Raw genomic sequence first — 279,081 nt, 5'->3', positions numbered from 1 at the left:
CTGATTAAATTTAACATGGACAAATACATAGTGATGCATATTGGGAAGAATAATCTGAGTCATAGCTACCTGAATCTAGGGTCCACTTTGGGGATTAGCACCAAAGTAAAAGATCTAGGTAGCATTTTTCTTTATTTATTTTAAAAGAAATTTACTATGTGGCTCATTTTCAAAGCACTTAGGCTTACAAAGTTCCATAGGTTACTATTGGGCTCATTTTCAAAACAGAAAAACGTCAAAAAAAGTGGCATAAAGCAGCATTTGGACATCTTTCTCACAAAAACGTCCAAATCAGTATTTTCGAAACCTATTTTTAGACGTTTTTCTATGAAGTCTATCAGAAGTACATCCAAATCTCAAGGGGGCATACCAGGGGCGTGTTCAGGGAGGAACTTGGGCGTTCCTAAGACTTAGATGTTTTTCAGCCTTAATGGAACCAAACAAAACCGTCCAGGACTAAAACTAAGACGTTTTGAGCTAGACCTGTTTTTATAACGAATAAGGCACAAAAAGGTACCCTAAATAACCAGATGACCAATGGAGGGAATCAGGGATGACCTTCCCTTATTCCCCCAGTGGTCACTTCCCCCCCCCCCCCCTGAAAAATGTGATTAAAAACATTATTTGCCAGCCTCTTTGCCACGCTCAGATGTTATACTCAGGTCCATTAGAATAGCATGCAGGTCCCTGGAGTAGTCTAGTAGTGGTGCAGTGCACTGCAGACAGGTGGCCCCAGGCTTCTACCTCCCCCTACCTGTAACACTTGTGGAGGAAACTGTGAGCCCTCCAAAACTCATTAGAAACCCACTGTACATAAGTGCATAAGTAATGCAACACTGGGAAAAGACCAAGGGTCCATCGAGCCCAGCATCCTGTCCACGACAGCGGCCAATCCTGGCCAAGGGCACCTGGCAAGCTTCCCAAATGTACAAACATTCTATACATGTTATTCCTGGAATTGTGGATTTTCCCAAGTCCATTTAGTAGTGGTTTATGGACTTGTTCTTTAGGAAACCGTCTAACCCGTTTTTAAACTCTGCTAAGCTACCCGCCTTCACCACGATCTCCGGCAATGAATTCCAGAGTTTAATTACACGTTGGGTGAAGAAAAATTTTCTCCGATTTGTCTTCAATTTGAGAAGTTACATCTGCTGTCTTATTGTGCACTGGGTATACTGGAGCTGTAACAGCTTACAGAAATTATTTATAATGAAAAAAAATCACAAGTTATTTTTTCTCCTATACTGGCATAGTATTTTCATTGATACCTGTTTATATGCGCCACAGCTGGTATAAAGGGTGTGGCTACTGTGGGTGTGGCTACCACAGGGGCGGAGACATAGATGTTGACCACGCCCATAATGAGTACCGGTACCTTTTTTCCTACAAAAAAGCACTGCTTAGACATCATATCGAAAATGCCCCTCAATGTAACTTTGTAAGTCTAAATGCATAAGAAAATAAAAGTAGCCATAGGGTCAGACCAATGGTCCATCTAGCCCAGTATCCTGTTTCCAACAGTGGTCACAAGTACCTGGCAGAAACCCAAATCGTGGCAACATTCTATGTTACAATCCCAGGGTAAGCAGTTGCTTCCCCATGATTGTCTCAATAGCAGATACTAGGAATTATTAGGAAAGGGATGGTGAATAAGATCAAAAATACTATAATACTCCATGGTGTTGCTCCATGGTGCAACCACACCTTGAGTATTGTGTTCAATTCTGTTCACCGTATCTCAAAAAAGATATAACGGAATTAGAAAAGGTTCAAAGAAGAACAACCAAAATGATAAGGGGGATGGAATTCCTTTCATATGAGGAAAGGCTAAAGAGGTTAGGGCTCTTCAGCTTGGAAAAGAGACAGCTTAGGGGAGATATGATTGCGGTCTACAACATCCTAAGTGGTGTAGAATGAGTCGAAATGAATCGCTGTTTTACTCTTTCAAAAAGTACAAAGACTAGGGGACACTCAATGAAGTTGCTTGGAAATACTTTTAAAACAAATAGGAGGAAATATTTTTTCACTCAATGAATAGTTAAACTCTTGAACTCGTTGCTGGAGGATGTGGCAACAGCAGTTAGCGTATCTGGGTTTTAAAAAGTTTGGACAAGTTCATGGAGGAAAAGTCCATATGCTATTGAGATAGATATGGGAAAGCCACTGCTACCCTGGGATTGGTAATGTGGAATGTTGCTGCTATTTGGGTTTCTGCCAGGTACTTGTGAACTGGATTGGCCATTGTTGGAAACAGGATACTAGGCGAGATGGATCTTAGTCTGACCTAGTATGGCTATTCTTATGTTCTTATGTTAATGCTTCTTAATCATTTGCCTAAATTGGGACCAATGGTTAAGAAATATTTCAGTTAAAAGATGTTCTAGTTTGCTTATGAATGTCCCATTAGATAGATAGATAGATAATGTGAACACTTTTGTGATCTCATTGATTGGGTGGGATCCTGTGTGACCTAGTTTTGTTGGATGTGCGTGCTGCATTAGAGCAGCCTTTTTTTAACTTCCCAGATACTGAAGGAAACAGGACAAGCAGTAGCACAAAAGGATCCCAGGCCTGCACAGCCATTAGGTCACACTCTTATCAGATCTATGCATACAGCTACTCCTCTGTTTCCAACCATACAGCTATGGTTACACTACTGACAAGAACAGAATATGGCATACGTTAGCAGAGGCACTCATGCATACACATTCTACTGAGTCACATGACATGCTATGCCCCTTATGTAAGGATCATGACCTTAGCAGACTCTCAGTATTTAACATGCACTGTCAAAGAGCTCTAAATACCAAAAGTACATTAAAAGTACATGCTAACCACCATTATTATTATTATTATGATTATGATTATTAGTCACATATATAGCCCATACCAGATATACACAGAGCTGTACAGAGACACATGAGAAGTAATTTTTTTACAGCTATCATGTGATTAAAGGACCAATATCTCTGTCTCTCCCACCTCAGGTACACCATCTCTTTCTTTCTCTTCCCCCTCCCTCCCTCCCTTTCTAAGTCCATTATCTCTCTCTGACTCACTGTCTCTCTCTCTCTTCTATCCCTCCGCCCCTCTGAGTCCAACATCACTAATGTGCCGATGAGCAGAAGCCCCACACTGTTCCAAGCAGCGCTCTAAAAATAGTGCTGGAACAGCGCAGGGCTATAACACCCCTATGACCAGAGCTAACAGCATGCAAATAAAGGTATGCTATTATTTCTGATCATGGGGTGAAGTGCAGGAGGATTGTGCTTGAGCATGTGCCCAGGCACAATCCTCACACACTTGTTTGGCAGGTCCAGGCCGTCAAAAGCCCGGACCTGTCAAACACAGGAGATGGAGGTCTGTGCAACCCCCGGACTTCCCAATTGCTGAGGCCCTGGTGGCCTAGTGGCTCCCCCAGACAGCAACATGGGGGCTGGAGGTCTGGTGGACCTCTAGCCCCCCGCCCCCCCCCCCCCCCTCCTGACATGATAGCTTGGGGGCTGGAGGTCCAGTGGATCTCTAGCCCCCCTTGCCCCCTGACAGCAAAAAGAAATCCCTGTTGGCCCAGTGGCCAGCCCTCCCCACCCACCACCTGCCCTGGTGGTCTAGCGGCCCTCAACTTCCCCACTCTGGTACCTTAAATGACCGAGAAGGGAGTTGCACTCCTTCCTCCTTCTAGCACTGCCTCCAAAATGGCAATGCCTTACCCTGTCCAGTGCATCCTGGGATGTACTGGGCGGGGCTTCCCTACCATAAAGGAGTTTCCAGGGGTGAGGGGATTGAGGGAAAAATACCTGGGGTGGTTGGGGGAGCCTGCAAACATGTAAATGCATGCTGGACAGGGATCCCCATTCCTCCCCAATGCTCCACAAACCCTAATGCCAGCTCCGAGCTGGTGTGGGGTTTGCCGCAGGAGCAGTGCCAATGTTTGGCACACAGCTCACTGAGCATTGGGGATGAATAATAAATTATCTGTTTAATATGCATTTGCATGCTACTTGCAGTCAGAGCCCACAAGCGTGTTGTTTCACGCCCTTGGGTGGTCTGATCATGGAGTGGGAGCAAACACGGGCGCTAGTATGGCACTAATAGCCTCTAGCACCCGCGTTTGCTTCTGTCCATTGACCCATAACTCTTTCTTCCCCCTCCCCCTACCCCTCCCGTCCAATTTCTCCTTCTTTCTTTCTCCCTCCCCGCTATCCAACATCTCTCCCTCCCTGCCTGCCAACTCCAGTTTCATTATCTCTCGTTCCCTCCCTCCCTTCTTCCCCTCTCTCTCTCCCCCCCCCCCCCCCCCCCCAGGTCCAACATCTTTCCCTCTTCTCCCCTTCACCCCTCATCCACTTCCAGGTCTATTATCTCTCTCTTTTTCCCTCCCTTCCTCCACCCTTCTGTCCAACATTTCTTCCTTCTTTTCCTCTTTCTCTCCTCCACTTCTGCAGCATCTTTCTCTCCCTTCCCCACTCCCAGGCCCATTATGTCTCTCCATCTTTTTCTCCATCCCATTAGCCATCTTTCTCCCTCCCTCTCTCTCTGCATACATCTCTTCCTCCATCCCTTTCCTTTTGCCCTTGGGCTAGCATCTCACCCTCTATCCCTCCCTTCCCCCCTCCACTGACGCACAATCTGACATATTTTGCTCCCTTGGCCCCACGCCACAGTTTGACAGCTCTCATTTCCACCCCCAGGTCTACCTTAAATCTGATCTTCCCTGGCAGCAATACTCATACACTGCCTGCAGTCTAATCCAGAGCTTTCCCTCTGACCTATCGCACCCTCCCCTCCCCCCATTAATGCTACTTCCTGTTTCTGCAGAGGTGGGATAGGTCACAGGAAAAGCAGGCCAGAAAGCTGTCAAACTATGGGCGGGATTGGGCAGGGCGGGATAGAATCTGTACCATGCAAGGGGGAGGAGGGTAGGGAAAGAGGAGGAGAAGCATGGAGAAAACAGATGGTACATGTTGCAGTGTGGTTAATTTTGTTAGCCATGATTCATTTTTTTTTAATTGTGACTAATAAGTAAAAAGTTAATCGCAGCATGAACAGTGATTAATATGCAGCCCTAGTAATATTATGTAGAGGCAGTAAGATCCTGCTATACTAGGATCTTTCAGTGACCTCTAGTGGCTGTACAAGAGAAGACTGACTTTATTTCCACTTTGCAGTTTTCAGAAAGGAGGAGTTCTCCTAAACCCCTCTAGTTCTCTTACGGACTTACCTACTTTTTTACCTTTACCTTTCCACCCCACTTATCCCTTTCCATTTATTGTACTCACCTATTTGTTACTTAAATGTTGTAAGCCACATCGAGCCTGCCAGTGGTGGGAAATTGTGGGGTATAAGTGCTGTAAAATAAATAAATAAATAAATAAACACTATTGTAATCAGGGGAGATTAGTTCAAATCTTTGTCTTTGATTCCTGCCTCCCCAGCTGCTAAAGTTGCCAACTGGATTCAGATTCACCTGACAGGGAAGGTCTTGTAGTTTTGTTTTCTTAGGGAATGCAATGGGGGAAATTAGAAGTATAAGTCCCTATATGCAATGGGATAAAGCAGAACTAGATCAGCCCTGTTGAGCGAATCTAGATCCAGCTGGCAACTCTATCAACTGCTGATCGGCATGTGAGGGAAGAGCACATTGGGAAGAATTATAGTAACATGATGCTAGATTACACATTAAAGGGGGAAGTTATCGATGTGCGCTATGCTTAAAACGTGTTACTAGTAACTAGAAGGACCTTTTAACAAACAGTGGTAAAATGTGGCCTTAGTTCAGTGATGGCGAACCTTTTAGAGACCGAGTGCCCAAACAGCAATCCAAAATCGAATTATTTATCGCAAAGTGCCGGTACTCATTATGGGCGGGGTCACCACATATGACTCCACGCCTATGATAGCCACACCCCTTACATCAGCCATGACGCATATAAACAGACATCATTGAAAATATTATACTAGTATAGGAGAAAAAAATAACATGATTTTCTTCCATTATAAATCATTTCTGTAAGCTGTTACAGCTCCAGTATACCCAGTGCAAAATAAGGACAGCAGATGTAAATTCTCCAATTCGACATATTCCAAACACTAAAATGAAAATAAAATGATTTTTTCTACCTTTGTTGTCTGGTGATTTTGTTTTTTATCCATATTGGTTTCTAGTCGCTGATTCTGCTGCTTTCTATCTGTTCTCTTAACTCCGTTTCAAGGGCTTCCTTTCCATTGATTTCTTTAACTTTTCTCCTTTTTTCTTCATTTCTTGCCCTCCATCCATGTCCAGCCAACCCTCCTCTCCCCCCTGCCCTCCCTCCCAGCACCTGGCAGCACCCAGCACCAGGCCTCCCTCCCACCCAGCACCCAACACCAGGCCTCCCTCTCACCCAGCACCCACCCTCAGGCAGGCATCCCCTCCCACCCAGCACCCACCAATCATGCTTCCCTCTCACCCAGCACCCACCATCAGGCTTCCCTCCCACCCAGCACTCACCATCAGGCCTCCCTTCCACCCAGCACCCACCATCAGGCAGGCCCTCCCCTCCCTCCCTCCCTCCCACCCAGCACCCACCATCAGGCAGGCCTCCCTCCCACCCAGCACTCACCATCAGGCTTCCCTCGCACCCAGCACCACCATCAGGTCTCCCTCCCACCTAGCACCCCACCATCAGGCCTCCCTCCCACCCAGCACCCAACACCAGGCCTCCCTCCCACCCTCCCTCCCAGCACCAGAACCCCCCTCCTCCTAAAATTTAAAAAGCGTACCTCCTCGGAGTCGGGGTTAAGGCGGCGTGTGTCCATAGCGGCAGCGAAGCGTGTGTGCTTCGCTCGACGCACCTTCGGCCTTCCCTGTCTCTCCAGCTCTGGTCCCGCCTATGGGTGGGACCAGAGCTGGAGAGACAGGGAGGCCGAAGGCGCGTCGAGCGAAGCACACGCGCTTCGCTGCCACTACGGACGCACGCCACCTAAACCCCGACTCTGAGCCGAGGAGGTACGCTTTTTAAATTTTAGGAGGAGGAGGGTTCCTGGTGCTGGGAGGGAGGGAGGGCGGGCGGCCTGTTGCTCGTTGGGTTGGAGGGAGGGCGGGAGGAAGGCCGAACTGGGAGGGAGAGTGGGCGGACCCAGTGATGGCGATGGCGTGCGTGCCAAGGGAGAGGGCTCTCTGCGTGCCCTCTCTGGCACGCATGCCATAGGTTTCGTCATCACTGCCTTAGTTCACTCTCAAATGGGTCATTCCCATGCGCTAAGGCCATTTTTTACTGCTGGGGTAAATGGCTGATTTTCTGAATTTTTCAATAATGTCCATGCACTAATGTTCACATTAGTATGTGAGTCCCTACACCCACCTATTTTGTAGATGGTAGGGACTCATATGATAAACCTGCACTAATCAGCACATGGCAATATAGCCTGTGCTAACCATATTAGCACAGAACTCGCCTACTATCTACCCCAGACATGTCCCTGTGCCAAAAAATAAAACAACATTTTAAACACGTAGATAGCACATGTACTTGGCAAACTTACTATGGGATGCCTCAGTATGTCCCACGGTATGCCATTTTCTGCTGCACTAAGCACTTTGTAAAAGGGCCCCTAGGTCTCACTGCATAAAATGGGACCTGTGCTAAAATAGCCACAAGTTAGTAGTAAAATAATACATCTTAACGTAGCCTACACTGATAACTTTCCCCCTTAGGGTTGAAGAGTTTCAGTCTCTGCTAACCAGAGCTGATATTGTGATGTCATAATGCCTCATTCCACCAGTGTCTAAGAGCCAACCGCATCAATGATGTCCACAATGGCTTATTGTCCTATACCTGGCTCACTTTTATTACATAGAGCAGTGGTTTTATTTCTAGATGCATTTGTTTTTTTCTTTAAATAAGGGGGGGGGGGGACTATCAATGTGGGCTTACCAATTAAAATATGTTATTTTACTGTTGACCCCAGTTACTAGTAACTAGGTCTCATTGCATAAAATGGGACCTGTGCTAAATAGCACAAGTTAGTAGCAAATTAACACATCTTAACAGTAATCCACTGTTGATAATTTCCCCTCTAAAGTGTCCCCACCCAGGAAAAGGATATAGGCATCATCATGGGTAATATGTTACAATCCTCCGTTCATAAAAGGCAGCCAATAAAGCAAACAGAATATTAGGAATTATTAGGTAAAGAAAAGAGAATAAAATGGACAATATCAAGATTGCCTCTGTATCCACTCCATCAGCCGATTTTGGGCGTACCCAATTCCCGGGGGCATGTCGGAGGCGTAGCGAAGGCGGGACTTGGGTGTGCCTAACACATGGGCGTCCTCGGCCCATAATCGAAAAAAGAAGGGCGTTCCTGATGAAGCACTTGGATGACTTTACTTGGTCCTTTTTTTCTTACTACCAAGCCACGAAAAGGTGCCCGAACTGACCAGATGACCACCGGAGGGAATCGGGGATGACCTCCCCTTACTCCCCCCAGTGGTCACTAACCTCCTCCCACCCTCAAAAAAATATTTAAAAATATTTTTGCCAGCCTCTATTCCAGCCTCAAATGTCATACTCAGGTCATTGCAGCAGTATGCAGGTCCCTGGAGCAGTTTTAGTGGGTGCCAGTGCACTTCAGGCAGGCGGACTCAGGCCCATCCCCCCCCTACCTGTACACTTGTGGTGATAAATGTGAGCCCTCCAAAACCCACCACAAACCCACATCTAGGTGCCCCCATGTCACCCATAAGGGCTATGGTAGTGGTGTACAGTTGTGGGTAGTGGGTTTGGGGGGCTCAACACACACGGTAAGGGAGCTATGCACCTGGAGCAATTTATGAAGTCCACTGCAGTTGCCCCCTAGGGTGCCCGGTTGGTGTCCTGGCATGTGAGGGGGGCCAGTGCACTACGAATGCTGGCTCCTCCCATGACCAAAGGCATAGGTGTAGTTTGACTGTTTCATTTGGGGGGGGGGGGCAAAGGATGAGAAAGGAAGGAAGGAAGGAAGGAAGGGAGAAAGAGCTGGCTTTTTTGGGATAACCATAATTAATATGTATGAGATATCTCATACATATACATTATGGTTATTCCCAAAAAAGCCAGCTCTTTCTCCCTTCCTTCCTTCCTTCCTTCCTTCCTTCCTTCCTTCCTTCCTTCTTTCCTCCTTACCCAGCACTTCCTCTTTCTCTCCAGTGGTATTTCCAGACCCCCTTTCCCATACCATGCCAGTGTAGACCTTAGAAATGCATAAGCTCTATATGTAGATCCTTCAAGAGGTAGTGTGTCATGATTTAGGCTCTATACCTTTTCTGATGTTGTGGTGCCACCTCAGTAAGGCCAACACACAATCTCTCCACTGCAAAACACTATACACAAACTTGTGGAAAAACACACTCATAACCTTACCAAACCATAACAGCACTAATTCCAAGGACAGGACGAGCCACAACCTTATGCGTGGAAAGGCAGCACTGTAATTACACTGGGCTCTAAAACACCAGCACACTACCTAATGAAAAAAACAAAAAAAAACCCCAAAAGGGCTGAAAATACTACACACTAGCAGAATACTGCACCTTGATCACACATGAAAACACATGACAACAGATATGACACAAGGAACTAGAATTAAAAAAAAAGGCAAAATACTGAACTGGAAAGTTACCTCAAGAAGTTAGACTCAGCATGCAGCAATACTAGAAAAATTGAAACTTACATGCAAAATATCACAGATGCACATTTCCAAACGCTGACATATTCCAATTAATAAATTGTGAATAAAATACTTTTTTCTACCTTTGTTGTCTGAGCATTTAGTTTTTCTATTCGCTTTGGTCCCAGTGTCTTCTGTTTTATGCAGTGTCTTCTTTCCATTTGATATTTTTTCACTCACCATGTCTACCATCCTCCTGTGTCCTATGCGTCCTGTCTACCATCTGTAGCCCTGTCCCTATCCTTCCTCAAGTTATAGTATCTGCCCTCAAAGTATTCCGATCAGCCCTTAAATTCAGTAGTTTTCCCTCCATCTATATCCAGCACTTCTCCTCACTCCCTTCCCCTCCATCCATCCCTGTGCATCTACTTCCTCTGTCTTCCCTCCCCTCTATCCATGTCCAGCATTCTCCTCTCTCCCTTCCCCTCCATCCGTGTGCATCTCCTTCCTTTGTCTTTTATTTCCTCCATCCTTGTCCAACATTTCTCCTCTCTTAACTGCCCTCCATTCCATCCATGTCCAGCATTTCTCCTCTCTTCCCTCCCCTCCATCCATGTGCATCTCCTTCCTGACTTCCCTCCCCTCCATCCATCCATGTCCAGCAACTCTCCATTCTCTCCTGCCCTCTCCTCCATCCACCCATATCCAGCAAATTTCCTCTCCCCTGCCCCCTCCATTCATCCATCCATGTTCAGCAGTTCTCCTCTCTCCCTGCCCTCTCCTCCATCCACCCATATCCAGCAAAATTCCTCTCTCCTCTGCCCCAATTCATTCTTCCATGTCCAGCAAGTCTCCTCTCCCCTGCCCTCCCCTCCATCCATCCATGTCCAGCAACTCTCCATTCTTCCCTGCCCTCTTCTCCATCCATCCATATATAGCAAATTTCCTCTCTCCCCTGCCCCCTCCTTTCAGGCTCGTAAGTTCTTGTGCCAAGTGGAGCACTGCTGAGCACGATGACACGCCCCTGTACTCTGCCTGGCAGCCAAGCAACCCCGAGATTCACCTATGGTGGCCGCTGTCCCCAGAGGTTGAGCCCCCAGGTGCGTGCGGCCGGCAGGACTTGTGTGGGAAGCTGAGGAGAGGGGTGCTGAAGAACCAGCCAGTGGGGAAAAGAAGGGAATGATCCTGGTAAAGCAATGTCCAACAGGCAGGCAGCAGGTGAGAGTAATCCAGGTACAAGCAATGGTCAACAGGCAAGCAGCAGGCAAGAGTAATCCAGGTATAGGTAGAGTCAGAAGGCAGGCAGCAGACACAAGAATAATCCAGGTACAGGCAATGGTCAACAGGCCGGCAGCAGCAGAGTAATCAGGTACATGTAGAGTCAGAAGGCAGGCAGCAGACACAAGAGTAATCCAGGTACAGGCTAAGTCAGAAGGCAGGCAGCAAACACAAGAGTAATCCAGGTACAGGCTAAGTCAGAAACGAAGAACAAGTGGAGGAGAAGCACACTACTGAGCGAGTAACCCCTACAAAAGTAGAAGCCGAAGCCTGGAGCCCAGAGATAGATCGGCAGATAAAGTGCTGGCGTCTGACATCAGCAGGGGCCTAGCAGGGTGAGAGAGAGCAGCCATAGGGAGAGAGCCGGAGGAGGGCACAAGCAGTAGCCAATAGAAAAGGAGCAAGGAAAAGGGAGCACCCTGAAAGGCCATGCGGGATGATAGGGTTGGAGCTAAGCAAACGTGCGATGCATCACGACGCAGAGACGCCAAGCAGGCAAAGGGCAGCGTTGTCCGAGGAGGCTGGAAGCACGCTGCGCTGGTTATGACGGCGCTGCAGTGGAGCCCACGTTGCTCGAGGAAGTCAAGGTAGGAAACGTGATACTTCCACCCATCCATGTCCTGCAATTCTCCTCTCTCCCTGCCCTCCATCCATCCATCTTTGTCCAGCAAACTGTCCAATCTCCCCCTGCACTCTCCTCCTTCCACCCATATCCAGCAAATTCCTCTCTCCCCTGCCCCCATTCATCCATCCATGTCCAGCAATTCTCCTCTCCCTGCCCACCTCTCCCCTCCATCCATCCATGCCCAGCAACTGTCCATTCTCCAATGCCCTCTCCTCCATCCACCCATATCGGAAGATGGGCGCTCTCTCTCAGGTGCGGCTAAATCGGCATAGAAAGCCGATTTTGGCCACCCTCAACTCAATTCATCGCAATTCATCGCAGGAGCAGGCAAAGTTAAGGGGGCGTGTCGGAGGCGTAGCGAAGGTGGGACTGGGGTATGGTTAACACATGGGCGCTCTCAGCCAATAATGGAAAAAAGAAGGGCTGCCCTGACGAGCATTTGGCCGACTTTACCTTGGTCCATTTATTTTCAGGACCATGCCTAAAAAAGGTGTCCGAAACTGACCAGATGACCACCAGGGGAATCGGGGATGACCTCCCCGTACTTATGCCAGCTCAAATGTCATACCTAGCTCCATGACAGCAGTACGCAGGTCCCTGGAGCAGTTTTAGTGGGTGCAGTGCACGTCAGGTTGGCGGACCCAGGCCCATCCTCCCCCTACCTGTTACACTTGTCGGTGGTAAATGTGAGCCCTCCAAAACCCACCCGAAACCCACTGTACCCACATGTAGTGCCCCTTCACCCATAAGGGCTATGGTAGTGGTACAGTTGTGGGGAGTGGTTTTTGGGGGGATTTGGTGGGCTTAGCACCCAAGGGAAGGGAGCTATGTACCTGGGAGCAATTAATGAAGTCCACTGCAGTGCCCCCTAGGGTGCCCGGTTGGTGTCCTGGCATGTAAGGGGGACCAGTGCACTACAAATGCTGGCTCCTCCCATGACCAAATGGCTTGGATTTGGCCAGTTTTGAGATGGCCGCCCTTAGTTTCCATTATCGGCGAAAACCAATGTCGGTCATCTCTAAGGGCAGCCATCTCTAAGGGTGGCCCCAAATGTTGAGATTTGGTCGTCCCCGACCATATTATCGAAACGAAAGATGGCCGCCCATCTTGTTTAAATAATACGGTCACGTACGCTTCTTTCCGGGGCCGTCCTTAGAGATGGGCGCCCTTATAGATGGGCACTCCCGTTCGATTATGCCCTTCCACGTGACTTAGAATTTACACACTTCACAGAATACACTTAGACAGTTGTGCATGTAAATTCTAATTCATGTCAATTAGTGTCAGAAATTACTTGTTAATTGGCAAATATCAGTGCTGATTGGCTTGTTAACTAATTGAGTTACATGAGCAAATCTAGAATATGACATGATTTGCGCATGCAACTTAAGTTGCGCTATATAGAATCTGGGGGTTATTGTCAAATGGGTCTTGCTGAAGGGGGAAGGGGAGGGATGGATCTAGAAATTTGCATGAATGTTTGGGGTTCAGTGTTGTAGAATCCAGTCTTATACAGATAAAATATCAGTCATGGTTGTGAAGGGATGGATCCCCTGTTCGGAACAAGCGTTGCACTGACATGGATCAAATGGCATCAAAAGACAAATAAGAGTTTATGTAAATATGCCTTGGTAACTGAGGGGGTCCTTTAACTAAGGTGTGCCAAAAAAGTGACCTGCGCTGGTTTTGTTAGAAGCGTGTATTGGACACACACAGGTCCATTTTTCAGCGCACCTGCAAAAAGTCCTCTTTTTTGGGTGAAATGGGACGGCAGCAAATAACAATTGTGTGCGCATCCATTTTGGGCCTGAGACATTACCGCCACCCACTAGTGGTAAGGTTCTCACGTGTTAACCGGGTGGTAATGATCTACACGCGTACAATGCCGATTACTGCCCGGTTAGCGCCGCGTGCCAGAAAATAAAATATATTTTCCAGCATGCTTAGTGGACATGGGTATAAAAAATGAAATTACCGGCCTGGGTCATGCGGTAGTCGGGCAGTAGTTCAAAATTGACGCGTGTAAGATGCGCATAGGCGCCTATGCGGCTTAGGAAAAGGGCCCCCACGGTTTGTTTATTCAAGTCTTAAATACTTGTATTATATTTTTGATTGTAGTTTCTCTTCTACCGACTGTGAATACAGAGAATTTAAAAAAATATATATATTATGTTCACTAATTAGGGTAAAAACCTGCCCTTGCCTCATCCTGCCTTTATTAAGCTATTGAAACTGAGCTGTCTTAATTAAGCCACTAGAGGGTGATATTACTCTACAATTTTAAGCCTCTTTCGATGAAAAGTTGAGGCCAGGTATATCATTTATGGAGCATTTTCAATTGAATTTTCTTCCAGCAGGCAATGGGATTTCTAAAAATGGCAGCAACCAGACCAAAGACAGCAATTGCATGTGTCAGCCCTATTATAATTTCATTCTGTAGACAAATATATTGTACAGTGTCAATGCACTGCTAGAACTGAAGAGTCCTGATTGTATTTATTGATGTCTTTAATCAAATGAGTATAACAGTAAAAGCGTATTCCACTCAGGAAAAATGGATTACAATAATATAGCAGATTAAATAAGAAAGGAACAATGTTAATGTCACACTCAGCTATCTACTACTACCACTTACAGTTTCTCTAGCATTTCGAAATTACACAACACAGATACATAAGAACATAAGCATTGCCATACTGGAACAGACAAAAGGTTTATCAAGCCCAGTATCCTGTTTCCAACAGTGGCCAATCCAGGTCACAAGTACCTGCCAATATACCAAAAGACTAAAACAGATTTTATACTGCTTATCCTAGAAAAAAAGCAGTGGATTTTCCCAAGTCTGTTTTAATAATGGCTTATGCACTTTTCTTTTAGAAAATTATCTATATCTTTTTAAGGCCCTGCTAAGCTAACTGCTTTTACCACAATCTCTGGCAAATGAATTTCAGTATTTTCTTTCTTTTTTTTAAACTTTATTTATTGATTTTAAAGCAACATAATATTTATAAAAACATAAAACAGCATATAACATGGAACAATGAAGCAAAACAAACAAACAAAAAAAAACATACAGGTCAGTGAGCTGATAAAACTATCAAAAAACTATCAAAAAACTCCAAACAGCCCAGAATACTGCCATTAGGCTTTGACATTTGCATGAGTTTATACAGTTTAGATGCAGATTTTGGACCCATAAGAGATTGACATAAACTGCTGAAACTTGAGATTGACGGTCCGATGCAGTAGGATAGAAACGCTCAATAATCTGAGTCAGATTTTTCCAAAAAGTGCTATGCATTTGGTGGATGTTATAACGAGCACAAAAATCCTGAAAAGGAGTAATAGTGACACCTGACAACAAATGACTTGGCGACCAAACATTGGCTAAATGTCTCTCTGTGTCAGGTGTTCCAGCGCTGCGTGCATCTGGTAGCACTATACAAATGTAATAATAATAATAATAATATTTTGCGAAGATTCAGTGGAGCTTTAAGAGGAAAAGTAGAATTATACCAAATAGACATATCAACAGAGCTTGACCATTTGAACTGTAAGAGAGAACATACAAAATTTATTGAGTGTGCTGAATGTTTAATCACCTGATGATGTGAGGCATAGCAGAATCTATTCATGGTTGGAAGTAAATTCAATGGTAGAGGAAATATTTGTTCTCTTTCAAAGAGTACCCATCTGGGGGTTTCAGTTGAAAAAGAGGAGTACCATTGTTTGGCCTGGGACACCTGAAAGGCCAAATGATACAGCTTAAAATCTGGTATGTTTAACCCCCCCCCCCCCCCCAAGACTTTTGGGCAGCTGAAGTTTTTTAAGAGAGATTTGAGGCACAGAAGACTTCCAAAGAAATTTAGTAGTTAACACATGAAGCTTTTTGTAGAGTACATCTCTGAATAGGATTGGAACCATACTGAAAATGTAGTTAAGTTTCGGTGCTAGCACCATTTTTACAGCTTCAATTTTACCCCACCAAGACAAGAACAACGTGGTCCATGAAGTCAGTAAATCCTTAGCGATTTGCAGGATGTTAGATTCGTTCACTTTTAAAGTATCCTCCAGAGTGGTGCAGTAGTTTATGCCTAGATACGTCAAACTACTGGCAGTGGTGTACCAAGGAGGGGGCGGTGGGGGCGGTCCACCCAGGGTGCACGCCACTGGGGGGTGCTGCGGCGCGCGCCTGCTCTGAGTTTGCTGACTTTGCGCGTTCGCTGCAGCTCCCTCTGCCCTGGAACAGGTTATTTCCTGTTCCGGGTCAGAGGGAGCTGCAGCGAACGTGCGAAGTCAGGGAACTCTGAGCAGGCGCGCGCTGCGACACCCCCTCCCTCAGCGGCATGCACCCGGGGGGGGGGTCCGCGCTGCATCGGGGGGGGGGGTGCTGCACCCAGGGGGGGCGGGGCACCACCCTGGGTGTCCGCCCCCCTAGGAACGCCACTGACTACTGGGCTCCCAAATAAATGGGTACAGAGCAACAGTGGATCTCAAAACAAACTTAGAAAGTGGCATAGCAGCAGAACAAAATTACATTATTTTTTTTTTAAGGAACACTCAAAATATGAACAGGAATATGTTTACAATAATTATAGGTAGCAATTAAGAGTTCCAATAAACAAACATAATCTAACTTATGACTCGAGCAATGACAAAAGAATGATAGGACAGAGTCATTCATGATGAGTTATTGGAAAGGAATTCATCTAATTTATGCCATTTACGATTTTGTTTATAATTCAGAGATAATTTTGTTCCAATTCTATAAAACTCAATAAAAATCAGTTTAGAATACTAGCGAAAGTTGGCATCTATGCGCCTAAATTTAGATGCACCCACATATGTCATGTCAATAGCAGGCATAAATGTGGGCACGTAAATGTTACATAGACTGTGAAAATTTCAAACAAAACTGTGCAATTCTCATTTTTTAATTTTCCTGAAAGGTTTATTACCAGCTCCAAGAGAGTTAAACAATGTGGCACTTACCTTAAAAAGAAGAATCCCGACAGATGCGTTTCGCCCCAACATTACTTCTTCAGAGGACCTTCTTTAGCTCATTTTCTAAAACAGTAGGAAATCACAGTAGAAAACAGTAGAAATGAACTTGTGAAAATAAACTCATACACGAACAGAGACTGGAGTTGTTTTCTTTAAAATATGAACTTTTGTGATATTGTTTTATAACTTTGGACCTATCAATGTTTTTCCTTTTGTCATGTGACCCTCCTTTGATTCTGTGATTGACAGTGGACAGTCGGTGTTTGTTTTAAATGTCCGAGGCCATTTTGAAAATTCAATGCGAGGAGGGAATTGAATTATGGATGGCGGATGTGAAGTATGTCTGGCGAGCATATACGAGTTTATTTTCACAAGTTCATTTCTTGAGGATTTACTGCTGTGGTTTCCTACTGTTTTAGATAATGAGCTAAAGAAGATCCTCTGAAGAAGCAATGTTGGGTGAAACAGACGCCTGTCAGGAATCTTTTTTTTATAAGTGCCACATCGTTTAATCTGCTTGGAGCTGGTAACGAACCTTTCAGGAAAAGAAAAAAAAGAATTGCACAGTTTTGTATGAAGTTTTCACATTTGATTTTGAATGTTTAAAAAAGGGGGGTTCTGGACCAGTGATTGAACTGTCACTAAAGATATGATCGATGATCAAATTATTCTGTTGGATGTGATTGTCTTGCGACATCTGAGGTCCTTTTCCCCCATTAATTAAATACAAGTGAACTTGTAGAATCTATTATTTAGACTCAAGTGCTGGTAGGGTCAGAGGGGTTTATGGGGCTGCTAATTATGGCCCACATCAGTACATGGGGCCCTCTACTTTGTCACGGTATGGCTCCAATATAACTACAATCCTTGGCCATGGACACTTGTGAAGCAACCCTGGAGCCAGACTTGGGCACCAGCATGCCAGGTGTTCCTCAATGCTTCTGACACAGACCTTGCAGCTCCATCCACCCCAGTGTTCACTGACACCACATATCTGGTATTATGGAATGAGCTTAGATTCCCCCTCCCCCCCACACACACACCCTCCTGGGGACAGGTGGCTACAGAGTTCAATAGCGAGGTACAATTTACATGGGTCAGTCTGCCCCATAATGTGACCTGCTTTGTATTGTTAAGTACAAGTCACTGTACCCACATTAAGGAATCATCTCCTTAATGATTCTCCATTTCAGTCCTTCCCCTAATCCCCAAAGCCACACTGGCTGAGCTGATGGGTGTAGATTATCTGGAGGTGGAGCCCTTCCTGAGCAGAGTTAAGAAAGTCATATATTGGCAGGCTGCCACCACAGTTGGTGAACAGCTGTGCCAGTGACCTGCCTGGAGACGCAAGTGAATGCAGCAGAAACAGTTCCCTGCACATGTCTCTCAGACAGATCTCTCACCCGTTTCCTTGCCAAGAGAGGGGTCAGCCTGCCCCCCAGGACCTTGCAAGCCAATATCTGGCCTCTTGATTCAGCTCAGGAAAGACCCCACTCCATCACCTGGGATAAGGGAGTGGTAAGGGAGACTGTAGACCTGTGCTTCCCTCCCCCTCCCCCCAGATCCTGTAAACTCCCTTTACCAGGGCCTGGCCAGTAGTGGAGGCACCACATCACTCATCAGCCTGCCATATCAGGATATGAATACATTTGGTATAACGTGCAGACAGAAGACCTCTCATTATCTGAACTTGTATTAGGAAACATTAAAACCAACAAATAACCCTCCCCAAACCTCAAAATAAGAAACCCCAGTCACCAAATAATAACTCCCCAAACCCCCAAATAAGAACCCCCCCAGTCCCCAGATAAACCTAAACATGTCCCCATTTCAGGGCCTGAGTCTCAGTGAGGGTGGCTGTGCTGCTCAATGAGCCTCTGCAGCAGGCCCACTATTGTGAAGAGGATCTGATGCTGGGCACCCAGCTCCTGCTCCAGGTATGTCTGCAAGGCCAAGAGGTGGGGCTCGGCCTAGCTGGTCTCAGCAGCAGGCATAGGGTCTGTGGTAGGGTTACCATATGGCTCCAGAAAAGGGAGGACAGATTGAGCCAGTCTGGGTTTTACTTCCATTGTTTTCAATGTAGCCATGGGGGGATTTCGTAGACCTGCTCCCCCCCCCCCCCCCCCCCAAACACACACACACACACACATCGCTCTCAGGACCCCTCCACAATTGCAGCACTGGATGCCTGACTGGCGGGAATGCTCAAACCCTACCAAGCTAAATAGATACTTTTCCCAAACCCCGCCCCCACCTGTGCTGCCTGAGCAGCAGGAAGTCTGTGGGGTGCTCCTCCAGCCACCCATGCTGGCACTTCTGTGCATGTTCAGTTCATGCATTGAACTGAGCATGCAGAAAAGTGCTGGTGTTGGAGGCTGGAGCACCCTTCTGGTTTCTTCGCTGTTCAGAGACAACACAGGTAGAGGTTTGAGTAGAGAATCTCATCCCCACCAGCAAAGATTTGATGCATGGTAAGAGAACGGTGGAGGAGGAAACTGTGATTTTTAGCCGCAGACACCAGCAAAAACAGTCTTTTGTACCTGCCTGAAGGGTTACCTTCAGTCCCACAGCTGGAGGACCAGCTACACAAACATATGTGCTTACATTAACCAAATGAAATCATTTGCCCAACACAGCAAATGTAAATGTAAGTGAATGTTTTTCCTGGGGGATTTTTCAAAAAAAGGAATGTGTTTGTACGTTGGCTTTGAAAGTCTGTCAGAAGCTACACAAAAAAATATGTGTATGCCTCTTATCCATGTATGCACTTATCAAATTATCCCTTACTGCTTACATCAGGTCTGATTTTTATTTATTTATAATCTGCCTAAAACATAAGTGGATTGTAATAAGCAAACATGTACAAATAAAAACACAGCAAATATACAGTTATCTAAACTTATCTAAACTTACATTATCCAGTTTGCAATGGCCTTAAATACAAATCTACCTACGCATCCAGCTTCTCCTTCATAGGCACACGGCTATGGAATGCATTACCCAAAATCTTACAATCAACTCAGAACCATCTAAATTTCAGGAAATTACTGAAGACCACCCTATTCAAGAAGGCTTACCTTCCAGACTCAACCTAATTTTACTTGTTCTTTGTTACAGCAAAATTAATGGACTCTATCAATTTCTTATTATCTTTATTGTTTTATACGATACCTATACGATGATCATCTTACTATTACATTGTTTAATTGTATTTTATTAAACCGTAGCCTGCCCTATGATATTGTGTAAGCCACATTGAGCCTGCAGCTAGTGGGAAAATGTGGGGTATAAATGTGTTAAAATAAAATAAAATACAGTTAAATAACCCACATAACATAAAATCATATAAGACAGTTTCCCAAAAGCAGTTAATTAACCGTGGAGAGTGAGATTTAATATTGCATATTTACATAGATAGCAATAGAGAAATGCAAATGTTTTTGTGTTTCACTTATGTATTCTGATATTTGTACACTGGCGCTAAATAAATTTTGGTAGCACCAGAAATGACAGTACACTAGGAGTGGGAATTACCACTGGGCTGCTGCGGTAACCAGGGTCATAGCCAGAGTTCGGTGGGAGGGGGGTCCAGAGCCCAAGGTGAAGGGGCACATTTTAGCCGCCGACCCCCCCCCCCCGCCATTGCCAACCCCCCGCCGCCGCCACCACCACCAACAACAGCAACAACTTTGACCCCCCGCCGCCGACCCTCTCGACCCCCCTCCCACTGCTAACCCTCCCTCGCTGTCATCTACCTTTGCTGGCGGGGGACCCCAACCCCTGCCAGCCAAGGTCCTCTTCTTCTGGCGCAAGGCTTCGTTCTGTTTCTGTGAGTCTGACGTCCTGCATGTGCAGGATGTCAGACTCACAGAAACTGAACGAAGCCTTGCGCCGGAAGAAGAGGACTTCGCTGGCTGATCTGCAAGAAACAGAACGAAGCCTTGCGCCGGAAGAAGAGGACCTTGGCTGGCGGGGGTTGGGGTCCCCCGCCAGCAAAGGTAGGCGACAGTGATGGCGACAGAGGGAAGGGTTGGCGGCGGGATGGGGGTCGAGAGGGTCATCAGCAGGAGGGTCCAAGGCCAAATTTATGGGGGCCCAGGCCCCCGTGGCCCCACATAGCTATGCCACTGGCAGTAACCCGGTGGTACTTCCTGTATAGCGAACAGTAAGCCCGCATTGGGCTTACCGCTGCATAGTAAAAAGAGCCCTTGGTCTCTCTGCATAAAATGGGACTTGTGCTAAAATAGCACAAGTTAATGGTAAAACAACGTCTAAATTGTAGCCCATGTTGATAGCTGTGCCCTTAAGTGATGATATTTAGCTATTAAATATGTAAATTGTGCATCTTGGTGGGTCACAAAAATAAGTAGAACTTGACATTTCTAGCTTTGATGGTCCCATGGTCCTATGTTGATACTCAGCTTTGCTAAATATACTTATTATTATTATTTATTAGGATTTATTTGCTGCCTTTTTGAAGGAGAACACTCAAGGCAGTGTACAGCACGAATAAGTCAAACATAAGCAATAGACAATTACAGCAGTAAAAATAGTCAAACAAAAATACAAAGTATGGCACAGTATGCTACATTACAATGTCAACACAATGCGCAATAAATTGTTCTAATAGACAACATAGGGTGTAAACAAAGATGGAACATAAAGATAGATAAGATAGAATAACAGATTTGCAATCATGTGTTAGAGCTTTCAGATTATACATCGACTATGAGTTCCATATCAGCTTGATTTAGTTTCCCCTTCTGCTACTTATAGGATGGATGATCTACATGTCCAGAACATATACACTAGGAACAAAGACATCCGCCAGTCAGAGGGTTTGGTTATTTAGGGCAGGAGGTAACCTTAAGGGCACAGGAAAAGGTCTTGTGCAAACAAGATTCTGCAACCCGAGAAGAGGCACAGGGAAGCAGCAAGTAGTCAAAAACTGGGAGTATTTCTTTCCCTTCTTCCTTCATTGACTGTGTGATATGTTTAGTGGTTCTCCCAGCAGACAATTCTAAGTTTTTCCAAGAATTTATTAACTGATATAACAGTGCCATGGGTTAATTAGAAATGGATGGGTTAGTGTTGTGGTGGTGCAGTGATGTGCTACAAGTCTCCTGTCAGTTCTGCTCTGTTCAGTCAGTTAGTCTTTCACTTCATAAAATAATTTAACACCAGTGCTGGGCTTTAATTCAGGTAACACTCAAGCCTTGTTGTCCCCCAGGAGAACAATTGACTGGTCTTTATCTTGTTTCATTGCTGTCCTTCCACAGACAGCATGGCCTGGCAGCACCAGAGGAACCCCACTGACCCAGTGGCTGGAAGGGTGCCTACCTTGGAGCAAACATGCAATACTGTTGGATGGCCAGCAGGAGCCGCCACATTTACATAGTAACATAGTAGATGACGGCAGAAAAAGACCTGCACGGTCCACCCAGTCTGCCCAACAAGATAAACTCACATGTGCTATTTTTTGTGTATACCTTACCTTGATTTGTACCTGTCTTTTTCAGGGCACAGACCGTATAAGTATACCCAGCACTATCCCCGCCTCCCAACCACCAGCCCCGCCTCCCACCACCGGCCCTGGCACAGACCGTATAAGTCTGTCCAGCACTATGCCCACCTCCCAACCACCAGCCCTGCCTCCCACCACCGGCTAAGCTTCTGGGGATCCCTTCCTTCTGAGGAGGATTCCTTTATGTTTATGTTTGTAGCCATCATCTTTCCTTTCTTCCCAGGCTTGCACACACCAACTCTGCAAACAGTTAACTTTTGTAATGAAACTTAGTAAGATGTGTTGCATCATGCTGTGCCCAAAATCACAGGGCCCAATATTTATTTATTTATTTAAAGGGTTTGTTATATTGTTATTTGAAAAATTATAGTGTTTTAAATGCAAGACACAGCATTTAAAGTTATATCTAAGTAGTCAGTGTTGACTGCTATCTGGATATCGGCACTGAATATGCAGGTAATACAGGCAGAGTTTTGAGTATCTGGGTAGTTATCCAGACATTGATGCTGAATGTTGCTGGTGGCTGGGTAACTCCTAGCTCCACCCAAACTCTGCCCCCGGAACATTATACCACTGAAAATCCGAGTATGGCCCAAGTATCTGCATAGCAGCATCTGTTACGTGAGTCAGTGCCACTGGATATCAGGTGGGCAGTTACCCCCACTGTTTCCTCTAAGCTGAGCAGGATTGGAGAATAGTGCACTGAGGTTATATTTTCCACTCTTTGTGCGCTATTTTCCTTTAAAAAACCTATCCTGACAATTGTACACTACCTGGAACGTTTATTTATTTATTAGGATTTACTTACCACTTTTTGAAGGAATTCAATCAAGGAGGTGTACAGCAAGTTATACTCATAGGCTGTATATCAAGCTTTTAATAAACTTGAAACTTGAAAGAAGGATCAGTAGTGGGAATCTCCTAGTTAAAGCAAAGCAAAGTTGCTGGAGAATCATTTGGGTTCCAAACTTCCTGTCCAGCAGACCAGATACCCATGACTGCCTGGTAACCTTAGTAGCGCTTTAGAAATGTCAAGTAGTAGTAGTAGTAGTTAATAAGACATACTCCCCCCCCCCTCCCCGATATTCAGAGGCATTTGACCGGCCAGAATTGGCACCTGACCATTTAAATGCCGGAAAACTGTCTATCTACCAATATTGAGTGGTACATGGCCAGCCATGCATTGCTGAATATTGCCAGTTAGTGGCTAGTGGATAGGCGATATAACCGGCTATCCACCCATTTTTAAAATGTGACTGCCAAGTTTGTCAGCCATATTTGGCAAAGTACATCCCTAGAATATCTTTGGCCAGTCTGAATTTAACTGGCCAGGACTGAATATCCTGGCCAGTTAAATTCAGACTAGCCAAAGATAAACCGGATATTCAATGCTGGTCACCGGAAACAGCCTGGCATTGAATATCGGGTCTCAGCACAGACTGCAGGAGTTAGCTGATCTAATTCCCGCGGACTGAAATTTGGCCTTACTGTATCCTCTGCCACTCCAACTCCATTGTACATGGAGGGGGCTGTTTTCAAATAACCCACCTGGTGAGATAAGGCCAACTTTTCATACAATTTGGTAAAAGAACCCCTTTGAGAGTTATGCTCATAAGTTGACCTCTTTGAAAATTTACTAGAGCTGAGTGCATAAAGATTTATTCAAAATTTGACTAAAATCTTACATTTAGGAGTGGGTGGTAAAAGGGGCAGATTTAGGGTGACTAACTGGGTTCTGGCTTGGTCTGAAGACACAGAACACAGTTATAAGGGGTATGGTCAGACCCCAAACACAGAAAACAGTAAAAAAAAAAAGGGTGGTCATGCCAGGTACAGTCCGATTGTATCAGAAGCAGTGTTGAAGAGACTGGGAAAAGCGAATGACTCGATGGTACCCCAAAACGGATGAAGCACCAGAGAAATAATAAGGGAAAGACCTGAGCAGGACTCAGGCCTAAGTACAGCCTACTGACCGTGGTAAATAAAGGAAAAAAGGAAATAAAAGAAAATCGAATGGGAAGAAAGTGAACCCAAAGCACAGAACTGAAGAAAAAAATTAAAAAGAAGGCATAAAAGAATTTCTGTTGAACGAAACTGGTAGCTGTGAGAAGGAAAAATGTATCCTCTCCTCACCGCGGAAAAAAAAGACTGTTGGTCCCACGCACTCACGGTAGGCGGGAAGGCACTTGCTCATGTGCAGTAGAGTGTGACTCGCGCTCCAAAGAGCTCTGAAAAAACTTGATTCAAGCTCTGGACCGTTCAACATGTGAGAATATTAGCCTGCTTGTCCTCTGAGAAGTCTTCATTCTCTTTTTCAGGAGTTGAGCTTTGGAAAAATCTTCCTGTAACTGAAAATCTCTAAAAATGTGGTTATTCAGGAAGTTTTTGTATTGAGAGTTTTGGCATGAATGACGTTTTAAATTTGTTTTTAGTTGCTATTTGTTTTTGAGTGTACTTCCCAGCTATGCCTGGCTTCTTTTTATCTGTAAACCACTTAGAACCCACAAGGTTATTGTGGTATAAAAGTATTTTTTTTAGTTTAGTTTAGTTTTTTAAAACAAAAAGAAATATCAGTCAGACAAAAAGAGAGCCAACATTCAGTCAATGAGCCCTTTTTAAGGCCTTTCTCAACAGTGTTACAATGGACACATTAATTCATTACAGAGCTGGAAAGGCTTGGAGATAGGAGACTATTTCTTGGAGATCTGAAAGAATGTTTTGCAAAGTTCTATTACATTAAACAAGATGTAGGCAAGCTTTTCAGACTGTCTCCTGCCAAATCCCACAGAATTCCTGGGGTTTTGGGTAAAGGAAAATCCGTGTCTCATCAAAATACAAAGGCTGACAGCGTTGAAAAGAATCTGCACCTTCAGGAAAATTTGTTTCAAAAGAATGCATTTGTTTTTTTCAAAATCTCCTTCTGAATATGATGGAAGTTATTCAACATTTCTTCTGACAGGAAGCTGTGAAGAAAAGCACAGCATGAAGCTGTTGGGTCCTTGAGGAACAAGACCAGGTGAGTTCCAATTTTCAGTGGAAATCTCTGGTCAACATTTTATTTATTTATTTACAACAGTTTGATATACCACATTGGCTGTTGCTGATATCAATGTGGTTTACGTGGAGGGGCATAATAGAACGGGGCGCCCAAGTTTTCCTAAGGGCGTCCTCGCAGGATGTCCCCGTGAAGGGGCGGGAAAACCTGTATTATCGAAACAAGATGGGTGGCCATCTTTCGTTTCGATAATACAGTCGAGGACGCCCAAATCTCAACATTTAGGTCGACCTTAGAGATGGTCGTCCTTAGAGATGGTCGTCCTTAGAGATGGTCGTCCCCGGTTTTCGGCGATAATGGAAACCAAGGATGCCCATCTCAGAAATGACCAAATCCAAGCCATTTGGTCATGGGAGGAGCCAGCATTCGTAGTGTGTCGAAAGATGGGCGCCGTTCTCTTTTGAAAATGAGCCCAATAGTGATCAAGAGAAGGAAAGAGGGGCAAAAGAAAGGCTATGGAGTACATAAAGCCAAATGTGAATAAATATGTCTTTAGTGCAGTTTTAAATTTGGTGTAGGAATGTTCCAAGAGGAGTTTGGGTCCCACGTAACTAATAGCAGATGCATGGGTGATGTCAAGGTGAAGGACAGAGGGAGAGGAAAGGGACAGTAAGCCTGTGTTGAGCGAGCACAAAGAAAGGAGAGAGGAGGGAATAAGGGATAAGAAGATGGGACAGATAGTCAGGGGCTGAGGAGTGTCAACCCTTAAAGACAAGCGTGAGGACTTTGAATTGAATAAGTACAGATAGAAGGAGCCAGTGTTCCAGCTGTAGGAGCGGAGTGACGTGATCGAAAGGTTTGGGCCTGTGAAGTAAGCGAATCACCATGAATTGCACGAGTTGAAGTCGTTTGAGGGAATACAAGGTGAGACCAATAAAGAGGGAGTTACAGTAATCCAGGTGTGTAATAACCAAAGCTAACAGAAAAGAGTGAATAGTGGGAGTGGGGAGGGGGGAGAGATGGGACCAAACAGAGCAGATGTGATGCAAGGCAAAAAATAAAGTACAGAGAACATTATCAATGTATTTCGGTCTCCTATTTTACTAAATGTTAAGAGGGATGGAAGGATGGATAGATCTTCAAGCCTTAGGATCTATGTGGAGGCAATAAACTTGTCAGGGAAAGAGAGCAATTGGCCGCTGCTGCTGCAGTGATTCCTGCTGGCCCTGGATCAATGCTGAGAATAAGTCTCGGAGAACACTTTCTTTGGTTCCTAGCCCTGAAAAGGGTAGTCAGGTTATCTTAACATGCTTTTTGATTATCTGATGATTTAAAAATGCTATCTTTGTTTGATGAAATGAGAAAAGTAGAAAGAAGTCAACATACTAGGTTACCAAATGTTTTCAGGTTCAGGCCCTTGGTATGGCTATGCTCCCTCTCTCAGTCATGAAGATACAATTAAAAAACTAAAACTCCTTGAAAGAAATAACAAAACAACATGCATAATGTATAAATGAATGAGTAACTGAAAAGGGAGACCCATGAACGGGGAGATAGAATCAAAAAGATATAAATAAAGCAATCAGGAGACAACAAGAGAAGTAAAGAAGAAATGGAGTCATCACAGCTGAAGAAAGGACTTGTGTGATCTCCAACGCTCATGTACTGCAAAATCTTTGGATTATTCAAATATTGGCCAAAAAAGATAACCTTCAAAGAATCCAAGAAACAGATGAGAAAGAACCTGGAGGAAAGAGGACCGTTTTCTTCAAGTCTAGTGGCAGCCCTAAGACTGCTAATCCGCCATAGGCAGGGTCTCATAAGCATGTGTCTCCATTTTGTAATTCTTTACTTAGGAAAGCCATCTATCAAGTTTGTTTATTCTACTGCTCTGCAAAAAGCAACCATTAAAGTCTTTGTGTAGTAGTTGTTCATAACAAAGATCGTTTCCTTCTTGTAAAGATGATTATGCTGCTCTGATGTGTATATATCAACTATCATGTTCTTATCTACCTCCATTCATAATCGCTGCTGGTGAAGATGAAGGACCCTCTGGAATTATAAGTTCAGATTCCAAAAGGGTGATATGTGGAAGGAAAGTTGGGGGGAGGAACAGAATCTGATGGCAATTCTTGCACTCAAGAGAAGTAACTGGAAATGTCTTTCTCAACCGTGAGAATGTTTCTGGATGCTGCTGCTTGATTGGTTGGTTATAAAGCTATTTGCTCAGAGTACCTTCTTTATGACAAAGAAAGGTGATACTAGTTTACTGGAGAGAACCAGGAGGTCCTTCCTATTGACAGTGGAAGAATAAACTTGCTTAATTTAAGCAAACAGAAAAAACTATTGGTATGGAGGGAACCTATAAAGCGACTCTATCATTTTTGGTGATATGGACCCCACACATTCAACGTTTGCTTCCTAAGCTGAAAGTGATGCATAGTATTGAATTGAGACAACAGCCTGAGGATGACGGACTATTGCCCATTACCTGTGTGTTGAGGGTGGGGGTTGGTTGAGAATGCATCGTTATGAGTGCTCCTGCTTTCAAGCTTGGATTCTACAAGAACAATGCAAGTAGGGCATGTGGATTTGAGATGATGGAATCTAGCAGTTGCAAGGCAAGAAAGGGTTTCCATGGAAGATGAGGGTGTAAATGGAAATGAAAAATGTGTATCTATAGTGTGTATGGATTCACTGCATTACAACTTACTTTTTTTTGGAATTGTTTGTCATTCAAGTTCTTGTTAATAGAGATTTGAATGTATAAACCTATGTTCTGCTCAGTCTCCTCCAGCTCATGGGGGAGTTAGCAAGTAGTGCTTCTTACCTGATTCTGCTGCAACTTCCTCTGCTGGCTTCCATCTGCAATCAGAAGTCCTTCCGGCTCCATGGTCTTGTAAGACTGAGGGGCTCCATGTAATTCGACCTGTAGGGCCAGCAGAGGCAGATGCCGTAAGGAAGTGCTGTTCACTTGACTCCTGGTGGCTGGAGAAGATTGCAGTGTAGGGAGTCGGAGGAAACATGAATAGGGCCGGGAATGAGGAAAAGTGATTTTGGCAAAAGGATGAAAGCAGGGGCTTAGCCAGACACCCAATTTTGAGTGGGCCTGGGCCCAAGATGGGTGGGCAGAACTCCGCCTTGTCTCACAAATGATTTGGTCTCTCCCTCTCTCGCCTGCATGCCATATGGTCTCTCAAACATCCCCCTCCCCCGCATATCTTTTAAATAGCAGATTTTCACCGGCAGCAACTAATACACACTGCTCATGTTGGCCCCACAGCCTTCCCTCTGATGCAACTTCCTGTTTCTGCATAGGTGGGAATATGTCAGAGGAAAGGCTGTGGGGCCAGTGCGAGCAGTATGTATCAGTTGCTGCTCACTGCAGTCGAAGATTTGCTATTTACAAGGTATGCATGAGGGACAGTTGTTGGGAGTTTTCGGATGGTGGGGCTTGGGGATCCCTGCCAGCCACATCATAGGTGTGCTGCTACTGGGTAGGCCTGAGCCCAAAGTGGGTGGGCCTGGGCCCACCCTTGGCTAGGCTACTGGATGAAAGGGAAGATACTTCTGTTACATTTTAGGATTTACTTGTTACATCTGGGGGAAAGGGTGTTCCAAGGAGAATTGCAGCTCATCAACTTTATGGTATATCCTTTTTATTGATGACAAAGAAACCAGAACTCAAATCAATAACCAAGGTGCAAATAACACAGTTTCTCATGAGTGTTCCAACATATAGGTAAGAAAAACATAGATGGTCATCTAACTTTTAACATTTTCTCCCCTCCCTATTGACTCCCCTTTCACCCACCACCCTAACCCTTTCCCTTTCCCCTTTCCTCCCTCCTCCCCCCACCCTCCTCATTGTCTCATCACAGGGATATCTTTAGAAGTTCAACAGTCTGCTCCTGGCAGCCGGGGTCAATGTATTCAGAAGCGGACTCCAAGTATTCTGAAAGTGTAGTCCAGTCTTGGATTTAAAGTCCATCACTCCCATCCTTTCAATCCGCAAAAGCGCAATCATACGGGCCCGCCACTGGGAGTATGAAGGATAGTTATGGGATAACCACTCAGACAATATCACTTGTTTAGCAACTATAACAGATTTATTACAAATGCTGTAAGTCCAACTGATATAGGATAAACAAATATCGGGTGACCCAACAACAATCCTGAATCATATTTCCACCTCGTCTTCCAAATAAGCGAAACAGATTGTGTTAGTTCTTTCCAAAATCGAGCTATACCCTTGCACGCCCATAGCATATGTCCCAGAGTGGCTGCTCATCAACTTTATATGGTACAGTATATGCATACCATCTTCTAAGTTCCAAGTTTTCTTACCCAGAGTTGCAAGCTATCTTTGCAGAAGCTGTAAGTTGCCCCCATGCCTTCTACATTTTTAACCAGCCAGAAATGTCTCCTGGCCAGTTAAACCACCTGTTCCGGGCTAACTGCAAATTTTCAGTGGCACTTAACTGATTAGCGCTGCTGAAAATAAACAATTAGTGTCTAACTCAAAACTGGCTATTTTGGGGGTGTTCCAGGGACAGAGTCAGCACTTGGCCGGTTAAGTGGCAATATTCAACACTTAACCGGCCAGGTTAACCACATAAATAGGACCACATAAAAGTCAGGCCTATCTTTATGCAGTAGCCCATAGCTACTTAAGTGCTGAATATCTTACTTAATATGTTAGCTGGCTCTGGAAACCCAGAAATTCAATGCCAGTGCCCAGACATGGCCTGGCATTGAATTTCCAGGTTCAGCGCTGGTGTCAGTCAGCCAAGTGCTTCTGGCAGAATATCAACTCCATCAGGTCTATGGGGACTTCTAACTGTTCACTATTATTGAACACTGATATGTACACTAGTATTCTATATGGACACTTGGGTGCTCAAGTGTCCATATAAAATAGACTCTCACCTTGCATTACTGGGGCGCCTAAATGGAGGTGCTCTGTTGAAGCATTGCTCCCTACTTTCCTTTCTAGAATAGTCTCCAGTAGGCACCTACCTTCCTTTATAGAGTACTACACAACAGGTGACATACAGGTGGAGGAGTGGCCTAGTGGTTAGAGCCCCAGTCTTGCAATCTAGAGGTGGCCAGTTCAAATCCCACTGCTGCTCCTGATGATCTTGGGCAAGACATTTAACCCTCCATTGCCTTAGGTACAAACTTAGATTGAGAGCCCCCCTGGGACAGAGAACTATCCAGAGTACCTGATTGTAACTCACCTTGAGCTACTACTGAAAAAGGTGTGAGCAAAATGTAAATTAATAAATACACACCCAGTGCTCTTCTACTTTCCCTATGTTTTCTTATCCAGCGAATGGCTCCATGAGGTATCCCCCCCCCCCATCTTGACATACTTTTCCTGAAATCTAGGACCTTCACTTTCAAATGACCCATTACCACCTGTGCTCTGATACTGAATCAACCATTTGATGATTACCAGATCCCAGATAATCATGCACTACAGCATCAGAAACACTTTCTTCATTCATTAGCACTAGATGCAGTATGGCCTGCTCCTGTGTGGCGCCATTACCAGTTGCTGGAGCAGCTCTCTACGAATCCAGGATCTCCCCACTTCTACACACTGCAACTGGGATGTCCCAATCAGCCAACAGACTGAAATCACCTAGCAAAATATCATTTATCTTTCATAGCGATTTTATGAATACCTTTAATTAAATCTCTATTTCTTCTCCTTATGAAGGGTGTCTATCACACCAATATAAACATTCCATTACCTCTTCCCCATTAATTCAAGTTGCCTCCTCCTTTCCCTACCGTTCTGTTGCTTTAAAGTATTCCATAAGATCTTATATTATGGATTTAAGGGTTTGTGTCTACTTATTTGAGGTTGAAATTGTTGCTGTTTAAGGACTATTCTGTGATATCATGTTTAATTATTATGTTCTTTTGAGGTTTATAGTATATTTTTATTAGATTTTTATTGCTTGTTTTTGTTATTTTTATTTCACCATGTGCAATCTTTGGGAAAGCAATAAAGAAATAGAAGACAGTCAATAAAGGAAGACCAGTTGTCCATATATTTCTATTACATTCTGTTATTTAAATTTGCACCCCATACAAATATTTCAATGCAATCATTCAGAGATCATAGATCCAAGGACAATAAAGCCACTAAAAATGTAAAGCACTTTACTGTATGCTTTATCATTAAAAACAGAGGACCAGCTCTAGTGGCTCAGGATCAGTACAGTGCATTGCTATCCAGGTACAATAATCTCGCTTTTGATTACCAACTTAGGTCTTCACTCTAGGTTGGCCAAGGCTGGAGATGCAGTGGAAGCTTTGTTTATCATCTCTGGGTTGGGGGATGGGAGCCACAGTCACTGTGCAATGTCAACACCCAGAGCCAGATGTAAGGGCTGTGATTGCAGGAAGGAGTCCTGGGTCATTGCCCCCAGCCAAGGACTGTCAGTACAAGATTTGGTTGTTAGTTGGAAGAGGATATAAAACAGGAGAGAAATCCCTGGATAGATGTGAATGAGTTCTCATGGCACTGGATGCCAGCCCTGGTTCCAGCTGAACTGAAAATAGACAGGAGCAAGAGGAAATGCTTGGATTTAAAAAAAAAAGAAAGAACAGAAAAGAAAAGAAAACAGTTTAACTTCAGGAAATTTTACCCAAATTTCACATCCTGTAATTGATTGGCTGGTCTAGTAAGCTCATGATATCCCTCATGGTGCCCTTTAACTTGCTGTAGCTCATGGTCTAGTAAGCCTGTAGCTTGCAATATATCGTGTCAATTTGAGATCAGAGCTGTTGCGTTGTTGTTGTTGGACTACTGGGCTCCATGTCTTTTAACAGTGCAGACAAGGCCTCTGTACCATGATTGCTCTTCTACTAAAGCCACAGCACAACACAGATTCAAACTAGAAAGAACCAAGTATTGCCGTTATGTCAATGGGCTGAGATAATTATTTGCACAAACACCAGCGGCTATGAGATCTACTCAAAGGCTACACAGGTTGTAATGCATTCAGAAATGCCTCAAAATACATGTGATGAATGCCCAGCACACCCTTAAACAACTGTGTTATGAAATTAAACGTATCTGCAAGCATCTGTTCCCAAGATGGAAAAAAAAAAAAAAAGAAGCAGGAGTGGGAAAAAAGCAATAAAACTGATTTGCTAGCTAGCGAGGTTTGTTTTGGACAAAGTGGCACATCTTGCTATGCAAGCCAAAGTAATTTACAGCATATACAGTGCTCATAAATAATATTCTACAAAGGTCATATTATCCTTATTTATGCTCAGGGGTTTGTTGCTCAGAACACTAAGTGGCCAGAAATGAGTTATGCTTGGTTTGAGCTACCACATAAAGGTCATAAATGAAGCAGTAGTAGCACACTCAGGCATGAGGGCTTCCATTCAACTCATGCTATAATAGTTCTGTAAAGCTAATGCGTATTACAGGAGATATTTGTATGCCACTGACATTTAACCTGCTTCTAAGAAATAAATAATTAGGCCTGGCAATGTTGTCGGCGTTCTTCTTTGTTTCAAGAAGAGACGTTTTTGAAGTACAGTAGGAACTATGAGCAAAACGTCTCCAGCTGTGTGGTGTTTGATTTGCCAAATGGGTAAGAAATGGTGAGGAGGATAGGGGAAGTGTGGAGAGAAGGACATGGGAGCAAAGGGAGCAGAGATACTGGAGCCTATATACTACTAGCTCCCGAATTCTGTAAATGGTGCTTTAAATTGCATGCACAAATTTGAGTGTGTGCCCAATTTGCGTGCACAATTTAATTGAGTAACAAACCAATTAGCACCAATAATTGGAATTTTAACAAGTAATTATTGGTGCTAATTGGCTTTAATTAAAATTTACATGCCTAAATTTAGGTGGGGGTGCATAAATTTTACGTGGGGGTGTAAAATTGGGGCTTAGACTATTGCAACTTGCTTCTTACAGGTCTCCCACTTAGCCATCTCTCTCCTCTTCAATCTGTTCAAAACTCTGCTGCATGACTAATATTCCGCCAGTGTTATTATGCTCATATTAGCCCTCTCCTCAAGTCACTTCACTGACTTCCTATCCATTTCCGCATACAGTTCAAACTCCTTATTGACTTATTCACTCTGCAGCTCCTCAGTACCTCTCCACTCTCATCTCTCCCTACATTCCTCCCCGGGAACTCCGGTCACTGGGTAAACCTCTCTTATCTACACCCTTCTCCTCCACTGCTAACTCCAGACTCCATTCCTTTTATCTTGCTGCACCATGTGCCTGGAATAGACTTCCTGAGCCGGTACGTCAAGCTCCATCTCTGGCCGTCTTCAAATCTAAGCTAAAAGCCCACCTTTTTGATGCTGCTTTTAACTCCTAACCCTTACTCACTTGTTCAACACCCATTTTTAGCATTTCCACCTTAGTAATTCCCTTATCCCTTATTTGTCCTGTTTGTCTGTCCTAGTTAGATTGTAAGCTCTTTCGAGCAGGGACTGTCTCTTCATGTCCAGTGTACAGCACTGCATACGTCTAGTAGCGCTATAGAAATGATAAGTAGTAGTAGTGGTAAGGCTATGGAGGTTCATAGGTGGATCAGGAGTATTCCCTTAATTTATGCGCATTGTTATAGAATTTGGGGAATGGGCTTTCATTGGTGTAAATGGTCATGCCTAAAAATAGTTGCGGTTCCTGGTACCAAGTGCTGTTCTACAAACTGTGCCTAACTTTGAATGCTGTTTATAGAATAGCACTTAGCACTTTTTTTCCAGCGCTGATTTGTTTAGGTGCCATTTGTAGCTGCAAGGACAATGTTATCAGGCCCACAGCCGAACCCGTGAGCCTTCCTTACATAAAATGGGACCTGTGCTAAAATTGCACAAGTTAGTAGTAAAATAATACATCTGAACGGTAACCCACTACTACTACTACTACTATTAAACATTTCTATAGCGCTTCTCAGTGCTTTTTTTGTAGAAAAAAAGGTGCCGGTACTCATTATGGGCGGGGTCACCACATATGGCTCCACCCCTATGATAGCCACACCCACATTAACCACACCCCCTATACCAGCCATGGCGCATATAAACAGACATCATTGAAAATATTACTGTACTATAGGAGAAAAAAATAACATGATTTGCTAAGTAGTAGTAGTAGTATACCCAGTGCAAAATAAGACTGCCAATATAAATTCTCAAATTGGACATATTACAAACACTAAAATGAAAATAAAATGATTTTTTTCTACCTTTGTTGTCTGGTGACTGTTTTTCTTTCCATATTGGTCCCAGTCTGTGATTCTGCTTTCCTTTGTTTTTGCTTAACTCTTCTGTGCCATTTGTCATTTTTGTCTCCTTTTTCTTTGCTTTCTTCAATATTTTTCAGGCTCTCTCTCTGTCCAGATTTAATTCATTCTTACTATCCATTCTTTAATTTCCTTCATCTACCTGTGGCTTTTCATCTTTTCCTCACCCTTGTTCTCCCCATGCCCCTTCCTCTTATTCTCCAGTCTTTCTCTATTCCCCTTTTCCATCCAGCAGCTCTGCTTTCTCTCCCCATCCTTCCAGTGTCTCCCCTATTTCTTTCTGCATTCTTCCATCCAGCGTCTTCCCTCTTTCTTTCTGCATTCTTCCATCCAGCGTCTTCCCTCTTTCTCTCCCTATCCTTCCGTTTTCCCTCTCTCCCCATCCTTCCATCTGTTTTTCCCTCTCTCTCTCTCCCCATCCTTCCATCTGTTTTCCCTCTCTCTTTCCTCATCCTTCCATCTGTTTTTCCCTCTCTCTCCCCAATCCTTCCCTCTATTGTTTTCCCTCTTTCTCTCTCTCCCCAGTCCTTCCTTCTGTTGTTTTCCCTCTTTCTCTCTCTCCCCATCCTTCCATCTGTTTTCCCTTCTCTCCCCAATCCTTCCATCTGTTTTTCTCCTCTCTCCCCAATCCTTCCCTCTGTTGGTTTCCCTCTTTCTCTCTCTCCCCAATCCTTCCCTCTGTTGGTTTCCCTCTTTTTCTCTCTCCCCATCCTTCCATCTGTTGGTTTCCCTCTTTTTCTCTCTCCCCATCCTTCCCTCTGTTGGTTTCCCTCTTTTTCTCTCTCCCCATCCTTCCCTCTGTTGGTTTCCCTCTTTCTCTCTCTCCCCAATCCTTCCCTCTGTTGGTTTCCCTCTTTCTCTCTCTCCCCAATCCTTCACTCTGTTGGTTTCCCTCTTTCTCTCTCTCCCCAATCCTTCCCTCTGTTGGTTTCCCTCTTTTTCTCTCTCCCCAATCCTTCCCTCTGTTGGTTTCCCTCTTTCTCTCTCTCCCCAATCCTTCCCTCTGTTGGTTTCCCTCTTTCTCTCTCTCCCCAATCCTTCCCTCTGTTGTTTTCCCTCTTTCCCTCTCTCCCCAATCCTTCCCTCTGTTGGTTTCCCTCTTTTTCTCTCTCCCCAATCCTTCCCTCTGTTGGTTTCCCTCTTTCTCTCTCTCCCCAATCCTTCCCTGTTGTTTTCCCTCTTTCTCTCTCTCCCCAATCCTTCCATCTGTTTTTCCCTCTCTCTCCCCAATCCTTCCCTCTGTTGTTTTCCCTCTTTCTCTCACTCCCCAATCCTTCCCTCTGTTGGTTTCCCTCTTTCTCTCACTCCCCAATCCTTCCCTCTGTTGTTTTCCCTCTTTCTCTCTCTCCCCAGTCCTTCCTTCTGTTGTTTTCCCTCTTTCTCTCTCTCCCCATCCTTCCATCTGTTTTCCCTTCTCTCCCCAATCCTTCCATCTGTTTTTCTCCTCTCTCCCCAATCCTTCCCTCTGTTGGTTTCCCTCTTTCTCTCTCTCCCCAATCCTTCCCTCTGTTGGTTTCCCTCTTTTTCTCTCTCCCCATCCTTCCATCTGTTGGTTTCCCTCTTTTTCTCTCTCCCCATCCTTCCCTCTGTTGGTTTCCCTCTTTTTCTCTCTCCCCATCCTTCCCTCTGTTGGTTTCCCTCTTTCTCTCTCTCCCCAATCCTTCCCTCTGTTGGTTTCCCTCTTTCTCTCTCTCCCCAATCCTTCCCTCTGTTGGTTTCCCTCTTTTTCTCTCTCCCCAATCCTTCCCTCTGTTGTTTTCCCTCTTTCCCTCTCTCCCCAATCCTTCCCTCTGTTGGTTTCCCTCTTTCTCTCTCTCTCTCCAATCCTTCCCTCTGTTGGTTTCCCTCTTTCTCTCTCTCTCCCCAATCCTTCCCTCTGTTGGTTTCCCTCTTTCTCTCTCTCTCCCCAATCCTTCCCTCTGTTGGTTTCCCTCTTTCTCTCTCTCCCCAATCCTTCCCTCTGTTGGTTTCCCTCTTTCTCTCTCTCCCCAATCCTTCCCTCTGTTGTTTTCCCTCTTTCCCTCTCTCCCCAATCCTTCCCTCTGTTGGTTTCCCTCTTTCTCTCTCTCTCCCCAATCCTTCCCTCTGTTGGTTTCCCTCTTTCTCTCTCTCTCCCCAATCCTTCCCTCTGTTGGTTTCCCTCTTTCTCTCTCTCTCCCCAATCCTTCCCTCTGTTGGTTTCCCTCTTTCTCTCTCTCTCCCCAATCCTTCCCTCTGTTGGTTTCCCTTTTTCTCTCTCTCTCCCCAATCCTTCCCTCTGTTGGTTTCCCTCTTTCTCTCTCTCCCCAATCCTTCCCTCTGTTGGTTTCCCTCTTTTTCTCTCTCCCCAATCCTTCCCTCTGTTGGTTTCCCTCTTTCTCTCTCTCTCCCCAATCATTCCCTCTGTTGGTTTCCCTCTTTCTCTCTCTCTCCCCAATCCTTCCCTCTGTTGGTTTCCCTCTTTCTCTCTCTCTCCCCAATCCTTCCCTCTGTTGGTTTCCCTCTTTCTCTCTCTCTCCCCAATCCTTCCCTCTGTTGGTTTCCCTTTTTCTCTCTCTCTCCCCAATCCTTCCCTCTGTTGGTTTCCCTCTTTCTCTCTCTCCCCAATCCTTCCCTCTGTTGGTTTCCCTCTTTTTCTCTCTCCCCAATCCTTCCCTCTGTTGGTTTCCCTCTTTCTCTCTCTCCCCAATCCTTCCCTCTGTTAGTTTCCCTCTTTCTCTCTCCCCCCAATCCTTCCCTGTTGGTTTTCCTCTCCCTGACAAGTTTCCCGCGAACGGCGCGAAGTCGCGACGCATGCGGCACCAGCCCCTATTTCCGGCCGCTGCTGCTTCTCCTGTTGAGCAGCAGCGGCCGCTACACAAAGAAAAAGAAGATTAAAAAAAAAAACTTCAAACCTGGCTGAAACGCGGCACCCCGGCACTGTAGACAGCCATTAGGCATTGGCTGTTGCCCCGCAGCCGCTCCTCCTCTTGCCTCTACGTCACTGCCCCTGGAGGAAGACCCCGGAGGAGCGCAGTGACGTAGAGGCAAGAGGAGGAGCGGCTGCAGGGCAACAGCCAATGCCTAATGGCTGTCTACAGTGCCGGGGTGCCGCGTTTCAGCCAGGTTTGAAGTTTTTTTTAAATCTTTTTCTTTGTGTAGCGGCCGCTGCTGCTCAACAGGAGAAGCAGCAGCGGCCGGAAATGGGGGCTGGCACTGCGTCCGTCACGGGGCGGGGGAGCAAAAAAAAAAAGGTGCCGGTACGCCGTACCGTTGCGTACCGGCACAAAAAAAGCACTGGCGCTTCTAGACTTACGCAGCACTGTACAAATTAACATGAAAAGACAGTCCCTGCTCAACAGAGCTTACAATCTAAATTGGATAGATGAACAGACAGCTAGGGGTGGGGAAATTGCAGTGGTAGGGGTGATAAGTGAGGGTGTTGAGTAAGAGAGTCATGGTTAGGAGTCGAAAGTAGTCGAAAAAACCCACATTGATAACTTTTCCCCTTAGTGTGAAGAGTTTCAGTCTCTGGTAACCGGAGCTGATATTATGATGTCATAATGCCTCATTTCACCAATGTCTAAGAGCCAACCGCATCAATGATGTCACAATGGCTTATTGCCCTATACTTGGCTCACTTTTATTACATAGAGCAGTGATTTTGATTTCTAGAGACATTTCTTTTTTCTTTGGGGGGGGGGGGGGTAGGAGAAGCTATCAATGTGGGCTACCATTAAAATGTGTTATTTTACTGTTGACACCAGTTACTAGTAACTACAGACCCGATGATCAAAAGTAAATGTGGGAACCAGAGGCCACTAGTGCTGGACTACTGTCCACATTTACCCAGCTCAGATGATCAGAGGGGGTCTGGCACGAGTGTGCAGGGAATATCACAGAGCTCATTTATATTTAAATTACCTCTGCGGTATTTTGCCCATATGATCAGAGCACTGCGCTCTAATCGTATGGGTGGAATAGCGCCTTTACCCTATGCCAACTCAGAGCTGGTATTAGGGTTAAGGCTCTCTTCCTCCTCCCCCCCCCTCCGTCCATATCAGACAGCCTAGGCTGTCAGCAGTGCTGGGGGTCACCCCTCCCCTGGACAGAAGGCCCTGGTGGTCTAGCTAACCCCCTCCCACAAAAGACCCAAGCGCATACCTGCTCCCCCCCCCCCGCCCCACCAAATCTAGCTAATATTCAGTGGCACTTAGCTGGTTAAATGCTACTGAATATCATGGTTAGCGTCAAACTCAAGGCCGGCTATCTTGGGGGCATTCAGGAAGATGAGCCAGCACTATGCACTTAAGTGCTGATGTTCAGCCTGTAAGTGGCCAGGTTTAGTGCATAAATGGGACTTCTTAAAAGTCTGTCCTATTTTTATGTGGCAACCCATGGCCACTTAAGTAATGAATATTGACTTAAGCATCTATGTCCATGGCTTCAGTCTAGCCACAATTTCTGCCAGTTTACCCCTGGTATTTTATAAGATCATGTGGGCATCACTATTTTCAAAACCCATGTTCCAGATGTTTTACTATGAAGTTCGTCTGAGTGCATCCAAAACTCAAGGCGGCATGTTGAGGCATGTTAATGGAAGGATTTGGACGTTCCTAATACGTGGACCTTTTTTCAGCCATAATGGAACAAAACGAAAATGTCCAGGACTAAAACTAAGACGGTCTGAGCTAGACCTGTTTTAATAGCAATTAAGCCACAAAAAAGTACCCTAAATGACCAGATGACCAATGAAGGAATAAAGGTATAACCCTCCTTACTCCCCCATTGGTCACTGACCCCTCCCACCCCCCCCACCCCCCACAAAGATGTAAAAGAAACAGTACAGACCAGCCTCTACGACAGCCTCAGATGTTACAGCCAATACCGTTCGAGCAGCAAGCAGGTCCCTGGAGTAATCTAGTGGTCAGTGCAGTGCTCTATAGAGAAGGGGACCCAGGCTCATAATCCACTCTAACTGTTACACTTGTGGTAGAAAGTGTGGGCCCTCCAAAAACCACCAAAAACCTACTGTACCCACATATAGGTGACATCTACAGCCATAAGGGCTATTCTAGTGGTGTATAGTTGGGTATAGTAGGTTTTTGCTGGGTTTTGGAGGGCTCACTATACAATATAAGGGAGCAACAGTAAGATGTGTACATGAGAGCTCTGCTGGGATGTCTGTGTGACAAGTCTACTAAGAATGCTGGTTCCTCCTACATCCCAATGGCTTCATTTGTGCTTTTTCACATGGATTTTTCTTTTTTTCAAAAATGGACTGAAAAGAAACGCATGCTCAATTTCATTAAAACGAGCATGCCGGACGTGAGGGGAAGAGAGAGCAGGGCAGGCAATGCAGTGGCACTGGAGACCAGCGCTGGATGAAGGTTTCAGCTGGTGGGGGTTGGGGACCACCGCCAGCCAAGGTATTACAGCGGCAACAGTGGGTGGAGAGCAGCAGGGCGGCGGACCAAAATGTGCCCCCCCCCCCCCCCCCCCCCCACTTTGGGCTCTGACACCCTCCCACCTCAAGGTCTGGCTATGCCCCTGATTGCACTAAATGAAAAATTAGATATAACAGGCATCTCTGAGACCTGGTGGGAGGAGAATAACCAGTAGGACACTGTTATACCAGGGTACAAATTATATCATAGTGACTGGGTGGATCGAATTGGTGGAGGGGTAGCATTGTATGTTAAGGAGGGCCTTGAATCAAATAGATTGAAAATTCTGCAGGAAACAAAACACATCTTGGAATCCCTATGGATTGCAATTCCATGTGTAAAGGGGGAAAGGATAGTGATAGGAGTGTACTGCCGTCCACCTGGCCAGGATGAACAGATGGATGTAGAAATGTTATCCGAAAAACTGACCAACACAATAATGGGTTATTTCAATTACCAAACAATGTCTCTTTCTACCACGACTACAACTTGTTGGCAAGCTACACCGGCCAATTCTGGGCAATGCACATAATGTGGAGAAAAAAAGACATCAGGTATAACGGACCACCTCTTTGTCAAAGGACAAGCCTTTTGTATAACGAGGGGACCGTATCAATCACATGTCTTGAAAAAAACTCCACACTATTTTTTACAATCCAAACTTGCCACTAGCTTAACCATGTACCTTGTCAACACTTGTAAAGGAGATTCAAACAACAAACTCTAAATGCAAAAAAGAACTTGGAAAGAGTACTTATCTTCACCGGAGAATTATCTTGCCGAATAACTCCAGCTTCACTGTCAATGTACTCCACATCTAATAAATCTAATAAATTACCCCCATATTGACTGGATAAATGTCATATCAGGGCATGCTAGGAGATAAACTTCCTTGACAAAATCAAGGTCTGCTTTATGGAGCAGTTGAGACAGGAGCCAACAAGAGAAGGAAAAATTCTAGACCTAGTTCTAAGTGGAGCACATGATCTGGTGCAGGAGGTAATGGTGCTGGGGCCGCTTGATAACAGTGATCATAATATGCTCAGATTTGATATTGGCTTTGGCATAAGTACACACAGGAGGAGTGGCCTAGTGGTTAGGGTGGTGGACTCTGGTCCTGGGGAACTGAGTTCAATTCCCACTTCAGGCACAGGCAGCTCCTTGTGACTCTGGGCAAGTCAAGTAACCCTCCATTGCCCCAGGTATAAATAAGTACCTGTATATGTAAGCCGCATTGAGCCTGCCACCAGTGGGAAAGCGCAGGGTACAAATGTAACAAAAAAAATGCATTAGCATTTAACTTCAAAAAGGAGACTATGATAAAATGAGAAGAACAGTGAAAAAAAAGTTAGTTCGTTTTTGTGAGATAAACGTCTATCTCCCGATTTGGGTCGCAATATAGGCGTTTTTCTTTTTCAATTATAAGCTGGATAGTATACTACTTACAATGTCAACACAATATGTAATAGAACATTTTAATTGACATGGTAGGGTATAAGCAAAGATGGAACATACAGATAGGTAAGAGAGTAAGAAGCGTTAGAAAATAAGGTGACTAATTTAAACAAAGGTGCACATGAGGTCACAGAGATGGTTAAATGTTATCTCAAATAGAGCAGGAGTGGATAAACATGTCCTGCTGCAGTATGTATGCATGCAGTATGAATTACATTCAGGTACACAAGGTACAGTATATCCCTGTCCCCCAGAGGGCTCACAATCTAGGATTGTACCTGAGGTGATGGAGGGCTAAATAATTTGCCAAAGATTACAAGAAACAGCAGTGGGATTTGAGCCACTATTCCCTGGTTGTCAGCTGGGTGCTCTAACCACGAGGCAATTTGCTTCAGCCCTTAAGTAACTGTGATTAATGTCTTCCTTGTCCTTTCACTGTGTGTACAGATGTGGACAGCGGTTTCCTGAATTTGTTGCTACAAATTGATAGCTCTTGTCGTTGGTACCTTAAGAGTTTTTTTTTTAAGTCTAGTTCCACACAATTGGCATGTCTGCAAAACTGTTTTTCATAGACTTTCAAAGAAGAATCCCTGTGTGCATGCCAGAACATCACAAAAATTCACCAGTTTTGCTGGGTTTTTAAAATGAATTTTACTGGTTTGTATCAGTGTTTCCCCAAGTCAGTCCTGGAGTACCTCGCTTCCATAATGAATATGCATGAAAGAGATTTGCATACAATTAGGTAAACTTGGGGTTTAATAGGTACATAAGTACATAAGTATTGACATACTGGGAAAGACTGAAGGTCAATCTAGCCCAGCATCCTGTTTCCAACAGTGGCCAATCCAAGTCACAAGTATCTGACAAGATCCAAAAAAAGTACAATACATTTTATGCTGCTTATTCTAGAAATAAGCAGTGGATTTTCCCCGTCCATTTTAATAATGGTCTCCGGGCTTTTCCTTTAGGAAGCCATCCAAACCTTTTTAAAATCCTGCTAAGCTAACTGCCTTTACCACATTCTCTGGCAACGAATTCCAGAGTTTAATTACATGTTGAGTGAAGAAAACTTTCTCTGATTCATTTTAAATTTACTACTTAGTAGCTTCATTTCGTGCCCCCAGTCCTAGTATTTTTGGAAAGAGTAAACAAGTGATTCACGTCTACCCGTTCCACTCCACTCATTATTTTATAGACCTCTATCATATCTCCCCTCAGCCATCTTTACTCCAAGATGAAGAGCCCTAGCCGCTTTAGCCTTTCCTCATAGGGAAGTCGTTACATCTGTTTTAATTCCCCCCCCTTGTAGACCTCTTTCTGACTCCGTCACATGGGGGGCTAAAGGTACTTATTTCATATATCAGGTTCTGTATAGTTTCTCTAACCTCCATTGTCACCCAATCATAAGGGGGTGGCATTAGGAGCTGTAATTGAGAACTAATTCCCATAACTACTGCTTTCTGTCCAAAACTGAGTGTCACTTGTAGGTGATCTACCTTGTAGGCTAAATGTTAGGTGAAGAGAAGAGAAGATAGACTCAATAAAAATAGAGGCAGAGATAGGTTTAGATAGATAAGTACATTTTATTTCTTACCCAAAGACAAGCCTTCAAGTTGATACAAATACAGACATCAGATTCTGGTTTCAGCCGCACAGGGCTTCGCCGTCTGAGAGAAGCGTTGGGGAGGAGTTCCAAACTAAGGCAAAATCTTCCCTCTTTTATACACAAACCTCTCCATAGAAGTGAATGGTGAGAAACCTTGCTCCTAATCTTTCTCACTTTCTGAGATCATACTTTCCCACGCGATCTGCTATCTGATGTACCCAACTCCTTCCGTTCTCAGCTACTGCTAATTATCAACATGTTTTGGGAAGCGTTGAGATAACAGTTTCACATCTTCCGGCTGCAATACTTTTCATACCTTTCTCATGAACTCTGTATTACCTCTGTATCATTGTATACCAAAACTAATAAGCTCCATTTTATTCATCTGATCTTTCATTACAGATGCTATATTTGATTTAAAAATTGTACCAATTTGTGTCAGAAGTCATTATTCAGACCTGCTCTTTGCAGATTCTCAAATATTAAATCATTTACTTGTTGTTTGGCCTAGTCAGTACTTTTTCAGTTGTTCTAGGCTGCATAGCTTTGGCCATCACTATTCCAGTGGTAGCCTTAAAGCCAGGCCATATATTAACACATCCTGTTTATCATTTTCGTTGCCCTTCTCTGTACCTTTTCTAATTCCACTATATCTTTCTTGCGATGCGGCGACCAGAATTGAACACAATATTTGAGGTGCGGTCACACCATAGAGCGATACAAAGGCATTATAACGTCCTCATTTTTGTCTTCCATTTGTTTCCTAATAATACCTAACATCCTATTTGCTTTCTTAGCCACTGCCGCACGCTGAGCAGAGGATTTCAATGTATCATCAACGATGGCGCCTATATCCCTTTCCTGGTCAGTGACTCCTAATGTGGAACCTTGCATTATGTAGCTATAATTCGAGTTCCTCTATTCCACATGCATCATATGCAGTATGAATTACATTCAGGTACACTAGGTAATTTGATTGTCTTTTTTTGTTGTTGTTAAATTACTCTATTTATTTAGTTTAGACCATAGTGTAGCCTTTTAAGTCTCTGTTAGGGTCTTATATAAATATTGTTTTAGAGTCTAGTTTAGTATTTTAGGTTGCATTATAGAGCTTGGCATAACTTCAGTTTAGATTGAAAACTTTTAAATGACATTGGCATCAGAGTATTCATTATAGAAAAGCAAACAAAGCATTTTTCTCATCACAGAATCCTAACAGGGACCCATTTCACCCAAAGCTTCATCAGGGGATTTAATGTGCTTTAGTGCAAATGCTATGCATCACATCAGGGTAAGAAAGAGGCACTGTGGATCAATCTGGAAAGAGGGAATGGCAAATGTATATACATTGCTGTGATATACAGGCCTTCTTCACAGACAGAGATTTAATTAAAGACTTTCAAAATACAGCAAAGAGTAGTGGTAAATGGAGCTCATTCTGATGAAAAGGATGTTACCAGTGGTGTGCCATAAGGTTCTGTTCTTGGGCCGGTTCTTTTTAACATTTTTGTTAGCGATATTGCTGAAGAGCTGTCTGCTAAGGTTTGCCTCTTTGTGATGAAACTAAAATCTGGAATAAGGTAGACTTCCTTGACGGTGTGGATAACATGAGGAAGGATTTAGCGAAGCTAGAGGGATGGTCTGGAATTTGGCAGCTTAGATTTAATCAGAAAACCAAACAAGCCATCAATAGTACTAACCCATGCGCTGGGACTCAAGGACCAAACAGCACTCCAACGCACATTTGAAAGTGGAGAAAAAAGCCTCAGTTGAACCACCCAGCCAACCAGTGTTATAAGGCGTAGGCTCGGCTCACCATCACGGGTAAAAAAAACTCCACTAAACAAGGATGGAATGGCTTCTCAAAATGTCCACCAGAGCCACAAACGCAAGTGAAAACTCACAGGAAATAAAAATTATCAGTGTTCAAATTCAAACAAACATGTTGGTAAACTCATCTCATCTCAACCTTCTCTTTCTTCAATTATCGATTAGCCAGCATGTCCATAAATCAGGAGTGGAGGAGTGGCCTAGCGGCCTAGTGGTTAGGGTGGTGGACTCTGGTCCTGGGGAACTGAGGACCTGAGTTTGATTCCCACTTCAGGCACAGGCAGCTCCTTGTGACTCTGGGGAAATCACTTAACCCTCCATTGCCCCATGTAAGCCGCATTGAGCCTGCCATGAGTGGGAAAGCGCAGGGTACAAATGTAACAAAAATAAAATAGATACTATTGGAAATTCTACATGGAATGTTGCTACTATTGGAGATTCTACATGGAATGTTGCTATTCCACTAGCGGAACAATACAAGAATATCGTGTCTCTGGTAACATCCAAAACTAAACAAAATAAACCAGGACCTTAGCCACCGATTATTAAAGTCTCAGCTGTCACCAATGCACTAGTCCACTCATCCAATATTTGTAATACAATGCACACCCATGAGTAGCAAGGGAACCCTCAGATGACTTTGCCACTTCTCATGCAGTCAAGCATACTGCTCTGAAATGGTATAGCGTTTCTTTCATCGGGTATCCCTGCAGTGAGTTCGGAAGACTTTTTTTCTTTTTTTTCTATATTATTGCTTCCCGACACCACTGTGCTACAATTTTTCAATCTTTTTAAACCAAATGTGCAAAGTAATGGACTAAATACTTTAAACTTTCAATCTTTTAAAACAAATGTGCAAGGTGAAAAGCTGAGTACTTATCCAGTCTCGTGGGAATTCTTCCACTTTATTCCTCTTTATTCCACACTGCCTTCCCCTGAAAATCATCTGAGAGTTCCCTTGCTACTCATGGGTGTGCATTGTATTACAAATATTGGATGAGTGGACTAGTGCATTGGTGACAGCTGAGACTTTAATAATCGGTGGCTAAGGTCCTGGTTTATTTTGTTTAGCTATTCCACTAGCAACATTCCATGTAGAAGGCTGCGCAGGCTTCTGTTTTTGTGAGTCTGACGTCCTGCACGTACGTGCAGGACGTCAGACTCACAGAAGCAGAATCCTGCGCGGCCGCATTGCTGATCTGCAAGGGCAGGCTTTTACATGGAATGTTGCTAGTGGAGGAGTAGCCTAGTGGTTAGTGCAGTGGACTTTGATCCTGGGGAACTGAGTTCAATTCCCACTGCAGCTCTTTGTGACTCTGGGCAAGTCACTTAACCCTCCATTGCCCCAGGTACAAATAAGTACCTGTATACAATATGTAAGCTGCATTGAGCCTGCCATGAGTGGGAAAGTGCAGGGTACAAATGTAATAAAAAAAATAAATAAATACCTTAGATTTAATGCCAAAAAATGCAGGGTCATACAGTTAAGCTGCAAAAATCAGAGGGAATGGTACAGTTTAGGGGGTGAAGAACTTTTGTGCACAGAGCGGGACTTGGGTGTGATCATATGTGACGATCTTAAGGTGGCCAAACAGGTAGAAAGGCAACAGCAAAAGCTAGAAGGATGCTTGGGTAAATAGGGAGAGGAATAGCCAATAGGAAAAAAGGAGGTGGCGATGTCCCTGTATAAGACTCTAGTGAGACCTCATTTAGAATATTGTGTACAATTCTGAAGACCGCACCTTCAAAAAGATGTAAACAGGATGGAGACGGTCCAGAGGGGCTTACCAAAATGATCAGTGGTTTTTGTCATAAAGCATATGGAGACAGGCTTAAAGCAGGGGCGTAGCCAGACACCCAAGTTTGGGTGGTCCTGGACCCAAGGTGGGTGGGCAGCACTCTGCCTTGTCCTACAAGTGATTTGGTTTCTCCCTCTCTCGCCTGCATGCCATATGGTCTTTCAAACATCCCCTCTCCCCCGTATACCTTTTAAATACCAGATTTTCACCGGCAGCAAAACGTTGTTGGGAGTTTTTGGCTGGTGGGGCTTGGGGTCCCTGCCAGCCACATTATAGGTGTGCTGCTACTTGGTGGGCCTGAACCTAAAGTGGGCGGGCCTGGGCCCACCCCAGCCCACCCTTGGCTACGCCACTGGCTTAAAGATCTCAAATCTATACTTTGGGAAGAAAGGCGAAAGAGGGGAGATATGATAGAGACATTTAAATACCTATGCGGCATAAATGCACAGGAGGCGAATCTCTTTCAATTGAAAGGAAGCCCTGGAACAAGGGGGCATAGGATGAAGATGAAGGTGAAAGTGCAACAGACTCAGAGAGAAATACTTCTTCACGGAAGAATTTGTGGAACTGCCTCCCAGTGGAGGTGGTGAAGATGAAAACAGTACCAGAGTTCAAGATAGCTTGGGACAAGTACATAGGATCTCTAAGGGAGTGACATGGAGAGCAGATGACATGGACTGGCAGACTGGATAGGCCGTATGGTCTTTATCTGCCTACATATGATTCAGGTCCCATGTTTCTGGCAGGATCCCAGACAGCAGCTAGAGTCCATTCTGTCTAAGCTCAGGGAAAGTTGTGGATTTTCCCAAGTCCACCTGGTTAATAGCAGTTTATGGATTTTTCCACCAGGAACTGGTCCAAATCTTTATTTAAACTTAGCTATGATAATTGCTTTTACAACAACTTTGAGCAACAAATTCCAAAGCTTAACTGTATGTTGCATGAACATGTTTTCTCTAATTTCTTGTAAATGTGGATATATCCAAGTGCAGTTTTATTGGTTCTTTTCTGTATATAAAACATGTTTTCTTTGTAGAAAATATTTTATTAATTTTCCCCATGAGACAATTTCTGTGCCTTTATGTTTACAGTTTAGTCAAGACACACGTCAGACAAGACAACTAACAAGAAATACATAAGAAGCTTTAAGCCAAGGCAGCAAGATTCTTCTTTTCAAAACAAGACCACTTAAAATAACTGGTAGAAGCTGCCAGAAACCAGCCCCAAAACAATCACAGACTGGAGGATTTCATATAAGCCATGCTGAGCAGAAACCTCTATATTAAGGGCCCATTTTGAAAGTTCCCTTCCATCCCCAATAAAGTGAGAGAAACCACACCTTTACCCTCCTTCAGATGTTCAAAAGGACTCAATGGGGGCAGTCCTATAAGCTGGCACCTAGAGGTAGGCACCATTAAATTGACAGTGTGGTGCCTATGTACACTGGGTGTTATTCTGTAACGTAATGCCTGAGTTCCATAATGCCTAACCTCAAAGGAGGTGTACATGTGGGTGGAACATGGGCAAGCCATGAAGCAGTTACAGAGCCTGGTATGTAGTGTCACCGTCACATCTTTGGGGGTGGGAAGGGGTCAGTGACCACTGGGGGATTAAGGTGGGGTCATGCCTTAATCCCCTCCAATGATCAGTTGGTCAATTAGGGCACCTTTTTGTGACTTAGTAGTGATTGAAACAGGTCCAGATAAAATGTCCCAATTTTTGCCCTATGTGTCCAAATTCTAGGCTCACCCAAAGCACACCCCCAAGTACTTGTGATTTAGACAAACTGCGGAGCAAGCTGTCTCAAATCTGAGTTTTGAAAATCGCAACTTGGATGTTTTCCCATGAAAAACATCCATATGGCTCTTTGTGTCACTTTTCAGATGTTTTTCTTTTTTGAAAATGAGCACCTTAGCATGTACTTTCACACCTAACTTTGCCATACTAAATAAGAAAAAACACCACTTTATACCATCATATGAATATTGATTCTCAGGGCTTAATTTGTAGACAAAAAGGAAGTGGAACCGTGGAGTCAGGAACAGGACAGGCCGACAAAGGTCAGGGGTAACAGGAGAGGAGGGGCTGGATTAAGGAGTAGAGTGGTTGGTGTCTGCTGAACTCCAGGCTCACTCCCTCCCCTACTCTTCCTGTAGCCCTCTTGGGCTAGGGCAGGACATCCCTGCTGCTCTGGACTCTAAAAAGAAGTTATGGAACTGTGTTCCAGGCCATTCCTCCAGAAAGTAAGCCCTGTTGATTCTACATGTTTTAGATGAGTTTAATACTAAAAGTTCTGAACCTCTAAGCCAGGGGATCATTTAAGAAACAGAAAAATATCCAAAAAGCAGCACAAAGCAGCATTTTGGTCTTTTTTTTCACAAAACATCCAAATCGCTATTTTTGAAACCCATTTTTAAGACGTTTTTCTATGCAGTTAGTCTGCAGTGCATCCAATCACCAAAAAGATACAGTGGAATTAGAGAAGGAACAGAGAAGAGTGACGAAAATGATGAAGGGAATGGGACAACTTCCCTATGTGGAAAGGCTGAAGCGTCTAGGGCTCTTCAGCTTGGAGAAGAGACAGCTGAGGGGAGATATAATAGAAGTCAATAAAATAATGAGTGGAGTGGAACGGGTAGACGTGAATAGTTTGTTTACTCTTTCCAAAAATACTAGGACTAGGGGGCGTGCGATGAAGCTACAAAGTAGTAAATTTAATACGAATCAGAGAAAATATTTATTCACACAATATGTAATTAAACTCTGGAATTCGTTGTCAGAGAATGTGGTAAAGGCGGATAGCTTAGTGGGGTTTAAAAAGGGTCTGGGTGGCTTCCTAAAGGAAAAGTCCATAGACCATTATTAAATTGACTTGGGAAAATCCACTGCTTGTTTCTGGGATAAGCATCATAAAATGTATTGAGCTTTTCTGGGATCTTGCCAAGTATTTGTGACCTGGATTGGCCACTGTTTGGAAACAGGATGCTGGACTTGATGGACCTTTGGTCTGTCCCAGTGTGGCAATACTTATGTACTTATGTACTTAAGGGAGCATGTCAGGGGCATGTCAGAGGCATGTCGGAGGCGTGGTTTGGGCATTGCTAACACTTGGATGTTTTTCTGCCATAATGGAACAAAGCAAAAACATCCAGGGCTAAAACATAGATGTTTTAGGCTAGATCTGTTTTAATAATGACTAAGTCACAAAAAGGTGCCCCAAATGACCACTGGATGGATTAAGGCATGACCCCTACCTTACGTCCCCATTGGTCAATGACTCCCTTCTTCCCCCCAAAAATATAAAAGAGACAGTACATACCAGGCTCTCTGACAGCTTTTGTTGTTACTGCCAGAGCAGCAAGCAGGTCCCTGGAATAGGCTAGTGGTCAGTGCAGTGCACTATAGAAAAGGAGACCCTGGCCCATATCCCACTCTAACTGTTACAATTGTGGTGAAAAGTGTGAACCCTAAAATACCCCACCAAAAACCTACTGTACCCACGTATAGGTGACACATGCAGACATATGGGCTATTGCAGTGGTGTACAGTTGGGTACAGTAGGTGTTTGATGGGTTTTGGAAGGCTCACCATACAACATAAGGGGGTAACAGTGAGATATGTACCTGGGACCACTGCGGTGCCCCTAGGGTGCCTCACTGCTCTGCTGGGATGTCTATGTAGCCAGTCTACTAAGAATGCTGGCTCCTCCTACATCTCAATGGCTTGATTTTGTGCATTTTTCAGTTGGACTTTTTTTTTCTGAAAATGGTCCAAAAGGATAGATGCACTCCCCTCAATATTCAAAACCATTTAACCAGCCAAGATTGGCGCCTAGCCAGTTAAATGCCCCATAACTTGCTATCTGCGAATTTTTAGTGGGACATGGCCAGCCATGACCCGCTGAAAATTCACAGTTAGCAGCTAGCCAGTTTTATCATGTGATAATACCATCTAGCTGCCGATTTTCAAAGCATTGCCAGCTAAGTTTGGCAGCTAAATTTGGCTATGTGACTACCAGGCCTATTTTTGGCTGGTTCAAACTTAACTGGCCAGTGCCGAATATCGGCTTCGCCAGTTAAATTTGAACTGGCCAAAAATAAACCGGATATTCAATGATGGTGTACCTGTTCTCAGCGTCAACTGCAGGAGTTAGTCTGGCTACCTCCTACAATCTGAATATCAGGCCCACTCAGCACAACAATGTCTAGCAAATGTCCATTTTCAAAAAAAAAAAAAAAGAGAGAGATTTTTCAGGTTCGAAAATGACCATGTTCACTACTGGATTTTTGGACGCTTCCACAAAATATCTAAAGTCAGATTTTGACGTCATATTGAAAATGCCCCTCCACGTCAACTTTTACGAAACCATACTAGCGATCCTGGCACTTTGAATGGGCTTTGTCGGCATTGCCACACAGGAATCGCTGGTGCGGTCTCATAAAAGAGACCCTTATTGGGCACTAATTTTTTTAAGGATCAGTAACGAACCAAATATGCACTAAAACACTGCAGTAACTGTTAGCCAGTTACTGAGCTGCATTAGCTGTTTAACATGGTATTAACTGCTAGCATTGGCCCACCCTGTCATGTGTTTGTTGCATCTGTGAGAGGCTCAGATGTGGATTTCTGGGGAAGGGAATTTTTTTCCTCTTTCTATAGGACCCCTTTTCTGAAGAAATTTATATGAATCTGCACAATGTACACCATTCTCAGCTCACAAGAGTTACTACTACTACTTAACACTTCTATAGCGCTACAAGGCATACGCAGCACTGTACACCATACACATAAAGACGGTCCCTGCTCAAAGAGCTCACAATCTAAATAAGACAGGTAACAGACAGAGCAACTAAGGGGTAAGGGGAATTAAAGAGGAGGGGATAAAAGGTACAGGCAAGTGAGCAGTGGTTAGGACTCAAAAGCAGCGACAAAGACGTGGGCCTTTAGCTTGGACTTGAAAACGGCCAAAGACGGGGCTAGACGTACATGCTTGGGATGGAAGTCTATTCCAGGCGTGTGGTGCAGCAAGATAGAAGGAGCGGAGTCTGGAATTAGCAGTTGAGGAGAAGGGGACAGACAAGAGAGATTTGTCAACAGAACGGAGTGCCCGAGGGGGGGTGTAGGGAGAGACAAGAGTGGAGTGGAGAGGTACTGGGGAGCAGTTCCCAGTTTCTTTTTTCTTACCTTCTATGCATGTTTCCCATGCAGGTGCTACAGATGCTATACAAAATTAAATGGCCCCCTTCATTTCCTATTATTGATGCAGGCCTAATAGATGCCAGGACTTCACTTTTATGTAAGGGACTGGCAGTTTGCAAGCGGGTAGTATAACAAGACCCTAATCAGAGCTATATGAAGCAGATGAAACATAGATCTGGAGATTCTAGGAAACAGCAACCTTTTGATCAGAGCTGAGCACATGCTGCCTCTGGAACCGCTGTCAACACGCAAAATACAACTTTTGTCTCCAAATATTTTCAGGCAACTTCATCTGCACCTTCTCCAAACTACTGATGACAGTTGGGTCACTAGGTTCCAAAATTCATTATCTCAGAACTTATATGTCTAGGGCCCAGAATTCAGAAAACGCTGAGCTCTTTAATTGATTCTCCTAAATTAGCCTCCTAAATTTGTGCTCTATTTTCAGCCAAACTTAGGAGTATAAGATTTCAGCTGAAAATTCATCTTTAATTTAGGAGCTTAAAAGTTATACTCATAAATTTAAGCCTGCCATTCCTTTCCCTACATTTATGAGTGTAAAGCTGAAAATCAGTGCTAAGCTCATTTCTTTTCCCCACCCTAAATCTGTCCCTGTTACCACCCACATTTTACACTCCTAGATTTAAGAGTGGTAAACTACTCCAGTGAACTACCATTAAAGTACTTTATTGTAACTGGGTCCATGAGGCCTACAGTAAAACAGTGAGTGTTAACAGTGTTAGAGTGTGCTAATGAGGTAACACTCAATGGTAACTCGTATATGATTTATATTTAGGCTAATGAAAATTACCCATTGGAAACTTTGGTTGGCTAACTAAACTATGGCTGTGAAAACTTCCAGCCATGCCTGTTTCTCGTGGTTCTCCTGCATTCCTCTAAGCACAGTACACCAGAACTTTAAAGCGTAAGATTTCCACAGAGCAAAATGATATACTCGCTTCCAGGATGAAACTCAATCTTCCTGACATCAAATGCCTGCCTCGAAGACAGCAGCACCATGTAATACAAACTGTTTTATGAGAGGTGAGGAGTGTTCTGGAGACAGGGAGGGCATCTGAGGCCTGCTGAATCATTGCATGCGACCTTTTCTCAGACTGATTGGAGATGAAATTTGAGCTGGATGATATAAGAACTAAACACAGAACACAAGAGTTAAAGAAAAAGAACAAATTTGCAGAAAAGCTATAATCAAAGGGGTAGGGGTGTTGAGGAATCAGTCTTGGCAGGGGTCTTACAAACATGGAAGTTGGGAATGGATGGCACATGCCTACGTTGGAGGGAGGAGAGAAGGACGCAGGATGTTAAAGTATAGTTTGCCACAAACAGTTCTGCAACATTAACGACTGTTTTTATTTTCTGTGCAAGTTGCTTCAAAGGACAGCTCTGTGGGCTCATAAAAATGCAGAGAACAAATAGAGGGCCTCCTAGTCTAATTTATGCATTGTGTCCAGTGTTCACCAAGAGGCATATAATCTGTAAACTGTCAGCTTCAAAGTTCCAGGGAGACTGGTGTTAACCCTGACTCATGACCCCACTGACACTAGCTAGGCCCTCCTGTTTTCTTAACCAGCTGTTTTAAATAAATGCGTTTCATTTTTAAGGGATTGTCTCAAAGCTTTTCCACAAACGCTGTTCTTGGTATTATTTGCACTGTTTTGATTACATGTTCAGTGAAGATCCCATCTTCTTAGAAACCTGTAAAGTCTTTAAAAAAAAAACAAAACCTAGGCCACTGAATGCCTTAGCCCGGTGACTCAAACTGTTCTGTGGTGCTGAAAGAAATTAGCAAGGCCTACAACAACAGAAAAACATATTAGGCTTGTTTCCTGTATCAATACACAGAGGAAGCATTTTGTTCTGATGATTTTTTTCCCATTTGAAGTCACAGTGGGGCCAAAACAAACGATGTTGAGAAAGCTGCTGGATATTGTCGAAGGCGCTCTACCTAAATTACATAATGAGGCTAAAATCAGGTCTTTTCAGAATACCCCTAATTACTCCTCCCCCCCCCCCCCCCACCCCTTGTGTTCATTTGAAATAGGAATCAGAAAACTGAATATTTACCAAAGACCAAAGCTGACAGGAAATTCACAGGTGGTATGGTTTTCTTTCCTCTCAAGGTGTGCTCCATTTCGTGGGAAGGGGTTTGCGTGCATCTGTGAAACTTGAAACTAGGCTGTCTGTTGTTTTAACTCCTAATAGGCCCATGGCAGATGGGTTAAACAAAGTTGCCAAGCCAAGTCACTCCACCTCTATACTGAGCAGCGACTCTATAGGGGTAGCTCATACTTTGCAAGAGAAAGCAAAAGTAAACTACTCCTGTATACTACCAAGAAAACCATATAAAGAATGCCATGGTGCTGGAAGATGGACCCTCAGATCAGAAGGCACTCAACAAGATACTTATTTTGAGTTTATGCAACATTTTATTTATTTGTTTTTAAAAAATCTTCTATCCCACACTATCTACCATTCTAGGCAATACAATCAACATACACAATCTTTCAAGACACAACAACAATAAAACATAAAATTACAAACTTCTCAATAAAACTACACTGCAACTAGGTACTTCATCCTTTCAAATCAGTACTCATCAATATGCTTCCGAAAAACAAAAGCTTTCACTCACTTTTGAAAAATAGTAATTAAATCAATCTGTTTAGTTGTTATGGCAAAGAATTCCAAAATATTGGACCCAGCAATCATAAAAATAGGTTCTCTGCATACATCCAACTTCACTTGTCTAAAAGAAGGCACATTGAGCAGACTTTTCCCACGTGACCTCCAACTTAACAGGTCTATAAATTCTTAAAGTAGATAGTAAACACAAAGGAAATCATTCAGGGCCTCTTTTATCAAGTTGCACTAGCGGTTCCTGCATGGCAATGCCGACGAAGCCCTTTATCGGCATTACTGCACCAGGAGCCGCTAGTGCGGCTTGATAAAAGAGGCCCTCGATGCCTTAAAAATCAATAACGCTAACTTAAAACAAATCCTCCAAAACACTGACAACAAATGTAATTGTATCAAAATCGGTGTAACGTGTTCATGCAGCGGCATTTTGAGCTACTTGAAAAGCTGTGATCAAATGCATAGGCAGACCCAACACTATTATAGTAATCAAATAAGGAAAAATAAAAGCCTGAACTACCGAAGTGTTTCCCAAGTCGATCCTGGAGTACCCCCTTGCCAGTCAGATTTTAGGATATCCACAATGAATATGCATGAGATTGATGGTATACACTTCCTCCATTGCATGCAAATCTCTTTCATGTATATTCACTGTGAATATTCTGAAAACCTGACTATCAAGGGGGTACTCCAGGACTGAGTTGGGAAACATTGAACTACCGTATGAAAATTATTACTACTCAAAAAATCACATAAATTATGCAAACATTGTAGGGATAGATCTACAGCCCTTTCAAGGAGTAGGATAGATCTTTCTCAGTTATGGTTAGATGTTGAAAAACGATTCTGTGAGTACTATCTCCCACAAACTTCTCAATGCAAATTTGTAATGAAACTTTTCAACCTGCATTAGATAGCATGGCTCCTTTGCATCAACCAGAGGCGTAGCCAGACTCGGTATTTTGGATGGGCCCAGAGATAAATTGGATGGGCCCTGCCACGCGCATATGCCCCCCCAACCACGCACCACAAATATCTTCCCATAGAGATTTTTTAAGAACATAAGAGATTATTTTTTTTCACCTACCGCACATCTTCTCCCTCTCCTCTGCAGCGTCCTGGCATCTGTGCTCCTGTCTCTGAACTCCGTCCCTCCCCCCAATGTCAGTACAGGTGTCCTCGGTGCCTGCAGCGATTCATTCTCACTGCTTGCGCCGGCCCCACAAGCTTCCATCATCCATGTCCCGCCCTTGCTGATGTCATTGCCTGTTTCCTGTCTTTTGGAACGTGGCAGATGTAAGGCTGCAGGGCCAGCGCAAGCAGCAAGAATGAATCGTTTCAGGTGCTGAGACCAGAGTGCAGATGTTGGGATGCTGCGGAGGAGAGGGAGGAAGAGAGCAGTGTAGCGCTGTAGCTGTGTAGGTCTGAGCCAAGATTGGGTGGGCCTGTGTCCACTCAGGCCCACCCTTAACTACGCCAGTGGCATCAACTTCTGAATCCAAGGTCTTTGATAAACCCATGCTATCCCGAGGAGTTGAAGCAAAGAAAGAAGGCATGCAGAAAACTGGAGAGAGCTTGGAGAGAAAAGCAGACAGATGAGCTGAAATCATTCACAGATGAGCTGAAATCGTTCACGGGGAAGCCCCGATCTATATGTCAGACCTCATAGACCTGCCTACGAGGAACACAAAACGATCAGCATGCACATTCCTCAATCTCCACTACCCCAGCTGTAAAGGACTTAAATATAAATCCACATATGCTTCCAGCTTTTCCTACATATGCACGCAACTATGGAATGCACTACCGAAGGCCATAAAAGCAATGCACGACCTAACAAACTTCCGAAAGCTACTGAAAACTGACCTATTCAAGAAGGCATACCATAACGATCCATCCTAAATACGAAACAATCAGACTCTACACCATCTAGACAAAACCGAACTCTCTTCACTTGACTAGTTAACCTCATTGCTACTAATTGAAAGTTACGCAATATGCACTACCACTTTACCTCTCATGTTGAATATGAACTCTCTATAGTTGATTATCTAACTTATGTTATAACTCACTCTATCACTCAGGAACCTCTATGCAATACCATAATGTACTCTACTTTACCATGAATGTACAGTGGTGGAAATAAGTATTTGATCCCTTGCTGATTTTGTAAGTTTGCCCACTGACAAAGACATGAGCAGCCCATAATTGAAGGGTAGGTTATTGGTAACAGTGAGAGATAGCACATCACAAATTAAATCCGGAAAATCACATTGTGGAAAGTATATGAATTTATTTGCATTCTGCAGAGGGAAATAAGTATTTAATCCCTCTGGCAAACAAGACCTAATACTTGGTGGCAAAACCCTTGTTGGCAAGCACAGCGGTCAGACGTCTTCTGTAGTTGATGATGAGGTTTGCACACATGTCAGGAGGAATTTTGGTCCACTCCTCTTTGCAGATCATCTCTAAATCATTAAGAGTTCTGGGCTGTCGCTTGGCAACTCGCAGCTTCAGCTCCCTCCATAAGTTTTCAATGGGATTAAGGTCTGGTGACTGGCTAGGCCACTCCATGACCCTAATGTGCTTCTTCCTGAGCCACTCCTTTGTTGCCTTGGCTGTATGTTTTGGGTCATTGTCGTGCTGGAAGACCCAGCCACGACCCATTTTTAAGGCCCTGGCGGAGGGAAGGAGGTTGTCACTCAGAATTGTACGGTACATGGCCCCATCCATTCTCCCATTGATGCGGTGAAGTAGTCCTGTGCCCTTAGCAGAGAAACACCCCCAAAACATAACATTTCCACCTCCATGCTTGACAGTGGGGACGGTGTTCTTTGGGTCATAGGCAGCATTTCTCTTCCTCCAAACACGGCGAGTTGAGTTCATGCCAAAGAGCTCAATTTTTGTCTCATCTGACCACAGCACCTTCTCCCAATCACTCTCGGCATCATCCAGGTGTTCACTGGCAAACTTCAGACGGGCCGTCACATGTGCCTTCCGGAGCAGGGGGACCTTGCGGGCACTGCAGGATTGCAATCCGTTATGTCGTAATGTGTTACCAATGGTTTTCGTGGTGACAGTGGTCCCAGCTGCCTTGAGATCATTGACAAGTTCCCCCCTTGTAGTTGTAGGCTGATTTCTAACCTTCCTCATGATCAAGGATACCCCACGAGGTGATATTTTGCGTGGAGCCCCAGATCTTTGTCGATTGACAGTCATTTTGTACTTCTTCCATTTTCTTACTATGGCACCAACAGTTGTCTCCATCTCGCCCAGCGTCTTACTGATGGTTTTGTAGCCCATTCCAGCCTTGTGCAGGTGTATGATCTTGTCCCTGACATCCTTAGACAGCTCCTTGCTCTTGGCCATTTTGTAGAGGTTAGAGTCTGACTGATTCACTGAGTCTGTGGACAGGTGTCTTTCATACAGGTGACCATTGCCGACAGCTGTCTGTCATGCAGGTAACGAGTTGATTTGGAGCATCTACCTGGTCTGTAGGGGCCAGATCTCTTACTGGTTGGTGGGGGATCAAATACTTATTTCCCTCTGCAGAATGCAAATAAATTCATATACTTTCCACAATGTGATTTTCCGGATTTAATTTGTGATGTGCTATCTCTCACTGTTACCAATAACCTACCCTTCAATTATGGGCTGCTCATGTCTTTGTCAGTGGGCAAACTTACAAAATCAGCAAGGGATCAAATACTTATTTCCACCACTGTATGTCTTAATGCAATATCAATTGTAACTCTCAACCCGGAAATGGCGATCGCCATTACGGCATAATGTAAGTCACATTGAGCCTGCAAATTGGTGGGAAAATGTGGGATACAAATGCTACAAATAAATAAATAAATAAAATCTCTCTGGAGACAACAGATCAGTCTTTATTAAAAAAGAGGTTGAGCTGCAGAAGAAGAGATATTTTATAAATAGGATTGTGGACAGTTGTAATTCTCCTAAGAAACTTTTTAATACAGTGAGAAATTTGTCACCGCCTGCTGAGAAGTTAGTTTCACAATCAGATATTACTCAGGAAGATTTAGCTCTATATTTTCAGGAGAAAATTTTAAAAACTCATCAAGAACTGTATAAAGTGTGACATTCCAAAGGAAAGATAGAAATAGACTTAGACAGGGATCAGACCGTTGCGATCTACAGGAATCCCTGTAGATCGGGGTTGGCGCTCCTTTTCCATTGTAGATGAGGTGTCAACAGCAAAATTACTTAAAAGGTTTACAAAGGGGTCTTGTCAATTAGGCCCCTGCCCAGCCACAATTTTGAAATCCTTGCCTTCTCATCTGGTGCCTATTCTCACTCAGTTGATCAATCACTTCTTCAGGGAAGGGGATATACCAGCCCAACTGGGGCATATTTTGTTGACTCCATTGTTGAAGGGCTCAAATGTCAATCAAAATTTTTGTTCAAATTATAGAGCGGTGGCTAACATTCACATTCCATTGCTATTCAAAACGGTAGAGGCAGTGGTGGGACTACAATTACAGGATTACTTTTTTCAGTTCCAAATACTGGACCCCAGACAATCAGGATTTCACCCTAATTACTGCACTGAAACTGTCTTACTGGCCTTGATGACAAATTTGAGGAACAACTTAGATAAAGGCATACCAACTATGGTCAAGCAGTTAGATCTGTCGGCCGCCTATGATTTGGTCAATCATGATATCTTGTTAGGTAGATTATCTGAAATTGGAATTTTAGATACAGTCTTACTGTAGTTTTCTGGATTTTTGGAGCACCGTATTTTGCAAGTAGTGTGGAATAAATCTATCTCAATGGCTTGGAGAATGGTTTGTGGAGTCCCACAGGGCTCATCACTTTCTTCAGCTCTGTTATATATATATATATATATATATATATATATATATATATATATATATCTAAGTGAATTGCAACATGTGCTTAGTTCCTTTGAAGTAATATATTTGTCTTACATAGATGATATATCTCTAATATTTCCTGCAGCAATGAGTTTTCAGGAAACTATATTGCAGATGTTAGAGGTGTTTGATTCCATTTCAACACGAATGCTTGCAAATGGTTTGAAAATTAATCCAGATAAAACAAATATTTTATGGGTAGCAGGTAAAAAAGTTAAGTTGCCAAGAGAGAAATAAAATTAACCTCAACTGAAGTCCTAATTCAAATGGATATAAAAATCTTAGGATATAAAATTCTGGATTGTACTCTAACTATGGAAAAACAAGTGAATACAATTGTTAAGAAATCTTTTTTTTTTGTAATTGAAACTAGTTTACCGGGTTAAGCCATTTTTAGATATGTCTCAATTTAGGCTGATCGTGCAATCTATGGTATTACGTCAAATTGATTATTGCAGTACTGTTCTTTTAGGATTGCTTGAAAGACAATTAAGCTGAATCCAAATTATACAGAATGTAGCTGGGAAAATGATTCTGAGAGAAAATGATAAAGATCATATGACCCCCATTGTTCATTGAATTTCATTGGTTGCCGGTAAAGGCTAGGATACATTTTAAATTGCTGTCGTTCATTTTTAAGATTCTGTATGGTCAAGCTCCCGAATATCTTCAAGATATAATTTCTGTTTATTCCCTTACTAAGGTGTTGTGTTCTGCTCAGGTTGTTAAATTATGTATTCCAGCAATATCAACTTGTCGGAAATCGACTTCCAGACAGAGAACTTTGGTTAGAAGGGGCCTGGTTTAATGGAATGAACTGCTGTGTAATATATGCAATATTACTTGTTATTAAACTTTTAGGAGAATTGTTAACGGTTTTCTTTTTACCTTATATCTGACAGGTATTTAGACTTAATATGAACTATGATAACCATAATGGAAATACACTGTTACAAGAGGGATTATCTCTTTGGTCTGTATCTTTTTTGTGATTCGCCTTGAGCAACCTCAGGAAAGCGGAATAAGAATGTCAAAATTAGATTAGATTAGATTAGATTTTAAAAAACTCATTGCCCAGTCTTCTTCACATGAGGTTTCATAGATAATTCCATCTTGAGCTTATCCTATACATAGAAGGTTCTATGCATGTCATTTTATTACAGTTTCTGTGAGCATGTTTCTGTGGATTTGTAGAGGATGTTCTGGAAAGGACTTCCATGTTTGCAGTAATTTGTACCAGTAACAGCAGCCAAATGAGATTCCAATGGGCAGTCAGTACATAAATCTTCCTGGAAATGAAGACCGTCTGATGACTGGATGATGCAGAGACTGGAAAAACATCCAGCATGCTTAGAAAAGAGAAGGAAAAGCACTTAGTTTTTGTTGAACATTTGTACTTACCAAACTTCCAAAAAAAGATGCAAAATGTAAATAACAGTTTGCATTTACAGAATCCTTTTCATGTAAATGTGAAACCTGATGCATTCAAAAATAACATCAGAAACATTCACAGAGACACTATTCATGTGAATGGAAAGTCTGGCCAGCCTAATTGGGACCCAATTTTGATGCCTGCTCTATTTGTAAATTCCAAAGAGAGGAGGGGATAAGGGGCGGGGGAAGAACCTGATGTTCAAATCCATTTATCCAGGCACCAGATACTATTGCCTATTTAAGTGGTACTGATTGAGACAGCCAATGATTTTCCAATGGCATCATCTGGAGATTACCAATGAATAGGGTTACCATATGTCCGGTGGATATCCTAAAAACCTGACTGGCTTAGTATGTCCCAAGGGCTGGGTTGAGTACTCCTACACTAAATTATGCTTCCTGTATTAGTGGGTAACTGAAGTCAGTTTGTGGTTTCTTTTGGATGATTTCCATTTTCACGTACTAGTTCATTCAGAATTTTGTGGTAGTGTAAATGGTAAATCCCCTAACAGTGCTATGAATCTTTTCTTGTCCAGGCAATTAAAGAGAGAAAGCCAGCACTTACTGTAGATATCAAATCAAATTGTAGAGCCAGCACTTACTACATAATGAACTTTTCCCATCTTTCTTTTTTTCTGTTTCATTGAGGGGGGGGGGGGCTGTAGCTTTGTCCTGCTTTCAATGGCACACTGCACCCAACTAAGAATGTACTATAAGAATGATGATAAGGAATCAAAGTTTAGTATGCGCTGTACTACAGAATAAATCTAAATGAAAATTCATTTAATTGGACAATCTGATAAAAACTATATTAGATATTGTGCTCTCCGTTAGACTTAATGAAGAAAAACAGGTGAACAAGCATGTTGTACATAATATCGTTTTATTAGAACAGCGCAATATAGCTGTGACTTGCTAAATGGAAGCTGCAGAACACTATCTTAAGAACATAATGAAAGAAAATCTTATTTTTCGTATTATCTTCTTGGCCATGTATCTCTATTGTTAACATGTTTGTTTTCTTATCAGGCTGCCACTTTATGGCCTGTTTTGTCATCTATTTTAAGTCGTATGCCCAGTTAAGGTGCTTTTAAGAAAGATCTAAAGACATTGCTGTTTTATAAATATGTATTAGGGAAGAAACTATAGCATAATACTTATTGTTATGTTATGATCATTTTTGATTTGGAAACAAAACCAAAAGCAACCACAAAAGTGGAGAAACTAGATCCGCTACGAGGGGAAGCACAGAAACAGAGGAATAGCGTGATCAACAGGACCCTTCCATAAAAAGCCAAGGAGATGAAGAATAAGTAGTAAAAATGTCCTTTAATAGTGGAAAATAAGACTCGACACAGCACTGTATTTCAGGAGTCTATATACGGTAAATGCCAGTGGGTGGAGCTGAACCAAATCAAGCCTTTAGAAAGACTAATTATTGGTAGATATACAGAATACATTGGTAGAAAGTACAAGCAAAACTGACAGGAGAATCATGTCCACAAAAATATCGCTGTGTCAGACTCCTTTTTTTTTTGTTTGTTTTGCTTTTTTTGAAGTGTCATGTTGATCATGCTACTCCTCTGTTTCTATTTTTGATTTGGATAATCTTGTTTAATCATTGTTACTGGTCCCCCTGACATGCCAGGACACCAACCGGGCACCCTAGGGTGCATAGCTCCTTTACCTTGTGTGCTGAGCCCCCCAAACACCCCCAAAAACCCACTCCCCACAACTGTACACCACTATCATAGCCCTAAGGGGTGAAGGGGGGCACCTACATGTGGGTACAGTGGGTTTCGGGTGGGTTTTGAAGGGCTCACATTTACCACCACAAGTGTAACAGGTGGGGGGATGGGCCTGGGTCCGCCTGCCTGAAGTGCACTGCACCCACTAAAACTGCTCCATGGACCTGCATACTGCTGTCATGGAGCTGGGTATGACATTTGAGACTGTCAAAAAAAATTTTAAGTTTTTTTTTTTAGGGTGGGAGGGGGTTGGTGACCACTGGGGGAGTAAGGGGACGTCATCCCCGATTCCCTCCGGTGGTCATCTGGTCAGTTCGGGCACCTTTTTGAGGCTTGGTTGCAAGAAAAAATGGACCAAGTAAAGTCGGCCATGTGCTCATCAGGGACGTCCTTCTTTTTTCCATTATCGGCCGAGGACGCCCATCTCTTAAGCACGCCCCAGTCCTGCCTTCGCTACGCCTCTGACACGCCCCGTGAACTTTGGTCGTCCCCATGACGAAAAGCAGTTCAGGGCGCCCAAAATCGGCTTTCGATTATGCCGATTTGGGCGATCCTGAGTGAAGAACACCCATCTCCCGATTTGTGTCGGGAGATGGGCGCTCTTCTCTTTCAAAAATAAGCCTGAATGTTTATTAATTTTAGGAACGTCCCTGTTCTGCCCCTTTCTTGTGCCCCCTTTTTCAGATCACATGTAAAATTTAGGTGTGTAGATTTCAATTAAATGTAATTAGTGCCAATATTTGCTAATTGAAAAGCCAATCACTGCACACACAATTTTTGGCAACTTTTACAGAATTTGGGGGGGTTAATGTGTGTTACTGATCCCCATGTTAACTGCAAGGTACGCTCCCTGGCCCCTACTATGCATTTCCACATTAGGAGGGGGCAATTCGTTCACTTAGGAGCTACAAGGATGCACAATAGGAGACAATTCTATAAAGAAACCTAGGTGCCCAGATTCTGTTATATAATGCTAGTGCAACCTGGTATCAACACGCCTATTATTTACATGCCCCCAATTACACCAAACAATGAAATAACCCTCAAGGGAGAGATAAATGAAAACAACAGCAAAGACGAATCAATCCCGTCAAAAAATATTTTCATAAGCTGCTCCAAGACGTCTTAGAGCAGCTTATAAAGTTTCAAGTATCTGCAGATTGAGATAAGTTTTGCTTCTACTGCTTCTTTTTGAAATTCCACTGCTGGTTCACATATATAAAAAGCTTTTTGGACTTGTTATGATTGTTTTTCCAGTTTATGGACACTGCGATATAATGCTTATTAGACTGTTGTGGACCTGTTAGTCTTCCTATATAATAATTCTCACCTCCAATGTTCTGTGCTTGGGACCGTGGCTCCCTGGAGGTGGTGGTCTGCTAGGCAGACACGCACTGACGTCACTGACGTCAGGACAGCTGATTCCAAGGCCTCGGAATCATCTGTCACCCTCCGCGCTACGGCCCCCTCGACCCCCCACCCTGGCCCGCCGAAAACCGCCCCCCGCCGCCGTTGTGGACTACCTGTGCTGACGGAGGACCCAAACCCCCGACAGCCGAAGTGCTGTTGTGCCCTTCGCATTGTTCATCTTCTCTGGAAGTTTCTCTGCCTGCGTCTGACGTCAGACGCACGCAGAGGAACTTCCAGAGAAGATGAACAACACGAAGGGCACAACAGCACTTCGGCTGTCGGGGGGTTGGGTCCCCCGTCAGCACAGGTAGTCCACAACGGCGCCGCCGCAGCAGCGGGGGGGGCACTTTTGCCGGGAGAAATTGCCTGCCTAGGGACCGTTTCCTTGCCTTCAGAAACGGGCCTTTTTTTACTAGTTTTATATAATAAAACAAAAAATAGTCATTTTTGATGAATCAAAATACATGGATAAAAGGGAGGGGAATAATGGCAAGAGTTCTAATGATGTCTTCTTAAGTGAGCCGTACTTGCAGCAATTCTCACTGAAATTAAACTTGGCTATATTTTACAGCCTATACTGAATTCTCCTGTTCCTCTTCCAAATTCTCTTTATATATATTAATATAGCATGGATATTTATCTGGCAGTACGGGTCCCAGGTTGTTTATTAAGCGATATTTGAAAATATATATTTTTAACGGGATTGATTCTTCTTTGCTGCTCCCAATTACACCAGCCATAGACCTGACAAATCTGTGGGCACAAAAATACAGCAGGGACACATGTAACTTGTGGAGGGGCATTTTCAAAAGGGGCGTCCAAGTTGTGATTTGGACGTCCTTGCAAAACGGCGACATTCAGGGGCGAGGAAACAAGATGGACGTCCATCTTTCATTTCAAATGTACCGTCAGAGATATTCAAATCCTTAAATTTGGACGTCCCTAAACATGGACATTTCTGACTTTTGGCGATTTTCGAAACCAAAGAGTCCATGTCAAAAATGGCCAAATCCAAGCCATTTGGTCATGGGACGAACCAGCATTTGTAGTGCACTGGTCCCCCTGACATGCCAGGACAGCAACCGGGCACCCTAGGGGGCACTGCAGTGGAATTCATGAATTGCTCCCAGGAGCATAGCTCTCTTACCTTGTGTGCTGAGCCTCCCAAAACCTACTACCCACAACTGTACACCACTACCATAGCCCTTACAGGTGAAGGGGGGCACCTATATATGGGTACAGTGGGTTTGTGGTGGGTTTTGGAGAGCTCGCTGTTCCCTCCACAAATGTAACAGGTAAGGGGGGTATGGACCTGGGTCCACCTGTCTGAAGTGCACTGCAGTACCCACTAAAACTGCTCCAGGGACCTGCATGAGCTGTCATGGACCTGAGTTTGACATCTGAGGCTGGCACGACATACTTTGAAAGATGTTTTTTGAGGGTGGGAGGGGGTTAGTGACCACTAGGGGAGTAACGGGAGGTCATCCCTGATTATCTTTGGTGGTCATCTGGTCATTTCAGGCACCTTTTGTGCCTTAGCCACCCACCGATGCTCTTCTCTCCCCTGCCCCCCCTCCAGCCACCCAGCGAGTCTCCTCTGTCCCCTGCCCCCTCCAGCCACCCAGCGAGTCTCCTCTGTCCCCTGCTCCCCTCCAGCCACCCAGTGATTGTCCTATCTCCCCTGCCCCCCTCCAGCCACCCAACAATTCTCCTTTTTCCCTTGCCCCCCCTCCAACCACCCAGTGATACTCCTTTTTCCCTTGCCCCCTCCAGCCACCCAGCGAATCTCCTCTCTCCCCTGCCCCCTCCAGCCACCCAGCGATTCTCCTGTCTCCCCTGCTCCCCCTCCAGCCACCCAGTGAATCTCCTCTCTCCCCTGCCCCCTCCAGCCACCCAGTGATTCTCCTGTCTCCCCTGCTCCCCCTCCAGCCACCCAGTGAATCTCCTCTCTCCCCTGCCCCCCCTCCAGCCACCCAGCGATCCTCCTGTCTTCCCTGCTCCCCCTCCAGCCAGCCAGCGATTGTGCTATCTCCCCTTCCCCCCCCCCCATTCTGAAGCTGAGAAAGTGAAGTCCAACATTCTCCTGGGGGGCATGGCATTGCAGCGAGGGCGGCAGGGGCGGGGCCCCGTGCTGCTGTCATGCGGTTGGCCAATGTTCTGAAGCCGAGAAAGTGAAGTACAACATTCTCCTGCAGGGGGTGTGGCATTATGGTGAGGGCAGCAGGGGCGGGGCCTCGTGCTGCTGTCGTGCGGTTGGTCAGTGCCGCGGGTGATGTACTCAGAACTACGTGTCATCAGTTCAGGAGATGGAGCCTTACAGAACGCAGGAATGCTTCAAGTCTTCACTTTCTCGGCTTCAGAACGTTGGAGGTGCATTTTATTATATAGGATAGTTCACACCAAGTGACTTTTCCATTTTTCCATAAACTTAGAGAACAGTTTTAAAGCTCCCAAAATCACTTGTATAGGAAGATTCAGCAAATATACTGCTGAGACTCACACTCAATCCATCTTCAGGTAGGAATAACTACCTTTATTGTATATAAATCTCTCATGCACACTCAGTGTGGGTATCCTGAAAACCTGAGTGAGTCTTGAGGACTGACTGAGAACCCCTGCTCTGTAGTGACACCTCCTCCTGCAGATTCCTTTTATCCTTCTCAAGCCATGAGGAATATATATATATTTTTTTGCCAAACATGTCTATTTTTCAAGCCTTTTCCCACTATTCATCTTCTAGAGACCAAAAACCTTGGATAAATTGTATTTTGCATCTATTAGTTGGATTCTGTGCACCGGACGTTTTAATCTTTAACCTGGTTCCTGTCGTTCCCTTTGGTAAGTGCCAATATAAGTATTTAATAACCAAATTATTGGCCACTGATTCCCCTGGGGATTAGTATAATGGGTACATTTGAGTGACTCATCCTTATACAGGAGACAGAGTTCAATAATGTCTGATACGTGGGATATAAAATGCTGACAACATAATTTACAGCAGAAAATGTGCTATTTGCTTGCTAGACTGACAGTCAGAGGTGCCAGAGAAATAAATGTGTTTTATTGACCCACTAGCAGACAGCTATGTGGGTCTGTTGATGGCCAAAAGAAACTGGAGGAGAGGAAATGGGATATATGAAGGAACAAAGCTGATATATGAGTCATGGTTGACCCCCCAGTCCTGCTGCTTGTAACCCACAAGTTGCAAGGTCTGTCTTCCTATTGGCAACAAGCTTCATCTTTTTAAAAGATGCAGTAGCTGGTGGAACAAATATTTTAAAGACTAATACTTACACTGTAGAGAGATGAGAGTCTTCAGACTGGCTGTTGCCTCTTCAGCAACACATATAAACACTCCAAATTTAAGAGTGATCCAAGCTTCTTTTATCGCAATCGAAGTAAATATTTGTTCTTTATGGAGATGAAATTACTATTAATTACTATAGGATGTACCTTGTTCTTTAAACCAAGATTATTTCCAGGCTCCAGAGTCCTAGTGCTCTTTCAGAATGATTCACAGAAAGGAGTTAAAGGCTTTTGTGTGCACGTGCCAGTCATCATCATCATTGCATTATGGACCATTGGAGCCTATGGTGGGAACCGTCCTTCTTACCCAAGGTCCTTTCCTGACCTAAGTCATGTGTCCTGCACTTTGGATGTCCAGGCCAGACCCCTTCCAGATATCATCCAACCATCTTCTTTTTGGTTTCCTCAGTCCTTTGGCTCTTCCAAGAATCATTGTTTTTAATCAACCTCCGATCTTCCAATTTACAAATATGTCCACAACCGTTAACTTTCCTATTTAAATCCTCTTGGATCTCTCTGTTGCTCACCATATCCCTCCAACTTTTTTTTTCCTTATTTTCCTGTAACACTTCATTTTAAATGTGTTCAACTTCACAGTGTCCTCTTTTTTTTTTAGAGTCTAAAACTCGCATGTGTACAGCAATTTAGACAGTGCACATACATCCAGGATTCACAGTTTGAATGTTGTGTTAATGTTCTTGGTCTTCCATATCATGGTCAGGCTCATGAAAGCACTACTTGATATTCTGATCTCCCTTCATATTTCCTTGCTATGGTCATCCAGCTTGTCTTATATAAGCGCACAAATAAGGAACACCCTGCCAAAAGCAGTAAAAACTACGTTTGACCACCTACATTTCCATAAACTTCTAAAAACCAACCTGTTCAGAAAGGCATACCCCACCAACCCAACATAAAAACCTAGACACCTGCGACACAATGAAACCAAAAACCGAAATGCAGTGGCATAGAGAGGGTGGGGCGGTGGGGGCGGTCTGCCCCGGGTGTCAACGGGTGGGGGGTGCATCCGTCCATCCCCGTGGCACAGTGCCTCCTCCCGACATGGTCCCCACCTGTCTACAAGCTCCATCCATCTGCAGCGCTGCTGTAAAAATCGCTTCGTTGGCCCTTCCCTCACTCACTGTGTCCCGCCCTTGAGGAAATAGGAAGTTACGTCAGAGGGCGGGACACAGTGAGTGAGGGAAGGGCCGACGAAGCGATTTTTACAGCAGCGCTGCAGATGGATGGAGCTCGTAGACAGGTGGGGACCGTGTCGGGGTGGCGCTATGCCGGTGGGGGGGGGTCCACGGTGGTGGGGGAGTGCCGTGTTGGTCTGCACCCGGGGGGGGGGGGGTGCAGCGGCGATCCGCCCCGGGTGGTAGCCGCCCCCGCTACGCCACTGCCGAAATGGACATTTCTATCTCTTGCTCTTCCTTCCCTAAGTTCCCCCACTATACTTACCATACATGAACCTATTCCACCACAATATCATCTTGTATTTGTTCACACCGGAACTGGCAAACGCCGTAACGGTATTATGTAAGCCACGTTGAGCCTGCAAATAGGTGGGAAAATGTGGGATACAAATGTAACAAATAAATAAATAAATAAAATAAAATAAATAAAAATTATCTTTGCTTATCACACTTCCCACGTATACGAATTGGTCAACACCAGGGATCCTTAACCAGTGGTAGGAAGATGTCAAACAGGGTGCGGAAAAAGCAATTTATTGAAACTTTCTAGATGGAGTGAAGATACTTAGTAGGACATTTATTGATAGTATAACTACACAGTGTCCAGAAAAATGGGACCCCAACATTTTTCCAAATAACCCCAAAAGAGTCTACTGTAGCAGAAACTTCTGCCTGAAATTCTAGACATTTCTGAGTACTTTATTTTTCAGCTGGATGGAGCTCCAGCAGCACATTGACCTCACAAAACAGTTAAGCTCTTAATTAATGAAACCCCAGAATTCATTGAGCCAATAGCTCAGTGGCATCAAAGACTTCGTGAATGTGTCAAGGCTGAAGAAAACACTTGGAACAAAAATTATGAATTAACTAAGAAAAAACCCCATTATACTAATTTATTTTCAAAGGTCATATTAAATGTTTAAACAATTGCAAAGTATTGTGAAACTATGTAAGAGGACCTGTTTTTTTCTGGATACTGTGAGGACCCCCAAACCAGGGGTCCTGGATCCATTTTGGGGGGCTCCAGACACCCATGGCCTCCTGTAGCTACGCCATATACCTGCACCCCATTGTCATTAGCTCATGCCTTTACAGTAGCAGTTCAAGGTGAGTAGGAGGAGTAGCCTAACGTTTAGAGCACCGGGCTGTCTATTGGTTGAAACCCCACTGTTGCTCATTGTGATCTTAGGCAAGTCTAACTTAACTCTAGGAGAGGGTCTAAAAATTTAGCAGCCAGACTTGAAACAACTAGAATTGTATTTATTTACCCACATATATAAATGGCACATTCATAATGTGCTCAAGATGATGTACAATAAACTGTTTATTACAGTAGCAGGGAAGAAGTGGATAAGAGACTACTGCACATCTGGCAATGAAGAGAGACTTTATGCTGTAGCTACTGAGGCAATGGAGGAGAAGCTAAAGATTCAGCTGCAAGGTATGAGTGGGGGGGGGGGGGTGCACTCTCCCACTTGCCCTCAGAATCTGCAGCCCTAACATACAAGGATGGGCACATGTGTAGGGAACACACACACATGTACATCTATTTCAGAGCAGGTGTAAATATATGCATGAGCCTTTACATGCTGTTGAGGCAATTCTGGAAGCCTGTTTTGCTGCCTTTCTAAAACAGATTAAATCCGACATCCTATCAAAAAGTGAATCCAAAAACAATCTTCAAAATAACAACACCTCAACCTCAACAGAAAAAAATGAATGCAAGCAGAGCAGAATCATCATGAATGAGACATCATGAGCATTACCGTGGGACCCTTTCACTAAGCGACTTAACACGTTCCAACGCTGGACCTTCCCATGCGCTAAGCCCATTTCTAGCACAACTATCAAAATGGGGGGGGGGGGGGGGTTCTATTTGCTGCATTTCTGGCTGTGTGTTAAGTCTGCGTTAACCAGTTAGCATGCGGTAATGTCAGCACGCTTAGCTGCTTCATGCTTCCATGCCCACTCTCCACCCATTTCTTACCCATGCCACACTGTGTCCTAAAAATAAATAGAAAAATATTTTTACCATCCCTACAATTGTTTTGGGCGTCAGTGGCTCGATTTTGAGAAGAGGACTTGGTGTTGCATTTCCCCTGGAGCCTCAAGCATGTTTATTGGGCCTTTATAACAAACAGGGCCTCAAATGGCAGACTCGACTTAAGCGTATGTGTTTGGCAGTTGCCAAATGTGAGATTGCTGCTCATTGGAAGGAAGCAGTTCGTCCTAGTTTGTATTGGTTACTGAGACTAAAGACGATTGGTGAGTTTGAGCAATTGACTGATAAATATCAAGGTAAATTTGACCCTCAATAGGAGGAATGGACTCATCTATGGGCTATTATTGCTGCTGGGGAGGAGGAGATGGAGTGGGAGGGTTCAGAGCACAGTATCCATTGAAGGAACAATGGTGGGCACTTTTTCTGACTAAGCATATTAGATTGGGTAGGGTGGTTCAGAGGTTGGCAGGGTGGAGAGGGGGGACGTTGCATGTAGTGTTGTGATTTTCAGTTGTTTGCCTTGTATATTTTTTCAATAAAAATTGATTAAAACAAAAAAAATGTGTATTTTTGCCATGTGATTACTGCATGAAAAACAGGAAAATTACCATAAGATGCACTGTGGTAAGCGCTGTAAACGTATGTTAGGGCTTAGCACACCACAGTGAAAGGCCCCGGTGTGTTCATAAATTGCCAACACATTTATAATCGTTGGTCCCGTGCCCTTTATGAGTGCCAAATTTATTTTTATATTATTTTTAAATCTGATAAATTGTGATTATTTTCAAAAAGACTCTACTGATCTTGTTCCCTCTCTCCTGATAGGCTCTTTTTACTCAGGAGATTAGAATGCAGTTAGCCAGAGTATAGAACATCACTGTAAAGACTCAGAACTCTTGAAACCAAATCTTCTTTAATTCAAATCGAACAATGGAAATATGACTTACAGTTAGATGTGCTAAACAATAGTCTCTGCCTTGCAGAACTGGGAGTCTGTTCTCTACCAGCTCACCCAATAACCAGGGAAGCCAGGAAATCTCAGCACTGGCTGATGAGCAGTGCCGTAGCGAGGGCGGCTGACACCCATGGCGGGTCGCCGCTGCGTACCCCCCCCCCCCCCGCACGGCGCACCCTCCCTCCGGAGCGCATTCTTACCACTGGCGTAGGAAAGGGGACGGGTGGGAGGGCCGCTCCGCACCGAGTGCACGTTGCTGGGAGCTGCGTCGGCTCCGCTGGTTCCCTGCTGTCTCTGCCCTGGAACAGGAAGTAACCTGTTCCGGGGCAGAGAGAGCAGGGAACCAGTGGAGCTGACACCCTCCCAGCGGCGTGCACCCGGGGCGGACCGCCCCACCGCCCCCCCCTTCCTACGCCACTGCTGATGAGTAGATACTGTCAATACTTTTAAATGGTAAAAACCTGGTCTTTTACAGTAGCTTGAAAGGGGAGTATGCAACAGGGACAACAAAGTTAGCTTACAGTTCTTATAAAACCATGCTGCAGTCTCATTCTCAACAGAATGGGACAGGGGCATATGTGAGATGGCAGAACGGGAGCTTAGATCCTCTAGCAGGAGCATAGCCAGACACCCAATTTTGGATGGGCCTCGGCCCAAGATGGGTGGGCAGAACCCCACCCCATCCCACAGGTGATTTGGTCTCTCCTTCTCTTGCCTGCATGCCATATGGTCTCTCAAATATTCCCCTTCTCCTGCACACCTTTTAAATAGCAGATTTTCTCTGGCAGTAAGCAGCAACTAATACACAGTATTCATGTTGGCCCCACATCCTTCCCACTGATGCAGCTTCCTGTTTCTGCATAGGCGGGAATACGTCAGAGGGGAAGGCTTTGGGGCCTGTTTGAGCAGTATGTATCAGTCGCTGCTTCCTGCAGGCGAAGATCTGCTATTTATAAGGTATGCAGGAGGGAAAGTTGTTGGGAGTTTTCAGCTTGGGCATGTCTGCCAGCCACAACATAGGTGTGCTGCTACTGGTGGGCCTGAGCTCAAAGTGGGTGGACCTCGGCCCACCCAAGCCCACCCTTGGCTACGCCACTGTCCTCTAGTCACTCAAAGGGGGTTTGTATACAACAATATTGTGTATTATGGAAACAGTACCAAACCAGGTTCCCAGGAGGGAATTTATCTTGTGAGCATTTTGACCTTGGGCTGGAGACCTGATATGTTGGGTAACTAAATGTTGTGGGAAGGATAATCCAAATCATAGTTATTTGATGCTAGGGGACACCTTAGGAGTCTGCACCCAAAAAAAAAAGATCTAGGTGTCATCATAGACAATTTGCTGAAATCTTCTGCCTAGTGTGCAGTGGTGTCCAAGAAAGCAAACTGGATGCTAGAAATTATTAGGAAAGGGATAGAAAAATAAGACAAAGAATATCATAATACTGCTGTATCACTCCATGGTGCGACTTCATCTTGAGTATTGCGTGCAATTCTGATCACCCGTATCTCAAAAAAAAAAAGTGGAATTAGTAAAGAAGGGCGATCAAAATGATAAAGGGGATGAACTCCTCTCATATGAGGAAAGGCTAAAGAGAATAGTGCTCTTCAGCTTGGAAAACAGACAGCTGAGGGGGGATATGATTGAAGTCTACAAAATCCTGTGTAATGTAGAATGGGTAAAAGTGAATTGATTTTTTCCTCTTTCAAAAAGTACAAAGACTAGGGGATACTCAGTCAAGTTACATACTAAGGGCCCTGTTTACTAAGGTGCACTAGCATTTTTAGTGCGTGCAGAAAATTAGCGTGTGCTGACTGTGTAGGTGCTCATAAGAATATTGTAGGTGCCTACACAGTTAACACACGCTAATGGTTAGCACACACTAAAAGCACTAATGCGCCTCTGGTGTGGCTTAGTAAACGGGACCCTAATACTTTAAAAATGAATAGGAGGAAATATTTTTTCACTCAACGAATAGTTAAGCTCTGGAACTCATTGCCAGAGGATGTGGTTACAGTGATTACAACATTTGGATTTAAAAAAGGTTTGGACAAGTTCTTGGAGGAAAGCTCCATAGTCTGCTATTGAGACAGACATGGGGGGGGGGGGGGGGGAGCCAGTGCTTGACCTGGGATTGGTAGCATGGAATGTTGCTACTATCTGAGTTTCTGCCAGGTACTTGTGACCTGGATTGGCCACTGCAGGAAGCAGGATACTGGGCTAAATGGACCATTGGTCTGACCCTGTAAGGCTGTTCTTAAGTTCTTATATTCTTTGGTGTCTGAGAAGGATGGGAAGAATGGAACGGGCGAAGAGTGAGGGGAAAGAGGGCTGAGGGGGCAGAGAGGTCGGGAATAAATATTAAATGCAGAAATATGTAGAAAAGGTGGTGATGTTTGGTTAAAAAAAGACAAAAACTTTTTTTTATTGTTTGCTGTTACCATTGATTCAGAGAAGAATGTTCATGGTCGCTAGGATATTTCCTTTGTAACTATAATTTAACCCTTAAATAGTGTTGCTGATTGTCTTCTTTTGATTTTTGATTTCTAATAAGCAGTGTATTTTGTCTAGCAAAAAAGGTGCCGGTTCTCAAATGCCAGGCCACTCTTCAGGGGTGGAGTGATCATTGAGGGACCCACCCTACAATAGCCAGGACCCCTGCAACCAGTCATAGAATCTATGACAAGGCAGAATTTGTATGTAGAACCTGAGCTCTTTCATTAAAATACGAGAACTATGGGTCAAGTCTAGCAGACAGTGGAAAAGGTGCCGGTACTCAGTACCCCCAAGTACCTCCTCAAAAAAAGCCCTGCTAATAAGAATTATTTAAAAAAAATAGCAAACCACTGTGGAAGAAAACACAATGGTATCTCTACATGTGGTTAGTAAGTTAGCCAAACCCCCACAAATATAAATTTAGAAAGTTTAAAGTAGTCACACTTCTGAGTCAGGGCTAAAAATAAAATAGCTAGAGACCATCTCCTTGAAGCTTTCTAATTAATGGAAGGATGCATAGAAGAAAGAGAGACCAGATATTATTTACTGGAAAGACTGAAAAGTAGACAATTATCATTCTATTTGGAGAGAAAGGTGACCATGAATGTGTAATACCATTCCTTGTATAGACTTATCCCGCCATGCATTATACTCTTATACCAAATACATTTGTTTTCCACTGCACCCTGTGGTCGCGCCCATATTTATGTTACACAAGGTTCCAATAAATCAAAATTAAGTGCAGAAAAATTTTGTTAAGCTGCCCACGGCTGAACTCCAAACCCTCTCGAGACAGATTTGCTTGCTTTGATATATTAGAAGGCCATTTCTCTTACAAATGTTTTAATACAGGAGATATGAGTCTAGTCAGTATCTCTCAGCATACATATGTCTGAAGGGGGGGGGGGGTTCTTATAGCTTGACATATTAGTTTTTGAATCAAATTTAAACAGTTGCAACTTGTAACACTTTGCCAATAAAGCACAGTTATGCACGATTAAAATACAGTGAATAAATACCCAACCTATGACGGTAATGGAACCAATGCAACATTAATTCAAATCCTTTTTATAGAAAAAAAAAGTATGTATTGTCCTTTAGCTCACAATTTTAGAGAGGCCTAACACCAAAGAACAGTCATTCTGTAACATTGCTCCCTATATGTTAGTGATATCTCATAAAAATTCTTAAGATTTAAAATTTGCGTGGTTTCTGTCCCTCACCAGAAGACATGTTGCAGTCTGCCCCTGGCCTGGCCTCAGCTATGTGACATTTACCTGGAAAAGACTGGTTAAAGTCATGCATTTACAAGTGGGCCCTCCATCAGAACTAATTCACAGCAGATGTGCTGAGAGGTATTAGTCTGAGAGCTCTAAAGACCATTAAATAACACTATTTATTGCATTTTGTAATGCACTAAATGGAGGTTAATTGTTGGAAGTGCTTAATTTGAATTAGGAGTATATCACTTGGGGTTTTTCATGTCTGCTTATGCTTGTATTTATATTACCAAGATAAAAAAAGAGAAATCTTCTAGATGTATGAAGATCAAACAAATCCAGGCTGTCAGGGATTAGGATTCTATTTTATGACAAACTACAAATCGCATTTTCTTCCTATGCGGCTAAACTAAGCCCAGAATGGAAAAATGTTTAGCTAGATCCTGCCATTATATTGATTCCAAAAGCTTTTTATGTTGGCTCTTACTCCCACAACTAGTGATAAAAAATGAACCATCTTCTTAAATGGTTGTTCTAAAAAATAATCCTGCAAACTTCAGCAATTTTCTTTATTTGAACTAGGTTCTTTCTTTCAAATTGTTTTTTATTCAATGTATTTCCATAACATAACATAATAGTGTAATTACATAGGGATCCTTTTATAAAGATGCGCTAAAAAGCGGCCTGTGCTACTTTTAGCGGTTGATTTTTCCACGCGCTCAGGCCACCTCTTAGCACATCTGTATAAATGCTGAAATTCTCTTCACAAGTACACTCAAAATATACATCAGAGTAGCGGGTAGGCATGCCCTGCGCTAATCGGGTAGCAGGGGCACATTGCCAAGCACTGTCAGATTACCACGGGGGTTAACGCTGGAGCCCCCTTTGCACCAACAAAATACCCAAAAAACTTATGAAGGTAATGGAATCAATTGGGAAATTAGCACATGGCCATTAAAGAATGATATAGAAATGTGATCATTTTACCACCATAGTAAAGGTGGCCACAGCGTGCAGGAAACCCACACGCTGACAACAGTGCCAGCCTCTTTTTAGCACAACTTTTAAAAGGGCCCCTGTGTTAGGTACTAATGGTCATCTAATACATTTTAAAATGGCATACCTTGGAACACACTCGGGCATCTCATGGTAAGTGCTAAATATATGCGCTAATCTCACACTAAAATATATTTAAATTTTTTTTTTTTAGGGGGCATAATTGGAGGGCAGAGAGTGAGCATTCCTATGCTGATCAGTTAGTGGAGCTACATTACTGCATGCTAACTGGTTAAGGCAGGAATTAGCTATTCAAATCAAGAAGATCTCATTCACTTAAACACAACAGGCGAACAACCTCACATTAAAAAAATAATCACTGGTCTGAAAACCCTCCCAAATCCAATATTGCCATCGTGCAGCTCTGCTCATCTTATACGCAGCACTGCATAAACACAGGCACAGGAGCAAGTCAGAGCTGCACGATGGTGTTTTGAACCCATATGAAGATGGGGGGGGGGGGGTTGGCGCCTTTCTAAACGAAATTAATTTAAACAGTTATTGATAATAAACACAAATATATGATGCAATTCTGGATTTGGGAGGTTTTTCAGACCAGTGATGACTTTTTTATCTGATGGCTGTAACAAAAATTGTCTTGTTGAAGGGCGCAGCCTTAGTTTGATGAGGTCTTTTCCTCCCATTTTTTGGATATTTATAAAAAATGTTATTGAAAATTTTTTAAATTGTTTGAGGAGGTTTATGTATGTACGCAAAATGTTCCAAGAATTCATTTTACATTCACTTTGGAATGGGAGGGTTGTTCACCTGTAGTGCAGGAATAGCCCATAAGTCCTTGCCACCTACAAAATGGGTGGCAGTAAGTGCCCAGGTGCTAATTTTTTTCATGGACGCACACTAATGGGAACATTAGTACATGGCCGTTAATACAGAAAAGAGAAAAAGACCATTTTTACTGCTGCAGTAAAACTGGCCTTAGCACACAGGAAAAACCTGCATAAGGGGTGTGCTAAACCACTTTTTACTGCAGCTTAGTAAAAGGACCCCAGAGCGACTACGGAGCTAACTTCTGCTTTTGAGTTTTCCTACTGTGATAATAAATGTTTTAGACTATTTAGACATTTTAAAAATGTGTTCTCCTTTTCTGCTGTTTAGGGCTGCTAATAAATGGGGGGAGGGGGCAGTGGCGTAGCGGGGGCGGCTGCCGCCCGGGGCGGATCGCCGCTGCACCCCCCTCGGGTGCAGACCAACATGACACCCCCCACCAGCGTGGACCCCCCCCCCACCGGCATAGCGCCACCCCGACACGGTCCCCACCTGTCTACGAGCTCCATCCATCTGCAGCGCTGCTGTAAAATTCGCTTCATCGGCCCTTCCCTCACTCACTGTGAGTGAGGGAAGGGCCGACGAAGCGATTTTTACAGCAGCAGCGCTGCAGATGGATGGAGCTCGTAGACAGGTGGGGACCGTGTCGGGGGGGAGGTACTGCGCCGGGGGGTGGTGGATGGATGCACCCCCCCCCACCCGTTGACACCCGGGGCGGACCGCCCCCACTGCCCCTCCCTTGCTACGCCACTGGGAGGGGAATTTCACCAATAAAGGTGATTTTTAGGAAAACATACCTCACTGTTTGGATGGTGTTCTTGAGCAGAGCTTTAAGGAGAGCATTATGCAGATCAGGTAGTAAGGGATTTAGTGAGTATTGCCTCTCCTCATCCTTCAGGACCTCTCCTATTCTTAAAGTAACCTCCAGAGTGGAATATTTACCCCAACCACAGGATGGGGTTAATGTAAATAAGAGTCTTTGCATGCAGTGGATTGGCCAATGTTAGAAGCAGGGCTAGATGGACTATTGATCTGACCCAGAATGGCTATTCTTATGTTCACATTAGTCCATGTTAACTAGGGTTACCATATGTCCGGATTTACCCGGACATGTCCTCTTTTTGAGGACATGTCCGGGCAACTGGGCGGGTTTTGCCAATCTGCCCGTTTGTCCGGATTTCTGGACAAATGGGCAGGCTGTTGGGCCCATTTGTACTGTGTTTGCTAAATACAGGGCATAATCAGGGCATGACCCCTATATCCACGGTGACTCTCCGGACTATATGCTCAATCTGATTGAAACTTCCTACCAGAAACATGTCTGAATCTTTGAGAAATTACCTCAACCTGCATTATCCCAACTGCAAAGGAATCAAGTACAAGACCTATTATGGATCTAACTTCTCCTTTCTGGGCAGCCAACTCTGGAATGCTCTCCCCAGATCTATCCGATCAATCTGCGACTACCTACTACTACTACTACTTAACACTTCTAAAGCGCTACTAGGGTTACGCAGCGCTGTACAATTTTAACATGGAAGGACAGTCCCTGCTCAAGGAGCTTACAATCTAAAAGACAGGTGTACAATCTAAGGACGTGTACAATCTAAAAGACAGCACTTCCTTCCAGAAAGCACTAAAAACCCATTTATTCAAGCAAGCCTATCCAAACGATCCAGATTAATCTTATGAATCATCTACCTAACACATACCCCCATGATAACAACATTGATCCAGACTACATCTCCCACCTTACTCCCCTTTCCATTGCCTATTTCTACCTACTCATCTCATCTGCTATCCTGGTATACTTAACTTTTACCCTCTCTAACAATATTCTGTATTCCTTTTACTGTGTAAGCTGCATTGAACCTGCTTTGAGTGGGAAAGCGCGGGATACAAATCTATATATATAAAAGGCAACCCCAACGTTCTGAAGCCTCCACGGAAGTTGAGGCACCCGAGATATCCGGTGTGCCCTGGAGTGTCTGCACCGCCCTCGCGTCAAAACGTCATGACATCGAGGGCAGAGCTATTGACACTCGAGGGCCGAAACGGCCCACAGCGAACAAGGCAGCATGTAGCTTCGAGGGACGGAGGGAGGGCGAACAAGGCAAGTACCTTCGACGGACGGAGGAGGGACGAAGGGAGGGCGAACAAGGCAAGTACCTTCGACGGATGGAGGGGGCTCCTTGCTAGCGCCCGTTTCATTCCGCTCAGAAACGGGCATTTTTTCCTAGTGTAATAATAATAATATTTACCACACAGGTTTTGCACTTAACAGTATGTTTACTTTTGTGTTAAATGTATGGTAAGTGCAAAAGTTGCTACAGTTTAGTAAAAGGACCTCTTAGGTTTCTAAGTTTGGCCAACAATAAGGCACAATTTAGGAGCCTAATTTAGCAGCATAAATTTAGGAGTTCAGTTTTTTAAAAGAAAAAAATCAGGCCCTATAATTATAAGTTTAGGAAGATAAATTAATTAGATGGATACATAGTAGCAAAGTAGTAATGAAAAAAAGAACTTCCCTTATAATTTTTGTAAATGAAAGCTACAACTTGAAGTGGCCTTTATTCTCAGTAATACCCACTTTGTACTTATTTCTATGTGAAACTGACATAATCTGCATAATCTAAACTACAGAACTTTGGTCAAATGAAGAGCAGAAAGTCTCTGGATTTCTCTTTCTCTTGAGTCAGTTTAGAGAAATTCTGGCATGCAGGAAAAAATGTGGAGCCAATTTACAGAAATACCACAGCTTCTAAATAAAGCTACAAGAACCTGCAGGCTATATTGATTTCACTCTAGTCTACATGCTGCTGTACTATGTTAAGATCAGCACCACAGCTCTGCTCTCTGACATTTCTGTATGTAAATCTGGAGTATGTACATTCAAATCCCAGCATGGTGAAGTCAGCCTTTTGTAATGTAATCACCACATTTGTATTCTGTCTTTTGTAGATATATTACTAAAGTCTGTGAGAAACTTTCAATGTCACTTATAAATAAATCTCAACTTATTATTTATTGTGTTTTAAACCCATGTATTTTCACACATCCAAAACCCCAAAATAACTTCCATTTGTGTCCCACAATTCCCCCTAATTCAAATGCAAAATGGGTCAATACAATGTAATAAAAATTCAATGTGCTCAGAAATGACAAAGAGTTGTATTACACCTTAGAACCATGGATCATCAATGGTCTAATGATTGCATCATTGAAAAAGATTGCCACTCCACTTCCCGATTAAGTCCCAGAGGCGATGTTGTCTACTATGTAAATACCTAGCACTGCATCTTGTGTAACAATTGCCTCCATGAGCAAAGCAGTCAGGCTCCAGAATCATAAGGGGGGTAGCTATTAAGGAGGGCTATTGTTAAGGGTGTTATTTTCCTGTTAACCCCAGTTATTACTAATGAGCTCTCATTACATAAAATGGGACCTGTACTAAAATAACACAAGCTTGTGGTAAAATAACATGTCTTAATGGTAGCCCACATTGATAACTACACCCATAAATCAGATTATGTTGGTGGGTATCCAATGCTCAACTAAAGGAATGTTAGATTGACAAACCAACTGAGGTGTTCCAAAAACTGTGCTTGAATTTTACATTTGTCCTGTCCTAGGTAGAACAACTGTCACAGAAGGGAAATCGAGTAAATAATTTGTGCAGTATCACAACAGTGCTTGATAGAAATTTACAGACCAATGAGAGGAGTGGATTAAAATCTCAAACTGTTTCAATAACATACTTGCAAACTGAGCGGTTATTGCAGCATCGGTTACCTGTTTCTTGCAAAACAAGCTGAGGCAAATCGGATGAAAAACAAGTAGCTATCAGAAAATCCTTCAAATTCCAGCCTCTTCAAAAAGCAAACAGTAGTATAGAGCATTGGTTTTTGACCCAGACCTCAGGGTTTTCAACGAATATGCATCAGATAGATTTGCATACAAATGAGATAGATATGCATGCACTCTCTCATGCATATTCATTGTGGATATCCTGAAAACCTGGATATCCACAATTGGCAGTGGCGTTCCTAGGTGGGCTGACACCGGGGGCGGATCACCGATGCGCCCCGCCCCCCGGGTGCAGCACGACCTCTCCCCCCGGCGAAAGAACCCCCTCCGGGTGCAGGCCGCTGGGGGGTTGCCACGCGCCTGTCCGCTTCGTTCGTTTCATGTTCCCTCTGCCCCGGAACAGGAAGTAACCTGTTCCGGGGCAGAGGGAGCACAGAACGAACATAGCGGACAGGCGCACAGCACCCCCCCCCCCCCCAGCAGCGTGCACCTGGGGCGGACCGCCCCCCACCGCCCCCCCCTCCTTGGTACACCACTGACAATTGGTCCCTGGAGATTGGTTGAAAACCACTGGTATACAGGCCTAAACAGTCTGCCAATACTTTTTAACAACTTGCTTAATAAAAAAAAAATGCCTTGTTACTGTAATTCAAAACATAGACCAGAGAAGAATCCTTGATATCTTGGCATACAGTGCATATAGCAATAGACAGTGCTGAGTGAATAGAGCTTCCTTATAAACAATGACACGATACAGATATCCTCTAGAGAAAAATCTTTGTTCATGTCCTCTGCCTTTACTTGGAAGTCAGCAGTATTATTACATAGGCAGTGAAGTCTCCAAAATAGTTCCATGAGTTTATTACCTCACAAATGTTTAGGATGAAAACTGCAATATTGTAACATGTGTTGAGTCTGTCAGCACATGGCAGATGTCATCACCTATGGAATTTATTCAGGAAGTGGAATAGCAATCTTTCCTTTAATATATTGTGCAAAATTCGCCTATCTTTACTACTACTTATCATTTCTATAGTGCTGTCAGATGTACACAGCACTGTACATAAAAACACATATGAGATAGTCCCTGCTCGATAGAGCTTACAATCTATTCAAGACAGACAAACAGGACAAATAAGGGACTGGGGAGTTATCGTGAGAATAATTAAAACAGGCATGGGTAATGAACAGGTGAATAGGAGTCAAGAGTTAAAAGCAGCCTCAAAAAAGACAGAGCAAGACCTATTCCATCTATAAGGTGCATCAAGATAAAAGGAATGGAATTTGGAGTTAGCAGTGGAAGAGAAGGGTAAAGCCAGGAGAGACTTACCTGATGAACGGTGTTCCTGGGGAGGGGTGTAGGGAGAGATCAGTGTAAAGAGATACTGGTGAGCTGCAGAATGAATACACTTGCGATTTAATTCAACCCCAAATAGCGCCCCAAATACCTTATTTGGATTCAGCCAAATATTGATTTAAATTCAAATACGAATAATCCAGGGCTCTACTGTGCTAAATCCTACTGAAATAAACACTTGATCTTTGATTTCACATTGCTTCTTTTATTATTTGTTATGTTAAAGCTCAAAGTCCATTATTTGTATTCGGTATTCGTATTTAACCAAATAATATTTTTCATTATTCGCATTCGGCCAAGTAGTAAAATATACTTGCAAGTCAGTAAGAGGAGTTTGAACTGTGTAGGAAACCAAATAGGAATCAATGAAGTGACTTAAAATGAGGGGTTATGTGAGTGTACTGACACTGGTGAAAGATAAGGCATGCAACAGAATTTTGAACAGATTGAAGTGGGAGACCTGTGAAAAGCAAGTTACAGTAATCTAAGTGTGAGGTAATGAGAGGGATGGATAAGGGTTTTGATAGTGTGTTCGGAAAGAAAGGGACAAATTTTGGAGTTGTTATAGAGAAAGAAGTGACAGGTTTTAGCGGATACGTGCAGAGAAAGAGAGAGAAAAGTAAAAAATGAACCCAAGATTTTGAGCTGATGAGACAGGAAGTATGAGAATATTATCCACAGAAATAGAAAATGAGGGAAGAGAAGAGGTCAGTTTTGGCCATGTTCAGTTTCAGATGGCGGTGAGACATCCAGGTAGCAATGTCAGACAAGCAAGCTGAGACTTGGCCCTGGATTTCTACTGAAACTTCTGGTGTGGAGAGATAGATCTGGGAGTCATCAGCATAAAGATGATATTGAAAACCATGGGAGGAGATCAGAGCATCAAGGGAATAAATATATAGAGAGAAATAAGTGGTCCCAAGATAGAGCCCTGAGGTATACTGACTGATAGTGGGACAGCAGTGGAGGAGGAACCACCAGAGCATACACTAAAAATGCAATAGAAGAGACAAGAAGAAAACTAAGACAGAACAAAGCCCAGAAATCCAAGTGAGGACAGTGTATCAAGGATGATCAACAGTGTCAAAAGCCGCAGATAAATCGAGAAGGATAAGGATTGAGTAGAGGACCTTGTATCTGGCCAGGAAGAGGTCAATGGATATTTTAGCAAGGACTGTTTCTGTCAAATGAAGAGGGTAAAAGATTGAGATGAAAGAAGGTCAAGACAATGGCAGTGGTGAACAGCATGTTCAAGTAGCTTGGATAAGAAATGGAGGAGGGAAATGGGGCGATAGTTGGAAGGACAGATGGGGTCCAGTGAAGGCTTCTTAAGGAGTGGTGTAACCACAGCATGTTCGTAGGCATCAGGAACAGTTGCAGTGGAAAGTGAAAGTTTGAGAATATGACAGATAGAAGGGTTGACAGTAGGAGAGATAGTCCTAACTAGATGGGTGAGAATGGGATCAGAGGAACAATTAATGAGTTTTGAGGAGGAAAGATGTACACTTTCCTCCAGTCCTTTTAGAAAAGGAAGAAAAAGTGGCATGGGTTCAAGGAAGGTTGAGAGAATAAGGTGGGCGAAGGAGAGATGAATATGACTTGGTGAAGACTTCAAGATTTATCTTGTGAACCTTGTCGTGGAAGTACTTAGCCATAGTCTGGGGAGAAAATGAAGGGAGGGGTTGGAGGTGGAGGCACTTTGAGGAGAGAGTTCATTGTGGCAAAGAGATATTAAGGGTTGGAACCAAGAGAATTTGTCAAATGTTGATATTTATGTTTATTAAAACTTTTTATACTGCCTGTACTGACAATGCATATCCAGGCGGTGTACGATCAAAAACCAACATTTAAATAGAAAAAGACTTCTATAAATTAAATAGGAAAGCAGATTGCATTCAAATAAGGACATTCAAGCACAATAAAACTCCATTCTCACAGGCATATCTGCCCCTCCAATCTGTAAATGAAAATCAAAATAGCTCATCCCAAAGGTATAGTAGCTAGGGTAAAGAAATGAGTTTTCAACAGAGACTTAAATTTCAGAAAAGACTTTTCACTACAGATCTGTAGTGGTAAATCATTCCACAGTTTCGGAGATAAAAAAAAAAAAAAGCTGAGTGCCAGGTAGAAACAGAGGAAGAAACATAGAAACATGATGGCAGATAAGGGCCAAATGGCCCATCCAGTTTGCTCATCCTCAGTAACCACTAATTCTTCCGTTTCATAAAAGCCTGTCCCAGGGCCACGCTCAGGGGCGTAGCTACGGGTGGGCCTGGATGGGCCCAGGCCCACCCAGTTTAGCCTCAGGCCCGCCCACCCAGAATCCGTGTCATCCAATTCTCGCCCTCGCCCTCTCCTACTTCTGCCGCAGCGCGTGCATTTAATGCTGTCGGCACTGCACCTCACAGTCTCCCACCCCGGCCCCGAGGCAGCGCTTACTCTTTGCTGATAGCAACTCGCGGTCACGGCACCGACGTCCTGCTCTGGGGCCTTCGGCATCCCGCCTCCGTACACAGGAAGTTACATCAGCCCGGCAGAGGAAAGGCCCCAGAGCAGGACGTCGGCGCTGCGAGTTGCTATCAGCAAAGTGTAAGCGTTGCCTCGGGGGTGGGAGACTGACAGAGCTCCACTAGGGCCGAGCGAACCGGGCGGGATCTGTAAGAGCAGGAGGAGTCGGCAGGACCGTAGTGCACCGGCACCAGTGACCCGTCCCGGTGAGAGCACACCGGCAAGAGAGCTTGCGACGACCATAGTGATGGGGAAGGAAAAGGATCTCCCGGGGATCGTAGTGATGCAAGGAAGCTCTGAAGTGACGGTGGGAATAGGGCGCTTGGGGATTATAGTAATGGAGAAGACGGGGGTTGTAGTACTGGAAGTGTTTCTTTGGGGGAGGGGGGGTTCTAGGGCCTCCAGTGATGGGAGGGGGTCCTAGGGACTCCAGTGATGAGGGGGGGGGGGGTCCTAGGGGCTCCAGTGATGGGAGGGGGGTCCTAGGGACTCCAGTGATGAGGGGGGGGGGGGGTCCTAGGGACTCCAGTGATGGGAGGAAGGGGTTTTAGTGATTGTGTAAATGGGACAAGGGGGTTCCTGTGGATTCTATGGGAGAATCTTGCCCTGTACCCTTTATCCCCACCTCTTTAATTCTCTTACCTCTTAGTTATTCTGTCTGTCTGTCCTATTTAGATTGTGAGCTCTGTGAGCAGGGACTGTCTTTTCATGTATGGTGTACAGCGCTGCATATGCCTTGTAGTGCTATAGAAGTGATAAGTAGGTGCAGGAGCAGTGCCAACAGCATTAAATGCAAGTGCTGCAGCTGGTGTCGGAGAGGGTGAGGGGGCTGAAGGGAGAGGTACTAGGTGCTGAACTTGTTGGGGGGGGGGGGTAAAGAAGATTTGAAGGTGCTGGCCCTGAGAGGGGAGGGGCCTGAAGGGAACAGAAAGGTGTTGGACTTGCCAGGGGCAGAAGGTTGAAGGGAGAGAGGTACTGGACTTGCAGAGGGGACAGGGGAGAGGTTTTGGATTTGCAGGGGGAGGTGGAGGGAAGGGGAGAGGTGCTGGATATGCAAAGGGTTGAAGTGAAGGGGAGAGGTGCTGGACATGTAGGGGGGCTGGATGAAAGGGAAAGAGGTGTTGAACATCTAATGGGGGCTGGATGAAAGGGAGAGAGATGCTGGACGTGTGGGGGGGGGGGGGCTGAAGGAGAGGTGCTGGATATGCAGATGATGACTGAAGGGAAAGGAGACAGATGTGGACCTGCAAGGAGGGCTGGAGCAAAGGGAGAAAGGTGCTGGACCTATGGGAGGGGTTAGAGGGAAGGGAGAGAGATGCTGGGAGAAAGAGCCAGATACATAGGGAGAAGGAAAGAGAGGAAGAGAAGCTGGTTGGGGGTGGGATCAGAGAGGAGAGGGACACATTGGTGTGGAGGAGAGAGAAAGGGGACATGGGGAAGTATACAGATACAGAAGGGAGATGATGGGCATTAGGTGGGAGCATGGGGACAGGGACAAAAATGTGAGATGCTGTATGGGGATGGCACATGGGCACAGAGAGGTAATGCCTGACAAGGGGGGAACGGGGATATGGAATAGAGATAAAATGCTGGAGAGGAGGGTATATGGACACGGGGGGGGGGGGGAGATATCAGTCAAGGGGGAGAATAGGAACACAGAAGGGATATGCTGGGCATGGGGTGCATAGGTGCACAGAAGAATGATGATGGATGAGGGGATATGAACACAGGGAGATACTGGACAAAGACATGTAGGAAAACAGAGATGGGAGATGGATGATGGACATGAAGAAAGAAGAAACGTCAAATAGACAGGAGACCCTGGCAAGTGAGTTAAGAGAAGACAGAGGGAAGCAGAAACCAGAGATTGGGACCAATATGATTTGAGAAATAAAATGACCAGACAACAAAAAGGTATAAAAATTATTTTATTTTCAGTGTTGTGAATATAACATGTTGGATTTGAAATGTACATCTTGCCAAAGTTGATGTTAAACATGGCTGGGGTCCAGGACAGAAATCTAGGAAAGGACCCCAAAGTCCAGCATGCAGGCTTTCTCTGGTCAAGAAACCAAGCACAATTGCCCTATTTGCAACCCCTAACACCATCCCTGGCATGTGCCATCTTTATATTTTGCACAGGAGCAAATGCCTTTCTTTCTTGTTTCTCTGGTGTACTACATGCAAGGTCTAGTTTCTTGGGGTTTCCATTTAATTTATATTTCTAGAGTTTGTGGTCACTTGTTCTGTATTTGGCATTTATGTCCTGTGTGTGTGACTGAGGTATTCTGTTAGCCTGAAGTTTCCATGTAGCATTCTGTAGTAATTTGGCTTGTTCAGCTTTCCTGATAAATGTATTTGTATTTTGGGGCCCCACTATAATATTTAAGGCACTTCTTTTTCATAGGTAGGATCTTTGTTTTTGGAAGTTAGTGTTGGCATGGTAGGTTTGCTCTAGGATCTGAGTGACTTTTGTTTTATAGATTTTTTAAAATTAATTTATAATGTGTCTGTAATTGAGATTACACTAGAAACCAAAATTTCTTTGTATGATGAGTTTTATGGAGAATTGTCCTTGCTGTGCTCTGTATCCATTGTTGGTGGAGGGCCAGGAGGTTCTCTGGATACAGAATGTGTTTGGCTTCAATACCATATGTGTGTTGGTGGACCCTGGCTCAATGGGGACTGAAGATTGCAGTCTACTGTACTTCCCTTGGCTCTCAATTGGCCTGCAGCCACTGAAGCCTGCACTGCAACCCTCATTGAAGTTATGGGGAGTGGGGTAGGTACAGAGCATGGGTGCATCTGGTCGCTGTTTTTTCTCTTTCAAAAAAGTTGGCAACTCTAGTGCCCACCCATCCAACCTGTTGGCCCACCCAAAAATTGCCTTCTGGCTACGCCACTGGCCACGCTTTCTTAAATTCTGACACAGTCCTCATCTCCATGACCTCCATCAGGAGGCCATTCTATGCATTCACCCTTTTTGTGAAAGAGTATTTTCTTAGATTAGTTTATTTCCTCTTAACTTCTTTGTATGCCCCCTCATTCCAGAGTTTTCCTTCATTTGAAAAAGGCTCACCCTCCTGTACATTATTAATGCCACTGATATATTTAAACGTCTCTATCATATCGCCTCTCTCTCGCTTCTCTTTTAGCGTATACATGTTGAGGTTCATGAGCCTGTCCATCTATGTATTATGACTGAGAACACTTACTAATTTTGTAGCTGCCCTCTGGATCGACTCCATCCTGTTTATATCTTTCTGTAGATGTGGTCTCCAGAATTGTACAAAGTACTCTAAATGGGCCTCAACAGAGACTTATATAAAGGACTATCACCTCTTTTTTTCCTGCTGATCATCCCTCTCCTTATGCACCCAAGCATCCTTCTGGCTTTGACCATCACTTTTTCTACCTGTTTGGAAACCTTAAGGTCATCAGACACAATCACCCCCACGTCTTGCTCTTCTTTCGTACACAGAAGCACTTCACCGTTCCCTTGGATTCTTGTAACTCAAGTGCATGACCCTGCATTTCTTAGCATCAGGGCCGGTCTTAGCAAGTGTGGGGCCCTCTGCAGACCAATTTGATGGGCCCCCATCCTAGCCCTGCCCTACCCTAGCTCCACCCCACCGAGCTCCCTCCGAGCTCCAGGGCCGGCAACCCCTCCCTCTGAGCTCCAGGGCCGCCACCCCTCCCTCTGAGCTCCCTCCAAGCTCCAGGATCATCCCCTTTCCCTCTGAGCTCCCTCCGAGCTCCAGGACCATCCCCCCTCTCTCCCTCTGAGCTCCAAGGGCCCCCCTCCCTCCCAGCTCCAAGGCTCCCCTTCCTCCGAGGCCTCCCTCCGAGTTCCAGGGGCCTCCCGCCCTCCCTCCGAATTTTAAAAATCATCTTACCTCGTCGGGTTACAGCAGCAGGCAACAGCAGTGAAAAGCGTGCGAGCTTGGCGCTTCAGGAGCCTTCCTTTCTCTCTCTCAGCTCTGGTCCCAACTCCCGCCCTCATTTCCTGTTTCCGCAAGGGCGGGAGGGTGGGACCAGAGCTGAGAGAGGGAAGGGAAGGCTTCTGAAGCTCCGAGCTCGCACGCTTTTCACTGCTGCTGCCTGCCGCTGTAACCCCACGATGTAAGATGATTTTTAAAATTCGGAGGGAGGGCGGGAGGCCCCTGGAGCTCGGAGGGAGGCCTCAGAGGGAGGTGTGTCTCAAGGACCTGCACTGAGAACCACTGCTTTAAGGAGAAGAAACCCCTATTAAACAGAACTAAGCAGTGCCAGAGAGGGTCGGCCTACAAACCAAACATGATTGTGCAGCCTTAACTGTCACATCTGCAAATCCTGTGTTTGGTAAGTTTTTGGGGCACAAATCCAGGAATTTATTATGGCAGCACCTTAAAAGCTTTAATCAATGCAACCTTTGCTTTTCCCATTAAGTGATCTTCTCCGGTTACCAGAAAAGACATTCCTCATGATTCACTGCACTTCCTACTGCTGAGACAACAGAATGAGGTTAATCTAGTGTTTGATTACTGTCTGTACTGTTCAGCAGTCTCGTCACTGACTGTCCTTTTGTTTTCGCGTGCTGTTCTTTACCACAAGTAGAGCTCAGAACCCCGGAAATTCATCCCCCTGTAATAGCTCAATGGGCTGCATGCTAAAATACTTCAGAATTTCCTACTTACTTGTACAGGAGTGCCAAATCCTAAATGTGCTTATCAATTTCTAACTGCCATTAATCATCAATATATGAGGCTCTTTTGGGAGGGGGAAAAGCCATCATCTATTTTGAGTTGTATTTTTCCATATTTATTTTAAGAAGTATGAGCCTTCTAAGACTACAGTGTGCCTGCCATGCAGAAGTGATAAATTTCTGTCTGAAATCAAGGAAAGTATGATGTCATTTCAAATTGTTACAGACTGTAGGGATTTAACATCTTTAAATAGGATTTTTAAGGTCCCCAATGTTATATGTGGATAACAGGAGGAGATTATTGGCTCCACAGAAAACATATTCTGTCTGCCTGCTGAGTCTGTGTCCTAGACATACTACTGATACCGTTTACATAAGAACATAAGAATAGCCATACTGAGTCAGACCAATGGCCCATCTAGCCCAATATCCTGCTTCCGGCAGTGGCCAATCCAGGTCACAAGTACCTGGCACAAACCCAAGTAGTAGCAACATTCCAGAATCCCAAAAAGAAGCAAGATTCCGGAACTCCAAAAAGTAACAATATTCCATGCTACCAATCCCAGGGCAAGCAATGGCTTCCCAATGTCTATCTCAATAACAGACTATGGACTTTTCCTCCAAGAAACCCAGATACACTAACTGCTGTTACCAGCAATGAGTTCCAGAGCTTAAGTAGTCTTTGAGTGAAAAAATATTTCCTCCTATTTGTTTTAAAAGTATTTCCAGGTAATTTCATTGAGTGTCCCCTGGTCTTCGTACTTTTTGAATGAGTGAAAAATTGATTCACCACCACCGATTTCAGCCTATATTATTTGCATTGGCCACCAAAGACTGCATCTTATGTACTACATATTAATTTCACCACTTATTGAGATTACATCTTATAGATGACATTTACTTTACTTACCAAGGTGACATTTGTCAAGAAAAAGGTTCTGGCTGGTACTCAGATATAAGGTTGTCCTCTGTGGGAAGGGGATATCCTAAGCAAATGTTTTTCTTCACCCAACGCATAATTAAACTCTGGACTTCATTGCCAGAGAACGTGGTGAAGACGGTTAGCTTGGCAGAGTTTGAAAAGGGGTTAGACGGTTTCCTAAAGGACAAGTCCATAAACTGCTACTAAATGGACTTGGGAAAAATCCACAATTCCAGGAATAACATGTATAGAATGTTTGTATGTTTGGGAAGCTTGCCAGGTGCACTTGGCCTGGATTGGCCGCTGTCGTGGACAGGATGCTGGGCTCGATGGACCCTTGGTCTTTTCCCAGTGTGGCATTACTTATGTACTTATATATATATGGCTAGTGTACTCCACCCCCACAGGGCTCTACTCGCTGCAATTGACTGCAGAACTGAATCTATCCTTCCATCCCCCTCCTCTTCCTCCTCCCTTTGACCAACTGGTGCCTCCTCTACCATCCTTATTACATAGGAGAAGAAACAGGGAAGGGGAAGGTTCAGAGAAAGAAAGAGCCAGAGGCGCTGCTGGTATTTTTCTCTTTGGCCCCTCTCTCCTCCACTGTTGCTTTTCTCTAGATTCAGACCTTATTTTTTTTTTTTTTTGAAAGTGTAGCGACCTGAAGAGCAGAGGGAAGGGTTATTGATGATGTTTTGAGAGTTGGTTACTTAATTTGAGATGTCATTTGAATGGGTGGTGGCTGGTTGTCTTTCCTATACTATTATGGAGTTCTGTTCTTACTTTTAAAATTATGGGCCCTATTGACTAAGCCGCGCTATAGGCACACTAGCAATTTTAGCAGGTGCTAATGCTAGAGACACACATATGGGTGTCTCTAGCATTAGCACAAATTAATTTTTAGTGCACGCTAAAAACGGTAGTGCACCTTAGTAATCAGGGCCCTATATGTAAACTGCTTTGATGTTTCCTGGTTTTCAGTATATCAAATTTTTTAATAAGTATAATATAAACATTGAGGAAACTTTATTGACATGGCAAAATGTGTCCATTTATTACCAAACTAATACATAATGGGGGATAGTCTATAAATGGCGTCAAGATTTCGGCACCAGAAAAAATCAATACAGAGCACTATTCTTTAAATGGCGCTCTGGGTTGAGTGCCATTTATAGAATAGCACTTCCACAGTGGGCTATGCAGTTCCACAGCACAGAAACAGACCTTATTGGCCTCACTACCTTCATGCAGTATAACTTTGATCAGGATAATACTCATTTCATTAGATCTTTCAGCAACTTTGATCTTGTGAATCATTCTTGGTGGGCTGCAAGACATATACAGGCCTCCTTCACAGACAGAAGAAGTGGACAGAGATTTAATTGAAGACCTTCAAAATACAGCTGTGAAAGGGGAAGTACTACAGATAGGTGATTGAGGTATCCCTACTGTGGGGTCTTTTAGAAGCAGGGAGATCCTGGATTCTCTATAGGAGGAACTATTCCAGCAGTTGGTAATGGAACCCAGGTGGGATGGGGCCATACTGGACTTAATGCTTACTAATGGGGGAGAGTGTTTCTGATGTGATATTATAGCAGGTGATCATCTGTCATCCAGTGATCACCAGATGGTGTGGTTTAATATTAAGATTGGTGTGGAGAGGCTTCATTCAAAAGTGAAGGTTCAAGACTTCAAAAAAACTAAATTTATTCAGATGAGGGATTACCTCATGGCATTGCTGCTGTCTGGATGAGAACATCTGGAAGAAGTTGGAAAGCAGTGGGCAAAACTGAAAAGAGCTATTGTAAGGGAAACAAACCTTTTTGTAAGGAGGCCGCTTTTGTTGTCAAAAGTAGTAGCTAAAAAGTTAAGGAAAAAGGTTCAAAGAAGAGCTACCAAAATGATAAAGGGGATGCACTTTCTATGTATGCTGTTTACCCTCTCTGTTCGATTTGTAACATTTTTGTTAGCAATATTGTTGAAGGGCTGTCTGGTAAGGTTTACCTCTTTGTGGATGATACCAAAATATGGAATATGGTAGACACCCCTGATGATGTGGATAACATGAGGAAGCACTTAGAAAAGCTAGAGGAATGGTCTGGATAGACCTCATTTAGAATATTGTGTACAATTCTGAAGACTTCACCTTCAAAAAGATATAAACAGGATGGAATCGGTCCAGAAGGCAGCTACTAAAATGGTCAGTGGTCTTCATCATAAAGCGTATGGGAACAGACAAAGATCTCCATATGCATACTTTGGAAGAAAGGCAAGACAGGGGAGATATGATAGAGACATTTAAATACCTATGTGGCTTAAATGCATCAGAGCTGAGTCTCGTTCTATTGAAAGGAAGCTCTGGAATGAGGAGACATAGGGTGAAGGTGAAAGGGGATAGAATAGAAGTACCCTGAGGAATTACTTCTTCACAGAAAGGGAGGTGAATTCATGGAACAACCTACTGGTGGAAGTGGTAGAGAAGAAAACATTAACTGAATTCAAGAGAACTTGAGACAAGTACATAGGATCTCTAAGGAAGAGGAAGGGATATTAGATGGCATGGATGGGCAGACTGGATAGGCCATATGGTGTTTATCGGCCCTCATTTTTCTGTTTCTATGTTTAATTCTATATGAGCCAACAAATGACCCTTAGATGTCTGCCCAACAATAGTATTTCATAGACTCCCTCTAGTGAAATGTGGATCAGTAAGAGAAATGAACAAAGTTTCAGTAAAACATAGAAACATGACGGCAGATAAAGGCCATATGACCCATCAAGTCTGCCCATCCTCTCTAACCCCTAATTCTTCCTGTTCCTAAGCAATCCCACATGCTTATCCCATGCCTTTTTCTGGAACAGTCTTAGACTCCACCACCTCCACCGGGAGGCTATTCCATGCCTCCACCACCCTTTCTATGAAATAATACTTCCTTAGGTTACTCCTAAGCCTATTCCCTCTTAACTTTGTCATATGCCCCCTCATTCCAGAGCTCTCCTTCATTTGAAAAAGGCTCTCTTCCTGTACATAAATGCCCTTGAGATATTTAAACGCTTCTATGTATCTCATATATGTGCATTTATGGTCTGCTCAGAAGCACAATCAAAACAATAATAACTGTAACTTATCTTGAAAGTGGGGAATATTGTCCCTCTTCACATTACAATTTATTTTATTATTAATTACAAAAAACGTCCATTATACACAGCCAAGCCACAAGATACCATCGTATCTGCTCTGACCCAAAAGACAGAGATAAACATCTCAAAATCCTGACCAAATCCTTCAAACAGACCCAAAATAACCTCCAAGAATGTTGCCTCATCCCTTAAAATACCCAAGAAAAACCTATTGCTTTTCAAGGAAAAGAAATCCACAGAGAGAATCCCCTTGTAGTGAAATACAATCCAGAGCTAGAAAAATTGAGAAGAATCATGAAAGATCTACAGTCACTATTCCAGGAGGATGAACTACTGGAAGAGATATTCCCAGCCCCACCAGTGCTGGCCTTCTGACAGCCATCCAACTTAAAACACAAACTAGTGAAAAGCAAGCTCCTGATAGAAGCTCACAAAGAAGAGAATGGCACACATCCCTACAATATATCTAGCTGCAAATTGTGCCAACACATTTCACAGGATCCCACAGTCATTCATATGGAAAACAATATTCAGCATAAGGGGATCCTTCACATGCTCATCGTCAAATGTGGTATATATTTTTCAATGTAAAAAGTGTGGAGAAGGGTGCTATATTGGAGAAACAAGCCAGATGCTAAAGACGAGATTTAATCTATATAGACATCATATGAAATATGACAAGGTCAACCAGGATGTCACCTCTGTGGTACAGCACTTTACAAAGCCAGAACACTGGAGGTCTCAGCGTTTACCGCCAGCTGATTTCTACCGCAAGCTAAAAACACTACTATGGCTTAGCAAAAGCCCCCCTAATTGAGTCCTTACAGGCCCAGCATTTGTCTGATTCTAACAGCAGATTGTGTCGTTGAGCAGGTTTGAGGCATTCTGGGGTTGCCTATATATTTCTATGGGTGTCGCTAGCGTTTAGCTCGCGCTAATGATTAGTGCGCCCTAAAACCACTAGCGTGCCTTTGCAAAAGGACCCCTCTGTGTTGAACACTGATAGTTTCCTCCTTTCATTAAAAAAATTTAATTAATTTTTTGGTTGTTTATATGAATATAGTTAGATGTGAGGCAACAGGCAGTATCTGCTCTTAAGTGTTTAGGGAAACAGAGACTTTTAAATTAGGTATATTAAGTTTCTCTCTGAATTGAATGATTTATTGTAGCAATAAAAAGTTACAGCATGAGACAAAGAACTGCATACAGTTGTTCAGCAAAATAGTTTTCAAATAGGGTTTATCAAAAGCTTGTTTTCATGCTCTTTATTTATTTAATTCATGATTTCTATTCCATCTAAGGTACCAATACCAATGCAACTCTTATATACCGCTATATCCCCCAAATGTGAATCCAATGCAGCTTACAAAAGGAAAGAATTAGAGTTTGAAATTATAATACTAAAGAATTCAAATATATGAATGCTAATAAAAACATAAAGATTAAAATAGAAAAGAAGAATAACCTAAGATACTCTCAAAATTATCATTTTGCAAATGGAAATGTCTTAAGCTTTTTACAAAATGCTAAATAATTCACCTCTGTTCTAATGCATGAAGGGAAAGAGATCCAATTAGAAATTGCAGAAAAAGAAATTAAAGTGTCAGTCATCTTAGAAAACTGCACCCCTTTAAGAACAGAGGGATGAAGAACCATTTGGAATTGCAAGTGGGCAGAAAATCTAAACACAGGAACAATCACTAACCATGCCACCATTTCAGATGTAATACCATAAAGAGCCTGAAATGTCAAACTAATTTACACAAAATTCTTTAACGAACTGGAAGCCAATATAAAATTGCTATGTAAGAGGAAATACTGTCAAACGTTTTAAGTCTATAGATATGCTTGATCAAAGTATTTTGAATTAATTGCAGTTTCCTCAGTGATCTAGCCAATAAATCTGAGTATAAAAATATTACAGTACAACATTAGGTGGATCACAACATAGCATACATAATAAAATGTAATGATCGCATGACTTATGCTATTGTGTTTGTTTTTCTTGATCGCTGCCTTACACTTCAGTAATTGGCATTATATAATAAGTATTAATTGAAATTGAATGAATTGCTAAAGTGGTACTTAATTAAGGTAGAGTTTAGACCTGAAAGTGAAGATGAATTTATTGTCTGATCCCCTTGGAGACCAGAACCTGTTTATGCAAATTTTGTCCATGCAAAATCAGTGATGAGTGAATTTATTTACATTTAAAAACCTTTTGGATTTTCATATTTTCAAATGACCTTTTTTCCTTTTTTGGTTTTGTTTCAGTAATTTTTGTATTTAGTATTTTTGGGGGGTTTTTTTTGCATTGGTTGCAATGATTATAACTATAGGGATGTGACACTTTGGCACTTATGTGCCTTTGCCATCTCAAATATGTATGAGCACAGTATTTATAAAAAAATATTTTTTGAGATTTTGTTTAAATTTATATTAGCATCTCTTTTATGAAGCTGGGCGGTAATGCCGACGAAGCCCATTCAAAGTGAATGTGCTTTCTTGCTTTGCCGCATTGGGGAACCCCTATAAAAGAGGCCATTATAGGCTGTAGCACCACTTAGTAAATGGGGAGGGGAGGTAAGGTTGTTAGTGGAGTAGCTTTTTTTTCCTCTTCTTAATATATCTTTATTACCCCACCTTTTGTGATCCCTTGTGCAACAGAACATTTATTAAATCAAATCCTTCTGTTCCAAAGAATTTTTGGAAAGACTGGGGGAATATTTCAGCAGCAGAGGTTATACGTAGTGCCAAGAGGACAAGCAAGATTTACCACCTGAAACTCCTTTTTCATTCTGCGGATCCTGAACATGTGCTTATTTCCATGTCATGTTTTATATGAGCTGCTGCCAGCTTTGATTGCACATACAATAAAGAACAATTTGACCAAGGTAGGAAAGCAAAGCCCCAAACTATCACTGAATCTATGTTCCCACTAGTTTTTATTGCAGGTCATGCATTAACATTCAGATTAATGCATGATACCTGCTCCCCTATTTAGGAATCAGTAAGTGATCTCATATTCGCTCTGCTTTAGCCGGTTTGCATGTGGTAAGTGTAACACACTAGCTGGCTAATGCTTCCATGCCCACTCTCTACCTATACCATGCCCCCTGACCGAAATATTCTGAAAAATTCAGTAATACGATTCAATGAACGACGCTGACCGGCGCACGGCACCCCCCCCAGCGGCATGCACCCGGGGCGGACCGCCACCACCGCCCCCCCCCTTGGTACGCCACTGATCACAGCATTTAAGTCTTGTTCAAATACAAACGACACTAATAAGGTCACCCTCTCAGAATCTTCAGACAGAGAAACCTCCAACAATTCTGACTCATTCAACAACAGTTAAGATGAACCCATCAGTAAAGAGGATATCTTCACTGAAACTTGGCCATATATTACTGTATTGTGTAGAACAGTATAGAAAAAGGAGCACAAAATACAGCCTTTATTAGTGCTGTTTGCGCCAGCTACAATAATTTTTAAGCAGTTTTAGTGATATTCAATTTTATTTCATGATATTTATATCTTCATATGGGAAGCTTTCAAATAAAATAAAAAGCATTTGAGTTTAAAAAAAAACCTTTTGTTCTTCACCTTTTAAGGCTCTGGGCTGAAAATGGGGGCAGGGTGGGCGAAGAGAGAAAGGAGATGCTGGATGGGGGGGGGGGGGGGTGGCCAATTGATAGTTACCAGGGGGCACCAGAGACCCTAGCACCGGCCTTGTGCAATTCCTTCCAGGAGAGGCGGCGAGTTGAGAACCGGGCGAGAGGGAGAGTGACATCCAGCCCCAAATCTCCAGGGTATCCTCCTCCTGAAGCAACAACGGGGTTCCTCCCGGTCATATACGTGGGGGTTCTGGCGACGAGGAGGTTCTGGTCATCGAGGGAATAGCCTTAAACACCCCCTTACATTTTGTAAGTGGCATAAAAAAGAAGGAAAAGGAGCACGGAGCAACCGAGAGGAGAGCTCACAGCCACAATCAGAAACATGCCGCCATCTTGACACAGGCCCTAGAAAATTATTTTCTACCACAGGAAACTGCACCCACCAACTTTGGAACTACCGCCAGGCTCCTGCACTATCCCAGAGGTAGGCACAATTTGGCGAACAGTAGCCCTACCACGTCTTTGTAAAAGGGCCCCTTAATTTCTTATATACTGCCTAGAAGCCCAAAAGCTATCAAAGTGGTGTACATTCAGGCCTTCACTTTGTAACAGCCCAGTGTTATAAACATTTGCTTATTTTTTTCTAAGCATATTCACTAATGATAGTACTTTAGTTTTGTCACAGAACATATTTCTCATGGAAATCAAAGCTTAATACAGAAAAGAAAATCACCAGCCCTTTTTATAGATTTGAATAGCCTCAGGTCATGAATCCATATGAAGCCAGTTTCTAAAGTGCTAGCACAAAAGCATTAGGTCGCATTTTATATCCACTAATGCTGGCTGTAAATAGCTTTTAATTGGATACCATACTCTATTAAGATGAATATATTTGGTTATAAGCTAGAAATAAAATGTCAACAAGCAAGGTGTAGGTGATAACTATTTATAGGACCAACCTAATAAACTTTTGACTAGCTTTCAAGAGCTCTACTCCCTTCAACAGGGCAGTGTAAAATGAACTAAGGATGATATTGTCTTAATACAGAAGTGAACGGTAGGATGGATTACAACAGCAGCATTGCTGTTTGAAACTTTCTTTTTAAAAATTTTGTTTTTAAAGATTTTGTAATACTATCACACCAATTACAGAGTGATCAAGAAAAAATACACAATACTATAAAGAAATAGTCTTACACAATAAAGGAAAGTAGTGTTTAGTCATCAATCGTAAAAGATGGGGGACGAAACCCTAACAGTAATAACTATTAAGGAAAAGCAATTACACCACCCAAAGACACTTGCTTAGGTCTTTCAATTGCCTGTCTTTAGAATGCCAGAAAACAGAAAGGCAAATGATCTGCAAAATCCAACGCAGAAAATGAGCAAGCAAATCAGTATATTATCCAAAATATTTTATTGAAGATACCGTATTTAAGACAGTTGCCCGACACAGGCCGTATTTCGCCCACAAAAGGGCTGCGTCAGGGGCTATAATAAACAAACATATTAAATTATAGAATCTAAACATTATAGAAACAAATCAATGATATTTAATATTAAAAATTAAAAATTAAAACAAACATAAACTATAAAATAAGTAAAACATGAATTATAAAATGTACATGTAAAACATAGACATGAATTGTTAACGAGAGTCACTTTCAACTTAAAAAAAAGGATAAAAACTTATAAAATATTTATAAATATACTAGTAAAACAGGCCCATTTCTGGCACAAATAAAACGGGTGCTAGCAAGGTTTTCCTCGGAGTGTGTATGTTTGAGAGAGAGAGAGAGAGAGAGAGAGAGAGAGAGAGAGTGTGTGTGTGAAAGAGAAAGTGTGTGTGAGAGATGGAGTGTGTGTGTGTGAGTGAGAGAGAGACAGACAGAGAGTGTGTGTATGTTTGTGTCAGAGAGAGAGAGAAAGTGTGTGAGAGACAGAGTGTATGTGAGTGTGAGAGTGAGTGTGTGTGTGAGAGAGAGAGTGCGTGTGAGAGAGAGATAGAGTGTGTGTGAGAGAGTGTATGTGAGAGACAGAGAGTGAGTGTGTGTGTGGGGGGCTCCGAGTTCCATGACCCCCTCCTTCCCTCCCTCCCTCCCTCTCCTCCCCTCCGTTCCAGGCCCCCCTTCCATCCGAGGTGCAGGCCCCCTCCCTCCCTCTCCTCTCTCCCTCCCTCTCCTCCCCTCCGAGTTCTTGGCCCCCCTTCCCTCCGAGTTCCATAACCCCCTCCCTCTCCTCCCCAGCGTGTTCCATGCCCCCCTTTCCTCGGAGTGTGTATGTTTGAGAGAGAGAGTGTGTGGGTGAGAGATGGAGTGTGTATGTGAGAGAGAATGAGTGAGAGAGAGACTGACAGACAGACAGACAGAGAGTGTGTGTGTGTGTTTGTGTCAGAGAGAGAGAGAGAGAGAGAGAGAGAAAGTGTGTGAGAGAGTGTGTGTGTGAGTCTGTGTGTGAGAGAGAGAGAGTATATGTGAGAGACAGAGAGTGAGTGTGTGTGTGAGAGAAAGTGAAGCCTTCAAGCCTTGAAGCATTCGTGCGCTCTGTAAGGCTCCATCTCCTTAACTGACGATACGTAGTTCCGGAACATTGCAGGAATGCTTCAAGGCTTGAAGGCTTCACTTTCTCGGCTTCAGAACGTTGGAGGTGCGTTTTATTATATAGGATATGTCTTTCAAATGTCCATATTCCTTGAGACACTCAGCCTAGGGGGTAACGTAAACCCCCAGGTGGTGGAGAAAGATAGTACACTTCAAGAAAATGATATTAGAATATGTCATTGTTGGTTTCCCAAATTAATCTCCACACCAAACCAGAGAATTTAACGTTTAAAAATATGGGTTTAACATATTTTTGATTGAGTGTTAAATGATTATAAATTTTTTCTCAACATGCTAGACATTAAAATAACACATAATTTTTTATTTTACAGACTGATGAAATTACAACAGCATCTTCAAAAGAAAAACAACAGGAACTCTCTCAGGTAAGCATCGTAACTTAACATTCAGACCTCTAACTTGGAGACTGTCATTTAACCCAGCACAGTTTGGGCTAGGTTCTTTAAAATGGTTTTCCCTTCTTTTGTCTTTCAGGCTCTTCAGAAACCCAGGGGCCTTTTACTAAGCTGCAGTAGGGCCTACGCACGTGCAACATGAGCCAAAACGAGACTACTGCCAGGCTGGTTCACCCCCCTGGTGGTAATTTTGGATTTGGCGAGTGCTCGTTCTGGCAGTAGAAATTATTTTTTTATTTTCTACCGTGTACGGCGTTTCCGGCGATAATCGCAGTTGGCGTACGCTGAACGGTTACCGCACATGTAGCATGTGAGCCCTTACTGCTAGATCAATGGGTGGTGGTAAGAGATCAGGCCATAAATAGGTGTGCACTTGTTCTAATTTTAGCACCCGCCCATTTCCCAGCCCATTAAAAAAATGCCCTTTTTCTCAGATGTGGTAAAAAAAATAGCCCGGCGTGCACCAAAAACACATGCCTATACTACCACAGGCCACTTTTTACCACAGATTAGTAAAAGGACCACCAGTTTCTATTTTCAGGCTACAACAACAGGTAAGTATTTCTTTTCTCCCTCTCTGTCACATTCATTTTCACTCTTTCACTGTCTTAGCGTGCACACTTTTGTCTATTTACTCTGGGGTCCTTTTACTAAGCTGCGGTAAAAGGGGGCCTGCGCTACCATCAGTGCATGTTTTTGATGCGCGCTGAGGCCCCATTTTACCACAGCGGGTAAAAGGCTGTCTTTTTTGCTGGAAAAGAAATAACCGTGCGGTAAGTGAACTACTAGCCACGTAGCCATTTTGGAGGTAGCACTTACCGCTGTCCATTGAGGTGGCAGTAAGGGCTCTCCGCACTAACCCAGCGATAACTGGGCAGTGCACAGCACTGCCTGATTACCGCTGGGTAAGCCCTGGTGCTGCAAAAATACAAATATTTTTGTAGCGCTGGAAATGACACATGCTGGAGGTGGGAACTACCGCCGGGCTCCTGCGGTTGCTTCTTCTACCTAGGACTCTCTTGAGTTGGGTACCTTCTTCAGAGGCTTTCAGCAATGTCAACTCCCAGGATCTTCTCAGGTAAATATTCTGCCTCAGATAGGGTTCCTACTATCTTAATTTAACAAAAGTAAAGGAAGGAAAACCCTACCTCCCTGGTGTGTATGTCTCCTTTGTGTGACCAGTTCTTCATATAACATTGCATTCTAGTTAACACCTTTGAAATCAATAGATGTTAAATACCCTTACTACTTCCAACCCACAATTTATTGCTGTGTTTAATCCCTGCATTTCTCTTCCCCCCCGCCCCCAACTCTCTCATATTCTCTCATCTATCTTAGTCCCCTTACAGAGTTTCTATACTTATTTTCCTTCAAGAAAACTTGTACTTTGGCCACTAACTCAATGAGCCTCGTAATGGATATAATCAGTTCCTCAAATACAGCAATTCTTTAACAATACACATGTTACTAGTTTTCCCTGAATAACCTGTTGGTTATAATTACATGGGAACCATACTAACACTGGCACTGCTCTCCACAGCCTTTTTTCTCCAAACAGGTCACTAACTCTGAATGAATAGATTGATCAAGTCACACACTCACTATTTCCCAACCAAACAAGCATTATCAAACACTAATTTTCCAGCTCACCTCAGACAGCCAACACATCGTACATTCACTTATCTCTGAGTCTCCCTCCCAACTGCCTCCCAAAACAGTTTAGAACATTAACCCAGCAGTAGTGGCCTTGAGGTAGCGCAAGCTATCTCCTGCATCTAGCTGCTACAATGCCTTACTCCGTCGGCACACCAAAGAATTCCAAACTGAAATCATTTTTTCCTCTTTACCTTGCCATTTCCTCTCACCTGCTCTGCGCTGGCATACTTCTACCACATGGTTCTACTTCTGATGAGCCAGTGCAGTATGCTGCCTAGTACCTCGCACACTACTGTGCACTTCTGGGTTCTGGCTGCCAGCCTTCTTCCAAATCCATTCAGGAGATGCCTTCTCAGGCTATCCCCCACCTGGCCACTGGCCTGCCTCCTGCATTTGGCCACTTCAACCCCCAAAACAGCCTCCTTCACTCCCATGTGCACATGCATGCATGTTAGCATCATAATACGCATAAAGGCACGCGTCTGCACCCAGCAGGCCTCACACTGGTGGCGTTCTGAAGCCACACCTTCCCTCTCTCCTTGGCCTGGGCCTGCCAACCCCTGACAGCTAGGAGACAGTAACAGCATGAAAGACTCCCTCTGCAGTCACCCCACAGATGCAGCTGGCAGCCTTCCTCAACTTGCCTGGGTGAGCATTTTTATATCATTTTTTAACCCTGCTTACAGTAATAATATCTTCTCTGGCTTTTGAGAATTCACTAAGCTGTTTGGAGTTAAAAAAAACATAAAAATAGTACCCCGAATTACTACCACTGAAACACAAGGAAACTGCAACAAAAAGCTATCTCCGAGGGAAAGGACTTCAGGCTAAAATGCCAAGAAACCTTGTTTCCTCTTCTATGTAGCTTTTGCTAAGTCAGGAGAAATACGTGTCTTAGAACCCAAAAACAGCTCATTCACAAAGCACGAGGTTGCGGTCAGATTCCAGGGCATAGCCACCAGGGCTGTCCTTTGAGTCACTACTTCCAGAGGTGACTCAAGAAAGCCAGTCAGATCGTGACAATTGTTTATTTCTTGAGAAAACATTCTCCTCAAATTCCCCCCCTGCTTTAAGAGTTATATACTGGGCTCTTACCACAGGAGGAAGAGTTTCAGATGATAGTACGAATATCTTAATATTTATGTTCCACATTCATCGGAGCAATTATTGGAGGATCTGGTAAAATTCAAAAAATGTAAATTGTTCTTCCTTAATTGATTCTCCAAAAACTCCATCTAATGCCCCTCCACACTTCTAATGTGTGTGGAGGGGCATTTTTGAAAGGACATCCAAGTCAGAATAGGGACAACCAAATAAGAACATCCCAAACAGACATCCATCCAGGGGTGTGCTGGTAAATTTTTAACAACAGGCTCTTTCTCCAGATGTAGCCAGCTCTGCAGTTGGAAGGGCCAGGGGTGGCCGGGGGTGGGGGGGGGGGGGGGAGGGGGAGCAACACTTGCCTCTCTCGCCTCCCTCCCTTTGTGCGGGCACGCGAGGCATACCTTTGCTGGCAGCCAATAAATGGACTGCCACCACTCCCAACGTCTTGCTCTGAGCAGCATGCTAGAACTTCTCTCACATGCTTGAGAAGTCCCAGCCTGCTGCCCAGAGCTGGAAACAAGGAACGGGGAGCAGCAGTAGTCCATTTACTTGGCTGGCAGGGCTCAGCATCCCCACCAGCAAAGTAAAAGATAATTCAGCAGGGGGCCCAAGCCCACATTTTGGGAGCCAGTTGTTAAAGTAGCCATGGAGGGCCCTACTTTAACAACCGGCTCCCAAAATCCTTAAAAACTTAACAACCAGCTCTTGCGAGCCTGTGAGAGCCTGCTCCAGCACACCACTGCATCCATCTCACATGTATTTTCAAACAGGAAACAGCCTGTTCAAAAATAAGTGAGTTGGACAATCTTGTGATGGAATTGTCCAGCATGAACATCCATTTTACAAACTGAAATATCCAATATCTACTTGAATTTTGGTGAATTGTCCCATAAAGCATATATAATTCTATTTTTCCTGTTTCAAGTGTTCAGTAATATTAATTCCCAAATATGAGGTGTCTTGCCGCGCATCCATTTTGGGTCTGTGACCTTACCGCAAGCCATTGACCTAGTGGTAAATTCTCACGTGGTAACTGGACGGTAATGACCTTCACGTGTCAAATGCCACTTGGCGTGCGTCCGAAAATAAAAATTATTTTTCGGTTGCGCATATTGGCCACGCACCAAAAATGAAATTACCACAAGAGCCACACGGTATCCAGCCAGTGACTTCATTTTGGCAGACGTTGGGCATGCGTAAATGCTTATGCAGCTTAGTAAATGTTAATTTTGGATCCTGAGAAGCTTAGCGGAGATCGGGTGGCAGCACCGGTGGTTGGGAGGCGGGGCTAGTGCTGGGCAGACTTCTATGGTCTGTGCCCTGAAAATGGTAGATACAAATCAAGGTCAGGTATAAATATAAAGTAGCACATATGAGTTTATCTTGGGCAGACTGGATGGACCGTACAGGTCTTTTTCTGCTGTCACCTACTATGTTACTATGATCTACCCATTTTAAAGAAAAGTGATGCTAGGAAGATGCAGTGGCGATCCTTGGTCGGCTGCTACCCAGGGCGGATCGCCATTGTGCACCCCCCCTACCCCCACCGGGTGCAGAGGTGTCCGTCCCCCCGCCCCCCGGGTACAGCATGACACCTTCTGGCGCATTGACACCCCCCTATGGCGTATCACCCAAGCCCCCCCCCCCCCGGGGGCATTCTTACCTGCTGGGAGCAGCCATACGGCTGTCGGTTCCACTGGTTCCCTGCTCCCTCTGCCCCAGAACAGGAAGTGCTTTCTGCACCCCTCCAGCGGCGTGCAGCCGGGGCGGACCGCCTCCACCACCCCGCCGTCGGTACGCCACTGGGAAGATCAGAGGGATTCTAAGAGAGGGTGGAATGTAACAGGAGCTTCTCCTAGGTAGAGGAGGCTTCTGCAGAGAATCAGAATCAGAAATGCAGCAAGGAAGCCAAAGCACAAGTTGATATTGACCACGCTCTGGCAAAAAGGCCAAACCAAGGCTGGGTTAAAATGCAAATTACACAAGAAGAAGTGGCAGGTGCAGAGTGTTTCAAAGCAGCTTCGTAGAACTTCCTGACACCTGCTGGCAGGAGGTCACAGATAAATCTAGACCAGGGTTTTCTGGAAACACTGTTCCCATTAAGCTGAGCAGAAGTCCTACAGTCCTGCCAGTGAGGGGTGCTATTTCACTATCACATTTTCAATAGTGAGGGACAGGCAAGCTCTGCAGGACTCCAGGGAATCTGCCAGCCTGTTGCTAGTGAGTGAAAACTGAAAACACAATATTGAAACACCGCGTGCACACTGGCAGCAATGCCATTGAAGTACTCCCGCTCAGCTTAGAAGAAACATTGCCTGGGAATTGAGTTACCTGCAATGGAGCCTCAAAAAAGGTCCAAAAGACTTTTATTTTGTGCTCATTTAATAAAAGCTACATAAGAGCTTTAGCGCCGTTATATAATGGGTTCATACAATGACCCTTCAGTAGTACACAAATGTTCTCTTGTAAATCTACCCCTGCCCCGAAGAAGTTATAAGTGTGTATGTGTGTGTGTGTGTGTAAATTTAAAACAAATTGGAGAAAATGGTTCTTCACTCAACGTGTAATTAAACTTTGGAATTCGTTGCCAGAGAATATAGTAAAAGCAGTTATCTTAGCGGGGTTTTAAAAAAGTTTGGATAGCTTCCTAAAAGAAAAGTCCATTGGGCTTGGGGGAAATCCACTGCTTATTTCTAGGATAAGCAGCATAGAATGTATTGTACTGTTTTGAGTTCTTGCCAGGTACTTGTAACCTGGATTGGCCACAGTTGGAAACAGGATGCTGGGCACAATGAACCTTCAGTCTGTCCCAGTATAGCAACAATTATGTTCTTATGTTCTTACAGGCACAGACATATTTTAGAAATATGCCCCCAGGAATAATTACATGCAAGTCATTAAAAGTACATGCTATTTTTCAACGCACCTATATTTTACACTTGTATACTCAAACAATTTTATAAAAGCATATGTACAACATGAAATGTGTACAACATGTGTTATTAATTTGAATTGAAATTGTCATTCCTGACATGAAAAAGCTTCCATTTTTAGGTTAAGAAAGAGGAACCAGCAATTACTCTAAAGGGGTCTGTATCCAGATCAGCAGCTCTGGACACCAAGTGAGTGTAATTCACTTTTTAATAACTAGTCACACTGGTTGTTGTGTGTTTTTGTTGACTTGTTGGTTTATGTATGGCCGAATGAAGAAGTTCCACCTTCAGATACACCTGGACTATTGTAATGTTTTGTATCTGGAACTTGCTGCCAGACTTTTAAAGAAATTACACTGATTTTTAAACTTAGTAAGTTCAGTAGTATATCTTTTTAGATTACTAAACTTAGATGGCTTCCAATTTATAAACACATTTCTTTTTAAACTGTTTGGGTTTTTTACAGATTTTATATGGATGCACCTCTGAATTATTGATCAATACTGTATCTGGATCCCTGTTTAGTCAATCTTCCCATTTACAAAATCAGCTTGTATTGCATTCAATTAATATTGGCAATTTTTGCTTTCTTAAAATAGCTGGCGATCTCTTCTTAGTTATGGGAGTAACACTCTGAAATTCCTTTCCTGTCCTGATCAGAGTTGAGCGAAATTATCTGTCATTTCGCAAAAGTGTGAAAACTTTGCAAAAACAAGAAACACCTCAGAATTGAGTAAACAATTTTTTTTCTAGTTATTCTGACTAATAAGATGATGCAATTTCATTAGTAAAATTTCTCATCTTCTCTTTGGGGCCCTTTTACTAAAGGGTTGCCGTGTGGCAACCCAGAACTAACGCTAGCCCAACACGAGTGCCATTTCTGGTGCTAGCAGAAATATTTTAAAAATATTTCCATGTGGGTTTACCCGGCGGTAATCGGGCAGCGATTACCACCGGGTTAGCATGGGAGCCCTTACTGTCACCTCAATGGGTGGCAGTAAGTGCTCCCCTGAAATGGCTACATGGGAAGTGCAAACGTACCACAAGGCCATTTCATTTTTTGGCCTTTTTACCCACTGCGGTAAAAGGGGCCCTGACTTACGGCAAAAATGGCCGCTGCTGCTGGCGCAGGGCCTCTTTTACCGCAGCTCACTACTTTGTGACTTGATTAATACCATGACTGTTTGTTCTGTAATATTTTTTAGTTAATTTGTTTGAGTTATAGTAGATTTATGTTAAATTTTAACTGCTAGTTAATATTTTTTTTATAATTATGCTCGCAGAATATGTTTTTGTAAACTATATTTTGTTTACTATTATCGCACTGAACCCTGACTATGGGACATTAGCAGTCTATAAGAATTATATTGATATCGATATTGATAATTCCTTCCACTTTGCGCACCTCACTGTCACTTTACTATGAAAAGAAAAGGAAGGAACAAAGAGTCTTTCGTTGAACGTAGTCCTTATTTCATGAGACCTGCACAGAAGTATCTCTATTATGCCATCCACATCCCACCTAGTGAGCCTTGTAGATATCTTCATTGAACCCATGGCAAATTGCATTACCATAAGCCATAACATATGTCCCTCCTGTATACCTCCAGCATACTGTTACACATTTTCTTCATGCACCTGTTCCCAACTTTCCTTTGCATGCTGGGCACAGAGTAAGCATCATATGAAGAGGTTGTGCTAGGGTTGAAAAGTCTCTTGTGAGATATAGATCTTCCCTACAGTGCACCGGAGCCAATATATTATGCATATTTCCCATAGAAACACAGTAGGCAAAGCTCTTTCACATGTCAAAGGGCAAATTTGTAACAGTTAACCTATTTATAGGTGCCCAGAGAACACCAATGTGGTACTAATCTATAAAAGAAAGTAGGTGTTTACTTTCTATTGTATAATACTAGCAAAATGTGTTAGATATGAGGTGCAGAACACATGAACTCTCTGAGCCACTGGTTCAGCCAACCATCCTTAGTTTTTACACTAAAAAAAGGCATTTGTGCACAATTGTTTCCATGTATAATATCTTTCCCTTCCTCTTTCTCTTTTTTTTTCCTTCACAACTGTCTGTGGGCATCAGGCATTATAGCACGGTGTCCTTGCTAACATAAAATTCATACCAGCCAGGGCTAATTTTTTTTCATGTCTTGTTTCCATAATTCTACTTGAATGATGCCCTTTTGATTCTACCTCATGCTAAATTACTTCATCTGTTTGTTTTTATGCTTTCTGGTCGCCCCCCTCCCCCCATTTTTTAACTTGGTCTATCATTTCTGTCTGCGGATTCCCTGAGCTTGTGTGGAGTTTTACTGGCTGCAGCATCTGGTAACTTCATAGGCTGATAGATTCCAGCAGCTGCTACTGGAATCCATCAAAATGTCAAGACCCCAAATTCTTAAGCAAGTAGGGAACCAGCAGGAGAAGATGAGCAGTACAAAGAAGATACACATCGCTCTGATAACTATGGGTGTTCACACCAACCATTTTTGATTCATTTCATTGTTTCAAGATAGGGAGGGGGAATTCAGTAGATTTTGTTTCTTTCACAATTTTATATTTTTGTCATTTTGTTTCACTTTTAGCGCATTTTATTTGGATATAGAGTATGATAAAAAAGAAAATAAATGAAACAAAAAAAAACCTAACATCATGGCAGGATCAACCCAACTATCAGGCAAAATAACAGCTCCTAGGGGGCATGAAAGAACGACTACAGTCAAAGCAACACAAACTCAAAGACTCATCCATTTACCCTTTTAAATGGCTTTTGGAAATCATTGTGAGTTCCTGTGGATCATTCATAAAGTTTTCGAGTCTAGAATGGCTACTGACACATCTCCAGAATCCAAAAGGAGAGAAGGAAACTTGACAGCAGGAGACTTATGGGGGGGGGGGGGAGGGGGAAACAACCCAGCTAGGAGATGATGGAGGGCTGCGAGAAGCAATGAGGTGAGAGGTAGGAAAGTGAAGTTTTGGGACAGGGAGAAGGATGACACATGGTGAAGAGAAAAATTAAATATAAATAAAAGGAACATTTTGTAAAACTGCCTAAAACCATAAAACACAAAATCATCATCATTCTTTATAAGTATTCTTCTATACTGCTAATAATAAGTTGCACATCACAGTTTACAAATTGTAAAATTCAGTCAGTACAACCCCTCCCCCCAAAAATACACAATACATGAAACTAGTACATGCTTACTGCAGTGTAAAAGGGTTTACCATGGAACACACTGAGGTGTCCTGAGGTCAATTCCAAATGTGCACAGGCAAACCACATGCTAAAAAAAAATGTTTTAATTTTCTGGAAGGGGGCATTTCTGCTCTAATCAGTTAGTGCACCTACACTGCTGAGGAGCAGCACATGAGCCCTTACTACCTATAAAATAGGTGACGGTAAGGGTCCAGGCACTAATTTTTGGTAATGGCCACGTGCTAATAGAAAATTGGCAATTTTCCAGGAACAGTAAGAATGGCCTTAACATATAGGAAAGACCCACATAAGGGCACTTTCTACTGCAGCTTTCTAAAAGGACCCCTTAAGCAACTGAAAGCCAAAGGTACTGCCTCAACATTGCTAACACAGGATCATACTTTCTTAAACCTCCAATAACTCTAGCAGCCATATATTTCGGTTATATGTCTAGTAGATTAACGCCACCACAATTTGACAGTATTTCTGGGATAAGCAGCATAAAATGTTTTGTACTTTTTGGGGGGATCTTGCCAGGTATTTGTGACCTGGATTGGCCACTGTTGGAAACAGGATGCTGGGCTTGATGGACCTTTGGTCTGTCCCAGTAAGGCAATACTTATGTACTTATGTAGGAACTCCATTTAATGATAGAAAAGACACAATCATTCCAGATGTACAAGTCTCAAAATAATGTCATGTTTTAGTACTCCTGTCCCTATTTCCACTTTTTCTCCTCCTCATCAATGTGGAAATGAATCTCCTTGGCTTATTTCAAAGGCCATTTTAAATAAGTGAGTCTTTAATGATGAACAGCATTGCCCATAGAATGTATTTTGAACATAGTGGAAGACGGAGATTTTTCCACAGAGTATTATTGGGTTTTTTAACAGAACACCCTTTTCACACTGTTACAAGGTAATTAATATGTAATAGTCCAATTAAAACAATATTTGATGTTTGATCAGTGATTTTCCTTTTATAGAACTAGATGCAAATGCTGACAGCGAGACTGTACATATTTCTTGAGGGAAATGACAAAGGTCATTCTACTGAAGGAGTATTGTGTCCCCATGGTTGCCCCTCCGCCAACCCCCTAGAGTTGGACTGGAGTCAGATTACCAGCAATTCCTTTCATGCGCAGTCTTTAACATCAAGATCCTACACCTTGTGGTTGTAAAATTATACCCACATATCAAATTGTATATTAAGTTTTTGTGATCAAACCTCTATCAGAGAGGAACCTGTAAAGCCTCTGACACAAACTGAAGGCCACATTAATGATGACAACTGTGGTTAATTGGTGATCTTCAAAGCTACAATGCAAAAAAGCATTAAGAAATCAAGGTCAGTTTCTGAACACATTATGCTGGGTTTTCTGTGGATGTCTCAGGCACTGTTCCTTCTAAGCAGAGTGGGAGTCGTTCAATTACAGTTCTGCCAGTGGGGGGTGCTGTTTCACTACCACATTTTCAATAGTGAGGGACAGACAAACTTTGCAGGACCCCAGGGAACCTGCCTGTCCATGGTACTTGAAAGCACAATGGCCTTAAAGGGAACAGTGGTCTCAGGTATATGAAAATACTGGTAAATAGGGCTGTATCAGTGGCGTAGCGAGGGCGGCTGACACCCGGGGCGGGTCGCCGCTGCGCACCCCCCTTCCCGGGTGCAGCACGGTGCACCCCCCCTCGGTGCACACCCCCCCCCCAGAGTGCATTATTACCACTGGCGCTCCACCCCACCGAGTGCACGTCGTCGCTGGGAGCTGCGTCGGCGCCGTTGGTTCCCTGCTCTCTCTGCCCTGGAACAGGAAGTAACCTGTTCCAGGGCAGAGAGAGCAGGTAACCAGCGGCGCTGACACCCCCCAGCGGCGTGCACCCGGGTTGGACCGCCCCACTGCCCCCCCTTCCTACGCCACTGGGCTGTATCAAATATTCTCATTTGATTCGTCCCTGGATAGTGTGCCGAATACATTGTTTGTATTCATCCAAATAGTGATTTAAATTTGAATACGGATAATCTGGGGCTATGACTTCACGTTGCTTCTTTTATTATTTGTTATGTTAAAGTTCAATGCCCATTATTCATTTTCGATATTTGTATTTGGCCGCGTAACATTTTTCATTATTCATATCCCCCATTTCTATATAAGGTGTGGTGCACACCCAATTTACATAGACACAGACAAGATAAGGAAACAACTGCGAGATGTGTACCTGGGAGCATTTATTTGAAGTCCACCGCAGTGCCCCCTAGGGTGCCCCATTGCTCTCCTGGAATGTCTGGGGGACCAGTCTGCTAAAAATGCTGGCCCCTCCTACATCTCAATGGCTTGATTTTCTTTGGTTTTCACTTGTGCGTTGTATTTTTTTTTTTAATGACCTGAAAAGATAAACACACAGAGCACAAAACCTTGTTACAAATGGTATTTTCAACAAAAAAAAAAGATAGATGTTTTGCTTTTTTGAAAATGGTTACATTTGCTATTTGTATTTGGGACATTCCATTGCCATAAAGGAATTTGACAGTGATGTTTTCCATAGTTTTGAGTCTTTTAATCAAAGAGACCTTGACACCTGCCAGGAGGGATTTGTAATAGCCCATGCCATTAAAAAAAGAAAGAAAGAAAGAAGTAAAAAGCTGGATGTCTTTAGCTGCAAGGAAATGTTTTAGTGAGCAAATTTTCCTTATGGAGCAGAAAATGGAAATTCAACTATGTGACCTTCTATTTTACATTGACTCTGTGGCATTTTGAAACTAGTCTAATGTTCTTTTACTGACCCACCAGGCTTTCTGTACTGGCTTACCACAACACCTACCCTCCCTTATGACGTCCCATACATCAATCTGTACATCCTATCATATCCTCACAGGTTTTTCAACTGTGGCTTCTTTCATCCACAGAAATTTGACTAGAGGTCACCAGTAGAGAAAATTTGTCCCCGTCCCCGTCCCCACCCCATCTCTGTGGGTTCTGTCCCCACCCCATCCCCACAGGCCCCTTCTCCATCCCTGTCCCATCCCCGCAGGCCCTGTCTCTGTCCCCGTCCTCGCCCCATCCCCTTGGGCTCTGTTCTCATCTGCAGAAGCCTCAAACACTTATGATTTTATAATTAAATCTTTTTGTTAAAGTATAAAAAGGAATATACTGTGCAACTGTTGTGTATAAATTACAAATAGAAAACAATAATAACTAGCAACTATAATAACCCTCCCACCACCACCACCACCCCTCTACCCTTCCAATCACAACAATAGCTGACTTCTACTACCCCAAGGAATCCTAATCCACCCTGTTAAATTGTCCAGGGGTACAAAATGCAACCTTTCTGTATGCCCTATAGGGGAGAACTATGGAGTAGAGGAGTAGCCTAGTGATTAATGCAGTGGACTTTGATCCAGGGGGGAACTGAGTTCAATTCCCACTGCAGCTCCTTGTGACTCTGGGCAAGTCACTTAACCCCCCATTGTTCCTAGTACAAAATAAGTACCTAAATATAAGTAAACCACTTTGAATGTAGTTGTAAAAACATCTGAAAGGCAGTACATCAAGCCCCATTTCCCTTTCCCCTATGAAGCACTGATTTTTTAATCTGTGGATGAATAAGAAGTCATCAACAATCTCAGGATTCAGTCTAGCTCTCCTGTCTTCCACAGTCCCTCCTGCAATAGAAGATGTGCTGGTAGCAGGATGTACAGGATCCCCCATACAAATTTTGCTAGCTGTGGCCAGCATGTTTGCTTGTTTTTCCAAAAAACTAAAATATTGTTGTCTGCATCAATCAAACATAAATAATAGTCCAGTTCATTAAAAGGCTTCAAAGTAGAAAGTGAAAAGGGGACAAAGTTTGTCCCCATCCTCACTGGCTCTGTTCCCCGTCCTCAGGAGTCTGTCCCCGTCCCTATGGGCTTTGTCCCTGTCCCCATCCCCTCAGTTACTGCAGGTCCCCATCCTCATGTCATTCTCTCATTCTCCAGTCACAAGCAGTGGCGTAGGAAGGGGGGGCGGTGGGGCGGTCAGCCCCGGGTGCACGCCGCTGGGGGGGTGTTGTCTCCATTGGTTCCTTGCTCCCTCTGCCCCGGAACAGGTTACTTCCTGTTCCGGGGCAGAGAGAGCAAGGAACCAATGGAGTCGACGCAGCTCCCAGCGACGTGGACTAGGGGACGAATCGGCCCTCCCGCCCGCCCCTCGCTTCTAAACTAAGTAAGAATGCGCTCCGGGAGAGGGGGCGCGCCGGAGGGGGGCGCGCCGAGGGGGGGGCGCCATGCTGCACCCGTGGGGGGTGCGCAGCGGCGACCCACCCCGGGTGTCAGCCGCCCTCGCTACGGCACTGGTCACAAGGAAGACATCATTCTCATATTTGTCCTTGAGATAGTCTAAATCCCTGGTTACTTGCTTCTTGAACTTATTGTGTTATATTCTGTACATTATTATGTTTTATTCACTTTATTGTTTGTTTGTAAGCCACATTGAACTTGAGTCTATTTCGGGCTAATGTGGGGTATAAATGTCATGAATGAATAAATAAATAAATATTTGCCCCTACTTTGACATGGCCTCTCTGTAAAAGTTAGAGATGAACACAGTTACTGTAAAGTGAAGTTGCCTAGAATTTGTACCTCTTTTGCTGCATGTTCCCCTAACTTCTTGGGTACTTTTCTGGACATCTCCAAGGGGCTCTTCTAGTTCCTGAGCCCTCAGCTGGGTTGGCCCTATGTTTTTCCAGCCTTTTGTGTCCTGCAGACAGAACCTAGTTCCTCAGTGGCTGGAGATTGTATATATATTAGATGACCTCATTGTGCTTATCCGCATCTCTTTAATAATAATGTTATATTGCTGACTGCTCACATATAGCAAGTATTATCCCATTGAATTTGTTTATGTGCTGTAAACAGATTTGCTGTTTCTTATGAAAGACGGTCAATCAAATGCAAAAAACCTGAAACCTTTGCATGAAATTAGATGGAAAATGCTTTTGAGGTATAGAGCAAAAGGGAGGAAAATAGTCAATTTTCCAGGTGAAATATTTTGACTGTGTGGATATTCTTAAAAGCCTTTTTGGTTATGTTGAACTACATTTATCCTATTTCTTGAATGCAATCTATAATTTAGGATGGCTTATATAAACAGGAGAGGAGATCCCATTAAATTGTTTCACTTTAATGGAGCCTTTATGCCCTGACTCATACTATAAGTATTTGGTGAAAATGATTTACAACAACCACACAAAGTGCTAGTTGCCAATAAGCAAACTGATCATAGCACAAATAACAATACAACATGCCAAATTTTCTAACGATATTAAGCTGAAATGAAGCAGTGTGATTGTAGCCCTTTTTATTAACTTGATTGAATGGAAAGAAATTTTATTTTTGGCATGCTAAGATACAAATCAACATACAAAATATCACCTACATAAGTACAATTGCCATACTGGGAAAGACCAAAGGTCCATCAAGCCCAGCATCCTGTTTCCAACAGTGGCCAATCCAGGTCACAAATACCCGGCAAGATCCCAAAAAGGTACAAAACACTTTATACTGCTTATCCCAGAAATAGTGGATTTTCCCCAAGTCCATTTAATAACGGTCTATGGACTTTTCCTTTAGGAAGCCGTCCAAACCTTTTTTAAACTCCTATCTATATTAAGATTTACTTAGGGCTCCTTTTACTAAGCGGTGGCAAGCCCAACGCGGGCTTACCGCTAGCTATACAGGAAGTACCACCGGGCTACCGCAGCAGCCCAGCGGTACTTCCCACCCCTAGCGTGCCATCATTTCCTGTGCTACAAAATTTTACTTATTTTTGTAGTGCCGGAGTGTACCCGGCGGTAATCGGGCAGTGCCGCGCGCTGCCTGGTTACCACTGGGTTAATACGGGAACCCTTACCACCACCTCAATGGGTGGCAGTAAGGGGTCCCCCAAAATGGCTGCGCGGCAAGTGCTTTACTTGCCACACTGCCATTTCCTGCAGGAAGGCGAGACTTTCCTTTTACCAGCTGCGATAAAAGGGGGGCTCGGCATGTAAAATACTTGCCAATGCCAGTGCCAGCCCCCTTTTGCCGCAGTTTGGTAAAAGGGGTCCTTAATTATTCCAGGATGAAATGGATTCATTACTAGGATATGTGAAACATATTAACCTTATTGATGCAATTCATATAAACTTGGGAGGTCTTTGGAGAAGCATCTACACATGGTAATAACAGCTTTTAGACATGAAGATTGTGTAAATGGCAAAATGTCAGAAATCCATTACTTATACATATAAAAGCCCTGGGACACAGATTTCAAGAGGGGGTGAGTTAAGCGTCCAAAACACTGTACATACAGCAGGCAGATCTATAACTTGGTGCCAGGATGTAGACGCTAATTCTATAATGGCATTTAGGCCCAAATGTGCAGGTCTTCCATGCCAGGGGGGGGGAGAGGTCTGGGTGTTCTTTGTGCTGCGGGGGGGGGGGGGGGGGGGTTACTGTCATGGCGGGGAGGAGGATCAGGCAATTACTGTCATAGTTAGGGGGTCAGGTGTGATCGGGGGTTACTGTCATGGTGGGGAGGGGAGGTCAAATGCTTGTCAGATGCTGTCAAAGGGTAGGTGATGCCAGGGAGAAAATAGGTTGTGGTACTGGGGGGGAAAGCAGGGGATCTGTCATGTGGGGGCAACAATTTTGGGATTAATGGCTTTGCAGATGGAGCAGCAATTTTAGAAAGCTCATCTATGCGGAGGGGGGAGGGAGTATCTTTGTTTTCCCCATGTCCAGCTTTGTAAAATCGCTGCTCCCTCTTGATACAGAGGGTCTGGGATGTGCTGCCCTGTTCTTATTGTACAAGAGGCTGTACGTTTGCAGGGCCTCTTGTAAAATAGTATGGGAATTCCACACATCCTGTCTGAATGCTTGAATCCCCCTCCACACACCCTTTCTAAAATCTGCCTTCACATCACCCCTGTGAGTTGAACTGTATCTCAAAACAAGTATTTGACCTAATTTTTTGTTCATCTGTCAACAAGTTATAGATATATAACCCCTTTCAGGCTCGGAACCCTTACAGTGGCTATTTTCTGTTTTATGGCAAGTGAGGAGACAACTTCAGGGAGACAACGCTGTAATTTTCAGGTTTCTCTCTCTGGAATTATTAGGATTCCAAGATGGGTCTAGTTAAACTGGGCGGCCTTTTTGACTCCAAGATCCACTCACATTCCCTTATTTCCTTAGTGTAGGCCATATGTTTTTGCTCTGACCCACAAAGTTGATCAAAAGTCTTTAAGGGGTCCTTTTACTAAGGTGCACTGAAAAATGGCTTGTAGTAGTGTAGGCACGGGTTTTGGCCAATCCATTTTTCAGTGCGCCTGTAACAAAGGCCTTTTTAAAATTTTTGCCGAAAATGGAAGTGTGGCAAAATCAAAATTGCCATGTGTCCATTTTGGGTCTGCAACCTTACCGCCAGCCATTGACCTAGCAGTAAAGTCTCACACGGTAACTGGGCAGTAATGACCTATGCGCCAAATGCCACTTGACGCGCGTCCAAAAATCATTTCAGCCGCACGTATTGGACGCATGGCAAAAATGAAATTACCGCAAGAGCCATGTGGTAGCCGTGTGGTAACTCAATTTTGGCACACGTTGGGCGCGTGTAGTTGCTTAGGCGGCTTAGTAAAAGGACCCCTAAAGGACTTACAAGAAAAAAACAGTGGCATAATATCAAATTTTACTGTTTTACATATGGAATAGGTTTAAAACACAGAAGGTTTCTGGCATTGCTCCATAGCCAGCTGAGCGTTGTTAGCTTGGGCTGCAGCTCTGAACAGTGTTGATAGACTTATATCTCATGATTTAACAGCTTTTCTCTATATGCAGTAATTGAGGGCAGCATGTAAAGATACCCAAAAGTGTTTGACTCAGAAATGTAGGGTGTGAGAAATGGATTATTCCCTCTGGCAATTTTTTTGGGAGAACACATTTTCTTGCAGATTTTTTGCCTCTTGCAAACTATAAATGACTGCCAGGTTTTACCTTATTGTCTGTGTGTGTGAAATTTTTCTCTGTTTCTCACTCTGTCCTAGAGGAAAAGGAGGGCAATTTTTAAAAGCTCTTACGTTTGCAAAGTTATCTGGGTAGGTTTGCAACACATAGAGCTCAGTCATTTATTTTTGAAAATTAGCTAGTGTGTGAACTAAAAAACACCTGCGAACTTTGCACCTGTTGATTGTGTGGCCAGCAGAAGGGAAGGGGGAAATAGTGTGCATACGTTCGGAAATGTCCATTCTAACGTACCCTAGAAACATCTCCTTTCAATCTGGCCAAAACTACTTGCACTCCACACTCCTCTACTTAAGATGGAAGCTTGAACAAACTTTTTTCCAGGCAGATAATGGCAGGTTTTCAAACCTTCTCTCCACAAATGGGTATGCTGTCTGTGTTTTTCTTGGAAAGGAATATGGAAGGAAGGTACAAGGTAGCTGTTGATGGTGCTGGTGCTGTGTATATGTACTGCCATTGGCTGCTGGTGCTTACCAATGTTTCAGCCCAATCCAGGCATAGTTTGCCTGCTTTGTTTGGGGGAATAAGGGGTAGGAAACTCAGTTTATGCTGGGAGAGGGTTACTTTCCCACTCTCCATTTTCCCAGCCTCTCGGATTGGCAACAATTAGCTTCCTCTTCTCCCCTCCCACCCTCTCTTCCACACATACACATTCACTCATACTATTGCTCATACTCACCTCCTCCAAGGTCTGCCACCACCAACCTCATCCTTATCCACCTGTTCAGCTGTAGCTGCAGCAGAGTGATACAATAACATATTTTCACACCTTGATATTTCTTTATATATTCTTATCATCTTTCTTTATTTATCTTTTTATGTAAATTTATTTTCATTGCTCTAGCCGTTCCTTATTAATTCATTGTGGGGTCCTTTTACTAAGGTGCGCTGACAATGGGATGCGCTAGTGTAGGCGCATGTTTTGGGTATGCGCAGATCCATTTTTCAGCGTGCCTGTAAAAAAGGCCTTTTTTTTACATTTTTGCCGAAAATGGACATGTGGCAAAATAAAAATTGGCATGTGTCCATTTTGGGTCTGAGACCTTACCACCACCCTTGACAAAGTGGTACGGTCTCATGCAGTAACCATGTGGTAATCATCTACACACGTAGAATGATGATTACCGCCCAGTTTCCGCCATGCACATGAAACTAAAAATTATTTTCCGGCGCAATGTAGCGGATGCACGTAAAAAATGAAATTACCACCCGGGCCAGGCGGTGGTAACTGGGTGGTAACTCCAAATTGACACAGTAGGACATGCATACCCGCCTATGCAGCATAGTAAAAGGGCCCCTGTATCTTTTTCCACATTCCTTCTGTCTTCTGATTTTAAAGTTTTTTCTTTTTATCCATTTTATTCTCTTGGCATATCCTCTAGATTTTTCCATCCTCTTGTCATCTCTCTTTTGCTTACATGTTCCATTTCTTTTGTTGTACCATTGTGTTGCGTTTTTCTTTATCCTACCTGTACTCTTCCATTCTCTTCTCTCTTTCCTGCTGTATTTTCACACACACTCCTTGCTCCTCACCTCCCCACTCGTTTACCTTTCTACAGCTCTTCATAATTCCCTCATCTTTCATCTCATTTGCATTTCCTCCTCAATCTCTCCCTCTTTACTTCTCTCTTCTACACCACTCTCCCTCTTTCCTTCTAGCTCCACTTTTGCCCCTTCCCACTTATCTCTCCTCCTCACCCTTCTCTCACACTTCTTCATCTCCTTTTCTCTCATATCTCTCTTTTCCCCCTCCTCACCTTCTTCTCATCTTGCCTTTACTCATCTCTCTTTCCTCATTTATCTCCCCCTCCTCAAACCTTTACCTATCTCTCTCCTTTTTCCCTTCTGTCATCTTCCTGTCCCTCCTCTTTCCTTCCCCACTCCCCACACTTTTCTTTCCCTCCATCCTCTTGGCACTCTCTCTCTCCATCGTCATTCCTCTCATCACTCACTCACTCACCTCTCCCTCATCCTCTCTGACATACTACATCCCCCACCCCCTTGACATGATCTGTCTCCCTTTTCCTCCCTTTCCTAGTGCTCTTTCTCTCTCTTTCCTGGCTCACTCTATTACCCCTTCCTCCCAAAGTCCAGCATCTCTCACTCTCCCTCTTCCTCCCCAACTCCACCAGGTGCAGCACCTTTCTCTCTTCTTCTTCACCCCCGCCCCCTTCCCAAGTCCAGTGTCTATCCCTGTTCTTCACCCCTACCCTCAAGCCTATCAGCAGCTCTCTTCCTGGTATGGCAGTGACAGCAAATTTTAAAACAGTAATTAGTACCAGGAACCCGGACCTTTGAGCTCCTGTGCTACTGAAGGCTCTGCTGCATTCCATCCCATACATCAATAGGAAGTACAAGTAAGAGAGGACAGGATGGCAGAACCTTCAATGTCCCAAGAACACGAAGTCTCTGCAGTGTGCTTGCTACTGTTTTTAAATTTGCTGTCTTTACCCCGGCAGGAAGGGAGGTTTGAAAGGGAAAGGTGCTAGGCCATGAAGCAGGCGGGGGAGGAGAGAACAGAAAAAGGGACAGCACCAGCAGCAGGGAGGCAAATTTAAAATTTAGATGAGCTAGGAACTGTAGGAGTATTTACCTGAGATCCGCACCTTTGCTGGTCTTGGCCTATACAGCCATTGTTATACAGCTTGTGGCCTGTATGCATCAGTAACTAGCTTTGTCAAAGGAACATTAGTGCTGAGCATAGCAAGATGATTTCATCCAAGGACATATTCTGTGTTGCAAACTAGCCCGTTATCTCCTGGGAAGATTGGAGGAGAAAGACACACATGGCTCCAGGAGTATGTGAGCAGACAGGGAAGTTTGCATGCCATCGAACAAAGGCTCGCTTCTTGACCATGAAGCTGGCTGGACATTATTACACCATCTGTGATTGGTCCACAGGTATCATCTGACCCTTGGATACCAAAAGTTTGGACTGAAGAGGAGAAGAAGGAAAGGAGATGACCGGAAGACTTGCAGGTGGATAGAAGGATTGAGAAAAGCCAGAGACTGATTTTCCTAAACACCGGTGAACTGCATACCTTGTAACAATCTCACAAGGTTAGCTCAGCTATAATATAAGGCCTTATCTAAGACTGTGCCCTCTCCATCCAGAATACAGATCTCGGACTTTATTCCTAGACTGAGAGACTTGCTGAGTCTTCAGCTTGAGTCTAAGAGGCAGATGCAGCAACCAAACGTAAAAAAATCTAAATCGTTAAAGTCCCTAACGATTTTAAAATAACAAAAAATGCACCAAAAAAAAAAGTCACACATGCTGAGATCGGTATTGAAACGTACAATGTATCAAAGAATCACAATACACATCGTTAATCGGCCCCCAAATCATGCGCAGAGCAGCCAAGCGTTATGTTAGCTGCTCTGCGCATGCCACAAACAGTCAAAACACAGTCAAATCACAAGCACATGGCTCCCAATCAAATAAAAAAAGGGTCGGGAGGGGGCAAGGGCGCTCATCAGGAGCGTCCTGTACGGACGGCCTTGCCCCCCCCCCCCCCCCCCCCGCTGCTCCCCACTTTCCGCCGCTCCCCCCACCCTGAAAAAGCAAAATGCTAGCTGCCCCGGTCCCCCTCCCTTCCTCACTACTCTCTCACCTCAGCTCCGCCTCCTGACATCCTCCGTCCTGTGCCCCGCGGGCGCAGCAGGAGAAAGACGCGCCATCGAAGCTGGGCGAAGGCAGCCATCAGCTTTCTTCTTGCCCGTGCAGCGCCTTCGGACAGAGGAGAGAGGCGCTGCACGGGCCCGGTAAGAGGGAGGGGGGCCCGATGGAGGAGGGGAATGGCGGCGACGACCCCAAAAGGGGGCGGGGCACAGGACGGAGGATGTCAGGAGGCGGAGCTGAGGTGAGAGAGTAGTGAGGAAGGGAGGGGGACCGGGGCGGCTAGCATTTTGCTTTTTCGGGGTGGGGGGAGCGGCGGAAAGTGGGGAGCAGCGGGGGGGGGGGGCAAGGCCGTCCGTACAGGACGCTCCTGATGAGCGCCCTTGCCCCCTCCCAATCCTTTTTTTATTTTTTTATTTGATGTGCTTTCTGACGTCCTTTGGACCAATCACAGCGCTTTTAGCTCTGCTAATGCGCTGGGATTGGCTCAAAGTTTGTTTATTTTTTCACTTAATGATTTTTCCTAGCACAGAGCTGTCCTAACGAGAGGTCCAGACCTCTCGTTAGATTTCCTGCCTTTTTCCTACGTAAAGGCAATCGGAAAAGGTTAGTGCATGTCGTTTCAATGGGGTTTTCACACTAATTGCTCATCTCCATTCCGTTTTCGTTAGCTGCTGGCTTCCTCGGTAAAAGCCCTTTGATGCATGCAACGGATCAAATTTTCCTCGTTGGAGGGTCATTAAAGGCTCATTTAGCTTTAGTGCATCTGCCTCAAAGAGGAGGAATCCGCTTCTTTACCATTGGAAGTCTGCCACAGACTGCAAGGTGAGATAACAGGATTTACTACCTATGGTAATGGGGATAATTAGTCCTTGGCTTTGTCTGTGACAGATGGGTTTTATGTCATGACTTATGGTCTTTGCATTTAGCTGCTAACTGTATTTTTCTTAAGTTGTGTGGATATCAGTATTGTGATTGGTTGTGTAATCACTCATTTAGATAGTCCATTAGGATAATCATATTTCATTATCTATATTTTGGGTGGTATATATTTTTTATAGCAAGTTATTTTGTATTTTGCTTGGCATTTTGCTTCAGAACTATCTCTCTATATAAAAGCAACACCAACGTTCTATGAAGCCTCCAGCCGGAAGTGTGAAGGGGGCGAGATATCCAGTTTCCCTATGAGTGTCTGCCCCGCCCTCTCTGTAACACAGTCAGTGAAGGAAAACAGCAGAGCACGAAATCAAATCGCTGGCTCTGTAACAGTGAAGGACTCAGAGGGGGGAGGGGAGAGAGGCCAGAGGGCAGGGACACACACACTCCCACATGCACACAGAAGAAAACATTGCTAGCCCCCCGTTTCATTTGCATCAGAAACGGGGCTTTTTTACTAGTTTATATATATATATTTCTTTACTCAATAAATAATATATATTCCATCTGTGGCATTGTTCCTTTTTCCAGCACAACTAGCTTGCCATTGGGCCAAAGAGGTACGCTTCCCCTAGACACGAGTCCAGAATAAATGCTATTTAGTAGTGTTCTGACAGCTAAGTACCTCTGGATGTATATTAGGAGTTGTCCTCCTGTATATAGCATTGTTACAGAACCAAGTGGCCTTCCCCTTGTAGAACAAGTAGAAGTAAATTGATTGTTTACTCGTTCCAAAAGTACAAAGACTAGGGGACACTTGAGGAAGTTACATGGAAATACTTTTAAAACAAATAGGAGGAAATATTTTTTTCACTCAAGCTCTGGAACTCTTTGCCAGAGGATGTAGTAACAGTAGTTAGTGTATCTGGGTTTAAAAAATGTTTGGACAGGTTCCTGGAGGAAAAGTTCATAGTCTGCTATTGAGACAGGCATGGAGAAGAATCTGCTTGCCCTGGGATTGGTAGCATGGATTGTTGCTGCTAATTGGGTTTCTGCCAGATACTTGTGATCTGGCTTGGCCACTGTTTGTAAAACAGGATACTGGGCTAGATAGGCCATTGGTTTGACCCAGTATGGCTACTCTTATGTTCTTTTTGATGGTGGGTGCTTGAAGGAGCAGGAGCAACTGAAGATCACTTCTGCTCCCCACTAGACCACCAGGGAAACCCCAGTAAGAGTCAGGGGTGACAGGGGCTACTGATGGAGTTAGGCAGTGAGGAGGACTACTGATGGTGTCAGGGGGTGAGGACGACTACTGATGGTGTCAGAAGGTGAGGAGAATTGCTAATGGAGTCAGGCAGTGAGGAGGACTACTGATGGTGTCAGGGGGTGAGGACGACTACTGATGGAGTCAAGCGGTGAGAAGGACTACTGATGGAGTCAGGTGGTGAGGACGATTACTGATGGAGTCAAGCAATGAGGAGGACTACTGATGATGTCAGAGGGTAAGGGATACTGATGGAGCTTTCTGAAGTGATATACAAGTACTCATGTAAATGCCTCTCTTCACATGTGGAAATATTTCTATAATAACCTCCTTCGGCTACTAGCGGCAGCAAAGAGATTAATAGGCTCTAGAGAAAAAAATTTAAAAAAAAAAAGCAGAAGCAAGAAAACTTGACTGGGTAGTTTTAAGACATGCTTGCCATAAATAACCAATTTCCACGGATGATTAGGAAAGCCATTAGCAGCCATAGAGAGTCTGCTGCAGCAGAGGACGCCAGCAAATAGACTTGGCAACTGACTTACCATGACAGTCTCCCTGAGAGGGCACCACGGTAACTTAAGCTCAAGTCTCTTTCATCTTGGTCATTTCATGCTACAACAAGACAATTCTGTGGAACCATTTTGTCATGGCTGAAAAAAAACCCTGAGCACGTTGTTGCTTTCGAGAAGTAAATCACATTAGAAGTGAGTGTTTTTCAAACCAAGTTGACGATTCTGCCGTGACCCTTGCCAACAATGAATCCTGTGAGCTATAAATCGCTTGAACTATGCAAATAATAGTGTTTGGATCTCTCCAATTACATTCTTCTGCTTCTTTTTTTCTTTTTCTTTGTATTTTGTCTTGAACTTTGAGGGAAAGTGACAGTGATTATTATCTTGTGTGGGACTGACTTGGCTCCGTGCCTTCTGCACTGAGTTGGATCACAGGCTGTCAGCAGAAGGCAAGAGGGTCACATTTCATTATTGGATTAGGGCATGGCTTTTTACCAATTTACATTAATCATAGGTAACTTGAGTAGCTTCATTGTCAATGTTTTGACCCTTAGGACAAGTTCTAACCTACTAATGCTCTGAAGTCAGCCCTGTAAGGAGGGGCTCTTGCAAATCCAGGACTAGTGAAAAGTTTCCATGGATCGCATGGCAGCTCTGGATAACATGGCCAGTCCTAGCAGGCAGTTATCAAAGCAGATGCGAGCCAAACCTGTGCTGGAAGTGTGACATTGGTTTTTCAAACAAATTTCATAAACACTTAGCTATAACTGTCTGTTTTTACTTCATGTGTAGTTCAAATATATACTAAAGGATGCCAGGCTCTATATCAGGCCATCCATAGGCATATTTCACAGCCAGATTATAAATATCTACTGTTATAAAATGAATCAGATCACACTAATATTAGGTAGGGTTCATATCACTATCAAGTCATCAAAGCATTTTCAGCTTCTAAACCACTTCAGTGTATACTGCATTAATTACTCCTAGGAAGAGTTTTTCAAGACCCACCTTTTCTGCATATCTAATATTACCCAATGCAAAACCAGTATTAATAAGGCTACGATGAGCACTCTGAGTCCGAATAAAACTCACATGTAGTATGTAGAAGAAGGATAAAGCCCCATGTGGCAACAACAAAATGAAGCAGTGAAGCAATGAGGTAGATGAAACCAAACCAAGAAATCAGTAAAGCCGTTATTGTTCAATTCATCAACCTGCGTTTGTGGCACAGAAAAAGGACTTAAAGAGTTAACACGGCCACGTTTCAGCAAATGATGCCTGCGTCAGGAGTTGTACAGCTCTGTGATGTATCACAAGCAATATTTGGAGACTATTGGTGATGTCACAAGGGAATCCAACTAAGTTAGGATCAGTGAAAGCTTTTTCTGACTCTTTGAAGTCTAAACCTTGTCCACTTCCGTTTGTATTCTACAACAGCTTCTCCCACTGGAGCCCAAGGTTGGCTGTTCATGAATGATCATCACCAAACATTGTTTGTGACATATCACAGAGCTGTACATTTCCTGACTCAGGCATTGTTTGATAGACCATGTCAAGTCTGAGTCCTTTTATCTGTGCCATGAATACTGGTTGATGAATTGAACAATAAAGGCTTTACTGATTTCTTGGTTTGGTTCCATCTACCTTATTTCCTCTTTGCTTTACTTTGTTAAAACTCATGTGTGACAGCTATAAATAAATGTAGCCAGCCTCTCATGGGGGAGCAAGGGTGACCACAGAGGTCCTATAGAAGGTGACTGGAGAGTTAAGTGGGTGGCCAACCAGTATATCAATAGGGGCACGACAATATAAAGATTTATGGAGTAAGATTGCCAATGTAGAGGGATTACTGGTGGACCCTTCCCTTGATAATACTGTAGGGTAAAGTACTAGCAGACACTTTGAGGGGTGCGGGAGCGGTAGAGTAATGGTCTCAACATGGCACTGTGCAGCAGGACATGTTAGCATATTAGGTGGAGTGGACGGGGGGGGGGGGGGGGTTGCTACACTAAAGGGGGGGGATAAATAAAGGCAAAAAGCTGAAGTGTCTCGTTTAATGTTATTTGATGTATATGTGTTATAACCCTGTGGATGTTGATGGAAAGGCTAATATGTTGTTTCATTCACTGATGGGAAATGACGAGGGGAGGGGGGCTGAGGTGTATTGATGTTTTGTGCACTAAGAACTCAATAAAAATACTTTAAAAAACAAAACAAATAGAGGACCATGTTGATAGAGGGAGGCAAAGTTCAAGGCCTTAGGAGGAGTAAAATTAAAAGGACAGAAAGTTTAAAAGGCATATGGACAACAGTACATATGTTAAATAAAATCATCTTTACTGGCCACACCCCCTTGAATTTACACAATGTAGGATTTACGCGCGGAGCATTATAGAATACGATCTGCCCACAAATCCCAATTATTTAAGTGGTATAAGTGGAGGGTCGGAATGGATGAAGATTGCGTGTTGTCCTGCTCGATCATAGTCATGCTGTGTTGGTAGGTGAAGAGGGTTACGTGGGGTCATTGGGGTAGGCCTTTTTGAAGAGGTTGGTTTTAATGATTTCCTGAAGTTCAAGTGGTCGTGGATTGTTTTCATAGCTTTTGGGAGCCCATTCCATAGTTGTGCCAATTAAGGACAATTAACATCAATAATTGGTTGTTAGAAGTTAATTATTGGCACTGATTGGCTCGTTAATTAAGTTGCATGCACAAATTGGCAATGTGTGCTGATTTGCACACACAACTTTTTAACATATTTATAAATGATCTAGAGATGGGAGTAACTAGTGAGGTAATTCAATTCGCTGATGACACAAAGTTATTCAAAGTTGTTAAATCGCAGGAGGATTGTGAAAAATTACAAGAGGACCTTACGAGACTGGGAGACTGGGCGTCTAAATGGCAGATGACATTTAATGTGAGCAAGTGCAAAGTGATGCATGTGGGAAAGAGGAACCCGAATTATAGCTACGTGATGCAAGGTTCCACGTTAGGAGTCACGGACCAAGAACGGGATCTAGGTGTCGTCGTTGATGATACGTTGAAACCTTCTGCTCAGTGTGTTGCTGCGGCTAAGAAAGCAAATAGAATGTTAGGTGTTATTAGGAAACAAACAAAAATAAGGACGTTATAATGTCTTTGTATCGCACCATGGTGCGACCGCACCTCGAATATTGTGTTCAATTCTGGTCGCCACATCTCAAAAAAGATATAGTGGAATTAGAAAAGGTGCAGAGAAGGGCGACGAAAATGATATAGGATGGTACGACTTCCCTATGAGGAAAGGCTAAAGCGGCTAGGGTTCTTCAGCTTGGAGAAAAGGCGGCTGAGGGGAGATATGATAGAGGTCCATAAAATAATGAGTGGAGTGGAACGGGTAGATGTGAAGCATCTGTTTACTCTTTCAAAAAATACTAGGACTAGGGGGCATATGATGAAGCTACAATGTAGTAAATTTAAAACGAATCAGAGAAAATGTTTCTTCACTCAACGTATAATTAAACTCTGGAATTCGTTGCCAGAGAATGTGGTAAAGGCGGTTAGCTTAGCGGAGTTTTTAAAAGGTTTGGACGGCTTCCTAAAGAAAAAGTCCATAGACCATTATTAAATGGACTTGGAGAAAATCCACTATTTCTGAGATAAGCAGTATAGAATGTTTTGTACTTTTTTGGGATCTTTCCAGGTATTTGTGGCCTGGATTGGCAACTGTTGGAAGCAGGATGCTCGGCTTGATGGACCTTTGGTCTTTCCCAGTATGGCAATACTTATGAACTTAACTTTAGTCACCTATCTTTGGGCACCATTTATAGAATCTAGACCCATCTAGGAAGAAGACACCATTGAATATCCACCTTCTATAATTAAAAATGTTCACATATAACAACTGCCTTGAATTTCACAAAACACTTCTGCAGTCAGTGCACCACTGAGTCCGTATGTGCTTTTGAATATCAACTGCCTTGTGTCCGCTCACCTCATGATTACAGCAGGGACTTGGGCTGGTGAAGAGTGTTCTTTTGCAGACTGGGAAAGGGGTGTGCAAGGGGGGCTTGAATACCAATAGGGAAAGGAAATTTGCACAGGAGTTGATAGGAAAAAATGTCAGGGTAAAGAGGTCCAAGTGACAACTGAAACATAACAGCACACGAAAAGAATCCACAGAGACTACAAGCAGAGAAATATGTTGTGAAAGGTGAATGCTGACAGGAAATTTCCAAAATGCTACAGCAATGGCTGGGAAACTGTTTCATCATCTGTCAGCTTTCATAGTAGCACAGTAGATGACAGCAGATAAAGACCTCTACAGTCCATCCAGTTTTCCCAACAAGACAAACTTATTACATAGGGTATGATGCGATAATCCATATTCACACTCCATCTTGATTTGTCCCTGTCATTTTCAGGACATAGACCATAGAAGTCTGACTGGCACTGTCCTTGTTCTAAAACTGCTGAAGTTGTCCTTGAAGCCCCTGAAAAGCTCCACTCCAGCCCATCCAAATCTATTCAACCACGATCAGGGCACAGACCATAGAAGTCTGCCCAGCACTGGCCTTGTTATTATTGTGGGTGGTGGGGAAGCAGAAATAGGGACCAGTTATGGGGATTTCAAGAACCTGATGCTCAAGATTGATGATCTTCCCAGCTTGAGGGCACTAATGGTTATAAAGGAAGCACAGGCTTGCTTTCTACACCAAATGTTTTGTGATTCACCTCTCACCTCTTGGGGACACACTGGTTGAGAACCACTGAACTAGAGGGAAGTGTGTTCCATAGTGTAGGTCCCGTGACATTAAAGATATGAGTCTGAATTGTCTAAACAGATGTGCCTAAAGGAGGGGATCAACAAACAATTTTGTTAAGAGGTATGTAATGTTCTAGAAGGTGAATAAGGGATAAGTAGGCAAGATAGAGTGGTTTGACTGAGTAACATACCCTATGTACCAACCAAATAATTTTAAATGTTATTCTGCTTGGATAAGCCTTGTTCTTCTCAGAGCAAAGAGGCAACATGGTTACATTTCCTCAACCCTGTAAGAAGTTTTATGGCCATGTTTTGTACTTAAGTTAAATCTGTGGATATCAGAACCTCTGAGACCATGCAGAAGGGAATTACACCAATCAGCTTGTTACAAGCAAATGGATAATAATTCTAAGAGCATTCTTGTTAAACAAGTTTCTCATGGAGTAGATCATATGCAAATTGAACAAAACATTTTTGATGATTTTTGATAAAATGTAATCAAAAGTTCAATGTTGGATCCAATTTAATTCCTAAGATTCTATCTGAAGAAGCAATGGGTATGATACAGCCTACCAACTGAAAAGGAATAATAGGTATTGGGGGATCTTTCCAAGAAAGAATCATTGCTCTGGATTTCTCAGAGTTTCTCTCTCGATGTGGCCCACCAAAGATCCACTGTTCTGTACTTTATTAATGCAACACTTTGAAAGGTGACCCCCCTAATCCAAAACTTAACTTGACAAACACCACAAACATCAAACACAGGAGTGCAGAGTGCACACCTAAACAAGTGAATAAAACCTGAGTGCAATGGTGCAAAGAACATTAAACTAACAGCTAGGCACCATTTCTTTTCCACAAATGGATTTGACTCAAAGGATTTTTCTGTTTTATGTAATTTGTCCCAGGGTCAGTGGACCATCTTTTTGCTTCAGAGGACCAAACAAACCAATCTTTATCCTTGCTACCCTATCTCCCTGATTGCTGATTCTTTTAACCTGGGGGCTAAATTTTGGTAGGGCCATGGCCCCTATAGCACACCTTGTTCTGCTGCCTATGAAAAGCCCTGTTTGTTTGTGCAGAAATCTCTTGGGGTCAAAAACATTTAGCTGCTCACTGCTGTATTTCTTCTGGCCACCACTTGATGTTGCCATATTAGCGTAACATCTCAGTGCCAGACCGCCCCCCCAACCCCCCCCCCCCCCCCCCCACACACACACACACTGGGTCTCCTGCTCCACAGAATAGTGTTGTCATCCAGTGTCCCAGGTAGTATGATGCAGGCTTACTTGATTTTTTTTAAATTTTATATTTTTTTTACAATTAGATAAGCATATTTCTATTTTTTTTTTTAATTTGGTCATGTTTACAGTCCTTATTCAAGCGTATGTTATAGTTTTCAGTGATAAATGTGCTTCGCCTATTCTAAAATGATCCCTAATACCTGAACTTCGAATGGGAGCTGTTCCCCAAAATACCCTTCTACCTGATTTTTCACATTCCACAACATTTGACAGGCTTATGCCCTCCAAGTTTAGAGCTGCAGCTAGTGAGGAGGGTCCTGTCTGGACAACTTGAGCTTTTCTTTTAATCTACTTTTGCTGTACTCAGATAATTTAACTTTGTCTCAAGAAAAGATAAAATGTAATATGCCCCCAGCAACTGAAGAAAATGTGTTTGTAGTAGAAAGAGCGAAAAAGCTACAAAACTTAGCATTAACTCCAAGAAAGACTGTCAGCTTAATGGAAAGCACATTTCTTCCTGTGCATGAGATTACATTACACAGCATAACTCATGTTTCTTTAGTTTACTTTTTTTTTTTTAAGTAATGAACGTGCTTTCTCAGAGAGGGGTACACTGGAGTTATCCTGCTGCAAATTAGGGGTGTGTACCAGGGGCGTAGCCACCATTGAGCGAGCCTGACAAATTGCCCAGGGCCATCTGAAATTGTACCCTCCCCTCCCCTCATCTCCTCTCCCCCCCCCCCCCCCCCCAGGCCTAGCTGTCTCTCCACTCCTCCCTCCCATATGCAAGCGTGGGTCTGGCATAGTCAATCTATGCCTCCCTGCCACAGTGGTCCTCAAAATTCTACAGTGCATGACAGAGGAAAGGCCCTGACAGAGCAGTTTTCAGTGCTGCTTCTGATGCAACCCACACAGTATTTGGAGGATGGGCGGCAGGCAGGTAGACAGATACTGGACCCAGGCGTGTGGAGGCGAGGGTAGAGGAACAATGGACAAGGTTGGGGAGGGAGAGAGCAGAGGGAAGAGAGAGAAAGAGACATACCTGGAGCAAAGGAGAAGAGGAGATGCTGGACCTTAGGGTGGGGCAGTTGAGGGAAGGGAGAGAGAGAGACCTGGAGCATAAGGGGAAGGGGAAGAGAGGGGCAGAAGATGGACTTCAAGTCATGAGAGGTACAGAGACTGGACTGGGGAGAGACACTGGCTCAACAGAGGGAGGGAGAGAAAGAAAGAGATGCCAGACTACAGAAGGTGGGTGGGGGGTCAGGGGGGCACAGAAGGAAGGGAAGGGAAAGGAGAAAAACCAGCCACGAGGAGGGACAGGGACACAAAAGAAATACTGACCCTGAACGGAGCATGGGGACAGAGAGACAGAGGGGAGACACAGGACAGGATGGATAGAGACACATAAGAAAGATGAATGGTGTAAATAGAGAGGAAATGTCAAAAGGACAGGAGACCCTGGAAAGAGTTAAGAAAAAAAACAGAAAAGCAGATGAGAGACACTAGCATCAAAGCAATGCTCAGAAAACAAAGATAGGGAAAAGAGTATTTTTTAAACATTTATTAATTGTAATGTCAGCTTTGGAAAATGTACATCCTCCCTCTCTCCCTGCCCTCCCCCAGTCCCTACTATCTTGGGAGTGATGGTGTTATAGGGGGGTCCATCTAATCCTAGCTACGTCACTGGTGTCCACACCATTTTTTGGTGCTTATTGAGGAGGGTCTGTCTGTCCATCCATATGTATAGTGGCATAAGTTCAAATACAGGCCCCCAAACAAAATTTTGCAGAGGATCTCCCATGCCATGGGGAAGAATGCTACTATGATCTTTACCCCCCTCCCCCCCCCCAAAAAAAAAGAGCAACCAAAATGATAAAAGGAATAGAACTCTCATCCACTCTCTCATTACCTCTCGCCTTGACTACTGCAACCTACTCCTCACCGGCCTCCCACTTAGCCATCTATCCCCCCTTCAGTCCATTCAGAACTCTGCCGCACGTCTTATCTTCCGCCTTAACCGATATACTCATATCACCCCTCTCCTCAAGTCACTTCACTGGCTTCCAATCAGATACCGAATACAGTTCAAGCTTCTCCTACTCACCTACAAATGCACTCAATCTGCAGCCCCTCCTTACCTCTCTACCCTCATCTCCCCTTACGTCCCTACCCGTAACCTCCGCTCTCAAGACAAATCCCTCTTTTCAGTACCCTTCTCCACCACCGCCAACTCTAGGCTTCGCCCTTTCTGCCTCGCCTCACCCCATGCTTGGAACAAACTCCCTGAGCCCATACGCCGGGCCCCCTCCCTACCCATCTTCAACTCATTGCTCAAAGCCCACCTCTTCAATGTCGCCTTCGGCACCTAATCACTTCATCTCTTCTCAGGAAATCTCATCTACCCCAACTTGACATTTCGTCTTTTAGATTGTAAGCTCTTCTGAGCAGGGACCGTCCTTATTCATTAATTTGTACAGCGCTGCGTAACCCTTGTAGCGCTCTAGAAATGTTAAGTAGTAGTAGTAGTAACTCCTCTCATATGAGGAAAGGCTAAGAGGTTAGGGCTCTTCAGCTTGGAAAAGAGATGGCTGAGGGGGTTATGATTGAGGTCTATAAAATCCTGAGTGGTATAGAACAGGTAGTAGTGAAAGTCGCCAGCCACAAATTGGAGTTTCCACGGACCCTGAAGCAGGACATTAAAGAGTGTGTGTCCGAAACCTGGGCCAGTGTCGGCAGTGGAATTGACGGAGTGGCGACTGGTCAAGGATGAATAAATTGACCGACAAGACAAGTGGTGTTTTCACCTAGAGTTATTTAAGACTGACTTTATTTCCAGGAGGTTTTTTGCCTGTGATGACAGATAGAACTCCTTTAAATCATTGAGCTGTATAGCCAAAAATACGGAGTCTGTTGAGGCTTTTTCCTCCAGTATAACACAGTAGTTATGTGAAGTGCGTTGTTGGGATTTAAGAAGATAGTACTGTAAGTAAAAAGTTCCTAACTAAAGCTCAAATATAGTTTGTAGGTGCTTCTGTGAACCTAGACAAGTGGCAGTTATTTTCCCAGCAGCACCACACATCCAAATATTAGCCTCCTCCCTCAGCTAGGTTCAAAGTTGCTAATCTACCTCTTAGTTTGTAGAGGGGATGCTCCTTTATAATGTGACGCAGTGTGTACCTTCCACGAGTGTATAATAGGTTTGACTCTGAGGCTCCAGTGCTAAAGTTTGGCTAGGCCTTAAACCGGGCCATTATTCACACAGCTTGGTAAAAGGACCCCTTACCATATTTCGTTGAAACCAACAGGTAGAAAAATCAGACTGGGTTCAAGGAGTTAATAATTGCCCATTTGAAGATACTTCCTACTAAAAAAAAAATAATAATAAAAAAATGTAGGACTGTAACCTCCCATTTCTTAGCAGTTTTAGGTTAGGGTCCCAAATCAATAAGTGTTCAAGTTCCAAGCACCATATCATTGTCATATTGAGTCTTGTGGGAGTGGATGTGGTGCACACCTTCTTCAGCAGGCTCTTTGCACTTCTGTGTATATATAGGTATTCCAAGTACTCCGTTGAATCATGTGTAAGGACAGTTCCCTAGTCTATGCCTGAAGAATGTATGGAGGACCATTCACATAAAGAGTTTATTGGCTTGGGACCAGGGCTGGGACCAGTAGAAACCAGGCGGCCATAGGCAGTTTACGACACATGCTACAAACTCCTTTCAGTCAATGAGAAAATCCACTCCAAACATGTCCTTTTGCTAAGGTACACTAGATTTAGTGCATGCTAACAATTAGCACATGCTAAATGCCTTGCAGCACATAAGAATATAATGGGCTGCATGGCATTTAGTGCACGCTAAATCCGTTAGCTCACCCTAGTAAAAGTATCCCCACAAGTTTGGCGTTCTGAACCAACAAATTTATTTTAAAGTCATTTTAGGCAACGAAATGGCACAATTATAACAACAGAGGCAGTAACTTTGGCAGAGACAGTAAGTTACATTTCTTACAAAGTCTCTTTCTCTCCTTCTTAACCTTTCTCTTCGTTATTCATTCCCTTAGCATTTCCCACTATGGGTACAGCAGATAGTATAAGTAGTTTTAAAGAAGATTATGCCTTACAGTTTTTGATGACGGTCCTGGGAGACTCAGGGATTCTGAGGTTCCAAAGTGGCAATTCAGGTGGTTGTGATCCTGGTCAGATGTGTGTCGGTCCCCAGGAGACAGGGAGCTGGAAGTAGCTATTTTTCAGCCTCTGGAGCTGTTCCAGGATACTATACAGATAACAGATGGTTCTGGTCACCTTGCCAGAAATACACAACTATACCCAGCTTCTCCATTTCACCTTTAACCCTGGGGTGTTTGCAGTGGAGTTCCCGTTCACACTGTCCTCATGAAAGTACATAACTTAAGTTGCTGTTCTGAGTGCTAAAGTTCCTAGTTCCTCTTTATAGATTTTCCTGGCTTGTGTAGTCAGGAATCTCTCTCTCTCTATCTCCTATTTTGTGCTTGGGCTTAGTTTGCTAGGGCCTTTCGGTTGGATGCCTCTCCCCTCACATGCAGGGTCAGTGGCTGGGGAAGCAGGAGCCCTAGCAAGTTCCCTCTAAAACTAGTCTCCTCCCTTGATGATAAAACCTATCACAGGGGAAACTTCTTCGCTCCGACAACTCTAGTAAAGCCTTAAAGTAAGGCCCTAGGGTCTCTACACATGCATGAAAATATAGGCTAAAATAATTTGGCAATGCCAATAATGCAGAGTATTCATATATTCATACATAGGTCTATAGATGGTTTCTGGTAATTTTCAAGTCATAATGAACAACAATCAGTTTCAGAGAGGATAAGTACATAAGTACATAAGTAGTGCCATACTGGGAAAGACCAAAGGTCCATCTAGCCCAGCATCCTGTCACCGACAGTGGCCAATCCAGGTCAAGGGCACCTGGCACGCTCCCCAAACGTAAAAACATTCCAGACAAGTTATACCTAAAAATGCGGAATTTTTCCAAGTCCATTTAATAGCGGTCTATGGACTTGTCCTTTAGGAATCTATCTAACCCCTTTTTAAACTCCGTCAAGCTAACCGCCCGTACCACGTTCTCCGGCAACGAATTCCAGAGTCTAATTACACGTTGGGTGAAGAAAAATTTTCTCCGATTCGTTTTAAATTTACCACACTGTAGCTTCAACTCATGCCCTCTAGTCCTAGTATTTTTGGATAGCGTGAACAGTCGCTTCACATCCACCCGATCCATTCCACTCATTATTTTATACACTTCTATCATATCTCCCCTCAGCCGTCTCTTCTCCAAGCTGAAAAGCCCTAGCCTTCTCAGCCTCTCTTCATAGGAAAGTCGTCCCATCCCCACTATCATTTTCGTCGCCCTTCGCTGTACCTTTTCCAATTCTACTATATCTTTTTTGAGATACGGAGACCAGTACTGAACACAATACTCCAGGTGCGGTCGCACCATGGAGCGATACAACGGCATTATAACATCCGCACACCTGGACTCCATACCCTTCCTAATAACACCCAACATTCTATTCGCTTTCCTAGCCGCAGCAGCACACTGAGCAGAAGGTTTCAGCGTATCATCGACGACGACACCCAGATCCCTTTCTTGATCCGTAACTCCTAACGCGGAACCTTGCAAGACGTAGCTATAATTCGGGTTCCTCTTACCCACATGCATCACTTTGCACTTGTCAACATTGAACTTCATCTGCCACTTGCACGCCCATTCTCCCAGTCTCGCAAGGTCCTCCTGTAATCGTTCACATTCCTCCTGCGACTTGACGACCCTGAATAATTTTGTGTCATCGGCGAATTTAATTACCTCACTAGTTATTCCCATCTCTAGGTCATTTATAAATACATTAAAAAGCAATGGACCCAGCACAAACCCCTGCGGGACCCCACTAACTACCCTCCTCCACTGAGAATACTGGCCACGCAATCCTACTCTCTGCTTCCTATCTTTCAACCAGTTCTTAATCCATAATAATACCCTACCTCCGATTCCATGACTCTGCAATTTCTTCAGGAGTCTTTCGTGCGGCACTTTGTCAAACGCCTTCTGAAAATCCAGATATACAATATCAACCGGCTCCCCATTGTCCACATGTTTGCTTACCCCCTCAAAAAAATGCATTAGATTGGTGAGGCAAGACTTCCCTTCACTAAATCCGTGCTGACTTGCAAGCAGAGGTGTCAATAAGGCAGTGCCCAAGGGCCCACTCTCCCCTAACCAGTAATAACCAATATGATATGTCAGATGGGTAATTAGGGGCCCATAACCCTTATTGCCCAGGGGCTCTGATCACTGTCAGTCTATCTCTGCTTGCAAGACATCACTGATGAGGTCGGCTCTTAGGCATTGGTGGAATGAGGCATTATGACATCACAATATCAGCTCTGGTTACCAGAGACAAACTCTTCACGCTAAGGGGGGAAGTTATCAACATGGGCTACAATTAAGCTGTGTTATTTTACCACTAACTCATGTTATTTTAGCCATTTTATGCAATATGACCTAGTTAATAATAACAGGGATTAACAGTAAAATAATGCTGAAATCTGCTCAGTGTGCGGCGGCGGCCAAAAAAGCAAACAAGATGCTAGGAATTGTTAGGAAAGGAATGGTGAACAAGACACCATAAGACACAGCACAGGATTAACCCTTTGGTGGTCACTAGGAAGATAAGCTTGTAGGAAACCCCTATAATATACATTTTAAAGCCCCCAAACAAGACCCCATGGGATTCTGACTGCAGAGGAGGAAACAGCATTAAGAAGCGCTGGTCACCAACTCCAATTGCTGACTGCAATAGAGTGGACAGGGGGTGGGGAGAATAACCACGGCTTTGGTTGCTCCCTTCTTTCCGCCAGCAGCTGATTTACCATGTCAAAAGTCTACATTGGGAGTCATTGAATTCGCACATCTGAGAGACCCCCCCTCCTAAACACTTGGGCCCTAGGCATGTGCCTAGTTTGCTCATGTCTTCATTCTTCCCTGAGAATACACTTACATATGCAAAATAGGTTTAGAGCAAGATCCTTAACAGAAGTCAGTCAGGCCTAGTACAAGACTCTCTCTCCTTAGGCTGTATGCCAGTATCTCCAGTAACACGCACAGTGGTGCAGTGTAATCTCAGCATTAATCTCTTCTTAATGCTGCAGGGCAGACCTGAGATCCCAGGGTAACCTGAACCTGAAGCCTTTCGCACATTGTGTCTAATCCAAACCAGCTCAAGACCAGAAGGAGTAATCAGTTCCAATGAAGTGCTGTAATCAGAGCAATCACCTTACTGGCAGTCTGAATGATGAAAAGCAAAAAGTTATGTTGATTTGAGTTTCCCTATGTAGTACTTCATAGGCTTTCTAAAGAATGTGAACAAGCTTTCTTTGTGCTAAAAGGTAAATGACAGGGACTTTCACCTTCTTTTAGTTCTGCGCAGCAGTACCTAACAGTGCCAAAATAAAACATCTCAGCTCTACTATGCTGCAAGCTACGAAAAGGCCCAGCCACATAAGAGGAAATGCTTTCCTGCATGTCATAGCACTTTAGACCTTCCTTCTTCCCTCAGGGCTGGAATTAGATTTATTGCTGTGCTTACATGAAAAGGACGCTTTAGGGATCATTTTTAAAATTGTATCTGCCTTTTAAACTTTTTTATGCAGAAGAGTTATGCTTTGTGTTACATTGTTGTTGTAATGTCATTTTATTGGAGCTGCAGGGATAGAACAAAGCAAGCAATAAGTCAAATCAGGAGGGTCCACGTTTCTTCAACAGAGGGCCACAAGACCTGATATCCACGAGTATGTGGGCCACACAAATCTTTTATATTGAGTTGCATGATTTTTTTTTTTTTTTAGTTGGCTACAGAATGATTTATACCTACAGTGGTGGAAATAAGTATTTGATCCCTTGCTGATTTTGTAAGTTTGCCCACTGACAAAGACATGAGCAGCCCATAATTGAAGGGTAGGTTATTGGTAACAGTGAGAGATAGCACATCACAAATTAAATCCGGAAAATCACATTGTGGAAAGTATATGAATTTATTTGCATTCTGCAGAGGGAAATAAGTATTTAATCCCTCTGGCAAACAAGACCTAATACTTGGTGGCAAAACCCTTGTTGGCAAGCACAGCGGTCAGACGTCTTCTGTAGTTGATGATGAGGTTTGCACACATGTCAGGAGGAATTTTGGTCCACTCCTCTTTGCAGATCATCTCTAAATCATTAAGAGTTCTGGGCTGTCGCTTGGCAACTCGCAGCTTCAGCTCCCTCCATAAGTTTTCAATGGGATTAAGGTCTGGTGACTGGCTAGGCCACTCCATGACCCTAATGTGCTTCTTCCTGAGCCACTCCTTTGTTGCCTTGGCTGTATGTTTTGGGTCATTGTCGTGCTGGAAGACCCAGCCACGACCCATTTTTAAGGCCCTGGCGGAGGGAAGGAGGTTGTCACTCAGAATTGTACGGTACATGGCCCCATCCATTCTCCCATTGATGCGGTGAAGTAGTCCTGTGCCCTTAGCAGAGAAACACCCCCAAAACATAACATTTCCACCTCCATGCTTGACAGTGGGGACGGTGTTCTTTGGGTCATAGGCAGCATTTCTCTTCCTCCAAACACGGCGAGTTGAGTTCATGCCAAAGAGCTCAATTTTTGTCTCATCTGACCACAGCACCTTCTCCCAATCACTCTCGGCATCATCCAGGTGTTCACTGGCAAACTTCAGACGGGCCGTCACATGTGCCTTCCGGAGCAGGGGGACCTTGCGGGCACTGCAGGATTGCAATCCGTTATGTCGTAATGTGTTACCAATGGTTTTCGTGGTGACAGTGGTCCCAGCTGCCTTGAGATCATTGACAAGTTCCCCCCTTGTAGTTGTAGGCTGATTTCTAACCTTCCTCATGATCAAGGATACCCCACGAGGTGAGATTTTGCGTGGAGCCCCAGATCTTTGTCGATTGACAGTCATTTTGTACTTCTTCCATTTTCTTACTATGGCACCAACAGTTGTCTCCTTCTCGCCCAGCGTCTTACTGATGGTTTTGTAGCCCATTCCAGCCTTGTGCAGGTGTATGATCTTGTCCCTGACATCCTTAGACAGCTCCTTGCTCTTGGCCATTTTGTAGAGGTTAGAGTCTGACTGATTCACTGAGTCTGTGGACAGGTGTCTTTCATACAGGTGACCATTGCCGACAGCTGTCTGTCATGCAGGTAACGAGTTGATTTGGAGCATCTACCTGGTCTGTAGGGGCCAGATCTCTTACTGGTTGGTGGGGGATCAAATACTTATTTCCCTCTGCAGAATGCAAATAAATTCATATACTTTCCACAATGTGATTTTCCGGATTTAATTTGTGATGTGCTATCTCTCACTGTTACCAATAACCTACCCTTCAATTATGGGCTGCTCATGTCTTTGTCAGTGGGCAAACTTACAAAATCAGCAAGGGATCAAATACTTATTTCCACCACTGTATCTTCTGAAATTATGTCAGGCCCTCCCCTGGGCAGGAGTGTTGATGGCATGGCTAGGCCCAGGGCAGGATGGAAGAGTGTAGGCATGGTGCAGGAACCAGGCACGAAGCCAGAATTAGGCATGGAGAAGGAACTAGGCACGAAGCCAGAATTAGGCATGGAGAAGGAACCACGCACAAAGTGTAGTAGAATAGAGCTCTCTACTAGGCAGTAAAGATGAGCTGGATAGTTGTAAACATGGGGAAGGGGCACCAGGAATTGTTGTACTAGCATGAGTATGTCTGCCTGGCTCTTCTCACTGATTAGACACCTCTTGCTGGTCCAATGCAGGAGCATCAAGTACTGGAAACATACCCTGTTCGACACACCCCCTAGCATCCAGCCCCGCCCGCTGCATCATGGTCAAACAGGGGAGGCAATGGACAAGCCACAATTTCAGTACCCCCGCTTCCCTTGAGCCCTGTGCAGCTGAACTGCTCACACATAGCTTGCTGCAGCCTTGCTCCAACAGGCTCCTCTGAGGCCCAGCATTTCTTTCTACCAAGGGATCTCATTTTGTCTTGTACTTGGGTTGCAGCTAAGTAGCCTTTGTGGCTCAACCTCAAATTTACAGTACTGAAATCCATGACCATGTGTGCCAGAGGGTGGAGACATGCCGACAAACTTCACAGATTATGACTTCCTATCCATCACATTGCTCTGCAATTCTTCAACTCCTTAATTTTTTTTTCTAAAAATTTCAAGTGAGCTGCATCCTGAGATGAAGTGGACTGAACTTGGCCCATAGGCCACATGTTGGATGCCCCTGAAAAAATGCTCTGAACAAACATGGGAAGGAGGAAAAGACTGCTTAGCTTTTCCTAAAACTTAAAGCATCTATTTCAGGTCCCTTCAAAAGCCAAAATGTAGGTGTGCTACTCATGGCAGTTCAATGACTGGTGTAAGGGCACCATGCAATGTGTGGAAATGGCAGCTTGACCCCCCTTGAAAACAGTGGGAGGAAGGATTTTTCAGGGTGGTCCTTTTACTAAGATGCGCTAACGGTTAGCACACACATGGGTGTAGTTTGTTGGGTGTGAGGGGGGGCATTGACCCTCCAAATGCAGGGCTGGCGAGACACAACGCAGCAGGCAGCTCTCAGATGGTCCCTCCTTCCCACCCTCAGCTCCCTGACCGACTGCCCTCCTCTCTGTTTCTTCTCCCTCCCCCCCTGCACGTTTAGCCCTTTTACTTTCAGTCGCAGCGACGGCAGTGAAGAAGACAACACAGCGGACTTGCCTCTAGCTTCTCCCTTCCTTCACACTCACACAGTGTCCCGCCCTCACGGAAACAGGAGGTACATCATTGCAGAAGGCGGGATACTGTGTGAGGGAAGGGAGAAGCTAGAGGCGAGCCAGCTGTGTTGTCTTCTTCACTGCCGTCGCTGCGCCTGAAAGTAAAAGGGTTAAACACGGGGGGGGGGGGCCAGGAAGGAATGGAGAGGAGGGCTGTCGGGGAGCTGAAGTAGGGCAGGGAGAATCGCTGGACATGGATAGGAGGGGAGGACAGGGGGAGAGAAGAGATCGCTGGACATGGAGAGGAGGGGAGGGCAGGGGGATAGAAGAGATCATTGGACATGGAGAGGAGGGGAGGGCAGGGGAAGAGGAGAATTGCTGGACATGGATGGATGGAGGGGAGGGGAGGGCAGGGGAGAGAGGAGAATTGCTGGACATGGATGGATGTATGGAGGGGGCAGATGAGAGAGGAAATTTGCTGGATATGGATGGATGGAGGAGAAGCCAGGGGAGAATGGAGAGTTGCTGGACATGGATGGATGGAGGGGAGGGCAGGGGAGAGAGGAGAATTGCTGAACATGGATGGATGAATGGAGGGGGCAGGGGAGAGAGGAAATTTGCTGGATATGGGTGGATGGAGGAGAGGGCAAGGGAGAATGGAAAGTTGCTGGACATGGATGGATGGAGGGGCGGGAAGTCATGAAGGAGATGCACATGGATGGGGGGGAGGAGCATGAGAAGAAATGCTGGATATGGATGGAGGGAAAATTGCTGAATTTAAGGGTTGGATCAGAACACTTTGAGTGCAGATGCTGAAACTGGAGGAAGGATATAGACAGGGCTACAGATGGTAGACAGGATGCATAAGGACACAGGAGGATGGAGGACATAGTGAGAGAAAAAATATCAAATGGAAAGAAGACACTGCATAAAACAGAAGACACTGGGACCAAAGCGATTTTTCTAGTATTGCTGCATGCTGAGTCTGACTTCTTGAGGTAACTTTCCAGTTCAGTATTTTGCCTTCATATCTGTTGTGTCATGTGTTTTTCATGTGTGATCAAGGTGCAGTATTCTGCTAGTGTGTAGTATTTGCAGCCCTTTTTGTTTTGTTTTTGTCACTAGGTAGTGTACTGGTGTTTTAGAGCTCAGTGTAATTACAGTGCTGCTTTTCCACACATAAGGTTGTAGCTCGTCCTGTCCTTGGAATTAGTGCTGTTATGGTTTGGTAAGGTTATGAGTGGGTTTTTGCACAAGTTTGTGTATAGTGTTTTGCAGTGGAGAGATTGTGTGTTGGCCATACTGAGGTGGCACCAAAACATCAGAAAGGGTTTTAGAGCCTAAATCATGACACACTACCTCTTGAAGGATCTACATATAGAGCTTATGCATTTCTAAGGTCTACACTGGCATGGTATGGGAAAGAGAGTGGGGAAATACTACTGGAGAGGAAGAGGGAGTTTGGATAAGGAGAAAAGAAGGAAGGAAGGAAGGAAGGGAGAAAGATCTGGCTTTTTTGGGAATAACTAGTCCTTCCTTCCTTCCTTCCTTCCTTCCTTCCTTCCTCCATATTAGCATATTCATTTGCCCCATCCTTTGCCCCCCCCCCAAATGAAACAGTCAAACTACGCCCATGAGCATGCACTAAATGTCATGCAGCCCATAGAAATATAATGGGCTGCATGGTGCTTAGCATGCGCTAAATTTGTTAGCATGCCGTAGTAAAAGGACCCTGCTAAACAGTCATCAGCAATAAGTGTAAAGCAAAATCTAAAAAGGGATGAGCAAGAAATGAAACAGACCAATTGAGTAAAATTCAAAATAAAGCACTGGTTAGCAGGTAGGACCCTATGCAATGGCATTACAATAGGGGGCATAATCAGACTGCAGCCTAACCATACTCGCTTTGTGTTTATTCCCACAAATAAAATGAAGCTCATTCACCTTGTCAACAGCTCTATTTATAATCTAATCCTTAAATGAACTCATCCGTCAAATGACAGTCTCTTAGCAAAACATGTTTATAATCCTGTTTCTCAGCTGTGCAGATCAGTCATCCATTTGTGGAACCTATCGTCCAGCTTGTATGAAATTGGGTACATTTTATGGCGTTGGGAAAGCTTCTGGCACCACTACAGCTCCACTACAGCGCCTAGTCTTGAATTATCTGTGTGTGTTGTTTAATCACATGCTGTCATACACTGGTCTTTGTTTTCAAGGCTATTCTAACCATGGCACCTGGGCTTGGGGACATTACAAAAGATAGCCCTCTACCTCTTTCTTCCCCTTCCCCAGCACCCATTACCCTACCTCTCTCTCATCCCAAGCATACAGTAGTGCCTTTAGTAATCCAAATCATTAGATTTGCTAAAAGGATATTTCAGTACTTTTCCCACTGTAAAACAGTAGGAAATCACCTTGATTAATTCCACATATAATTCACCTGGTTTAATTCTTTCAATCACATTGCAGAAGGGTTAGAAGGGAAAGTTGACTTTCTGCAGATGACATGAAGATTTGCAACAGAGTGGACAACTCAGCAGGAGTGGACATGAGAAGTGATCTAAACAGAGTAGAAGAATGGTCTGTTTGGCTGTAAATATTTAATGCAAAAAAGTGTAGAGTGATGCACATGGGGCGCAGAAACCCAAAAAAGTTATATTTGCTAGGGAGTGAGAGGCTGATAAGAACAAACTGGGAAAGGGATCTTGGAGTGATAGTGTTGGAAGGTAAGTACATAAGTAAATAAGTGTTGTCATACTGGGACAGACCGAAGGTCCATCAAGCCCAGAATCCTGTTTCCAACAGTGGCCAATCCAAGTCACAAGCACCTAGTAAGATCCTATTGCCTATGTTTACTAAGCGGAGCTACGGGCGTGTTAGCATTTTTAATGCACATAAATTGTTTACGGGCATTAAACGCCAATGCACCCAGAGAATGTATGGGCGCATTAACATTTAACACACCTTTTTAAAACCTTTTTTAAACCCCACTAAGCTAACTGCTTTTACCATATTCTCTTGCAATGAATTCCAGAGTTTAATTACACGTTGTTAAGAAATATTTTCTCCGATTCGTTTTAAATTTACTACTTTGTAGCTTCATTGCGTGCCCCCTAGTCCTAGTATTTTTGGAAAGAGTAAACAAGCGATTCACATCTACTCGTTCCACTGAACTTATTGTTTTATATACCTCTATCATATCTCCCCTCAGCTGTCTTTTCTCCAAGTTAAAGAGCCCTAGTCGTTTCAGGCTTTCCTCATAGGGAAGTTGTCCCATCCCCTTTATGATTTCCGGTACCATGCTTGATTTTAAGGATAAATTACTTATTACTAACAATAGTTCAGCAAGTTCATTTTTCAATTCTATCAATACTCTGGGATGTATACCATCTGGTCCTGGTGATTTGCTACTCTTCAATTTGTCAAATTGCTCCATTGCATCCTCCAGGTTTTCAGAGATTTTATTCAGTTTCTCTGACTCATCAGCATTGAATACTATTTCTGGCACTGGTATCTCTCCCATATCTTCCTCGGTGAAGACCAAAACAAAGAATTCATTTAATCTTTCTGCTATGGCTTTCCCTGAGTGCCCTTTTTGCCGGCTTCTTGCTTTTAATATACCTAAAAGGTTTTTACTATACGTTTTTGCCTCCAGCGCAATTTTCTTTTCAAAGTACCTTTTTGCCTTCCTTATCAGCGCTTTGCATTTGACTTGCCATTCTTTATGCTGTTTCCTATAATTTTGAGTTGGATTCTTCTTCCATGCTCTGAAGGATTTTCTGTTAGCTCTAATAGCTTCCTTCTCTTCACTTTTTAACCATGCCAGCCGTCATTTGGTTTTCCATTCTCCTTTTTTAATAGACGGAATATATTTGGCCTGGGCTTCCAGGAATGTATTTTTGAACAGCATCCACTCCTGATGTAAATTTTTGACCTTCGCAGCTACTCCTTTAAGTTTTTTTTTCAACATTCTTCTTATTTTATCATAGGCTCCTTCTTGAAAGTTAAATGCTAATGTACTTCCTTGTGTGTACTTACTCCACAGCTTATATCAAATCTGATCATGTTATGATCACTGTTATCAAGAGGCCCCAGCACCATTACCTCCTGCCCCCGATCATTTGCTCCACTAAGGACTAGGTCTAGAATTTTTCCTCCTCTTGTTGGCTCCTGAACCAGCTGCTCCATAAAGCAGTTCTTGATTACATCAAGGAATTTCACCTCTCTACCATGCACTGATGTTCAATTTATTCAGTCAATATTGGGGTAATTGAACTCACCCATTATTATCATGTTCCCCAGTGTGTTAGCCTCCCTAATTTCTGATAACATTTCTACATCTATCTCTTTATCCTTGGCCAGGTGGATCGTAGTACAATCCTATCACTATCCTTTCCCCCTTTACACATGGAATTACAATCCATAGAGATTCCAAGATGTGTTTCGTGTCCTGTAGAATTTTTTGTCTATTCAATTCAAGGACCTCCTTAACATAAAATGCTACCCCTCCAGCACTCAATGTGCAATTAAACTCAGTAATTCATTGCCAGAGAATGTGATAAAAGCAGCTAGCTTAGCAGGGTTTAGAAAAGGTTTGAATAAATTCCTAAAAGAAAAGTCCATAAGACATTATTAAGATGGACTTGGGAAAATCCACTGCTTCTTTCTAGGATAAGCAGCATAAAATCTGCTTTACTCTTTTGGGATCTTGCCTGGTACTTTGACCTGGATACTGGGCTTGATGGACCTTTGGTCCGTCCCACTATGGCAAGAATTGTGTTTTTATGTAAGGGGAAAGGGAAGAAAGGGAGCTTCTTTGGTGGGGGGGGGGGGGGGGGGGGGGGAGGGAGGGAGAGTACAGGCAGTTTTGGGCCAATACCTAGAAGTTATGCTGGTGCCAGTCAATATTCAGAGCTGGCACCCACATAGCTAACTGGGCAGAGTTAGGACTGCTATTTATGCAGTCCTACATGCCTGCTTAGCTATGTGGGCATGGCACTGAATATTGCCGGCAGCCGCATAACTCCTCCCCAGTTCCGCCCCCAGAATATCCAGTCTGTGCCTGAACTGCACACCTGCTTTTTCCAGGAATATTCAGCGGCATTGCTTGCTTAAGTGCTGCTGAATTATCCACAGATAGCACGCAGAGTACGATTTAAGCAGGCAGGAGACTTTCTTGCCCACTCAAATAGTTTTGAATATTGACCCCCTGTGTTTTTAACAAACATCTACAAGCTTTATAAGACGGCTGACACTGCAAATTACTTGGCAATGAATCCCAAACCTCTGGGCGCCTTCTTCAAATAGTCTTGTAACTGTACTGTAAATAACAGGCTGTACAGCACCTCATGTTAGAAGGCTACATAAAATGCCAAAATAAATAGTCTCTTTCACATTAACACACATACATTGTTCCTTTCAAAAAAAATGGAAAACCCATGAAAATCATTTACACTATCTTTTCTTTCAGTGAAGACAGGATCAGAATTTATAATTAACTTTCTGAAGCTTTACCTTCCAGTATTAGCAGAATATAGTTTGAGCACGAGAGCTCTATTCAGATCCCTTTGGACCGATGAAGTTTGCCATATTTTGAGAGGGAAAAAGTGTCCAGTAAATACTTTCTCTGACAGCACTATACTGGAAAATACATGCTCACACTCACAGGCCAAATAACAGGCTTCTGTTTTAAGGGAGCTGGCACGAAACCAGTCACAAAGCTTAACAAGGTCATCTGCATACTCTCAAATCGAAGATTAATTTCCAAGACTTTCAAGCATCAAGTATTGTATTTTCTGGACGAGTGTCAACAAAACCACTTGGCCACATCTAAAAATCAATGTCAATGTATGATTTAGGGAAAATTCTGGCATGGTACCCCTCCCCCTCCAAACCAAGGGGACTTTGGCACCACATTCTGGAAAAAGAGATCTAGTGTCATCAGTCGTGTTCTGAATTTGCAGAATAGTGAAATTTGGGGTTGGCTCTTCTTGGCATTTTCTTGTGGAACTGTGAAGGCGTTTGCAGCATGTTCTCTCTCTCTTCGGCTTGCCACCCAGTTGTATGTCATAAGGGACAGGCTGATTCAATCCTCATTTTACCATACTGTTTGCATGGATTTGTAGTTCTGGTCTTTTCAGATGACTCAGTGGGAAAACCCATACTCCAAGTGCATGCATACAACAGTCTGAAACCAGGAGAGGTTAACCTGATCTTTACTAAGGATCCAGTTGTCAACCTTATATTAAGCACACACTAAAATCCAAATACTTTAGCACTATACACCTTACTGGATTGTAACTACAACTTTTTTTCATGCTGTACTTTGGCTAAATATGTTGTAGGTCTGCTGTTTGTATTTTCTGATGTCTTTTTGTTAAGTTCTGTTTTGCTATTTTTTAAACCGATTTTTATGTGGCATTGTACTATTCCTAGAAAATTTGATTCACGGAACATAAATTTTTAAAAAAATAAATCAATGGCCCTTTCAGATTCAGAGATATATATGTTGAACTCTCTAGCTTGACTTTTCATTGGTACTGCCTTGCTTTATGGTGGAAGAGTGGCAAAGTTCTCACCTACCTTGTTCCCCTTCAATGCTGGTATCATGTACAGTTGCTCTTGAGCTAGAGAACTGTAACACCTGAAGAGAAGATGCTGGACTACTTTAGCTTCCTACAGGGCTGGCAGAAGGGGTTGTGACCTTTATCTTGGGACCAATCTCATGGTAGGGCTCATATCGGCTCCTGTTGATCTGGGGCCAATGTGCACTTACTACTACTACTACTACTATTTAGCATTTCTATAGCGCTACAAGGCGTACGCAGCGCTGCACAAACATAGAAGAAAGACAGTCCCTGCTCAAAGAGCTTACAATCTAATAGACAAAAAATAAAGTAAGCAAATCAAATCAATTAATGTGTACAGGAAGGAGGAGAGGAGGGTAGGTGGAGGCGAGTGGTTACAAGTGGTTACGAGTCAAAAACAATGTTAACGAGGTGGGCTTTCAGTCTAGATTTAAAGGTGGCCAAGGATGGGGCAAGACGTAGAGGCTCAGGAAGTTTATTCCAGGCATAGGGTGCAGCGAGACAGAAGGCGCAAAGTCTGGAGTTGGCAGTAGTGGAGAAGGGAACAGATAAGAAGGATTTATCCATGGAGCACTTAAGTATATCTCCTGATCTTGACCCAGACATTTCAGTAGCCAGTTGGCACAAACATTGGGACATCCAAGGGTGAAATCTAAGATTACAGCCATGCTTCAATTTTTGGTACCCTGAGCTGGTGCCTCACTGGCTCACCCCTTAATCAGACTCTAGGTTCCAGGTTCATCAACAGAAATACTTGGACTGGCAGAACTAGAAGCAGGATTAATATCCATATCGTATAAGAAGGCAAGGTATTAAACCTTTACCTTCATATAATTAACAATTTCATTGTTGTCATCCCCCGCCCCTTTTTTTACAAAGCCATGAGGAAATGCCAACACAGCCATTTTTGATGCATGCCAGGGCCCCTTTTACCACAGTGGGTGAAATAGCCATAAAATGCAGTAAGTTCACACAAGCCATATGACATTTATTTATTTATTTATTTTCTGCATTTATATCCCACATTTTCCCACCTCTTTGCAGGCTCAATGTGGCTTACATTATATCGTAGTGGCGATTGCCATTTCCGGAATGAGAAGTACAGAATATTATTACAATTAAATTATAGAAAATATAAAGTAAATTAGAAGAAAATAGATATACAATTATTTCAGGTATTTGAGATCAAGGGTAACGTATAACATTCAGTAATGACAATGTGATTAAAGTAACCAAATAAAAATAGTTCAATGTTAACTTACAGGGGGAAACATTTACTGCCACTCATTGAGGTGGCAGTAAGGGCTCCTGTGCTAACCCAGCAGTTACCGGGCAGAGCATGACGCTGACCGATTACTGCCGGGTAACCCCCTGCGGAAATATTTGTATAATATTTCTGCTAGCACCAGAAATGGTGCACACTAGGGGCAGAACTACCACCGGCACCCATGTTGGTCCAGCTGTAGTTCTGGGTTGCCACGCGATTAATAACTTATAGTTCAATATTCATCCAGTGTAGTCAGTGGGGTTTTTTTAAATGTGGAAAATAGCCATACCTTACAAAATTTATTGAAACCGCATTAAATCCATTTCCTTCTTTAACTCCAATGGCAGCAGATTCCAAAAAGAAGCTGCACAAGAGAAAGCTCCCTTGCTCGTCTCAACTTACAATACCAATAGGGTGTGCAAGATGAGACTGCTGTGAGGACCATAATGAACATTACATGTCAAAATTCTTCACACACTGTTCCAACTAAGGAGGAACAAGACCTTGATGAGGTTTAAAAAACAGGAATGATATTTTGAACCCTATTTGCTTAGCTAAAGGCAACCAATGCAATTCCCTCAGAACTGGGCTAATATGGCTGTCCCCGTAACCAGAGGAGCAGCCACATTCTGAATCCACTGCAGTCAGAAAAGCTGATACTTAGGAAGACCAAATAAGAGGGAGTTCAATAGTCAAACCACGAACCACTGTAACCAAGCCCTCTCTAGATAAATAAAGATACAAATTCTAAATGTTCCACAAATGCATAAAACATGACCTAACCATACTATTTCACTTGAGGATTGCAAGGTCAAAAGTGAATCAACAATTACCAAAATTTTCACTTCCTCTTTAGGGATCAAAATAGAACCTTGCAGGTGTACCTCAAGAAAGAAACAAAAAAGAGAAACCATGGCCAAAGTAACTCTGACAAATGAGCTACAATTTACTGTCCCTCATCTGCCCTTAAACCAGCACAGCTTGGAGGTAGCTGGTCTTATCATTGAGCATGCCCTGTGGCAGGAGGGTTCCGAAGTGGTTAAGAGTCCTCTGGTGCTGGACTGAGGTCATCGTATGGTGGAACCCCAAAGGGGCAATCGGCCCCAGGACATCATTATTTGTTTCCAGCATTATGGGGACAAGGATCGGGTTCCAAGATTGGTACACTTCAAAGGTGGTTTGGTGCAGTGGGAAAATGTGGATGTCGAGATCTACCCGGATATTGCCCCTGCGACTTTGATGTGCCACCATGCTTATTAGGACTGGACTTCTCTGCTGCAGGAAAAGCAGACCCGCTACAGGTGGCTCTTCCCTATTGGCCTGGCCTTCATTGTGGGTGGTAAAACCTATTCTTACATGGTCTCCACAGTGAAGGAGAACATTATTGCTGTGGGACTGCTGAGTTGAGTAAAGACAGGGGTCTCTGCAACATCACCAACCCTTCAGCGATCCCCACAGGGGTCAGGCTGGCAAAAGGTATCTTGGAGTGGTAAATTCGCGGTGGCCATGGGGTGCTGTCATGCTCAGATGACCTATATTTGCTTTTTTAATCTTGGTATAGTGGGCACGGGGCATTCTTACTGTGTTTATTTTTGCTATTCGTTTGGGGGGTTGACTCTAATGTTCTGCCAGCAGCACTTCCTTGACAGCGAGCCCTCTAGTGAGAGCTGGCTTTCCTATTTTGGGGGTTGTGAGAATGGGAGGGTGTCTTAGCATGGGAGAAAGGTTAGAGGGTGGGGGTATTCTGTCAAGGGTTGTTGGGCTGGGGGGCTGTATGGGCTTTGTTGTGGATTACTGGTGTGTTTTCTTCTTTGGATCTAGGTTTTTCAATGCTTCTTCTGCTCCGGGGCTCCTCAGTTATACACAGGCAATCTTGCAGACTGCTAACCCTATCATAGTATACCTGTTCATACCCATTCCAACCAATCAAGATGACTTTTATTCTGTGTAATAACTGTGGTGCTTTAGTTCCAAGGCACACCATCTGGAGGTTTAAAAGTAGTCCTATCTGTCTACAACTTGCTAGTATAATACAGGATCTCAGCAAACTAAAGCAGGGATTAAAGCAGCTTCTATCACTGCACAGGATCATACTAATTTCTCACCACTACCTCAAAGAGTAAAACCTCCTAAGAATAGATGGATCACAGTAGGCTAAGGTAGACTATGACATGTGGCACAGAAGTATTCACCCTCACAATTGCTACCCCTACAGAATTATTTTGCTCCATTACAGCAGTATGGTGCTCCAGAAAATAGAACTAAGGTGGAACAAAAAGTAATGAAGGTGTCCCAAGAGAAAAAACACCCCTAAAGCACTAACAAAGAATCTCATACCAGAAAACTGTTACTGCTAGAGGATTCCATTATCAGAAGCATTAATTTGGAACACAGTTCAAGGGGCCCAGCAAAGTGAAATGTCTTCCAGGCTCCTCAGCTACCAGGAGTACCAGGCAATAATCAGAGAAGAAACTAAGCAGTCTGACCCTGTTGTTGGTATCCACTTGGCAACAAATGACCAGGCTAATAATACCCCACTTGCCATGCAGAGAGCTTCTCAGGAGCGGGGGGAGGAGTTAAAACCTTTGGTACAAACAGTAGCTTTTTCTGAACTATTACCTACATTTGAAAAGGGAGAGAAACGTTTACAAAATACTGAGAATTTCAATAGGTGGCTCAAAGCCTGGTGTCATCAAGAAGGTGTTAGGTACATAAGAGGATGGGGCAATACATGGAAAAGCAAAAGACTATATTGTAATGATGGGCTGCACCTGGTGAGAAATTCAGACTATATGTTTCTAGGCATTTAAACAAGAAGGTGGGGGTGCCATTTGGAAGCAGGTCACTTACAGGGGTCACCCCCAGCTAAGGACAGGATGTGATAGTTGTAAAGAAAGCAATGAAAACAACAATCTTAGCAAATCACTTCTTACCAACATAGCAGGAAGTGAGACTAAAGAAAAAAATAAACAGAAGATGAGTGCCACAGAAATGTAGCTGGAAAGTGATGACCACAAATGCTCACAGTCTAAGCAACAAAGTTCATGATCTGTAAGCCCTGATGTTAGAGGCAGATTTAGACATTGTTGGTATCACAAAGACAACGTTCAATAATTCCCATGAATGGGATGCAAACATACCGGGCTACAATCTTTTTAAGAAAGATAGAGATGGTCGCAAAGGTGGAGGAGTAGCTCTGTATATGAGCAATGATATCACAGCAACTGAAATGCCAGGGGCGTGGGAAAAGGAAAAAGTGATATGGATCACCTTGAAGAGAAATGATGGAAATTCTATCCACATGGGTGTGTCTAAAGACCTCCGACACAGTTGGAGGAACTAGATAAAGATATGCTTACAGATATCCAAAAGCTGGGAAAGAAAAGAGAGGTGCTGTTGCTGGGAGATCTCAACCTGCTAGATGCGGATTGGAAAGTTCTATCTGCAGAATTGGAAAGAAGTAGAGCGATCTTTGACGTCTTTCAAAGTGCTCTGCTCAGACAAATGATGACAAAACCCATGAGGGAAGAAGCGACGCTGGATCTGGTGCTTACAAATGGGGAAAGTGTGTCTAATGTCCGAGTGGGAACCCACCTGGGCAGCAGTGATCATCAAACAGTTTGGTTTAACAGCTAAAGAGGAAAGCAACCACTCTAAACTCAAAGTCCTGGATTTCAAACATGCTGAGTTTAGTAAAATGGGGGAATACCTGAAGAAAGAGCTGATGGGCTGAGAGGACATACGAGAAGTGGAAAGGCAGTGGTCCAAGCTTAAAGGAGCTATAAACATGGCTACTAACCTTTATGTAAGGAGAATAAATAAAAACAAGAGAAAAAGTAAACCGATATGATTCTTCAAGCAAGTGGCTGAGAAAATAAAGGCTAAAGAGTTGTTCATGAAATACAGAAAAACTCAAGAAGAGGAACATAGAGAGGAATACCAAATGAAACTGAAACAAGCCAAGAGAGATATACGTCTGGCAAAAGCACAAGTACATAAGTATTGCCACACTGGGACAGACCAAAGGTCCATCGAGCCCAGCATTTTGTTTCCAACACTGGCCAATCCAGGTCACAAATACTTGGCAAGATCTCAAAAAAGTTAAATACATTTTATGCTGCTTATTGAAATAAGCAGTGGATTTTCCTCAAGTCAATTTAATAATGGTCTATGGACTTTTCCTTTAGGAAGCCGTCCAAGCCTTTTTTAAACTCCGCTAAGCTAACCGCCTTTACCACATTCTCTGGCAACGAATTCCATAGTTTAATTACACATTGAGTGAAGAAAAACTTTCTCCGATTCATATTAAATTTACTACTTTGTAGCTTCATCGCATGCCCCCTAGTCCTAGTATTTTTTGAAAGAGTAAACAAATGATTCTCGTCTACCCATTCCACTTCACTCATTATTTTATAGACCTCTATCATATTTCACCTCAGCCGTCTTTTTTCCATGCTGAAGAGCCCTAGCAGCTTCTGCCTTTCCTCATAGGGAAGTCGTCCCATTCCCTTTATCATTTTCGTTGCCCTTCTCTGTACCTTTTCTAATTCCACTACATCTTTTTTGAGATGCGGTGACCAGAATTGAGCATAGTATTCAAGGTGCAGTCGCACCATGGACCGATACAAAGGCATTATAATGTCCTCACTTTTGTTTTCCATTCCTTTCCTCATAATACCTAACATTCTATTTGCTTTCTTAGCCACCACCGCACACTGAGCAGAGGGTTTCAACATATCATCAACAACAACGCCGAGATCCCGTTCTTGGTCGATGACTCCTAACGGTGAACCTTGCATGATGTAGCTATAATTCGGGTTCCTCTTTCCCACATGCATCGCTTTGCACTTGCTCACATTAACCCTTTAGTGTCCAATGTTCCCGTAATTAGCCATATGGGAACAGATTGATGGAAACATTGGACACTAAAAGGTTTTAAACATCATCTGCCATTTAGACGCCCAGTCTCCCAGTCTCTTCAGGTCCTCTTGTAATTTTTCACAATCCTCTCGCGATTTAACAACTTTGAATAACCTTGTGTCTTTAGCAAATTTAATTACATCACTAGTTACTCCCATCTCCAGATCATTTATAAATATGTTAAAAAGCAAAGGTCCCAGCAAAGACCCCTGGGGAACCCTACTATTTACCCTTCTCCATTGAGAATACTGACCATTTAATCCTACTCTCTGTTTTCTATCCTTTAACCAGTTCTTAATCCACAATAGGACACTACCACCTATCCCATGACTCTCCTTCTTCCGGAGTCTTTCATAAGGTACTTTGTCAAACACCTTTTGAAAACTGACATACACAATATCAACCGACTCACCTTTATCCACATGTTTGTTCAACCCTTCAAAGAAATGTAATAGATTGGTGAGGCAAGATTTCCCTTCACTAAATCCATGTTGGCTTTGTCTCATTAATCCATGCTTTTGAATATGCTCTGTAATTTTGTTCTTTATAGTAGTCTCTACCATTTTGCCCGGCACTGACATCAGGCTCGCCGGTCTATAATTTCCTGTATCCCCTCTGGAACCTTTTTTAAATATCGGCATTACATGGGCTACCCTCCAATTTTCCGGTACCACACTCGATTTTAAAGATAAATTACATATTACTAACAATAGTTCCGCCAGTTCATTTTTCAATTCTATCAGTACTCTGGGATGAATACCATCCAGTCCAGGAGATTTGCTATCCTTCAATTTGTCAAATTGCCCATTACATCCACTAGGTTTATAGAGATTTCATTCAGTTTCTCTGACTCGTCAGCTTTGAATACCATTTCTGGCACTGGTATCTCTCCCAAATCTTCCTCGGTGAAGATCGAAGCAAAGAATTCATTTAATCTCTCTGCTACGGCATTGTCTTCCCTTATCGCCCCTTTTACCCCTCAATCATCTAGCAGTCCAACCAATTCTTTTGCTGGCTTCTTGCTTTTAATATACCTAAAAAAACTTTTACTATGCATTTTTGCCTCCAATGCAATCTTTTTTTCAAAGTCTCTCTTTGCCTTCCTTATCAGACTATGCATTTGACTTGACATTCCTTATGCTGTTTCTTATTATTTTCAGTCAGTTCCTTCTTTCATTTTCTGAAGGATTTTCTTTTAGCTCTAATAGCTTCCTTCACCTCATTTTTTAACCATGCCAGCTGTCTTTTGGTCTTCCTCTCTCTTTTTTAAATACACGGAATATATTTGGCCTGGGCTTCCAGGATGGTATTTTTGAACAGCATCCACGCCCTGATGTAAATTTTTGACCCTCACAGCTGCTCCTCTAAATTTTTTTTCACTGTTCTTCTCATTTTAGCAGTCTCCTTTTTGAAAGTTAAACGCTAACATATTGGATTTCCTGTTTATACTTACTCCAAAACTAATATTATGATCACTGTTATCAAGCGGCCCCATCACCATTACCCCCACCCCCCGCACCAGATCATGCGCTCCAATAAGGACTAGGTCTAGAAATTTTCCTCCTCTTGTCGACTCCTGAACCAGCTGCTCCATAAAGCAGTCCTTGATTAGTCAAGGAATTTCACCTCCCTAGCATGCCCCGATTTTACATTTACCCACTCAATAGCAGGGTAATTGAAATCACCCATTATTATCATGTAGCCCAGTTTGTTAGCCTCCCTAATTTCCAATAACATTTCTAAATCTGTCTGTAGTAAGACGGTAGTACAGTCTTATCACTATCCTTTCCCCCTTTACACATTGAATTTCAATCCATAGGGATTCTAAGATGTGTTTTGTCTCCTGCAGAATTTTCAATCTGTTTGATTCAAGGCACCTCCTTAACATACAATGCTACCCTTCCACCAATTTACATAGTAGATGATGGCAGAAAAAGACCTGCATGGTCCATCCAGTCTGCCCAACAAGATAAACTCACATGTGCCATTTTTTTGTGTATACCTTACCTTGATTTGTACCTGTATTTTTCAGGGCACAGACCGTATAAGTCTACCCAGCACTATCCCCACCTCCCAACCACCAGCCCTGCCTCCCACCACCGGCTAAGCTTCTGGGGATCCCTTCCTTCTGAGCAGGATTCTTTTATGTTTATCCCACGCATGTTTGAATTCCGTTACCATTTTCCTCTCCACCACCTCCCGCGGAAGGGCATTCCAAGCATCCACCACTCTCTCCGTGAAAAAATACTTCCTGACATTTTGAGTCTGCACCCCTTCAATCTCATTTCATGTCCTCTAGTTCTACTGCCTTCCCATCTCCGGAAAAGATTTGTTTGCAGATTAATACCTTTCAAATATTTGAACGTCTGTATCATATCACCCCTGTTTCTCCTTTCTTGATCCACCCTATCACTACGATATAATTTGTACCCAGTATGACAGTGTCCCACTGGTTATCCTCCTTCCACCAGGTCTCAGAAATGCCTATTATGTCTAATTTTTCATTTAGTACAATATATTCTAACTCTCCCATCTTATTTCTTAGGCTTCTATAATTCGCACGTAGACATTTCAAACTATGTTTGTTGTTCCTATTTACATCATGCTCAGTACTTGACAGTATTAATTTGCACTCTTTTGTCTGATTTTTATTTTTATTTAAGGACACCTGATCTACTATGGTTTCTTTTGCAACCTCACTATCGGGGTACCCTATCTTCCCTGTTTTGGTGATATCTTTAAAAGATTCCTTATTCATAACCATGCGCTCTTGAACGACTGTCGGCCTTCCCCCAGTCTCTAGTTTAAAAGTTGCTCTATCTCCTTTTTAAATGCTGATGCCAGCAGCCTGGTCCCACCCTGGTTAAGGTGGAGTCCATCCTTTTGGAATAGGCTCCCTCTTCCCCAGAATGTTGCCCAGTTCCTAACAAATCTAAAACCCTCCTCCCTGCACCATCATCTCATCCACGCATTGAGACTCCGGAGCTCTGCCTGTCTCTTGGGCCCTGTGCGTGGAATGGGTAGCACTTCAGAAAATGCTCTCCTAGAGGTTCTGGATTTGAGCTTTCTACCTAAGAGCCTAAATTTGATTTCCAGAACCTCTCTCCCACATTTTCCTATGTCATTGGTACCCATATGCACCAAGACAGCTGGCTCCTCTCCAGCACTATCTAAAATCCTATCTAGGTGCCTAATAATCAAATCACCAAATACAACAGCCATCCTAACCCTTCCCACCTGGGCACTAGCCCCTGGAGACACATCCTCAGTGTGAGAGGATATTGCATTCCTTGGTGTGCTGGTCCTGTCTACAGGATTACTTCCAGCCTCACCAGGGTGATGCTCTCCTTTTAGAAGGCCTCCCTCCTCCTAGGCAGCACAGGGGCTGCCAGATTGGAGTTGGGACTTTACAATGTCCCTGTAGGCCTCCTCTATGTACCTCTCTGTCTTCCTCAGCTCCTCCAAGTCTGCTACTCTGGCCTCAAGAGAATGGACTTGTTCTCTGAGTGCTAGGAGCTCTTTGCATCGAGCACACACATATGATCTCTCATCAACTGGGAGATAGTCATACATGTGACACTCAATGCAAAAGACTGGATAGCACCCCTCTCGCTGCTGGACTACTGACTGCATCTTAGTATTATAGAGTTGTTTAACTAAAACTTCTTAAGGTACTAGGGATATCAGGTGAATATAACGATCCTTTTGACTGTTATAATTTGTAATTTATTTAGAGTTTGCTTCTTAGAAACTAATTAAATGTAATTCAGACTCTAATGAAAATTGAAAATTCCCCTCGTTGTCTTAATTAGAATTGACTATAAATGAAGTTGAGTTGAGCTAGGGGTGGGTGGGAGATGGGGAGGGTCGGCAGGAATGAGGACTGAACTGGGCCCTTCTGTGCCTTCTAGAGACTATCTGTTAATACTGTGGCAGAAACTTCAAGTTTTAAAACTATGGAAAAAAGGGTATGGAGACTAGCTAATAAAGTTTGCTTGCTTTTTAAAAATTATTATTATTTTAAAATTCTGTGTTTATCAATACCCTACAATTCCTCTTTTAAACCCTAATCTTTAAGTTACCAAGCTCAAAATGAAATAATGCAGAATAAAATAATGTCACTTACCCACAGATGTCCTCTTCTCAGAAACCTACCAGTATTACACTTATAACATTTTTTTGTTTTTTACATGGGCTTCCCTAGAAGTCTACTACCTGAGGCCCTGATCAGTGTGCAGTGTGGACATAGTGCAAAGTGCTGGAGGCGAGGCTCAAGTTGACTCCTTGCAGAGCCCTTTGGTTGTGACGAAAGGGCTGATGATCAGTGCTGGAGAAATCTGGGCGCTCAACTCCCCAACTTTGCCACAAGTTTCTCAGTCCGCATCACATGAGCAGGCTAGACTCTAGCCTCCAGCAGCCCTCCTTCCTGTGTTTTGTTGTTGCTTGGGACCTTTCTACCTCTGTTTGTATCCCCATGACTGCTGCTGATATCAGGATACCCCCTCCCCCCAGGGCCTCTGGAAAAATCTATCACAACTGTTCTAGTAATACCCATAGCATGGGGTATTACATTGGGTAAATATTATTGATGCCCATAATTACATATACCCATGCCTGTTTATCATAAATATGCTGGACAACATTGCTCTATATTGTATTATATTTAACCACCATTTAGTTTACCAAGGGTGACAAAGACTTTAAGTGGGGAGAAGCAGGGCTATTTTGCTCTAGCTTCATACCTGTCACAAAAGTGAAGTCAGAAGATTGTTAAATTTTGGCTTCTGGACACTTACAGCCTCAGCCTGCCACTTCCTCATAGGGCTGCACTATGCCAATTAGAAGACGAAGAGGACAAAGGTTTCAATTCTGCCCAGGCTTTTCAGTTGAAGAAGAGAGAAAGGAAGAAAAGGAGAAACAGAAATGTTGCCTATGATCTGCTCAATTAGGTCTGCTGTCCTCCTGTAGGGTTCCAACAGTGACTTGAGAGATAAGCAGAGAGCATGGGAAGAGATTAGCTACAGTTCACTAGACTATCTCTGTAGAAGCCTTGCTGCTGAGCCATGCAGTCCAGGAACTTGTGATCTGTAGCCACAGCCAGGGCCGCTGAGAGGGGGGGGGGCAGGGGGGACAAAATTCCCCAGGTCCGGGCCTCCAAGGGGGGCCCAGCACCACAGTCCCCTCCACCCGACCCCCTCCGTACACCACCAGGCCGGGCCCCCCTGAATTCAAATCATAGCGCCTTACCTCGACCTCGCTCTCTGTGAAAGAAGCACAGCAGTGGCAATGTGCAGATCACCTCCCTTCAGGCCTTCCCTCCCTGTGTCCCACCCTCGTCTGATGTCACTTGCACGAGGGTGGGACACAGGGAGGGCAGGCCCGAAGGGAGGCAATCTGCAGACTGCCACTGCTGCGCTTCTTTCACACGGAGCGAGGTCGAGGTGAGGCGCTATGATTTGAATTCAGAGGGGCCTGGCCCGGTGGTGGACGGAGGGGGGGGCGGCCTTGACCCGGGCCCGGCCCAGTCTCTCAGTGGCCCTGGCCACAGCAGCAGTGACTGTACCTTATTTATTTGGATTTAGCTCACACCTTTTACAGTAGTAACTCAAGGTGAGCTACTACTGCCCCCACAGGAAGAAGTCCTTGGGAGAATGAGAAACTCTTTAAGGGGCCCTTTCACTAAGCCACGTAGGCACCTACACATGCCCAAAGTGCGCCAATTTGGAGTTACCGCGCCGCTACCTCATGGCCCATGTGGTAATTTCATATTTTACGCGTGCCAGAAATTGGACAGTAACTGCAACTTGACAAGCGTAGGTGATTACCGCACGGTTAACACAAGAGACCTTATCACTAAGTCCATGGCTGGCAGTACGGTCTCAGACCCAAAATGCATGCGTGGCAATTTTTATTTTGCTGCACGCCCATTGTCGGCAAAAATTTTAAAAAGGCATTTTTTGCAAGCGCACTGAAAAATGGATCTGTGCGCGCCCAAAACCCACACCTACACTACCACGGCCATTTTTCAGCGAACTTTAGTAAAAGGACCCCTAAATATACAGGGGGAAAAAGATTTCTTGGATCTTGTACAAAACAGTTAAGCCTCAGACTTTTCTCCAGTGACTTACACCATCATCATACAAATATAGGTATGGTATTCATCTGTATTATCCATGATCCTGTGGACTGTAGCCAGGGGTGTGCTGGTAAATTTTTAACAACAGGCTCTTTCTCCGGACGTAGCCAGCTCTGCAGTTGGAAGGGTCAGCGGTGGCCGGGGGGGGGGGGGGGGGGGGAGCAACACTTGCCTCTCTCCTCCCTCCCTTCGTGCGGGTACACTAGGCATACCTTTGCTGGCAGCCAATAAATGGACTGCCACCACTCCCAACGTCTTGCTCTGAGCAGCATGCTGGAACTTCTCTCCAATGCTTGAGAAGTCCCAGCCTGCTGCTCAGAGCTGGAAACAAGGAGCGGGGAGCAGCAGTAGTCCATTTACTTGGCTGGCAGGGCTCATCATTCCCACCAGCAAAGTAAAAGATAATTCAGCAGGGGACCCAAGCCCACATTTTGGGAGCCAGTTGTTAAAGTAGCCATGGAGGGCCCTACTTTAACAACCAGCTCCCAAAATTCTTAAAAACTTAAAAACTGGCTCTTGCGAGCCTGTGAGAGCCTGCTCCAGCACACCACTGACTGTAGCTACATACAAATTCTTCTTTATATTGAATCCCCTGTCCCTACTCTATGGGCAGAAGGGACATCGTTACACACATCCCAGATGAGCTCCATGCAGGTTTTATTTCTGCCTGTTGCCCCAGATATTTCAAGATTCTGCAGGAATTATGGGTGACAAACTTAAAAAAAAATGTGGCTATTCAATTAAGTTGTTGTTATTATTATTATTATTAATTTGGATTTTGCTCACACCTTTTTCAGTAGTAGCTCAGGTACACTGGGTATTTGCTTTTTTTCACTGTATATGAACATGACTGATGTCAGTAAGTGCAGGGGGACTTCTTTCATATTCCTTTCCACAATAATTTAATAGAGTTAAAGGAACCAAGACAGCATGGACTGGCTCCTATGAATTTCCATGGAAGGAAAATAAAATAGCAATTACATTTTCCCTCCTATGGTAGATATTCAGAGGCACTCCTGCTCTTTGATGAAATAAATTGTATATCTATTCAATGAAGAGGTATCAGAAAGGCAAATAAAACCACACAGCTGTGAGGGTGAATTAACTCCTTGTGGACCGGATCAGAGTGATGGATACAGCACAGTGTGGCTGTGACTCTTGTGGTCTGAATATCTTTCTTCTGACCAACCCAAGCCACCTTTTGCCTCTTCACAATCATCCTGTATATAAGAGCAGACACATTCAGAAAACTAAACCATGCCAACCGGAGGCTTAAATCCACTGTTTCCCAAGTCATTCCTGGACCGCTCTCTAGCCAGCCTGGGGTTCAGCATATCTATAATGCACAGTGACAGACATGAGCTAGCTTTGAATGAATGAATGCACACCTACTCGCTTTTATGCATATACTTTGTACAGATCCTGAAAACCAGTGATTGGCTAGGGGAACTCCAGGAATGGCTTGAGAAACACTGGCTTAAACCCCTGGATGGGATGAGGGAGGAGAAAGCTGAATTGACTCCTCGATAAACTGAAATACATTGTGGCAGATTGTATGTAAGTCAGGCTGGTTAAAGTATTAAGGACTCAACAAGGCAAACCTTCCCCAAATCAACCCTGGTCTGACCTTTATAGTGTAGACAATTAGAGGGTGACATGTGCAAACAAGCTTTAAATCTAAGCCAGGTGCTGCCAGCAGCCTGGCATCCTGGCGCTGCTCAGTAAACCTGCCAATGCTTGCATGCTTGCACACAGATTATCTGCTGCAGTCAGCAACTAGGACAGAAATGCAAGAGGGGAGACAGGGCAGCTGCTGCATCAAGACCAGGGAGACAACACATTTCTCACACTCAGCCCCAGAAATTTATTTATTTTTTGCTCACACCTTTTTCAGTAGTAGCTCAAGGTGAGTTACATTCAGGTACTCTGGATATTTCTCTGTCCCAGGAGGGCTCACAATTTAAGTTTGTACCTGAGGCAATGTAGGGTTAGGTGACTTGCCTAGGATCACAAGTAGCAGCAGTGGGATTTGAACCAGCCACCTCTGGATTGCAAGACCGATGCTCTAAGCACTAGGCCACCCCTCCACTCCTGAATGAAGAATTTCTGATCATAAACCAAGGCAGCCTTTATTTCTGTATCTAGAAATTTTGCTGATGTATATTAAAATCCATTTGTTCAACAACTACTGTATATCTCAACCCATGGGATAGTGCTGAGCAGACTTATACGGTCTGTGCCGGGGCTGGTGGTTGGGAGGCGGGGATAGTGCTGGGCAGACTTACATGGTCTGTGCCCTGAAGAGGACAGGTACAAATCAAAGTAGGGTATACACAAAAAGTAGCACATATGAGTTTATCTTGTTGGGCAGACTGGATGGACCGTGCAGGTCTTTTTCTGCTGTCATCTACTATGTTACTATGTACATATCGCTACAGTATTACATCAAATGCAACCATAAAAACCGGTACATCAAATTCGTAAAATAAGCCTTTGATGTTTTCTACTATTGTGAACTGTGCTGGAAGCAGCAGGAAAGAAAGGGGAAAAAATTTCCCTAGTCTTCTAGAAACGAGCTGACTTGGTACATCGTTCCATCACCTCATGTTAATGCCTGCACCACTCCTATCTGTTATTATCCCCCCCCCCCCCCCCAATCTAGTTGTTTTGGGTACCACACTATAGCTGTAATCTCATATTCACATAAGAAGCAATAAATCACATCAGTGCTAAAAACAAACTACTCAGACAGTAACCTTTATAACAATGCCTATCAGGCTGGGACATGGTGAGCATGTTATAGGTTATCAAGAGTCTGTAATTTAGAAGTGGTCCAATCTGATGACCCCAACTAATTTTTTTATTTTGTGAATTATTCAGCTGATGCTCTGGATTATCCAACATACCTTGGTGACATCACAACATTGTCATTGAGATGCGCACAGGTTTCTCTTTCCCAGCATCACGTTTACTTAAAAGGCAGCAGTGCTTGGTACGATTCTTGTGCACACTAAGTTTTAAACTCTCTTTTACTGCTTCCTCTTTGAAACATGCATTCAATATATTTTTATTTTATCCCTTATCTACTTTTTCTTATTATCTGACTTTTCGATTATCCAACAACCTGTGGGTCCCATTTACGTCAGATAGTCAAGACTCTACTGTATTCAAAAATGGAATGCTGATTTACTCATTACAAGGATCTTTGATGGATCATATTCCATACAAACACACATTATATGCAAATAAAATATAAGAATTTGTTCCTATCCTGTGATTGGCTTCAAACAGTCTAGGTTGGATAAATATATTTATAACAATTGCTTTAAAATAATTCTTATATTATAACACTAAGGGAACTCCAGAGTGAATACTATATTGGAATATTAGCACTTCACAAATGAGACACACACATACAAGCTTGAACCATAGGACAGTTGAAGTTATGCAACAATGTGGCTCTGTGCTGAGGTCTACACATGGAACAGAAGGCAGAACAGACCAATAGCCCTGAGACATGAACAAAATCAATGCCAACGAGTTGGAGAAAAGTATAAACAATAGTTATAAAAGCGAGCCCTGAGAAGAGAGTTTCAGGAGAGGAAGGGACCAAACTTCACCACTTGTCTGCCTGCAAGCCATGTTTGTAAGGCCTACAAGCGCAGGAAGGGGGAAGAAAATCACAGCACACCAGGAAGAGGAAATGGTTGCTGCTATCTGAGAGAAAAAGACAAAAGGATTGAAGAAGTCAGTGATAAAGAAGGGGTAGGTTGCCATATTTGTGGAGACAAAAAAAAAAGACGACACAAAAAATAAAAACGGTTGCTACCTTTGCTAAAGAAATATTTAATCTTAGCATATATGTAAATGGATTTTAGTTAATGAACGCACATCAAACATTGACTGATTTACAGTACAGCAGTAGACAAATAATCTACTTTTTAAAAACGTCCGGATTTGAGTTGGACTGGAGTCTGAACCCAAGTGTACTTATCAGAAAAGCAGATATTGCTCAACAAATTAATGAGCTACTTTGCATGCTTTACTGTGCAGCAGCTTTAAAGTTATACAGCAAATAGCACTATTCAGAAAGGGAGGGGGCAACCTCAGATGTTATCTTAAGGGCTTCAATCAGATCATTCTTAAACATGTTCCTGGGTCTTATCTTCAGGTCACTAGGGAACAATCTAATCTCTACATTTGTTCAATAAGCTTGGTGGGCAGGAGAACTGGATTCTACTAGGACCTAACTGGTTTCAGCAGTTAGTGTAGATGTTACAGCCACACTGCGAGGGACTGAAGCTACATTGGTTTCTCAGTCTACTTTGTTGTTTTTTTTTGCTTGTTTCTTAATCAGACAAAAACAATGTTATGAGACTTTTCTTTCATAGTCCTGCATTCTATAAATGAACCCCCACATTGCACATGATCCTGAGATCCACATGCAAATAAGTCAATGAACTGTTAATCAATTATTGATATTAACTGGCACTAATTTGGACTTACAGAGATTTGGTTACACATGATTCTATAAAGGTCCACAACCAAATCTTCACATGCGCAACCCAAAAGAGGGCAGGTCAGAGGCATTCCAAAGAACTAGGAGCAGCATTATAGAATTTGGGGGGGGGGGGGGGGGGGCTGAGCATCCAAGCTGTGCCCCAAGCTTTACATCAGCTCAAAAGGAGCTTTCATCAGCTGGGTGAGGACAATGTTGTTGAGGGCCCAAGCCAGTGTCAGAGATTCTATTTAAGAGAGGTTTACTACTGACAAAGCTCACTATCAAACAACTCAAGGCTATGCAGAGATGGACTTATCTCCTACACCGTGATGGTAAGCACTAATCAATCACCCTAAGATAAACCCTTACAGAGAGGTATAGAAGGTACTTAACGGTTTCTGTGTAAGACGAGAGATCTAGGGCCTTATCCTTACACCAGATGGCAAATCTCTTCCCCTAAAAAGCAGAACACCTCTTATGCTTTTTAGGGGAAGAGATTTGCCATCTGGTGTGAGGATAAGGCCCTAGATCGCTCTTGTCTTACACAGAAACCGTTAAGTATCCTGCTGGCTTCCAGGAAAGATTCCACCTCTTAGTGGAATCTTTCCTGGAAGCCAGCAGGATACTACAGACACCCTCAGGCCGTTGAAGTGATACAAATTCTACACTTTCAAGCTGTAGGCTGTGAGGGTCAGGACTGGCAGTTAGGATGCAGAAGAGACCCCTCATTCTGCGTGATAAGGGTAAAAAAAAAAAACACTCCAACCTCCAAGGATCTTTGCAGGATAACTCCAAAAGAGGGGAACCAGATTTGTCTTGGTCAGTAAGGCACAATGAAATCCATGGTTCCCCAGTCCTGCTTGAGTTTCTCTATCAGAGGAACTAGAGGATACACATAAAGGTGGCCCTCTCCCAAAGAAGAAGGCATCTGACACTTGTCTGCTGTGAGATCAGAGTCTGGAGCAGCACTGAGGGGCCTTGTTGGTGAGATGAGTGGCAAAAAGATCCACTGAGGGGGTGCCCCACTGCAGGAAGATCCTGTGGCCAATGCCCATGTTGAGAGACCACTTGTGCAGTTGCATCACCCTGCTCAGTCTAGCCACCAGACTGTCTCTCCTCACTAGGTATGTGGCTCAGAACACCATGCCATAGCTGATGGCTCACTTCCACATCCAGACTACTTTCTGAGATAAGGTGTAGGAGCCCATACACCCCTGCTTGTTGACAGAGTAAATGGCAACCTGCTTGTCTGGGGGGGATGAGAACACTCTCTGAAAGTCTTTAGAGCATTTTAGATTGCCTGAAGAAACAGGAGCTTAATGTGAAGCTTGGTCTCCTGAGCAGACCAGTGTCCCTGTGTGTGTGTGAAGCCCTTGTATATGAGCTCCCTAGGCCAGATTGGATGCAGTTGTGGTCAGAATCTGCTGGGGTGGAGGAATTTGGAATGGGAGTCCCAGAGTAAAATTGGACAGAATTGTCCACCTAAGACGTGACCGAGATGACATCCACAAAGTTCCCCATGGACTGACACTACTAGGAAGCAAAGATCCATTGAGCCACTCTCCAATGGAGGTGTGCCATGCACTGTGAAGATCATGTCGCCTAACAACCTTAACATCTGCCAAGCTGTGACTTTCTGGCTGTGCTGGATCTGAGTGGCGATGCAAATTAGAACAGCTACCTGTACCTGAGGGAGGTAGGCCTGAGCCTGAACCGTGTCTATCATGACACCAATATACTCTAATCATTGTATTGGGAGCAGATGGGCCTTTGGGTAGTTAACACACCCTAGTAGCTCCAACACCTGAATAGTTCTCAGCATTGATACTCAAGAGCACCTTCTTTTGACATGCTCTTGCCCAGCTAATTGTCCAGAGAGAGAAACATGAACTCCCAGTCTGCTTAGCAATACTGCTACTACGGCTAAGCACTACACTCAGAACAGATACAAGGCCAAATGGCAGGATGCAATACTGGTACTGGTATCTCCTTACACGAAATCTGCGATACTTCCCAGTCACAGGAAGTATCTGTATGTGGGTATAAGTATCCTTTAAGTCCAAAGAGCATAGCAAATCATTTGCCAGAATCATGAGGAATGAGGGTGCCCATGGAAAATATCCTGAACCTTTCTTTGACTAGGTATTTATTGAAGGTCCTTAAATCAAGGATGGGATGATATCCCCCCCTCCTCCACATTGTTTTGGAAACGATGAAGTACTTGGAATAGAATCCTTTCCCTTTTTCCCCTGGTAGAACGGGTTTGAACGTATGGGCTTTTAGAAGGGAGGAGAGTTTCTCTACAAGCACTGCCCAGTGCTGCTGTAAAAGGACACCCTTGGTGGACAATTTAGAGGAATTTGACACCAACTGAGGGCATAACTCCCTCAGCATATTTTCAGAACCCACCACGTCAGAGATTACAAGGGGCACCATTGATGGGGAAAAATGTAGCCTCCCCCCCCACTGGTAAGTCGGCTGGGATAGTCACTTTTACTATGACTATGGTCTGGGGAGCTGGCTGGGACTGGGGATTCTGCTGCTGGGGGCTGGAGTGGGTTCCTTGTGACTGCTGGGAAGGTCGGGCTGGAGGAGGATGCCTATGCCTTTGAGAGTAGAAGGGCCTCCTCTGGCTCATGCCTCAATACCTCCGAGAATTGGAGGCCACAGAAGGAGTAGATCGAGAAGGCGTTTTCGTAGTGTCAGTCTTTTTTTTGAGGTGGTCAGCAACCTTCTCTACCTTGTCTCCAAAAAGACTGCCCTCAGCAGAGGTCATCTACCAGCTTTTCTGAACAGCTGGCTCTAGGTTTGACCCATGCAACCTGGTGAGTCTGCTAATACCAATATCTAAATGTGGAAAGTATGGATGCCAAAGCGCAAGCATCATAGGTTGTTTTGGAGCAGTACTTTTGCACTCTTTTTACTTGGCTGCTAGCTCAGAGTTTTGGGGCATCTGGCCAGAAAGAGTCTGCAAACTCCAACATACTGTGCACTAAGACCCGCAAGTAAACGCTCATGTAGAGATGGTAGGACACAAGCATAGAAGCCTGGTAAACCTCTCTCCCAAAAGGCACCAAGGTCCTAGCATCTCAGCCCGGGGGCACAGATGTGTGGGTTCTAGAACTCATGGCTCTTTTGAGGGCAGTTTCAACCACCATAGAGTGGTGGGGCAGCTGAAGCTTCTTGAATCCAGGAGCTTTTTGGACTCTGTACATAAAGTATGTCTTCTTAGGAACAGGCTGCACAGAGAAAGGAGTCTCCCAGTTCTTCATTTGTGTTTGCTGCAGGATATCATGCACAGGGACAAGCTCCTTAGGGCAGTTCTTGTAAAATCTAGGACATTTAAGATAGCAACCCTAGGTTCATTCTCTAAATAAAATGGCTCTGGCTATTTCCCTCAAAAAAACCAAAACAAAACAAAGAAGAGGTCCTCTGGTTGGGTCTTTCTCTGCTTTTGAAGAGAGGGGTCTGAAGGTAGATCAAGGGAGCCCTACTCCAAGATCTCCTTTGGTTCTACCTCACCCTCAGGAACGGTCACAGAGTCAGACTCTGCATAGTATTCTTCTTGAGTATGCTGTGTGTCTGTGTCAGGTGCCTAGACTGGTGTCTATGCACTTGAGCATGAGCACCAAGGGACAGGTCCTGACCTGGACACTGAAGAACCTTCATCCCCTGATGGGCTGGAGAGGAGCACTGCCTTACCTGAGGCCAATACAAGCCCTTTTTTTCTAGGCACCACTGTTGATGTCCGGAGGACAAATAAGGCATGGGCCTCCAGGATGGGCTGGGATAGAGCTATGGCTAGCCTTGACACCCTCACAACCTTAATATTGCATCAGACAAAGATGTTCTCCAACGCCTCCTGCAGCATGGCCCAGAACCATTTCTCAGAGGCAGGCATTGGTCAAGGCAGGGCTAGTATCAATTTAGTGACAGCCTGTGTAGATGCTGATGCCAAATCAGAAGGCTGGTCCTGGCAATTACGATACTGGCGTATTGGCACCAACTCCACAGAGGGAGAGCGGCCTTCACGGCACTGACGCTTCTCAGGTAGCAGGGCTATTGATGCTGGCAATGTGCTTCAAAGAGGACTAATGTTGATGCTTCTTTGTCTCCACTCAATACATCACATTGGGGTCCCTTTGTGCCAATTAGGACGATGTTAAATCCAGGTGTCAGGTCCAATGCAAACCAGTTCTACAGGGTTCTAACGGTTGCTGATGTTGAGGCAGGGGAAAAAAAACCTCATTGTTGGTGCACCCCAATGTCCAATACAGCTCCTCCAGCCATGTGGACCAATGCCCAAGATGCCAATGGATCAGTCTTAGAAGCGCCAAAAGGCTTCTGCTTTTCTGAGTATGCGTCTGTATTTCTAAACAGAGAACACAGTGGCCTCATGGTCAGGGCCTAGGCATGACAGACACCAGTTATGGGGGTCAGTCGCAGAATGACTCTGTTGCACCTAGACCACTGTTTAAAACCACTGGGAGTTTTCTTGACACAGGGAAAAAAATAGCTGATGTGAAATCTAACAGCTCAATTATGAAAAATAAAGAAATCTCATCAAGGAGAGAAAGGCTACCCCAGCTGCTGCTTGGGCCTAAGTGGGCCTTAGAAGCTGTGAAAAAAAATAAGGAAACAAACTTGCCTAAACAAAACAAAAAAGCTAATTAAACAGGTAAGGAGAAGATACTGAGAAAAAGAAAATAATGAAAAAAAAAAAAGCATACTGCAAGGGAAGGCACTTTGAAAAATGGGAGAGCTCACTGAACAGGACCTCTCTGCTCCACAGAAAAACAAAAAAAAGCTGGTCCCGCATGTTCATGTCAGGTGGGAAGGCACTCACCCATGTGCAATATGAAGCTGCTAAAAGCTTCTTAAAGATACAGAACGATGGGTAGCGTCCACACTTGGGCTGTGTAGGATGACATCACCCATATGCGAGACAATGTCCTGCTTGTCCTCAGAGAATGTTAATTCCAACAGTTACCAATCTTTAAATTTGGTTCATAAACTGCCACTTGCTTTTGTGGGCTTATCAATGGGCAATTATCTTTTTTTCTCTTTCTCTATGAGGATGTTGTACAATGTCCTGTGTATTTGAAAGAGAGACTTCCTTTTTCTGCTCTGATCAGCCTGTTTGCTATGCAAATTGTTTATTTGCTTGCAATGTTTACTTTGAAATTTTCTGACAATAAATAATATTTCAAAAAATTAAAATTAAACACAATTCTTCACCTGTTGCAGGCTGTGTGTGAATGTTTACTACCTGGAATAGAAAAGTTTGTGAAAATTTTCATAAGAGGCAGCTTCATGCACTAACACACATTTCCATGAGTTGTAGCATATGAAATACCATTTGTGCAGATAAGTTAATTTTTAGTAAAAGACTCCCTAAGAGACCAATGTAGTAAAGTACAAACTGTCAAAATGCATGACTTTCTGTGAAATTTAAGTATTAGAAATTAGTCACTTTAGGTCACCTTTTTGGAATCATAATATACTGTTAAAGAATAATACATTACAAAAGCGACATTTTTCAATAACAGTTACAGACACAGGATATAAGTATGGAAACTCAATGTCATCACTCACAAAGATTTTATTTCTCAAGTATACAGAAGGGGGGAGAGAGAAAGCGCAGAGTTTAAACAATTCAGCAATGAAAGCAGGAGAGGAGCAAAGGAATTGTGCTCTGAAAACAAGAGGCTTTCTAAAGGACACTGAGGGGGGGGGGGGGGGTGCTACAGTTCAAGATTCTGGGTTAAGGAGATCATTTGCGACTGTCTCTGGGAAGACATGACTAAAGTCATGTACACTCGGTAGAGTTTAGCCATGTTTTCCCAGAGATGGTCAACATTTTAAAACCAAGTGTACATGCAAATGGTACATGCATACATTTCCCTGTGAGGGTAAATGAGTTTTCAAAATGAAAATATTTCCATTTGGAAAGCTACCCCTAGGAATGATTTTTGTTTATATTGATACCTGCTCTTTATACCGGTTGTTTGGGTTGATTTATGTGCATGTGTGTGTGTGTATTTCCTAACATATGTACAAAAATGCAAACTCTTCCTCCACCATGTCCTCAAGAGCACATCTGCTCAGTTTGGGTAAAGTTATGTGTATTTAGGCTGCATGTTTACAACTTTACCCATATACTGGATGTGCTATTTATAAATACTTATTTCCATAGAAAAAGCACTGCTTTTCGTACAGAAATGGCTTTTAAAAATCACCCTCTTATAAAATTATTTAGGATCTTATAGACAAAGCAAATTTTCCCATAGACACAAAATGGGCAAAGCCCTTTAGTACAAATAGTCCTTTGGGTATAAGGCGGCAATGTGGTTATTATAAAAACCTTGTATATACTACCACAGTGTAAATATTAACTTACTATACCAATCAGCACCATTACTATAAAAAGTGAAAGGAGGTCTCTTATGTGATGGCTACAAATATTCCAGTGAGGAACAGATTAAGGCCTGGAATGTTCTTGTTTGGCGTAGATTCCATCATACCATTAAAAAAATTGCTAATGTCATAAAGCATACAGAGAATTGACTGTGATGTAATTCAATCCCCTTCATGTGATGTGAGAACTGTATCTTCCTAATGTGATGAAACACATCTTTCAGAAGGTGCCTCAGTCACCCTTATATTCCCCTTATGCAGCTGCCGTCAGGCAGAAGAGTTGGATACTACAGAACTGGATCTTTACGCCTGCATTTGGATCTGAGGGGAATGTATTTATTTTCATGTATTATTCAGGAGCAATATTCCAAATTAAACTGGGATTATCAGGAACAGACCAAAAATGTGTCATTACTCCCAGTACTGAGCATACCAGCTATTACCACCTCATATGCAGGCTACTCTTTAGAGCTTCATGGCTATTAAAGCAGAATCCCCTCATAAAGATTCTAAAATATTAATGTATGTTATTCCTGAACTGTACTACACTATTCTGAAATTTCTTCCCCTTTTATCCTAATATTTTGCTTATACATTTACTAGACTAAAACAGTGTGCACCTCTGCTGGGTGGCTCTGTTCCCTGAGCTCCTTCTTCAGTGCAATACTTATCAGTGTCACCCTTCAATAACATTCATATTGGTGGAAGTGCAGAAAGGGAAGATTTCAAAGTCTTCCAAACACTAAGATCTCTGTCAGAAACAGACACAAATCAGGATGCAGAGTATTTGTATGATTTTGTTTGTTCTATCAGCCAAAAAGAAATTCAATTTTTGTATTCTAAGTCATGAACTTCAGCAATGTTCTTGCATAATAAAAACACTATTAAACCCCTGTGTAGCAACTGCAGTGCTGTGCATTTTAAACACTTCCTTTGTCCCCTCTGGCCAGTCATTTCCCATCACCTCCTGAAGTGTTTCCGTGTCAGTCGGCAGGTTAAAAAAAAAACCCACAGAATGAAACAACTCTGCATCCTTTTCAGTAGCATTCCCATTTAAAATAAACGGAGGGCTTAAAAAAAAAAAAGTATAATGTGCTTACAGGCGGAAGGAGGGTTCTTCATACCTTTTTTTAAGCTGCTAGAAAAACATATACCACAAAAGTTGGGATCATTTTAATATGGGACATACTAAAAGATGATCACAGTTTTGAGCACTCATATGCTATGGAATCTTTCCTGTTGGTCCTTTACAGGCTCTCACAGCTTATGAAGGCCCGAATCACTAAGCTACTCTCCCCACGAGCAGAGAATGTGAGAAACGCTTTAGTGGATCAGTCTCTAACACTCCATGTCAAGTCTGGTTTGCTACCTAAGGGATGAGGTCTGCCAAAATCAGATGACTACCTACAGGAAGTAGTCACCCACAGTCAGTGCAGAATGTGTAATTTTACAATCTGAGACACTATTATGTTATTACTATGTCAATGCTGGGACAACCTACAGCCTAATCTAAGTACTGAAGCAGAGGTTTGCACACTTCAGGCTGAAAATCCTGGAATGGCCAAACAGACATCCTCTCTCACCCCTTCACCTCAGAGCGTATATTAAGGGAAAGTTTGCAACAGTGCTATCCTCCTTCTAAAAGGATTATTCTTTAATAGGGTATCCATTCCCACTACTTTAGAATGCAAAACTATATGCCACACCCAGGATTATCTTACACTCGTCAGCTTCTTTTGCATTAAGAAAGCAAAAGAAATAAAAATCTGAATTCTTTGGTTTGCGGCTGTTCTGCAGCCAGCAGCAGAACAGACACCAAAAGGAATCGCCCCATTTAGCAGTTCCCAACAATTGGTTTTGTGTATTCGATTTGTAGTCATCTGCAAACCTAAAAGTGTACAAAAATGACAGTCTATGAAAAGCTCCAGTCTGAGGGTTGAGCACCCATGAGAAAAGTTTTTGGGAGGCAGTGGCATCTTTCCTTCTGGAAGATGTGGTCCACAATGGCTGCTGCTGGCTCTCTGCATGCTTTGTCCTTTAGTCTCAAACCTGAATAATGCGGGAGTCCAGCCAATTCTTATTTTTTGTTTATCCAATCCAAAATGATGAGAATTAAGCTTGACACACCCACACAGAGGCCAAAGGCAAGCAAGGTACAGGCCTGGGAAGTAAAAGAAAGAACAAGCACATGAGTACATCTGCCCCTGAGAGCAGAGGAGCCTTAAGGCCTTCAGTAAGGAAAGACGTCTCAGAAATCCCTAAGCAAAGGAGAACTAAGCAGATTCTTTATTTCTAGGCCCACATTCTGTGCACAGGGTGCTCTCCACACGGTGTCTTTATGAAGATAAGTACTGTTGAAGCAGGAAATTGCGACAAGACTGATATAACTAGGGGTGTGTATTCATGAATGCAAATTCATTTGGGTGCCTAAAAATTTTAAAGTGGATGTAAATCATTTGTATGCATGTATGCCTGCAAAATAATGTGTGTACAACTGATTTGCACACACAAAACTGCACAATGTGCGCAAAAACGTGTGTGAATGCACACTAACACACATGAAAAATCCCAAGGCTTAAATGAAAACTGACTGAACTTTTTCTTCACCATGCACATTCCTAATAACCCACCCCTCACTACTGAGCTGATTAGCATCCAACTAAAATAGACCCAATAGTCAACACTGGGTCACGTCCAGGCACTGGCATTGAATATCTGTGGATGACTGGCCAAGAGCTAGCTGCCAGCCAGGTCCCGAATGATATTCAGCTGGGACCCACATAGGACCCTATCCCAGTTCATGGCTATTAACCTGGACCCGAATTTGCCAGTCTGATTCTTCCCACTCCTCCCAGTTCAAATCCCCCCCTCCAATCCTAAAAGCCCACCCCTAACCTCTCATCCTAGGGCTGGCGACATCTCCCTCCCCTCACCACCCCAAGGATTTATCTTGAGGTGATTGCTGACAGTTTAATGGATGGGGCAGCAGCAGTCCTTCTCCTTCCCATCCCATTAGCCCTGGATTAAAAACAAAAAAACAAAAAAAGGAAGCCTCTTCTCCATCCTACTAAACTACCAGCGATCACCTCTGGTAAGTCCCAGGAGGTCTAACCCGGAAGGGGGGGGGATGGGTTAGGGGGAGGAATTGGCAGCCGTGCCAACCTGGAACTTTTGCAGGTGCCAGCACCCACATTGCAAAGTTCAGATCGCATAAAAGGCAGTCTTATCCAGCCACTTAGCTATGGGGGCACAGGAACTGAATATGGCCAGGGTCTACATAACCGCTGGCTCCTCCCCAACTCTGCTCCCAGACTGACCCGGCACTGTCCAGATTGTGCCTAGGCAATTAGAGCTGATATTCATCAGCAAACCCCATTTGTCTACTGCTGAATATCTGCGGCTGGCCCGCTCGGAGCGATTTAAGTTGGCAGGAGCCTTTCCTGCTTGCTTAAACCACACTGAATAAACCAAAGGGTTCCTCTTTGGAAACCAGGTCAGTCAGCATCTCTGCTCTTTATCTGCATACTGCAAAAGGCAGTGAACTTACCCCTATCTTGTGCCGCGATAGAAAATCATCTCTGCTCAGCTTAAGAAAGAAGAGTCCTGGAAACACGAACAACAAGCAGGTGGACGTGGTAGAACCTTAGAACAAAACAGGACTATGTGTTAGCCCCTTTCAACACTTAACTCAAAATGTCTGAATAGTCTCAAAGAACAAGACATAGAAATAATGAAAACCTACCGATTACACCAAATACATTTCTGATGTCTGGCACATAGACTGCAAGCAACACGATTATTATATTGAAGGCCAATGTTACAAGAATATGGCGAATCCAAGACTCAGGAGAATGGGAAAAAAACATCATCATAAACGCTTTTCTGGCCTGTTGGTGGAAGGAAAATCTTGCTTAGCATACAGAAAACGGGTCAAGGATTTGACAATTAGAAATACATTCAGTGTTCATAGGCAGCATTGCCCAACAGAATCCCATACTAACAAATTCTTCAACATCAGAGCAGCCAGGTGATTCAGTTTTTGCAGATAGACTTTTGGTTTCATTTTTTTTTTTTAAATATTCCAGCTATTCTACCCTGCCTGATACTGGTGTATTGTAATACTTGTAATTTGCATAGACACACATGACCACAAGCATTACAATTTCCTGGGATGTTAGCCTCAAAAGCCAGAACATCCAGTCTGGCTCACTTGGCAGCTGTATGTCTTGTAGCTCTTAGGACAGCTAAAGCAAACTTAAGCAATGCACACCAGTGAGAGGAAAACAACTGGTGCTCAGCACAACAGAATACAAGTGGGTATCTTGCCTATCTACCCACTCAACACCCAGTGCAGCCAGATGAAAATGGCTTTCTCCACGACATTTACGCTGACAATATCTCAGTATTAATCACCATACACTCAATTCACAAAACAGATATATCTAGAGTCCAACAATGCATCAACCTACTAGAAAAATGGATGCTAAAACTCAGTACTGGAAAAAAAAACATTTTTATGCTTTAACACAAAACCAGACCAAATCCCAAGTCAATTACCATCAACCAAGTGAACTTCAATCTTTCTCCTACCATTTGATGACTAGGTGTTCAAATCAACTGTCCTCTTTCCCAACAAACACTGATAGACAGCGTGTCTTCTACAAATTCAAACCAATTAAAAAATAGATTTTCCTTACCGCCCTCCTATTGGTACTGGAGGAATAAATTTCATCAACTTATGATGTGGGAATCTAGAGGGGCAAAACAATCACCGAAGAGCCAAGGAAGATTTCTGATTGTTTGGCAGTGCTATATTAATAGTATTTCCCCCAGGGCACGCAGTTATGTTATGAATAGGTTGCCATGGAATACGACAGGGAATAGGGAGTGAAGTGGTGAGGGTCAAGCATGCATCAAGGGGAGGTTGGGAATAAGATGAGGGAGGGGGGGAGGAGGGTGTTGATGGTCTATTGTATGTTGGGATACTGCTAAATCTGAGCCAGCTGGAAGAATGGATATATGTATTAAAGAAGAATATTGTCATATTCAGCGAGAGTGCATGGGGAAAGTATATTGATACGATGGGTAGGGAGGGAGGGAGGGAGGGTGGGGTAGGAAAGGTAATAGAAGGATTTCTAGAATTGAATACAATGAGAGGTAGCGCAGGTATTATGTTTACATTTCTGTGGGCTACCTTAGGCAAAAGGAGGTTAGGCTGGAGAGTACAGAGGAGTGGGTTTGGGAAGGGGGGGATAATAACATTAAAATATTGATGACGATAACAAATGTTATACCACTGTATTTCTGGTGTATTTTGTAATATGCTGCATGTTGGAGTTAAAAGGTTGCATTGAAATTGTTGAAACATCAATAAAAAAAAACTGTTGAAAGTAAAAAAAAAAAAAAAAAAAAAAAAAGATTTTCCTTCATTTAAAATTTGTACAATAAAAAAAAAAAAAAGTTTTTAACAAAAAGCAAGAATCAGAGCTGTTTAAACTGTGCAGAGTTAACACCCAAAAATGTGTCATCTGGAATGAAAAATGTGTCGTCTGGAATGACGATCAGGGAGCCACAGATGCAACCACTAAATCTAGTTGGACTAAATAATGGTGGTACTTACGGGAAAGTGTACGAGAGGGATTGCCAGCAGCACTACCAGTAATATCACTAGTCTGATGATCATGATCGCTTCATCGTGTTGCAGGTATTTATTATAGCTCTGAAGTAATTCTGATTCTACTTTATCTGTAAAGAAAATAAAATGAAGCCGATCACGAATTCTACAACAACCCCAAAATAATAGGCTGCGGACCTAGTAGTTAGAGCAGCAGGCCGAAAACTGGGGAAGCCAATGTTCAAATTCCACCACCACTCCCTGTTCTCTTGGAAAAGCCACTTAACTTTCTATTGCCTCAGATACGAGCTTAGGGCTGTGTTTACTAAAGCTTAGCACATGCTTGGTGCTGTGCAGCCCATTTTATTCCTGTGGGCCAGACAGCACATAAGGTGCACTAAGCGTTAATAAGTAGTGTAAGCTCTCTGGTAACAGGGAGACAGCTAATATACCTGAATGTAATTTGCCATAAACTACTACTGAACAAGGGCTTGAGCTACATCCAAATAGCTTTTACCCCATACATCATCAGAAACTTGGATGACAAAGGCAGAGGTTGACTTGTTTGGTACCCTGTGTGTTCCGCTGCTTCTTATTTGTGTGTCTTACATAGTAACATAGTAGATGACGGCAGAAAAAGACCTGCACGGTCCATCCAGTCTGCCCAACAAATATGTAGGTGAATTGAAGATGTAGGTGAATCGCTATGGGGACACAAAATCTTTCATTGATAGCTTTCAGGTTCACGTGACCTTTCCGGTATAGGCTTTTATCACATCAAATCCAGGGCCAATGCTAAACATGCAGGGGCTCAGGATAGAAATTTTATTATTATTATTTATTGCATTTGTATCCCACATTTTCCCACCTATTTGCAGGCTCAATGCGGCTTACAGAGTATGATTATGACATAATCATTTCGTGATAACAGGTACAATTCTTAATGTCTGAAGATTAGGTAAGGGAAGATAGACAAAGTCAATTCATGATAACAGGTACAATTATTAAAGTTTGAAAATTAGGTAAGGGAAGATAGACGGAAGGTGTTAGGTAGGATATAGGTGAACTGTAATAACTGTGTAGTTTGTTGAGGTAATTTTGTAGGCTGTGTGTTTTCTTTGTAGGCCTTTTGGAAAAGATGCATCTTCAGAGATTTGTGGAAGTTAGTTATATTGTCAGTAGCTTTCAGGTCTGTAGGTAGAGCATTCCACAGCTGCGTGCTCAAGTAGGAGAAGGTGGTGGCATGTATCAGCTTGTATTTTAGTCCTTTACAGCTGGGGAAGTGCAGATTGAGAAATTTGCGGGATGATCTTACAGCGTATCTGGGAGGCAAGTCCACAAGGTTTAGCATGTAGATTGGGGCGTCTGCGTGAATGATTTTGTGTACAATCGTGCAAATCTTGAACGCCACACGTTCTTTGAGTGGGAGCCAATGAAGTTTCTCTTAAGGTTTTTGCACTTTCATATTTAGTTTTTCCGAATATGAGTCTGGCGGCAGTATTTTGGGCTGTTTGGAGTTTTTTGATAGTCTGTTCTTTGCAGCCGGCGTATAATGCATTACAGTAGTCCAGGTGACTTATTACCATTGACTGTACCAGGGTGCGGAAGATATATCTCGAGAAGAAAGGTTTTACTCTTTTGAGTTTATTTTTATTACATTTGTACCCCGCGCTTTCCCACTCATGGCAGGCTCAATGCGGCGGGCAACGGAGGGTTAAGTGACTTGCCCAGAGTCACAAGGAGCTGCCTGTGCCTGGAATTGAACTCAGTTTCTCAGTTCCCCAGGAACCAAAGTCCACCACCCTAACCACTAGGCCACTCCTCCACTTCCACATGGAGTGGAACATCTTCTTCGCTGTATTCTTCACATGAGTATTGAGTGTGAGGTTTCGGTCGATGGTCACTCCAAGAGTTCTTAGGTTTTGTGCGAAGGGAAGAGAACAGTATGGTGTGGTTATTTTTGAGTAGTTGTTTTTGTTGTGTTGTGAGGTTAGTACCAGACATTGTGTTTTCTCTGCGTTGAGTTTCAGTTTGAACGCATCCGCCCAGGAGTGCATGGTTTGGAGGCTTTGGTTAATCTCGTTGGTGATTTCGTTTAGGTTATGTTTGAATGGGATGTAAATCGTGACATCGTCAGCATATATATAGGGATTGAGGTTTTGGTTGGGAGGAGGCCCCAAAGTCACTAACCCAGCATTTTCAGCAGCACTATCCGGTTAAGTGCCACAGACTATGCCCAGTTAGCTCCAGAGAGGCAATTTATACGGCAAGATGCCTCTTCTGGCCATTTAAATCATTTTGAATAATAGGCCCATAGGCACCTACTTTTCTATACAGAATACTAGCATAAGTGGCTGAAAACACACTTTCATTTAAGGTACAATCACTTATACCAGCTCTATAGCAGGTATGAATCACTACACCTACATTTTGGAAGGATATGTGCAAATTAAAGTATCTTGTAATCCACACACATACTTTCATGCATCATCCATTCGCATACCCATAATAAAAGTATGCACCAAGCAAGCACTGTGCATACGTTTACACCAGTCAGACGTTTATAAGAGGTCGTGTGCACAGTTGTCTGTATCTAAAACTAGGTGCCAGAATTACACCCTGAATGAACAAGATTTGTTTGCCCTTTTTGAAAACACACAGCTTCGGCTGTTTGTGAGTGAAGAAACAAAATTTATCCACAAGTACAGTAGCTTTTTTTTTTAAAGTAGGTAGAGAGTCAAGGATTTGATATACCACCTTAAGGCAGTTTACATATATTATACAGGTATTTTCTCTGTTCCTATAGGGCTCGCAATCTAAGTTTTTTGTACCTGTGGCAATGGAGGGTTAAGTGATTTGCCCAGGGTCACAAGGAGCTGCAGTGGGAATCGAACCTAGTTCCCCAGGTTCTCAACCCACTGAACTAACCATATTAAAGCTCTTGCATGGCTGACACTGCTGTCTAAGTGCTTTTGAATAGTAGTCAGGTTATACTTACCATAGAAACTAAGATATCCAAATAAGGCACATGTAAAATAGATTATAAAACTCAGACTGATGGCTATGTAGGCTACATTCTGCATTCTGCTCTTCGAAGGGCTGTAAAACAAAGATGCAGAAAATTAACATGCGGTACTCTTCCTGCAGTCTTCCTCACTATCAAAGTTTCAACCTGGAAAACACTCCATTCCCCTATCTGCATCCGAGCAGAAAGACAAGGCATCTGGATAGACTTTGTAAGACATTAGTCTACACACTGTGGGGTGGGGAGATGTTGTGCTACAAGTGTGAGTGGAGAAAGAGAGGAGATGCTGGGCTACAAGGGTGCAGAAAGGGAGGGGAGATGCTTTGCATGGTGGAACCATGTGGGAGAGACCATAGGGATTCTCAAGGAGATGAGAGACTGGAGGATGGTGAGTACAAAGGGTAAAACGTATAGTAATGGGGAGAGTACTGAAGACTGAGAGGGTGAAGTTTCAGTGGGCAGACAGAACAGAGAGAAAGAGGAATACGTCAGAGACAGATGAAGTCAGGGAATGGAAGATAAGAGAAAAAGTGGAGTAACATCAAATAGACAGCACCCACTGGGAAACGAGCAGAAGGCAAGGCAAGACAAGAAAGCAGAAAAAAGAAACTGGGACTGACGTGCTTGGAAAAATAAAATGCCCAGACATCAAAAGTGTTTTATTTTAAATTTATTAGAACAATATTAGCTTTGGAAAATGTGCATCATGGATGCCTCTGCAATTTTGCTGGAAGAACATTTCTGTTTTATTTCTGTTATATTGTGGTACCTGCCTAGCTTGAATTCTTGGGGTTCCTAGTTCAATTTTTGCCTTTATATTTCAGTTTCTAATTAGTGATCCCTTGTTCTGTATTTGGTGAGGTTCTGCATATGTTTTGTGTGTGACCAAGGTGTGCTATTCTGTTTGCATGTAGGTTTACGTGTAGAACTCTGCAGCAGAAAAACAAAGAGACCACCATGGCGGAGGAACAATAGAATCCCACAGGAAGCGCAAAGGGTCAAAAAAACAGTGGGAAGAGGACAATGCTCTTCTAAGACAAACGAAAACGAGTCTAAGGTAAAATTATGTATAATCATACCTGATAATTTTCTTTCCATTAATCATAGCTGATCAATCCATAGACTGGTGGGTTGTGTCCATCTACCAGCAGGTGGAGATAGAGAGCAAACTTTTGCCTCCCTATATGTGGTCATGTGCTGCCGGAAACTCCTCAGTATGTCGATATCAAAGCTCCATCCGCAGGACTCAGCACTTAGAGAATTACACCCACGAAGGGACACTCTGCCCAGCTCACCACCGCCGAAACGGGGGAGGGGAATTAACCCAGCTCATCCCCACACAAGTGGGGGAGGGGAATCCGTCCAGCTCATCCCCGCGGAGCGGGGGAGGGACACCACACCCGCCGATGCGGGGGGATCTGGCTTATCCTGCAACCGCAACCGCGGGAGGAGCTGACTGACCCTAACACCGCCGAAGCGGGAGGGGTACAAAGCTGCCCTACAGCCGCACGAAGCGGGAGGGAGTGCCGGCAGAATTTATGTCTCAATCCAGCCCCGTAAAACGGAGGGGAGAGGAATGCAGCAGCTCACTGTAACACAAACTCGTCTCAACTCTTGAAGAATCCAAGTGAAAGAAGAACTTGAACACGAAGTCCTCCTGAAGTAACTGAAGGCTAAACTTGAACCTAAAATTCAACCAGAATATAAACAGTACAGATATCTGGGAGGGGCTATGGATTGATCAGCTATGATTAATGGAAAGAAAATTATCAGGTATGATTATACATAATTTTACCTTCCATATCATCAAGCTGATCAATCCATAGACTGGTGGGATGTACCGAAGCAGTACTCACCCAGGGCGGGACATAGAAATCCCTGACCTCAACACTGAAGCTCCAAACCGGGCCTCCGCCCGTGCAGCCACAGTCAAACGGTAATGCTTGGAGAATGTATGAGCCGAAGCCCAAGTTGCCGCCTTGCATATCTCTTCCAAGGAGACGGATCCGGCCTCTGCCATCGAGGCCGCCTGAGCTCTCGTGGAGTGAGCCTTCAGCTGGATAGGCGGCACCTTCCCCGCGGCCACATAAGCCGCTGCAATGGCTTCCTTGACCCATCTTGCCACTGTAGGCTTAGCAGCCTGCAGACCCTTACGAGGACCTGCAAACAGGACAAACAGATGATCCGATTTCCGGAAATCATTGGTCACTTCCAAGTATCTGATGATGACTCGTCTCACATCCAGATATTTAAGAGCAGAGTACTCCTCTGGGTAGTCCTCCCTACGAAAGGAAGGGAGACAGAGCTGCTGATTCACATGGAAGCGAGAACCAATCTTGGGCAGGAAGGAAGGCACTGTGCGAATAGTCACTCCTGCCTCAGTGAACTGCAGAAAAGGCTCTCGACATGAGAGCGCCTGGAGCTCGGAAACTCTTCTGGCTGAAGTGATAGCCACCAAAAAGACTGCTTTCAACGTCAGGTCTTTCAGAGATGCCCTCGACAAGGGTTCCAAAGGCGGCTTCTGCAATGCTCTTAGCACCAGGTTGAGATTCCACGCAGGCACCACTGAGTGCAGAGGAGGGCGCAGGTGATTAACTCCCTTGAGAAAGCGCACCACATCTGGCTGCGAAGCCAGGGAAACACCCTTCAGGCGGCCCCTGAAGCAAGCCAGAGCCGCTACCTGGACTTTAAGGGAACTGAGCGACAGGCCTTTCTCCAGACCTTCTTGCAGGAACGCCAACACTGAAGAAATTGGAGCAGTGAAGGGAGAAAGTGAGCCTGCTTCACACCATGCTGCAAAGATACGCCAAACCCTGGCGTAAGCAGTAGAAGTAGAGCGCTTCCTCGCTCTCAGCATAGTGGCGATGACCTTGTCTGAGAAGCCCTTCTTCCTCAGACGCTGCCGCTCAATAGCCAGGCCGTAAGACCAAAGGGAGAGGGATCCTCCATCACCACGGGACCCTGATGTAACAGGCCCTGCTCCACTGACAGCCGCAGAGGATCGTCGACTGAGAGCCTGAACAAGTCCGCATACCAGGGACGTCTGGGCCAATCCGGACCCACCAGGATTACCCTGCCGGGATGCTTTGCCACCCGGTCTAGCACCCTGCCCAACATGGGCCAGGGCGGGAACACATAGAGGAGCTCTTGTGTCGGCCACTGTTGGAGAAGAGCATCTATTCCCAGGGATCGAGGGTCCCGTCCTCTGCTGAAAAAGCGCGGCACTTGGCCATTGGCCGATGACGCCATCAGATCTAGGCTCGGCTGGCCCCAGCGCTTCGTGATGTCCAAGAACGCCTGAGCAGATAGTTGCCACTCTCCGGGCTCCAAGGTATGGCGACTGAGAAAGTCCGCCTTGACATTCATGACTCCGGCAATGTGGGCCGCTGAAAGCTGCTCCAGGTTCGCTTCCGCCCACTGGCAAAGACTCATAGCCTCCTTGGCTAGAGGGGCGCTCTTGGTACCTCCCTGGCGGTTGATATAGGCCACAGCCGTGGCATTGTCCGACAGGACCCGTACAGGCTTCAACACCAGTACCGGGATGAACTCCAATAACACCAACCGAATGGCTCTGAGTTCCAGGAGGTTGATAGACCACTTGCCTCTGCAGGAGACTAGAGCCCCTGCGCTGTCCTTCCCAAGCAGTGGGCTCCCCAGCCCATCAAAGAGGCGTCTGTCGTGACGACAATCCACTCCGGGGTCACCAGAGGCAATCCTGCAGACAACTTGTCTGTCTGCGTCCACCAGCTCAGCGCCTTGCGCACTGCTGGGTCCACGGGAAGGCGCACAGCATAATCCTCCGACATCGGAGTCCAGCGCAGCAGCAGAGATAGCTGTAGTGGTCTCATATGAGCCCTGGCCCAGGGCACTACTTCCATCGTGGCCGTCATAGAGCCCAACAGCTGCACGTAGTCCCAAGCCCGAATAGGAGAGGCTACTAGGAACTAGTCCACCTGAGCCTGAAGCTTGACAATCCGATTGTCTGGCAGGAACACTCTGCCCACTTGAGTGTCGAATCGAACTTCCAGATACACCAGGGACTGAGTCGGGCGCAGCTGGCTCTTCTTCCAGTTGATGATCCATCCCAGGGAGCTCAAAAGAGCAATTACCCGGTCCATAGCTTTGCCGCACTCTGCATAAAAGAGGGGGCTCGGATCAACCAGTCGTCCAGATAAGGATGGACTTGTACTCCTTCCTTTAGCAGGAAGGCCGCTATGACCCCCATTACTTTGGAAAAGATCCGCGGAGCAGTAGCCAACCCGAAAGGGAGGGCTCTGAACTGGAAGTGTCGTCTCAGGACTGTAAAACGCAGAAAGCGTTGGAGAGGAGGCCAGATGGGAATATGCAGGTACGCTTCCTTGATGTCCAAGGAAGCCAAGAACTCTCCTGCCTTCACTGCCGCTATAACAGAGCGGAGAGTCTCCATGCGAAAGTGCCTCACTTTCCAGGCCCGATTGACCCCTTTGAGGTCGAGGATAGGCCGGACAGAACCTCCTTTCTTTGGAACCACAAAGGAAATGGAGTAACGTCCCTTGCCAATCTGATTTTTTGGCACCGGAACGACCGCACCCCGGCGGATCAGGTTGTCCAAGGTCTGCTGCACTACCACAGCTTGACCGGAGACTTGCAGGGAGAGAGTACAAACCCGTCTCTTAAGGGTTGGCAGAACTCTAGCTTGTAGCCGTCTCTGATGACTTCCAGCACCCACGCGTCTGAAGTTATAGTGGTCCACTCGCCCAGAAACGAGGACAGCCGTCCTCCAATCTGCACTGGGGCGTGGACCAAGGCCCCGTCATTGGGTACGAGACCCTGGGGGAGGACCGGAGGGAGCACCTCCGGGACGGCGGTCTCTGCGGAAGGAATGCTGCTTGGGGGAGAAATTCCTCTTGAAGGAAGAGGGGGCAGAGGAACCCGACTTGCCCGGGCGGTACCGATGGGCTTCCTGCAACCGTCCTCTGGAGGTATCGGGACGAGTACTAACCCGAGCCCTGACCTCTGGTAATTTCTTGCCCTTAGACGTGCCGAGATCGGTCACGATTTTGTCCAGCTCGACCCCAAAGAGCAGCTTGCCTTTAAAAGGCAATCTAGCCAGGCGGGATTTAGAGGCGTGGTCAGCAGACCAATGTTTCAGCCAAAGCCACCGCCGCGCAGAGACTGTCTGAGCCATGCCTTTAGCTGAGGCTCTCCAGACATCATACAGCAAGTCTGCCAAATAGGCTAAGCCCGATTCCAGGGCCGGCCAATCAGCCCTCAAGGAATGATCCGAGGGGGAAGCCCGCTGCACCATAGTCCGGCACGCCCTGGCCACATAGGAGCCGCAAACTGAGGCCTGCAAACTTAAAGCAGCTGCCTCAAAGGACGACCTTAAGGCCGCCTCCAATCTTCTGTCTTGGGCGTCCTTTAGGGCCGTGCCACCTTCCACCGGCAACGCCGTTTTCTTAGTCACCGCAGTGATTAAAGAATCCACGGTAGGCCACAGATAGGCCTCACGTTCACTCACAGCCAAAGGATAGAGGCGGGACATAGCCCTAGCCACTTTAAGGCTCGTTTCCGGGACATCCCATTGAGCCGCAATTAAGGTGTGCATGGCATCATGCACGTGGAAGGTTCTAGGCGGGCGCTTCGTCCCCAGCATAATGGCAGAGCCAACAGGGGCTGAGGGAGAGACGTCCTCCGGAGAGGAAATCTTCAAAGTGTCCATGGCCTGTAACAACAGGTTGGGCAAATCCTCTGGGCTAAAAAGCCGCGCTGCAGAGGGGTCATCCGCTCCAGCCGAGCGGGGATCTATCTCCTCCAAGGAATCCGCAAAGGATCGTTGGGAGACCTCAGACACGCTGCCCTCATCTACATCGGAGGAGACAAAAGTCCTCCAAGGCCTGGAAATCAACCCGAGGGCGTTTACCTCTGGGAACCTCAACCTCTTTATCAGAAGAGGGAGCAGGGGCAGCGTTTTGCATGAGGAAAGCCTGATGCAGCAGCAAAACAAACTCGGGGGAGAAACCCCCCAGACTGTGCACTTCCGCAGCCTGGGCAACAGCCCTAGACGCACTCTCAACCGGCGCTCGCAATAGCGGGGGAGAGACATGCTGCGCATCCAAAATGGCGTCCGGCGCGAAACTCCGTGAAGGAGCCGCGCGGGAAGAACGGCGCTTAACTTTAGCCGCTTTTGTGCCGTCGCCCAAATTAAGGGCGTTCATGGCATTAATGTCTCCAACCTCAAGGGCGGCCCCGAAGAAGCCGTCCGAGCCGCGTGGCCGGCCAAGATGGCGGAGGCGAGGAGCGGGGGATGGGCGTTTATGGCGGGAAAAAACCGCCACGCCGGAGGAACGACCGGGACATTCATCGGTCACTAAACTATCACCCATCAAGGGCGAATCAGGTTGTAAAACCCCCGCATCCCCTCTAGAAGCGCTCCAGCGATCCGGGGAGCGACCCTTTGCGCCCTCGCCCTCCGACGCCATTGCCACGAGGAGAAGAATCGGGGAACCCCCTGCCCGCTATAAAAAGGTAAAATTACCTGCTTGCCGCTCCGAGCTGTAACGAACTGGTGTCCCAGTGAGTAGCTGCAATGAACGCTTAAAGAAACGTCAAATTAAACGCCTTTAAAGACGTTTAAAAATATTTTTTTTTTTTTTTTTTTTTTTTTTAAACGGAGCCAGCGGGAGGGGGGAGAAAAGGAGGGACCTGGCACCACCAGGTTTGCACTTGCTCAAAAGAGCCCTCAACCCCAGGCCTCAACAAAACCTAAGGATTAGGCTTGGAGGCCTAGCCAGAGCTGCTGCTGTGTGTGACCACCACCTGCTGAGATAGAGAACATACTGAGGAGTTTCCGGCAGCACATGACCACATATAGGGAGGCAAAAGTTTGCTCTCTATCTCCACCTGCTGGTAGATGGACACAACCCACCAGTCTATGGATTGATCAGCTTGATGATATGGAAGTAATACATAAAATATTTCTTTAAAAAAACACAAGGGGATAAAATGGCTATATATATATATATATATAAACAAAATAAAATACAAATCAACCTTACTACTACTACTACTTAGCATTTCTATAGCGCTGCTAGGGTTACGCAGCGCTGTACAATTTTAAACAAGGGGAAGGACAGTCCCTGCTCAAGAGATCTTACAATCTAAAGGCCTTAGAATATGAACTTAAAAATACAAATTGCCCACAATTAAAAGCACACATACACATATTAAATGAAGCAAAAAAATGGTGATCCAAATAAAAATTACTAACCTTTGGATAGTTCTAATTTACCAACTTAATGGAAAGGTTACTAATTTTTATTTGGAACATCATTGGTTGCTTCACAGGGGAGGGGAGCGACCATTTTCCAGCAGCATTATAGCTACCACCAGTGAGTTTCCTGATGAAGCTATTGAGAAACGGGTCCATCGAGACCACACCGACTTGAGCTTTACAGCTGGGGTTGAGTCAAAGTCCACACGAACGCTACACTATTCAGATAAGTCCATTGTTTAATCCTTAGCGATGTGATTTTGGGACAATATCCGATAAGGTTTTTATCAGTGAGCAAAGTTTGATTGAATCAACAATTATTGTGCAAAAAATAAAAAAATTAAAAATTCAGGAGGTTTTTTCATCCATGATTACTTTTTAAAAACTGTGAGCAATAAAGAGACCATGAAAAGTACAGTGTGTTGTTATCATTGCCACAGTATTACGAGATCTCTTTCCTCCGTTAACTAAGTGAATGTTGTGTTTTCTTCACTTTTAATTTATTGAGCTCTCTCATATTATCAGTGAAGTAGATCTTAGTGGGTTTCTACATTTACATATGCATAGACTTTTTATCCTATTGTATTTTTTTAAGAAATATATTATGTATTACTTTAGACTCCTGAGGCAGGCATTATTGCCAAAACACAGTGCTGTGTCCAGTCTTCAATCATCAATAAATATCCTCTTTGAACTTTGAATCATTTTGGTTTGTCCTAGAAAAGCCATTGTCCGCTTCCCATTATTTTTTGAACTCTGCAGCAGTCCACTTTCTGTTTTACCAGCAGTAGGTGTATTGGTGTTCTAGGGCTCCATGTATTATTCGTAATGCTGCCTATTCATAAGAAGGGTTCATGTTTTTTTAATCATAGGAATTAATGCTAGTGTTATACAGTAGGTCAGCTACAAGTATGCCGAGTTAGGATTTTTTTCAGGTTTTGTATTATTTCATAGTGTTCATGGTAGTGGAGAGATTTATGTTGCCATTACTCAGATGGCATGAGAATCAAAATACATAGAAACATGTATGACTTAATATTTTTTTATATGGTAACTTCCGTGGAGAAAATATGCTAAGTTATGATCTGCATCTGTTGTTGTGGTGGGGTGGGGCAGGGTTTGTATGAATTAAATGTAAATGTGGTCTGCATCTACAAGAACTGCCATACTGTACCAGATCAAAGGTCCATGAGGGTCATGTATGAAGTGTGTCACAAAGATGAGTATTGTCTACTAGGTGTGTTCTGACTGAGGAAAAGCTCAGAACCACTGCTTCAGACAGAAGCAACAAGACAAAAAAGCGATAATTAACATTCCCACCCAGTCTCTAATGTTTGCCTTACACTGATCCCAAACATTAACAAGGCAAGAGGCAAAAAGAGTGCAGTATTCCAGCTTCTTGGCAAAGGTGAGTGATAGCAGGAGAGAAACCGCAGCAGAGGTCAGAAGCTTGGGGCACCCTGCTAAAAGACGGGATGCTAGATTAGCTACAAGTTGCATTTCAGGACATCGTTTACGACCATCCTGTGGCTCTCCTAACTTTCTTGATCCCCTGAGGATTCTCATACCTTTGAAGCTCACTGTAGATCGGCAATACAGATGTATGGCAGAGAAATGAAAATGCCATAATTGGTATAGCATATGCACTCTGAAAACATAAAACAAATGTAAATATACTGGAAAGACTATATATTTTCTTCACTTAGGGCCCCTTTTACTAAGCGGTAAAAGGGGCCCAACACAGGCTTACCGCTCGCTAAACAGGACGTACCGCCGGGCTACCACTGCAACCCGGCGGTACTTCCCACCCCTAGTGTGCCGTCATATCCGGTGATACAAAAATACATTTATTTTTGTAGCACCGGGGAGTACCTGGCGGTAACTGGGCAGTGCCCGCGCTGCCTGGTTACCACCGGGTTAGTGTGGAGCACTTACCGCCACCTCAATGGATGCCAGTAAGGGTTCCCCCTTCCCCCCCCCCCCCCCCCACCCCCAAAATGGCCACACGGCAAGTGCTTTACTTGCCACAAGTCCATTTCCTGCAGGAAAGAAAGACTTCCCTTTTACCAGCTGCAGTAAAAGGGGGCCTTGACGCGCATGAAATACATGTGCCAATGCCAGCGCAGGCCCCCTTTTGCCACAGCTTGGTAAATGAGGCCCTTAGTCATTGCTAGATTTTGTGCATTTACTAAATTTCTCTTCTTGCTTTTGTGCCTATAATCGATATATATATCTTCTCACATATACAATATGTACACATATATACTTATTCTCTCCTTCTCTCAGTGGGATGTTCTCATTTCCGTTTGCTGTTCTAATAAGGCAGTACTTGGGCAGAAGTCCTTCCTTTTAGTCAACCTTGACACAAAAAACAATACCCATTGCCAACAATTTACATCCTAAGATTCCCATTAATAATAGAACATGCCTTCTGCCCAAGGTGAAACTGAATCTGCCCCAAGACCCATTATTCTTTTGGGTATTGCTCCTTTATAAAAAGTACATAAGATCAGAGAAAGCATCAAAGGGAAGCCCACTGAAGGCTTCCAGCATCTGCCAAAAAGGACAGCGTTCTTTAACAAAGAAAGCAATGAAGGATTCCAGATGCAGACTAGAATGAATGAAACACATTGACGGACAACTATTTGTTACTATAGTAAAAACATTCAGATATCTATCAACATCTTTAGGTTTCAGAGAATCACATACTGTATAGTGAAGGTCAAAAACCTCCTGAAGCGCAACATACAGCTCTGGAAGCTTTTCACTTCCTCTAAGTACAAGGAGGTAAAATTGGGAGAAATGTCGGGAAAGAGTGTCACGAAGAGGGTGGTGGACCCCAGAGGGGGGTCATGAAGACAAGAATAGAGATGGAATTCAGAACTCAAACAATGTGTGGGATAAACCCAGAGGCCTTCAAATGGCAAGAGGATGGAACCCAAGCATTAGGAACTTCAGCTCAAAACATCCGTGAAATGAATTCTTACACTTCTCAGAAGGCATAATACTCCTGGAGGAATTCAGCACGGAATTTGTGAAAATTCTACATTATTTTTAGAGTTATTACACAGAATTTTTCCATCAAAAGGGCCTGAAATTCCCTCCTGCCTTTTCTCTCCTCAGGCTCCAGCTTTCCCAGTTCCATTTATCACTCCAACTGTAGTTCTCCCTCCAACTCCCAGCATGACCCCTAATTCTGTCTCCAAAGACTTCTCCCACATACAATACCCCTCCTCTCAATTCCTCTGTCCCCCAGGCACACAGCCTCACCTCTCATTCTCTCTCTCCAGGGCACACTCTCAGCTTGCTCTGCCCCCTCCACACAGAACGCTCACCTTGTTCTGCTTGCCCCCTCTATGGCACACTCATCTTGCTACGTCCTAGGGTTACCATATTTGCTGCGACAAGAGGACACAAAAAATAAAATGCCACCCTGCCCCCAGCCCACTCTCAGCCCCACTGCACCCTGCCACAGTCACCTTGACCCCCCCCCCCCCCAAAAAAAAACAAAAAAAAAAACAGATTCTATAAGCAGTGAAATACTGGTAAAATTAACAGAAATGCATTTTCTTCTGTACTCTGCTAAACACAAAATTAGAAAATATGTACATTTCCAAAATATGCAAACATCTATGAGCGGCATGTCCCCATTTTCTTTCCCTCCCATCCACGAACAGTATGTTACCCTCTCCTCGCCATTCCCTTCTATCTATATACTGCATTTCCCCCTTTTCCCTTCCCCCCCGTCCCTTCCCTTCCATCCCTTAAATGTTCCACTTTCCTCCCTTCTATGAACAACTCATCTTCCTCTTCTCTCCCTCCGATCCATGTGCAGCATATCAACCCCCTCCCTTTTCCGGGCCTACCTTACAGCCCTGGTAGTGTAGGGGCCTCTTTATGGCAAGAAAAACCTCCACTCTTTCCTGCTCACTGCTGCTGCTTCATGAAAATGGCTGCCAAGACGTCAAGCTGTGGCCTTGCATGACTTCCGTGGAATAGGAATGCACTGGCGTCTCTAATGTTTAGCGCGAGCTAAAAACGTGAGCACGCCTTAGTAAAAGGGGGCCTTAGTGGGCAGACCAGATGGAACATTTCAATCTCTTATTATATTACTATTGAGTCCGTTTACTCAACTGTGCTAGCTGCTCATCATGAGAATGCTTGTGTCTTAATTCCTACATTACAACAGCCAATATGGAAAATACCATTTTGGACAGAGAATGGTGGAGACTACATTATACTTCTGTTTGAAACAGAAGTATAGTTAACTGCATTACACTATCTGCAGTGCAGTCAACATGCAGTAGTGACTTTCTCTGTGTTAACGGCACCACAACCCTCCCAAAAATGTTGGGAATGCCTCTGAGTGTTAATGTGCAGGTTTTGCAGTTATTTTGGCTATTACCATGTAGTGCCTGCAAAACCTCAACATCCTCCTATATAATAAAACGCACCTCCAACATTCTGAAGCTGACTGCATGGCTGAGGCATTCCTGCTCTCTGTATCCATCTCCTGAATTGACATCATGTACTTCCGGGTTCGTCACAAGCAGAAGAAGTGACCAACCACACGAGGTTTCTTGGCTTCAGAATGTTGGAGGTGAATTCTATTAAATAGGATTGGTCAGTTCCTTGAAGCACAGCCAGAGCTCAGCGTCCTGCACAGTAACGCTCAGGCACCAGAGAGGGGGGGGGGGGGGGCATCTCTGTCACACACACACACTCTCTCTCTCACAGTCAATGTCTTTCTCTCTCTCACTCTCGCACACTCTATGTCTCACACTGTATCACATTCACTCTCTATGTGTCACACAGTCACTCACACACTCTCTTGGTCTCATACACTCAGTCTCACAGAGAGTCTGTGTCTCACACACACTCTCTCTCGCACACACTGTATCTGTGTGAAACACACTCTCTCTCTCTCACACTGTGTCTCACATACGCACTTGCACACACTCTCATTCTCACACACACACTCGCACCCAGACTCACTCTCTCTCTCACACATTCACTCTCTCTCTCACTCACACACAGTCACTCTCACATACACTCTCTCAAACAAACACACTCCGAGGAAAACCTTGCTAGCGCCCGTTTCATTTGTGTCAGAAACGGGTCTTTTTTACTAGTAGCTTAATAAATAGTGGCCCTAAATGTTTATGGTGCCATAGACCCAGTACCATTAAGATTATGTTACAGGACTGAGCAAAAATTATATTTAGACATACTGGGGTCTATTAATTAACCTGCAATGTGCAGTCAACACATTATTAGTGGACAGGCCCTGCAGCTGCTAACAGGGGCAACAGAAAATAATGAGCGTTAACACGTCACATAGTACTAACAGACCACAGTGAAGAGAACAGGGACTATTTCCACAGATGCACCATTTTTCCCCCTTCCCCTGCAATCTCGGGTAAAGAAAAGATGCTACATAATTAGAAATTGAATTCAACTGATCCCTGGTCAATTTTCAAACTAATCAACTGTAGATATATACTGAAACAAACATAAGGGAACAAGCCCTCGACTTCACAAACTGTAATTTTTAAGAATTTTCAGTAAGGGAAGGACGGAAAGATGTGGAGTACAATATAATGTCTGTAAAATTATATATTAATATGCAGACCTCTTTAGATAATCTGAAAAACTTCGGTTTGCAATCATCAGTGGAATTTGAGACCTGCAACAAAGAAATTAAAAAAAAAAATAGACATTTGAATATTCGCTTCTACAAACCAGAACTACAAAATTTCACTGAGCTGGACCAAAGGGAAATGGCAATTTTCTAACTATCAAATTTAGGACAAAAGTCTTCAGGTGCTGTCCTGTCACAGACTTTGAATTATGTTTGAAAAGCAAAGTGTGGGCACAGTTTCTCACTGAAATCTGCTGGGGGTAAGGAGTATGATTCTTGTGCTGGTAGATCTCTCATGGAAAAAGTTTGCATTGTCTTGAAAATACAATCTCAATGCATTATTTTCCTCACCTAAATGTGGATAAAAGCAGGTGCACCATAGAATAGTGTGCGAAGGGAAGGTAATTTTTAGGCAGCCAATTTACATGTGCAAATCATTCACCTGCATATGTTGCTGTGTCCGATGAGAAAAGCTAATAAACTCTGACCACACAAATAAAGCACAACAGTTAAAAAGAGTTACTTTAGAGCCTGCTCTTCCTTCTCTGAATCTAGACATCTGAAAGAAATGGTATGCAGTTCACCTGTAAATACTGAAGAGAGTGGTCTGGTGGAAGCGGGCAAGGAACAGACCATTTCTTTACGACAACCTGTAAAGAAAAACATTTTGTCAGTTCATAACTAAAAACAACCCACCCACACATCTCTCTTTCTTTAAGATAAGAGTAAATTACAAAGTGCTAATAAGGCTGATGCATGATGGTACAATATTGTAACAGAGGGAGTGGTGTAGAAGTTGGCTTGTCAAGACCCAACTTAGCCTGCAATACAGACTGATGTAGGAACAAATGTACAGAATGCGATTCTCATGCCAATGATGTGCAACTACTGCTACCCACTGAATCGGATCTACCTACAGCTTTGAGTAAAGCAACCGGTGGTCTAACAGCAACTCAGGAATGGGCAAAAAACAGCAAACTCTGCCTGAACCCAAGCAAAACTGATTCTTTGGATACCTAATACCGGACTTCAAAGTACCTTTTGAGAAGTATGAACTCCTCCTAAAAATCACAGGTCAGGAATTTTGGGATACTCTCACTCTGATCCTCCAAATTCAAACAACCTTTAAAAACAGTCTCTATCACCTGAAGAAGCTACAAAATCTCTCTCTACATATTGAAAAAACGAGTTTGACCACAGTGGTCCATGCCATCATAGCATCACAACTGGACTACTGCAATGCCCTGTACACTGGTCAAACCAAAAGAGTTTGCACCAGCTTCAACTAATTCACAATACTGCATCACATCCCACTCTTCCTGCAAAAACTACACTGGCTACCAGTACCTTACGGGGCTAAATTTAAAACTCTATATCTGATTTTGAAGGTCCTCACAAAAAAAAAAATGGGCCAGAGTACTTAAAGAATAAGTTAACCCTCCGAGGTCCTCTCAAGGAGCATCACTATCTGTACCCTCATCAAAAGAAATTGTATGATGCGTTAATTGCCTGCGAGCTTTCTCAGGAGTAACCCTCACACTCTGGAACTTACTCTCTCAGAGCAGCTACGTCTAATTCGAGGCTACCTCTATTTCAAAAAGCAGATGAAAGCCTGATTCTTCTCCCAAGCCTTTAATACACGTGGTGCCGACTATCCACTCACTCTGCACCAGGAATAGCTTTCTGCACACTCTCTGGTCGATATTCAAAATGACTTAACCAGCCAGAAACGGCCACTGACTGGTTAAGAACATAACAGTAGCCATACCGGGTCAGACCAATGATCCATCTAGCCCAGTATCCGTTTTTCTAAACTGTGGCCAAGCCAAGTCACAAGTACCTGGCAGAAACCCAAATCGCTTGTTTGGGGCAATCTGCTAATTTTCAGCAGTACTTAAGTGGTTCTTACCGCTGAAAAATTAGCAGTTAACGCCCAAGTGAAAACTGGCTATTTTAGGGGTGTTCTGGAAGCGGAATTGGCACTTGGCTGGATAAGTGCCAATATTCAACACTTAACCGGTCAGGGTAAGCGCCTAAAAGGGACTGCATAAAACACAGACCTATCTTTATGCGGCAACTCATGGCCATTTAAGTTCTGAATATCAACTCAGGTGGCCATGTATTAGCTGGCGCTGCATAAACCGGATAGTCAATGCCAAAGCTGAGACCTGGCTCAGGAAATATTGCTGTATGGCGTTTCTCTCCCTGCTCCAACTGTGCATACAGTTTCACAGATGAGTGCTTTATATGCATGAAATTTAAAACTAGATTCCATCTAGATTCTGCGATTCCTGAAGCAGGCGTTTCTTGCTGAAAGACAGATCTGTGTCGAGTCCAATTGTTCGTTGCTACAATTATTTTCCTTTTGGTGGATATTTGCATCCATTATTGGTTTTTGTGTGGACTTCTAACAAACAGATTTGACACAATCTCGGACCCTCAAGGTGCCTGGTCGGCCCCTTTGTTTTTGGCTAATAATAGTAACCACATTTCTTGTATTTAAATAAACACACACATATTATACACACACGCACACACATATATAAACTGCTTGCCAAGAATAAGCATGCAGACGTCACTAGGTATTCAGATATTTACAAAAATGAACTCTGCTCTCTTCTGACAGCAATACAGAAATGTTATGTTTCATCTGTGACCGTGGAAAGAGCAGACGTGGGAAAAATTCACATGGGGAACGTCTGCAAATTACATAGATACATTTCATTACATGCAAAGTGAAGCACAGAAAATATGCTAAAGAAACATGAGCCCAATTTGCAGCCTAAGTTATGCACCACTGTTCTCTGTAAAACTTACCACAAGAGTAAAGCACACCATAAAGAAAAATGACAAACTACTTGTGTAGCCAAGAAAGCCTGTAAAATAACAGTAAAAAGACAACATGTTGATTGCATGGCAAGGTGATCTTAATACAAGGCAAAAGCTGCACATTTTGGCTATGTTTTCTATTAGTGTGTATGGTATGCGGAGCTTAAGGCTCTCAGAATAACCACATTCCAGCTGCCTGTCACACATCATTTATGTGAGTTTGTAGTGTAGAATTAGAACTGGCTTACCGCTAATGGCATGCTGGAAGTAAATACTGCCCTTTCAACTTCTTCTGTAAAGATCTGATTTTAGTCTAGCAGACTCCATACTATAGCAGCCTAAAGAAGCAGGATAACAACTCAAAGGAAGCAAGCAAAAGGATTTAGAATAATAATGAGCCTTCCCACCCTCCTTTGGGGGAAAATAGATTTTAAAGGCACTCATGCATAATAAAAGAACAGGGCCCTCCAGATTACCTACCTATTTTGGGAAGCAAGGAGAGAGGGAAAACAATGTAGACAGACGCAAGAATTAATAGCAATCTTCCATCTAGATACCAGGACCTGTTGGAAAAGATACACAGTTCAAGAACAAAAGTTAAAATATCAACATGTGCTTTTGCTGAATAAAACACCAGAGAACAAGAATCTTTGGCAATGTCAGATCATCAGGTTGATGTGCTGAAGGCCTCTGCAAGTAAATCGAAAATCAGTGAATGACTAATATTGGAATGAGAAAACCATAGATTCTGGATAAAGATGATTTCTTGTGCCCCAGTCACCCTCCTTTGCCCCGTGGGAAGCTTTCATGAAGCCAGGAATGACAATGGATGCCAAGAGGAGAGAAAATAATTTGGCAGACAGTTTTGCATCAAGATCGGAAATGAGGTCAGATGCTCTTAAGGCTTTGCCAGGAGGTGGAATCAGGCACAGGAAGAAAACGGAGCATGCTCCACATAGGATCTGGCTCTGTGGGTGCTTGAGAATCCCCAATATTGAGAAAATCATTGTACGTGTCCAGGGAAAGGTTATTTCCATTGGGCTTAGCACCCCCAATAATTTTGAAAAGTTGGCTCCTACCACGCCAAGATGTCACCATGAACTAAGGGAACATGCTTTTGCTCCTAACCACTACTCAATTCCCCTATCCTTGTTCCTTCTCACCCAGTACTTTCCTCGCTCTTAATTGTCTTGTCTGTCTGTATTTTTAGATTGTTTCGAGCAGGGACTGTCTCATTGTGTCAGGCGTTCAGCGCTGCGTGCGTCTGGTAGCGCTATACAAATGTTAATAATAATAATAATAACATGCTATGAAGTCTTTTCTTAATATAATAACCATTATTTTTTTAAAATCAGAAATGGCACCACTTCTGCATTCTGCAAAAAGAGACTTTTTTGTTCTTGAGACCACATTTCTCCTAGGAGGAGCTCACGCTGATAATGCTATATACTACTACTACTACTACTATTTAGCATTTCTATAGCGCTACAAGGCATACGCAGCGCGTAATGATGTGAAACCAAGCAGAAAAACAAGGAGATAAAATACAATACTGCATTTACCAACTCAGATGACCTCAAAATAGACTCTATTTAACCATCTGAGTTCTTCCAGTGGTTATACTACATACAGACTATCATAGAAAAACAGGAGAAAATATAGATCACTTGAAAGGCCTCACCTTGTGCTTAGTTCTGGAGGTTGTACCTTTGTTAGAACATCAAAAAGATGGGGATACTGCCATTTAATAGCCTCTCTCTGAACTGAATATGCAAGACAAATGTTTCATAGATACTTGATACTTTGACCCACTAGCTGTAGTGCTGCAAGAACACAGGTAGGGGGACTTCAATGATATTTTGAACACAGGTACAAGGCAGAAACCACTGGGAATTGCTCTTGCCCCCCCCCCCCCCCCCAACTAGCCACTACCGAAGACACCCTATCAGTGCTAGAGGAGATTGAGCAGGCAGAAAAGGTTTGAAGAAGAGGAGCAGAGGGCTGGAAGGGGGTAAGGGAGAGATTACAACATATGCTGGCCCTTTTATGAAGGTCAAACGTAGTTGCATTATTTATTTTGCATAGTAATGAGCTGCTTTGCATATATTTACATATATGACATCCCACTTGCAGTGCAATAATGTGCATTAAGAGCATGATTTTGCCATTAAAGGGGTAATTCTATAAAGGTCACCTAAGTTAGGCACTAAAATACTGGGGGTTAACTGCAAATTCTATATTGGCAATGACGTGTAATTGCTGATCTAGAATACTAGCATAAGTCTGAATTTTAGCATCGATCTGTGAGCATTTGTGCCACATGAAAAGCTGGTGTAAATGCTCGTGCGTAACTGACAGTGTTCTAGAACCTTAGGGTTCTTTTACCAAATTGCGGTAAAAAAAAAAAAAGGGCCCTGCGGTAGCCATTTTCCAGTGTGCCAGGGTCCTTTTTACCGCAGAGGATAAAAAGCCCCTAAAAATAAAATGGCCATGTGATAAGATTACTCCTACCGTGTGACCATACGATGGAGAGCACTTACGTTAAGGGCTCCAGCGGTAACCGGGCAGTATCCGGCGCTGCCCGATTACCGCCACGCTAGAAATTATGAAGACTTTTTTGTAGCAACGGAAATGATGCGCACTTGAGGTGGAACTACTGTCAGCGGCTACGTTGGGCCAGCAGAAGTTCTGGGTTGCCACATGGCAACCCTTTCGTAAAAGGGCTCCTCAATGCTGGGCACACCTCAAACCTGCCCATGCCCCTCCCACTAGCAGCTGCTCGTTACAGAAATTATGAGCTACGGTTGTAGAATTACAGCTAAGGGCAGATAAGTGCGTACCTGCAAATTAGTGCCAATTAGTACCTAATTTAACAATCGAGTTATAAACATAACTGCCATTAATTCTATAACCTGCACATGCTAATTTACATGCTAAACACAAAAATGTGTGTGCAAGATTAAAGAATTAGCGGATGAATGTGTATGACTGGCAAAATAACATGCCTTACACCCTTAACACAGGTTTGTTGCCATGCTCCCAAAAGTGAGTTTTAGCCAGATGAGGGGTAGTTACTAAGCTGAAATAAAATATCTCATATTACCACAGCAAAATTTACTACCCAATCATTTTCCTGCAGTACCTCAGGACTGAAGATCAGCGACTCACGTGGTAAATATAAACTTACATTGCTGAGCTGGGAACAAAGTGTTTCTGGTCACAGCAAAGATAGTGGCCCCAAATCTTTTAAAGGGACCAGATTGTGAAAAAAAGAATATCCCTCCCACACCAAATCACCTCATAACTCCTACAATCTCTTCCTGGCCGCCAATAAATCACCCCAGTTTTTGCTGTCAGCCAATAATCCCCAGTGATCCCCACCCTTCCATCCAAGAAGTACGGGGGGGGGGGGGGGGGGGGGGGGGAATGGGAGTGATCGCTGAATGCTCCAGTCCCAACCTCACTTGAGGTCACAATGAGGGGCATAATCGAACGGCGCCGGCCAAATAGATGGCCGGCCATCTATTTTGGCGGCGCCGCAAAGAGTTGTCCGGAACTGTATTATTGAAAAAGATGGCTGGCCATCTTTTGTTTTGATAATAGGGCTGGGACCGGCTAAATGCCATAGATCGCCGGGTTTGAGATGGTCGACTTTCTTTTTCAGAGATAATGGAAACTGGAACCGGCCATCTCAAATCCGGCCAAATCCAAGGCATTTGGCTGTGGGAGGGGCCAGCATTCGTAGTGCACTGGTACTTCTGGATATTTAGATCTTGCTGATCAGTTATGTTATGACTTACTTGTTCTGGAGTGCTGTATTTTGTGATACTGTTTTGAGAAATGTTCAATAAAGACTTCATACAAATTAAAACACAGTCCCTGCTGTGCATTTTCCCTTGATGGCCGTCCCTGACGTGCACTTCCCTTAATGGCCGTCTTTCTCCCCGAACGGGAAAATCAAAACTGTTTTTGCTCACAGCTTTTTTTAGTAGTAACAGTAGGATTTGAACCGGCCACCTCTGCATTTCAAGACCAGTGATGTAACCACTTGGCCACAGCTCCACTTACTTGGATGTCCTTCCCTTTTGATTATGCCCCTCCAGGTCTCTCTCAGCCACTCACAGACAGCTAAACGCGTTGTGATTGGCTGAGAGAGACCTGAAGGGGTATAATCAAAAGGGAGGGACATCCAACTAAGTGGAGCTGTGGCCAGTCTTGTAATGCAGAGGTGGCCGGTTCAAATCCTACTGTTACTACTAAAAAAAAGCTATGAGCAAAAACAGTTTTGATTTCCCCATTCGGGGAGACAGACGGCCATCAAGAGAACGGCGGCCATTAAGGGACGTGCACGTCAGGGACGGCCATCAAGGGAAAATGCACGGCAGGGACTGTGTTTTAATTTGTATGAAGTCTTTATTGAACATTTCTCAAAACAGTATCACAAAATACAGCACTACAGAACAAGTCATAACATAACTGATCAGCAAGATCCTTTTATTTTTTTATGAGCTGGTCGACTGGATTCCCCTCCTAGGGAAGGAAATTTGCGTGCAAATGGGCAGCTCATTTGCATGCGATTTCCTTCATGCATGCCCTTCCCTTACCGATTTGCTAAGGGATCGGTAAGGGAAGGACTCTTCCGTGCAGTTTAATGCACCTGGCTTTAAATCTGCTCCAGGGACCTGCATACTGGTGTCATGCTGGCTGGCATAGAGGCTGGCAAAAAAAATGTTTTGAAGTTTTTTTTTTTGGGTGGGAGGGGTTTGGTGACCACTGGGGGAGTATGGGGAGGTCATCCCCGATTCCTTCCGGTGGTCATCTGGTCAATTTGGGCACCTTTTTGAGACTTGGTCGTGAAAATTAATAGACCAAGTAAAACCGGCCAAATGCGCGTCATCGCTGGTTTTCTTTTTTCCATTATCAGCTGAAACCGGCCATCTCGTAAGCACGCCCATGTCCCACCTTCGCTACCCTGCCAACACACCCGCTTGAAGTTTGGCCGCCTCCGCGACGGAATGCCAGCGAGTGTGTCCAAAAATCGGCTTTCAATTATACCGATTTGGCCAGTTTTAGGAGATGGCCGGCCATCTCCCGATTTGTATCAGAAGATCGCCGGTGATCTCTTTTGAAAATAAGCCTGAATGGCACCACTCAATCTTGCAGTACTACCACAAAGGGTCAGATTACCAACTAAGGGCTAGAAACAGCACAGTTATGCTGGGTTTAAATAGAGCAAACTCATCTAGGCCTAAGACTGGCCCGACGGAGAGGATAACTTCCAAAGCTAGTCATAGATATTAAGCTATTCCAAACGAAAAGCTATTGCCCACAACTTGACTCATTTCTGCATATCCAACGAAGCAACCAGAATTCTTTGCTATGAATACGTAAAATATATAGAACCTTTTCAAAAATACTCATGAATCAGAAATTTGAAAAATGCAAACAGCCTTACATATCACATGCAAGTTGAAAAGTGCACACATGCGAAACACCACCTTTCTCGTCCCCTCCCCCCTACACACTTCCTATAGTGATATCTAATATATCAGAATACCATGTATACTGTACCATAGTACATAATAATCTGCACCCTGTTGAAACAAAGCAATAACGGTTTGAGAAGCTACCCAGACTTCCCTGTTCTGGACTTTTCTTCTATGCACACAGCCCAGACTGACTAGGCTGGGAGGAGAAGAACCAGTTGTCTCATGATCTTCCATATCTATGAAAGACACTCTTTGGGCAGTGTGTGTAGTTAGGTGTCCAAGTATCCGGCTGGAGCAGTTAACAGTAACAGGAAGATTATAAGTGTGTGTCGGGGGCGGGGGAGGGGGCGGGAACCTGAGTGAGTGACAATGGATGGAAAGATTGAAAGTGCATGGGAATGAGCAGTGCTGGGAACTGGGGGCGAGAAGGGGTTACTTCAAAATACTGGAGTTAGGGGTTTGAGCTCTAGGGACATAATCCCCCCTTCTTCTATTTGTACCTCCTTCCCTCATTCAACAAATGGGACTCAGGATGTATTCATCTTCTCCACTTGTCCCAGTGCTTACTTCTCAGCCAGCCTTTGGCTTGTGTGGCAGGGGGATGGGAGGGTGGGAAGCGTTTGGTTGCTCACCATCTCATCCCTCACCCAACCCCTGGATTTTTCAGCAAATGGGGCCTGAGCTCCCTGGCTGCCGTGCTTCCCACATTTTGCCCCCAATAGTTTAGCTGATTGAATAGCTGGGGAGGAGATGAGCATCAACTGTCAATTCTTCCCTTCCTTGTTGGGATCAGAAACGTATCAGTCAGCATCTTCTCTCTGCATCCAAAACTCTTATTTGTGCCTGTCGAAAGATGGGCGTCCTTCTCTTTTGAAAATAAGCCTGACAGTAACCTATAGAGCTCTGTAAGTCTAAGTGCTTTGAAAATGAGCCCCTTGGAATCTTAGCTTGATAAAGAGATTCTAACACAGGTCTTAAGAGGTTTTATTCTGTCTCTGACTTGCGATACTCGTCAAGAAGCAGTGTAGCAGTTACATCCTAAATACTCAGAAAAACACATCTATCTGTAAAAACACATTCAAAACAGAATGCCCTCACAATTTGACTATGTAATTTTAATCCCAAAGGAGAAGAATTCCTCAGGTAAGAAGGGACAAGAGTAAAACTCCTTAATCTTAATGGAATGATTTTGGCAAGCAAACATGCTCTCTGCTTGTTTTAACTTATAGCAGGTTTATTTCTAAATCGCTGCAGCTTCTTTCCAAATGGAATGGGACAAGAACACCATATGTTGCAGATTAGATCCGCTCACTGCTCATACTGTGAAGTTCCTATGCAAGAGAACTTCATGGCATCAATCCTTTTCCCAAGACAATCATTAAGTGCTAGGAAAGTTCACAAACTAACTCCCTCCCTTTTACAAAGCTGCGCTAGCGGCAACTACAAGGTAAAGTTATTATAAAAAAAACAAAAGGAAAGATTTTGTGAAAAAAGTGTATACATACACACACACACACACAAAATATATAACACACATGTACATAAAATATTGATTTAATACCCATTTCCACAAATATGCTCACAAATAAATATGATGTGCCAAACCCCCCCCCCCCCAAAAAAAAACAAATTAAGATAGCACTGGCAAAAACAGGGGTCATTTTACATCTAGAAACTGCAGTAAATAAAGTTCTACGCTCTAACATCAGGGATCAGTTTTCAAATGGTTCAGGTGCTTTACTTTGGGCACCTTACTATGGTCCACCCCCATAGCGCAACACTTCTGGCACTACAAAATATTTTAATACCGCCAGGGTAGCGCAGGAGCCCTTACCACTACATCAAAGGGTGATGGTAAGTGCTCCTCCTCAAATGGCTGCATGGCAAGTGCTTCACTTGCCACGTGGCCATTTCTTCAAGAAAAAAAAAAGGGGGCCTCCTTTTACTGCAGCTTGGTAAAAGGACCCCCCGTCACAAAATGCCTAGCCACCCACCTAAGGTTAACCCCACAGCCACTTAGAGGGTCTATCCCCAGCACAGCTCAGGTCCACCTGCACTTGCTGCTTGCGCTCTATACTAGCACCGTCCTCCCACTGACTGGGTCACAACCGCCTTTGGGCAAGTCTCCCACACTCAAATTATCCCCAGTAATTTCTAGGGTACTGGAGGCCACACTCCCAGTGGTCTCACAGTTCCCAGAAAGCACTCACAGACCCAACACACAAACCACCAGGATTCTTTATCAGTTCAGACAGGCAAAGGCAACAAACTAAATTGTTTATTGTCTTAAAAATTGAACAGTGAACAAAAAGAAGTGCAATCAGCAAATAGTAGCAGGTAAAATTAAATATAGACTATCTAAACATTTGTTTACTTTCTAAAAGTACCTGGGAAGATCAGGACATATAATTGTTCACTGAGCCTCAGCAAAGAGATTCTGCTCTTTTCTTCTTGGCTAAGACTGGAGAAAAAGCCAGTAAAATCCAAATGAAAAATGAGCTCCTGAGCCAATCAGAGCCCAGAACAACAATCTTTGAAAGTATGCTGCAGACTGCCTTTTCAAAAGGCTTAAACAAAGAAAAACAGCCTTGGCTCTGCAGCAGCTTCAAAACAAACATGCACCACATGCTGGCCAAACTAGAGAAATACACTTCAGGAAATACCAAATTCATTTTACAGGCTTAAAACACACTGTTCTCTCACATTTACTGCAACTTGGTAAAAGGACCCCTAAATACCTAAATTTAGTAGCCCAGAACATGAGTGCCTGTAGATGTGGAGTTAGAGCAGGGAAACAAATACAGGCACCCAGCAGTGATTTTCAGCTCCACACAGAACACTAAGGGATCTTTTTACTACCGAGTACTAATGAATTTAGTGTGCGTAAAATGCTGAACTGTCTATTGTATACCTATGGTCTGCAAGGCATAACACACACTAACTCATTAATGCATGCTAAATCTGTTAACACACATTAGCTAAAGGACCCCTTAGCTTTCTAAATCTAGGCAAAAATTATGTATCTCGTTTGGAAGAATTTTCAAACAGAAAATTTTGAAACGTGAGTTTGGCTAAAATCTTGATAAATTTAGCTGCATAAAAATATAGGAACTACACAGTTTTTCAAGAGAGACCTTCAAGAGGGCATTTTTCAAAAACATTTACTCAGAGAGAATGGCCTGACTGAATTCTGAAAGTGCATGTGACTTCCACAGCATGCATGACTTCAGGTACATGAAAAGGTTCCTTGATCACATGCAGGCAAATGGCATGTGTATGTGGGATTTCTTAAAGCACATAATACTGTTTTTTTGCTCCACCTTGACCATCCTCACAAACAGCAGATTCAAAGTAAGTGGATGGCTTTAATGCATGAACTAGACATCTGTTTACCTTTAAAAGGGAAACAGAGGATGGGAACCTGAGTGACCTACAGGGCCTGAAATGCATGCACTCTATATATGGCGCCTTAAATTGTGCATGCTAATTTGGCAGCATGGTCAAAATGAATGCACAATTAACAAGCCAATCAGCACTGATAATTGGTACTTAACCAATTAGTGGAACTAATTGGCTTTAATTAGAATTAACAAGCACAACTTTCTAAGCATATTCTATAACGCAGTGCACGTAAATTCTAATGCGAACAGTTGAAAAGGGGGCATGGCCATGGGTGGATCGTGGGCATTTCAATTACAGAACACACCCAATCTGCACCTAACTTAGGCACAGGTATTTAGGACTGGTTTTAGATGGCCTAAGTGGGTGTGCCTAAATTTTAGTCACAAGAACGGCGTGTGAATGTGTTCTATAAGCTACGCCTAACTGATTTTTTTTTTTTTTTACAGTGCCATATTCAGAATTCCCCCCAATGTTTTCATATCTTGGAAGACACAGCATAGTAACTTTCAATCAATCAGACTCCTAGCTCTTAATGAATATAGTCATAAGAAATAATAATTTTTCATGCATAAATTCAAATGTTTTTTTTGTGCATTACTACTTATGGCTTGCTATTGGGTGGTTACAATAGTGAGTAACAGGAGCTAAAAATTAAACCGATTCCAGAGGCCGGTATTGTATGATTTTAAGTCAACCACAGCTATATTATTATTATTAACATTTGTATAGCGCTACCAGACGCACGCAGCGCTGAACACCTGACAGAGAGAAAGTCCCTGCTCAATAGAGCTTACAATCTAAAAATAATACAGACAGACAAGACAATTAAGGGCGAGGGAAGTACGGGGTGAGAAGGAACAAGGGGAGGCAATTGAGTAGTAGCTAGGAGCTATATGACTTTGGAATTAAATCTTTATTTATTAGGATTTATTTACCGCCTTTTTGAAGGAATTCACTCAAGGTGGTGTACAGCAAAAATAAGTCAGACATAAGAAATAGACAATTACAGCAGTAATTCAAACAACAATACAAAGTATGGCATTGTATGCTACATTACAATGTCAACACAGTACATAATAAAACATTTTAACAGACAGCATAGGATGCAAGCAAAGATGGAACATATAGACAGTTAAGAGAGTTAACGTGTGTACATGTGTATTACTTCTTCCATTAAAGGCCTGGTTGAAGAGCCAAGCTTTGTTACTGAACTTTCCTCTGCAAGCAGAGTCAACTAACGAAACCTTTTAAACATGACTAATGCATTCAGTTTCTGTAGATAGACAGTTATTTGATAAAGCCTGCAGTGTCTGATCTCTGACTTAGAAATCATGTGGAGCAATCCACAATATCCTCCTGCTCATCTTTAGTCCAGCTCAGCAACTTATCCTTAGGTTCTTCCTCCTTTACATAAGAAACACCAAGGTGGCAGTTTTATTTTTATTTACCGCCTTTATGAAGAGATTCACCCAAGGCGGTGTACAGTAGGTACCGTTTAACTTAAAATTTATAATTTTGTTGTTAAGAGCATAACAATAGTAAAATAACCAAGAATAAACATAAATACAATAAGGTAAACTTGAAAACAGTACACTGAAACCTAATAATAGAACTACCATGAACCAGAATCAAAAATGCTACAGAAGCCTTGTTAGTCTTTTTTTTCCCTCTCTGTCATTTGAAGTGTCTTAGGAAGATGGCAAACGAAACCAAAGATAAAACTGGTTGCTAGGGCCCAGCAGTGGCATAGCTACCTCAGATTTGGCCCTGGATCCCTCCCCCGGCGTCGCCAACCCTCCCCCGTCGAGTACCTGTGCTGGCGGGGGTCCCCAATCCCCGCCAGCAGAAGTTCTGTGTCTTCAGCCCGTCTCTGGGCCAGCGCGTTGCTGCAGCCTGCAGCAGCTGATCTGATTCTGCAAGCGGGAAGTTGATTCTCTTTGCGTGGTATGAATCATCCTGATGTCCTGCACACATCAGGACGATTCATACCACGCAAAGAGAATCGGCTTCCCGCTTGCAGAATCAGATCAGCTGCTGCAGGCTGCAGCAACGCGCTGGCCCAGAGACGGGCTGAAGGTCTTCAAGAGAAGACACAGAACTTCGGCTGGCGGGGATTGGGGACCCCCGCCAGCACAGGTACTCGATGGCGACGGGGGAGGGTTGGCGACGCCGGGGGGGGGGGGGGGGTCAAAGACGGCGTCGGCGGGGGGGGGGGGGGGGGGGGGGGTTCAAAATGGTGGCCCCTGGGACCCAGCCTGGTCCCTGAACGGAAACAGCTCCCAACAAGGCAGCTCTAAACAAAGGCAGCCCCCTCCTCCCCCCTCCATATGCCTCCTCAGGCCTACCATACAACTGACTGCTGGAGGTGCCTAATCAGGGTAGGAGCAATCACAATTGCTTCTGCCTATGTAGTCTCCACTGTCAAAATGGCTGCTGCGCTCTTCAGTGTCAGTCTCATGAGATTGCTGCTGGAGGTTCCAGAAGCCATTTTGAGAATGCAGTCGGGTGGGTCAGGGAGGGAGCTACGGAAACACAGCTTCAGCTGAAAATGCACAAACATTTTCATCCGAAACAAGGCCAAATATAGATTTTGGGCTAATATTGTCACTGAAATCGAAATTCAGTCAGCCTCTAGATTCAATCTTTGTAACAAGGGATTAAAAATGCTAGATCCAAGCAAACAGAACACATGATGGAATAATCCTTACACAAAACAATATTCCTCTGCCATCCAGATCTGTTTAAGAATTATTTGTCTTACCCAGTGTGAGCATCGCTTAGGAACTCTGCAATGGCGGCAGGCAGCTCTGTTTTAATGATGAACAGATAACATGCCATTGCTGGAAAGAGAAATGGAACACATTTAGTAGTGCAATAAAAATCAATGAAAACCTGTCATTACTCCATAATGGAGTTTCCCCAATAAAAGCCACCGGTAAAGAGCATAAATTAGCTGTCTTACAACTGCCTGCTCTCGGTGTGGCTAAAAGTCCACAAGTCATGCCACAACATGCATACCTTCAACCACACCGAGAACACTATTCCTGAGGGCATTTAGGCAAGGTGGAGAAAAGTACATGCAACATATTGCATTTTAAAATCTACACACTTTTCTGAAACATTCTACCTATTAAGAAAGGTGCTCAGTTATGCCGAGTTCAGCTTTAGCTGCAAAATATTCAAATGTCAATTACCATATTTTTTACTTATATGCGGCAGTTGCGGGCAGTTACGTCAAGTAAAACGGTGTAAATGCTGATGCCCAAATTAGGCGCAGACCAGGTGTATTCTATAACAACGCACATAGAGTTTAGAAACGTCCACAACCCATCCATTCCATGGCCATGGTCACACCCCCTTTTCAGCTATGCACCTTAGAATTTATGCACATCACTTTACAGAATACACTTAGATAGTTGCACACGTAAATTTCAATTAATGCCAGTAATTGCTTATTAATTGGCAATTACTGGCACTGATTAACTTAACTAATTATCTTGCATGCGCAATCCAGACACAAACAGATTTGCATGCGCAACTTAAGTTATGCTGTATAGAATCCAGAGGATAGTGTGCATGGCAAATGTATTTTTACAAACTGCACCTACACCTCACTTGCCATATAGGTGAGCATACTATACCAGTGGATCTTTACTAAGACATACTAATTGCAAAAATTCGCACGTTTGTTTTTAAGGCCTTTTTTTAAATGTTTTCTGTAGTTTTCTTGTACTAATAATGCCTGCAAAATAAATAAAACCTAAAAAGAAAAGCCCTTAAAAACAAATACATCAATTTTTCTAAAGCATGCTAATTGCAAAAATTAACTGGTATAGTGCGCATTAGGGACCAAATTCTATTGATGACGTCAAAAAAGTAAATGCTAACCGCTATTCTATAAATGGTGCTCCAAATTTGGCACCATTTATAGAATTGCACCTTGCACCAGGAGCAGTCCTTAAATTAGGAGCGGATCAGGCGTATTCTGTAATGGTGAGCGTAAATTCTTAACCAACAAAATGAAAGTCCAAATCTCCCGTAGAGTAAAACGAAAACCACAAAAAGAGCGGAAGATGAACCAAAACAGACCAGAAAAGACCATAGGGAGTAAAAGCTTTTACTCCCTATGGTCTTTTCTGGTGTTTTGGTTCATCTTCCGCTCTTTTTGTGGTGAGCGTAAATTCTTGGCATGTCCATGACCTACCCATATCTTGCCCTCTTTTCAGATCTGCGCACTAGAATTTACACACACATCTTTATGCCTGTCAAGATGCACGTGTAAATTCTAATTGTTGCCAAGTGCACGAGACTGGGCGTCTAAATGGCAGATGATGTTTAATATGAGCAAGTGCAAAGTGATGCATGTGGGAAAGAGGAACCCGAATTATAGCTACGTCATGCAAGGTTCCACGTTAGGTGTCACGGACCAAGAAAGGGATCTAGGTGTCGTCGTTGATACGTTGAAACCTTCTGCTCAGTGTGTTATAATGCCTTTGTATTGCTCCATGGTGCGACCGCACCTCGAATATCGTGTTCAATTCTGGTCGCCGCATCTCAAAAAAGATATAGTGGAATTAGAAAAAGTGCAGAGAAGGGCAACGAAAATGACAAAAGGGGATGGGACGACTTCCCTATGAGGAAAGGCTAAAGCAGCTAGGGCTCTTCAGCTTGGAGAAAAGGCAGCTGAGGGGAGATATGATAGAGGTCTATAAAATAACGAGTGGAGTTGAACGGGTAGATGTGAAGCGTCTGTCACGCTTTCCAAAAATACTAGGAGACTAGGGGACATGCGATAAAGCTACAATGTAGTAAATTTAAAACGAATCGGAGAAAAGTTTTCTTCACAACGTGTAATTAAACTCTGGAATTCGTTGCCAGAGAATGTGCTAAAGGCGGTTAGCTTAGCGGAGTTTAAAAAAGGTTTGGACAGCTTCCTAAAGGAAAAGTCCATAGACCGTTATTAAATGGACTTGGGAAAAATCCACTATTTCTGGGATAAGCAGTATAAAATGTTTTGTACATTTTTGGGATCTTGCCGGGTATCTGTGACCTGGATTGGCCACTGTTGGAAACAGGATGCTGGGCTCGATAGACCTTTGGTCTTTCCCAGTATGGCAATACTTATGTACTTATGTTAACTAACGTTAGGCTTACTTGAAGTAATCAGTCATAGTCCGCTGTACACTATTGTGTCTGTGAGTTCCATAGACTATGTCTGGCAGGCGGTAAAAACTGTCATAGCACTGACATCCAGTGGCCTCCAGATAGGCCCACACGGTGTTGAGACTCTCCAGCGCTCTTGCAAAAGTGACAGGAGGTTGTTGAATTTCGTCAGCATATGCCTCGCTGCTCATTTCATCATCAGCCGTTGCCTGCGTGTAGGCACATAACTGGACATCAGTGCTGTTATCAGCTGTTTGTAGATCGTAATCAACAGCTACACAGTGATGAAACTCCTCTTCAGTAACACAGGCTGGGATGTCAACAGCCTGTTCATCTGACGCGTTTGCAACAGCTGCATCTGTTTCGTCCCTCTCCACATCCCTAAAAAAGCTTGCCCGCTTGTAGCAGTTCACAATGGTTGCCTGTGCAACATGATTCCAGGCTTCTTTTTGCATATGTAGGGAATCTAACAGTGATAGATTACGAGCCAGTTCAACAGCACATTTATCCTTGCCAGTCTGGTCATCCATAACGCTCACCAGATGACGTAGCACAAGAGCCCGATAATGTCGTTTGAAATTGGCTATTATGCCCTGATCCATAGGTTGGATCAGAGAGGTAGTGTTTGGTGGCAGGAAGACCACCTTGACATTAGACAGCCTGACATCATCACTGTGTGCAGCACAATTATCATAAAACAACAAAATCTGAAACTTTTGTGCCTGTATTCTAGTGTCTAACTTCTTTAGCCACTGCTTCCAAATTTCCCCAGTCATCCATGAATTTGCATTAGGCTCGTAAGACACAGGAAGTTGCTTAACATTCTTGAAGCAACGGGGCTGTTTACTCTTTCCAACGACGAGTGATTCCAACTTCTCACTCCCATCCATATTGCAGCAAAACAGGATCATCAGTCAGTCCTTCAACGTTTTACCTCCTGTAGTTTCGGCTTGTTTGAATGCAAGTGTTCCATCAGGAATCGCTCGCCAGTAGAGACCGTTTTAGTCAACATTGAAAATGTCACAAGGTGCAAACTCGTTCAAGATGGTAGGAAGAACTGAAACAACCCAATTTTCAGCACCAAATCATCAGCGTCTTGTTTTTCACCATGCTGCTTCTTGAATTTTATGTTGTTCCTCTCCTTTTATCATTCCAACCATCCAAACAGTGGCTTTGAATTCAGTTAGTTCAAGACTTTCAGCTAGCTGATTAGCTTTCTCCATAAGCAGTGGACCACTGACAGGAAACTGTCTGCTCCTGACTTGAGAAAACCACCGAAGAAGAGCATCTTCTACATCCTCAGCTTTTCCCACCAGTTTACATTTCTGGTGTGGATTTGTATTGTTTTGCCAGTCTTCCAGAAGCTGGTCTTTCTGCTTCAAGACATGTGAAATTTGACTGGGATTGACACCATATTCTTTAGCAATAGATGCTTGACGTTGGGGCTCATTTTCAAAGCACTTAGACTTACAAAGTTCCATAGGTTACTATGGAACTTTGTAAGCCTAAGTGCTTTGAAAATACACCTCTTTGTGTTCTAATTTTTTTTAAAGAACTTCTATTCATTCAGCCAGTGTTAAAGTCTTACAGTTGCGCACCGATGACCCCAATGTACACTCTAACATTCTTTCGCTTATTCTGCCTGTGGCAGTTAAAAGGGCGGTAAATTTGAAATCTCGTTGGTTGTCATGCGCCAATCGGCTACCATTTTCCGTGTACGCTCTTATGCGGAGTCTTTCCTGAAGAGGAGCGGTCTTAAACCACGCCTATAAGCGAATCTTGCACTTATCAGTGGTGCGCTGAACCAAAGTTTATCCCCATAGAAATTGATGGCGCCAAAAACGGGACCGAAGTACGGCATGCAGTTAAACAGAGCATGCGCTTATCCGACGTGCACTTAAATGGAGTGCACTGCAACTGCAAAAAATACCCACAGAAAGGCGGCATATCAAGACCCATTCCCTTTCCCCTTTCAGTTTGTGTACCAGGGCTTCTATTTGTCACATACAATAATGTTCCTGCAAAATAGAGCTTACGATCTAAGTAGGTACCCGGCTCACTTAAAAACCAATTAAACAAGGCAGTGAACTGGAAGAGCAGAAATGACATCTCTTTAGGAAAAGAGAATTGTATGAATGTTCAATGGTATACACCTACTGCAAGGTTAAGTGAAAAACAGTCAGCAGGTCACCAGAGGAGGAAATATTCATTTCTGTGCTGAAAAGCTCACATTTTTATCAAGTAAGATCACAGCTGTTTCTGGTTCTCTCAAGGCCCAGCTGCTGCTACAGTAACAGTGACCACAATTTCCAACAGCCAAACCTGTCTTAAGCAGTCCATTTAGTCTACTACAGAATTGGAGAAAAAGGTTAAAATAATGAAATCTAAAACAGATATGATCCACTGGATGTTTCGTGAAGGGACTGATGGGTGGGCCAGATTTCTGTTAGAGAGACCTGAGACAATCAAGTTGGATTGTGTCAAAAAGGCTCTGATTGTCTTCAAGATGGCTAGACCTACTGTACACTAAATGGATCCATGTCTAATTAAAAAAGTACTTGCAGAGAATTTAAGTGAAGCTATTGAAATATGAATATCATAGTGGTAATCCAGCCCTTACTGAAGGACACATGACAGATCCAATGCATCAACTGAACCAGCAGTTGCTAACCAGTTTCAAGATCTGCTAGTGGATGGGGATTTTTTTTTAAGATATTGTTTGGGCTGGCTTTGATTATATTTAATCAAATGTTTAAAATAAACTAGATGAACTAAAAAGGCTATATAGAGAAAACTATGAGGGAATCTAGAGGAACCTTGTTAATTTGTATAATACATAACCGCATTACTTAAAAAATTAAAATATATGGGAAAAATATATATTTTAAATATAATCAAACGTATGTTATTTTAATATAGCACATATAAACACACATATAGACATAAATTAATATCATTATTTATCTGTAATTTATATGGTTATCTGGTTTTCATTCACCTTTTTATCTTTACATGTATGTGCATGTGCATTTTTTATTATTTCACGTTCATTGTTTAAATTTATGCGTACATGTACATCTTGGATTATTTAATGACTTTTATTTATATATGATATCTTTTGTATTGCATTATTATTTTGTCAATTCATATACAGTATTCTTATAATCAGTCTTTTTATATGTCTCATCTTCATTATTATTATTTTTAAATAATATTAATTGTTTTTATTTCATGTATTATCAATATATTTTATATTTTTTGTTGTTCCTTTATCACACATAACATATATAAATGTACTTTTTATAGACTCCTGATGCAGGCCTGACGGCCGAAACACGACGTGTCGAGTCTTCAAATCTTTAATAAATTTTTATTTAAGTACGTCTTCCAGTGTCTGGTCTCCTTGGTCGTACTCCCACTTTTTGTACATTGTTGTTTTTACCATGGGGTGCTTGAGTTTTCCACCTTTTGGTGGATCTTCCCTTACTAGCCAGTCAGCCACCTTCTCAAGACAGTTTTGGATTGGTGTTAGATCTATGTTTATTGCCTTCACATAATGAACTAGGAGAAAGTCATCCGCATATGAATAAAAACTAATACCTGAAGATTGGATGAGCAAATAGTAATGAAAGCGGACTAACATACAAATTAAATAACATAGGAGACAAAACTGATCCTTGTGGTACCCCACACAAACTAAAATACGAGTTTGAGGTAGATTGGTTTTGAGTAACTTTAAACAAATGATTTGTAAGGTAGGAAGCAAACCAGTTATAAATTGTACCTGAAATCCCAATTTCCTTTAACCGTTGTAATAGTAAAGTATGATCTATCAGATCGAAAGCTGCGGACAGATCTAGTGAAACAACTAATGCAATATATCCTTGCTCTAATCTGGAATAAGTTTTGCTTAAAAATGATGTCAAGACCGTTTCTGTGCTGTAACCTTTTCTAAAGCCTGATTGTCTGGGGTGTAATAAATTCGTCGTCTCAACATAGGATTGCAGTTGTTTAAACACGACGGTTTCCAATATTTTAGATATGCATGGTAAATTGGAAACTGGACGATAATTTCCCGGAGACTGGGGATCTAATGTAGGTTTCTTTAATATCGGCCCTACCAAAGCCTCTTTAAGAGCTTGGGGAACTAGTCCCTCTATGAGGCTTTTAGTAATGATCGAATAAAGATAAGTTTGCACTTCTAGCGAGGAATTTTTTAACCAGGGTGATGGTATTGGATCTAATGAGTTATAAGTTAGTGAAAGTTGTGAGACAGTAGTTAAAAAAGAGGTTAAAGATGGAATCTCAAATGTAGTCCATTGTCCAATAGTCTAATGGTTCCCAAACCTGGTCCTAGAAGCACCCCAGCCACTCAGGTTTTCAGGATACCCACAATGAATAATCATTTGAGAGATTTTCCTGTACTGCCTCCACTGCTCTATGACAGCATTAAATTCTAGTTCAGTGTACAATAAATCAGATACCTAGTTCCTGTTCCTTCTAGCACTGATAGGTTGAGCACGAAGGAAACATGAAATGGATGCTGCAGCGCTGACCAATACAAGCACATGGAACTCTTCCATCAGTATAGACAAACAGTTATAAAGCTAGACTTCACTGCTTTCGCAGTAATATACAGAGGCATATTTTCAAATCACTTACAAAGTTTTATAGTAAATCTATGGAACTTTCTAAGTCTAAGTGCTTTGAAAATGAGCCTCACTGTCTCAAAAAAAAAAATGGGCACATCATTAAAATTCCTTTTTAAGGTAGCCTGCCTTTTTCTTTTTTTAATAGTATTTATACACCACCTAGACCTAAGCGGTAGTTTCTTTATAGGTACTGGCCCTGTCCTTAACAGGCTCCCATTTCTATCTGAAGCTCCTGCTCTTGCAGAGGACTTAACCAAGAATTTCAGATGGAAAGTCCGTGACCCCAAACACAATCCACAGCTCTAATTTATTCTACACACACACAGAATGCTGCAATACTTATATGTTTATAAGCTGTGGGCTGTGTTACTTCTTGTGTGCTTTCTTCAGGCTTTAAAAAGATTTACTTTATTTCTATTGCCAAAGTCCCATCCGTTGCCTCTCCTCTCAGTCAGTCATTCATATGGCCTAATTCTGCTTTGAAGCAGTCTCATGATTTCTTCACATGAGCCCTGCTTTAAAAACAGTAAAGACGAGAAAAACATATGGAGAGGTTTTGGCATCTGAAGAACTTCAAATGTCTTTTCTTATGACTTCCTCTCTTCTTTATTTGATCAGGACTCTAGAGAATTCTGTAACATTAATCATTATAAATAAAAGGTAATTAATGTACAAGATCTCAGGCAGTGTATCAAACCTGACCTGTAGAAGAGGCAGAGCTAGTCTCTATAGGACATTCTCACATACAAGAGCTCTGCAAACCAGAAACATGAAAATACTTAATTAGAATTCAAGCAACCACTTCTTTTGTAATTTCACTCCACCTTATCGTTTTCTTCACCAGTATACTGAGGAAAACAGCAGTCTCAGCACAATCCTTGGTTTATAGTTCAACACCCTCACAAATCCCTTTGGATGATCAACGGGAGGAGTGTCGCACTTCATACTGTGTCTGCACCCTTTTCTGCTGGCTTCAATCTAATGCTTGAACGTGAAGGGCTCGACAGGATGCCTGAACCTACGCAATGTGTAGTCAAACCTCACAATACAGAAGTCAAAACAGAAGCAAGAAGTGTCACTCTCCTCCTGCTGGCTGGAAGGAGGTGGGAAGTGGCTACATAAGGGAGAGTAGGTGGGGAAAAGGGGCAGAAAAGTTAGAGAAGATCATGTTTGGGTGGAAGCAAAAAAAAAAAAAAAGGAGACAAAAAAAGTCAAAGAAAATAAGAAAAGGTGGGGCCATCATCTAAATCACAAAAATCAATACACAGAACAGTGTTCAGGATACATTTGTTCTAAGGTGTTAGGAAGCACAAAATCTGTGATGGATAATGAATTTGCATGTGAATATTGTCAGTTATGTTAAATGTACTATATTTTTGAGTATATAACTTGTGGGGTATAAATGTTTTTACATTCGGGTGACACCTGATGCAGACTGAACAAAGGTCACGGTTATTCTCATCTTTACATTCTAAAACATGGATACGTATTATATAAAAGTGTGAGATTTCTTTACTAACGGTGTATCCAAGATGTTTCACAGAGTCCTCATAGATACTTATGGAAGTAGAGATTCTATAGTTCTATAACAAAAAAAAGACTCCTAAATGATTTGCATAAAATACTTTTTACTACAAGACACATGTTTATAGCATAAATCTTCCAGAGGTTCTCTAATGCTTGAAAAACTCTGGAAAATTTATGCTATTAATCTTGTTCATCACTAGAAGGAAAACCTTCAAAGTCCATATCATCTGAGTAGTTAATGAAGTAGAAGCTTTTGCTGCCAAACATTTCATCATTGAATTCATAATCATCCTTGTCAGTAGAGATGGCATCCTACAATGTCTCACCTCCAAGTAAGGCTAGTGACCCAGACGTTAAGCGGTCACAAACACAAATGAGCGGCGGCCACGGCCAGGGGTGTGTTTGGAGGAGTTTAGGAAGGGAAAGAGGCTTAAGGAAGTTAGTATAAGGATAGGGAATGGGAGGAGACATAGTTATAAGGGAAGGACAGGGGGTGGGGAAAGGAGGTGGCCACTGGAAGCAATAAGGATGGCGACTGCAAAAGGTACAATTGCCATTTCTGCCTGCAGCTCCAATGGTTCACCCACCCCATCTACCCCATGTCTAGGACATAGGATTTCATTGCAGCATTCGACAGGTGGTAGGTCCTAGCCTGATAAGAGCATCCAGCAGTATGCTGCAGACCAAAATCAAGGTCAAATGTCAAGTAGTAGTTGTCCCATGCTAGCAGTGGCCTAGGTGATGGCTAAGGCCAGGAGCAGCTCCCCTCTTGTAGGGAGGGGGCTCAGTACCAGAGTAACAGCTGATCAGCAGAGCATACCTCAGACGTGCACAGAATGGGGAGGCTGAAGGCTTCAAAAGCAAGTCAACGGTTGAGAAGGGTATGATGCTTGTACGGCCATCTCCTGATCAAAAGCTGTGGTGGTGATGGCGCCAGGGCGTGTCAGAGGTGCATGCCCCAGGTGGCCCGGAAAATATGCATTTGTGATTAAGCCAGAAGTAAAGCGAGCTGTGGGACTCAAAAGGCTAGGCCACTTACCCCTAAATGCTCTAGATAGAAAATTGACGCATATAGGTAACTGCTTATTACTGTAACATATATACTTGAATGAAATTGATCAATACTATGAATGTGTTTAAATTTATTAAGTTGTAGAATGCTGAGGCCACAATAAATTCCACTGTTTTCTCGGACAACCTGTCAAGTGTCGATATGTCATGTATGGTGTGGCATGAAAGGAGAGTGCTTAGGTGCCGTCTGCCCAGTTTAAGCCTATGTTTTGAAATCCATTGATAAAAATCAAATGTAGTTTAACTGCCTGCTATGCAGTAGCAATCCAGCTGCAGACTTCTGCATATGTAGCACATTTCTGTTTCCCTGAAGGAATAAATAAGTGTGTGTCCTCAAACATCCATTTATCCCACTCTTCCTTAACAGACATTTAAATGCATAGTTAACAGCTATGTCTAACGCTGTAGCTTGCAAGCAAGTCCACCAGGGATTACTACTATATGGGCTCCAAATAGCATAAGAACATAAGTGTTGCCATGCTGGGACAGACCGAAGGTCCATCAAGCTCAGCATCCCGTTTCCAACAATGGCCAATCCACTTGATTGAGCATGACATACATTTATCCATGCCTTTCATCCACCTCTTTTGTTGCACTTGACACATTGGACTTTGGGAGTTGTTCACATGGCATAGATATGTGTTTGAAGGTAACTAGCAGTTTCAGTTTCTTGCCATTTGTAGTAACACTACAAAACTGGCTCTTTCATGACCATTTGTTATAGCCACCGACTGTGCCAGGTTCAGCAACTGTTCTTGTACTTGAAACATCAAAAAACTCATCAATACCTCATCCCTGTTATATTGTGTGTCCAGGTTGCAGGTTATTTTTCTTACATTCTTCTTGTACGAAGTTAACAAAATTTACCCATTTTTTTCTTCTCTCAAAGTTTTAATTTTTTTAAATGATAGTTCAGAGCGAAGATCCAAGGCGAGACAGTTCCACAGAGTTAGTGCAACAACATTAAAACAGAGTGAGTGGAATGTGATCGAACCTGCAAGATAGAAGGAACAACTAACAGATGCTGATGGGCTCAACAGAGGACATAAGATGGGATGTAGAGAATAAGAAAGCCGAAAAGAAAAAGAGTTCCAGAATGAAAGACTTGATTTTAAACTGAATACTAAAGAAAACAGAGAGCCAATGTTCCTTTATCAAAAGAATAGAGGCAGTATTTTATTTTTTTTTAGCACTGTAGATCAATTTAACCAAGGTGTTTTAGACCAGGGCAGGATTAATCCTTCGATGGGCTCTAGGCGAACAAGTACATCAACCCACAAAATTACCCTTGGCCCCATCTATGCCATAGATAAAGTTGACAGATTGAATAGAGGTGGCAACCGCAAATTGCTATTACAAAGGAGGGAAGCCAAGTGGATCTTTAATTTAAAAACAATTTATTTATTTGCTGCATTTGTATCCCACCTTTTTGCAGGCTCAATGTGGCTTACATTATGCCGTAATGGCGATTGCCATTAACAGAATGAAAATACAGAGTATTATTGCAAATAAAGTACAAAAAATATAAAATAAATTAGAAATGATTAGCTGTTCAATACATTTCAGGTATTTGAGAACAAGGATAATTGAACCACAAGGTTTAAATAGCTCGGAGGACTGGCATATTTTTTTTATTAAGATGTTTAATTACCAATCACAGAAGTTCTTTTACACGATATGCCTTTAAGAATTCACAGGAGGAGCTTATTTAAACTCAGCTGTTCAACGCATTACGCCAAAGCGCCATTTTGTAATTCAGAACGCTTCTCTTGCAAGCAAGTGAACCTGTGGGTTGATGGGGTTTGTGCATTATTTACTTCATTTCTTTGTAAAATTCTAATGATGAATTTTATTTCTTTAGAACCTTTTGTCGGGGTGAAACGGTGGCCCCCGTTGAATGCTTAAAAGGCAGTGCTGGATTCAAACAATGAAAATCAAGCTAAGTGCAGTCTTGTGAATGAGGCATCTATAACAACATTTTTTTTTTGCCAAGAGGACTATTTAACTAATTGAGTCTATTGAAGTAGAATTGAGATAATCTTTAAAAGAATAAAAAAATACATATAAATTATCTTTGGAGTTTTTACAGCCCAGTGATAGAAATCAAGCGCTTTTTACGTGTATGTTTACACCACACATCAGCGTTTAAAACCTTCGGCAAATTGCCATTGGTTTCTGAGGGCTTTTCTCTAAATATGATTTAAGCACAGTTTTCTTTGAATGGAACTAGCTACAGTTTGTGTTTTCTAGTATTAGTTTACATAATAACTCCTCTGTCAGCACCAGCAACCACCATTATAGCACTATGTGTCCCTACCATCTATGCTTTGATTTTTAGTGGATCATACACTGCTCTTCACAGCCTTGTCTGTAGATGCTACACTTCTCACAGACCTTCTATACGTAACTGTGCTGTCAGTTCTTTATTGTTTTTCAAGGAAAATGTTTTTAAAGAAAAGTCCACTCATCTTGTATGGATGTGTTGTCTCTCTACAGTGCCACGGGTAGGCTGGAGCTCAAATCATTCCCTCATTTTCCTTCTGCTCGTGGTGTGCTCAGTTACGTATAGAAGCTCTGTGAGAAGTGTAGCATCTACAGATAAGGCTGCTAAGACAGACAAGGCTGCTAAGAGCAGGGTATGATCCACTAAAAATCAAAGCATAGATGGTAGGGACACATAGTGCTATAATGGTGGTTGCTGGTGCTGTCAGAGGACTTATTTATTAGCTCTATAATAATGCACCTATTACTGAGCATAATTATACATTTAAAGAAAGATTTCATTTAATTTATAATTTAAAGACAACTAGGTTTCTATACAGTTTATAAGTGTATTACGAAGGAAACCACAAATAATACTAAGTCCCCAGGGTTCATTAATATATTAAATTTTAACTGCCAGACCCTCGACCCTTCTTCTAATGTTTGGAGATCCCTTCTCATCGTTTCTACTCCCTCCAGGGTATCCACACCATTGGCTATCTTCGTGTCATCCACAAAAAGGCAAACCTTTCCTTCCAATACTTCATTAATCTCTCACAAACAAACAGAATCGGCCCCAGCACTGACCCCTGAGGAACTCCACTGCTCACCTTCCTTTCCACCAAGAGGATTCCATTTACTACCACCCTCTGCCACCTGTCGGTTAACCAGTTTCCTATCCAGTTCACCACTTTTGGTCCTAAGTTCAGCCCTTTCAGCTTATTCACGAGTCTTCTGTGGGGGACCATATCAAAGGCTTTGCTGAAATCCAAGTAGATTACATCTAGCGTACATCCTTCATCCAGTTCTTTGGTACCCAGTCAAAGAAGTCAATGAGATTCGTATGGCAGAATTTTCCTTTGGTAAAGCCATGTTGCCTCGGGTCCTGTAACCCAGGCTTCTAGAAAGTTAACTATCCTTTCTTTCAGCAGCAATTCCACTATTTTTCCTACCACTGACGTGAGACTTACTGGTCTGTAGTTTCCCACTTCTTCCCTGTCTCCACTTTTGTGAAGAGGGACCATATCCGCTCATCTCCAATCTCGCGGAACCTCTCCAGTCTCTAAAGACCTATTAAATAAATCTTTAAGAGGTCCCACCAGGACCTCCTTCAATATCCTGGGATGTATCCTACCCTGCCCCATAGCTTTGTCCACCTTCAGATTCTCCAGCCGTTTATAAACTCTTAAATCTTAGCTCCTTATTTGACAAGTTGTTTTAATTATTCCTATTAAAAAATGAAACATCCTCATCTCTTATGTGTCCTGTTTGTTTAAGTTCTGCCAAACAGGGATTGTCTCTTACAGTGCTACAGCTAAGAAGTAGTAGTTAGAATAGACAGACTTGCTGCATTAGAAGAGAAAATTAAAGTAGCAATTTAGACCATTTAAGTATTCTGTTGTCCCAGATGGTCATAAGTGCTATTTCCACATACCATATTAATTGTAAATGCAATGTGCCTGCAATTTAGACATTTATTTCTCCTTTGCCCTGCTTAAAAAGAAAAAGAGTCTCAAAAATGGCATTTGGATGTTTTCTCCAAAAAACATCCAAATTGTGATTTTCGAAACTCAGATTTGAGACTTTCTCTGCAGTGTATCCAAATCACAAAGGGGTGTGTTGGGGGTGGGATTTGGGCATTCCCAAAAGTAATGACACTCTTCTGCCATAATGGAAAACATCCAGGACTAAAAAGTTAGATGTTTTGGCCTAGACCCGTTTCAATGACGCCTAAGTCACAAAAAGTTGCCCTAAATGACAAGATGACTACTGGAGGGATTAAGGCATGACCCCCTACTCCCCCAGTGATCTCCTCTCACCCCTCCCCGCAAAGAAAGTAACAGTACATACCAACCTCTAAGACAGCTTCAAATGTTAAGACCAGACTTATTAAAGTAGCAAGCAGGTCCCTGGAGTAGCCTAGTGGTTGATGCTCTGCACTGTAGAGAAGGGAACCCAGGCCCATATCCCCATTCTATCTGGTACACTTGTGCTGGAAGTGTGAGCCCTCCAAAACTCACCAAAAACCTACAGTATCTACATATAGGTGACACCTGCAGGCATAAGGGCTACTGCAGTGGTATACAGTAGGTTTTTGGTCGCTTTTGGAGGGTTCACCACATAATATAAGGGGTAACAGCAAGATGTGTACCTGGGACTTTTCATGTGAAGTTCACTGCTCTGGTGGGATGTCTTTGTGGCCAGTCTACTAAGAATGCTTGCCCCCCCCCCCCCCCACCCCCCAATACATCCTAAGGGCTTGTTTTGTGCGTTTTTCCGCTCGGGAATTTTTTATTTTTCAACAATGGTCCTAAAGGATAAACACATTGAGCAAAAAAATGTCTAGTAAATAGTCACTTTTGAAACAAAAGTGACTATTTACTTTTGCAATCCCTATCTTCCAGCTATCAAGATTTTTCATTTTATTGTACTGACATTGTGAGCATTATATACATGTTATCTGAAACATTCTAATGATTTGCCATTTTAAGATATTTCATTTGTATTGGGTTGACATCATGAGTAGAGTATATCTATGTTATATAAATGCTCTTGCATGTTGACTTTTATAGCAGTATCCTTAACATTCTGCTATTTATATTACATGAATGTTATACTGTGCTGTTTTAATATGTATACTTCTGATACTGTATCATTGCTATTACTAGGATTTCATTTACCTATCTCCAGGTCTACCTCATTGATTGTATTTTATACTTATATTTGGCTATTTTGCTATTGTTAGACTATTAGCACAATCTAAGTTGTTTATATCATGCTATACCTGTTGTATATAACCTTGGGTAAATTTCTTCATAACGAGTATTAATAAATCCAAATACATATTAAATAATTAATTCCTAATTAATTTCAGGGTCCATAGAAGTCAATAGTGACCTAGGAGGGAAGGTGCAACAAAACCCCTTTACAAAACAAGAAGAAATCCATTTGAAGAAGGAAACTTGGAAACGGGGAGTACTCTCAAAACCACACAGATCATGGCCCACAACAGAACGGAGCCCGAGGACAGAAGCAGTGTATGTCCTTTGACTACAGCAAAAGGGACAAAAGGAAGGCTATCTTGCTCATAGCCAAGGGCAAGGAAATGCAAACCAAGGGGAAGAAAGGGAGAAACAAAACCCAAGGAAAACATGGTTGCTGCTGCCCTGCAAGGGAGGCTAGGCCAGGACAGGCATAAACACTGGGAGATTGGAGCACGAGAAGACAAACCAACAAGGGTGAGAATCACCAAGACATGCCAAGCTGTAGGATAGATACCCAGAAAGGGGTCAAGATAAAATATAGAAAAACCCAAGGTTGAAATTTCCCCACAAGGGGAAAAAAAAAAAAGTTACTGAGGTGCATTTCTGGACACCAGCCAAAGGGTCAGCGTCTGGATATTCTCAGCCCAGGGTCTGCAGAACTACCATCCTGCCCGGCCTGCACACCCAGGCAGAAGCTAGAAGTCCTGAATGGGCTAGAGTACTTAATATAGGGTGCTAAGGAGGAAACCCTTGAGGCACAACCCCCTGAAAGAGGCAGATATTGACATCATCAATACCTGGCTCAGTGGCCCCAAGCATGGAAGAGGACACAGTATCCAGAAACCGGTGAAGAACACCATCAACTACGAGCAAGTAGTACAGAGAAGAAAGCAGAGCACTCAGAGCAGCTGAGAATGCCACCAGCAGGTGGGTCAGAGAAAGACAGCTATCTCCAGGCAGACAGATAGGGTATCCGAAGTGGAGTCGAATAAAAGGGAAAGAGCTCCCACTGATAACCTTGTACAAGATATGGTCTCCGGTAGCCTTATCCGTGTTCAAAGGACAATCCAAAGATTAAGAATGTGCCGGATGACATGTCTGCTCTGTGACACAGCAAGGTCCTATAGATATGAAAAGATGGAAAGGGAAAGATTGTCAGAGCATAGAGACATGCAATGCCGCTAAGGCACACAGCCTGATAGCTGAGACAAATATACTGTGACCACAAAGGACACCGTCCTGCTTAGAAAGGCCAGAGGCCTTCCCCAGTCTGAGTAAGAGAAAAATAAAGAGGCCAGACTGGGCAAGAGAAAAAGGTTCCTCTGGAGAAAAATGCCAGGCCTAAAAAGAAGGAAAACGCAAGTCCTGTAAAACAAAAGGCAAGATGTCAGACCCAAAAGGCACCCTGGTATCTCCCCAAGGGAACATAAGGGCTACCCACCTGAGATCCAAATGCCTGACCTGAAGGACAGTGCCACAATGGAAGAGGATTTTAAAGGGTTTGCCAGATGATAGGTCCATAAAAGTAGCAAATGACACCCTTGGAAGAAACTGGATACCAGCCACAGAATAAACCAGATGCCAATGCTATCAAAGACCAGATGTCAGCCCTGATAGGATGCAGGATAATAGGATAGGAGTGGGAACTGAACCTGGGTGTCACGGACGACAGTCCACTGGACTGATCACTAGGATACTCCTCAGACTTTGTAAGGCGATGAGTCAAACACGCAGAGGAACAGAATGACCTACCTGGAAAAAAAAAACCCAGTATGCCAGACCTGTAAGAGGTAACATGCCAGTCGTTAATGAGGCAACATGCCTGCCCTATGAGAGACCAGATGGCAGCTCTGTGAGAGTACAGGAAATCCATTCTGAATGAACATAAGACGGCAACAGTTCTACCAGGTGACAGGATGTCTATTCTGAACAGTCCTACCAGGGGACAGGATGTCTATTCTGAACGAACATAAGATGGCAACAGTCCTGCCAGGGAGCTGGATGTCCATTCTGAAAGAACAGAAGATGCCAACAGTTGTGAATTCTGAACATAAGATGGCAACAGTCCTGCCAGAAGACAGGATGTCCATTCTGTAAGAAAACAGGATGTCAACCCAGAGACAGGATGGCAGATCATCCAGAATGACGCTAAGATGACAGACCTGACAGCCCCCAAGGATACATACCCAATCCAAGAACAGACCAGACAACAGTCCCCTAGAGGATCAGAATGCCATCAGGGAGAAAAGTAAGCTGCAGTGTAAAGAAAGCAGATGCTAGTCCTGGAAGCAAACTGAATGCCAGCACAATGCCCTGCCAATCTCATGAACAAAGACAAATACTCGCCATGTCCCCTCCACCGCTCCTGGGGAAGAACCTGGGGCAAAAGCAAAGAAGGGAAGCTGATTGTAGTCAACAATAAGGATGGGACAAGGTCCTGAAACTGCTAATCGGGAATACCGAGAGCAATCACTGACTGTTCCACAGGCTAGACTTTCAGAGTAAAAGCACTTACAATTTTAGGAAAGATGTGGAATACATAGACAGGGCAACAGAAGAGCTACTGCCCAGCACACCCAGACATTCACTGGCAAACTTTGCTCTGCAGGTTTTTTTTCTGTTTTGTTTTTTTAAGAGGCAGGAGAGCAAACTTCCAGGGTGAATGGACGAGCATAGCCAGACTGGAACCAGAAAGGCGGGTAAATGGTGAGGGGGGGGGGGGGGACCTAGCCCCACCAGATGTACCCCCAACAGGCAGACAGAGAAAGCCAAGACCCCCAGCTCAACTAGACCTGAAGGAACAGGCCAGAAGCAAGCACCATCCTGACAGCTGCACAGGATACGTCTGTCCACCTGCTGAGATAGATGAGACAGAGAGAATATTGAAAGCGAGGCTGCTGCACAGTATCCTTTATGGCAGAGCTCTGGTGCTCTCTCTCCATCTGCTGGTAGGGGGACATAACCCACTCATCTCTGAATTAATCTGTGGTACGTAATAGAAACAGGGGTGACAAGATACAGATGTTCAAATATTTGAAAGGTATTAATCCGCAAAAAAACCTTTTCTGGAGTTGGGAAGGCAGTAGACCTGGAGAAGATGAATAGAGGTTGAAGGGGGGGGGGGTGGGGGGAAGACTCAGGAGTAATGTCAGGAAGTATTTTTTCACAGAGAGGGTGGTGTGGATACATGGAATGCCCTCCTGCGGGAGGTGGTGGAGATGAAAATGGTAATGGAATTCAAACATGCGTGGGATAAACACAAAGGAATCCTGTTTAGAAGGAACGGATCCATGGAATTTTAGCAGACACTGGGTGACAACTCCAGTAATTAGGAAGCAAAACCAGTGCTGGGCAGACTTCCACTGTCTATGCCCTGATCGTGACTGAATAGATATGGATGGGCCGGAGTGTAAATTTTAAGGGGCATCAATGTTAATTTCACAAATTTTAATACAAGAACAGTGCTGGTCAGACTTCTACGATCTGTGCCTTGAAAATGACAAGGACAAATCAAACTCAGGTATACATATAAAGTATCACATACCATGTATAATAAGGTTATCTTGTAGGGCAGACTGGATGAACCGTACAGGTCTTTATCTGCCATAATAGACTATGAGGCTCATTTTCAAAGCACTTAGCCTCCCAAAGTTCCATAGAAACCTATGGAACTTAGCCTCCCAAAGTGCTTTGAAAATATGCCTCTAAGTTACCTACTGAACTTCCATAGTATCACCAGTTACTGTGCATTTCATAAAGCGTTAAAAATCTGGTTAATTGGAAATAATTATAATTTGAGGGTCAACATTTCTTTTTTGTAATTTTAATTTACCTAATTTATTAAAGAATTGTTATTGGAATTTAATTATGATTGTGTTATACGTTGTTATGATTACATATATATAATTTTAAAACGCTTTAACACTATATTGTATTAAGCAGTAATCAGGTCAATAAATCAAATCAAATAGCAGATGCCTTCAAAGATCTAAATTTCTTTAGAGATTTTGTATTCAATCAAACAAAAAATACAGAAGAAAACATGAACCATTTTAGATACTTAGCCCAGATCATGAAAGATCAGATTTTTAATTCCATGAAATACAGATCTCATTTCTGTGAGGATAAAATAGGCACGACCATACAATCTGATAAATGCCAATTTTCAATTTGTTTGGCCAAATTCCGAAGAGCTACCCAGACAAACCGGGATTTTTTTTTCCTGCAAAAACTGGTCAACTTTTGTCAAACAACTTGTTGCCCAGACGAAGAACCAAAAAGGATGGGATTCAGATATACTAGGGGTACAGTTTTCCTTTACTCAGATACCAGTGAATAATCAGCACTCTCTTTTAACACACTTAGTAAGCCAAGCTAGCAGCTGTTGTGCTTTAATGCCAACACAGCCCATTCACTTTGAATGGGCTGTGTCAACATTGCCACGTGGCTTAGTAAACAGAGGGGTAAAGTCTGGTCTGAAAAATAGCTGACATAGTTCAAACAACAAATTTGGTGAACTGCTGCAGCATAATGCTGGCGACTATGTGTACATACATAACTTACTAAAAAAGGAAAGCTCCTTACCTCCAACATTCTGGATTAAGATGGTGCTTGCCACAAGGATCTAGGAGACAAGCATGGAAAGAACAAAATGTATTGTCTCATGCTTCTTTCTAAAATAAATAGTTACAAGATGTATACTAATTTTGTTTTAATGTACTATGCCCCCAAAATGACTTGCATTCTAAGGGGAAGGGGGTGGGACTTGATATACTGCCTTTCTGTGGTTACAAAGCATACAGGTACTTATTTTGTACCTAGGGCAATGGAGGGTTAAGATGACTTGCCCAGAGTCACAAGGAGCTGCAGTGGGAATCAAACGGGATCAAAGTCCGCTTCACTCCCACTGTATTAAAGTGCCAGGTCCAGCAAGTCTATACATAACCTTGTTGAGAATTAGAAGATTAAACCACAGAGAAGTAAAATCAGTGGCAAATTGGAAGGCAGGCAATGTACCTTTCCAGGTGATCCAAATGCAAACAGACCAATATCTTCGTAAGATGTGACGGCTATGCACAGAAAAATAAGAGAGAGATATTTGTAACAAACTTATTCAATAAATAACACAGGATTAAAAATTTTGTCACATAAAAGCTAAAATGTGACTCTGGGGGCCTGTGCATTGGCTTCAGCATGGAAATAGAAATGCTCATTTATACAGTCTGGTACAGAACTAAAAATGGAAGGGAACAAAACCAGCTTAGACAAGGTCTAATGGTCCATTTTATACAAACCAAAAAAAGCAACACTGGGCCTTCAAGACTGGGACAATTAAAGTTCTTTATTGATGACCCGTGTTTCGGCGCAAAACAGCACCTGCTTCAGGGGTCTGACAATAGAATGCAAAAATAAAAACCACATAAATACAGGTAAACAAAAACAAGTTATTTTGAACATTTAGATTGCTTAAGTAAACACTGTATAACAATAAAAGAGAGAAAAACAAAATTGTATATGAATAGTAAAAACACAGTGTAGTAGAAGAGAGAGGTGCAAACTTGGCTGCTTATTAAGAATAGGGATAATAATCATGAAAACAATAACAACAATAAATACGTTAAAACATAAATAGCATCCCACAAATAAATAATTGGAGTTAAAAATATGTCACATAACGATTACTACACTGTGTTTTTACTATTCATATACAATTTTGTTTTTCTTTAATTGTCCCAGTCTTGAAGGCCCAGTGTTGCTGTTTGTATACTTTCTGTGTATGCTATATTACCCTCCCCATTTTATACAAAACAATTTGCTCACAAAACAAATGCATGCCAGGAGCCAAGTTTCTGATGAAAACTGGATTCTATACTATACTACCTTCTATTGGATCAACAACGCTGATGTAGTGTATAAGCTTTCCAAACCACACAGGCCCCTTCTTCAGGTATAAGAATTTAGCAAAATGTACTACTGCCAGGTCATATCTTTGAGACATTACTGTGTGAAAGCCATCAGAGAGCAGTTGTAAAACTTTTCCACGTACCAGTTTGAACGCACAGGAGCAGCAGGAGGTAGATGGAATAAGAAGCCAGACAAGCAACAATCAGCAGCAGAATACTAAAAAATAAAATATTAAAGCTATTAGGGAATGGTCTAGAAGAGAACATTTCAATGTGAACATCCCCTTTTCTTCCTGCATGACCATAATCAGCAGATCACCCTTCACAAGCCTACTGACTCATCTTGGTTATTTACTCTAACATCATCCTCACCTTTGCATAGCCCAATGCTAAAAAGCCAAGAGGATGAAGGAAAGTGCTCGGGCTACAATTAGGTCAACAAACAAAGTGCAGGAGGAGATCAGTGTATTAGGTTGGTCCAGAAAAAGTGTGATGAGCTTTTGAGAGCTGTACTCCATCTGCACCAACCTTGATATTTAAATGTACCAACACAGCAATGGAAATGGGACTTGATATACCGCCTTTCTGAGGTTTTGCAACTACATTCAAAGCGGTTTACATATATTCAGGTACTTATTTTGTACCAGGGGCAATGGAGGCTTAAGTGACTTGCCCAGAGTCACAAGGAACTGCAGTGGGAATCAAACTCAGTTCCCCAGGATCAAAGTCCACTGCACTAACCACTAGGCTACTCCTCCACTAGCAACATTCCATGTAGAAGCCTGCCCTTGCAGATCAGCAACACGGCTGCGCAGGCTTCTGTTTCTGTGACAGAAACAGAAGCCTGCGCAGCCGTGTTGCTGATCTGCAAGGGCAGGCTTCTACATGGAATAGCAACATTCCATGTAGAATCTCCAATAGTAGCAACATTCCATGTACAATCTCAAATAGGGAAAGGGAAATGGGACTTGATATACCACCTTTCTGAGGTTTTTGCAACTACATTCAAAGTGGTTTACATATATTCAAGTACTTATCTTGTATCAGGGGCAATGGAGGGTTAAGTGACTTGCCCAGAGTCACAAGGAACTGCAGTGGGAATCGAACTCAGTTCCCCAGGATCAAAGTCCACTGCACTAACCACTAGGCTACTCCTCCACTAGCAACATTCCATGTAGAAGCCTGCCCTTGCAGATCAGCAACACGGCTGCGCAGGCTTCTGTTTCTGTCACAGAAACAGAAGCCTGCGCAGCCGTGCTGCTCTACAAGGGCAGGCTTCTGCATGGAATAGCAACATTCCATGTAGAATCTCCAATAGTAGCAACATTCCATGTACAATCTCAAATAGGGAAAGGGAAATGGGACTTGATATACCACCTTTCTGAGGTTTTTGCAACTACATTCAAAGTGGTTTACATATATTCAAGTACTTATCTTGTATCAGGGGCAATGGAGGGTTAAGTGACTTGCCCACAGTCACAAGGAGCTGCAGTGGGAATCAAACTCAGTTCCCCAGGATCAAAGTCCACTGCACTAACCACTAGGCTACTCCTCCACTAGCAACATTCCATGTAGAAGCCTGCCCTTGCAGATCAGCAACACGGCTGCGCAGGCTTCTGTTTCTGTCACAGAAACAGAAGCCTGCGCAGCCGTGCTGCTCTACAAGGGCAGGCTTCTGCATGGAATAGCAACATTCCATGTAGAATCTCCAATAGTAGCAACATTCCATGTACAATCTCAAATAGGGAAAGGGAAATGGGACTTGATATACCACCTTTCTGAGGTTTTTGCAACTACATTCAAAGTGGTTTACATATATTCAAGTACTTATCTTGTATCAGGGGCAATGGAGGGTTAAGTGACTTGCCCACAGTCACAAGGAGCTGCAGTGGGAATCAAACTCAGTTCCCCAGGATCAAAGTCCACTGCACTAACCACTAGGCTAGCAATGGCATTACATCTTTCTGCAGCACCTGCACAATCCTACACTCGAAAGCAGAGAGAGAGAGAGAGAGAAAAAAAAAACTACAAAAAGGTGGCTTGACCATTCTGTATCTAGCACAGAAAGAAACAAAACTACAGTATCTTACAGTCACTTTAAAAAGGATTTCATTTACCATAAAAAGAACTTACCTAAATCCGATTATCCCAGTGGTGGCCATTGCATAAGATAAACCAAGGATTCCGCTTCCCATGATAGCATTAATTAAATTAAACACCGAAAAGCCAAAGGAGGTACCTGAAGATTCCCGCCTTCGAGAGCCCTGCAATAATAACCAGAATACCCATTCAGGCAGTCTTGCTGCATGAAAGAAAAGGAAAGGGAAGGGAAGGAGATGGGATTTGATATATAGCCTCTCTGTGGTTACAATCAAAGTGGTTTACATATATTATATATAGGTGCTTATTTTGTACACGCGGCAATTGAGGGTTAAGTGACTTGCCCAGAGTCACAAGGAGCTGCAGTTGTCCTAACAATGGAGTCGGGTAACTGTTCCAGGGTCAGGGTAACATTACTGAGTTCCACATTTTCCATCAACAAACTGATTGTTGTGAAACCTTTTACTTTTCTAAAACAAGAGTGAGGAGAAGAGGAAATGGTTTATTGCTTTTAGACAAGAATAATTTTTGTTTTACTCTTAATTGAAAGTTGTGATAAAGGGGATGGAACTCCTCTCATATGAGGAAAGGCTAAAGGAGTTTAGCGCTCTTCAGCTTGGAAAAAAAAAAAAAGAAAAAAAAGATGACTAAGGGGGAGATATGATTGAGGTATACAAAAGCACTGAATGGCGTAGAACAAGTAGAAGTGAATCGATTTTTACTCTTTCAAAACGTACAAAGGCTAGGGGGCCACTCAAAGTTACATGGAAATGCTTTTTCAAGTAATATTAAACTTTATATCCAAACATAACATAAAAGTCATGAATAATCAATCAAGCAACAATAGCTATAGCAAGTGAAGCACATACAGATTACTGATTAAAATATGCTAGGCATTATTAGGAAAGGAATGGAAAACAAAGATGAGGCTGTTAAAATGCCTTTGTATTGTTCCATGGTGTGACTGCACCTCGAATATTGTGTTCAATTCTGGTCACCACATCTCAAAAAAAATATAGTAGAATTAGAAAAAGTACAGAGACGGGCTACGAAAATGATAAAGGGGATGGGACGACTTCCCTATGAGGAAAGGCTAAAGTGGCTAGGGCTCTTAAGCTTGGAGAAGAGATGGCTGAGGGGAGATATGATAGAGGTCTATAAAATAATGAGTGGAGTGGAAGTGAATCGCTTGTTTACTCTATCCAAAAATAGGACTGGGGGGGCACGCAACGTAGCTACTAAATAGTAAATTTAAAACGAATCTGAGAAAACTTTTCTTCACTTGTGTAATTAAACTCTGAAATTCGTTGCCAGAGCATGCAGTAAAAGCAGTTAGTTTAGTGGGGTTTAAAAAAAGATTTGGATGGCTTCCCAACGGAAAAGTCCCTAGACCATTATTAAAATGGACTTGGGTAAAATCTATTGCTTATTTCTAGGATAAGCAGCATAAAATATATGGGAAAATTAGGTTCCTACCTTGGTAATTTTCTTTCCTTTAGTCATAGCAGATGAAGCCATTATGTATGGGTTGTGTCCATCAACCAGCAGGGGAGATAGAGAGCACACAACTTTCACAGTGCCTCATGGCCAGCCAGCTCCACTGCCTCTTCAGTATTTGAAGCTTCCAAAGCAGTATGGCAAACTGCAATGGGAATAACATGAACTTTCCTCACAGTGAACGATGGCCCCTTAACAAGGGCATGAACTCAAAAGGAGGGAATGAACACATCCTCCTGGAGGGAATAAACTCGTCCTCCTTATTGTATAACTGGAGGGGATACACGCAACCTCCTGGAGGGAATAAACTCATCCTCCAAAACATAAACTGGAGGGAATGGACTCATCCTCCTATAAGTGAACATGAATCCTGAAGACTATTTTCCAACTTTCTCCCAAGGAAGGAACTTCAGGAAACAAGAACAGAACCTGAAACAGAGTCACAGCATACAGACAATCATACAGGGAGGGTTCATGGCTTCATCTGCTATGACTAAAGGAAAGAAAATTACCAAGGTAAGAACCTAATTTTCCCTTCCTTGTCATCAAGCAGATGAAGCCATTACGTATGGGATGTAACAAAGCAATCCCTATATAGGGTGGGAACAGGTCACACCATGCGCTAGCACTTGTGCTCCAAAACGCGCGTCCCTCCTAGCAGCCACATCCAGCCTGTAATGTTAGGCAAAAGAGAGCTTAGAAGCCCATGTTGCTGCACTGCATATCTCTTGACGAGAGAGTGCTCCAGTTTCAGCCCAAGAGGAAGAAATCGCTCTGGTAGAATGCGCCTTAAAGGCTACAGGCGGAGACCGGCCGGCAAGCAGATAAGCTGAAAAGATAGTTTCTTTGAGCCAGCGGGCAATAGTGGCTTTAGACGCTGGAGACCCTTTGCAAGGACCTGATAGCAAAACAAACAGATGATCATAGATCCTGAAAGAGATAGTAACTCGCAGATACTGCAGCAGAGTCCTGCGCACATCCAACAGGTGCAACTGCCCAAAAGATTCTGGAAACTCCTCCTTATCAAAGGAGGGCAAAAAAATAGGTTGGTTTAGGTGAAACGCTGAAACCACCTTAGGCATGAAGGAAGGCACGGTCCGAACCGTGACCCCGGACTCTGAGAATTGCAGAAATGGGTCTCTACAGGACAGCGCCTGGAGTCCGACACCCGCCTCACCGAAGAAATGGCCACAAGAAAAACGGCCTTTAGTGTCAAATCTTTCTCCGATGCTCGCCGAAGCGGCTCAAAAGGAGAAGCCTGCAGGGCCTTCAAAACTAGCCCCAGGTTAAAAGCTGGACAGGGTGCTCGCACGGAAGGCCGGAGCCGAAGCACCCCACTAAGAAACCGTGCCACATCTGGATGAGCAGCTAAAGACACGCCTTCAACCTTACCACAAAGGGAGGCCAACGCTGCCACTTCCACCCGCAGGGAATTATAGGCCAAGCCTATTTGTACACCATCCTGCAAAAAGTCCAGAATTGGCGAGACAGGAGCCTGCATGGGTGTGATCATTTTTGAAGCACACCAAGACTCAAACTGGCGCCAAATCCTGGCATAAGCCACGGAAGTGGAACGCTTGCGGGCCTGCAGGAGAGTGGAAATGACTGTGTTTGAATAGCCTTTGTCCCTCAATTGCGCACTCTCAATCGCCATGCCATAAGACCAAAGCGGCAGGCGTCCTCCATGGCTACCGGGCCCTGCGACAACAGGTTCGGTACCAGAGGTAAAGGAAGGGGAGCCTCCACTAGCATCTGTCGGAGGTCCGCATACCAAGGCCTCTTGGGCCAATCCGGGGCGATGAGGACCACTTCTCCTGGGTGCAGCTGAATCCGCAGGAGCACGCGCCCTATCAAGGGCCACGGAGGGAACACATATAGTAGGCCCGGAGGCCAGGGCTGAGTCAAGGCATCCAACCCTGCCGAGCGAGGATCTCTCCATCTGCTGAAGAAGCATGGGACTTTGGCATTTGAACTTGTCGCCATAAGATCCATCATGGGCTTGCCCCATTTGGCACATATCTGCAGGAATACTTTGTCTGCTAGTTCCTATTCTGCTGGATCGATCTGATGCCTGCTTAGATAATCGGCTTGCACGTTGCTCTGACCTGCAATGTGAGCTGCCGACAGAAACTGAAGATGCAGCTCAGCCCAGTGGCAAATCTGTTCGGCCTGCGCGGCCAGTGCTCTGCACTGAGTGCTGCCTTGTCGATTTACGTAGGCCACTGCTATCGTGTTGTCCGACATCACTCTGACAGCCAATCCTTCCAGGGTCACTTGAAACACCGCTTTCAACATGCTTCCCCTTGCAATGTGCGCCCCAGCCCTTCAGGCTGGCATCTGTCACTATTAGACACCAATCGGGGAGCACCAGCGGCATTCCTCGCCGCAGCATGCTGTCTGAGAGCCACCACTCTATGCTGAGTCGGGCCGCAGGGAGCCAAGAAAGTCTGCATTGATAATCCTGAGAAACTAGAGACCATCTTTGAAGTAGGGAATACTGTAGAGGTCTCAGGTGCGCTCTCGCCCAGGGCACCACTTCCAATGTGGCTGTTATCGATCCCAGCAGCTGGACAATGTCCCAAGCTCGCGGGCGGGGCATCCTCAGGAGCAGACAGACCTGATTCTGAAGCTTGTACCGCCTTAGCTCGGGTAGGTATACATAGCCCGAGTCTGTGTCGAACCTGGCCCCCAAATATTCTAGAGATTGCGAGGGGATCAGGTGACTTATGGCCATATTGACGACCCAGCCTAGAGATTGAAGTACTGAGACCACTCTGGCTGTAGCTTGATAGCTCTCTGTTAGAGTCTGCTCTGATGAGCCAGTTGTCTAGGTATGGGTGAACCCTGATACCTTCTCGCCTGAGCAAAGCAGCTACTACCACCATTACCTTCGAAAAGGTTCGGGGAGCTGTGGCGAGGCCAAAAGGCAAGGCCCGGAACTGGAAATGTTTTCCCAACACCGCAAACCTCAGAAACTTCTGGTGCGGGGGCCAAATTGGTATGTGCAAGTAAGCTTCTTTCAGGTCTAGAGACGTGAGAAACTCTCCTGGCTGTACCGCAGCAATGACGGAGTGCAGGGTTTCCATGTGGAAATGCTGCACTCTCAGGGACTTGTTTAATTCTTTTAAGTCCAGAATAGGGCAAAAAGACCCACCTTTCTGCAGCACCACAAAGTAGATGGAGTATCGGCCGTAGCCGTGTTCGGCGGGAGGTACCGGGGACACGGCCCCTAACTGAATCAGACCTTGCAAACTCTCCTCTACTGCCGCCCGTTTGGCGGCAGAACCGCATTGGGACTCCACAAACACGTCACTTACTGGGGCGTTGAATTCTATTCTGTAGCCATCTCTGATCAGGTCCAGAACCCACTGATCTGAGGAAATATTGGCCCACTCCTCGGCAAAGAGGGAAAGATGTCCTCCGATGACAGGAAGCGAGGAGAGGGCCGGCGCACCATCATTGAGAGGGTCGCCCCTGAACTCCAGGCCTAGAGCCGGTGGCTGCGGAACGCTTGTCTGAGCGAAAGGAGTTCCTCTGCTGAAAAACGGGCACGAGAAGTGAACCCAGCAGAACGCCCCGGGCGGTACCTTCTAGCTTCACGGAAGCGAGGTCTATAAGAGGAGTGGACCGCCTGGCCCTTGGAGGAAGGCCTCGGCCTATCTTCAGGCAAGCGCTGGGGTTTAGGATCTCCCAGGCCTTTAACAATTTTTTTTCCAACTCCTCACCAAATAGGAGAAGGCCTTGAAAGGGCAACTTCACCAACCTTTGCTTAGAGGCCATGTCCGCTGCCCAATGTCGTAGCCAAATAAAATGGCGAGCCGCCAATGCTAGTGCCATTTGTTTAGCCGAAGCTCTGACAATATCATAAAGGGCATCAGCCAAAAAGGACAAGGCCGACTCCAGTCGCAGAGCCACATCCGAGAAGGGCTCCACTCCATCTCCGAGGCTGTTCCACTGCCTGTTACAACCACGCCAGGCAGGCTCTAGCAGCATAACAACTGCATGCAGACGCCCGAACAGTAAGACCTGCAATTTCAAAGGACTGTTTAAGTGCTGCTTCCAGCCTACGGTCTTGTATATCCTTCAGGGCAACTCCTCCTTCCACAGGGAGGGTAGTTCTCTTTGTCACCGCAGTGACTAGGGCATCTGCTTTAGGCATTGCAAAGCGAGCCAAATGCTCCTCACGCAGAGGGTATAATTGCCCCATAGCCCTGGAAACTTTCAAAAGTCCCTCGGGGTCAGCCCACTGAGCGGAAATAAGCTCTTGGATGGAGTCATGCAAGGAAAGGCTCGAGCAGGCTTTTTGGTACTAGCCATCCTAGGATTCACAGAGGAGGCCGTGCCACTGTCAGGCTCTTCAATAGAAAGGACCTGTAGGGCATCTGAAATAAGCGCTGGCAGCTCATCACGGTGGAAAATCCTCACCGCGGAGGGATCATCCAGAGCCTGTGGTAATTCTTCACCTGACTCTGGCTCCTCAGACCACGAAGGCCTGCCAGAACTCTCCGAATCCTCACAGCCTGACCACGGGGGGGAGGAGGTGCACCACAATCTGAAGGGGAATTAGCCCTTCTATGCTTTTCTTTATGCCAATTATCAGGGAATATAGCCTCAGCGGGCAGTCCCAGGCCAGAATCCACCGGGGGGGACAATAGAAGGGGCCTCAGACGACCCTTGAGGGAGAGCTCTTTTCAGCATGTATGCTTTATGCAATAACAACACAAAATCAGGGGAGAAAAACTCGCCCTGGGCACCCAGATCCCCTCCGGGGCTAGCCGCTCCCTGAATAGCCTCAATTCGAGGCCCCCCCCCCCCCCCGGGCTCAGGGCTCTCCGTCTCTACGGAGGCCGCGCCATGCGGAGAATTCAAAATGGCGTCCACTGCCAGCTCTGAGCGGGAAGAACCATCGCTCGCCATGCTCGGGCCGGCTCTTACACCTGTACAGCACGATTTACAGAGCCCCGCTGCTGATTTGCGCTTGCCACATCGGGAACAGCGCTTTACATTCTCTGCAGCCATCGCCGAAAACGGCGGGAAAATTCAAAATGGCGGTTTTGCGCCAAAAACGCCCTGATCGCGGGCCCACCCCGGAGGAGTTAGAAAACACTCTTACCTCACCGGACCGAGTATCACAGCTCACGCTGTGAGGAAAGCAGAGGTAATAAGAACTCCGGAGGCTCAGATGAGTGGGAAAGGCAGGGAAAGGCGAACCAATGTGCCTGCATCCACTGAGTGGGAAAGGACAGGGAAAAGCAAGCTAATATGTCCACATCCACGGGGGCATGGGTAAGGCAGGGAAAGGGCTAACCTATGTGCCTTCAAAGTGAAGCTGATATAGCTTTTAACACCCCGGCTAACAACTGGCAAGCCAGGAGCCACCCCCAGGCAGATTTTTGATGGAGCTTGAAGAAGCTGCAGCCACCCTGCTTGGGGAGATAGAGAATACTGAAGAGGCAGTGGAGCTGGCTGGCCATGAGGCACTGTAGAAAATTGAGTGCTATCTCCCCCTGCTGGTTGATGGACACAACCCATACGTAATGGCTTCATCTGCTTGATGACAAGGAATGTACATTTTTGGGATCTTGCCAGGTACTTGTGAGCTGGATTAGTCATTGTTGGAAACAGGATGCTGGACTTTATCGACCTTTGGTCTGTTCCAGTATGGCAATACCTATACTCTTATGTAAAAGAAAAAAATTAATTATCGTTCCTGGAATATATATCTATTAATGCATTAAAAGTAGCACTGATTAAACACAGAAGTTAGTTGGATTGGTAAAGTAAATCAAAAGGTGTCCATATCTTTTTAAAGTTAGAAATGTGATGATTCCTGATAGCACACAGATGGTTCCACCATTCATGAATATTCAAGTTGGTGTTGTTTTTCCAATGTAGAATACACTACCATAGATTCTATTCCTTCCCTATTAACCTGCATAGAATCTTTTTTGGGGCTCTCTGATTACAAAATCTATAGGAACAAATCTGCCCCTTAACCCCTGTGTCTTTAAAAAAACATATTTCCTGATTTTCTTGGTTATCAATAGAAATCAAACAAAATAAAACATGGAAAAGAAAATAAGATGATACCTTTTTTATTGGACATAACTTAATACATTTCTTGATTAGCTTTCGAAGGTTGCCCTTCTTCGTCAGATCGGAAATATTCAAATGTGCTAGCTGACAGTGTATATAAGTGAAAACATTCAAGCATTACTATGACAGTCTGACAGGGTGGGAGGATGGGGGTGGGTCAGAGGTATGCATGGGGACATCAAAGCATATCATTGATATTCTAACAGGATGGGTGTGGATAGGTGAGGGGTGGGGTGATCAACAGAGACATACAGCTTGATGGTTTATAATGGGCTAGGAACCCCAGGTCCTTGTTAAGTCCTTTCTGTTGGGTGTTAAAATATTCAATCATTCTGACTTCAAAGGTCTTACGTTCTTGTATGGTTTTAAAGTTACCTTTCAGTATTCTCACTGTGAAATCACTGGTACAGTGTCCTGGTTCTGTGAAGTGCTGTCCCACCGGGGTGGGGGCCCTACTGGCTGTATTGTTCATGTGATGTCTATGTAAATTGAATCTTGTCTTAAGCATCTGGCCTGTTTCTCCAATATAGCATCCTTCGTTACATTTTTTACACTGAATGATATATACCACATTGGAAGATGAGCAGTTCTGATTTTCTTGGGAACCCCAAAAAATAAAATCTCTCAGTATCTGGTACAGTAACTCAGTAGATAAAACCATCCAACAACACCTCCACTTTGCTCAACATAACCACGTCCATTTTGGACAAATGGTCCCCACTCTATTTGTCTTGGAGGGGCAGATCGGAGGCAGTTAAGATAGTACTTGCCCCTAAACTGAATTTTATTTTTAGGGATGATTCATTTTGCCTTCTCTACTAGTTTGTATAAGAAAATTTACAGAAAATTTTAAAAATTTCTTTGGTGTAATAAACCAGCATGTATAGCTTTCCAAAAATTTAAAATATCTAAAACTGAAGGTGGTGCCAACCTCCCTGATTTTAAAACATCATTTAGCTTTCTGTATGTCACAAGCCATCTATTGGTATCAAAACTCTTAACATCCCCGATTCCCCTAGATGGTTGACATTTGAGACACAACTGACAGACTCATGCCCTCTATCCCTTTTTCTGACTATGGCTAAATACCATTTTCCTGAGCATCTCAGTGTCATTAAAGCAACAACTTCAACCCTTAGATCGTTCTGCTCTTATTAAGCTCCTATTTCCCTCATTTCATGAGTTCTTTTAATGGTTCAACTCCAATCTCAGAATACAAGACTCTCCACTACACTGGAACATTTTCTGCACTCCAATAAGATATTTCTATATATCACCAATGGCTAAGCCGTATAAAACTTTAACCCTAACAGTTACAAAAAATGCTTCCGTATTGAGGAAAATGGAGAGATGCACCCTACATTAGAAACCAATACAAAGAGTTGTGGGAAAAATCTCTCTACAATATCCTCATGCATTACACATTTAGACAATACAATATTGTTCCAGATTTAGCATAACATTGTACTGAAGTATGGTATCAGGGGTTTCTGTTGTGTGGGAGAAGATGTGGGGAGAGGGTGACATTCAAGCAGATGTGGTGGGACTGCCTAGCATCACACCCTTTTGAAACAGAGGTTCCCTTTTACTAAGTCGCGCTGAAGGCACGCACTAAAAATTAGTGCGAACTAATGCTAAACACACCCAAAGGACTATATGGGTGTCTCTAACGTTAGAGTGGCCTAGTGGATAGGGTGGTGGACTTTGGTCCTGGGGAACTGAGGAACTGAGTTCGATTCCCACTTCAGGCACAGGCAGCTCCTTGTGACTCTGGGCAAGTCACTTAACCCTCCATTGCCCCATGTAAGCCGCATTGAGCCTGCCATGAGTGGGAAAGTGCGGGGTACAGATGTAACAAAAAACAAAACAGAGTGCTTTAGTAAACAGGGCCCTTACAGGAGAATAAAAAAAAAAAAAAAAAAGGACTATGCCTTAATGTTATTAGGATATGGTAATCAGATTAAAACTTGACAATTTATTTTTGTTTATTGGGATTTATTAACCGCCTTTATGAAGAGATTCACCCAAGGCAGTATACAGCAGGTACATTTTAACATAAAACTTACAATTTTGTTAACAGCATAACAATGGTAAAATAACCAAGAATAAACTAAATAAAATAAATGAGGTAAAGCTGAAAACAGTAAATTGAAACCTAATAATAGAACTCCGTGAAACAGTATAAAAAACATACACATTTAACAGCACTGGAATTCAAATATCAGAGATGTAATACAATGTTAGCATAATAGTAATGATACACATAATACGCATGCATTAGAACATTCAACTAACAGATATGATGCTATAGGTTTTCTACAATACAGCTTACCATATAGCTGAGAGACCACGAGCAGATATATAATGGGAACAAGATATGTGGTACAGAGTCAGTTGGGATAATTTGATGGTTGGCTAAACTTAAGGCAAGTTCTTTGTACAGTTAAGCAAGAGATAAGGAACTGATCTAAGTTACAGTGTGTGTAGCAAGCTAGTTCAGGTGCACAGCTAATGTACAGTCAGTCACCCTATGTATTAATTCAAGGGGGGGGGGGGAGGGTTAAGTTGCTTGATGTTTGCAGAGCGGATCGTCATAGCACCTAAAACAGTATCAGAATGGTATAGAAAGATAAGGCAGATAACAGGAAGAGTTTGTAGCAAAGATAAGGGGAAGATTAGAAAAACTTAACACTCAGTGGGCACTACTAAGGCAAGACATTAAAGCAATATCTTGAAGGACAATAAGGTGACAGATTCCAAGGAAGGTCGGCCATCTTGTACCTCTACATTTTTACCCTTGTCTGTATATTTTGTGCATTTGCTGTGAAATAGCTCAAAATTGTAAATTTCCATTACTACCTGGGTGCAAAAATAGATATAATTTGATGCTTCTATATGTAAGTAAGAATGTACTGATGCATGAGTTGATTAAATTATAGCAAATGTATTCAAAAAGGTTGAAAAAATAATAAAAAATACACAGAGGCTTTGCCCCAAAACCAAGCTCCAGTAGTGATTTCAAGGTTATTTAAATAAATTTTTACAAAGTCACATGCTCATAGTAACAGGTGAAAACTGATATATCTGTTCTGTGAAAGCTGAATGCTTTCAAGTTCAGCCAGCTAGCAACAACAGCTGTGACCAATACAGACACGAGACAATTTGAGTCAGCTTCCTGTTTCCCTCTGTTGCTGTCCTGCCACAGAATAGTTTGTGTGCAAGTATGGATGAATATTTAGAGAAAATGCTCCAAGAAGTTTGATCAGTTAAACTGCAAATGGTCAAATACTACGAATCCTCAACGTTCCCTTGGAGGTGTGTTACTGTGAGGAACGATAATGGACCAGCTCACTGATGGTGACAGGATAATCATGAACCTGGCAAAAGGCACTGATTGACAGGTCCTTCCCATTTATAATCTCACAGAACCACACACACAAGCCAGATTTTAATACAGCAAGAACTGCATGTACCTGGTATGCATTAACAACTGGGCTAGGACCTGTAACTTTGCTTCAAGCACACAAGCCTTCCAAAGGAGGAGTGGCCTAGTGGTTAGAGTGGTGGACTTTGGTCCTGGGGAACTGGGTTCGATTCCCACTGCAGGCACAGGCAGCTCCTTGTGACTCTGGGCAAGTCACTTAACCCCTCCATTGCCCCAGGTACAAATAAGTACCTAAGTCGCATTGAGCCTGCCATGAGTGGGAAAGCGTGGGGTACAAATTTAAAAAAAACTATTTCTGGTCACCAATATTTTAAAAAACATTATGGGGCCATTTTGTTCTCTATTCCCTTTCCTATCATTGATTGGCATTCTTCTCTTTTTCCTATTATTGATTATACACCACCTTGTTAAGCTATGCAGGAAAGGCGATATACCAGTCCTTAATAAACCATAAAGTGCAATTAAGTTTTTGCATTTACCATATTTTAACTATGAAATTTAAGTTGCAGTATGTGCAAGGCCCAAGCACTAAATGCAGGTGATGTGCCCAAAATCTGCCCTGTATTCACTGCAAAGGCCTACTTTACATTCATTGGCACATAGCATGGACAAACCATCTGCTGATATATGCAACACAGGTCCCTGCATTGCCTTCAGTTTAAAAAATGTAAATACCACAGCAGTGCTGCAGCTGTCTTCCAATCCCCCCTCCAGCACTTTGTTACCTGTGATTCCCCCCCCCCCCTCCACTCAGAGCAGAACCCCTTCAAGGAGAACTCCCCTGCCAGGAACCCCATCCCAGGCCTAGCCTGGGGTTATAGGCACTACTTTGAAACTCTGCTGTCAGTGGGATGCAAGAACAATCTCTCCTGCACTACCACACTAGGGAAAGGGGGTGAGATTGTGCATAGCGCCTTTCTGTGGCTACAATCAAGGCAGTTTACATATTATACAGGTACTTATTTTGTACCTGGGGCAATGGAAGGTTAAGTAACTTGCCTAGGATCACAAGGAGCTGCAGGCTGCTGAACTAGCCACTAGACTACCAGGAACCCCTGGGATACGTTTTAAGGGGATAGGGAAGAAATGGGAGTCACCATGCAGCACTTAACTGAGGGCAGTGACTGCACTACTGGAATGCCAATAATGCAGTCACACTTAGCTGTACTACTGGCAGTTGTGACAGCTAGGGCTCAGCACTGTCACTGGTGGCCATGTCCAGTCATCATGGACTTTATACTGCACTGGCTGGTTTTAAAGCATGGTAGTCCTAAGTAACGATTGTCCACACTAACAGCTATCGTGCAGTAAAACCCACAGTAACTGTTAAACTTTGCTAAGAAAAAGGGCCCCTCTGTTACCAGTATACGAACATATTAAATAAAATGTATAGTACTATGGTCCTACCACTTAATGCAATACATCAGATTGCACTAATTACTATGATTTTAAAACTGGTAATTCTTTTTTTAAATGTTCATTTTTTTTTTAACTTTTATTTATTGCATTTGTATCCCACATTTTCCCACCTTTTTGCGGGCTCAGTGTGGCTTACAATAAGTTGTAATAGAAATACAATTTGTTATAACTCGGTTATAGATTACATTGTGAGGAGTTATGTGAGACAAAGTCAAAGTAACATTAAGGAATATAACAATGGAAAGAGCAGTGAAACATTGGAAGGAAACAACGGGAACTAAAAGGGGCAATATATAATAGCAGGAAGGCATTTGGTGTACATTTTCTGTGAGTAAAGGTATGAGTGTGGTGAGATTACGGGGGATGAGAATTCAGAGTGGCTGTGTTGATGCATTACTGAACAGTGAGTGTGGGCTTTATGTGTTTTGGTTCTTTCCGTAAATTCTCTCAAAAAGATGGGTCTTCAATAGTTTGCGGAAGGTGGCTTGTTCGTAGATCATTTTCAGGTTGCGCGGCAGTGAATTCCAGAACTGCGTGCTCATATAAGAAAAGGTTGACGCGTGCAGCGCCTTGTACTTCAAGCCCTTGCAATTAGGGAAGTGGAGGTTGAGGAAAGTTCGGGATGATCTTTTAGCATTTCTGGGTGGTAAGTCTATTAAGTCAGACATGTAGGCTGGGGCTTCACCGTGGATGATTTTGTGGACTAATGTGCATGCTTTAAATGTAATGCGTTCCTTGAGTGGGAGCCAGTGTAGCTTCTCTCGTAAGGGTTTTGCACTTTCATATTTTGGTTTTCCGAAGATGAGTCTGGCTGCTGTATTCTGGGCTGTTTGGAGTTTCCTCAGCATTTGCTCTTTGCAACCAGCGTATAGTGAGTTGCAGTAATCCAGATGGCTGAGTACGAGGGATTGCACTAGGCTGCGAAAGACGGATCTTGGGAAGAATGGTCTTATTCTTTTCAGTTTCCACATGCAGTAGAACATCTTTTTGGTTGTGTTGTTTGCGTGAGTGTCGAGTGTTAGGTGGCGGTCGATAGTGACTCCAAGGATTTTTAACGTTTCCGAGATTGGAAGGTTTAGTTTCGGTGTGTTTATAGCGGTGAATTCATTCGTGTTATACTGGGAAGTGAGTATCAGGCATTGAGTTTTTTCTGCATTTAGTTTCAAGCAAAATGTGTCTGCCCAGGTGTTCATGATGTGTAGACTTTGGTTGATTTCATTGGAGATTTCTTTGATGTCTTGTTTGAAAGGGATGTATATTGTTACATCATCGGCGTATATATATGGGTTGAGATTATGATTTGATAGGAGTTTTGCCAAGGGGATCATTATAAGGTTGAAAATGGTTGGTGAGAGGGGTGATCCTTGTGGTACTCCACATTCAGGTGTCCATGCAGCAGACGTGGTTGAATTTGATGTGACTTGATATGACCGCTGGGTTAGGAACCCCTTGAACCAGTTTAGGACATTTCCTCCAATGCCAAAATATTCAAGTATGTGTAATAGGGATTCCGTGGTCAACCATGTCGAAGGCACTTGACATGTCAAATTGTAGGAGGAGTATATTGTTGCCGGTTGCAATCATTCATTTAAATTTAGTCATAAGGGTAATTAATACTGTTTCTGTGCTGTGATTCGACCGGAATCCTGATTGGGCATCATGCAGTATTGAGTGTTTGTTTAGATAGTTTGTGAGTTGTTTAGTTACCATTCCTTCGGTTATTTTGGTTATTAGTGGTATGGATGCTACTGGTCTGTAATTGGTTATTTCGCTTGCGCTTTTCTTTGTATCTTTGGGTATTGGGGTGAGTAAAGTTTTTCCTTTTTCTTTAGGGAAAAGTCCGTTTTGTAGCATGAAGTTTACGTGGTTCGTTAGGTCTATTATGAATTGTTGAGGAGCTGATTTCATGATGTTGTTTGGGCATGTGTCTAGTTTGCAGTGGGATTTGGCAAATCTTTTGAGTGTTTCAGAGATGAGGTCTTCTGATAGTAGTTCGAATTCGGTCCAAGTTCTGTCTGCTGGGTATGTTCCGTCTTCTGGGTCTAGACAATCTAGAAGTGTGGCGTAATCAATGGGGCTGGTGGGTATTTTAAGTCGTAGTTGTATAATTTTCTCCTTGAAGTATTTTGCAAGGTTGTCAGCATCTGGTATGTCTTTGCTGTTGTTTGTAACTGGTGTGGTGTCTAACAGTTTGTTCACAAGGAAGAAGAGTTTGTGTGTGTCTTTGTAGTTTGGTCCTATTATTGTTTTGTAATGTAGTCTTTTAGTCTGTTTTATGGTATATTTGTATTTCCTCCGAAGTAGTTTCCAGGCATTTAGTGTTTGTTCGTCTCTTTTTTTGTTTCATGCGCATTCTAGTTTCCTGACTTGTGTTTTAAGTTTTTTCAGCTCGTCGGTGAACCATGGGTTTGATTTTTTCCTGTGTGATATTCTGGTTTGGATTGGGGCGATTTTGTCTAGTGTTGTTGTACATAACTCGTCCCATTCTTGGAGAAATTGGATGGTGTCAGCATTTGTTGACCATTCGTTCTGGTAGACCTGTTGCCAGAATGTTGTGGGGTCTATTTTTCCTCTCGTGGTGTATGTTGTTCGCTCATGTTTATTGATTGTGTTTGTGTGTGTTTTTCGCCAGTAGAGAGAGACATTTGCTTTATGGTGGTCTGACCATAATGTAGGTGTCCATCTTGTGTCAGTAAGTATGATAGTTGAGTCCGGGTCAAATTTGTGTGTTATGATGTCTATGGTTGGTGTATTGTTGGTGGGTTATTATGGATGTTCTTTAGAGTGGGCATTGTGTGTATGTGAGAGTGTCGTATGATTTGTGAGTTATGGGGTTGTTGTTGTTGTCTGGTTATTCTTTGTAGTTTTAGGATTATCTACTATTAGGGCTTCTGATTCTAAAGATTTATAAGCTGTAAAAGCCTTGGACATTAGCCTCCAGACCTGCTGGGTGTTGAAACGAATAACCAGATATTCGAGCGTTTGGGAAGGAATCAAGTGACTCTTGGTGCAACTGATAATCCAACTTAAGTGTTGGAGAAACTGAACCACCTGTAAGGTGTGCCTCACGCTCACCTCCAGTACCAAGCCCAGACCCCTCCAGCATCAGCTGCAGAGGCCCTTCATCCTGGTTCCCTGCTGAAACTGGGACCGCTGTCGAGGTTCCTAAAAAACCGGCTCCTGTGCATCAGCCGACTGCACTATGCCCTCCTGCAGGGAGCCCCCCCCCCCCCAAACTGCACCTGTGGCAGATTTCGGCTTCCCACAGAGCCACATGGAACTCCCAGGGTCTCAACACCACAAGTGCGGCAGCAGCGCAGCTTGACCCCATTCAAGCCTGCAGCCACGGACGCAAACACAGGCAGCACTAAAGCAAGAGGAAGGGATCAAACAGTCACACAGCCCCTCACAGGTGCCATCAAGAGAACGAATCCCCAGACTTCTCGCCCTGTTGCTGCAGCTAAAATACAACTTTTAGTTTAAAAAATAAATAAAAAAGAAAGACACAGTCCAGCAGTCATACTGTGGACCAAGCACTCAATCATCCAGCCTCCTGGAGCTGAAGCGCATACACACCAGCAGCCTACCCCAAAGAGAAAGGTCAGCGATTTGAGGGATTGAAGAGAACTGGCCTTCAATGTATAACACCCCCAGGGGAAGAAGTAGCCCCTGCAGACCAGCACCTCCAATGACAGCCAGCGGAGGCAAAGGACCTTGAGTTTTGTTTTGGTTAGCAGCACTCCCAGACTCATCCCCCTGGGCCCGCAGCTACCTCCACCCAAGCCTACCAGACAGGCTTGGACTGCACGTCTACCATCTGCTGAGAAACTGAGACCTGCACAAGGGTCTTATAAAATTCTCACAGTCAGTGTTCTCAGTCTCCATCTGCTGGCAGCAGTACATAACCCAAGCATCTTGACTGGTCTAGATTGCCGCTAAGGAAACTAGTATTTTTCATATTTGTTTTTGACTTTCTAGTTTAGAATTATTTATGATTAGAGAGCTTCTATTCTAGAGATTTATAAGCTGTATATTTGTTTATTTTCAAGCAAACTGGATACTTTAAGTTTGTGTCAGTTTAAGTAGGTTCCATTTTTTATATGTAAAATGTTTAAAAGCAGACTCTTTTCATACCTAGCAATCACACTCTCCTTTTCATGAATCTAAACGTTGACAATTATTTAGCAAGGAACAAACATAAACAGCTATTGGTAATCAAGGTGGACATGCATCATAATATTAAAATATATCTTTTTCCATCTATACAACCACTTTTCTTTCTCCACATTGCGTCTTGCCCACAGAAGATATATGGCATGAGGATGACTGTTAAGACCCTTGACTGGGAGAAAGAAACAGGAAGAGGAGAGGAGAAATGAAAGAGAATACAAAGGAGTAAGATGGTAGCCTTACTCTACGCCTACCCACCTATAAAGTGTTCAGACACTCAAAGTTAATATTGGGGAAGCCCACACGGGTCGAAGTGTTAAGTAGTAGTAGTCGTTATTAGAATCCATTGGGGGGGGGGGGGGGAGGAGTAACATTAATTAATTTGCACAGGACAGCAGAACAAATAGCACCAACCCTAAGATAAGTTCATCTGAAATGAAACAAAATGCTATTATTAAACCAGTCTGATAAAATACATATGTCTTCAACTCACATTTCCGAGCAAAGCAGCAGATTCATTCTGCTGGGCAGACACAAAGTGCCCGAGGTCCTCATTATTGATGCTCCGTCCGTCAGACTGCATGATAGCTACAGAACCAAAACATTCAATACAAACTAGAGCTCTCCAAACGCGGCTACGCCTTCTCCAACAGCTATCCCAAGTCACAAAACTTCTAACTCTGCACTTGCCGCTACTTCCTGTTTTTGCACTGCGGCCGGGATCAGCACGTGATACAGAAACGCCGACAGTCGGTCGTCGCCGGACGCAGATTGATGACGACAGATCTCTGAGCCTCAAATCAACCAACACCGCAAGCACGCTGCCTGCAGCATGAATCAAAACCTCCTTGATAGCAAGCCGCTGAGAACCTCGTGGCCTGACGCTTCCCGTCTCTTGATCTCGTGAGCTCCGTAGACAGGAAGTACTGTCTGCGTCTTGTAGGCGCTCGTCTCGGTCTTTCGATGTGCCGCAGTTAACGGGTGTGACGGAGCACGGGCCTGTGCTGCCTACACATGCAACCACTTCGAGGATGCAATATGTAATTATTCGTTTTCAGTATAATAGTCCCATGTGATTGTTTCAACAACAACCAAAAAAAGTATGGTGGGCACTATATATTCTAACGCCTAGTATGTAAAAAAAAAAAAATAGCCTCTGCGTTTACAGGAACAGTTCTTATAAACACTGCAATTCAGTTTATTCTTAATATCTAGACGCTGATTTTTATTTTATTTGAGTACTTTAGATTTTTGAAAGTACCTTCTATTTGGTCGTCATTAGGAATCTTCAGTAAATCTGTGTGCAGTAACTGCAGTTATACGGATCTTAGCATAATCCTGTGCAGGTAAAATGAACAGCCAAGTCCAGGAAAGGTTTTCGAAACGTGGGGGGTTGGGGGGGGGGCTGTGGTCTCTCTATCCTTAATTATCTTAAAACAGCATTATTTGTATGGGGCTTGAAAATGTAGAAAAACAAGTGTTAATGCTGTAGTCAGAGGCACCATTCATATTTACAGGATGAGAGGGATTTTGGACCAAAGTGAAAATGAAGTTTGGTTTTGTGTGGGGTGGCCGTTATCGCACCTGTAGGCGCATACAGTTGGTGCTCATTTTCAAAGCACTAGACTTATAAAGTTCCATAGACTACTGTGTAACTTTGTAAGTCTAAGTGCTTTGAAAATACACCTCAAATGTGAGCGAGGTAGAGGGTGAATTTTGTATCTAGTTCTGTGAATGATGTGATACTTATCAATAAGTGTTCTTCAAACCCATCTCTTCTACCCTTTCTTGACTATGTTCTAAAGATTTGACTAACCAATTGTTTAAAGAGAGGTTAGGAAAACAATCTTTTGTTTCAGGGAGGTGATTATAATAAATCATTTGTACAAGGCACAACACATGCAGCACTCTATAGGGGAAGGGAAATGGGACTTGATATACCACTTTTCTGAGGTTTTTGCACCTACACTCAAAGCGGTTTACATATATTCAAGTACCTATTTTGTACCAGGGGCAATGGAGGGTTAAGTGATTTGCCCACAGTAACAAAGGAGCTGCAGTGGGAATTGAACTCAGTTCCCCACGATCAAAGTCCACTGCACTAACCACTAGGCTACTCCTCCACTCCTAGGGAAGCAAAACGGACAGTCTCTACTTTTTGGAGCTTATTGTTTAGTGAAGACAGATAAGACACAATAAAAATAAGAGCTTTGAATAGATAGGTCATGACTGAGAAGACTTAAAGTCAATGGAATGAAATTGAAGGAGTAGGCAACTCAGAGTAAATAACATAAGAGTAGCCATACTGGGTCAGACCAATGGTCCATCTAACCCAGTGCTAGGCAACTCCGGTCCTCGAGAGCCGCAGGTCAGATCTTCAGGATATCCACAATGAATATGCAGCCACAAACCTCTGTGAGAAATTTACTCAAAAAGTTACAATTATATATCATCCTAGTAACTTTGGTTAATTTTAAATAGTAATTCTTTATTTAATCTTTATTTCCTTACAAACTTTCAGTTCTATAAAACATTAAAACTCCTTCACCTTCCCACTCTTTCATGCTCATTCATACCAACCTATCATTAAATAGTTCCTTCTTGCGATTTGCATCTCAATGTAATGGGCTTCACTCTGAGGGCCGCTCTTCATGCCGTAATTCTTTACTTAGTCTTGCAAATTGCAAGAAGGAAGTAACTGACAATCCACTGGGAAAGGAGAATGTTTTAAGATAAGAGACAGTCTTTTGTTATCAGGAAGAGTCGTTTTGACTGCTGTGTTGGACATTAAGAACTGATTTGGGTTTGATATAGAACTATTGTTACATCGCAGTTAGAAAGAGGAAAGACAAACGGGGTTGTTAGCATGTGAGTCAATATCCATTTTGGAATTTGCGACAGTTTGTATCACTCATGCTGTGGATTTAAAACTATTTAATGTTAGGTTGGTATGAATGAGCATGAATGAGTGGGAAGGTGAAGGCGTTTTAATGTTTTATAGAACTGAAAGTTTGTAAGGAAATAAAAATTAAATAATTACTATTTAAAATTAACCAAAGTTACTAGGATAATCAATTAATATGAGGAAGATAGATTTGCAAGCACTGCCTCCATGGTATGCAAATCTATCTCCTGCATATTCATTGTGGATATCCTGAAAACCTGACCTGCCTGCGGCTCTCGAGGACCGGAGTTGCCTACCTCTGATCTAGCCCAGTATCCAACAGTGGCCAAGCCAGGTCACAAGTACTTGGCAGAAACCCAAATAGTGGCAACATTCCATACTACAAATCCCAGGGCAAAGCAGTTGTTTCCCAAGTCTGTCTCAATAGCAGACTATGGACTTTTCCTCCAAGAATTTGTCCAAACTTTTTTAAAACCAGATGCACTAATCACTGTCACCACATCCTCTGGCAAAGAGTTCCAGAGCTTAACTATTTGCTGAGTGAAAAAATATTTCCTCCTATTTGTTTTAAATGTATTTCCATATAACTTCCTCGAGTGTCCCGTAGTCTTTGTACTTTTGGAACAAGTAAAAAAATTGATTTACTTGTACTCGTTCTACACCACTCAGGATTTTGTAGACCTCAATCCTATCTCCCCTCATCCATCTCTTTTCCAAGCTGAAGAGCCCTAACCTCTTTAGCCTTTCCTCATACGAGAAGAGTTCTATCCCCTTTATCATTTTGGTCGCTCTTCTTTGAACCTTTTCTAATTCTGCTTTATCTTTTTAGAGATATGGTGACCAGAACTGAACGCAGTACTCAAGGTGCAGATGCACGATGGAGCAATACAAAGGCATTATAGTATTTTCGGTCTTATTCATCATCCCTTTCCTAATAATTCCTAGCATCCTGTTTGCTTTTTTGGCCACTGCCACACGCTGAGCAGAAGATTTCAGTATATTATCTACAGTGACACCCAGATCGTTTTCTTGATCGCTGACCCCCCAAGGTGGACCCTAGCATCAGGTAACTATGATTCGGATTATTCTTTCTAATGTGCATCACCTTGCATTTGTCCACATTAAATTTAATCTGCCATTTGGATGCCCAGTCTTCCAGTTTCCTAAGATCTTCCTGCAATATTTCACAGTCCGCACGTGTTTTAACAACCTTGTAGGTTTGAAAATGTAAGCTGTTACTAATTAATTCTTTATTATTTAATAGGCCTAGAATATCAACCCCAGTTCTGATAAACAGAGATGTATTCCTCAGTTTAGAGTATAGATTGATGAATCTGTGTCTAAACTGTATTACTAGGACTAGGGGGCATGCAATGAAACTACACAGTAGTAAATTTAAAACAAATTAGAGAAAATATTTCTTCACTCGGTGTATAATTTAACTCTGGAATTTGTTGACAGAGGATGTGGTACAAGCAGTTAGCTTAGTGGGGTTTAAAAAAGGTTTGTTTAGCTTCTTAAAAGAAAAGTCTATAAGCCATTATTAAAATGGACGGGAAAATCCACTACTTATTTCTGGGATAAGCAGCATAAAATATATTGTACTGTTTTGGGACCTTACTTGTGACCTGGATTGGCCACTGCTGGAAACAGGATACGGGGCTTGATGAACCAGTATGGCAACACTTATGTACTGATGCAGAATGGGGAGAAAAGGTTTAGTAAATCAGGTGCATAATATCTTGTGCCTGACCAATGCTTTTGAAATAACTTCAAATATTCACAGATTGAATTATTCCACCTTTAGGTTACAACTGTGGTGCCTCTATGAATCCTTTGTTAAATTGTTGAAAGCTCAGAGCTGTAGAAGAACCAGATCAAACACATTTCCTATCCTTGAAGCAGAAGGGACACACAATTTCTGCAAGCTATTTGGACATTTTATGTTTTTTCATAGAGACAAGTTCACAACCGTACCAGAAGTGATGGAGGATAAAGGTGACTATGAGCTGTATTCACCAAATCCTCAAGTCCGTGGAATGACTACACTTGACAGGACTGCATTCAGAAAAACTATTTCTGTTCCAGTTCTCCAAGTGAAAAATGAAAAAGTAAATAAGTTGGTGAAATCTCTGAATCATCGAATGATACAGCGATCAGGCCTCAGGCGTATGCTTGAAGATCTGTCCGATAAAGGCAAGAAGCTAGTTCTGTTGGATCCTCATCAAATATCAACTGAAAATTCATTTGATGAATCTGATCATACAGTCTTAAAGCAGCTTGAAATTAGCCCACACGTTTCCAAGTATGATTTAGAGTTAACTTACGAGAATTTCAAGACTGAGGAAATCTTACAAGCAGTTTTACCAGAAGGCCAATGTGTGACCTCTGCATTCAGCAGGGTTGGACATATTGCCCATATGAACCTTAAGGACCATCAGCTGCCATACAAAGCATTAATTGGTAAGTACTCTGTTAAAACACGTTGACCAAGGCTAACGTGCATACAGTTATTTTCAGTCTTACTGGAATCTGTAATCTTGAAAAAAAAAACAGGTGGTTTGGGTGTTATGATGCGAAATATAGCTAAAATATGACATTTTCAATTAAGATTGTAATTTGTTTAAAATGGGCCAAAATGTCAGGGCTGTGGAGCTGGAACCAGTTTCAAACTAAAAACTTTTACAGCATTATAATATACAAGTAAATCAGGCCTGTTTCTGACACAAATGAAACGGGCGCTAGCAAGGTTGTCCTCGGAGTGTGTATGTTTGAGAGAGTGTGTGTGAGACTGACTGTGTGAGAGAGAGTGAATGTGCGAGTGTGTGTGAGACTGGGTGCGAGTGTGTATGTGAGAGAGAGAGAGAGTGTGTGTGTGTGTGAGTGAGAATGAGAGTGTGTGCCATGGGCCTCCCTCCCTCAGAGTTCCAGGGTCGCCGTTGCCCCCCCTCTCCCTCCCTTCGAGTTCCAGGGTCGTCCCCCTGAGTTCCAGGGTCACCCCTCCCTCCGAGTTCCAGGGTGGCCCCCCTCCCTTCCTCTGAGTTTCAGGGTTCCCCTCCCTCCCAGTTCTAGGGTCGTCATCCCTCCCTTCCTCCCTCCCTTCCAGTTCCAGGCGCACTCGCTCCAAGTTGTAAAACTCATCTTCACACGAAAGCAGCGTTAAAAGGGGTGCAGCCTCGGCCCTTCTCTCTTTGTTAGCTCTGGTCCCGCCCTCATTGTGGAAACAGGAAATGAGGGCGGGACCAGAGCTAACAGAGAGAAGGGCCGAGTGTGCACGCCTAGGGGGGGGGGGCGACCTGGGGGAGGCGTGGTGTTTCGGCGAGGGCGGCAGGGGTGGAGCCTCATGCTGGTGTCGTGCTGTTGGTCAGTGCTGCGGCTGATGTACCCAGAAGTACGTGACGTCGGTTCAGTAGGTGGAGACTTACAGAGCACACAAATGCTTCAGCCACGGAGTCAGCTTCAGAACGCTGGAGGTGCGTTTTATTAGATAGGATGGTAAACATTTTATATATACAGTATACATTTTTTTTTTGTTCAGGTTCTTTGTTCAAACTTCAAATATATTTTGTGGTCTGTTAATCCTAATTTCCATATCATCAAGCTGATCAATCCATAGACTGGTGGGTTGTGTCCATCTACCAGCAGGTGGAGATAGAGAGCAAACTTTTGCCTCCCTATATGTGGTCATGTGCTGCCGGAAACTCCTCAGTATGTTCTCTATCTCAGCAGGTGGTGGTCACACACAGCAGCAGCTCTGGCTAGGCCTCCAAGCCTAATCCTTAGGTTTTGTTGAGGCCTGGGGTTGAGGGCTCTTTTGAGCAAGTGCAAACCTGGTGGTGCCAGGTCCCTCCTTTTCTCCCCCCTCCCGCTGGCTCCGTTTAAAAAAAAAAAAAAAATATATATATATTTTTAAACTTCTTTAAAGGCGTTTAATTCGACGTTTCTTTAAACGTTCATTGCAGCTACTCACTGGGACACCAGTTCGTTACAGCTCGGAGCGGCAAGCAGGTAATTTTACCTTTTTATAGCGGGCAGGGGGTTTCCCCGATTCTTCTCCTCGTAGCAATGGCGTCGGAGGGCGAGGGCGCAAAGGGTCGCTCCACGGATCGCTGGAGCGCTTCTAGAGGGGATGCGGGGGTTTTACAACCGGATTCGCCCTTGATGGGTGATAGTTTAGTGACCGATGAATGTCCGGTCGTTCCTCCGGCGTGGCGGTTTTTTCCCGCCATAAACGCCCATCCCCCGCTCCTCGCCTCCGCCATCTTGGCCGGCCACGTGGCTCGGACGGCTTCTTCGGGGCCGCCCTTGAGGTTGGAGACATTAATGCCATGAACGCCCTTAATTTGGGCGACGGCACAAAAGCGGCTAAAGTTAAGCGCCGTTCTTCCCGCGCGGCTCCTTCACGGAGTTTCGCGCCGGACGCCATTTTGGATGCGCAGCATGTCTCTCCCCCGCTATTGCGAGCGCCGGTTGAGAGTGCGTCTAGGGCTGTTGCCCAGGCTGCGGAAGTGCACAGTCTGGGGGGTTTCTCCCCCGAGTTTGTTTTGCTGCTGCATCAGGCTTTCCTCATGCAAAACGCTGCCCCTGCTCCCTCTTCTGATAAAGAGGTTGAGGTTCCCAGAGGTAAACGCCCTCGGGTTGATTTCCAGGCCTTGGAGGACTTTTGTCTCCTCCGATGTAGATGAGGGCAGCGTGTCTGAGGTCTCCCAACGATCCTTTGCGGATTCCTTGGAGGAGATAGATCCCCGCTCGGATGGAGCGGATGACCCCTCTGCAGCGCGGCTTTTTAGCCCAGAGGATTTGCCCAACCTGTTGTTACAGGCCATGGACACTTTGAAGATTTCCTCTCCGGAGGACGTCTCTCCCTCAGCCCCTGTTGGCTCTGCCATTATGCTGGGGACGAAGCGCCCGCCTAGAACCTTCCACGTGCATGATGCCATGCACACCTTAATTGCAGCTCAATGGGATGTCCCGGAAACGAGCCTTAAAGTGGCTAGGGCTATGTCCCGCCTCTATCCTTTGGCTGTGAGTGAACGTGAGGCCTATCTGTGGCCTACCGTGGATTCTTTAATCACTGCGGTGACTAAGAAAACGGCGTTGCCGGTGGAAGGTGGCACGGCCCTAAAGGACGCCCAAGACAGAAGATTGGAGGCGGCCTTAAGGTCGTCCTTGGAGGCAGCTGCTTTAAGTTTGCAGGCCTCAGTTTGTGGCTCCTATGTGGCCAGGGCGTGCCGGACTATGGTGCAGCGGGCTTCCCCCTCGGATCATTCCTTGAGGGCTGATTGGCCGGCCCTGGAATCGGGCTTAGCCTATTTGGCAGACTTGCTGTATGATGTCTGGAGAGCCTCAGCTAAAGGCATGGCTCAGACAGTCTCTGCGCGGCGGTGGCTTTGGCTGAAACATTGGTCTGCTGACCACGCCTCTAAATCCCGCCTGGCTAGATTGCCTTTTAAAGGCAAGCTGCTCTTTGGGGTCGAGCTGGACAAAATCGTGACCGATCTCGGCACGTCTAAGGGCAAGAAATTACCAGAGGTCAGGGCTCGGGTTAGTACTCGTCCCGATACCTCCATACCGCCCGGGCAAGTCGGGTTCCTCTGCCCCCTCTTCCTTCAAGAGGAATTTCTCCCCCAAGCAGCATTCCTTTCGCAGAGACCGCCGTCCCGGAGGTGCTCCCTCCGGTCCTCCCCCAGGGTCTCGTACCCAATGACGGGGCCTTGGTCCATGCCCCAGTGCAGATTGGAGGACGGCTGTCCTCGTTTCTGGGCGAGTGGACCACTATAACTTCAGACGCGTGGGTGCTGGAAGTCATCAGAGACGGCTACAAGCTAGAGTTCTGCCAACCCTTAAGAGACGGGTTTGTACTCTCTCCCTGCAAGTCTCCGGTCAAGCTGTGGTAGTGCAGCAGACCTTGGACAACCTGATCCGCCTGGGTGCGGTCGTTCCGGTGCCAAAAAATCAGATTGGCAAGGGACGTTACTCCATTTACTTTGTGGTTCCAAAGAAAGGAGGTTCTGTCCGGCCTATCCTCGACCTCAAAGGGGTCAATCGGGCCTGGAAAGTGAGGCACTTTCGCATGGAGACTCTCCGCTCTGTTATAGCGGCAGTGAAGGCAGGAGAGTTCTTGGCTTCCTTGGACATCAAGGAAGCGTACCTGCTTATTCCCATCTGGCCTCCTCTCCAACGCTTTCTGCGTTTTACAGTCCTGAGCCGACACTTCCAGTTCAGAGCCCTCCCTTTCGGGTTGGCTACTGCTCCGCGGACCTTTTCCAAAGTAATGGGGGTCATAGCGGCCTTCCTGCTAAAGGAAGGAGTACAAGTCCATCCTTATCTGGACGACTGGTTGATCCGAGCCCCCTCTTATGCAGAGTGCGGCAAAGCTATGGACCGGGTAGTTGCTCTTTTGAGCTCCCTGGGATGGATCATCAACTGGAAGAAGAGCCAGCTGCGCCCGACTCAGTCCCTGGTGTATCTGGGAGTTCGATTCGACACCCAAGTGGGCAGAGTGTTCCTGCCAGACAATCGGATTGTCAAGCTTCAGGCTCAGGTGGACTAGTTCCTAGTAGCCTCTCCTATTCGGGCTTGGGACTACGTGCAGCTGTTGGGCTCTATGACGGCCACGATGGAAGTAGTGCCCTGGGCCAGGGCTCATATGAGACCACTACAGCTATCTCGGCTGCTGCGCTGGACTCCGATGTCGGAGGATTATGCTGTGCGCCTTCCGTGGACCCAGCAGTGCGCAAGGCGCTGAGCTGGTGGACGCAGACAGACAAGTTGTCTGCAGGATTGCCTCTGGTGACCCCGGAGTGGATTGTCGTCACGACAGACGCCTCTTTGATGGGCTGGGGAGCCCACTGCTTGGGAAGGACAGCGCAGGGGCTCTAGTCTCCTGCAGAGGCAAGTGGTCTATCAACCTCCTGGAACTCAGAGCCATTCGGTTGGTGTTATTGGAGTTCATCCCGGTACTGGTGTTGAAGCCTGTACGGGTCCTGTCGGACAATGCCACGGCTGTGGCCTATATCAACCGCCAGGGAGGTACCAAGAGCGCCCCTCTAGCCAAGGAGGCTATGAGTCTTTGCCAGTGGGCGGAAGCGAACCTGGAGCAGCTTTCAGCGGGCCCACATTGCCGGAGTCATGAATGTCAAGGCGGACTTTCTCAGTCGCCATACCTTGGAGCCCGGAGAGTGGCAACTATCTGCTCAGGCGTTCTTGGACATCACGAAGCGCTGGGGCCAGCCGAGCCTAGATCTGATGGCGTCATCGGCCAATGGCCAAGTGCCGCGCTTTTTCAGCAGAGGACGGGACCCCTCGATCCCTGGGAGTAGATGCTCTTCTCCAACAGTGGCCGACACAAGAGCTCCTCTATTGTGTTCCCGCCCTGGCCCATGTTGGGCAGGGTGCTAGACCGGGTGGCAAAGCATCCCGGCAGGGTAATCCTGGTGGGTCCGGATTGGCCCAGACGTCCCTGGTATGCGGACTTGTTCAGGCTCTCAGTCGACGATCCTCTGCGGCTGTCAGTGGAGCAGGGCCTGTTACATCAGGGTCCCGTGGTGATGGAGGATCCCTCTCCCTTTGGTCTTATGGCCTGGCTATTGAGCGGCAGCGTCTGAGGAAGAAGGGCTTCTCAGACAAGGTCATCGCCACTATGCTGAGAGCGAGGAAGCGCTCTACTTCTACTGCTTACGCCAGGGTTTGGCGTATCTTTGCAGCATGGTGTGAAGCAGGCTCGCTTTCTCCCTTCACTGCTCCAATTTCTTCAGTGTTGGCGTTCCTGCAAGAAGGTCTGGAGAAAGGCCTGTCGCTCAGTTCCCTTAAAGTCCAGGTAGCGGCTCTGGCTTGCTTCAGGGGCCGCCTGAAGGGTGCTTCCCTGGCTTCGCAGCCAGATGTGGTGCGCTTTCTCAAGGGAGTTAATCACCTGCGCCCTCCTCTGCACTCAGTGGTGCCTGCGTGGAATCTCAACCTGGTGCTAAGAGCATTGCAGAAGCCGCCTTTGGAACCCTTGTCGAGGGCATCTCTGAAAGACCTGACGTTGAAAGCAGTCTTTTTGGTGGCTATCACTTCAGACAGAAGAGTTTCCGAGCTCCAGGCGCTCTCATGTCGAGAGCCTTTTCTGCAGTTCACTGAGGCAGGAGTGTCTATTCGCACAGTGCCTTCCTTCCTGCCCAAGATTGGTTCTCGCTTCCATGTGAATCAGCAGCTCTGTCTCCCTTCCTTTCGTAGGGAGGACTACCCAGAGGAGTACTCCGCTCTTGAATATCTGGATGTGAGACGAGTCATCATCAGATACTTGGAAGTGACCAATGATTTCCGGAAATCGGATCATCTGTTTGTCCTGTTTGCAGGTCCTCGTAAGGGTCTGCAGGCTGCTAAGCCTACAGTGGCAAGATGGGTCAAGGAAGCCATTGCAGCGGCTTATGTGGCCGCGGGGAAGGTGCCGCCTATCCAGCTGAAGGCTCACTCCACGAGAGCTCAGGCGGCCTCGATGGCAGAGGCCGGATCCGTCTCCTTGGAAGAGATATGCAATGCGGCAACGTGGGCTTCGGCTCATACATTCTCCAAGCATTACCGTTTGACTGTGGCTGCACGGGCGGAGGCCCGGTTTGGAGCTTCAGTGTTGAGGTCAGGGATTTCTATGTCCCGCCCTGGGTGAGTACTGCTTCGGTACATCCCACCAGTCTATGGATTGATCAGCTTGATGATATGGAAGGTAAAATTATGTATAATCATACCTGATAATTTTCTTTCCATTAATCATAGCTGATCAATCCATAGCCCCTCCCAGATATCTGTACTGTTTATATTCTGGTTGAATTTTAGGTTCAAGTTTAGCCTTCAGTTACTTCAGGAGGACTTCGTGTTCAAGTTCTTCTTTCACTTGGATTCTTCAAGAGTTGAGACGACTTTGTGTTACAGTGAGCTGCTGCATTCCTCTCCCCTCCGTTTTACGGGGCTGGATTGAGACGTAAATTCTGCCGGCACTCCCTCCCGCTTCGTGCGGCTGTAGGGCAGCTTTGTACCCCTCCCGCTTCGGCGGTGCTAGGGTCAGTCAGCTCCTCCCGCGGTTGCGGTTGCAGGATAAGCCAGATCCCCCCGCATCGGCGGGTGTGGTGTCCCTCCCCCGCTCCGCGGGGATGAGCTGGACGGATTCCCCTCCCCACTTGTGTGGGGATGAGCTGGGTTAATTCCCCTCCCCCGTTTCGGCGGTGGTGAGCTGGGCAGAGTGTCCCTTCGTGGGTGTAATTCTCTAAGTGCTGAGTCCTGCGGATGGAGCTTTGATATCGACATACTGAGGAGTTTCCGGCAGCACATGACCACATATAGGGAGGCAAAAGTTTGCTCTCTATCTCCACCTGCTGGTAGATGGACACAACCCACCAGTCTATGGATTGATCAGCTATGATTAATGGAAAGAAAATTATCAGGTATGATTATACATAATTTTACCTTTGCATATAAAGAAATATCTTATGTTTCTGTAACTAATCAAATTTCTCTTATTACTATACATAGAGTTAGACAGTAGAATAATAGAGGAGTCGGAGTTGAAGGTTTGGTGTACCGCTTTAACAGCCCTGCTTAGTGTGAATGTGTACTGCAGGATTTGGTTTCTTGAACTGTGAGACTGGATAAAAGGCGCCCTATAGAACTAGGGTATAAATTATTTAAATCCCAGTCCTAAAATGTCCAAGACTGTCAGGCAAACTCTATGCTTTTAAATATTTCCTTCTTGGCAACTACATTTATCTGCTGTAAAAATGGCAGTTCCAGGGGCATTCTCAGGACAGGCTTAGACTTGGTTAGTAGTGACTTCAGTGCTAGCTGGCTAAGTTTGGGATGTCAGAGCTGTGTGCACAAACAGCAGGTCTACATCTAAATTGATGGAACTGCCTAACATAAGAAGGAGCTTGTGGGTCCAGCTGTTAAAGGCCGGAGAAGGCCACTGCTGTCTCTGCTTATTCTTTCTGGCCTCTTAAGTAGGTGAGCAAGGTCGCCCCCCCCCACCCCCCCCCCCCCCCAAGATTGGTTTTGAAGCTAAATCTTGATTTCTTCCAGCTCTACTCAAATTAAATGAAGAGCGAGTGAGATACTGCCCTATCTCTAAGCTGCTTATTCTGTCTTGACTAGACTGTAAGCTGTAATGAGTAGGGACTGGTCGATTTTGTGTTGCCTTACAGTGCTGTACATCACACGTATGCTATGATAACACACCATTCATGGTTTTTATGGCTTACATTAGCTAAATTGTCTTTTGAAATCTACAATCTGTAAACTTATGCAGTACAAAATATCACTTAAGGTTTAGTGCTGCACATGCAGCTAATTAGACCCAGTTAAACTGTTTAACTGAAACCTTTGCATTATTTGCTCCATCTGCTGCTCTTGAAGTTGGGGGAACTGTACCCTCCTGCAGTGTCCTGCAAGGGCTCGGGAAAGCCAAGGGTAAGAGAAAATCACATTTAACCTTAATTATTTTTCTCCTCTGAAGGCCTGTTCTGTCTAGTTCAGCACTGTTTTTCCTGGCAGGATAATTCTGTAACTGGTGCCCGCATTTACACGCTGCTTGAGCATATAAGTGTATACAGTACCAGCACTGGCCCAGATAAGTGCCACTTCTCTGTGTGTGTACACTTAAGTGGCATAGAACGTAAATGCAAAAGACTTTGTATGGGAGGGGCATGGACAATGCAGCCCTCCTATGCACAGACTAAGTAATGTGCACCTTTGCTGCATTTAAACATTTGCAGTTACACAAGATTGATGGTGCAATTGTGAGCGTCTACATTTAGGCATGCTGATGCCAAGTTTCCCTCATATTCTTTAAGGGAATCTGGGCGCCCAGATATCGTTATACAATAGATTTTCACCATGCAGCACCAGGGTGCCAAAGAGGAGGCCCCCATAGTGTTTTAACCAACTTATTTACAGGAATTGACATGCTTCTTGCTGGCCTCCCACTTAGTCACCTCTCCCCTCTCCAGTCGGTTCAAAACTCTGCTGCCCATCTCGTCTTCCGCCAGGGTCGCTTTACTCATATGACCCCTCTCCTCAAGTCGCTTCACTGGCTCCCTATCCGTTTTCGCATCCTGTTCAAACGTCTTCTACTAACCTATAAATGTACTCACTCTGCTGCTTCCCAGTATCTCTTCACACTCGTCCTTCCCTACACCCCTTCCCGTGCACTCCGTTCCCTGGATAAATCCTTCTTATCTGTTCCCTTCTCCGCTACTGCCAACTCCAGACTTCGCGCCTTCTGTCTTGCTGCACCCTACGCCTGGAATAAACTTCCTGAGCCCCTACGTCTTGCCCCATCCTTGACCATCTTTAAATCTAGATTGAAAGCCCACCTCTTTAACATTGCTTTTGAATCGTAACCACTTGTATCCACTCGCCTCCATCTACCCTCCTCAATCCTCTACACATTAATTGATTTGTTTGCTTTATATTTTGTCTACTAGATTGTAAGCTGTTTGAGCAGGGACTGTCTTTCTTCTATGTTTGTGCAGCGCTGCGTATGCCTTGTAGCGCTATAGAAATGCTAAATAGTAGTAGTAGCCTTATAACTACATAGTCATTAATCAGCTTCTTGCCCTTGTCATATATAAAACGTTGTGAAGAAGGCTAATGTCTTAATTTTGAATTTAAAGCATTTATCTTTGCTGTGTAAAAATTTGTTTTGTTTTTTAATTTCAGGTCAAGTTATAATTGATAAGAACCCAGGCATCAAGTCAGTTGTGAATAAAACCAAAATAATTGATAGTACATACAGATACTTTAAGATGGAAGTACTGGCAGGAGTGGATGATATGACGACAAAGGTAGAAGCATCCTATATTTCTCTGCAATAGTTAAAGGTAGCATTTCAGCATAAGCAGCCCACAAGTCAGCCATATTTATCCAAACTCTACTTATGAGTTATTTACACACAAAAAAAACTATTAACTCAGTAAGAATGATTTTATGATTTGGTAAAGGCAGTAGTGCGAGGATCACATTATTTCCCTACTTTTTAAGAGGGAGTCAGGTGTGTTTGTTACATTCTTTGCTTCTAAGATACCTTACTAGACTACAAAAAAGGTTTTACACCACAGTAATAGGAAGGTAGAAGCAGCTACTGGAACTTTAAAATCAGTATGAACAGAGTCACAAAACAGGTATAGTATTGAGCTTAGAACTAACTTTGCCGAGATGGGAGAATTTCTTAAGGAACAGTTAGTTGAATGGGAACAGCTGGAGGAAGTAGATCAGCAGTGGGCAAAACTGAAAGGAGCTGTTTTAAAGGCAACAAACCTTTGTTAGAAAATTACATAAAAGTAAGAGAAAAAGAAGAATTCTCTGGTTCACAAATGTAGTTGCTGAAAGGATAACCTTCGTACAATACAAGACAACTCAGAAAGAGGAAGACAGGCAAAAATACCTAGAAAAGCTAAGAGAAGCTGGAAATGTCAGGGAAGCCAAGAGGCAAATGGAGGAAAAGATAGCCAATATGGTAAAATTGGGGGACAGACGTTTTTCAGATATGTAAGTGGCAGGAGGAAGTGCCATAATAGCATTGTGAGGCTCAAAGCTGTGGGGAGGAATATGTAGAATTCGATAAGGATAAAGCTGAACTGCTTAACAATTACTACTGTTCTGTGTTCACGGATGAAAGGCTAGGGGTAGGACTGCAGAAAACAAACACTAATAGGAATGGATGTATGGTAGACCTGGACCAATTCTCAGAGGACTGTGTTCGTGAGGAACTAGCTAAACTACAAGTAGACAAAGCAATGGGGCCTGATGGAATACATCTGAGGGTACTCAAGGAACTAGGAGGTGTCCTGGTGGCTCCGTTGTCTGACCTCTCCAGTGATTCCCTAGAGTCTGATGTCCCGGAAGAATGGAGAAAGGCGGCTATAGTCCCTCTGTACAAGAGCGGAAGTAAGGAGGAGTTGGGAATTACAGACCTCTGTCTGACCTCGGTGATGAGTAAACTAATGGACACGCTTCTAAAGTGGAGGATCGTGAGGTTTCTTGAATCAAATGGCCTGCAGGAGCCAAGGCAGCATGGCTTCACCAGAGGCAGGTCCTGACGGACGAATCCGATTGGTCTTTGGGTCATCAAACAGATGTGATAGGGGTGTTAGATGTGGTGTACTTGGATTTTAGTAAAGCCTTTGACACAGTTCCACACAGGCGACTGATAAACTGAGTGCTCTCGGTATGGGACCTGAAGTGACTGACTGGGTTAGAAACTGCTTAAATGGGAGGAGACTGAGAAGAGTGGTAAATGGAGCTTGCTCTGAGGATAGGGATATTATCAGTGGTGTACTGCAGCGTCGGTCCTTGGGCCGGCTTTTTTCTTTGCGAGTGATATTGCAGAAGGACTGTCTGGTAAGGTTTGTCTCTTTGCAGAAGATACCTACTACTACTATTACTTATTTCTATAGCGCTACTAGACGTACGCAGCACTGTACACTTGAACATGAAGAGACAGTCCCTGCTCGACAGAGCTTACAATCTAATTAGGACAGACAAACAAGAGATAAGGGAATATTAAAGTGAGGATGATAAAATAAGGGTTCTGAACAAGTGAATAAGGGTTAGGAGTTAAAAGCAGCATCAAAAAGGTGGGCTTTTAGCTTAGATTTGAAGACAGTCAGAGATGGAGCTTGACGTACCGGCTCAGGAAGTCTATTCCAGGCATATGGTGCAGCAAGATAAAAGGAACGGAGTCTGGAGTTAGCAGTGGAGGAGAAGGGTGCAGATAAGAGAGATTTACCCAGTGAATGGAGTTCCCGGGGAGGAATGTAGGGAGAGATGAGAGTGGAGAGGTACTGAGGAGCTGCGGAGTGAATGCACTTATAGGTCAATAAGAGGAGTTTGAACTGTATGCGGAAATGGATAGGGAGCCAGTGAAGTGACTAAAGGAGAGGGCTAATATGAGCATAACGACCCTGGCAGAATATTAGTCGTGCAGCAGAATTTTGAACAGCTTGAAGAGGAGAGAGATGGCTAAGTGGGAGACCTGTGAGAAGCAAGTTGCAATAGTCTAAGTGAGAGGTGATATGAGTGCGGATGAGGGTTCTGGTAGTGTGCTCAGAAAGGAAAGGGCGAATTTTGCTGATATTATAGAGAAAGAGACGACAGGTTTTAGCAGTCTGCTGAATATGTTCAGAGAAGGAGAGGGAGGAGTCGAAGATGACCCCAAGGTTACGAGCTGATGAGACGGCTGATGAGACAACTCTGTAATAGGGTGGACACCCCAGAGGGTGTGGATGACTTGAGGAAATATCTGGCAAAACTTGAAGAATGGTCTGATAATTGGTAACTAAAATTTTATGCTAAGAAATGCAGGTCATGCACTTGGGTTGCAAGAATCCAAGGGAACGGTACCATATCAGAGGTGAAGTGCTTCTGTGTACGAAAGAACAGCGGGACTTGGGGGCTATTGTGTCTGATGACTTTAAGGTGGCCAAACAGATAGAAAAGGTGACGGTGAAAGCCAGAAGGATGCTTGGTGCATAAGGAGAGGGATGACCAGCAGGAAAAAAAAAGAGGTGATAGTGCCTCTGTATAAGTCTCTGGTGAGGCCCCATTTAGAGTATTGCGTGCAGTTCTGGAGATCGCATCAATGGAAAGATATAAACAGGATGGAGTTGGTCTAGAGGGTGGCTACAAAATTGGTAAGCGGTCTCCGTCGTAAAACATATGGGGTAGGCTTATAAACCTTAACATGTATATGCTGGAAGAGAGGGGATATGATAGAGATATTTAAATACCTCAGTGGCATCAATGTTATAGGAGGTGAGCCTTTTCAAATTAAGGGAAACCCTGGAACGAGAGGGCATAGGAAGAAGTTGAGAGGAAATATGCTTAGGAGGAATCTAAGAAATATTCCTTCACGGAAAGGGTGGTGGATGCGTGGAATGGCCTCCAGGTGTTTCTTCAATCCTTTAACTATATAGAAAGAGGACTTAATGGCTTGAGAGACCGAAGAGGTAAATGAAACATTTATTCCTTACTCTCAGCACCTCTATACACCTGTGCCTGATATCAATAATTAAAATAAATAATCCTTCCATGTTTGACAATGGATGAGGCACAAGTACCTGTGAAGAGGAGTTTAAAAAAAAAAAAAAAGACAAAGCCTTGGAGAGGACTGCTGTATCTTAACTTTTATAAAACATATTATCAAGTACTTTTTTCCAAGGTTGTTCCACTTCTGTAATGAAATGTTAGAGGGGGTGATAGTGTCGCAGACTAGAAAGCTGGCAGCTAATACAGGCATCCTGAAAGAGGGTAAAGCCCTGAAAAGGTGTGGCTTCTGCTGACCAATTTTGCTACTTACCTAAGACATCAAGATAGTAGCCTAACTAATTATTGTCAGTTAGTTGGACACAGAGAACAAATTGGTACTGTTAAAATGTTGACAAGGGTCAGATAACATTGCTGCAGTTTTTGCTGTGAAAGGTGGAATATAAAGTACAATAAATCAAATCAAAAATAACAGCAGAACAATGACCTTGCTAAGAGTAGCTGAGAGAGGTAAAGCCGAAATGCTGGTACTTTCCCTAGATTCTCAGAAATAAGATGGGTTCTGTTGCAGATAGGTGCCCATTTTTATAAAATTGATTCTATTTTCCTTCAAGCGTAATCAGGTAGATATATGAGCACTTAAGCCAGTTATAAGGATGTAAATGCTGATGCCTATAGGCCGGAGCCACATGCATGACTTTAGAGTATTTTATAACCATGCTCTGCCTGTGTAAGAGATTCACATACAGAATAGCGCTTAGGTATTTATTATTATACAGAAGTATAGCCTGTAAATACCAAAAATAGTTCATTGCGGGTTACATAACCAAAAATCATTGAACCATTTGTCCAACAGATCACAAATCAATTTCCCTCGTACTAAAAATTTGCAAAGTCTTAAGCATCTTTCTAAAATCTAAATAATTTCTATTTTTTTCTGATTTCTAAGGGCAAAGAATTTCATAGTGATGCAGCTTGCTAAGAAAATAAAGGCAGACATTTTGTAGACTTAATGTTTTTCATAGTAGGATAACCCAGCAGGACTTGCTTCCGCAATTGGTCAGATTTATAGCCTAATAGTAACTGATCCAGTTCAGTAATGTAAGAAGGGGCATCTCCATAAAGAATTTTAAAAACCATTATTTATTTATTGTTCACTTATATCCCACATTTTCCCACTCATGCAGGCACAATGTGGCTTACAAACATTAAATAACCCTAACTTCACTGAATTAAATTGACCTAATGATTAAATCAGTCAGATTGCACTATTTTGAACTACCTGTAAACAATGTTACAGCTGTCCATACTGGACAAAATTAGAGATTGAACTATAAGCCTAAATGATGATTTGTCAAGATACGTTTTGATAGTAAGGAGTTTAAGTAAATGAAAAGATTTCTTAATCACTATTCCAAGAATTCTCAAAGAGATCTACAAAAAAAATTGTTTTAAATTGATCTGTACCAACAATGAATAATTAATCTCAATGAATGATGTTCAGGACCTAACCACAAAAAAAACTTGGCTTTATCCCTGTTTAATTTAGGCCTATGAGATGAAATCCAATTTTCAATTAAATTGAGACAATTTATTAAGAGTAGCAGACCAGTCATCAGAAATAGGAAGTAAAACCAATATATTGTCAGCATAAATAAAAAAAAATTGTAAGCTTGTTCCAGAACAACGTCCAGTGAATGTAACGAAAGATTGAACAAAGAAGGAAATAGAAGGGAACCCTGTGGAATCCTGCAGGGTACCCTCCAAGATTCTGATAGAGTATCACTGCTTTTAACTTTTAAGACCGATGTACTAAAAAAACCCCTTGAAACCACTGTAAAATGACTCCCTGAATATCAAAACTACTTAAAATAGATAAAATCTCATGATCTACTAAATCTGAATGCGCATGAAAAATGAAATTGTATAAGAATTGCACGTTTACCTCGCCTTAACCAAGTTTTTCCAAAAGCAACAGTTGAACCTACAATATTTTCAGTACTGAACTTTATCCAGAAACCAGCCTGAGAAAAGTGTAATATATTAAAATTATCCAAATAATTTTCTAATTGTTTAATGACAAAACCCTCCATCATTTAAAAAAAAAAAAAAGTGGAGTAGAGGCAGTAGGACTATAATTGCTTACCTTTTGCATATTTCCATTAATATAATTTTATTATTTATAATAATAAAAATATATAATTTTGACCCCCACTCTAAAGAATGTTAATACTAATAGCTGTATATTTGCCATGTACTTGCATATTTGGTATATAAATGTTGCCGCCCAATTTATAGAATTACCCCCATAGTCCTGTTAGCATCTGCTATTAGTAACTAACCCCTTAATGTGTTCCTATTGCTATTATAAAACAGAATAATCATTGTTTTATACGGTCAGCTAGTTATCTGATGATGCTGACTACCCACAAGACAAGCTTGAGCTTTGCATTCGAACTGGGTAGAAAAGGATTTTAACCAGTAAGCTAGGTAGAAGTGAGCTATACAAGAGAGAACAGCCACACATATTGATTAATATCAATAGCAGGACACTGACTTATGTATGTATAAACATTTTTCAGGTTAAAGAAAACAACGTCAGCTATGAGTTTGATTTTTCCAAAGTATACTGGAATCCCCGTCTTAGCACAGAGCACGAGCGAATTGTTGGACTGCTAAAGCCAGGTGACATTCTGTTTGATGTCTTTGCCGGGGTTGGGCCTTTTGCCATACCTGCTGCTAAAAAGAACTGCACAGTATTTGCCAATGACCTTAACCCAGAGTCTTATAAATGGCTGTTGCACAATTGCAAATTAAATAAAGTAGACAAGAACATTCAGGTATTCAACATGGATGGCAGAGATTTTCTGTTGGGAACAGTGAAAGAAGTGTTAACTAAGCATCTGGCGCATCTGTCAGAGAAAGAAAAGGCCCTGCATATCGTGATGAATTTGCCAGCCTTGGCTGTTGAGTTTCTGGATACTTTGAAACAACTTTTGACTGAAGCCCCTGGCAGCAGTGCCATCCTTCCCACTGTGCACTGTTACAGCTTCTCCAAAGATGATGATCCTGCTGCAGATGTGAGGCGCAGGGTCGAGGCTTTCCTGGAAACCTCCTTGGAAGGATGTTGCTCTGTCCACTTGGTGAGGAACGTCGCACCACATAAAGAAATGATGTGTCTTAGCTTTCAGGTCCCTGCCAATGTGCTGTATAAGAACTACGCTAATCAAGGTAAGTCTGCAGCTACTTTTAAAGCTCAGATTCCTAGCAGCTATCATTGGCTTTGTTTCAGCAGTGTATGCTGTCATGCATTAAAACTTTAGTTTCTTTCTTTAAAGGAAGCTGCATGTTTCACACTATAATCATAATTCGATAACAAAAGTGCATGAAAACAAAGACTAAACAAGTGGCTCAAGGAATTCTTTCGAACCCCTCTGCATGCACATGCATGTCTTACTGAGAAGAAAAGTGAAGGGCAGTGTGAAAGGAGGAATTCCCTTACTGTCATGTATTCAGATTCTTTACTGCGGGTACTAGAACACCCTTACCATAAAAATGCATTGGGCCACTTTTGGGTAACTTCTTTTTTTCTGGAACCCCTGGCCAATCTCTCTGTCTCTCTCAGGAAGATAGGTCTTTTTGACCCCTTTATGTATAATTTCTTTCCAGCATTTCATTGTGTTGTAAAGAACAAATGTTCACATTAACTTCTGGGAGATTCACAACACAGTGCAATACCCCAATCTGAAACTGTGCTGAGTCCTCCTACAAGTTAATAGGATTTTTACGTTGCAGAACCAGTCTGAATAATTCAATCTTGCTTGTTTCTTGGACCTTATTTCTAGCGTTTCTTTTTGATGTTTAAACTAGCTATTATATATGCATGTACACACCTTCACACCCCTGTTTTTCAAAATTTACTTTCAGGTTGTTAGTTGCAGTAATTGTGCTTAATTTACATTTTCCATGTACCCCTTTGATGCTGGCACAGACTCTCTCCTTCACTGGTTTCCATTTATAATGATGGAGAGAGGAAAAAAGTGGAAGCTGTTAAAAGCTGGAAACACTGTTCTGAACTGAAGAATGTTATGTTCTTAGCACACTAAGTGACTCCATTCCTAAAGCTTAGCATGCACTAAGTGTCATATGGCCCATAGGTATAAAATAGGACATGAACATTAGCTGATACTAAATGCTGTATTAGTGCAGACAAAGCTTTAGTAAAAGGGCCCCTAATTCTTTTAAAGGCCAACTAAATAATTTGTTCTTCCTTCTTTGCTGGCACTGCTGCTGTAGAATGTCCCTTTGACGTTAAAAGTACTATGTAAAAGCATAAGAATATAAGTATTGCTATACTGGGACAGGCCAAAAGTCCATCAACCCCAGTATCCTATTTCCAACAGTGGCCAATCCAGGTCACAAGTACCTGACAAGACCCCAGAACAGTAAAATAGATTAAATATCTCAAGGGCATTTATGTACAGTAAGAGAGCCTTTTTCAAAAGAAGGAGCGCTCTGGAATGAGGGGACATATGACAAAGTTAAGAGGAAATAGGCTTAGGAGTAACCTAAGGAAGTATTATTTCACAGAAAGGGTGGTGGAGGCGTGGAATAGCCTCCCGGTGGAGGTGGTGGAGTCGAGGACTTCCAGAATTTAAAAAGGCATGGGATAAACATGTGGGATCGCTTAGGAACAGGAAGAATTAGGGGTTACAGAGGATGGGCAGACTGGATGGGTCATATGGCCATTATCTGCCGTCATGTTTCTATGTTGCTTATCCTAGAAATAAGCAGTGAATTGTGAACTTCTGTTTTAGAGAATTAGCCAAACCTTTTTTCAAACCCTGCTAAGCTAACTGCTTTTACCACAATTCTCTAGCAACAAATTCTAGAGTCTAATTACATAAGTGAAGAAATATTTTCTACAATTTGTTCTAAAATTACTACTCAGTAGCCTCATTATGTGCCCCCTAGTCCTTTTATTTTTTAGAAAGAGTAAATAAGCGCTTCACTTCTACCCATTCCACTCCATTCAATGTTTTATAGAGTTCTGTCATATCTCCCCTCAGCCGTCTTTTCTCCTAGCTGAAGAGCCCTCTTTAGCTTTTCCTCCTTATCGTTTTTGTCACCTTCTCTGTACCTTTTCTAATTCTACTATACCTTTTTTGAAGATACAGTGACCAGAATTGCACACAGTATTCAAGGTGCAGTCGCACCATGGAGTGATACAAAGACATAATATTCTCGTTGTTTTGCATTCCTTTCCTAATAACTCCAAACATTCTATTTGCTTTCTTAGTCACCACTGCATACTGAACAGAAGGTTTCAATGTATCGTCAAGAATGACACCTAGATCCTTTTCCTGGGCGGTGACTCCAAATGTGGAACCTTGCATCACATAGCTATAGTTTGGGTTCCTCTTTCCCACATGTATCACTTTGTAGTTGCTCACATTAAGTGTCATCTGCCATTTGGATGCCCAGTCTTCCAGTCTCGTAAGGTTCTCTTGCAATTTTTCACAATCCTCTTGTAAGTTAACAACTTTGAATAACTTTGTGTCAGCAGCAAATTTAATTACCTCGCTAGTTATTCCCATTTCTAGGTAACTTATAAATATGTGAGAATACTGACCATTTAACCCTACTCTGTTTTCTATCTTTCAACCAGTTCTTAATCCACAATAGGACACTACCTCCTATCCCATGACTTTCTAATTTCCTTGGGAGTCGTTCATAAGGTACTTTATCAAATGCCTTTTGAAAATCTCAGATACACAATATCAACCTGCTCACCTTTATCCACGTTTATTCACCCCTCTAAAGAAGTGTAGTAGGTTGGTGAGGCAAAATTTCACTTGACTAAATCCATGTTGGCTTTGTCTCATTAATCCATGCCTATGTATTTACTCAGTAATTTTTGTTCTTTATAATAGTCTCTACCAATTCCACAAATACTTCTCACTGGTCTATAACTTCCCAGATCACCTCTGGAACCCTTTTTTAAAAATTGGCATTACATTTGCCACTGTCTAATCTACCATGCTTGATTTTAAAGATGTATTACTAACTGGCAAGTTCATTTTTCGGTTGTATCAGTACTCTGGGATGTATACCAGTCCAGGCAATTTGCTAATTTTTAATTGTATTAAATTGCCCCATTGCATCTTCCAGGTGTACAGAGCTTTGTTTCAGTTTCTCTGACACCATTTCTGGCACTTGTATCTCCCCCCTCCCCCTTTTTCCAATTTTCCTCGGTGAAGACCGAAGTAAAGAATTCATTTTAGTCTCTTCACTATGGCCTTAATATACTTTAAGTTTTTATTCTGTGTTTTTGCCTCCAACACAATCTTCTTTTCAGTCGCTGTCTTCCGTATCAGTGGTTTGAATTTGACTTGCCATTCCTTATGCCTTTTCCTATTATTTTCATTCAGTTCCTTCCATTTTCTGAAGGATTTTCTTTTACCTCTAATAGCTTTCTTCACCTCACTTTTTAACCATGCCAGCTGTTGTTTGCTCTTCCTTCCACCTTTTTTTAAAACATGGAATATATCTGGTCTGGGCTTGCAGGATGGAATTTTTGAATAACATCTACACCTTATGTAAATATTTGACCTTCACAACTGACCCTTCTCATTTTATCTTAATACTAGCCGTTAAGCCCGTTAAAACGGGCGCGTATTGGAATGTTTGTTTTCCCAAGGCCCCCCTCCCGTTGCAGCTGCAAGGCCCCCTGCCATCCTCCTTCCCTGCCAGCTCCAAGGCCCCCTCTGTCCCTCCCTCCCAGCTCCAAGGCTCCAGTCCTCCCCCCTTCCCAGCTGCAAGGCCCCCTGCCCTCCCTCCCAGTTCCAAGGCCCCCTGCTCTCCCTCACAACTGTAAGGGGCCCCATTCCCTCACAACTGTAAGGGCCCCCCTGCCCTCCCTCCCAGCTCCAAGGCTCCAGTCCTCCCCCCTTCCCAGCTGCAAGGCCCCCTGCCCGCCCTCCCTCCCTCCCAGTTCCAAGGCCCCAGGCCCTCCCTCCCAGTTCCAAGGCCCCAGGCCCTCCCCCCCAGCTCCCAAGGCCCCCTGCCCTCCCTCCCTCCCAGTTCCAAGGCCCCAGGCCCTCCCTCACAACTGTAACAGCCCCCCTGCCCTCCCTCCCAGCTCCAAGGCTCCAGTCCTCCCCCCTTCCCAGCTGCAAGGCCCCCCGCCCTCCCTCCCTCCCTCCCTCCCAGTTCCAAGGCCCCCTGCTCTCCCTCACAACTGTAAGGGCCCCCCTGCCCTCCCTCCCAGCTCCAAGGCTCCAGTCCTCCCCCCTTCCCAGCTGCAAGGCCCCCTGCCTGCCCTCCCTCCCTCCCTCCCAGCTCCAAGGCTCCAGTCCTCCCCCCTTCCCAGCTGCAAGGCCCCCCGCCCTCCCTCCCAGTTCAAGGCCCCAGGCCCCCCCAGCTCCCAAGGCCCCCTTCCCTCCCTCCCAGTTCCAAGGCCCCCTGCTCTCCCTCACAACTGTAAGGGCCCCCCTGCCCTCCCTCCCAGCTCCAAGGCTCCAGTCCTCCCCCCTTCCCAGCTGCAAGGCCCCCCGCCCTCCCTCCCTCCCAGTTCCAAGGCCCCAGGCCCCCTGCTCTCCCTCCCAACTGTAAGGGCCCCCCTGCCCTCCCTCCCAGCTCCAAGGCTCCAGTCCTCCCCCCTTCCCAGCTGCAAGGCCCCCCGCCCTCCCTCCCAGTTCCCAAGGCCCCCTGCTCTCCCTCACAACTGTAAGGGCCCCCCTGCCCTCCCTCCCAGCTCCAAGGCTCCAGTCCTCCCCCCTTCCCAGCTGCAAGTCCTCCCCCCTTCCCAGCTGCAAGGCCCCCCCCCCTCCCTCCCTCCCAGTTCCAAGGCCCCAGGCCCCCCAGCTCCCAAGGCCCCCTTCCCTCCCTCCCTCCCAGTTCCAAGGCCCCTCCCCGTGCCTTCTTCCCAGCCAGCTGGAAGGCCCCCTTCAGTCCAGCCCTCCCAGCTCCAAGGCCCCCCTCCTTCTGAGACCTCCCATGTCCCCTCCCCCCCAAGGTAGCCGCTACCGCCCCCCCCCCCCCACCCCGGAGTCGCCACCACCCCCCCCCCCTTCACCCGGCCCGGGCCCTCTCTTCGTTATTCAACTTACAGCAGCACCAAAACAGCAGCAAGCAGCAGCTCCCGTTGGCCTTCCTTCACTGCCTGTGCCTCGCCCTCGTGTGACGTCACGTCGGCGAGGGCGGGGCACAGGCAGTGAAGGAAGGCCAACGGGAGCTGCTGCTTGCTGCTGTTTCGGCGCTGCTGTAAGTTGAATAACAAAGAGAGGGCCCGGGCCGGGTGAAGGGGGGGTGGTGGCGACTCCGGGGGGGGGGGGCAGTAGCGGCTACCTTGGGGGGGGGGAGCGGTAGCGACGTCAGCGGTTCCCTCCCTCCCCTTCCGCGCAGTTTCCCTCTCTGTCCCGCCCCCTCCCCCCGTCATCACGTCTTGACGCGGGGGCGGGACAGAGAGGGAAGTCTCTACTGCGCATTTGCAGGTGAGTCGGTCACTTGCCATTTATAGGTTTGATCCCTTTTGAATATAATATAACATTGTTAAAAATCTTTGTCAAAGTAATTCAAAATACTGAAATTTAAATTAAAATTAGTCTCCTATTAAATTCAACAGAGAATATTTATCCCCACCTTGGCCGTTTTGCTTCTCTGCTCCCACATGGGACACCAGACCTCTCATTTCTCTCCCCCACCCCTCCCTCTCTCTTCCAACTCATCCGTCCTTCGATGTGGCTGTGTGCAAGGTCAGATGTTTAACAGGATGAAGTAGGACAGGGTGTAGACACAGAGTAATTTGAAGAAATATTTCTTTGCAGAAAAGGTGGTGGATACATTCAGTAACCTCTCCTCGGAGATGAAGAAGGTATCTGATTTTTAGAAAGCATGGGACAAGTTCAACAGATCTAAGGGAGAAAGGGATTATAGAGCTCCCTAGAGCATGGGCAGACTGGTTAGGACATATTGCCTGTACCTGCTGACATTTTCTATGTTCCTAAGCTAAGATAGGAGTGGCCTAGTGGTTAGGGTGGTGGACTTTGGTACTGAGGAACTGAGTTCGATTCCCACTTCAGGCACAGGCAGCTCCTTGTGACTCTGGGCAAGTCACTTAACCCTCCATTGCCCCATGTAAGCCGCATTGAGCCTGCCATGAGTAGGAAAGCGCGGGGTACAAATGTAACAAAAAAAAATTATTGGGGTCTCCCTTTGCTTTCTTCCACATATCAATGTGTTACAGCCCATTGGTTTCACTATCGCCCTCTAGTCCCTCAGTTGGTTTTGCTGAACTTCACAGCTTTGCAGTGTATGCATATTGTACAGCACATTGCACCTCCTAGTATCTGGAGCCCCATAAGTGCAAAAGTATGGTCTGTAACACAGATTCTACATTCTGTGTCTACACATATTTGATATAGAAATAGACTTATGATTCTGTAGCTCAAAGAACAACATCCTGTTGTTCTTGGAAGTTATGCTGTCGAATTCCTGCAATGAGGTGTTTGCCATTTTAGCAGTGGAGTATTTGGTGATAACTAGTCTATACGTGGGCTAATTTGTCAGCTTGGCTAATTATGTGTACTTAGCCGAAAACCAAATACTATGCTTGAATCACTGAAGCTGTGAAATGTGTGTAACACACTTTTTCTGAATTTGTTGTTTCAGAGCAGGCTGATGAACCACTACCAAAACGTCCTCGCGTACTTGAAGATTCCTGTGCAGAGAAAAATAGAAATTGACTGAACAGCCTCATATTTTAATGATTGTTTTAATTTTGTATATAGTGCTATGTACTGTGAATGGAGAGAAGTCAATATGGAGTTGCATTAATTGGGGAAAAGACAGTGAGAACCTTAAGGATGGGAATGTCTCTTTCTAGAGACCTATCTTCATCTAGGACTTGCAGATATGGGTAACAAAGCCACACTTAAGAAACAAACTATGCTTTGCCTTGCAGGAATAGTTACTTTAGCTAAGAAGAGGTGTGGCATTTTCACCAGCCTGTGCTTTTGTTGTTACTACTGTTGGCAATGACCCCAAATTATATATTACATTTGTTTTCTTTTATCTCTCAAGATTAATCCTTTAGTGAAAAATTGATTTGTAAACCATGTCACTAATTCTAAGGTCTGTAACCTCTTCTTTGTTTTAGTGTATTATAATGTATTTGCTTTATTGCAGTTTATGTCCGACCTTTCACAGCAAAAACTGCAGCAAGGTAAATTACAAATAAAATACATAATAGCAATAATGTTACAATAAAACAGTACAGTAAAAAAGTCTCCATCATTTTTATTTATTTACATTACTTACTAACCTGCACAAACAGGTACTTGACAGGGTACAATAAAAACATACATAATTCTGTAATACATACACAAAAAACTACAATATAACAAAATCAATAATTAACAAAAAATCATAATCATCATAGATTGGTATGGTTCAATCTTCCACTAACCCAGGACTGAGAGTGAAAGACATATTTTAACTCCCAGATAAAGTTAAGGCATGCACTGAGATAAAATAATTCTAATACACTATAAGCTGCTGGTATAAAAAGGTTTTAAGAGAAATTAGTTATTCGGCAAGGGGAGCGACTATTAATATATAAGGCTTTTATATTGCAATATTGGACTCAGGAAACAGGGCCATCTTATTGGCTGTGGAGGAATATGCTTCACTCACTGGTGATGATGGAGGCATATAGAGCGAGTCGTGGTCCTAGAAGTAAGCAACGATTCTGGGAGGTATGGGAACCATATGTGCAGGCCCTGTCTAGCAGAGCTCGTAGTTTACTGATGAATACTCTCACGTTGTAGTCTAGGGATTTGGGAAGGGGGGGAAGGGGTATAAGATCATTCTATGGGGGAGGATTATAAGGAGGGGGAGGGGGGAAGAGTGCTTCAAGTTGAAACGATTTGTGTAAGGTGGCTAAATTTGTATGGGTGAGGCTAGCCCCATATTGAAGTGTTGATGTATACGTGCTAACTATACATGAGTGTCATTTTCAGTGGGCCAAGAGGAAGGGAATTGTTAATACTCGGAGAGGGGGGGGGAGGAAATTAAAAGGTATTGACGTTATGGAACTAGTTAAAGATTGTTATGGTTTTATGATGACAATGTATATGTGTCTTCGTATTGGCTGTATTATTATGATCGTCAATAAAATAGATTTCAAATAAGAGAAATTAGTTCTTACCTGATAATTTTCTTTCCAGTAGTTCTTCACACTATTCCAGGACTTGTGGGTCAGTTATGTTCATCAGCCCTCAGGTGGAGATAGAGAACACAGAACTGAACTACATTATATAGTGTCAGCCGCTTCTCTCGGCCGCGTAATTGTCTCTCTCCCTTATCCGTGCTGTCTGCTTCTGACTCCACACTCATCAGTGTAGTTCGCTCTCACCGCCACACAGTTCTGCTAGCAAGGCGGTGCAACACAGTTCAGCTTGCCAGTCTTTTTAAACAAAGTTCAGCTAGCCAAGCTTTCCAACACCGCCCTCTTCAGCAAGGTCTCAAAACAGTTCAACTTAGCTAGGCTTTAAACACAGCCCAGCTTAGCCAGGCTTTCTCACCAAGTTCAGCTAGCCAAGCTTTCCAACACAGCCCTCTTCAGCAAGGCCTCAAAACAGTTCCGTTTAGCTAGGCTTTTTACACAGTACAGCTTAGCCAGGCTTTCTAACAAAGTTCAGCTAGCCAAGCTTCCAAACACAGCCCTCTTCAGCAAGTCCTTAAAACAGTTCAGCTTAGCTAGACTCTTTACACAGCACAGCTTAGCCAGGCTTTAAAGATCCACCACCCTCATCTGTCAACACTTTACCTCTTGACATCCACCCGCCGGATCTCTCCTGACTATTATTCTTTTCTTGTTACTTTGGGCTCCTCTAGAAGTCACTCTTCTTCTCCAGCAACTTCCTCTCCCACCTCCATTTCCTCTTCCACACCACCTCCTCCTACCTGCTCCAACTCCTCCCATTCCATCCCCTCATTCTCCACCCCCTCCCTCAGGTGTTCCACCCTCTCCTCAGCTGATTCCATCTCCCAATCAGCCCCCTCTCTTTCCTTCTCCTGCAGCTCAGGTACTCGTTTGTCCTGATCTCTCCTATTCTTCCAGGCAGTCTGAAATCTGTGTTCGCTACGCTCCTGCCTCCTCCTGCAATGCATTCTGGGATCTGTAGTTTTTCCACTCTGGCTTTTCTCTCTCCCTCCCTGCATTTTGGGCTCTGTGGTTTCTCTGATTCTCACAATAGACCCTTCATCCTAGCCCAGTTCCTCAGTATATACAAAGCAGCAGGAAACACCAAACTGGGAGCCTATCCATCAACTTGAAACACAAAACAATCACCAACACTAACAAAAGCCCCAAAGGGGTTGGCCCCCTGGAAAAATGACAGGGAGCAAGAGCACTCTGAGTAGCCAAATGCTACCCAGGAGGCAGCCACCAGAAAACCTTGAAATCTTCATGTCCTGAACAGAGCCTCAGAAATACAGGTGTGCTCTGGAATAGTGTGAAGAACTAATGGAAATATCAGGTAAAAACTAATTTCTCCGGTTCCATTATGTCTCTTCCCACTATGACGACATTTGTGGGATATTCCAAAGCAATCCCTAACCAGGGTGGAATCCTGGCCCTGCTGCACACAGAACCAATGCCCCAAACATGGCCAACCATGCCGCAACATCCACCTGATAGTGCTTAGTAAAGGTGTGCAGCGTTGATCAAGTCGCTGCCTTACAGAGATGCCAACAAGGACTCCACCCAGGACCTGGTAGAGTGAGCCCATAAATCCTGCGGAGACTGCTTCCCCTCCAGAACATATGTTGAGAAAATGGTTTCCTTCAGCCAATATGCAATAGAAGTCTCAGATACTAGAGTCTATCTGACCAAAGAAAGTCATTTGAGATCTTGAGAACGCATAAATACCCTGCTAACATCCAGGAGTCTCAGAGAAGCGAACTGGGCCTTCCCATCCTCCCTTCGAAAGGATGGAAGCACCACAGATTGATTAACGTGGAACACCACCACCACTTTAGGCAGAAAGGAAAGTACTGTCGGAAGGGAAACCCCCACCTCCCTGAAGCAAAGAAAGAAATCCCAACAGGAAAGTGCTTGCAGCTCCAAATCCCAATGCACCAAAGCAATAGCCACTAGAAACACCGCCTTCAGCATGAGCTTCTTCAAAGTAGACTTCTGAAGGGGCTCAAAGGGAGAATTCTGGAGGGCCCAAAGCACTAGGTTGAGCACTAAGGAAAGGGTGGATGAAGTTGACTAATGTCCCTCAAGAAGTGGACCACATCTGGATGCACAGCCAACAAAGAGTTCTGTAAGCAGCCCCTGCAACAGGCCAAGGCCTCCACCTGGACTTCCAAGGAGCCTAAGGCCAAACCCTTACACAGACCCGACTGCAGGAATGCCAAAATGTGCCCAATGGAAGAGGTGAAAGGAGCCGGCCCCTGCTCAGCACACCAACCCTCGAACATATGCCACTTGTGGGCATACGCCGAGGAAGTTGAACACTTCCGAGCTGAAGCAAAACTGCAATAACTGTCAGAATACCCTTTTTTCCTCAGCCGAGCACTTTCAATGGCCAGGCCATAAGACCAAAGGGGGGGAGGGATCTTCCATGAACACCGGACCCTATCTGAGCAGGCCTCGATTCTGAGGGGATCAGAGCTGGCCCCATCCAGCAACCTCACTATGTCCGCATACCAAGGCCTTCGCAGCCAATTCAGGGCAACCACAATGACCCGGCCCGATAGCCTGCCACCCTTTTTAACAGATGACTGAATCAGCCACAGAGGGAAGACGTAGAGCAGCCCTTTGACTTGCCAATCCTGCAGAAGTGCATCCAGACCCAAAGCGCCCAGCTCCCTGCGACAACTGAAAAACCGGGGAACTTTTGGAATTAATTTTCGTCGAATATCAGATCCAAAGAAGGGACCCCCACTGACATACTACGAGTTGGAAAGCCTCGTCGGACAGCTCCCACTCTCTGAGGTCCAGAGAATGTTGACCAAGGAAGTTGGCCTTGTCGTTCAGGGACCCCACAATGTGAGCTACTGCTAAGTAGAGGAGATTCCTCTGTGCCCAGGCCATCAGTAAACAGGCCTCCACCACCAGCTATGGGTCATCCCCCCCCCCCCCCCCCCACTTGTTGATGTAGGCCATAATAGTCACATTGTCAGAGAACACCCTCACTGGGGCTCTCCCCAGCATTGGGGCAAAGGCTACCAGAGCTGTGCGTACTACGCTGAGCTCCAAGCAGTTGATAGGCTAACAAGCCTCCTCTGGTGACCACGTGAACTCCATACTGGGCTCCCCAACATGACAGGCTGGTGTCCGTGGTGACCACCACTCAATGTAAGATCAGGAATAGGACCCCTGCCAAAGATTTGTGGGAATCAACCATCAATTCATACTCCATTTGGCAGCTCGTGTCCATTGAAGATGAACGCTATAACCCTGGTACAGTGGAGATCATTGGCATATGTACCCATGCCCAGGGTACCACCTCCATTGCTGCCATCATGGATCCCAGAACCTGGACACAGTTCCAGGCCCTGGGTCATGCCTGATGAAGGAGCATCTGAACCTGGCACACAAACTTTGTGAGCCTGACCTCCCTAAGAAAGACCCTAACTATCTGTGTGTCGAATAGGACACCCAGATATTCCAGACACTGGGAAGGATGAGCCTGCTCTTTTTGAAATTGATCACCCAACCCAACAACTGAGGAAGCTGACCAACCATAGAGGTTGCTGTCACGCTGTCCTGATACGAGGAAGCACGCATCAGCCAGTCATCCAGGTACTGATGAAGCCGGAACCCCTGCTGGTGCAGAAAGGCTGCCACCATAACCATGACTTTGAAAAATGTTTGCGGCACTATGGTCAAACCAAAGGGCATTGCCCGGAACTGAAAGTTTTGGCCCAACACTGCAAACCACAGGAAGTGCTGATGCTGTGTCCAGATGGGAATATGCAGGTATGCCTCCTTGTTGAGAGCTGTGAGAAACTCCCCCGCCTGCACTGATGCAATCACCGACCAAAGCATCTCTATTCGAAAGTGGGAGACCTGAAGGCACTTATTGAGACCCTTGAGGTCCAGAATCAGTCTAACTATGGCCTCCTTTGCCCTGGCCTTGCTTGGAGGGAGGGACAGGCACAGTGGGTCGAAGCACCAACCAAGAGGCGATCATTTCACCAGGTTGCACAGGTCTTCCCCAAATAGCAACTTACCCCGAAAGGGCAACTTCACAAGGCAAGCCTTCAAGGCCACATCCGCAGCCCAAGACCTCAGCCACAGTTGATGATGTGCCATGACTGCCAAGGACATGCACTTGTGAGACCCGCAGCATGTCATATACCGTGTCCATCAAATAGGCCAAACCCGCCTCCAACCAAGTAGCTTGGGCAGACTCCTGCAAGCCAATCTGTTGATGCCAACTCAAACAAGCTCTCACGATAAAGGAACTGCAGGTGGATGCCTGGTGTCCGAGGGCAGCCACTTCAGAGGCCTGCTTCAAAGCCCATTCCAGCATCCGGTCCTTTAGGGCAATGCCACCCTCAACAGGCAACATAGTCTTCTTAGTCACTGCCATTGCTAACGAATCCTTCAGCAGACCAAATGTGTCTTCTTCCTCAGGCACCAAAGGGTAAAGATGAACCATGGCTATTCCCACCTTGAGTCCTATGTCCGGGCTCTTCCATTCTGCAGAAATCAGATCCTGAATGTCCGGATGTATGGGGAACAAGTTGGATGGACCCTTCAGGCCACCCCCCAACTTGCTAGATGACAGGCCACAGAGGGCTCCTCAATGGAAAGCTCCACCAAGGCTCCAGAAATCAGCGAGCTCAACTCCTCCCTGTGAAACTTTCTAAGGACCCTAGGGCCACATTGAGCCTGCAAATAGGTGGGAAAATGTGG

At 43.8% G+C, this 279,081-nt stretch overlaps 2 protein-coding genes and 1 long non-coding RNA gene across 6 annotated transcripts; 1 reads left to right on the top strand and 2 right to left on the bottom strand.

The window, feature by feature from the left end:
- Positions 1 to 111,124: 111,124 nt before the first annotated feature.
- Positions 111,125 to 133,461, bottom strand: LOC115478197. Its single transcript, XR_003943459.1, has 3 exons — positions 133,206 to 133,461; positions 117,491 to 117,545; positions 111,125 to 111,153 (listed from the first exon to the last, which is right to left on the bottom strand). It is a non-coding gene; the product is annotated as an uncharacterized LOC115478197 (long non-coding RNA).
- Positions 133,462 to 168,853: 35,392 nt separating this feature from the next.
- On the bottom strand, positions 168,854 to 245,934 carry SLC38A6 (solute carrier family 38 member 6). Its single transcript, XM_030213966.1, has 16 exons — positions 245,721 to 245,934; positions 228,634 to 228,764; positions 226,644 to 226,717; positions 225,614 to 225,666; positions 225,182 to 225,221; positions 205,700 to 205,778; positions 194,528 to 194,610; positions 194,036 to 194,094; positions 191,803 to 191,868; positions 191,210 to 191,263; positions 187,146 to 187,225; positions 178,299 to 178,399; positions 175,307 to 175,431; positions 173,429 to 173,573; positions 173,234 to 173,328; positions 168,854 to 171,847 (listed from the first exon to the last, which is right to left on the bottom strand). Exons 1-16 carry the CDS (start codon positions 245,808 to 245,810, stop codon positions 171,764 to 171,766), a joined length of 1,359 nt encoding a protein of 452 aa, XP_030069826.1. The 5' UTR covers positions 245,811 to 245,934; the 3' UTR covers positions 168,854 to 171,763.
- Positions 245,935 to 246,036: 102 nt separating this feature from the next.
- On the top strand, positions 246,037 to 273,428 carry TRMT5 (tRNA methyltransferase 5). 4 transcript variants are annotated; one of them, XM_030213963.1, is made up of 6 exons: positions 246,037 to 246,201; positions 246,258 to 246,267; positions 249,940 to 250,595; positions 259,821 to 259,945; positions 265,727 to 266,375; positions 272,817 to 273,428. In XM_030213963.1, coding segments are annotated over exons 2-6 (1,506 nt in total). In that variant the 5' UTR covers positions 246,037 to 246,201; positions 246,258 to 246,265; the 3' UTR covers positions 272,891 to 273,428. The 4 variants fall into 4 exon arrangements, with proteins under 4 accessions (XP_030069823.1, XP_030069822.1, XP_030069825.1 ...); XM_030213962.1 differs by having other exon boundaries at positions 246,037 to 246,267; XM_030213965.1 differs by lacking the exons at positions 246,037 to 246,201; positions 246,258 to 246,267 and adding an exon at positions 249,078 to 249,198 and having other exon boundaries at positions 250,090 to 250,595.
- Positions 273,429 to 279,081: the final 5,653 nt, after the last annotated feature.

Source organism: Microcaecilia unicolor, chromosome 9 (genome assembly GCF_901765095.1).
Source record: "Microcaecilia unicolor chromosome 9, aMicUni1.1, whole genome shotgun sequence".
NCBI lineage: Eukaryota > Metazoa > Chordata > Amphibia > Gymnophiona > Siphonopidae > Microcaecilia > Microcaecilia unicolor.
Note: the sequence above shows the minus strand (reverse complement) of the source record. Positions and strands in the feature narration are given on the sequence as shown.

Bases quoted from the DNA above. Each gene is read 5' to 3' on its own strand.
- TRMT5 (XM_030213962.1), top strand. From the start codon at position 246,242: ATGCAACCACTTCGAGGATGCAATAT. The intron at 250,596-259,820 runs GTAAGTACTCTG...TTTTAATTTCAG, and splicing joins GCCATACAAAGCATTAATTG to GTCAAGTTATAATTGATAAG. The intron at 259,946-265,726 runs GTAGAAGCATCC...AACATTTTTCAG, and splicing joins TGGATGATATGACGACAAAG to GTTAAAGAAAACAACGTCAG.
- SLC38A6 (XM_030213966.1), bottom strand. From the start codon at position 245,810: ATGCAGTCTGACGGACGGAGCATCAATAATGAGGACCTCGGGCACTTT. The intron at 225,222-225,613 runs GTACATTGCCTG...CTTGTCTCCTAG, and splicing joins CATTTGGATCACCTGGAAAG to ATCCTTGTGGCAAGCACCAT. The intron at 171,848-173,233 runs GTAAGTTCACTG...TTTACTTCCCAG, and splicing joins TATCGCGGCACAAGATAGGG to GCCTGTACCTTGCTTGCCTT.